We start from the raw sequence: 245871 nt of genomic DNA, 5'->3' as shown, positions 1-245871 counted from the left end.
CAAGCTGGGGACTGGTCCTGGGCTGGCCTGGTAGATTCCAGGCCTACACGAAACCTAAATTTGTCCCTGACCATGGCTGCCATGACCAAGGCATTATCTTTCTCTTTTAGTGGGGCCTCACAGGGAGGCATATCAGAACTGTGAAATGGGACAGAGGCCTGGATACACATTATTTAAAAGTAGACTGTCCATGCCTAGAGCTTGATGCCCTGCTCAGGCCCACGGGCCACTTACCTCTCAGCTCCCAAGCTGTAGGCACCAGCTTGTCTGATTTTCTCACCCGTGACGCTAAAAAAGCACAAAGAGCAAACAGGCCACCCTACACCCGAAACTTGCCTCTGCCTTGTGACTGTGCTTAATATAGGTCAAATGAAAACATCTCCCAAAATAGACCTTCTCTGAGAAGCAGCTGCGCTTGTGAAATGCTCCACAGAAAGGGAGAAGGTGTGGGTGACAGGGGAGCGTGGTTCTCCTCAGGTGTTATGTAACCTGGGCTTGAAAATTGGGGCCAAATATCTGCAGAGAAAAAAATGAATCTGCATTGCTCCTCCCCCCATCTCCCCACCCCACTTTCCCCTCCCCCCAGATCCGGGAAGCGGCCCAAGCAGACATCAGCAAACTCACAAGGAGCTGGTTCTGTCCTGGACTGCAAGGTCACCTCTCCAAGCATCACTCCAGGGAGCCTGTCATGCATACCAAAGTGATCACATGACTCCCACGGGTGCTGGCTGGATGCCCCAGAGTGGGGAGATGACTCCCTGGGAGCACGGCCACATGGGGTGGGTTTCTTCTGACCCCAGTGCTGGGGTGTGGGAGGGGTAGAGGGAGTTGGGGGGGAGGGGGCTGGGGACAACTGGAGAGACTGCAGCTGTCATGGGCAGGGACCAATGAGCCCAAAGAAGCCTAAGGGAGAAGAAGCCCATTGTGCTGCCCTCCTCCTGCAGGTGCGGCCTCTGGCCCACCAGACTTCCCAGGAGCCACCAGCTGACCCTCTCTTGCTCCTCTCCCCCACTGCCAGGGCAGGGGTTTCTATCTTGAAAGAGAGTTGTCTCCCCTATTCTTTCTTCATTCCCTCAGTGATAATAAAAGCTGCAACAAAGAAGATAGTAGAAGATCCTGACTTCCCTGAAGAAGGGACTTGACAGGAGATAGGAAGTTGAGAAGGAATCAGCCAATTTAGGAAGAAGAGATGGAGAGGAACTGGGGGTGTTGAGGGAGTTCTGGACCGAGCAACAAAATGTGTGCAAAGACCCAGAGGCTAGAGGAAGAGCTTATCTCCACATGAAACTACAACTTTCCAAGATGCCTGGATGACAGATTCGAAGAGACCTGGTGAGAGATGGTGATAGGGCCAAGGACCCACATGACTTCATCTTGACAGAATGCGGGACTGCTAAGCCCTAGTGGGTTCTCTTACATGCGAGCAGGTTAGAAGAGATTGTTGGGCCTTACCACAGATCTACCAAACTAGAAGTTCTGGAGGTCAAGATCTGCCACCTGTGTTTTCACAGGTCCTGCTTTGATTCTGATTCACACTAAAAGAAGCAACCAACGAGCAAACGGTTTTTATGCAGGGGCCAGTCGGATTTGTGCCTTAGAAAGCTCCTTGGAAGTAAAGGTGGGTCCTCATGAAAATGCTTTGGAGGTGAGCAATGTAGAAGTAGATCAGGGTTGGAGTGTGCCCCAGGGTGGGACTAGAACCAAGTGTCCAATTTCAGAAATATTGGTGAGACTGCATGATGAGCTTGGTGGATGCTGGGCACTTTTGCTGTTGTGGGTTCCTTCCTCCATAAAAATAATATTTAAAATTTTAATTTATGAATGAATTTGATAGGAAGATGTTTATACTCTAGGCTACGTTGTAGTATTTTTTTCTTTTCATTTTAAAATAAATTTAAACCTTTTTGTAAAATTAAACTTGAAATTAAAGCAATTTCAAGTATTGTGAACCCCAAATTCTGTGCCTACTTGACCAAGTAGGTCATGAACATTCTGAATACAGTCTCAGCAGGACATGGACTTTGATTGGATGAGAAAGTAAGGAGCAGAGGCATCATGGCTGATTCCCAGCATCGGGGCTCAGGGTTCTGGGTAGAATGTGGTCCACCAAAAATACAAACACAGAGGAGTGGTTTACAGTGATAAAGCAGCCAAGCATATGCCTGTCTTTGTCCCACCAGATAAGCTCCCCCATTTCCCTTCTTTATTTACCGTCTAGGCTTAACAAACTGTTTTTTAACATTCAGAGGGAAAACAGTAATGCTAGGAAGATAATATCAGAATTGCTGATCATCAGGTGATGGTGAAGGCAAGATGGCGTCAACCAAAGCCTCCAGATGCTTGTGTTACAAGGATGGATATGCTGACCCTGACCCTCTCCCCTCTTCCACTCCCTTGTAACTCTAGATAAATTCCCCTGCACTCTGCCAAAGAGCAGGACAGTGGTCTTTCAGTCACGAGTCTGCTGTCCTCCTCAATTTGTCTCCAATTTGTCAACAAACTGGACTATTTTCCTTCTTCTCAAACTGTTTCCTTTTATTGGCCAAGGGAACTGAAACCTGCATTCTGGTGACAACAGAAGATAACATTTGTTTGGTGCAGGTGTGAATCTGAGGTGCCCATGGAACATTTCAGTGGAAATATCCAGCAGGAAGTTGGCTAACTAGATCTGAATCTTAGACACAAAACTGTAAATCATTGCCATCAGGCCATAGCTGAACCCAAGGGAAATGCTGAGGTTTACCTGGTAAAAAAGAAGAGACCCATGAATGAAAACCCAGGCCCTCGTTGCCTTTCTGAGGTTCTGCCCCTACCAAGCCTAGTTCCCCCAAGCGGAGTACACCTTATATATATAAACTAACCAACTCAGAGCCCTCACCCCTCAGCCACCTCCTTTATCAGGCTCTCGCCTTCCAGGCTACTATCTATCTGCCCTAATCAACCCGGGACAGCTCCTATCCCACACCAGAGCCCAATGAAATTATTCCAACTAGCAAATCCTAAACCTGTTTGCCCTGCCTCACCTTGCTTTTCCCAAGGAACCATAACAAAGCTTGTTCCCTTCATTCCTCTATTCCCCAGGAAGTAGGTGTCTAGGATGGAATGAAGGAAAACCTTTTAGAAGATGAGAAGCCAGAGTTGGATGGCTCAGGTTTGTCAACACTGAATTGGCCTAGAAGGTGTTTAGACCCAAGTAGTTAAGGCAATAAGCAGGAATTCAAAAGTTACCAGGAATGAAGTCGTGACTAGGAGGTCAGCAAGCAGGTGGACCTGGCAAGGAGGCTTGGGGGGCAGACTGTGGTGGAGTCTGGATCAGCTGTGATGCCCTGGCCTGTAGGAAAGCGGTTTCCCAACAACTCTTACATGTCAGTACTTATTAAGCCACATGTTTGTCTGCTTTGTCTTGTGACTATCACCTCAGGTTATTAAATCTTTAGGATAAAATTTGTGTCTCCTTTAAAAAGAATGTTAGAGGGGGGAAAAGCTTGACAAATCATAATATAACTTAACATATTTGAATAGAATCTGCACGTAAATGTAGATGGGTCGAGGCTGAAGGAGAGAGGGTCCCCAAGGACACTGTGGCCATTTAGGGAGATTCTTGCTATCTTTTTTCTATTTTCTCCCCATTTTTTACCTACATCTTCTCGTCTCTCCCAATCTATCTATTAGGTATCTTCTGATTTGTAACAGTAAAACTGTTTGCTTTAGAACATTTTGAGAAAGAATTAAGAAGCAAGCACTAAAACAAAACTACAACCTTGCCTAAACACTCAAAACTCCACCATTCAAGAAACCCAGAAATATTTTGATTTTTTTCTGTTTTTTTTTTTAACCATGTTTTTTCATCCAGGCTTTTTGCTCCATCTTCTTAAGGAAAAAACATACTTTCTTTTTATAACATCCTATTAAATTTGAATGCATAAAAGTAAAAACTATATAAAAATAAATCACCATGTAGTATTATAGGCCAGACATGCCACTGTGTAATGTTGATCTAAACCATGGGCATCAGATTGTAAATACTGCTTTAGAAGTTGCCATCTTGCTGTGTTGTTCTACTGGATGTCTCTGTGGGCCTTGGATCAGCTCTGCTCTGCTCTGCCCTGCTGTCTGCCCTGGAACTGCCTGCCCTCTTACTTCCAGATGGGTCTGGGGAAGAAGAAACCCTGCAGGAGATGTGAGGCCAGGAGGACAGTGAGGATAGGTTATTTTCCAGGTAGCATCACTGTTGGGGTCACCTTGGGACACCTCTGGTCCCCTATTAAAGGTACTGCTCTTCTCTAGACAACCTTCTCTATACGAGTCTCCTTCCTTTATTTTTTTTTTTTTTTTTTTTTTTTAGAGGCATGTTTTTCATTTATTTCTTTATTTGTTTGTTTGTTGATACATGCACTGGGTACAGTCAGAAGCACGGGAGGGTGAGAGAATTCACCAGAGCCAGAGCAGGGAGCAGAGCAGGCAGAAGGACCGAAGTACACTGCTGAGGGGAGCAGCGGGCGGCAGGGGAGGTCTGCGCGCCATGTGGGACCCTCCTCCGGCGGCCGGGGAGCAGCCGGGGATCGAACCGGCGCCGCAAAGGCTGCGGGCAGCTTCGCAACCCAGCGCTCAACCACTGCGCCACCGGGGAGGCCCACGAGTCTCCTTCCTTTAAAAGATTTCTGGAATGGGTCAAGGGAGGTGCCTAGTGTGCAGAAATGTAAGGAGGCTCTTGCTCTCACTTGCATAGTCCTGAGGATCATGCATCCTCACATTTGGCACCTGAGGTGAGACACTCACCTGTTGTGGCCTCTCCCCTGCCCTCTCTGCGTCCCTTAAGACCGAGTGATGTTTTGCTGCTGCTGCCTGCAAACTCTTGCATCGTCCCTTACAGCTCCCTTATACTCTGCCTCCACCTTTGCAAATGTCTCTTCATTATTTCCTCCTCTCTCGATTTATCCCAATTTGAGGGTGCCATCAAGTTCCTCATGGGACCTGACTGTTATCATTGTGTGTATCTTTCTACAACACTAAGTATTTGTTACATTATTTTTCATGGTGAATTTTCTACATTTTAGTGGCAGTTTTCCCCTGTATAAAATACTATCATCTTTTAAAATGTGATGCCCTCATTTTAGATTTACAAGGTTTCCAAATCATTGCTACCGTAAATAATGCTGCATATATTTTGGCATTAAGGTAAATTTCCTAGTAGAATTTTTGGGTTAATTTGTATAAACCTCTTGAGATGCCTTATGTATCAAAATGTATCTAGTTTCAATTTGTGTTCTTTGATTGCTAAGTGAGCAGGAACATTGTTTTAATCATTTTTATTCTTTTGTGCATTGCTTATTTGTAACTTTTAAGCATCTTTCAACAGAATGTCACTTTTTTCTCCCTTAAGTGGTTTATAATGTTTCTCTTTCTATGCTAAGAATGTTAATCTTTTATCATTTGTGATAAATATTATTTCTTAGTCTGTCAATTGACTTTTACCTTCTTTATTGGAATTTAATGATTTTATATTTTTGTATAGGCATTCAAAAATTTCCAGCATTTACTCTTAGAAGACATTAATTTTTTTAGTTTTGATCTTTTGATGTTAATCTTAGCAAGGCCCTTTCTTTTCCAATATCATGTATATATTTTATATTATTCTTTTCTTTTTGTTGCAGTTTTATATTTCATGCTTAGCTATTTGAGCTAAGTGGAATTTCTTTTCTTTTTACCCCTGAACGATCAATTATTACAGTCTCTGCATTTTTCTAATTTAAATTCCAATCCTATATTAAATATTTACTTATAGTTGGATTTGTTCCTGGACTTTCTGTTTCATTGAGTTATTTATTCTTGTGACAGTGTCATAATGTTTTAATTATTGTGGCTTTACAGGAAAAATTAAATAGGACATGAGCTTCTCACCGCCACACTCCCCTAACTTTCAAAAACTGACTATTCCGGGGCCTCCCCAGTGGTGCAGCGGTTGAGCGCTGGGTTGCAAAGCTGCCCACAGCCTCTGCAGCACCGGTTCAATCCTCTGCAGCACCAGTTCAATCCCCGGCCACCAGGCGAGGGTCCCACACAGCGCGCACACCTCTCCTGCCGCCCGCTGCTTCCCTCAGCAGTGTACTTCGTCACTCTGCCTGTTCTGTTCTCTGTTCTAGCTCTCTCACCCTCCCGTGCTTCTGACTGTACCCAGTGCATGTATAAATAAATAAATCAATCTTAAAAAAAAAAAAGAATATGCCTCTGTCTTCTACTAATAAAGTGTTAAAAAAAAAACCTGACTATTCTGTTACATGATTTTTTTAAGTGATATTTACACATATTTTGTAAACTTGCACTAAGAACTCAAAATTTTATTGAAATTAATTTAAACCGATAAATTCACATAAAGATAATTGACATTTCAAAAATATTAGACCTTCCCAACTAGTTATATATGTCTCTCTCCATAGACTTAATTATTTAAAAATTTTAAATTTCTTTAATAAAATTTATCGACATTTTTTCAATATCATTTTCTCCATATATGTCTATGACTTAATGTAGATCTTATTTAACTTGTTAGAAAGAGCTTCCTATTTTAAGTTGACTTAAATGTGGGTTTTCTTTTTTTTTTAATTTTAAAATTTTATTTAACTTAGGGCTATATATATAATATAAAATTTACCATTTTGATCCATTTTTTAAGTGTAGACGTCAGTGGCATTAAGTACATTCACATTGTTGTGCAAACAACATCTCCAGAGCAGCCTCATCTTGCAAAACTGAAACTATACCAATTAAGCAATAACTCCCCATTCTCTTCTTCCCTTAGCTCCTGGCAACCACCATTTATTTTCTGTTTCTATGAATTTGACCACTTAAAGTACCTCATGTGAGTGGAATCACAGAGAATTTGTCATTTTGTGACTGACATTTCATTTAGAATAAGAATGTCTTCAAGGTTTATCCATGTTACAGTGTGTCAGAAATTCTTTCCTTCTTAAGGCTGACTAATGATCCATTGTATATATGCTACCTTTTGTCCATCCATTCATCTGTTAATGGACAGTTGGGTTGCTTCCATCTTTTGGCTATTATGAATAATGCTACTTAAAGCATGGGTATACAAATATCTCTTCAAGGTCTTGCTTTCAAATCTTTTTTCTTTTTATACCCACAAACAATGTATGTAGTAATTCTATTTTTAATTTTTTGAGGAAACTCAATACTATTTTCCATGAAAATTGCACTGTTTCCCATTCATTCCTACCAGCAGTGCACAAGGATTCCAATTTCTCAATATCTTCACCAACACTTGTTATGTTGTTTTTTTGATAGTAGCTATTCTAATATGTGTGAGGTATATCTAATTGTAGTTTTGATTGTCACTTATCCAATGAACTAGTGATGTTGATCATATTTTCATGTGTTTATTTACCACTTATATGTCTTCTTTGGATAAATGTCTATTCAAGTCCTTTGTTTTTTAATTGGATTTTGTTGTTGTTGTTGTTGTTGTTGAGCCTTAAAAGGTCTTTATATTTTCTGGATATTAGCCCCTATCAGATAGATGATTTGCAAGTATTTCTCCCATTTTGTGAGTTGTCTTTTTTATTCTGTGGGTAATATTCTTTGATGCACAAAAGAGTTCTTAATTTCTAGGAAGTCCACTTTGTCTATTATTTATTTTGTCTGTGCTTTTGGTGTCATATCAAGAAATTATTGCCAAATACAATATTATAAAGAATTGCCCTATGTTTTCTTCTAAGATTTTTGTAGATTTAACTCTGTGTTTAGGGCTTTGATCCATTTTGAGTTAATTTTTGTATATGGTGTTAGGTAAGAGTCCAAGTTCATTCTTTTTAATGTGGATTTCCAGTTACTTCAGTACCAATGGTTGAAAAGACTGTCTTTTTACCATTCAAGGGTCTTGGCACTCTTACTGAAAATATTTTCACCACATATGCAAAGGGTTTGTTTCTGGGCTTTCTATTCTAGTCCACCAACCTGCATATCTGTCGTTATACCACTAATTCACAGTTTTTATTATAGCAGTTTTGTAGTAACTTTTTTTTTTTTTTTTTTTATTTATTTATTTATGCAAGCACTGGGTACAGTCAGAAGCGCGGGAGGGTGAGAGAATTCACCAGAGCCAGAGCGGGGAGCAGAGCAGGCAGAAGGACCGAAGTACACTGCTGAGGGGAGCAGCGGGCGGCAGGAGAGGTCTGCGCGCCATGTGGGACCCTCCTCCGGTGGCCGGGGAGCAGCCGGGGATCGAACCGGCGCTGCAGAGGCTGCGGGCAGCCTCACAACCCAGCGTTCAACTGCTGCGCCACCGGGGAGGCCCAGTAGTAACTTTTGAAAATAGAACCAGTATCTAATAACAGAGGCCATCTTACTGTTTCCCTCATTTAATAAATAGTTAAGTAAAAATTTTGACATGTTCACTTTATATCTGTATGAGCATGATGGTTTTACCTCTTTTGAAAATATCCTTCAACCGTCCCAGGTCAAGACATGTAACTTTAAACAAACCCAAAGGGAAGTGATTATTAGGTAGTGATTAGCCACTTATATAAGCTCTCCCCAAGTGCGCAGTTACAAGAGGATCCAAGTCACAAGTGTTAAGACAACTCATTCAGGAGCGCAGCCCTGAGTACAGAGGCTTGTTTGTGTATGTGTCAGTGCTCTGCCTGGGCCAGGGAAAAAGGCCAACCGGAATCCACATTCTGATATGTGTCATCAGTATCACCAGGAACCTTTCCAAATTGTAACGATGGTACAACAAACATTGAGTGTCTGGAATGAAGGCACCTGACTGAACAGAGCAAAAGCCATGAGCAGATCAGAAGCTCTCATCCAGCCAGGCTGCCACTGCTTGAGAAGACAAGATTTGGGTAGGGAAAATCAAATTATGATATGTCAGCTCAAGTATTGTAAGTGCAGAGCACCAGTTAAGGCAGGCAGGAGAAGGAAATGGCCATGAGGTCTTGGGAGGGAGGTGGAATCTGGAAGCAGGACACAGGAGGGCGGAGCACATTTCCAGGCCTGGAGAGTGGAGTCCCTAAAACAGATCAAGGAACTCAGTAAGCCAGAGGCCCCAGAGGCAGGGCAGCAGAGGGAGCCTGATTGTTGGGGAGAATATGATCCAGAAATGGGCTCCACCTGTGGTGCTCTCTCCTGAGGGGCAGGCAGACTTATGCCCCCAAGTGAGCAGTGGTCCTTCCTTAGCCAAGAGTGTAGGAAATCCTTCTAAAGTCACTCATTTCAGAAGATGTTGCCTCTCACACCTATGAAAAAATTTCCAAGCTGTACATGCAAATGAGCTGGAGCCCAGACTGGCCTTTCAGCAAGGTCTCTTACTTCTCATCGGTGCCTTCTTTTCCCAGGGGTGACCAAAGAGATCCCCTGGAAGGGACCTCAAAAGTAGGGCAATGAGTTTGGCAGAGGAAGGTAAGCAGTGCAATCAAGCTCACCCTATTTACAAGGCTGTCTGGCGCCCTCTGGTAAACATACAGAAACACCAAACCCAGCCCTCAGAGTTGAAAGCATGGGTCAGGAACATGTGGAGGTCCAGAGTCAGGATGGCTGACTTCAAAGACCGTCCACCATTTACTAGCTGTATGCCATGGGCAAGGGTATACTGTCTGTGTGCGTCAGTTCTCTTGTCTGTCAAATGGGGACTACCCCTCCATACCTCATGTAGTATGTAAGAAGATTTAAAAAAACAACACTTTCAGGGAACATAGAAAAGCAGAGCCAAAGGCTCAACAGACGTAAGTTAGCATCAATTAAAAGCAGTGATTAAATGACTCATATCAATTAATCTTGAATACAGGCACACCTTGGAGATAATGTGGGTTATAAAGAGAGTCACATGAATCTTTTTGTTTCCCAGTACATATAAAAGTTCTGTCTATGCTATTTTGTTGTCTATTAATTATGCAATAGCATTATGTCTTTAAAAAGTACACATATTATTTAAAAATACTTATTTTAAAAAATGTGACAGAAAGACACAAATGAAGTATAGTTGTTGGAAAATGGCACTGATAGACTTCCTCAGTGCAGGGTTGCCACAAACCTTCAATTTATAAAAATGCAATAACTGTGAAACACAATAAAATGGGGTCTACTTGCATTTACTTGCATTAAAATTTTCATATATCTATATATTATGCAAAATATGTTAATATATAAGATATGGGATAGAATTATGTGTGAATACATTTAGCTTAATATATTCTAAGCTAAATGCTAATACAGAAAACAAATCAATATTCCTGATTGGAAATTTCCCTCCCCCACACCCCACAAAATTCTTGAAGCTCCTCCCCAGAGCACAGGTTGAAAACCACTGCTCCCAATCTACCCTTGTCCTGAGAGTGGAAACCCTTCTGTAATGGCCCCATGGGGTCTGTGGTTCCCCAGGTGCCCCAGGAGGACCAGTCATCCCACCTCTGGGAGCCAGCTTTATGTTGGCCCCAGGTAGGCATGGTGGACAAGTCCCTGGAGAAGAGGAAGCTAAGAAGTCCCAGGAGTACCACCCTCAGTTTTCCTGAGGTTTTGAATGACTTCCCCAATGATGAACAAGAACCTGGGCTCATCGGGTCTGCTCTTTATTCCTTGACTGATGTCTGCTAACTCCCTGCATGAAGACAAAAGCCAGGCCTCTGGCAGCTCCAGGCACACACAGACTGTGGGTTGTTTTGGGTTTCATAACTTGGCTGCCTTCCCTCCTCAGCCAGGCGGTGCTTCATCCCTCAGCCCTCAAACCGCACTCTCTTCATGGGGCGTGGTTGGTGCAGAGACTTGAAGAGGCACACTGGAGGCCCAGCCATGAGCATTGGGCCAGGGGTGGAGGGAGGACGTAGGGTGGGGTGGATCTAAAGAGAATCCATAGGGAAACAACTAGATGTTGGGGCTCAGGATTGCAAGAAAGATCTCATGCACGAGTTCTTGCCCCTCTACCCCGCCCCACCACCCAAGGAAAAGGGAGGAGGTCAGAGTAGACAGACCCTGAAGCTCATTGCAAATTCCCCCAATGTTGTGAAAGCTTTGTCATTTCTTGTTGTTTCTTTCCAAAGTCCCTAGTACGTGGTCTTTGCTTATATTATAGAGCTGATCACAAATTGCCTGATTTCACTGTAGGTTAAGTAAATACTTGTCTTTCCCATTAAACTGTGGAGGCAAATGTGTGTTTATTTATTCTAGAGGAAATCCCCAGAGTTTAAAACACTTTGCACATGATTGGGCCCAGTAGATATTTAAATTCAGTTGGCAGCTAGTCTAGTCATCTTTCCCAGAAGGGACCAACTGAAGTTGTCATCAGACACAATTTAAACCACTTGTTCTTCCTAACTGCCCATTGGTATGTGGCAGGGGTGGTGTTTCCTCAGAGACCTGTGCTGCCTGCCCCAGAAAGGACCCCAGTGGACATCTGTCAGCTGAAAGCATGAATGGGATGAGGCATGGAGACAAGTATTGTGAGAAGATCCAAAACACCCTGTTACAGTGAAGTCTGGGTGAATTGAGGTAGAGTTTGCAACAAAGGCCTTTGGACCAAGGTTGAGAAATGTAAGTGGCCCAGGATATCCAAGTGGGGGTAGTGAGCACAGGCTTAGAATCGAGTGATACCAAGTTTTCGCATAAAAGTGGGATAATCAGGCCCGCATAATGGGACTCTGCAGGAGTGGATGAGCTAGTGCTGGCCATGCATTCACACCATGTGGCACGTGGCAGTGCCCAGCAAGTGGAAGCTGTCACTGCTGTTGGATTAGGCACAGTGGCCTGGAGCAGCCAATGGAGCAGGGCACCTGGCGGCAGAGCAGAGGTAGAAAGACCTGTCTTTCCTTCCTGTAGAGAGGCTCATTGTGGGCATCTGAACTGCTTCACCAGTTACAACGCCTGTTTGCCCTGCAAATTCCTCTGGAGACTTTCCAGGAATGCGGATCCAGGGATGTTCCAAAGTCTCCAGCTAGAGCAGCAACAGGATGGGCTGACACTGGCCAACCTGGGCAGACCTTCTGAAGACCTGTAGTCCCAAGGGTTCCCTTTGTGAGGATTATCTGGAAGAGACTCTCTTATGGCGGTGTCACCGTTGGCATCTCATGAGGTGCTATCTTACAGTTTTGATGGAACATGTCTCCATTGTTCTCATCAGATTTGAGAATATGTCCTAGTTGAAAGGAAAAAAGGAGAAATACACTATGAGCAAGATAGAATGGCGGCAGCACGGCACAAGTGACCAGGCATTGGGTCACCCAATTTAACACAAATACACTATGTGTTAAGCAGTGTGCTGTCCCTTCCCTCCTCACCTGTACAACGAGCCCAGAACACATGTATCAGTGAGTCCACTCTAGAGATGAGGACACCAGCCCAGAGAGAATAAGAAACATAACCGAGGTCATAGGACCTGCTCTGGTCTGTGACTCAGACCCCCAAATGTGCCCGACCTAGAAAGAGTAGCCCCTGTCTGGCTCTGCATATTGTTCTCTCCTCCTGTGTGCTCCTCCAGCCAGAATGTTGGCGCCCTGCTCAATCTCACAAAAGCCCAAACTAAGAAGTGGATTGATTATTGGAGAGAAAAGTGCACAGATTATCCTTACTAAGGAAAAATAACTCCCTGCCATGACTTGGTTTCCCCAACTGTAGAATTGTAATTCTCGGGGCCTCCCTGGTGGTGCAAGGGATTAAAATGCAAACTATGAAGTTGTGCGCAGCCACTGCAGCACGAGTTCGATCCCCAGCCAGGGAAGTGACCCATATGGCAAAGCAGACCTCTCCTGTCTCGCCCGCTGCTCCCCTCAGCAGTGTATTTCAGTCAATCTGCCTGTTCTGTTCCCCACTCTGTCTCTCATGAATCCTATTACCCCCCACACTTCTGGCCTGTACCCCAGTTCTTATATGCATAAATAAATAAATCTTAAAAAAAAAAAAAAGAACTGTAATTCTCTTCTGTTCAGTTCTTGGACAGATGCAAGGTTGAGCTGGTGCCCCATGTTGCCCTGAGATTCTCTGATCCAGCCTAAGGCCCCACCCCAATGCCTGGTCACTTGTGCCGTGCTGCCGCCATTCTGTCTTGCTCAGATTCTCCTGCTCCAGGGCTGTTGCAGGCTCCTGTGCCTTTGCACATGGAATACCTTCCCCCCATTCTGGAGTGCTCTCTGCTCACTGTCCCCCTCTCAAAGCCTTCCCTGATCTTCACTCTTATAAGATAATCATACCCTCTATATTGATTGTATCTGTGGGATTTTAATTTATAGAGATGACAGGGTAATGGCATCCAGCAGACAATATCACTGAAAGAAGCTGGAAGAATTTATTACTTAAAGTTTTGAGGAAAAGAAGCAGGCATGCCACCCAAGGAAGCACCAGGGTCAGCTGGAGGCAGAAGGAATGAGGGCAAAGCATGGTCAGAGCTTTTATTGCCTTTTCTTCCAGAACAGGAGAATGAATGCAGCTGAGCAGGCTTAAGATTGGATCGTTTATGCCAGCAGGCTTGTGATACAGAGGTGGCCTCTGGTTGTCTGGTGCTTGGCCCTGGGATAGATAAGCAGGAGGATCTTTGGCTTGGTGAGTGACGGTGACATGAAAAGAGATGGCTGGGGTGTGGACTCGAGATTGGTTGTTTTGTATATGAAAGTTGTGCTCCAAGGCACATCATTCACTATCTCACTGTCAGTCAGGCCTGGGAGGGGCAGTGTTCCCAATCAGCTAGGTCCCTAAGGTATCAATGATCCTAATATATAAAATAAATGATTGATGATTACACCCTCCTCTTTACTCTGGGGGTGACTCTGTGGCTGAACTGGGCATACTATTGGCGATGCAGTTGTTTATTTTGTTGCTTATCTTCCTTGATATGAGCTCATTAGCAGCAGAGTCTGCAGAGCATTCATCTCTGTACCTTTGGCATCTGGCAAGTGCCTGCTGCCCATCTATGCTTAATACAGGGATTATAGGGCCTGGCTTCTCATTAGAATCCCTAAGAAGCATTTTTTTTTAAATTTTTTTTTATAGAGGCATGTTTTATTTATTTATTTGTTTGTTTGTTTGTTTGTTTATATAAGCACTGGGTACAGTCAGAAGCGCGGGAGGGTGAGAGAATTCACCAGAGCCAGAGCAGGGAGCACAGCAGGCAGAAGGACCGAAGCACACTGCTGAGGGGAGCAGCGGGCGGCAGGAGAGGTCTGCGCACCATGTGGGACCCTCCTCCAGTGGCTAGGGAGCAGCCAGGGACCGAACCGGTGCCGCAGAGGCCGCAGGCAGCTTTGCAACCCAGCGCTCAACCGTTGCGCCACCGGGGAGGCCCAGAATCCCTAAGAAGCATTTTAAAAAGAGTCATGTCTAAGCCTCACCCTCAGAGATTCTGGTTAAATTCATCTGGTGTATGAAATTCCACTGCCTCCTCGAATATCCTGGGAGGAATTTTCCAGAAGGAAACCAAGGTTGCGATCATTTATTTTATTTTATTTTTTTTAATAATAAATTTTATTTTTATATTCCCCATACAATTGCAGCCCCCCCATTCTGACCCCAATCCCTCCCCTCCCACCCCGCCCCCCTAAAAGTGTCTCTGGTTCGTAGTTTTTTGTTGATTTTGATTTTCACTTTCTTATAGTTATTCGTTTTCCTGGTCCCTTATTTAAGTTTTCTAGATTCCTGCTATGAGTGAGACCATCCGGTATTTTTCTTTTTCTTTTTGGCTTATTTCGCTGAGCATGATCCCTTCCAGTGCCATCCATGTTGCTGCAAATTGCATGTGGTTGCGATCATTTAAAAGCATGATCATTTAAAACACAGCAGAAACCCAGGTCCTGAAGGCCAGGCACTGGTGCTGGGCGTGGTCGCCTGAGGCAGGTGTTCCTCTCCATTTTTCTGAGGCTCCAGGCCACATCCCTTGGGGCAGGGTCTCTTGCTCCACCTGAGTAAGGTTGGCATTCTCCTTTCTCCTGCCTGGGTCTGGATACTGTGCATCTGTTTCCTGGCCTCTGTCCTTATCACTTTTCTCTTAGTCATGCCTCTGCAGCTTTTCTTTATACCTACTCTGCCTGCCTCCCAGTGTAACCTGAAAAGAAGGAGAAATGGTGAGAGAATTGTCTCTGTGGTTTCCTTTCATTTCATTAGAATTCTTGGAAGGAGGAATGGTAGAAAACCCACTTATTCTTCTTTTCCTATTCTCTCCTGCCCTTCATCTCTGCTCCTCCCTGCAACTTCCCTGGAACTTTCCCCAACTGCCTCCCCAACGACCAACTGCTGCCTCCTCTCCTGGCACTCTAAGAACCTCCCCAAACTCTCAGACTCTTTAAGGCCCTGACTGCTTTAAGGGCCCACACAGTGGGACATCCTGGAGGGAACTTGATCCCCACCTTCTCCAGTCCAGAGACTCACAAAGATTCCTCACCTCCCCGCAGCCACCAGCCAAAAGCTCCCACATTACTCTGGGTAAGTGACAGGGACGCTTCCCCCTTCAGAGTGAGGCAGGGACTTTCCGTAAGGACAAAGCAGAGAGACAGATGGAGAGAGAACATGGGAACATCAGAGAGACAGGGACTGTGGCTGGAAAACCTTAAGGGGATTGTGTTAAGGGTGTTATTTCTAATTCTACCTTAGTATAACTTGAGGCCATTAGTTGAGTTGTTTCTATGGGCTGGTCACTGAGCTTCAAACATTTCTAGATCTTTCCCCAGGAGAGCGCTTTGGCACTTTTTGCATGGCTAGAGCTCACCACATGACTGATGGTTTCAGTTCAGACAGCCTTACTTCTAACAGACTTAGTAAATATTTTATTTTATGGGGTCCTGATTTCCCCTCCCCAAGGAACAGGAATCCCTGTGTCCTCCATCTTAGAAATGTAAGGAGTACAGAGATTGGATCTTATGAGGAAAGGAGGGGGCAAGGTAAATACACAGCTCCAAGTTCAATTCTACCTCCACCAGGACAGACAAAATATCCATCCTTCCAAGGGTGAATGGCAGCAAAAGGATATGAAAAGTACACTTCATAGTACTCTGGACAAAATGGTTCATTAATACATACAATGTCTGACTAAAGAAACTGGCTTATGAGAGCAAGATTTAGTTGCTGAGACCAAGAAACTGTGAGCTCACAGAAAGTAGTGAAGTGGCCAGAGGTCTAGCAGAGCCCTTGGGTGCAAGGAGGAGTGGACTGGCCAGGGCTGGGCTGAGCCCCCTAGTCACCTCATCCTGGGGAACAGAGCTGCTGGAGAACAGAGCTGCTAGGAAACTGGCTCTTTGCCCACTGGCCCCACAGCCTGCCCCTATCACCACCACCACTTCATGCATCTTCTGCTTGATAAGTTAAAGATCTGTAATTCCAAAAGTGATATAGGACAACAGTCATCTATTAACAACACCACCCAAAAATTACATGTTAATACTATTACATTCCAAGACAATGTCCAAACTAGTCATCTGAAATGAAAAGTTCAGAAAAGGAAATCAGAGCTCATAGGTAAAATATGGCTCAAGTGCATTTTGGGGGATTTTGGGGTTCTTTAATTATAAAGGCCAACATAGGAAGCATATTCTGTTTGCAATATGTTGTTTTTTAAAGGTGCATGCTTGTTTATTGACTATTTATTAAGCATCTACTATGTTCAAAGTACTCTAGGGAAGGCAGAGACAATCGGGACCCTCATAGGATGAAAGGAAAACACCAACAAGTGCTCTTAAGGGACGAACACACACACTCTCTGGGGCAGCAATGAGGCATAGCTCAGAACAATGGGGAGAGGTGAGAGCCTCAGAACATCTATGTCCACTCTCCCCTCGGGTGTTTCCTTTCCTCTTGAAGTAGCAATGCCTATTTTTCCCCTCAGGCACTGTGCTTGGTGTCAGACACAGCAATTCTAACTACATATGGTCCTTTTCCTATAAAGATAATGGTCTAGTAGCAAAAGTAACAACAAAAAAGAAAGTAACAAAAAAAAAAAAAAGGCCTGATATATACTATTATGCACATGGTATATTATGGTGGAATGTTTGCAGATTCTGCATGTGGATGTGGGAGAATATCTACAAAGCTTCCCTGAAGGAGGTGATGTTTAAATATAACACCTGAAGGATGACCAGAAGTTTGTCATAAGGGTCATGAAGTGGGAGAACACTCCTTGCAGAGAGAACAGCTTGTGCAAAGGCATTGGAGTGGGAGAGAGCATAGCTGATGGGGAGGATGGAGAGAGGTCTACACAGGCTGATCAAGCTGTCAACACACAGAAGAATGGTTTAGGCCAATGTTTTCGAAGTGGGTTCTATAGAACGCTTATTCCCTGGATTTGTGTATGTGTGTGTATGAACATATACACAACATATAATTTACCACTTGAACCATTTTATGTGTATAACTCAGTGACATTAATTATATTCACACTGTTGTACAACTATCACCATGATGTATTTCCAAAACAATTATGACCCCAATAGAAAATCTGTGACAGTGAAGTAAATAACTCCCCATCCCCCTACTTCCCCACTCTTGGAAACTGCCATTCTGCTTTTGCTGCATTTTATGACTCTAGGTACTCATGGAATAGGACTCAAATAGTAGATGTGTTTCTGTGACTGGCTTGCTTCACTTAGACTAATGTTTTCAGGGTTCATTCATGCCACAGCACGTGTAAAAATGTCTTTTTTTTATGTCTGAACAATATTCCATTGTATGTACTTTATTTTGTTTATCCATTTGTCTGTTGGTGGACACATGGATTGGTTTCACACTGAGGAGCAGTGAACATTAGTGTATAAGTTTCCATCACAGCCCCTGCTTCAAATTCCTGTGAGTATGTATCCAGGAGCAGAAGTGTTGGATCTTGTCATAGTTCTATGTTTAGCTTTTTGAGAAACCACAGACTGTTTTCTATAGTGGCTACACCATTTTGCCTTCCCAACAGCAATGTACAAGGGTTCCAATTTCCCCACATGCTCTACAACTCTTATTTTCTCTGAGTGCAGGTCTGTGTCTCTGTGTATTTAATAATAGCTTTCCTAATGGGTGTGAAGTGATTTCTCATTGTGGTTTTGATTTACATTTTCCATAATAGCTAATGATGTCAAGCATTTTTCAGTGCTTATTGGCCATGAGAAGGCTATTCAAGTATTTTGCAGAATTTTTAATTGGATTGCATGCTGTTTTTATAGGACTTAATATATTCTGGATATTAACCCTTATCACATTTATTCTCTACAAGTGTTTTTTCCCATTCTTCAGTTATCTTCTGACTGTCATGATAGTGTTCTTTGATACAAAAGGTTTTTCATTTTGATTTGGTTCAACTAACCTAATTTTTAATTTGTTGTCTGTGTTGTTGGTGTTCTGTCAGAAATCATTGCCAAATCCAATGAATGTTATGAAGATTTTCTTGCAAGTATATATAGTTTCAGCTCTTTGATCCATGTTGACAACATTTGTATGTGGTTTAAGGTTAAGTTCTTACTTCTTTCTTTTGTATGTGGCCATACAGGTTCCCTGGCTCCTTTCATTGAAAATGCAATTCTCTTCCCATTGAAGGGTCTTGGCATCCTTGTTGAAAATCATTTGACCACATACACTACTCTCTTTTCATTCCATTGGTCTCTAGGTGTGTCAGTACCAAGCAGTTTGGTCACAGCTGTTTTACAGTCAACTTTTAAAATTAGGAACTATGAATCCTTCAACTTTATTCTTTTTTTTTTTTCATGACTATTAGGATTTTCTTGAGATTCCTTATGAATTTAGGAATGAATTTTCTATTTTTGTGAAACACAATATTAGTGTTTTGACAGGATTGCATTGAATCTATAGATTATTTTGGGTAGTATTGACATGTTAACAACATTAAGTCTTCCACAAACATAAAATTTCTCTTTATTTATGTATCTTTTTAAAATTCTTAAATAACATTTTTCACTTTTCAGTGTACAAGTCATTCTCCTCCTTGGTTAATTCCTAAATATTTTACTCTTTTTGATGCTACTGTAGATGGAATAGTTTTCTAATTCCTGTTCAAATTTTTCATTGTTAATGTGCCAGAAATGATTTTTGTGTGTTGAGTTTGTATCCTGTAACTTTACTAAATTTACTTATTAACTCTTAATTTGTTTGTTTGAATCATTAGGGTTTCTCACATATAAAATCAGGTCATCTGCAAAAAGAATTAATTTTGCTTCTTCCTTTCTAATTTGGATGCCTTATTATTTCTTTTCCTTGCATAATTGTTCTGTCTCAAACAATCTATGTTGAATACAAGTGGTAAAAATAGGAAACCTTGTTGCCATGGGCTGAATTTTGTCTCACCAAAATTCATATGTTGAAGTCCTAAATCCCTACTACTTCAGAATATGAATGTATTTGGGGATATAGAGCCTTTAAGGAGGTGATTAAGTTTAAAAGAGGCCATCACATAGGCGTTAATCTTTCTGTCCTTTTATATTTGCCTATTTCTCGTGTAAGAGGGAACTTATGGTATGTGGTCTTTTTTTACATTTTTTTGTTGGAGGACTTGCATTTTTGTTCTTCCATGTGTGACTATGTGGTCTGTTGTGACTGCCTTTTTTCACTTAGCAGTGTTTTCCCCACCTTCCTGGCCCAGACTTAGGGAAACTTAATCCTGTAAACGGCACAAAGTGGCACTGAATCCCCAAGAGAAAGATCAGGTTTGAAAATACTGAGAATATTCTGTCAGTGCTCTCCGTAGGAAAAGCAGCCAAAGAATTCAGATAAATAAGCAAAAGGGATCCAGGTGCCAACCTGAGTGGTTAGTCTTATTGATGTTTAGGAGTTACTAAGTGACAATGGGCATGATCAGAAATAGAGCTGGCAATTTTGTCAGGAATTCAAACAAGCAGCTGGATGTGCCAAGCACAGCACAGGGAAAGCTGGACCAAACCTCTCTCTGCCCTCAAGAAGGTTATAGGCCCAGGAATCGGGGGAGAGCAAGGAAATCTGTAAACAAATATCTACAAAGAATTTGTTAGAAACATTTAACAACAATAAGTAAAAGCATAAAGTGCTCTTGCGTAGTTGTTTTAAGGAGCCTGGGGTTGCTACAAGCTCCTCTGAGGAAATGATACCTTGGTGGTCCACCAAAAGGAGATGTGAGGACAGGCCGTGGGCCAGGTAGGAGTCTGAGGGACGCGGAGGAGTTGTCAAGGAGAGGACAGCGGAAGTCCCAGAACAAAGGGTGAGGAAAAGGAGCCCAGCAGCAGGAACGGCAAGCAGCACAGCGTCTGGAATTTGTGTGCCTGTTCAAATCCCAGCTTGACCACTCACTATCCGTGTGGAACAAGGTCTGGATTAGCTCTAACTCTGGGTGCCTCAGTGTCCCCCTCTGAAAAGTGGGACAATAATAATAGTACCTACTTGGAAGGATGTTATGAAGATTCAATGTTAAATGCCTGATACATTCTGAGAAGAAGGAATTGCTGGCATGAATGGGCCCCATGGGAGCAACCTGCACTGTGGCAGCCTCTGCCACCTCCAGGCAGCCATCCTCACCGGGGCCAAGGCCTGAGGGCACTCCAGGAAAGGGGTGGCTTCTCTACAGCTGCTTTGAAGCAAGAGTGTCTCCACCTTGGATAACCATCCTGGTAGAATTGTCCTCTGGCTCAAGAGGGACAGGGACCATGCTCATTGGTCCCCCAACCTGGCACAGGGCCCGGCTCCTGGGAGGTACCCAGTGTGTAGGTGAAATGACTTGGGAATGAATGAAGAGATGAATGGGCCTTGAACAACACTTGCACTACCCATAAATCAGCAAGCAGTCCCGGTGGCCAGGGGCTTGCTAGCTGTCCTGGAGAAGTCATTTCATTTCATTCTCACAGCTGTCTGCAAGGAGGCCTCTGGTGGACACTCGGCAGCAGGAGAGATCTTGGGAATGAGTTCTCTGTGGGGAGCCCATGTCATCCTTCAGGGAGTCTAATTATTCAGAAATATGTTCAATTTGTAGCCCAGAAGAAGGGTTTTTTGCTACAAGTTGAATCTTAGAAACAGGAAATTTTCAGCAAGCTCTACTGAAAATAGTTTCTCAAACAATCTAGACACATGTACTTTATATCTATCACCGCTATTTCCTCAGCAAGACATGGGGTGAAAGATGAGGTCATTTGACTGGTTTTTGAAAGGGAGAGGTGTTGCATTCTAGAAAGGGTAGTGGCCTTCCCATAGCCTGGCAGAGCTCAGAGCAGAACCCAGGAGTCCCCATCCCACTCTCCAGAAAAGACAAAAAGCAAAATCAGGTAGAATGGCCTGTGATCTGCCCACCACGGTTCCCTTCACACAACCAGCCAGGAGTTTAGCGAGGCTCAGCCAGTCTCCCCACCTCCTAGCACAGCGCTGGTGCCAGCCGCCCCTTCCCCAGAGGCTATTATTTTGGGAGAGAGCTGAGTTCAGCATTCTGCAAGGTGCAGTTGGGCCCGCCCTTCTGTCCTCAACTGACCTGGGGGCTCTACTCCAGAGTCCAACCCCATGTGCAGCTGCCCCTCCTACATAGGGTCCCTGTTTCTAACCATCTCCACCAGCAGCAGGGCCCCATGCTGTCGGGTAGGTGGCAGAAGAACTGAGAGCAGGAGCAAAGCTGTCCGAGGGAAGGGGCATGGCTCAGTCAAACCCCTGGGCCTAGAAAAACAACCAAGTTTGGCTCCCCAGAACACCCCCAGAACTCATCCCCTCTGCCTGGGATCACCACCTTCCCAGGGATTTGCTTTGCAGCCAAAAGAACAGGCTGGCCCTCCACCAGCTGACCACACATGGGGCAAGTGCAAGAGGCTTATATAAGCACTTCTGCTTGGCAGCCTGCTCTTTGCCCTGGTCACCCTGGCACAGACCTAGAGTGACAGCAAAGCCGTGCTCGCACAGAGGCGGGGCCTCAGCCAGGACTGCAGAGTGAGTCCAGCTTGGAGGAGGCCCAGGTCCTCCCAAGGAACTTGCATCCGGGTGGCAGATTAGCTGCTGGAGCCCTTGAAACTGCCTGCCCTCCTCCCTCTGCTTGCTGCACACTTCTCTGACCCACCAGGTGGGCCCCCAGGGTGGGACTATGGGTGGGAAGGGTGCCCCCAGCAAGGCACCCCGAAGTTCTAAAGGATCCTTCTGTTGCAGGTGCCCATGGGTTGGACAATGAGGCTAGCCACAGCAGCCCTCTTTCTGGGTCTCACGATGGTGGTCACTGGAGATGAGATAAAGAACGGCGTTTGCATCTATGATGCCCTGCCTGACAACGATGCTGTCCTCTGCAAGTAAGGCTGGGCAGGGGCAGCACCCCAGAAAGCAACCAGGCTGATAGAAACCAGGGTGAGGTCTCAGGCAGGGTGTTTTCAGAACCAAGAAGTGTGTCTCCTGAGCCAGTCTCTGTGGACTGACCAAGAGTAAGTCCATTTTGAAGACCACCCAGATGGAAGCTGGCACTGAGGAAAAGACTCAGACAGGATCCTGCCTCCTGGGGTGGTTCTCCCAGGACCAGGATAGTGTATGTATGAGACCCGTCCCCTGGCTCCATGCCTGAAAGGGCCTGTGGTTCTGGCCTCACCCTTGCTATTGGGACAGGGGAGAAGGGGAGGGAAGCAGGGAAGGAGAACCCTTCCCTACAGCCTGGGATGATCTGTATCCCACCCCTGACAAAGAGGCATTTTATTTATTTATTTGTTTGTTTGTTTATTTATATATTTTATCTTATTTCATATAATTCTTACATCATTTTTCATTTTTGCTCAACATATGCATTTTCATTTTGGAAACGTGCCAGCTGACAGAGGGCGTGTGACTGGACCCTCCCTGTGTGAGAGGGGCTGTTTGTTTCTCACTAATAAGGCCCCAGGGGTGTCGGGGCAGGGCTTGTAGGGATGTCCCTGGAAGTTATCCAGAGAAGAGGCTGACTTCTCTTCTCCCCCTCCACCGGTACAGGTATTCAGCTCCCTCCTCACCCAGTCTTCAGGCCCTGGACTCATGGCCACCAGAGGGCTACCCAGGCCACAGTGTTGCAACCTCCTAGGGCAGTAGGTTTCCAAGGAGGCTAGTGTCTCACCTCAGAAAGGAGAGTGAGAGGAATACAGTACGGAGATTTACTGTCTCCTGGTGTGTGTGTGAATTTTTACAGACATTACTTTTAGAAAGATGAATGCATATTTTCCCTTACAAAGTTAGGTAGTTGTGGGGTTTTTTTTTTTGGATTTTTTTTAAAGATTTATTTATTTATACAAGCACTGGGTAGTCAGAAGCATGGGAGGGTGAGAGAATTCCCCAGAGCCAGAGTGGGGAACAGAACAGACAGACTGATGAAATACACTGCTGAGGGGAGCAGTGGGTGCAGCAGGAGAGGTCTGCGCGCCATGTGGGACCCTCGCATGGCCGGGGATTGAACCGGTGCTGCAGAGGCTGCGGGCAGCTTCGCAGCCCAGGGCTCAACCGCTGCACCACCGGGGAGGCCCAGTTAGGTAGTTTAATTAAAGAAAAAAAAGTAACACGAATTTTGCTTTAAAACTTTTAAAACAGTGCCAGGTATTTTTATGTGGGAGGAAAGAGGGAACAAGTCCTCTCACAGGTGGGACAGAGCCTCTGGGTGCTCAACTGAGCAGAACCTTCCCGAAGGCAGCAGACTTTTTACCCTGGTGGGTAGAAGGCCAAGCCCCATAAGCTGGAGAAGACAGGGCAAGGAAGGCCAGGCCATGCCAGTGGCCCCATTATGGACTGCGTCTGGGCATCCCCACGTTCCTACACTGTGGAACACAGAGAAAATGATGACAAGTATATGGTTATTGGAGGTGACTGGCCTGGGCTCCCACTGTGTACCTTTGGGGACTCGTTCTGTGCCAGGAGTTCTGTGGTGCTTTAGACCCTGGTTCACCTCATTGTTATCAAGAGCTTACTAACTAGGTGTTATCATCTCCATTTGGATGAGAGATTAAGTACCTGCCCACAGTGTTAACACCTCTGCACAGAGATTGCCCCCAGGCTTAGCAGCCTGAAGCGCTGGCTGCCTCACAGTTTTTCAGAAGGTCGCAGTTGAGCTATTGGTGAGAAGGCTCAACTTATCAGAGGTGGGGTGCCTGCCTCCAAGCTCACTCTTACTGGCAGGCTAGGGACCCTTGTCTTATGTATGGCCTCTCCATGGGCCGCTTATAGCACGGCAAGCCAGCTCCCCACAGAGCAAGGACTTGAGAGAGAGAGAGAGAGGTTGCAAGTGACAGCCTCAAAGCAGAAGCCACCATCTTCTCATAATTTTGGAAGCAGCTTCCATCACATCTGCCATATTCTCTGTCACTAAATCTGGGCCCCACTCAAGAGGAGAGGATTATGCAAGGGTGTGGAAACCAGCATATTGGGATCTTTGGGGGTATCTGGACACTGCCTGCCACTCCCATGTCCTTCTGTTGCCTCTCAGTCCATCAGTTATGAGACCCTGTACTACTTCTTTAAGTTTCTCTGGGCATCAGTTTACTTAGCTGGGAGATGAAGGTATTGCTACATGAAATGATATCATACGTAGGTGATCCACCTGATTTGTTGGGTGGCCCAATAAATGCCATCCCCTTTCCTCCTGGTCCCTTATGTATTGTTAGATAATGGCCAATCTGGGACCAGAACCCCAGCTTCTCTCCTTTCCCCCACTTTCTCTGGGATGTTTCTGAAAGAGGTCAGGAGAGGCCCAAAACCAGAGAGTAGAGATTAGAGCACAGCCCACTGTGAACTGTGCCACAGCAGGAAGGACACTGAAGAAAGATGAGGTATTTGAACTGGAATGCAAATTAACAAGTGTGCTGTTACCAAACTTAAATTTTGATTAGGTTCATCTCAGGCTGGTCCAGATCATCTTTTAGGCTGAATTGATCTGAATTGTTAGTTACCAGCTTTGTGCAAATCTAGCGCATTTGTCTTCTGTGTCCTGAGTCAAGTGTTTGATAAAACTACTTGAGACAGACCCACACATGCCCCTGGGCGTGTTCTGTTAGTGAGCAACATGGAGTTTCAAATACTGAGCTGGCAGGACTCCATGGTCCTGGGCGGGGTGGTGGGGGGAGTGTCACATGGACCTCGTCCCAGGTCCTTGGCAAGTACCCTATCAGGACTTTCTGTGGCTGGTGATTTTGCTTAATGTCATTTTGGTTAACTTTTAAAATTTGCAACAATTCTATGGGGAAAGAAAGAGGTGGAGGTGGCCCGTTTTTCCTGGGGAGTAGGCCCCTTGGTTTTTTCCAGTTTTGTGCTGCGTACACATCTCTATCACTCTGCCAGTGGAGGGTCCTCTCTCTCAGCCTTGGATCCTGAAGGCAGAAACAAACTCAGCAGTCCTCACAAGCTGCAGGGAAGCTCAATGAAAGCTCATCCTCTAAATCACGCCATCCCACAAGAATTACTGTAAACTCAGGAAGAGTTCAAAGCAACACATATGTCTGCAAGTCAGTCGTTCAGCTAGATGCCTCAGTGACAGACTCAGGCAGCTAGTCCTGGCACTGGGCGCTGCCCACACAAGCGCCTCTGGTGTTGCAGGCTCAGACCACTCTTGCCCAAAGGTGGGGGCCTCAGGCGTCACTGTGGAAGGGTGGGAAGCAGGAAAAGGAATGGAGGCTTCCCAGCAGGAAGCTGTTCTTGCCCTTGTTCCAGGTCTCCCCCTCCAGATTGACTCCAAGTTACATCCCTTCGGCCAGCCCTGGGCAGTCGCCCCCAGCAGGGAACTGTGGCCAGCCCTGGGTGACTGCTGGCAAACCAGGATAGGCTCAGCCACGTGGGCTTTTCAGAAAGGCTGAGGCTCCACCTTCTCTCTGAGTGAATCTTCTTAACCCATTGAACCCCACAAGGACCTTGGGGCATGTATAAGAAAAGAAGTTGTATAAGAAAAGAAGTTGTATAAGAAAAGAAGTTGGCCAGATATGTCATGTCTCTTTGAAAGCCTGGCTTACACCCCCTAGTTTCAAAAACAGGGGTCCTTCAGGCTGACCCTGGGGAATCAGCACCTCCCACCCCGCAACTCCCCAAATGGAGCCTCGGGGCGTTCGTGCTGTGCAGCCCGTTCTCAGGAACAAGGCAGAAAGATGGACTCAGGCCACAGTCTTGGTGGCTAAGGGTTTTGACACTGGGACCGCAGCGTGGCCTGCAGAGCTAAGCAGGCATTTCCTCCACAGTCGCCTAAGCCGCGGGGGACCGTAGGAAAAAAATGTAGCATTCGGCAACAATCATGCAGCCAAGGTTCCCCAACTCTGGGTTGAGCGCTGGGTTGCGAAGCTGCCCGCAGCCTCTGCAGCACCGGTTCGATCCCCGGCCGCCGCGGGGCGAGGGTCCCACATGGCGCGCAGACCTCTCCTGCCGCCCGCTGCTCCCCTCAGCAGTGTACTTCGGTCCTTCTGCCTGCTCTGCTCCCTGCTCTGGCTCTGGTGAATTCTCTCACCCTCCCGCGCTTCTGACTGTACCCAGTGCTTGTATAAATAAATAAATAAATCTTTAAAAAAAAAATGTAGCGAGCAGCCCGTCAGTCGGGTGCCAGCTGGGTTTGAACATGGAGCCCGAGGGGCAGATTCCCACTGGCTGCCTCTCGGCTGCACCCCGGCAGCCCTGCGGCCTCCAGGACTGCAACACGGAGGCCCCAGCGGGCCAGCGGCACTGACCGTTTCCCACCTGGTACCTGGGCAGTGGAACGAACCAATGAACCATTTTGCAAGCAAAATGAACCAATCACATCAGCTCATTAGTTAATTATTCAGTACCAGATTTGCTGATTGGTCCTAAAATGGCCCAATCCTGGTCACGGGCCTGGAAATGGCCCAATCAGGCAGGTAGCCACTGGGGCGGGGCGGGAACCTGGGAAGTCCGCCCCCTCTGCGTGGAGGTCGCAAGCGCGCGCAGTGTCCCCGCGGGGAGCGCCGCGTGTGGGCGCGCGCAGTGACAGCCGGAGCTGAGGGAGCGCGACGCTCACCACGTCACCACGACCGCTTCCTGGTGGCGGCTCCCGGCTTGGAGAGGATCTTGCTAGTGTCGGGCTGAGAGGATAGCCTGGGGCCCGGAAGAAGGTTGTACTGACGTGTTAAACTCTTTGTGCGGAAGGGCCTTCTGGAAAAGCGATGTGTGAACACTGTTCTCACAGCGGCCCGTGGACCAGACCTGGGGGTGAGGGGGGGGGGGGCGACAGGGGTGTGTTCTCATTTGAACGGTTACCCTGGCAACCGCTGACGCTCCCCACCCCTCCCCCCGCCCCCACTGACGACATGGCGGGCCGATCACGAGTCCCGCCCGCTTCCTTTCCTCCTCACACCGACCGGTCCCCGTTTTACAGGTGGAGAAACTGGGGCACAAGAGGTCACGTGGCTCTTGGATCACCCAGGTCACAGCACTAATGTGGCGGGCAGAGGATTCATCCCACCACACCACCTCACCCGGGTGGGGGTCTTGAGGCCCCTGACGTGGGCCAACCACCTTCCTCTCTCCACAGGGGCCTGGAAGTTTTCTACCCAGAGTTGGGGAACCTTGGCTGCATGATTGTTCCCGAATGCAACCTCTATAGACAGAAGATCACCCAGTGGCCGGCGCCCATCGTCAAGTTCCCTGGGGCCCTGGAGGTGAGTGGGCGCTCGGCCTGCGGGGCTCGCTGGTCTTGTTCATGCAGGCAACTCCAAGCGGGGAGCAGAGTCCCCTGGGCTGGGTCTGGTGGGGCAGATAGCCGTTGCCTGGAGCGTGTGCTGTCCCCAGCCTTGTAGGGCAGAGCTGCGACCAGAACCTCGGCTGCTCAGGGCCGCCCCACCCCGGCCTGGTTCCTGTTCCTGCAGCCCAGGGCAGCCACGCCTGCCATTTCAGCCAGCCTGCAGAACAGCTGGTGTGTGCTTCCGGGTCTGCAGAGAAACCAAGGGGAGTGGGACAGAGAAGTCCCCAGAGTGCAGGGGAGTGGGGCTTTCAGAATTGTCTTCGAAGTGAGGAGCTAGTTTGCAGTGGACAGCGCCCCTCATATAGGCTGAACAGTGCATCTTGATTCTTGGTCATGGCAAAATGAGACCGGCTCAATAGAAGATTGAAGCATTTTAGGAATTGGATATAAGCATCTGATAGATGGGAAATGATTAGCGCCATCTGACTGGGAAATGATTAGCGCCATCTTGTCCTGGAAGCTTCCCTTGCATGTGCGGTCCCAAGCCTGGGGCAGGGCTGTGGAGTGGGGAGGGCCGAGGTTGCTGCACCCAGCGGGGCTGTGACCTGGTAGCAGGTCCAGTGTTCTCATTGCTATTTCCTCCTTCTCGACTCCTGGGCCACACTGAGCCTCCAGACGTGCACTTTTACTGTTTTACTAGGACATGCCGTGTCAGCTTAGGCACAAGGACTGATGTGTCCAGGACTCAGACCAGCAACAGGTAGATTCAGGGCTGTGGTCGCGACATGAGCACCACGCACAAAGGCCAGCTCCCTGGTGCTTCCCTGCAGTGGCAGCCAGAGGCCTTTTGGTACTGCCGTGAGTCAGGCCTGACAACTCAGACAGCAAGATAGTCCTGGGGATTCACACTGATTTCTTGGATGTTGACGGATAGATTTTTCTTTTCTTTCTTAAACTATTTTTCACCACCAGGGAACAAATATATTGAGATATGTCTCACAATTTATGAGGCCAAGAACACAACGCTTTGACAGGCCATCATATTTGCAAACCACAACAGCATCCTTTCCTCTGAACCAGGAAGTAATGAGGTCTTCTGGGTCTCCTCTCCCTCACCCCTCCTAGCCTGCATGTGTGTACGTGCAAGCACATGCATGCTCACTTACAGGGTCTCAGCCCTCCTCCCTAGTACCCTAGTCCTGTCATCACCATGGACAGGAGGGAGTAGCAGTAGAAATGTGGGCCCTAGTTACTCTAACTCTTAGAATGGGTAAAGGGCCACAGAAGCAGAGCAGGTCAGGGAAGCGTATAATGCTGCCCTGTGGGACAGGACTCTACTTCACCCTTAATCCTCTTGTCCTCGCACCTGCCAGGGGAAGAGAGGGGGTTGGGACAGATGCATTCAGAGTCCCAGTGATTGTCCCAAGAAGTCTCGGCACCAGGTGCCGTCCCACATGGTATTACTGAAGATTTCCACTAGATGGCAGTGTAGACTTTCTGAGTGCTGCCCTCAGGAAGGACAAGTTGGAAGCAAATTGGGAAAGTCTGCATTTGATTGTTGGGTTGGTACTGGTTGTCCTGTGATGTGGGCACACATGCAGAAAAGATAGCTCCCCTTTCAGATGCAGAAATCTCCATGGTTAACAAACCCCTCCTGTCTCAGCCCAGAGGTGGGGTGGAGGAGAAAACTGGTCTGGAAACAAGAGACGTATGAAGGAAGACAGATGTTTCACAAAAGAAGATTTGGTCAAGGTGGTGGAAAGAAAAAGTAATATTCTCTTATTACACAACTGCGGTTTATGGAAATATAGCTGACCTTTGAGAAGGAAGATTCAGTTATCAAAGCCACTGATTGTTGAGGGTTCCCCACTTTATGCTGGGTGCCATTCATATGTCCTTTCATTTCTCTCATCAAGTCTGCAAGTTAAGTGTTTGTATTTCTTTAGTCAAGAATGTTAGGTTAGTGGAAAGTGACAAGTCATCTCAAACTGGCTTTTGCCCAAACAGAGGGAACTAATTATTTATCCACAAGCTGAAAACTACGTAGATAACTTAAGGCGTGACTCAAGCCAGTGCTCAAGTAACATCATGTCCCCTTTCTCTACATTCTCATCAACACCTGCCCCTTTTCTCTACCTTTCCCATCCTGGTCTTATTTGTAAATGGACTCTTCTTGTGACAGCAAAGACAATCCCATCCACTTTAGATTGATGTTTTACTAGTTTATTTTTTCCTTTACTATGTTTACTAGAGTAGACTGACCCTTTCCAACCATTGAAATTCCCATAATTTGTCCTGCTTGGATCAAATGCCCACCTCTGAACCCCACGGTGACCCTGGGCAGCCCCACTTACCCTACCAGGGCTGAGAGCATGAGTGGATGGCTCCTCCAGAGGTGGTGATCACACAGGGTAGTGTTGGTCAGCGCAACCCCTGATGAATGGGGCAGATTCACTCCTCTGGGTGATCAAGGGACTGAGAGGGATGTGCATGCATGTAAGGGAAGTGAGGGAGCTTGGATTTTGTCAGAAGAGGTGAAGGATGTTGGGAAGGAGAAGCAAGAGTTGCGTTTTTAGAAGGAAGCTATCGGACCAAATGCAGGGCAGAAAGTGGAAGAATCCAACTCCAAAGCCCAGGGGCTGAATCCCCAGGCCACTTGGCAGGGACTCTCAGGGAAACCTGGAGGTACTGGTGCAGTCACTGCTTAGGAACATGTGCAAGGAGGTGGAGAAAAGCCAGGGACAGTGGGAAGTGAGCTTAAGTGACTAGAGCTTTTCTTAAGGGGTTGAGGGAACAAATCTCTCCAGAAGAGGGTGACTGGGGAAGTTGGAGAGGAAGTAGGTATCTTTGGAATAGGGTCCTTCCAAAGTAGGGGTAAGATAGCCCAAATCCCTGTGTCAGAGAGGAGGATAAAGGCATTTCCTCTGATCTGGGGTCTAAGAGGTTAGTGACTGTCTGGCTGTGTGGGGACAGGGGACAGTGCTGTGCATCAAAGGTGGCTAAAGCAATGTCACTAAAGTAGTGATACCAGTGTGCATGGCCAGGAACACCCCCCAGTCAAGCCCCTGAAACCCAGGAAGGAGGGGTCAATAGGTGTGGATAGCACTTCTGTGCCCACCACAGGTCTTCCTGCCCACACATCTTTGTGCAGACACTTCCCCATATTTGCACCCTGCACTCTGGGGCACCCTGGTCCCACCAAAATGTTCTCTCCTCCAGGAAGCCTTCCTTGACTGCCTCTCTCTAGTCCTCACTGCAATCCCTGGCCAGTCTCTTCTTTTTCTGAGCGTTTTTAATGCCCTCCACCATCTAGACCTAGGGTTTGCTTTCTTCTCTCTGACATTGAGGGTTGCTTATTTACATGTCCCATAGCTTCAACCAATTTCTAAGCTCCAGGAGAGCAGGGCCATGTGTTGTGTTTCTTTGAACCACCCACAGCCCCTACCAGCACTGCAGACTTCATAGTGACTGACTGGGTGATTGGGTGGGTAAACAAATGAATGGGTGAGTGAATGGATGGCTGGATGAGTGAATGGCAGGTGCAAGGAGACCTCCTGGAGAGTGAGCTGTGAGCTGAGTGAGGCCAGGTTTGCCCTTTAAGCTGCCGGGTGTCCTGGGGCATCTGGAGGAAAGCTGGTGAGCCTGGCAGGCCCAGCCAGTAGCAGTTTCTCCTCCCCCCAGACTCAGTGTGAGCTGGGGGGCAGAAGCAGGGAGAGAAAGGGGAAAGCAGGTGGGTTCCCGAGAAGGCGGCACAGTGTGGGGAAGCCTGGGTGGTCCAGTGCCAACAGTTGCCGGGAGCTTTCCGGGAGCTGAGAGGCGTTGAAGGAAGCTCCCTGGGCACTTTGACAAACATTAAGAGGCAAACATCTTAAAATGTATCCCTTTCTCAAGTCAATGAAAACTGAAAGCCCCCTCTCCCCAGCAGCTTCTTTTTATTTTATTTTATTCTATTTTATTTTATATATTTTTTACATCATTTTTCATTTTTGCACAATGTGTGCATTTTCATCTTGGTTATAGTCCCCATACAATTCCCACCCCCCTTGTTTTGATCCTACTCCCTTCTCCCCACCCCCCTCCCCCGTAGTGTGTCTCTGGTTTACAGTTGCTTGTTGATTTTGATTTTTACCCAAGCAGTTTCTTGACTAGAGCTTATTCTTCACCTTGAATTTAACCAGCTGGAATCCTTTTGAAGTGAAGAAATTGCCTTTAAGTGGGGAATGTGCATTGCACGAAGGGAAGGAACACAAGGTCACCTGCCCTCGTATCCTGCTGTCCCTCGGGTGTCCAGTTATTCTCCTCTGAAACCAGGTGACCCTGGGTGTCCTCCTGCAGTCTTCCCAGGCAACCTGCCCCACCCCCAGCATCCTGTTGCTACTTGCTGGGTGCCATGCCCTGCCCCCAGCAACTCCAACCCCCTCTCAGCCCCTAGTGGAGAAATAGCTCCACACACATTTCATTGAGGCCTGGAAGTCAGGAAAACTTGCCTGTGGTAAAGGTCACAGACTCTCCTGCCTGAGACCTCAGTGCCTCCGCACACCTCACACACACTTGTCTTCTTATACAGAGCCACAAATGGGGGCTTCGGTCTCAGACTGATAAGCTGGCCACTGGGCTCTGAGTCCCTGGCTGTGCTGGTCAGAGCAGCCCCTTATGGAGGGGCAGATTCACTCAGTCGGGTGTCCCCGGGGCAGAGGAGATAGGTGGAGGGCAAGGCGGCCTGTTTGTTCCAGAGATGGCAGCCAGAACACGATTTAGTGTTAGGGTTGCAAAGTGATTCACTTGATAATTACTTATTGAACACACAGGCACCATGTTAGTGCTGGAAATTCAAAGATCAACGGCAGCGTCGTGGAGCCCCAGTTCAGGTGGGGAGAGAGACGGGTGACCAGCGGAGTCAGGGACATGGGGCATTTGTTCCTGGAGGAGGCCCCAGGGGAGGCCTCCATGGGGAGGCCCCAGGAGGAGAGTGTCCTGAGCTGAAGTGGGGCAGCCCAGAAGGGTGGCACCAGCAAGGGACAGCTGAGTGGGGATGGCCTATGAAGGACACCACAAGGAAGGGGTGGGGCCCCGGGGCGCTTCATGGGGCCTGGTGGGGAGCTTGGATTTTATCCTGAAGTCAGGCTGGGTTGGTGAGCACCATTTGATGTCTAGGCTAGTGAAGGTGATGGGATTTGCACTTCAGGAAGGCCACTCTGGAAGACTAGAAGACAGGTAGGTCGAGGCAGGGAGGGTCCCTGCTGGAGCAGCATAGGTGTGGTTTTCCTGCCTTTCCTCCACCTTTTTCTCACGGACATCATTTTGCCCCTGGAATCCACCCTGTTGGCTGAAAAACTGTCCTTACTCTTCATGCTGGACCCACCTGTCATTCACGTGTCCATTCACCGGGGATCCCCACGGCACTCCCCCCACCCCTTCCCCCTCTGCTAGATACCCTTACAGACACCAGAGACAGACAAAAGCTAACCTGCCCTGCCCTGGGGCATCTCAGAGTGGTGAATGTTCTCTGTGTACAGCTTGAAGCCCCTCTGACTCCTGTGAAGCTTCCTTAGCCAGCCTCTCGGATCTTCGTCCTCAGGCCCCTGAATGCCCACCCTCCCACCTTCCCTGCCATTGTCCTCGGTGCTCCAGGGTTTACAGAATCACTGGTCAGGCCTGACTTGACCCTCCAGGAGCCTTGTCACCAAGCCCCTGGGTCCAGTCCCTGGTGTGGCTCCTCCAAGTGCGGCAATGGAGTGTTTGCTCAGTCACTGACCTTCTGATGTTGGCTGGAAGCTTCCCGGGCAGGACGGGGGAAACAGGCTCCAGATGTTCTTTCATATTAAATAGTGTTTCTTTGAAAAAACTGTGTGGGCTGCTCCACTGAGGGGACATATGGGGCCTAAAAGGAGAGTTCAGTGGGTCGGCATCCTGAGTTTTTAAAAAAGGTCATTCAGCAAGTGTCTGTGTGGGGCTCTTCGCATGTTGGGGATATGTTCGCAGCGGTCTGCTGGGAGTGTGAGTAGAGGCTGCTCGGATTTTAAAATAGCTGCCCGGCCTTTGTGGAGCCATTTAGAGGAATGAGCACGCGGACTCGAATGCAGCAGGGATTTGTTGCTACTCTCACTGGAGAGAGAAGGTGGTGGCCTGAAGAAGAGTTCAGAAGAAGGGTTTGAGGGTGAAACTGTCCCTTGGTGTTTTTTAAAACTTGTGGGGGTGAAGGAAGGAGAGGAGAGGAGGGTGGTGATGGAGATGAGCCGCTGGGGCCAGCACCCTCAGTAGAGTGACAGCCCTCAGGGTGCACAGAGCCTGGGAATAGTGGGTAGCTGCAGGGGCTGGGACTAGAGGTCCAGTTGTCAAGCCACCCTGACTTAGAGGGTATTGTTCTCTCTTACCAGTGCACCCCGAGTGGGCAGCACCTTCTTCGTTTCAGTGGCTCTCTGGCCCCAACCATCCACGGGGTAAGCAGACAGTACTAGTCTCTGCTTTACAGGTGAGGAGATGATAGCTCAAGGGAAAGTAGATATCTGTTTCATTTTCAGTAGGCTTTATTTTTAGAGCAATTTTAAATTCACAGTAAAGCTGAACAGAACTACTGAGATTTCTATATGCCCACAGCACCCCTTTCAGCACCACCCCCCTACTGTCCACTCCCCCCAATGGAGTGGTCCATTTATTGTCATTGATGAACTCACATTGACATCGTTATCACCCAAAGTCTGTAGTTTACAGCAGGGCCCCCTCTTGATGGCGTGTATTCTATGGGGATGGACAAATATATAATGTCCTCTATCAAAGCCCATGGTTACAGTTTTATAAGGCTGCTTTGGCTGTGCTAAGATCCTCTGTGCCCCACCTACAGCTTCTTCCCTTTCCCCAACCCCTGGCACGCACTCGCCTTTTTGCTATCTTCACAGCTTTGCCTTTCCCAGAACATCATATAGTCGGAAGGCTTTTGAATTAACAGAGCGCCTAGACCCACCCTGATTCCAGTTCCGGCGCCTCCTTCACCACACAAGGGTGGTGGGTTGGTTAGCCTCCCTTCTGGGAATTGTACTTGCCTTAACTGGACATTTCCATCTAGACACTGGTGTAGACAAGTTCCACTTACTCCTGCCCCTAATCCATCTCCCCGACTAGAATATGTTTCCTCAGGGCAGGGACCTTTGTATGCCTAGGAGTGGGGCGAGAAAATAGACAATTCTGTGCAGAGAGACTCATGCTGTGAGTGGAGCTGGTGCTGGGCTCTCCCTGCCAGGCCGCTCCTTACTTCCCATGGGTCCTGAGGTGGGCCAGCAGGCCTCTGTCCACTATGGGGAGTCAGGGACTTGAGGTCAGCGAGAGAAGGCAGTGCTGGTCCTCAGCACCCCTCCAACTCACAGCTCAGTGGGCTGAAGTGGCCAGACTAGAGCTCAGTTCCCTGGCTTCCATGCTGAGCTCTTTCCTAAGCCCCCTCCTCAATTAGGTCCCTGCAATTTCACTGCAAGGCCTTGTTTACCCACCCTGCTCCAGGGTTCTGTGCTAAGTGCTTTATAAACAGTGTTGCATTTACGCATATGCCAGCTTGAACAATAGGTAGGATTACCTTTGTTTCACAGACCAGGAAACCAAGGCACAGAAAGATTCCATAGCTCACAGGTGACAGAGCTGGGATTTGAACCCAGGTCTATATGGGCTCCCAAGCTTGTGGTCCTCACCACACCACAGCAGTGCCATTTTTAGCTGTTTCCCTACTGCCACCTCATCCCCCAATCCCAGGTCCAGGGAGGAAACAACCTAAGCCAGCTCAGGCAAGATGTGGGTGGGGTGTTCCTCATGTGTTGTGCCGCCTTTTACAAGTGGTTCTAGCAGTATCAAGTGACCTTGCAGAGCAAGGGGTGGCAGAGGTGTGCACAAATCTGAGACTCCGGTGTTTCTTAGCCACCTGCGGGCGTGCAGTGCTAACCCAAGGCAGTCAGGATGAGCCCGCAGACATTTTCAAGCCCAGAGTTCCACTTGCCGCGGGGAGTACACAGAGGGCCAGTCTGTGGCCCATGCGGAGAGACCCCCAGGACCCAGAGTGCCAGGGAGGGAGCGGGGCCAGGCAGAGCTCTGAGGCGTGGCTCTCCAGGCTGCATGTCGGGGGCGCAGAGCCCTCGGCTCTTTCTTGGAACTGCAATCAGAAGAACCAACACCAGGGGGAGATAGGTGACTGTCATCTGCCCTGAGCAACATGCGCTGGTGGAGGACTTGGGGTCGGGGTGCAGGAAGGCATTGCCCAGGGCGGTCAGATGGTGGAGACGACCTAGTATGACCCAGTATAGCAGAGGAACAGAAGGTCTTCGACTGGTGTGTCTCTCTCTGTATGCCCCGCCCCATCTTTCCCTTTGCTAGCAGTTGTAGAAATGCCTTTCCCTATTAAAATGTAAATACCCCTGGACTGGAATGCCTTAAACCAGGGGCCACCAACTCAAAATGTCCTCAGGAGTCACACCCCAAATTAAGTGGGTGACAAGGCAGTAGAAGGACAGGAGGGGTACACAGCAGACCATTTGCTCCAAAAATGGCCCTTGGGTCCCACATGACACTAAAAAGATTTTTAAAACTGTGCTGGTGGTCCTCCCTCCCAGGTTTCCCCAGCCCACACTTCCTGAGTCTGCCTAATGGATGGGGAGCAAGCTGCTGGGTGTGGGCGCTGGCTGCCCTGGTTGAGAGTGCTCTGCTCGGAGCCTGAGGAGTCCCCAAGAAGCAGTAGGTACCCTAGACATCCTAGCTCTGCTGTTTGTAACTCTGTGTCCTCGAGCAAGTTCTCTCTCAGATTCCCTTTCTTCTTCAAATGAGTTGAATCATTTCCAGGTTGGATCAGTGATAAATCTCAATCCCAAGCCTTGCTGACCCATCAGCAGCATTTGACCCAGTCACTTACCACCTTCTCTTCCTTGATACACTTTTTTCACCTGACTGCCACGACCCACACTGGATCTGCCTTCACCCCGTCCAATTCTAACTTCTCAGTCTCCTCTGCTGCTTCCTTCTCTTCCCACAACCTCTTCACATAGGCTCTGAGTTTGGTCTTCCCATCTTAGCTGCACTTTCTCTCTTGGTCTCATCCAGGGTCACGCTTTAAGTGCCATCTCTATGATGTCCTATTGATGTGCTCACTGGAGCTTCTGGTCGACCTCAAAGGCACCATACCCAGCCCCAAGGGGCCCCAAGTGCTTGTCTCCACACTCCCCTCAAACCTGCCCCACCTGCAGCCTTCCCCACCCACCTGCACCACATGTAGATGGAATCTTTGGTGATGCTCTTTCTCTCCCACATAGACCCCATCCACCTGGAAACCCTCGTGGCTTTCCTTTCAAAAGCTGGCTTTTGACTTTTCAGAGCTGACTCCTTTCTCCCCTCCACTGTTGACACCCTGGTCGGGCCACCACCCTCTCTGCCATGATGATCACAACAGCCTCCTCACTGCTCTCCTGGCAGCCAGAGTAAGCCTTTACACCTGCAGTTCAGATTAGTTCCTTCTCTGCTCAAAATCCCTCCATTCCTCCCCAGGTCACCAAAGTTAGCATCAGAATGCTCATAATGGTTTACAAGACCCTATGTGTCCTGTCGCATTTTCACCTCTCTGACCTCAACTCTACTGTTTTTTGCTTTGTTCACCTGGCACCAGCCTGGTTGCACCACCTCTTTGTTTCTTGAACACCAGACACACTTCAGGGCCTTTGCACTAGTGGCCCCCTGCCTGGGTCACTCTTCTCCCACATGTCTTCTTGGCTCACATCCTTCTCAAGGAGTACCTCCTCCGACACATACTCTCTTGAGTCCTCTTATCAGTCCCTTCTTACTTATTTGTTGAATGAAGACTGGTGGATGAAGATTACAAGAGGAGAGCATGTAAAGCCTGTGAGTGCTAACACAGGAAGCACTCAGTAAAGAAGCTTGATGTGGTGGTGGTGACAATGGTGATCATCCTCTGTTGACACCCAGGTGACAGGTGCAGCCTATCAGCAGAGCAGGGCAATGGCTAGTGGTCATGGGATTCAAGATAGAGGGCTGGGTTTCTTTGGGGGAGGGGTTAAATAGAAATAGAGGAGTAGGGGAAATGGAAGGGAAATATTTTATTCCTGGTTGAAGAGAAATAGATCCACAAGGCTGGACACAGGCCTCTTCAGAAAGTGGACACTCAGTCAACCTGAGTAGTGAATGAACAAACCCCTTGCCTTGTCAGTACATGCAGAGCTGATTTTTGAAATTGGGCAAGTGCCTTGGCAAAAAGTTCATGGCCTGGATTGAAATCGGGACGATGGAAGGTGGTACTCTGAGGCTAGACAGAGAGGGTTATTTGCAGAATCTTCCAGGATGGGGCCTGGCAGTGACCACCTTCTCCTCCGATCACACCATCCCTCCAGGAAATCACACAGAATCTTGGGCCCCTTGGGGGCTGGACTGAAAAGAAGATCCATATCTCTGATGGAGCCCCAGGTTTCTACCTCTCCCACTATTCCTTCTGCATGAAAACCTGGTATTTGATGATATGTGATGCCAGCAAACTGCCTCTAATTCCCCTTCTCGCAAAGAGAACGATGGTTAATTTCAGGTTTGGAATCCAATCCCTTGATTTCTAACGTGCTAAGACTGAAGCTGCCACCAGCTTTCCATACATCTGGCGCTCCCTACCCTCTACCTCCCCATCTCAGATGGGAAACAAAGCCACGTGAGCTGTACCTTTTTCAGCGTGTAATCATGGAACAGCTATTTCCTCCTCCTTGTTCGTTTCTTCCATTCATTAGCAAAATCCCAGGGCCCCACGGAAAGGTGCTTCAAAGTGAAAATCTCCTTTCAAAGCTGAGATCTCCTGAAAGACGGGTGGCAGATAGGTCCATTCCCAAATCTCCCCAGCAACCATCTGTGACCTGGTCCTGTAGGCTCCAGCCCCAGGGTCCATTGGAGAGGCCAGCCAGAACCTCACCTCTACCTGAAATCCTGGTGGTTTAGAGAAGTCGATGTAAAACCACAATCACACAACCATAAAATGACTAGAATAGCAATAGACAGGTAAGCGGTTATTTGATCTCGAGGTAGAGATAGTCTGCTTAGGCATAAAAAGCAAAGGATAAAATCTTAAAGGAAAAAAGGATTGATATGAGTTACAACAATATTTGAAACTTCCACACTTCCAAAAAGAAAGCCATAAACAAAATAAAAATCCAATGACAAACTGAGAGAACATATGTGCCACAAATATGGCAAAGAATTATAGTCTTTATGTGTTCCGAGCTCTTATAAATCAATAAAGAAAAGATTAATATACCATAGAAAAAAACGGCAAAGGATAGTAGTGAGTGCTTATAGAAAGATCATTAAAAATATGGGGAAGTAAGTTCAATTTCATTTATAATTTAAAAAATGGTATAGAGTTTCTCTAAAACCAATCAAATTTGCAGTTTGGGTGTGAGTTTATTTTTTTTTAAGGGCGGTATTTGTTGCAGGTAGAAGTATGAATTTCTTTCGCCTTCCCAGAGGGTGGATTGATAATGGGCATCAAAATCATTAGCATGTTCATTGTAGCGGAGCAGTAATTTTAGTTTTATGAATTTATTCTAACTTTACCACTTTATCAGAGTCACACACACAAATTGATATAAAAGGATGTTCATTGCAGTGTTATTTAAAATAGCAAAGGGAAACTGTCCAAATGTTCAACAATAGACTGGTTAAATAGAATGTGCTATATCCGTGTGAGAAATTGCCACATAGCCATTAAAAATCATGTTCTCAAAGAATATTTAAGTCTATTGGAAAGTCTTGCAATATGTTTTTAAGTGAAAGAAACCAAATGATAAAACAGTAATTTCATTATAGTCCCCAATTTCCAAAAATTATATCTTTTTATGCACATATAAAAAAAAAACCTACGAATGGAGAATGCATTTCAAAATGTTAGCATTGGATCACTTCGAGTGGTGGGATTAAGGGTGATTTTTATTTTCTCCTTTACACTTGTCTGTAATTTCCATATGTTCTCCAATGAACGTGTATTACTTTAATAATAAGGGGAAAAATGCTATTTGGGGAGAAAAAAAGTGAACGCTAAGAGGAAAAGTCTTCAGCTACCCAAATGGTCTGAGTGCTGGTTGCTGTGGAAACTGTAACTTTGAATTGCCTAACTTTTTGTGAATTACTTCCCTGCTCTGCAGGGTTAGTACTCGTGCCAGATTCGGCATTATCCAGGCGTGGGCATGTGTCCAAGAAGGGTGGTAAAAACAGGCACTCGGCCTTAGGCAGAGGTCCATAGGAGGTCCCAGTTTCATTCTGGCACCCTCCTTCCTTCCAGGGCCCCGGGGTCCCTCAAGGGCTGCTGGGGGTAGAAGCTGCTGACTATAGGTCCACGCTTCCAAGAAGCCCACTGCCTTCCTCTGGAGTGTTTATGGTCTTCATTAATCAGCCTTACCCCACTTCCAGCCCTGCATCTATAGATGGGGTCCCAGCAGTGTGGAGAAGTAGAACAAGTGGCTTTATTTTTCTTTTTTGTCAATGACTGAAGATGGAACTCAATTGTGTGCCAGGGTCAGTTCACTTCTGGACAGAGTCCCAGTCGGAGACCTGACCGGCTGCTGTTTTGCCTTCTTACTCTGGGCCACCTGGAGAGTGATCCCTTAGGGGGCATCTAGAATGAAGCCCTGGCTGGGCCTTCCAGCAGGGGAGGCTGGGTGCCCTGAGTGCAAAGGCACTTTCACGTGCCTATTCTCGGAACTCGGATGTCTTGTGCCCTTTGTGAATCCTGCTCTGAGCTCCAGGGTGTGGAGAACCCGTTGATTCATAGACCGAGGCAGCCACAGTTGGAATTTTAAAAAGCGACGTGTCCTTTGAGCAGGAGCCCGGGCTGGGGGCTTTGCAGGCTGTTGCTTTGTCCCAGGGACCAGATGGAACTTGTTTTTCTGTTCACTTGGGGGTTTAACCCTTCATGCACTCCCTCCCCTACAGCCCCACTCAGGAATTGCTGCTTTGGGGCGAGGCATCAGCCATGAGAGCAAATCCACGGGTTTGAACCTCAACAACATTTTTTGGAAATGCCTCATCTTTTCAATCCCCTCCCTTTGTGGATGATTCTGTTTTATTTAGCACACAGTATCATATGCCAGGCACTGTTAAAGCGCTTTGGAAATACTAAGCCATTTACTCTTTGCAGCAATGTTATGCCCATTTTGTAGATGCATAAGTTGAGGCACAGGTTGGTTAGGCAACTTGCCCAAGTTCACACTGCTGGTGAGAAATGAGGCCAGGATTTGAAGCCCAGCTGCCTGATCCCTGAATTTGTGTGTTTAATCACAAAATCATGGCTCCCTCCAAGCTAACAGGTAGATGAATCCTGCTCCTAGCTCAGAACCCCTCGGGTGGTTTTCCTGGTAAGTACGTCACCATCAGAGTGCGAGGGGGCCCATGTGCCAGGTGTTAGTGCATGGAGTACCACTGCCCTCCTGGCTGTCTCACCTGCTGCCCCAGTATCTCCTTCAGGCTGGTCAGGTCACAAAATCCCTATTTTTTTAATGTCCACATGGCGTAAGGAGAAAGGTTTGTGGTTCAATGCCTTGCCCCTCAACCCGCTCTCCCTGCCCCCCTAACCCCCGACCCCCTACCCCGCAGCTCGTGCCAACCCAGCCTGCCTGGTAGGATCCAGAGGCCCAGAATTTTCAACTTCTGTTCTACTGGACAATTTTTTTGTCAAATATAGTTTCCCTCCAGCAGGGATCCTGGGGTCTGCCTTCTAGCAAGCTCCTTCGCCTGTCCATGGAACAGACACCTCCAAGGCTCTTTGAGCCTGTCAAATGTTGGAACCCTAACACTTCCCAGGCAGAAGGAACTGTTCTTTCTGGAAAAGCCACCATGGATCTGTTCCCTTTCTATAGAGGCAGGACCTGGACAGAGACCTGAGCTAGGCACTCACCTAGGCTCAGGACTGGTGACAGAGCTGTAGCTAGAACTGGGTGCCCAGGCACCCATGCGGGGTGGGGAAAGGCTAATAAGACATCAGACCCAAAATGAGGCCATGTTGGTTGTGACATCCTCACCAGGTCGTAGATATACATGGAACACTGTCTGGCTGGGGCCATGAGGTAATAGAGCTCCTGGGGAACTTGGGGAGCGGGGGTCTATTAAGAAGTGAGTTAGGGTCTGAGTCAGGAAGCAAGTTTTTTAAGAACATGACAAGACTCCTAAACCACACTCAGGAGACAGCTGTTCTTTCTAAACTCATTTTCTGGAAAATTGAACTTTGCTCATTTATGTATTCAAGCTTCTTATTTTAATCATTTTTAATGGTAGTCTTTCTAAAATAGATTACAGATAACCTTGTCTTCTTAACAGAGTCTGATGAACATAATTCAGCCTTTGTTAAACGACTCCATAGCACCTTTGTGAACACCTGTCACACAGGCGCCCTCGCTGTGTGTGAGCATCTCCTTGGTGGTGGCAGGAGCCGTCGAGCTGTGTTCTAACAGGGTCTGTCATGGCCTCCTGGAGGGCAAGGCTGTGCCCCTGTAGGTAGGTCAGGTCTCACGCCAAGGTGGGGTTGTCCCTGTTGATGGATCACCTGTGACAGGGAATGAGAACCCGGAGGCTGCCATGGTCCCTCTGACATTTTCTCCTATAGTACTTCTCACCCAGGTGTGTGGGTGCTTTCCACACCCATTCTCAATGCTCCATCCACCAATGGGGAGTCCTACAACCCAATCCAATTCTCACACATGCTACCTGGATCTAATGACAAGGGCTCAGCCCCACAAAGTCATCCCCATTTCAAACACCAGTGGGAAGTATTGAATGCCCAGGGTACACACACTTTTCTGACTTGGCTACAAAAACAGAGGCTTCCCATTGTCACTGCCCCTTTCAGGTTGGATGATTTGCTAGACAACTCACAGAACTCAGGGGAACAGTCTTCTACCATTACCCAGTGTATTATGGAGGGTCCAACTCAGGAACAGCCAGAGTGAAGAGATGTGGGGTGAGGGGTGGGGGGTCTGCATGGAGCATCCATGTTCAGTCCAGCACAGCACTCCCCCAGCACCTTGATATGTTCCCCAACCCAGAAGCTCTCTGAACTTCATCATGAGCGCTTTTATGGAGGTTTCATTAATCATGTAGGCACAATTGATTATCACTGGCTACTAGTGCTATGCAGTCCCCTTCCAGAAAGTTTTGGAGCAGAACAGAAAATTCCAGCCCTCTAATCATGACTGGGTCTCAAGGTCTGATGGATGGTGAAGCTATCCAGGCCCCCTTCCCGCTGTCATCTTATGAGCTTACAAAAGACACTCATCTCTAAGGCTCTTAAGATCTGTGCACCAGAAACTAAGGTCAAAGACCAAATACAGGTTTCTTTGTGGACAGTGTAGAGAGCAGGCGGATGGTATTGCAGATGACCTCAGCTACAAGATGGTGGGCTGGACCATGAACGGACTCAGGCCTGTCCCAGGTCATAAGCTGCTATAACGTAACACACCCCTTTCAAGGGCATAGGTGGCTCCAAGGGGGCAGAGAGTTGGTCACCTTCACAACTAAAGGCCCAGGGCCTGGCACTGTGCAGCCATGTGGCAGGTGTGTAAATGACAAGCAAGTTGCTATTTTGCACCAAATTACCTGGTTTTCTTTTGTTTTCTTCTTTGACTTCCCTTTTGCTGTGTCTGAGTCTTCTGTGAACACATGATGCATCTCTGGATGCACAGTGGTCCTGAGAATCAATGTTCAGGCTCTGTCTTATACCTTGTCCCCTCTGTTGCCCAGGACAGGGGCTCAGAGAAGGCAGAATGGTTCTTAGAGAGCAGGAGTCAAGGCTGCTTGAAGTCCAGCTGCTCCACCAAATTGGAGATTCTTTTTCTGGAACCGGGTCTGCCTGGGTAATAGAAGTTTTATTTTATTTTCATGAGGAAGACAGACTTTTTTTTTAGATCACTCATAAGTGATATCTGTAGGGATCAGAGAAATTTGTAGGGTTATTTTCTTCTATACAAAACCATCCAAGATTGCTAAAATTATTTTTGAATTTATTTTCCTCCATCATCTGTCATCTCTTGCTACTGTCAAAGATGATTAGTATCCTTATGTCCCTTTTAATCCACGGAGGGATGGAAAAGCTGATAACCAAGTACATGTCAGAATTATTTCAAAACTAAGAGTAAATAAGCTCAAAAGAAGCACTGGAGTCAAGTGTGTGAGCTTTAGCCTACAAGCCCCATGACACACAAGATGCTTTGTGTGTAAGTCAGCAGTGGGACCGCTGACTGAAGAACAGCACAGGAGAGCCAGGGCGTGAGCCATGGGGGTCCAGAAACAGATTTGAGTTGAGATTCCAGATCTCTAACTAGCTTAACTAGTTTCTCAACTGCTTAGCCTCATTTCCCTCATCTGTGAAAGTGGATAATAATACCCACTTTGAGAGGATTAAAGCAGAAAATGTACTCACAGGAACCAATGACAGTACAGAGAGCTTTTTTCATGGTTGGTGCTCACAAAATTCAGTTCTCATCCACCTCCTACCCTTTCTCATGCTCAGCTGGGTTCTGGACAGTGGGGTTGTGGGAAAAGTGGCCTCCAAATAAGTCTTTTTTTTTTTTTTAACTGTATCTTATATTTAGAGAGCTCACGTGTGCTTCCTATACCTCATACTTGTCTTGTAATGGCCCCATGTTGGTGCTGTTGGTATCATGACCCCCTATTTGCAGATGAACGAGATGAAGCGCAGACAAGTTAGGGTTGTGCCCAAGGTCACACAGGCAGGTGGGAATAGAGCCCAAACCAGAACTCAGGTCTCTGGCTGGCTGTATTCTAGTGCTTTCTCTGTGCTGTGGCCCTGTTGCCACTCCACCACATGCATAGGAGAGAGAGTTAACCCCTTCACATTCTTAACTTTATCGTGTGGACTAATAAACTGTTCCTGGCTCTACCTGCAGTTCCAAGGTTGTTCGGTGATTCCAGAGTCATAATGTCCTGTAGGGCTGGAAGACCACAGTGCAGATTTTCTAATATCCAGCAGACCAGGTAAAGGAGGAGTCAGAGTCCTCAGTGGTTTTTGCATTGGTTTTTATTGGGATTTACCTGGTACATGGCAGGCAGGGGTGCTGGGGGGCCAGGAGGCTGGCAGTTCTCCCAGCCCCCAGCAAATCCTCACTCACTCGAGAACAAGCAGGGCATCACCACAGGTGATTTTACGAGACTCACAGGTCTTCAGCATACTCAGGCTGCTGAACAGCCACTCAGGGCTGCTCAACTTAGCATCAGTACCAGCTTTTTGCCTTCTCAGTTGGCTTTTCTCCTCCGCCTAGCTGCTGGGCATACACAGGCTGCCTTTGGCCATCAAGGCCCACTGGCCACCCCCAGATTCCAAGAAAACATAACCTGCCAAGGTCCTCCGCCTTCTGGCGGGATTGTCAGTCCAAGTTCATCAGTCCAAGTCCATTAGGCCTCCCCTTCCATCAGCAGTGGCGAGCTCCGAATCGCGGTCCTCTCTTCCCCGATGATTCTTGCTGCATCGGGGGTCGTTGGCTGGTCCTCTCGGGAGTCTCCTCCTCCAGGTGTGGTCTTATCCTGTAGCTCCTGGACCTTATCCACCTTCTGTGCTGCCGTGGTGCCTCCAGCGTCGTCACAGGCAAACACAGTCTATTACTCCTTAGTCCCTCCAGGTCTTCGGAGGGCTCCAATACCCGTCTGCATGGATCATCTTGCCGACGTACGCCAATTGTAGGGCGGGAAGACCACAGTGCAGATTTTCTAATATCCAGCAGACCGGGTAAAGGAGGAGTCAGAGCCCTCAGTGGTTTTTGCAGGTCTTCTATTGGGATGTACCCAGTACACAGCAGGCAGGGGTGCTGGGGGGCCGGGAAGCTGGCAGTCCTCCCAGCCCCCAGCAAATCCTCTATCTGGGCTCTCCGGTGATCTCTGCTTCTGCTTCTTTGCTCCTCTCTCGGCTTCTCTTTCGGCTTCTCCTTTGGCTTCTGACGCCGTCCCCGTGACGCCACCCTTAAAATAAGCACAGTCTTAGCCTAAATGGATCTCATCTACCTATGCCCACACCCTACTCCAGGTGCCCGCCATCAGGCATGCATTCAGGACCGCAAGGATCCATCGTCTATCCTGACGGCAGGAGGGCAGAAAAGCCTGACATTTTCCCTTACCCTACCAGTCCACAGCAGCTCTTTGAAAAATTCGAAACTACACACATGAAGTCTGCCATTTTTCTGCATTATTTGAATTCCTCTCTAGTAACACTGGGTAGCCGAGACATTGCCACTCTCCATGCCCGCCTCCGCCGGGAGAAGCAACCAGAATGTAGAGCTGCTTTTCTGAGGAAAGACACTATCACCAAGGTGTTCTTCGAAGATGCTACAGTGACAGGGTGACAAGGGAGTGGCAAGTGCCAGAGCTCAGCACTAGCAGGGCACACCCAGAGAATCTTCCGGAAGAGAAAGCTAGTAAATTTATTTTTTTACTGCCAAAGATCTTGAAGGCCCAGCCCACCTCTCTAAATCAAAATTTTCTCAATTACAAACTGGGATTAATACTCCCCATCTCATATGGTTGTTGTAAGGTTTGATTAAATAAAACAGATTACTTGGTCATGTTTTTATGTGTTCTAGAGCCAGAGAGTTAATTCTTGGGAGTTAAGTGGCAGGGATAAGCCAGATGAAAATCATGACGTGGTTGGTGTGTGGTACCTCGACCCTTCACCTCTCTTTTCCCCTTGAACACAGCAACATTCTCTTTCTCCTCTCCCCTCACCCCTTCTCCGTCTGCTATTCTGCAACACAATCCCTTGCAGTGTGGTGACTGAGAGCAGCGTATAGTGGTATCTGCCCCAAGGAACTTTGCACACTAAGAGACTAAACAGGTTTAGCTCCAGCTCTGTCACTTCAACAGAGGGTAACTTATCCACCTCCACCTGGAGTCCCTCTCCCAGCACTTCAGCCTGAACGCTCTGTGCAGTCAGGGCACTGGGGTAATCACGAGAGTCTTTTCATTTGCTTCTCCGCTCTGGCTACACTGTCTTGCACTGCCTGATGTCCAATCCAAAACTGGTTTCACATCTTTTATTCAGCTTTTCAGTTGTCTTGCATGGTGAGCAAAATCTGGCCCCTGTTACTCCATTATGACTGGAAGGAGACATCTCCTTCACCTGTTTTCAAGCCAGACACCAACTCCAAGTAAGAGGACCTACTGCCTGCAACCCCTTTCAATTCCAAAACATGATACCACATATGTGGTTGCAGAAAACTGAAACCACAGTCTGTTTGAAGCAGATAAGCACCTCATTTAGGGAATTTGAGTGCTTACAAAATTGTTAGATGGACTGAGGCATAGACATTCGTTGTGGCTTCTAGAAATGACTCCCCTAAGAGTAAAACCACCAAAATGATTTACCAGAGGAGCTACTTTTTCTGCCCCAGTGAAGAAGCTAGGGAATCCTCTCTCTGCCCCTGGAGCTATTAAATTCAAGATCACTCCCCAGCCACCATAGCCAGGAACCAGGAACCTGCCACCACCTCTACCTCACAAGCTGCTAGCTCCCATGAAGTCAGTGATGAGACCTGAGAACAGTGAGTCCAGATGTCTTTGTCTCTGCGTCTCTCTCCTACACCCATGAAGCTGTCAACCAGTGCAGGAATGCCACTGCAGAGAAATCCAAATGTCTCCACAACAGCCTTGGCCCAGGAAGTAGATGGATTCTGCTTCACTTGATTGTGGGAGAGCATCCAATTGGTAAAACTGAATTAACATGCAGAACCCTAACTCCAATGAGGTCTGGGAAATGTGGTCTTTAGCTTCCAGCCTCTGCAGCTCAGGATGGTGAGATTACAAGAGGTTGAAGAGGCTGCCAGGTGACAGTCACCATGACCACCATGTGGAAAAGACAAGCCTGAATCAAGAGTGAGGCAAATGTGGGAAGTTGGACAGAAATGCACAGAACTATGACTTTGGGGGAAAAAACTGGATTCTTTTTGTGACTTGTTAATGGTCTCCTTATACAGAGTCTTTAATCTGAAACATTCTCATTGTAGTGATGGAGCAGAGAGAGTGGGGCACTTAATGACTGTGAGGTGGTATCTGGGGTCATCACCATGGGTGGTCTCCAACTCCTCAGCTGGTGATAACACAAGTAGGGGCCCACCATTGTCAACAGAATCAATTAGGGTGACAGTCTTATTGATAATCTCCTAGTTTCAGCTTCTAGCAGTGACATTGGGAGTCAACAACCTGACTGACAGAAGCCAAGCTTTACCAAACAGAGATGTGAGGGAAGAAATCGCAAACCTAAGGCAAAGGGACATACACAGGTACATTATTACCAGTTTGCTCAGCTGTGACTGGCAGGGACTTGTATTCTATGGGGTTCAGCAGTAGTCTGGAGGCCCTAGATAAGCTTTAGGGAAGCTACAATACCCTTAAATTGTTGGCAAATTTGCTTCTACAAATTGTTGTCTGGAATCCAAACTTTTCTTTCCGTTCTCTTTTGGTCTCTTTGATTTTTTTAAATTAAGATTTCCTCATGTGATCACCTTTTAAAATTATTTTTCTTCAGTTCAACTATAAAATTAAGGCTATCAGAGGTAGAGGGTAGGGAATGGGGAGCAAGCAAAGGATGGATTCCAGTGGACTATGGTAGAGAATTATGGGTGCTTTGGTCGTGAATGTGGTGTGGTAACCTACATCTGAAAAGATGTGAGCCAATACCTCATATACAGTGTTGTAACCCAAAGTTACCTCAATAAAAAAATATATATATAATTTTTTTTTAATTAAAGATTTATTTATTTATTTATACAAGCACTGGGTACAGTCAGAAGCGCGGGAGGGTGAGAGATTCACCAGAGCCAGAGCAGGAAGCAGAGCAGGCAGAAGGACCAAAGTACACTGCTGAGGGGAGCAGCGGGTGGCAGGAGAGGTCTGCACGCCATCTGGGACCCTCCTCCGGTGACCGGGGAGCAGCCGGAGATCGAACCGGCACTGCAGAGGCTGCAGGCAGCTTCTCAACCCAGCGCTCAACTGCCGCGCCACCAGGGAGTCCCTATATATAATTTTAAAGAAAAAAATATGAAAAGATAAAACTGTCTCCCTGTTTTTAACCTTTGCAAAGTAATTTGTCCCAGTGGTTTTTGAAACTAGTCTTTCATTAACATCATATGGCATCTGATCATGCCCATTTTCAAGCTATGAAAACTGAAGTTCAAGAAATTTGAATTTTTTCTAATTCTAAATTAAACTGTCACTTGAACCATTCCTTAATCTGGAATCTTCTAGATCTTTAACCTTCATTTATTTATTTTTTTATAAGTTTTTTTTTTAAGATTTATTTATTTATACAAGCACTGGGTACAGTCAGAAGTGCAGGAGGGTGAGAGAATTCACCAGAGCCAGAGCGGGGAGCAGAGCAGGCAGAAGGACCGAAGTACACTGCTGAGGGGAGCAGCGGGCGGCAGGAGAGGTCTGCGTGCCATGTGGGACCCTCCTCCAGTGGCCGGGGAGCAGCCAGAGATCGAACCGGCACTGCAGAGGCTGCAGGCAGCTTCGCAACCCAGCGCTCAACCGCTGCACCACCGGGGAGGCCCTAACCTTCATTTAATCGATTAAATCATGCTACCTGCCAGCATGTCATCTCTCATTTGATCACTCACTGCTTATCTTACTAGCGGAACACAAGCTCAAGGTCAAGGAAAACCTCTGTGTGCCAAGGACATACAGAAGAAGGGAAGACTTGACTGGGCAGCCTGAGTCAGGGAAACTTCTCGGATGAAAGGAGCCTTTACACTATCTGAGGGTTACTTGGTACTGTTATGAAGAAAGGGCAGAATGTGGGTGATATGTGGAGCAGAACTTGGATGCCAAAGAAAGAGAAAAAAACTGTCATTTCTTGAACAAGTAGTCTATACTTGGATCTTCTCTAATCATCGCAGTCATCAAAGTCTGACATATTATTGCCACCTTATTTACCAGGAAACTGAGGCTCGGAGAGGTAAGTGGCTTGTCCAGGGTAACACATTTGTGAGTCATAATAAAAGCAAACTAAGTCTGCCTGAAATGGAGGGGAAAACATAGAAACTTCAGAAATTTAAACCAGGAAATGTGGACCCGTTCATGTGTACCAATTTTACTTTCATTAATGTTCCTGCCAATGCTGGTAAAGTGTTACCTCCTAAACGTTGGAATTTTAGATCAACATTTTGCTGCTATATTTATAGTGATAGTAGAGATAATATCAAAATCTACACTAAAACATAACTTGGAGTCCTTACTTTACACCATATACAAAAAATAATTCAAAATGGACCAAAGACTTACCTAAAGTACCTAAAACTATAGAGCTCTTAGAAGAAAACATAAGAGAAAGGCTTTAGGATATTGAATTTGGCAATGATTTTATGGATGTGACACCAATACACAGCCAACCAAACTAAAAATAGATAAATTGGTACATTTCAAAATTCAAAAATTGTGTAAAGTAAAAAGCCAACCTACAGAATGAGAAATTATTTGCAAATCACATCTGACAAGGAGTTAATATCCATAATATATAAAAAACTCCTACAACTCAGCAACAAAAAACACAATTCAATTTAAAATTGAAAAGAAATTGAATCAAAATTTTAAAAAATGATATACAAATGATCAAAAAACTCATAAAAAGATATTCAACATCGACAATCATTAGGTAAATATAAATCAAAACTATAATTAGATGTCACTACATACCTATTAGGATAGCTACTATTAAAAAATAATAATGAGAAGATGAAAGCCTGTGTACTGTTGATGGGAATGTAAAATGGTGCACCAGCTGAAGTCAAACAATGCAGTGATTCCTTAAAAAACTAAAGATAGAATTACCACATGATTTAATAATTCCACCTCCGGTCAAATTTCTTAAAAAATTGAAAGCAAGGTAACAAAGATATATTTGTATACAAGTTTGTGTACAAATGGATACACAAAATACTATTTATACGCACAGTGGACTAAAGAAGTGCTCCATTGTGGATGAATCTTGAAGACAGTTTGCTAAATGAAATAAACTGTCACAAAAAGACAAATTCTGTTTGATTCCATTTATATGAGGTAGCTAGAGTAGTCAAATTCATAGAGACAGAAAGTAGAATCGTGGGCAATGGGGGACGGGACAAAGGGGACTTGTTTTTAATGGGTATAGAGTATCAGATTGGCAAGAGTAAAAGGCTTCAATGATTTTTCACAACAATGTGAATATACTTAACACTACCTAACTGTTAAAAAGGGTTAAGATGGTAAAATTATGTTACATTTATTTTGCCACAATTAAAAAAAAAACAGAATTTATATTTGTCATTTAAAAATAATTCAGAAAGATGATGCTTAGAAAATTATTTCAGATATTTTAGCATTAAACAGACTGGCTACTAAAATTTCATTTCTCATAAGTTGACTTAATTATAACTCTTAGTCTCTCCCCTTCCCTAAGATGTGAGAGGCTGGGAGATATGGCGGGAAGATGGCAGAGCAGGTCAGCATTCCAGTTCTAATCCCAGCCTTACCTTCCTCAGCTGTGAGCGGAATCTCCACCTAACTGGACTTCACTAAGGGCCTTATGTATGTCCCTAAAGAATTCTAACATTTGCCTCCATCACCCTGAATTCTACATAAGGAGCTCCCCATGTGTGCTAGAGGCAATGCCATGCTCACCTCTATTGTCATCCCCACATTCAGACTCCTTATTCCTAAATAGCATTACCCTTGGGGTGGCAAATGGTTCACACCAGACCACGAGGCCAAAAGTAGCAGTTTATGCTTTAGTCACTTGGATTTCATTGGAGGGAGGTGAGAACATGGGAGAAAGCAGGTTAGGTGTCATGGAACACGCCCACACTGCCCCTCCCACCCAGCCTTCTGGTGGCTTCCTTAGCTGTATGATCCAGTATGAGCCACTTACACTTTGTCTTGATGCACAGGTTTATTTGTCTTACTCATTTATTTGACCTGCATATTGAACAAATACAAAAGGGAGCTGGCCTTTTTTGAACATCTAGTTGTGTCAGCCTTTCCCTGTATGTTATCCCCCTTAATAAGATGGGTAGAGTGTGTGAAAGAACTTTATTTCCAAGTCACCAGTGAGGAGATAAAGTAACTTTCCTGAGATGAAACATTTGTCTGGATTCGAACCCATGTTATCTAATTCCAACTCTGCTCTTCCCATCCCACTGTGCTGCCTCCTATAAGTGCCAGGCGGTCTCCAAACATCAGTGGCCTCTGAGCACTCACTGCCCAGTGATGGCCCAAGATGAGGTGGCCAATGGATCCATAAAGATGTGCCCACAGGTGTGGGGAGCACCGAGGGGCGGGCAAGGGATGGGAAAGATAGAACCAGTGGTCTTTCTCTTGTGAAGGTCAGGGGATGGATCAGATCACTTCTTGGGGTCTTTTCCAGTTCTGAGGTTTGTGACGCTATGTCTTGAGAATGATCCTTAGCAAAACCCTCCTAAATGCCAAGTCAGTCCAGAGTACTGTATGTGGTCCCTGGATGAGCTGCATCGTCATCTTCTGGAGGCTTGTTATGAATGCACAGTCCCAGGCCACATTCAGAACTCCTGAATCAGCAGCTACATCTTAGCAAAACTCTCAGACTCTAGGCCACTCGTTGCTGTGGTTTCTCTGCTGCCCTTCACCCCCAAGCCCTGGGTGCCTAGAATACAATCACTGCTGGGTTTCCAAGTCAGGAGACCACCTCTTCTCTTCTCCATCCTCATCTGCTCCCAGGGCCTTCCATCTTCCTGCCTGTTGAGGGTGGTGAGTACTGGTGTTTGCCTCCTCACTCCTCCCAAGGAGCGCGAGGTCTTCCAGGTAACATCTGGTAGTGCTCAGCGGCCGGCTCAGAGACCGCAATATTGCTTGGCTCAACCAAAAATAAATTGGAAAAGAAAATTGAACATTGCATCAATTTGGAGCAAGTTTATAAATTCTGCAGCTAAGCAATACCAATAGAAAATGATAGATCGCTGCAGAGCAGGGCAGCACTGCAGTGATGTATAGTCACATTAGCTGAAATACCGTATTACATGATTCTGCTTTATTACCAGTGTTGGTGGCAGACAGAAAAACAGATTACACTTGAGTTCAAATCGATAGGAACTTTATTTACTGGCCTTTTAAAAACATATTTCTGCACTTTATAAAAACATACGGTAGATGCTATTGATAGAGCTTGTCTGCTTGTTAAAAAGCAATTTTCCCAAAACGAGGCTTTTAAGGTATAATTTACGGCATTACCTTTTACCTCCTTTTTTCAGGGTTCTGCTCGTCTGGCTGTGTTTTGACGACTTCCTTAGACTTTGCTTGCCTTTAATTTTCTCGCCCACTTATCACCTTCCTAAACTTTGAGGTCCCCAGGGCCTTAGCACAGGAAGGAGAAAGGAGAGCATCTTTTTTTCATGGAGGCTGGGGTCCGCCCTTCTTCCTCAAGCCCCTTCAATGCTGGCATTTGAGGGGCCTCCTTTGGCTTGAGATGGCCCAGCTCCTCCCTTCTGCTGGACCCTCCTTTACTCTCCCTGCTCCCTCTGAGAAAGACACTCACTGCTGCCCCCATCCTGATTTTCAGTCTCCCAGTGTGGTAGGAATACGATCTGATCCCCATTGGATAGCTGTATAAACTCAGGCTTAGAGAGGTCAAACCCAAATCTTCTGACTCTACATTAAATCCAGTCATGTTGGGGCCTGGAAGGTGTGCTGGGCGGCCAGCAGTGCCGCAGGAATGAAGAAGGAAGCCAGCAGGCTGAGCTGGGGCAGCCAGAGACTGAGCCCATTCCCTGAGGGAAAGAGTGGGCCTGGCTGTGTGCTGGAGAGAAGTGAGAAATTAGCCCAAGGGACATACAAGGCTTGGTGGCGATACTTGGCAGAGAGGTGCTAATGGAGGGGAACACCAAAAGGGACGCATTGTAGGTCCCTGGGCATGCAAATGATGGAAATAATGGTTTAGGAAAATTTGTTGCATGTAATGTGTGAGCTCCTGGTTAGAAATATGGGGACTCAGGGAGAGTGCCTGCCCTACTGCCAGAGCCCCCCACATACCCTCCTGGCCTGCTGAGGACTCCAGGTGGCCAGCAGAGCTGGGCAGACCCAGCTGCCTAGGTACAGCCCCAGCCTCGGAGCAGAGGCCAAGAGCACAGTTTCTTCGAACATAGTCCATCCTTTATACGTGTGGACTGAACAGTCCAGACCTGGCTTCCTTGACCAGAGCAGCTTTGATAGCAGCAAGGCTGCAGAGCCCAGAAAGCAGAGATAATGCCTACGGACTATCTCACTGAGTCCTTCTAAGCTGGACATGTTTGAGTTTGTGTTGTTGTTTTACCCTAAGACTAGAGAGTTCAGCTTATTTGCTTCAGGAAAAAGGCATGTGTCAGCTTCCTGGAAAATAGCAAGACATCACAGTGGTGTGGTGCCAGGGGCTGGGGCTGAGAGGGGGATGAACAGAGATTGACAGTAGCGTAACTGAGCTCAGTGCTCTTCTCAAGGAAGGGATCAGTGCCAGCCTGCTTTCTGTGTTTCATCTCAAAGGAAAAGGGAGTCAGACCAGCTTTGAATTCTCATTCAGCCCCATACTATCTGTGTGACCCTGAGCAAGTCACCTAAACTCCCTAAGCCTCAGCTTCCTCATCTGTAAAAAGGAGAAATCTGAGAAATCACTTCCTAGGATTGTTGGAAAGATTAAATGAGATGATTTGTGTAAAGTACTAGCTACCATTCACAAGCTCTCGTTCAGTAAAGGTTCTCACTGACTAGCATTCCACAAGAGCAGAGCACATACCCTGGGACCAGGTAGTACCTGCTTTCATGAGTATCAGTCTCTGCCCCCAATGCCAAATGCATCATCTTGAACAAAGAGATACTGTATTACATTCTCATTTATAGTAGTCCATTCTCAATTCCAAGACATGTAAAGTCCACTCAGAGAGTGCAATGAAGTCCATGGTAGAGGCACCCTGATAGCTGTCTAACAGTAAATGCCATGTTTCTCAGGACAGAGACAGCATGGAGGTTGGGGGGGTGCTTTCTGGCAGAAAGAAGCCTGCCTACACTTAAGTCTTTGCATAACCTCGTTGTCATCAGTAGGTTCTTAGAAACTGACTTTAAGCAGGAGGACACAAATGAAATCAGACTTTCTAATGAACATCTTGTAGTTCAATGTGGCTGGGATAGGTTTTCCTTGCTGGAATTCTAACGAAATGACATTGAATGCAATGATGTTATGCAAGGACCTGCAGTGCCTTGAAGGAGGGGCAGGACTGGCATGAGCAGAGAGAAAAGGGGAAGGCTTTTGAGGCAGGGAGGGGGAAGAGCCAAGATATGGAGACTTAAGTTCATATTGGAGGATTTAGCATAATTAAGGAAAGAACATTGGGAAACTGTGGAGACCTTGTGAGTAATTTAACGGGTTGCAGCTCAGAGGTGAAAACGAGGAAGCACTTCAGGCTTGGGGGGTGGCCCATGTCCAGGGGATGGACACTGATCCTGGCCAACTACTTTCTCCTTTTTCCCTCTCCTGGTGTTCTCAACAGTTGGAACTAAGTGAATCTTGTCAATTGTCTCTTCCTTGATTCGCCTCCCGCCTGGAGCCTTAATCATGATTTGCACTTGCTTCCACCTACTAGCCAGTGTGCTCCCCCCTCCCACTGGGATGTGAGAAGGCAGTCCTGACACCATAATAGGCTCGCAGAGAAGGAAATGCTATCACCGTGGTGGTGACAGCGGGCTCCAAGTCCTGCCAGGTAGCTTTAGCAGTTTCCTAGTCTCCCTTGTCTTATTAATTAGGAGAGCCTATCTCACAGATTTGGGCTATGAATCTGAAAGAGCAACTCGTCAACCTTCCTAACTGCTTCTAACTAGGTGGTAGAAGCAGGTGCATTTCATATTCATTTTAAAGAGGTCTTTGCTTTGAGATCTGCGTGAGCCCTCTCTGCGCTGTGGGAGCAAGAGGCATGTGATGGAAAAGAGAGGGCATATTCTACCTGGCTCTGCAATCACCTCCAAATCTTTAACTCTTCCACTCTTGAGTCAAGCTACCCCTTACCCCTTAGTCAAGCCCCTTCCCCAACTCCCCTCACACATTCAAGGACACTTGTCCACGCGTCGGGAAGCCTTTGCACTCCAGCATAAACATTTGTGACCACTGGACTTGAGAACTTGTGAAATCAGCTGATAGTGGAGTTTTCTCTTTTTGTATTCCCTGTAAATAGTATACAGTAATCAAAGTTTAAGCCGCCCGAGATGAAATAATTGCTTAACAATCATATAAGACAAAATGATTCAACAAATGACAATGAGGCCCCGTGATACACAGAGCAGATGCATTCAGTGTACCATATTATAATGTGCTAATACAAGATTGACAGCACAATAATAGGAGTGAGCAGCAATTCAGCCTATAATTCCAAACCAAATGTGAGGCTGTCCACAGAACTCAAATCCTAGCAGGCTGCAAAATTAGAGGTAACACCGCGCAAGGTTCAAGACGACTCATTAGCAGGTTGGCAGAGTGTTTCAGGAGCAAATTTGTCTGTCGAAGGAACTAATTTTGTGCCGTCTTCAGCTCAACTTTTGTGTGTGTGCAGATCAGCTTTCCCTGGAGAGGAAGGCAGGGGTTGGAGTGTGAGATTTCGTTGTAACCCCGGGGCACTGTGAGGTTGCTGGGGTCAGCTTTTGAGCAGCCAGTACTGGAGTAATCTGGGTGTGTTGAGGGGTGTGCATGGAGCAGATAATATGGTGACAAAACGCTTTTCAGACCAGTCTCGATGTAAAAAAGTGGTGGAACTCCCTGCCGCCTCTTGAGGGCTGTGCCCACATCAGGAAGGGTTTGGATCAAGGATATGATTAAGGGTATGGTAAGGAACCTTCTAGGTTCTGAATTTCTGAACCATATATAAGTATAATCTTCCCAGCTTTGTACAGATGCCCAAAACAAACCAGAGTGTAAGTCATTATGATAAGACACACAGACCCAGAAATAACTTTCATGAAGTACAAAGTCTTTACACCCACTGATCCCTGGGAACAGGAGGCGGGACACAGCCACATGGGGGAGCCATGGAGGGAGGCCTTGAGGCAGAAGGAGTGAGGGAACTCTGAGGACAAGGACCCTCACTGTGGTTTCTGCAGGAGGGAACAGGCAAGGCATGGCGGCTGTCAGGCCAGGATTGGCTGATTGGATAAATTTCTATGGCTCTGAGGCCCAGGGGCTGCCCCACACTGCCTGGCGCCTGGAGCTGGGGTGAGCACCTGACACAGGAGGTGGCTGAGAGGAGAGGGTCTAGATTGGCGGGTTAGCATATAACAGACATGTTCTGCTCCACAGAATTAGCTAGCCCTGGGGCGGTACCCCAGGATCAGTGAGACCCAAATTGTCAAAGCATCAGAACAGAGAATAAATATATTTAACACATTTTCAAGCCCCACATCCTCAGCTGCCTTCCCTTCTCCAGTTTGAGGCCTTGTGCCCCAGACCCCTGGTAGAAATGGGAAGAAAAGCCAGAGTACACGCCCAGCACCACTCACACGTGATGGGTGGGGTCAGCAGGGGAAGGCTGCCACCACTCTTACATGTGGGGCTGCTGTCGAGTCTCTCCCAGTCTCTGCTTACTGGACGGCACTGGCCACCTCACTGGGACTGTGTCAGAGCGCGACCCACAAATTCTGTGTCTTTGGATTCCACCCGTCAGGCTGCATGGCCATGGTGAGGCCACTTCACTTTTCTAGGTTTTCGTTTTCCTTCCCTAAAAAGATAGAATTGATCCCAGTTCTAAATGTTTTGATGCACTGAAAAATTGAGGGAACAAAAACAGCAGAAAAGCTAAAGGATGGGCGTGGGTTTCTCTAGTCCTCACATAAAAACAAAACAGAGAAGCTATCCAAGTAGCCTGTGCTCCCTCATCCATCCTGTGGAGCCCAGGTAACCCTGGTGACGCCAAGGATCAGAACAGTAGAAATTTAGCACCTATAGGGTGGCCAGGCTTTCATGTGAATTGCTTTGTGTCATTCTTGCAATTCAGGGATGGAGTAGCCGCTCTCAGCACCATTTTATAGCTGGGGAAACTGAGGCTTACGGAGTGTAGTGCCAGCAAGGCACAGGGCAGGTGTTCTGTGATCCCAGCAGACAGGTAAAGGAGGAGTCCTGGAGCCCTCAGTGGCTTTCAGGCTTTTAATGATCTTTCTACACCAGGTGTAGTGAGGCAACCAGGTGCAGGTCAGGCAGGGAGGCCTGGGGGCCGGGAGGCTGGCAGGCTTCCCACCCCTGGTGAATCTTCACTCTTTCTGGGCTCTCTGGCCTTCTCTTGTGGTCTCATCCCTGGTCTCCACTGCACCCCACCGCACGGTCCTCTGCCGGCACGTTCTGCTCTCTGCTGCCGTGCTCCGTTCTTTTCTTTGCTGCTGCTCTTACATGCTCTGCCTCCATGCCCAGGTGCGCCCACTTACACACGCCCACACCATACTCTAGGTGCCGCCATCAGGTCTTGTGTAAGACCACCGTTGTCCATCATCCATGCTAATGGCGGGAGGGCGGAAATAACCTGGTCGCTTCCATTTACCCTACGCAGAGGCTAAGTCACTTGCTGGAGGTCACCTAGGCAGTAAGCGGCAGAGCCAGATTCCAGCCCCAAGGCTCCTTCCTAGCCACTGTCCTAGGCCATGGGCCGGCTCCTCCAGAGAGGACTTGATGGAATGTGCCCACCAGCAATGAATACAAGAAGTAACCCCAAAGAGGGAGAATGAGCCCCAAAGGAAAGGTGTTGCCCCATGAAGACACTGTTTGAAACTTAACAAGTTTTGCTTGTTCCTCCCCCCAACAAACACATGGTGTCCTGTAGATGCCTACTGTGGCCGTAGGCACTGACCATGACTGTGAATGAGATGTCAGGTCCCTAGAATGAGGAACACTCAGTCTGGGGGAGGGGACAGACAAGAGAAAAGTGAATAAATATGTACAATGGAAGGGGGGGGGGCTGGTCTGACAGGCTCCAGCCCTCTCTGCATCCCAGCCTGCACCTTGGAAAACTTCAGACACCAGAGAAGGGCCAAGTCCTCTATCAGAGCAGAAGGGAGTAGCCACCCTCAGGGACCGTGTACTACTACCCAAGGACTCAGGGAGCCACTAACTAGGTCCAAACAGGTCAACATAAAACTGTTGATCATACTGGAAACAGAGGATTTAATGCACAGAATTGGTTATAAAGATGGTAAGAGGTCTGAGAAGGCAACCCCAAAATTAGCAACAAGAAGCCACTACCACCCCTAGGCTGGAGGGACAAAAGGAAGATGTGGAACTACCGGTCCAGGGGCTGGGGCGCTCCTGGGAACGCTGGAACCCATAAAGCCCAGTAGATACAACCAAAGCTGGAGACGCTGCGGGGCCAAGCTCAGGGGCACAGAAATATGGTGGTTTCCCTCCCCACTCCCCCCTTGCCCTTTACTCTCCTGCCTGTGCCTCAGGGAAATGGGATCTCTGAGACGTGGCTTCCAGCGATTAACCTCCCCCTGTGCACAGCAGAGCAGGAAGGGAGAGGAGCAGACCTAAGAGAACAAGCAGGCCCAGGCCCTATGTTTCTGTCTCTATGGGAAGGGGTCATCCTCGGGGCTCTCACTAGGGCAGAGGAACCACTGCTTTGAGCGGTGTCAGGGCAGGGAGTCCCCCAATCAGAGCCCCCCTGGGCCCTTACCCACCGCAGAGCAGCCTATTGTCTGCCCCCACCAAAGACTGCAGGACAGGAAGAAGAGCTCTTCCAGCCCCTCTCACTGAGAACACCATGGGGAGCCCTGCATAGGTTTTTTTTTTTTTCCAATAGAAGAGCTGGGGTGTAGACCAGAGGTGTGGGGGGCAAGAGGATTCACCAGAGACAGCATGGGGAGCAGAACAGGCAGATCCACTGAAATACACTGCTGAGGGGAGCAGCAGGTGAGACAGGAGAGGTCTGCTGCCCTGGCCAGAGATTGAACTCAGGCTGTAGTGGTGATAGGGCTGAGGCTTAACCCCTAGGCCACCAGGGAGGCCCTGGCCCTGTATGTTAAAGCAGGGGTATGGAGAAGGGGATCGGCCCACCTAAGGCGTCTTCTAGGGCCTGCTGTGCACTGGCTCCTGCTCAGTGAAAGGACAGAGACTCTGTCTTGAAGGATTTCAGTTATTATCAGGAACGAAAAAAGTAACTCAGGTCATTTGAAATCAGTCCAAGTGTAAAGCAGAGGATAGCAGCCCTGGGGGGTGCCTGGAACACTTTTTCTTTTTCTTTTATTATTTATTTATTTATTTGTTTGTTTGTTTGTTTGTACCTACAAGCACTGGGTACAGTCAGATGCGCGGGAGGGTGAGAGAATTCACCAGAGCCAGAGCAGGAAGAGGGACCGAAGTACACCGCTGAGGGGAGCAGCGGGTGGCAGGAGAGGTCTGCGCGCCATGCGGGACCCTCCTCCGGTGGCCGGGGAGCAGCCGGGGATGGAACCGGCGCTGCAGAGGCTGCGGGCAGCTTCGCAACCCAGTGCTCAACCACTGCGCCACCGGGAGGCCCCACTTTTTCTTTTTAAATTGGGGTGCAGATGTCCACAGCTCCTATGTGCATCTTCCTCCCAGATAATAACATCTCACATTTATGCAGCCGTTGGAGCCTCTCGAAGTAAATTCACCACTGACTCTCATAAAAACTGTGCAAAGTAGATGAGCAGGGACAGTAAATGAAGTGGCCACAGTCACAGAGGCAGACAGAGGTGGAGCCAGACTCGGGCTGCTCTCTCTCAGGTCTTTCCCAAGACCCAAGCATCCATGGTGCCCCTGGTTTGTCATCTGTCACCATAATCCACTGCCTTTTGGGCCTAGGCCTGTTGACAAGGAATCCTCCTCAGCCCCTTTCTCTTGCCCAAATTGGGGTGCAGCTATTCCAGTCTGACGCTGAACTTAAGTGCATGTAGCAATCTCAACAATATTTTTAGCTGCAGAAACAAATCATGGCAGTTGGCACCCCCATTTATGTAAATGTAGAATGGCCCTCTGTGTGATATAGAATTTTACCATATTTTACAAAGAATTAAACATACCAGAAAATATTTTTTCTTTTTTTCTGTGGGGGAGGATGAGGAGATTTGGGTAATTAAAACTTCCATCGATCAAGACTGAGGTCTCAGGGATAATTGCATTGTTGCTGCAGATGTGTGTTGAATCATGCAGTATTGTTTTCAAGCATGTGTGAACCCCAAGGCCTAAGAGCACACCTCCCCCAACCACAAAGCACCCCTGTGTCTCGCTCATTGTCCTCCCAGATCAGTGTTGGGAAGTGTGAGAATACTTGGGTGGCAGTCCTGGCCCACCCCAAATTAGCTGTGTGGGATTGGGACTGTGGCTTACCCTCTCTGGACCTCAGTTTTCTCTTGTTGACACTGAAGAGTCAGAAGAATTAGAACTCAGTCATCTCAGGTTTCTTTCCATCTCTTCCCACACTTGGCTTTATATGCGGTTGCAGTTTCCCTTGAGAGCTGGTCATCTCCCCCTGCTGGGTTTTAGTCTCCTTTCTGCTATTGACTCATTTGTGTCCATGACACACTTATTGAGTGCCCTGTGTGTGCCAGGCCCAGTGCTAGGTTTGGAAGTACGAGGCTAAGATCTGGTCCTGCCCCTGGGGAGCACCCAGTTTGGTGGGCTAGACAGCCCCGAAGCAGGTGCTTTACATTGTGTGTCTTTCCAGAGAGGCGCTTTGATGGTGGGGCCTGCCTGCCAGTAGCACTGTTAACCGTGTAAGATTACAGTGGAGCATGCGCTACAGTAAAACATTGTGTTCAGGAAGGGCCTCCTCTTTTTCTGCCACCAGAAACCAAGCACAGAAAGATACTGGGCCCTATAGCCAAACTAGGCTGGGAACAATACCATTGTTCTCTAGGAAACCAGACTCACCTTCTAGCATTACAGCCTCTAGGCACTGCCTCTTGGGGCTTAACTGTGCTGACTATAGTCAAGTAGAATACTTTGAAAAGGAGGGCTGTTTTTCCCTGGATTTCCCAGGTGGCTCAGATGTTCAGTTTGCCAGTCAGTTCCCTGAGTGCCAAGCCGCCTTTGAAGAAGCCAGGGGCTACACCCCATTGGTTCTTGCACTTTGCTCAAGTTTGGCGGGAGTGCAGGTGCCCTGCGCAGTCCAGAAGACAGAGGTGGGGACCCTCTTCCAGGTACCTGTGAATCCATGAGCGCTTCCACTCTCCAGTCTGTGCTTAGTGATCAGAACTGAGCCACCGCATACCTCATGGCCTCTCAGCAGCCAACTCACTAACTTGACACATCAGATAATTTGATGAACCAAAAAGTGCAAAAGTATGACCCTCTCTCCCCCAAGACAAAAGCCTTCTGTAGATAACCCAGCTCAGCCTCCTCTCAGAGCCCTCCCTTTGGCCAACCACTAATCCCCCATCTCCCCCACAAGTTTCATACTGATTTGACTGATTTGACCTGTAGATTTTAATAGAGACCTCCAAGTCCCCTCTTATTACTGTAAACTTTAGCTTTCCAATCCAAGAGCTTACCACCCTCACTCCACCCCACCCCACCCATACAGAGTGCCTGTGCCGTGGGCCCCATATCTGTGATGGATTCACCCTTGAGCGTCCAGCCAGCAGGAGCACTTCCCCAGCCAAGTCTCTTTTGGACAGGATAGTGTGGGAGGAGACAGGGACTGGGGACAAAGGTCTAGAAGAGGGTAATGTGATTGTATCGCCTTCTCTGCCCCCGCTTACCACCGAGGCGGTAACAGAGTTCCTACATTGCTGGACTGATGAACAGACCGACAGACAGACAGACAGAGAGATAGATGGATACATGGCTAAGTGTCCCCCCTCTGCAGTGGGGTGGGGTGCTGTTCTCACACTCTGTGTCTTTCTGCCTCTGCTCACTCCTAGCGTCCCACACTGCAGGTGTCTCTGAGGCAGTGTTTATGTAAGCAGCTCATGCTCTGCGGAGCTACATCAAGAAGCTGTTGTCAATTTGAGGAAAGCCCCCGCTGCCCACATGTGCGGTTGTCCCCGGTAGGGTTTCGTAACAGGACTAGGAGGCGGGGTGGGTGGGCCCAGCAGGGCAGCTTGCAGGCCTTCCTTGCTTCGCAGAGCTGGGCCGGGGAGCCTCCCTAATGCAGGCTGTCACCCTGGGCTTCCCAGGCACCCTGTCTGGAGCCTGCGCCTCTCTCCTCTTATCCATGTCTGGCTGGCTTCTTGGTAGTTAGACTGTGTGGGTGCAGGGGGAGCTGTAGTAAGTATCCCCACCCCCACCTCTGGCTGGCTGTGAAGAGGACCACAGCCTGGGTTGTGTTGGATTAAGTAAGAACAAGGAAACCTGACCTCCTGGAGGTATGAAAGTCCCCAGAAATACCAACCAATGTAGTGAGCTCAAATGAGCTCAAGCTGTCCCTCAAGTTTTGATTCTTAGTTAGGAAAAGTAGCTCTTTAATTATACATTCTTCGTCCCTTTATTCCAAAGTCCCTTGACCTCATCTGCATGCCCAAGGACAAGGAGCAGGGAGGAAGTAAAAAAAAGGTTTGGAGGAACCAAAGCAGGGAATGGTTTGGAAGCCCCATTCCTGAGACTGAGGGCCTCAGTCTGGGATCCCCACCCAGCACAGCACCATCTCAGAGACGTGTCATGCCTCTGCAGTTTTCTTACTGTCACAAGAGCCCAATTTGGGGAAAAGAAAAAAGTCCAACACACGATGTCCATCTGATATAGTTACAGGGGCAGAATAAAATCCCTGAAACCCAAGCCATAAATAAAACAGCCGTTTATGGAGCGCTTCTCTGTTCCAGACACATGCTATGATTTACATTTAGAGACTCACCAGGACTGTATGAAGGAGGTTCTATTATTATCACCATTTTAAAGATAAGAGAGGTTAAGTAACTGGCCTGAGGTCACACAGCAGCTGAGAAGGAAAGAATTCATCAAAAGTAGGTCTTTCTACCCTCCAGGCCACAGCAGTTTGCTTGTATTTTCTTGCTGACCCAACCAGCTATTGAGGTTACTCCTTGGAAACTGACAGCCCACTGGAGAAGTAGTTTTGTTTAAATAGTGGGGAAATCATTCCTAGCTCATTCATTAACTGCTCTTTTACATACTTCAAGTATGCAGCCCACTATAAGATACATTGTCAGCCAGGAGGCACGTTTGTGAAGCACCCCTGGGCTGTGAATGAAGGCAGAGATGGGAGTTATCACCTCTGCTGGAGCCCTTTCTTGGGTTTCTGGCTATTTAAGAGCTCCCAAGTTATCTCTTGTTGATCCTCTCCTAGAATGTGGCCTAAAGGCAAATAATGAAAAACTGAAGAATAAACTGGATACTGCCTGTTCTGGATCAGTCATTCATTCTGCTCTGGGCAATTCATTCATTCAGTTCTTCAACAAACACCTGGACTCTATGTGGGGTGATAGAGCCCTAACCACCCCAATTTTGGTCCTAGAGGGGCGTCGAGAAGAGCCATAGGTGTGTAACTATGATGTGCATAGTGTACACCTGGGCCTGCATAATAACAAAGAAAGTAGTTACAAAGAGTGGATTTTTGAGCTGAATCTCGAAAGCCAAGAAGACTGAGTCCAGAAACGACAGGAGGAGCATTCCACCAGAGGGATAGGAAATTCGGTGACAAGATCAGAAAGCCTAGGATATATTTAGAAACACAGCACCCAGGTCTCTGTGTAAATGCAGGGAGAGCTGGAAAGGTAGGCTGGGGCCAGCCCATGAGAACTGAGAGGGCTGAGGGCTGTGGGGGCTGGAGCTGGGCAGCCTGGTCCCTCGTCCCAGCCCGCGTCAGCCCTTCAGACAGCAAGACTAACTCTGAGCCAAGTTCTACGTACTGTGTTACAAACAACAAAGTGGCAAAGTTTGTAAACAATTGGCTTATATTGAAGATTTTTACCAAAATAATGCCCTGGACCATTTCCTGACGAGGGAGACAGAGGATGGAGTTGCCTTTGGGGGCAGGGAATTGTGCCTAATAGTTGGTGCGCTGGTTTGGCGCTCCCGGTTTGAGAGGTCGGGAATCATCTGGCTCATGAGCCGCACTAGTGAAAAGGCTGCGCACAGCTGGCTTGGAGGGGTAAATCCATTATTTCACTAACGAGGTTGACTCCCCAGGCGATGAAGCGAAAAGATTTAGAGGTTGTGGGTGTATGGCCTGAAAGGGGAAGCAGCCCTAAAAAACAAAAGGGAAGGCAGACCACCTAAAGTCCATCGCCTAAAGCCCTGATGCACAGTTGAAAATGACTTGCCCCTGGAAAAAAAAATAAATTCCACATTATCATTTCAATGGCTCCTCACATAAATACCAAAGAATCAAAAAAGCTGGTGCCTCATGTTGCTCCCGGAATCTAAGAAATGGTATCTTTCAGTTATCGGATTTTATTTCTTTGCAGCGTTACATTTTATACATATTTATTCATGCAGAACAGAAGCGCAGCGTTATTGAGGCTGCCATGGGAGCGGAAGGAAAGCTGTTATACATAAGAATGCACCGCATTTACATTGTAGCACTCTGCAACAATTGAACTATATGCAACTGTTTTTTTAAATAATAAAAAACTCTGGTTTGCATTTAATTTGCTGGGTTTTTTTCTCTCTTACTCCTGAATTTTCATATGCCATAAAAATGTGAACGAGGAGGAGTCCAGATCCTTGAAGACACAGAGGTCGGGGGGAGTAGCAAGAGGCAGCTTTCCTGGAGCAGGGTCGCGGACCCACACCAAGTTTATAACTACTTCTTTTTAACAGACACAGTTAACTGAACTGCAAAACATTCATCTTCCCATTTAATAACTCATATTCCCTGCATGGAGATGGGGGTATTATAGTGCTGGATATTGCTTTTCAAGCTTTTGAGTGTCAGTGATGAATCCCCATTTCTAATAAAACACATTTTCATAATAATTGAAATAATAATTTTTTTGCCTCTTCATTTTCCCAGGTACTTAAAAGGGAGCTTTTGACTTCTTTCCCTTTCCCCCGTCCCGACCTTATTTTCTTTTAATTGAAATTCCATCAGCAACCAAGATGTATGCATCTATGCTTCTGGTATCTGTTCTGGTGGCCTGTAAGCATCCCCCACAATTGTAGCCACAAGGTGGTCTCCAAATCCACACAGGGCTACTTAGGGGGACGGAGATATCAAGACCTGGCATTCTTAGGTGGGTTTGGCTTTTCACTTCCAAGTTGCTTTTAGCCAGCTGAGCTGTCTCTAGGGACAAATGGTGACCAGACAGCAGGGGATAGCCCCTAGAGGAGCAAAAGAAGGGCCTCCAAACTACACATCTGTAGTGGCAGGAAGGCCATTGAGCAGGTTTTATGATCTGAGTAGAGGGGTAAAGGAAAGTCCTGGAGCCCTGGGGGGAGGGGGAGGGGGGCAGGAAGCTGGCAGGCCTCCTAGGCCCCCCTGCAAGTCTCCACTCTGGGCTTTCTTCCCCTTCTCTCGCCTCTGATTCTCTTGGCTAATATCTCAATGCTGCAGGCATGGCCCACAGAAGTAAATAACACAACTATAACAATGTAACAAAATGCAGGTGCCCACCTTCAGGAAGGGCAATCCTACTGGTGGGAGGGCAGAAAAGCCTGAAAACCATTTACCCTACAACATCCTAGCTCTCACTTACTGGGCTTACAAGATCAAGACTTGGGGCTGTCCCTCCCTATTGCATATGCACTGGTGAGGCTGTCCGTGACTTCATCTGGAGATTAAAATGATGTAGAGGGCAGGACAGGACACAGTGCAGGTTTTCTGATCCCATGCAGACCAGGTAAAGGAGGAATCAGAGTGTTCAGTGGCTTTTTGCAGGTTTTTATTGGGAATTACCCGGTACATAGCAGGCAGGGGTGCTGGGGGGCCGGGAGGCTGGCAGGCCTCCCAGTCCCCAGGAAGTCTTCATTCTATCTGGGCTCTCCGACGTTCTCTGCTTCTCTCTCTGCTTCTGTTGCTTCTTTCTCGGCTTCTCCTTTGGCTTCTACTGGCGTCCCCATGACACCGCCCTTAAAAGCCCAGTCTCAGCCCAGGTGAATCCCATCTACCTATGCCCACACCCTACTCCAGGTGCCCGCCATCAGGCATGCATTCAGGACCGCAAGGATCCATCATCTATCCTGATGGCGGGAGGGCAGAAAAGCCTGACATTTTTCCTTACTCTACAAATGAGTATCAGCATTATTTTCTCAAGAAAGAGGTTGGAGCGGGAGTAGTGTGGGCAATGGTGATGCTACACTGAGTGAGACACAGTTCATCTGCAGCTCTGCTAGCAAGGTTACTTTAAATACTATCTTGGTGACCTTAATTTGAAGGAGAAATATAAAAGATCTCCTAGACATCTTTTCCTCTCATCCTTGGCTGACAAGAAAGCGAAAGAAGGAAAATATAAGACTATGAAGGGTTTAAGAACAATCGAGGTACAGGTTCTCTGGTAATTGTGCCAACTGTGGGAGATTTTTCTGGCCCCTTTCTTTCTTACCTCCCAGGGAAGGATGACTTTCGTGAGCCCTGGCTCAGTTTAGGCAACACTTGCTCGGGTTAAGATGTAATTTTAACTTTGACAATAGGAATTCTCCCTTTTCTGTGTCTTATCTTTCCTAATCTAGTAGAACGAAGTGGGAAATCAGGATTTGGAACCAGTCTTGGCCAGAAAATCAAATAAGAGGTTTTTCACTTCTTTTCCTTTCCCCTGTCCTAGCAGAGTACACACGTATGGTCCTAGTGTATTCCAGGACTGGACTTGACCTGCTGCGATGTCCAGGCCTGTCAACAGTACATGCACGGCTCTGTGAAGACTACAGGAGGCCTGTCCTTTGACTGATAGGTCCCTAGGCCAGTAGGTGGGGTTAGGAGGAGGGCTGCATCTTAGCTCCTCCCTGTGCGCTGACCTGGGGCCTTTGTGTAGTGCTTGCTTTGCTTAACCCCTTTGGTGTAGATGGTGGCTCTTGAGTTAGGAAGACTCTAGTTCAAGTCCTGGTTCCAACATTTTTCAGTTGTGTCACCTTGATCAAGGAACTTGATTTCATACATAATAGTACTTCTATGGTTACAGGGCAACCCCACTCTAAAACAAATTGCCTGACTGTGGGTCCTCACCTGCACGCTTAAAAGGGACTTATTAATACTCAACTGCACACACACACAAAAGTTTAACAAAAGGTTTATTTACAAGGGAAGGGGAATGAGGACATGTACAACTCAGGGAGAAAAGAGGGAGATAAAGTCTTAAATGCATCCTACCTGTTCCACCCAACTGGAATCCCAAATGGCCCAGCGAGACCAAACCTTCCTGGCCAAGAGCATGAGCCAAGTTTCCGAGACACCCCCCCCACCCCTTATAAGGCTGGTTTTATTTACAAACGGAGAAAATGGCAGCTTAACTCCACCCTTAGGTCCTCACAATTTCCCTTCGGGAATCATGGGATTTGTAGTTCCCAGTGTCCTGATGGAGTGGGGGGTGGCATCCACAAAGCCTGTATGGAGTTTGCTCAGGACATCCTTTCCCTCTAACACTATCTTAAAAATGCTATAAGAGATAATTAAGCTAATGGATGTAAACCTTTTAGTGCTAAATTGGTGGTGACTATTATTAGTCCAGAGAGACTGTTTTGGCCCATTAGTATCCATGAAAGGCAGGAGTGAAACTCTGTTCTCTATACAAGGGATAAGAATAACAACCTAAGAACCAGAGTGGGTGTGAATTATCCTAGGACAGAATTGCTGGACTAGGAGACCTGATCTGCTAAAAATTGGACAAATGAGGGAGAGAAACAGTGACTTGCTAGACCTTGACTTCTAGACAGAAGGTGGACTCTCCTATTGCTTCTGGGGTTATTTCTCCCAGTTGTTCTTGTCTCTTGTTTCTCCACCCCTCACCTATGGGGCTCAGCAGCACTGGGTTTGGGGTGGAGACAGTTTTAGGTAGTGTTTCTTCTGTTTCCCTGTCATTGTTCTCATTTGACCAGGAAAGAAACAAATATCTGCAAGGGGATTCTCCAGGCTCCATACTAGGGATATCCCTGATGCTGAGTTTTAACATGGGGATTGTTTCAGAGCAAAGCTTCTTCTTTGGCAGAGGCCAGGGACTTTTTTGTATAAGTGAAAAGTAGTCATCCAGAGCCTGAGAATCTACTGCTTACAGAGTGGCTTATTCTTCTTTGGGGCCACAGACTGTGTTCATTAGAGTAGTTTTAGGTTCACAACAAAATTGAGTAGAGAGTACAGAAAATCCCTATGGATCCCCCTGCACGTGCATAGCCTCCCCCACTAGCAATATCCTAGAGCAGAATTTATTATAACCAATGAACCTACACGAGACATTATTTTTTTTTAAAGAGGCACGTATTTTATTTGTTTGTTTGTTTGTTTGTTTGTTTGTTTGTTTATACATGCACTGGGTACAGTCAGAAGCGCGGGAGGGTGAGAGAATTCACCAGAGCCAGAGCGGGGAGCAGAGCAGGCAGAAGGACCGAAGTACACTGCTGAGGGGAGCAGCGGGCGGCAGGAGAGGTCTGCGCGCCATGTGGGACCCTCCTCTGGTGGCCGGGGAGCAGCCGGGGATCAAACCGGCGCTGCAGAGGCCGCGGGGAGCTTCGCAACCCAGCGCTCAACCGCTGCACCACCGGGGAGGCCCACGAGACATTATTATCCAGTGTACATGTTTACCTTGGGGTTCACTCTTGGTATTGTACATTTTGTGGATTTAGACAGATGTATAAGGACATGTATGCATCATCAGATGTCACTCAGAGTATTTTTACTGCCCTAAAAATCCTCAGTGTTTCCCATATTCATCCCTTCCTCCTGCTAGCCCTTGGCAACCACTCATCTTTTTATTGTCTCCATAGTCTTTCCTTTTCCAGAATGTCATATATTTGGAATCATACAGTATATAGTCTTTTCAAAGTGGTTCTTTTCACTTAATAATAGCATTAAGATTCTTCCACGTCTCTCCATGCTTGTCATATCATTACCTTTAGTGTTGACTAGTATTCTATTGCCTGGGTGTACCATAAATTTATCCTTTCACCTACTAAATGACATCTTCGTCGCTTCCAAACTTTGGCAATGAATGAGGCTCTTATAAATATCTTTGTGCAGGCTTTGTGTGAACATAAGTTTTCAATTCATTCAGGTAAATGCCAAGGGGAAAGATTGCTGGATCATATGGCAAGAGTACGTTTAGTTTTGTAAGTAACTGCCAAACTGTTTCCAGAGTGTTGGTGCCATTTGCCTTCCCACCAGCAGTGAATGAGAGCTTTCATCACTCTCCATCCTTACCAGCAGGCAGTGTTATTAGTGTTTGGGACTTGGGGCAATCTGATGGGTATGGGGTAGTATTTCATTGTTGTTTTACTTTCCAATTCCCTAGCAATATGATGTTAAACATCTTGTCATGTGTTTATTTGTCATGTGTATTTCTTCTTTGGTAATGTGTCTGTTCAGGTCTTTTGCCCATTTCTTAATTGGGCTGTCTGTTTTTCTTAAGGTTAGGTTTTAGGACGTCTTTATATATTTTGGATCCCAGTCCTTTATCAGCTGTCTCTTTTACAAAACTTCTCTCCTGGTCTGTGACTTGTCTTCACATTCTCTTGAACCCATTCAGTTTTGTTCCCTTTTCCTATGTGTCTGATAGTCCGACCCACAACTGCTTATCTTCCTGCAAGAGCTGCAAAGGTGTCAGACAAGGTGTGGAGGGCCATGGCTCCTGGGGAAATGTGTGCTCTGTGGCCACCATTCATTTCAAACCAAGCAGTTGTTGTTCATTCCTTAAACACTGACATTGCCCCAGGCACTATTATTCTAAGTTGGGGATGCATCAGTGAACAAAACAAAGCTCTTGAGTCTTTTGGGGCTCACTTACTAGTAGGGGAGAGATACACTAAAAAGAAAACATAGACATGTATTGAAAAACATACCTAAGCATATTAACAAGCTTCCTAGAATTAAGTACAATGGGGGGGGGGGGGATTTGAGCAGAACAAGGGAGATTAGAGATGCTGGCATGGGGGAGGTTTGTGATCTAAATTGGTTGGCAGGGTGGGGTTTATTGACAAAGCGATGCTTAAACAAAGAGGATGAAGGATCAAGAGAACAGAGAGATTTGGCAGAGGGACAAGCTGGTGCCAAGGCCAAGGTAGAAGCGTGCCCAGTATGTTAGAGCAATTGCAAGGAACTCAGTAACTAAGTTAGAATAGACATAATAAAGGACTTCTTGATGGATTAGACTTGGGGTGAGAGTAAGGAAAATTGTAGATGATACCAAGATTATTGACCTGAGCCATTAGAAGACTGTCACTAACTATGATGGGGAAGAGCAGGTTTCCAGGTTGGGGGTGGGAGGCGGGTGGTTATGGCCAGAGATTAGGAGTTCTGTTTTGGACATGCTGAGAGTAAGCTATTAGACACCTTAGGGGAGATGTCAGGTAGGCTGTTGGAAAGATAAAGGTTTGGGATTCTGGAGAGTTAGCATATAAGACTCTAGGCTGAGACTCTGGGGAAGAGAAAGAACAACGCCCAATTTCTCCATCCCTCTGTCCAGGACTCACTGGGCAGTTGGAGGGGGTGCAGGAGGAAACTGCATAAAAGAGGCATGTCCACCAGAAAGCAGCCATTCCCAGCCTCCCTTGAAGCTTGAAGGCAATTGAACAAATCCAGCTTTCCAAAAATTATCCTAAAGAGATGATCATATAAAAGACAATCTCCCTCAACATCTTGTTCTGCTCACTAAGAAGTCATCAAGAACCAGGAAACAGGATAGTGTTTAGCAGCAAACACTACAGATTTTTGAAAAGTGTCACAATAGCTTCCCAGAGTCCATTTGTCTTCCATTTCACCTATAAGGCAGGTAAAGGAAGAGAAGAAAGGGTGAGAGGGAAACCTACCTGTACTCCCTAACTGTCCCCAGCACCTCTCAGGCTGGCAGATCAGCCCCAGACCCCTGGCAAGCCTGGCCCGGGCTCCCTCTGTGATCTGTGCCGTGCACAGAGCTCGCTGCCTGAAGGGAGGAGAACTGTAACTATGGTTCACCACGTATCAGGTCAATATTGGCCAAATTCCCAATATTGGTAACCTGGGTCCCAGGGTTAACATGCCAGCTGTGATCCTCACCCTGAAATACAGTCAGTTGTCCAAGCAAGAGCCATGTTTTCACATTAAACGTCCCTGAGTCTCTCTTGCTCAAGTGGCAGATGGTGTATTTCATGCAATGACGTGAGCAAAGGCCCCTCTATTTCCAGCTTGGAACTCAGAATCTGCGGAGAAGCTGCATCTTTGCATCCTGCGCACTGAACACTGCAGCTCTCAGGATGGGGGCAGGAGGATCAGATGTGTCAGAGAGGGCTGGGGCCAAGAAGGGGACAAGCAATGGACTTGACTTTGTCCTGGGTTCTCCAGCGGGGAAAGAGGAACCAGGGCACTTGTATGTAGAGGACAAGACCTGCCATCCACAACCTGAGAATCTAGTGCTTTAATAAGCCGAAGTTGATATTAGAGCCAGGGTGCCCAGGGATTCCTAAAGATGGGGAGCCTGGTGCAAGTGAGGGGTTATAGAGGCAATGTCTTTGCAGGCTTGGATCTGAGTGAGAGTAAAAGTGAGTTATGAAATGGGGCCAGACTAATGAAAATGTGCATGGTAACAGCCCATTCGCAATGATTTCCATCCAGCACCTTGGCACCTTCTGACCCAAATATGTTGACAGAGTCTATTGTCCTATACCCAGGTTTTCCACTCCAAAGACAGAAAAAGATTTATAACACAATAATAACCTTCAGGAAACTCAGCCCAGCTTCGGACTGCTCTCTTAGCTCCGGAGGGAATTGCTCTTTCAGGGATGATTTTAGGATACTATTAGGGGGTTGGAATTGTCCGCTTGAGGGGACTGCCCAAGATGTGAGAGTGAGGCCTTATCCACATATTCTTTACCCCTTTTTACTCCTTAGCACACAGACAGACTTCATTGCAGTCTGCCCTCTGACCATGCCTTTTTCCCCTGGAGTTCACAACTTCCTCCCCTGTGGTGTCCTTGCCAGCTTCTCACCTTGACTAATTCCACTTCTTCCATCAGGGTAACCTCAACCATCACCATCCTTTGGAAGGTTTGCATTCAAGCTGTATTTTAATACCATGTATTGCCTTTTTTCCCTTATAAATTCATGTTCGGTACAGAAAATATGGAGCTTGTTTTAAAAATGAAGAAAACAAAAATTACCCATCATTTTGACATATATTGTTCTGGTGGCTCTCCCCCCCCCCCGCCCCACGTTTATATGTATTTTAATTGGGAGCATACTGTACACACTATTTTGTGGGCTGCTCCCTCCACCCCCACTTAACGCTATATAGTTAAGCAAAGGGTCCGGGGCCGTTTAGCCCAGTGCTTATGTATGGGTGGGCTCTCGGTCAGACTGTCTCGGTTCAAATCCTGCAGCATCACTTCAGCCCTGAGACACCAGCAAGTTACTGAGTCTGTTTCCACTTTAGAACAGAGTGGTTTACACTGAATTTTCATCTCTAACTTTGTCTTCTTTTCTCAGTTGACTGTGAGTTCCTTGAGGTCACAGAGTAATTCTTGTTCATTTTTCTGTCTTCAGCCTTCTTTGTATGTAATAGGGATCCCCAAAATGTTAGATGCATAAAAGACCCAAATAATAAGAACTAGCTTCTGAAATAGAAGAACCAAAGGTTTGAGTTCGGGGTCTTGCACGTATTAGCTAAAAGCCGGCCAATAATCAAGTTGGCTGAGGCTTCCATTTTGTTATTGGTCAAAGGGAGCCGCCAGCCAGTCAAACGTGAAGGCGGTCTCGTGGACCTCCTCTGCAAGCTAGAACTTTGCAAGTGAAGTTATTTCCTGTTTTCACTGGTTCCTTCTGGCCTGAAGCCGATGCCCTCAGTTCTGGGTAGGACCGAGCTGGAGGGCAGGCAAGCCAGGGACCGACCCAATCTGGGGGCGCGCGTCCCGAGTCATTGTGGGAGTTGGGAAGCCCAAGCCAGAGGAGACCGAGGGCGCCGCCCCCGCGCGCTGGGCCCCGACCCCCGAGCTCCGGCCCGGGTCCGCGCCTGGGGGACCCCTGTGGGCAGCCGCCGGGGCCCGAGTTGTTAGCCGCGCCTCTCCACGCCGCCCACTCCCCTGGCCCATCGCCCGCCCACCAGATCCGGTGGGGGGAATCCGATCCCCTTTCCTCAGGGATCCGGGCGGGGCGGGGCGGGGCGGGGCCGGGAGGGAAGGATGGTGGCTAGAACTGAGTCTTCCTTGGCCTCCTACTCTCCGGCAAAATCCAATTCTTTTCTGAGCAGGATGGGGCGGGGGCGGGGGGCCGCGTGTGCGCCCGGGCGGAGGGAATTCCTTCCCTCCGCGGCGCCTTCCCTTTTTTTAGCTCTTCCCCGAGGCTCCTGCTCCGCGGCGCGGCCGCGGGGTGGGGGCTGGCGGCGCAGCGCGGCGCCTCGCGGTGGGGGCGGCCGTCGCCCCGGCCCCGGCCCCGCAGCGGCGCCCCCAGCTGTGAGCGCTGGGAAGGGGGGAGCGAGGGTCCCCGGGCCGCGCCGCCGCCGCCCGTGGGTGGGCAGCCCCGAGACTTGCTGGAGGGAGACCCGGGGTGATTCCCATCCGCCCGCGGCTCTTCCAGGGCTGCCCTAAGCTGGGAGCTGTTTTCTCATTTTGAAAAACACCTTCTCCCCCACGTCCCCCCGCCAGCAGCTTCAGAAATGGCACTGAGTCAGACCTGAGTCACAGGAGCGTGTGGGCCCCCCTCCCCCTGCGGCTCGTCCTCGTCCCGCCCCCGGCCCCCCAGCCGGGCCTCCGCCCGGCTTCCCACCCGCAGCGTGGCAGCCCCAGACGCCGCGGGGCCCGGCCACCCGCCCTCCGCGCGGCGCTACCTGCCCGCGGGCTCGGGGTGCGAACGCCGCGGCGCGGCCCGCCCCCCCCGGCCCCCCACACCCTCTCCACCCCGCACCCCCGGGGGCTGTGAAGCCTGCTCCTCGGGGACAGCGGTCCCGTCCCCAGGCCGCGTGAAGGTCGCCGTCTGTCCCTCGCTTCCGGGCACGACGGGCCCCCGCCCTGACCTGCCCACGCGGACGGCGGCGCCGGCGGCCAGGTCGAGCCTGCGCGCGGCGCTGGCCGGTGTGGCGGGTCGTTGACTGCAGTGGTAGCTCCTCTAGGACCTGGTCAGCTTCTCCCACCTCTGGCTACCTATTTTCTCACCCCTTCCACCCTTCCTGCGCTCTGCCTGGGAAGGTGCTACACCACTCTATTTTTAGTCCTAACAAGTTGCCGGCAGAAGAAGCTTCCATCTGCAGCCTCGGAGCCCTTTACAAATGCTAATGAATGGAAGCTGCTGCCTCCAGAGTAACTTAGATTCTTCACTGCTCCGTCTTCCCATCTCTTACCCGCCCCCCCACACCGACCCCATGTTTTTCCAACAGGGAAACTGAGGCTTGGAATTAGGGATCGAGAAGAGATGAGCTGCAGAAGGAACCGGGTTTCTAATGGCCTGTTGAAAGTTCTGCCTTCTCCGGCACCTAAATCCTCTTCTTTCACAGTCAGTGCCAGGTCCTAGATTAAATTCGGAGGCCAGACAGTCCCTAATCTCAGTGCAAGGAGGTTCAGGAGAGAAGTGAGGGAAGAAACAGAGCATTACAATACAAATGGGGGACCCCACAGAGCTGTTGCTGCACAGAACGTTTGTGAGCAGGGACCTCTCACCCAGCCTGGCAGAGAGGGAGAGAAAAGGTTGATGCTGTTAGTATCCTATTTTGTAATCAGGAAAGACTTCCTGGAGGAGATGACACTTAAGCTGAAACTATAATTGAGAACTGCAGCTACAAGCAAAAGGTTAGTGGGGGAGGGAGGGAGTATTCCTTGAAAAACAACACAGAAGCAAGAAAGAAGCAATTTGGCTGTGCTAGAGGAGAAAATACTGTTGTGTCCACCCAGGCTGGGGCAAGGCAAGAGAGGACCTGGGCAACAGGAGAGGACCTGGTCAGATCAAGGTTTTAACTATATCACTCTCATGCCTGGCAGGAGGGCGACTTTGATAGAAGCTGGGAGAACAATTAGAAATGATGAAGGCCATGGACAGAGTGCAGTGAAAAACATTTGACAATCACCTAGCTGGAAATTCATGGTAACACAAACTTTGGATTTTGCCACTGATCAGGTAAACATCTCCCGCCAGATATCACCCAGGTGACACTCTTCCCTTTGCAGCTGGATGCCTGGAACTCCTGGAGGGCAGCACCTGGCTTCTGTCTGCCAAGGCAACTAGCAGATGCAGACAGTCCTTCTGAATGCTGATTGAATGAATGGTGCTTTGATCAGATATGGGCAGGAAATACTCTCTGGAACTGCACTGAAGGATATAGGATGTAACCACCGTCATCCTTCTCAAAGTTAAAGCCCCTGCACACTCCCCTGTGCCTTTATCAGGAATCAGAAAACGCTGCTGTCTGCAGTCAACACAACTTCAAAACCACAGGAAACCTCCTTAGTCATTTCAGGACCGTGGTGTCCCACCAAAAAAAAAAATCATGGCGTTGTTCTGGGAACACCTAAACTAAGTTCTGATGGAGCAGACTCTGCCGACCATGGGCTTGTGTGATGGTCCTGAGGATGCAGCAAGAGGAGGGTAGCACAAATGGACTCACCCCACTTGGCAGTTTTGGGTATCAGGTGGTGATAATTCTGATTCCTAATTCAAAGAGCTAGTCCTCCACTCGTGTGATTCTGCATAATGTCAGGATTGTGCCAGAAGGTTTCCCCTACTGCCTTTTACTGCAGATGACTTCTGGCCACCTTGCCCATAGTAAATCCCTGCAGGTCTGCTGTGGCAGTGGAAGGTGGGCATTCTGGCGAAAAGGGTCATGTTCCATCCCTTCCACCTCTACTAGCTGTGTGACCATTGAGAAGTTAAGCAGCTCATTCAGTTTTTGAAAGCTCAGTTTCCTCATCTGTAGATGATATGTGTAATAGAGTTACTGTGAAATTTAAAAGAGTTAATGTTGTTTAAGCACTTAGTGTCTGGTGCTAAGTAGGCCCTCACTAAATAGTGTCAAAGTCCTCTAGCCCATGTCTGGTATGACTGTACTTCCAGCTCCCCTACCTGCTGCTCAGTCCTCATTGCTGTTTTGGGATCCCATGACGTCTTCCCTTACTCCCTTCTTTTTAAGTCCTGGATTCTTAGGAAGAGAACCATTGACTCTGTAATCGCTGGATCACTCTTTGGGGGGCAAGAAAATATACTTCATCTAGAAAAAAAGTGGCACAAGTCAACTGAAGATGGGACACTCTTGTAGAGAATTGACTAGAATATAGAATCACAGAATGTTATAGTTGGAAGACTCCTGAGAGGTAACAATTCAAGAAATTCACATTTCAATTCACTAGTTCACATTTTTCAGAGACCAGAGAAACTGGTTCCTAGTTCCTTGTGCAGATTGGAAGGGGCGAGGAAGGGAACCCAGATCTCCTGCTTCCCTGTCTCCTGGTCAACACTGCTCATCTTCCCCAGCTCTCCTCTCCCGCCATGTCATCTGGGGCCTTTCAGTCTTTGTGGTCTTTGCTGTCCTCCATCCCATCTCTATGTCTGGTCAGACCTCCTCTCCCCAGTCCAAAAGTATACTAGTAGTTTGGCCCTGTGTCAGTCAGTGTTCAGCCAAAGAAACAGACCCAATAGGAGACCCCGTGGGGGATTTACTGCAAGGACCTGCATGATTATGAGGGCCAGGCAGAAAAGTCCTAGCGCCTTAAAGGGCACACTGGAAACTCCTGGGCAGGAGTTAAGCTGCCATTCACAGGCAGAAGTTTTTCTTCAGGGGAAATTTAGCTGATTGAATCAGAGCCACTTAGATTATCTCCAATAACCTCCTTTACTTAAAGTCAACTAATTATGTACATTAATCACAACCACAAAACACCTCCAAGTGACACCACTCTTTGACTGAATATCTAACTCCTGCAGCCTAGCCAAGCTGACTCAAAGCGGCCACCACAGCAGTCCAGCCATTTCTCCTTACAGTCTGACTTGCCCCTTCATATCAATCCTCCAAAAACTCTGCCTTTCCTTCCTTTCAAGGTTTCTCACTGTCCAGGGGTCACAAGAAAGAGCTCAGACAGCCAACTGTGCCGCCCACTGAGACCCCCCATTCTTGTCAAACCAGTCTCCTTGCTCTCTGAGCAAAAGCCATCTCTATGGCTCTCTCCTGCCTGTTGCCTCCCCCACCTCCATCCCTTTAAGGCCCTTTGGTTCCTGCCAGGAAGCTTTCTCTTTGCCCTTCAGAACCATCCCTCCCTCCAGCACCCTGCACGCGGATTTCTCTATTTCACTCACTTGCTGCTTAGCGAGCCAAGCTGGAAAGATTCATTCAGAATTCAGAACCGGTAGGGAGACAGGGAGAAATTTACTGTCCCTCCCTCCCCCCAAACCTACCTGTAAGCTGGTCAAACCCTAAGAAATTGGTCCTAAGATCTTATTACAAAGTGAAAGATTGGGTCTAGGTTATCATAAATGGCAACTGAAACAATTTTCTCTCCGTTTTTTGTCATTTCCACCACCTCCACCTCACACCTGTCAAGAGAAGCTTTTAGTTCTTGAAATCTCTTTTTAATCAAGTTGACATCCTTTGGACATCAGAACACCCCTTCTATAATGTTTTAAGGAGATTCTTCAATAGGATCTACTAATGTAATTGCATCAGATCTTACCCAAACAGGAAAACCAGACCAGCATGGGGAAAGGAGTACCTGGATTTGCATTCTGGCGAACATTATCACTTCCTTTATAGACTTGGGGTAAGGTTTTTAGATATTCTGTGTCTCAGCTTCATCGCTTGTAAAATGGGAATAATAATAGATATTTACTTATTATAGATAAAACCTATCTCTTGAGTTTGTTGTGAGGATTCAGTCAGTCCGTGGAAAGCCCAGCATGTGGAAGGAGCTCCCTACGACTGCATTCCCCCTGTTCCTGGCCATTGCAGGGCAAACCCACTCACCTCCTCTCCCTCCGCACACGCTGATATCCGTGGGCTCAATGATATGAGGCACCCAGAGCAGTCAGATTATTAGAGACAGTAAAATGGTGGTTGCCAGGGGCTGGGGGCAATAGGAAATTATTGCTTAATGGGGACAATTTCAGATTTCCAAGATGAAAGAAGTTCAAATCAGTCGCACATCTTTGTGAAGGCACTTAACACTTCTAAACTCTACATTTAAAATAGTTAAGATGGCAAATTTTTTGAGTATTCTAGCACAATTAAAAAAAAAAAAAAAAAAGGATGAAGAAGGAACCTGTAAGAAAAAAAAGGTAACAAGGGAAGTAGAGAACCGGAGAGGGTAGGATGTTTTCAAGGAAAAGACAACTGACTGATAGATCAAAACTGAAGGTATAGGGAGCAGGGGACACAGTGGCAGATGGACCTTGAATGTCATGCTGTTATAGGGCAGCCCCGATATTGAACGGGTTGCCTGGCTGTGGGTCCTCACCAGAGGGCTTACAAGGGACTTATTAATACTCCACTACAGGCACACACAAAAGGTTAATAAAAGGTTTATTTACAAGGGAAAAGGAAATAAGGAAAATGTACAACTCAGGGAGAAAATAGGGAAATAAAGTCTTTAATGCGTCCTACCCGATCCGCCGACCTGGAAACCCAAAGGCACTCTCAGAGCTGGCCGGACCCTGCGAGCTGGCGGAGAGCCAAAATGGGGGACCCCCTCCAAAGCCCACGTGTCTGGCTTTATACCAACCTGGCTGCTTAACCCCACCCTCAGGTCCCAGCCACCTTCCCTTTGGTGGTGATGGGATTTGGAGTTTCCAGTGTCTTTGGCTTTGGCCTGGGGTGGGGGTGGAAGCCTGTATGGAATTAGCTTTAGGACATCCTTTTCCCCCTAACAATGCCAAGGAGTATGGAGCTTAAAATTTGGCCTTTGATATCATATATTGCTGAAGTGGGTCTCCTAATAGTCTCCTCAACCTTGGCTACTGTAGAATCATCATAGTGCTCTGTGATAAGCTGTTACTTCGGTTCTGTGCCAACCCAGCCTCTTCTAATCAGAACCCATGGCTCACCTCACCTGGGCTGGAGAGGAAGATGCCCAATGACCTGGGCATCTCTGGGTGCTTTCTTTGCTGCTCTTGGGCTGGACTGATCCCCCTTGAGTGTTCAAGCTTCAGCTGCACTATAAAGCCATAGTTGGCTTCTTGTATTCTCAGTTTTTTCATCTCTAAAATTGTATAATAATCCCTTTTTTGTTTCTGAGGACATCCATAAGATGAATGGAGTGGCCATATGACATAATTTGAAATCTCAGTAACAGCCTGAATCCATTATACTATGCATTCTCCAAGAATGCTAGCGCTAAACGTTTGCCAGTGAGGGTAAATTTTGTATGCCACTGATCTCCAAATTTACCAATATGAAAACAGAAGGAGGAAAATCTTGATCTGAGATTGGTAATAAGTCTTAACCTGAGAGGATACTCATTAAAACCAGGCTCATTCCCTTGTTGTGATATAGTGCCAAAAACCGTTAACTTGCTATTTTGTGCCAGCATCTGAGAAAGGACCTCAGAAAGAAGCAGGAATCTGAATTATTCCTTTCACCATTTCGATACCCACATCACCCTCCTTTGATAACTATGTCCCACTGGGACATGAATCAGATGCCTCTTTAGTTAACAAGAATCAGATGCCTCAACTCTCACCTCAAATTCTACCAGATGGTCCCTACACTAGAACATAGTGGACGGTTGGGATGAGGACAGTCCCCTGGCCACCCCACCCCCCGCCATCTTGGTCCATCGAACATGGCTGCTCACCATGTACCACGGTCCTGAAAGACAGGCAGGGACAGCACCTATCAGGTTGTTCTCAGACAGCTTTGCTCCTCCACCTTGTCCATCGCTTCCTGTTCGTTTCTGTGGCTTGCCGTTCCCTGACTCAATATGCTGCCTCAAATGTGTACAACATGAGACAGATTGAGAGAGCTTGTTAGGAATACTTCACTATATGATATTGGTCACTGGCTTTCAGTTTAGTAAGCTGCTTCCACCTCCCTCTTTGGTATTGGACTCTGCATCCCACTAGAATCAGCTCCTTAAGCTCCCACAATTTAGGGTTCTCCTGTGGCATTACCTCAGTTCTGAGTGCAAGGACACTCCCATCCATGCCAGCTTCTGGCCCACTTTTTTTTTTTTTTTTTTAAAGATTTATTTTTTATTTATTTATACAAGCACTGGGTACAGTCAGAAGTGCGGGAGGGTGAGAGAATTCACCGGAGCCAGAGCGGGGAGCAGAGCAGGCAGAAGGACCGAAGTACACTGCTGAGGGGAGCAGCGGGCGGCAGGAGAGGTCTGCGCGCTATGTGGGACCCTCCTTCGGTGGCCGGGGAGCAGCTGGGGATCGAACCGGTGCTGCAGAGGCTGCCGGCAGCTTCGCAACCCAGCGCTCAACCGCTGCGCCACCGGGGAGGCCCAGGCCCACTATCTTAACGTCCCATTCTGGTCCTGTTATCTACTTGTTATGACTCATTGCATGGAAACCAAAGTACACTGAGCTTTTACCCTTCCACCCCTGGTAGTCCTTCAAGAATGTGGTCCTGGCCATGAGTGTTTCTGGAATGAGAGAATAGGAGGCAGAGAGAAGGATGTATGTAGCCTTTGGTATACAATGGGAGCTCCCACATGGTATGAAGGCTTTGTCTATAAATTAGAAATTATTTCTGGCTGCTTAAACCGAAATGTGTGTGTGCACTTGCATGTGTGTGTACTTTAAAATCAGCCCAAATATTTACTATTAGATTTTGGACCACCCACATATTTATAAGAGAAAGAAATAGAGGAGAGAGAAGAAAAGGAAATGAAATGTTCTTACTCTCTCACACTAAAAGATGACCAGTAGTAAAAAACATCTTGATGTAAATTCCTCCAAACTTTTAAATCTACAAATTGTCTCTTGGTTTATGTTTTTAAGAAGATTTATTTTATTTATTTATGTATACAAGAGTAGGGTGTAGGTCAAAGGTGAGGGGGTGAGAGGATTCACCAGAGACAGAGTGGGGAGCAGGCAGACTGACTGAAATACACTGCTGAGGGAAGCAGTGGGAGAGATAGGAGATGTCTGCTGTGCCATGTGGGTTAGTTCCCTGGCCGGGAATGGAACTTGTGCTGCGGTGGCTGCAGATAGTTTCATAGTTCTGAGACTTAACCCCTTGTGCCTGTAGGGAGGCCCATCTCTTGCTTTATATACTGGTTTACAATTTAATTTTTTCACATAGTAGTGCATCTCTATATGCCATCAGACATTCACCTATCATTTTTTTTTAGAGATTTATTTATTCATACATACAAGAACTGGGATACAGACCAGAGGTGTGGGGGCAGAGAGGATTCACCAGAGACAGAGTGGGGAGCAGAACAGGTAGACTGACTGAAACACACTGCTGAGGGGAGCAGCGGGCGAGTCAGGAGAGGTCTGCTGCGCATGTGGGCAGCTCCTTAGCTGGGGATCGAACCCATGCTGCAGTGGCTGCCAACAGCTTCATAGGTTTCATCTTAACCCTTTGTGCCACCAGGGAGGCCCTCGCCTATCATTTTTAATGACTTATTAGTGTCCAATGGGATGCCCACCTTTGTTGGGCATTGGATTGTTTCTGGGGATATTTTCCCCTTCCCATTACAAATATTTTGGTGTCAGAAAAACTTAGATAAATTTCTGACTAAATTTTTAATTCCTTAGGATGAAAACCTAGAAGAGGAATTAGTAGGTCAAAAGCTAGGCACCTTTTCAATGTTTTTGATATTTATTGCCCAATTGGCTTCAAAAAATTAAATTCTACTCCCATACCTTCAACCCTTCACTGGCTTCATAGTTGAAAAATGATATCATCCTCTGATTATGAATTAAGTTGGATTTTTTCACAGGTTTCTTGGTCTTTTGTGTTTATTTTGTGAACTTTTTGTCCATTATTGCCAGTTTTTTCTATTCAGGCTTCTTCCTTATTGGTGGGTCAGAGCTTTCCCATGCATTGTGGATGTTATCCCCTTTGTCATATAAGTTACCAATATTTCTGTGGTCTCTGGTTTGTTTTTTGCTGTATTTATGGTGGGCTTTTGTTTTGTCCTGATGTAGAAGGATTGTACATTTTTGCATTGTTTAATCACTCTTTTTCATTTATGATTTCTACTTTATCATTATTGGGAAGACCTTGTCTGCTTGTCAGAGATTTGTTCTCATTTAATTTAACTGAATTCTACGAACGTACTGCTTCAGGCTATTTTACCTCCAGAACCCTGGGCTTCAGGGACATGTGCCTCCAAAAAACCTAAGGGGTAAAATGAGGCAACAGGGAATATGACCCCACATGGAATAGACTGTCTGAAGATGGGAGAGAGGACTGGACAGCTCCTGGTGACAATCTGACAAGTCCAGACCCTACTTGAACATCCCTAGTTATCTCACGTGGGGATTTGACTTCTTGTTCAAATCCACAGAAGAGTTCAGAATAATGTCAACATCTTCCCAAGCATCCCTCTCCCAGGAGCTCTCAGTGCCACCAAACCTGTCTGTTTGTGTCCTGAGCAGGGGCCAGAGGACACCCCAGGCAATTACAGGTGAGAGGGGCACAGCAGAGAGAGGTTGACCTCTCAACCATGATGACAATGACATTCCAATTAATAGTGGGAACACCACCTGCAGGGCTGGTGTGCAGCTCATACCTGGCATTCCTGGCAGCCTTTGAGCATGCCTTTCTTTTCTATGTGTGTGTGCGTGTGTGTGTATAAGCACACATCTACACACTCACCTGCACAAGCCTGCACACACACACCCCCCCCCCTAACCTCACTCATCTGCTCATTATCCTAACTGGGAAAAACTGTGTCTACAATTTTGAACGGAGGGAGGAGGAGTGGAGGAAATAAAACCTTCAGTAGAAATAGTAAGAAAAAGGTATGCATTGAGCATGTGCAGAGTAATTTTGCTTCTGCATGCTTTATTAAAGAATTATATGACATAATTACACGTTATAATGTCTTTACACATATTTATGGTAATTACGTCAATGCACATTTGATGTTCTGTAATTACAGTAAATACACAACAATCCCGACAAATCACTTGATCAAGAATTCAAATTCCCTGAGTGAAAAGACATTAACTCTTGTGCTCCCTGATTGCCTCATGCCTGATCATTCCTCTTCCTTCTCCAGGCAGTTGTGGGGGTTCTGGTGTCCCTGGGGGTTATCAAGACACAGTGACTTTCATTCCCACCAGGGATGTTCCGGAGGCTGGCCCCTACAACAACACCACTTGCTGTTATCACAGCTTCTTCCACAATGTTGGTGTGTCTGCTGATTGTGTAGGTGGAGTGGGTGCTGTGTCCTGGGAGAACCCCAGCGGCAGCTAAGGGGTGAACGTGTGTGTTTGGTAACCTTCGATGAAGACAGTCGTCTTAGGAGATGTGGGGAAATACATGGAAAGGTGCTAGTCAGGATCCATCCCGCTTGAAACTGGAGCCTTGTGATAGAAGCATTGGTGAAGGTGGATACTGCAGAGGCAATTTCCTTACCTAGAGGCGGCTATGCTTCTCTAAGCCGCTTTATAACTCAGTAAATTCCTAAGGGTTGGGACCCTGTGTCACTCTCTAGCACCTGAAAGTGTGCATTGGGTTTTTCACAGGAAGCTCTGTGTATGACACTGCATACATTAATTACATTGCATAGATCATTTTCTTTTATTCTATGAATATTTTTTATGTTCTCATTGTCTCTCAGTTCTGGCGTTGGGGGGATTTGTTGTTCTTACTGACTAGCACCTGTAGTTAGTTTATCAAAATAATCAGCAATTGGTGTCATTGTCCCAACTCAGACGCTTCTCCTGGGATCTGTTCATCTGTTAGTCCCATTCCCTCGTAGGATCTGGGAGGTGTTTCTTTACTTTTGCCCGGACAAGTTTCAGATAAGAACCATCCCTGACTCAGAAGGAGCTGGGCCACCAGGAACCAAGAGGAGACACTGGCTCTGAATCTGAACTCCAAATCCCCAAAGGGACATAACAGTGGCTCACCTTACTGGATTTCTTCTGAGGAAGGATTTTACTGGGAGGCCAGTGTAGAACTGAAAGCCCACAGGGTAGGGGTGGTTTGCTCTGCTACCATCTAACGCTGACTTTGCTGCTATCTCCGTGGGGAAACAGGTACCTTCTTACCTGCTTGGGGCCCGTGACTAATGGATGTGAAGAAGTGCGTAAAGTTAAAAGCTTTAAAGAGATGTAAGGGGTTGTCAGTAAACCCTTTCCAGTGCCCGGCACTGACCTCCCTTAGCACAGAAGCAGGGATAACATTCCCAGTTTGCTTGCACGGATTTCATCCCACCTCTGGGACCTGGAGAAACTAATTATCCCTGGACCAGGTGGTCTTGAAGGGAAATTTCACTGATCCCCATGGGTTGAAAAAAAAATCTGTTACATGGGTTCAGACCAGTGTGAGAAAGGACTGAAATGAAGACTGACTAATGACTCATAAAGTAGCAAACTTATTGACTAATATAATTCTTAGTCATGAAGTTTCCATGTTCCATACATACTAAAATCAAAGCAATTACAGATTTAAATGAAGCCGGAGTCCTTAGTGCAGAAAATGCTTGTTTTAGCCCAAGACAGGGGCTAGAGGTGAGTGACCCATTACTCCCCCCCGTAATGAAAGCGCCTGGCAGCCTGAAGGCTGCTCGGGATGGTAATTGCTGCAGGCTGAGATAGGGATCTCACTGTGCTAATGATGCCCTGTTCCTCTTTTTGAGGTCTCACTCCACTTTTCCCGAAGCACCAGGATTGCAAAGGAATACAGCTCTGTAGAAAAGAACACATTAACACACGCATCCCAGCATTTGCATTATTTAAAAAAAAATTGCCATCATCTTTTAGTCTTTTTTTTTTTAATTGATAATTGCTTACGACCTGGTAAATTTAGATAGATGCCTCATCCATGTATTTAAACATGTGAGCAAGTGAGATGGAAACAGATGCAGCGTTTTCTTTCTATTTTTTTTTTTTCTTTTTAGTGAGGACTTTGCACGGCCAGAAACCATAATTCATATTTTCTTCACACTCACAAAAGACTCTGCTGGAACCACGTTTGTGTTGGGAAACAGATTTTTCTAGGCTCTTTCTGGTTGGGTGTTGTTGTGGTGTGTTTTCAACTGATGTTCATTTACCAACTACTGAAAAAGGTGGGCTCAGGAAAAAGTAGAGCAAGCCTTGCCCATTTTCACCGGGGCTCAAAAGGAACCAGGAGGCCTGAGCTCCTTTGAAGGTCTTCGAGGTGGGAAGGTGCAGGGACCCTCAAGATTCGTCGGTGTAATCAGACTAAGGCCATTTCACAAAAGCAATTTCTTGCCTCAGAACAACAGGTAGAGGAAAAAGAAAAAAGAAAGAAACAGCTACTCGACTTTCTAAGGGTTAATGCTTTGGAGGCGGAGGGCAGGAGTTTGAAATTAAATATTCGGAAGAGAAATCAGTAAGAGGCAAAATCTGCAGCAGGAGATGTCCATTAAGTCTCAGTGATGGGATTGCCAATAAAGTCTGTTTCAGCGCCACCCGCCCTCCCTCGCCTCTTCCCCACAGTGGCTTTTGGGAGTTCAATAACTCCAAAGGGGGGATTGTGCTCTGTTCTCTCTAGGTCTGTATAATCCTTGGCTGCAGAGCGACCAACTGTACTCCCTGGGGATTGAAAATTAATTTCTTTCCCTGACCCACGCAACTGATCCCAGCTGGCCCATGGCTCAGCTGGGAGCTGGGGTCAGATGCGCGAGACCACCAGGTGCTTGGAGTAAATGATCAGGGCCTTGGGCCGAGAAGGCTTCTAACAATACGGAAATGGCATTTTCCACTTAACTCAATTGCTGCTCGCCTGACTGTCTCTCCGCACCAAGATTCAATTATCAGGACCGATGCCTGTTCTTCCGTTCCCCCAGTCTTCGCCTGTGCTTTCTGGGTAGCTGTGTCGTGTCCTGTTTTTCTGTCAGCTATGGTTGAGGGATTCCAACAAGCAACAAAGAGGACTTTTCGCTTGCTGTCAGCTTCAGAACTAACTCTGACACAGTGGGTGGTGCCTGCCTGCAGTGGTTTAGTTGTGTGACCTTGGACAAGTCACTTACCCATTCCCAGTCTCAGTTTCCTCTGCACAATAATCAGTTTATACCAGATTATCTACAGTTCTCAGCATCTAGTTCTAAAATCCCAAGGAATCTATCACCGAGAGTCCCAAAGCACTTCTTTGACGTGTATATGTTCATTCTCAGAAATGAATTCAGAAGAAACTCGAAAACAAAGTGATGAATAAAGGGAAGGCGGAGACGCAGTGACCAGGACACTTGGAACTCAAGCCAGATGTTCTGACTCCTGGGCCGGGGGCTTCTGCCTGCTTTCCTCAAGATGCCCAGCTGTCTCCTCAAGTCCTTCTTGTTAGAACTTACTAAAAGTGCCTTGCGGGCAGGTGAGTGGGAGGCAGGGAATGGAGACCATCACCAGTGCAAGATCCACTTGGCATTGTCCCCAAGATGTTGCCTTCTCGGGTCCTCAGCATCTCACTGTTCAGCTTGGAAGCTGTCGATGGAAACCAGATCCAAGTGTTGCTGATTCAATGATGTTTGCCCAAACGCTGTTCCTGAGAATTGTTGGATGCCCAACATGCCTTCTGAGTCTGTTTTCTTTCTCCAACAAGCCCGTTTCTTTTCCTGGAAGTGGGACATGGCATGAAGCCGGCGGAATCTGAACCCAGGTCTCTTCCAACTCCTTTCTAAACTTGGATCACATTGCAATGAGAAGCCCCTCTCCCCCACCCCTCCCCAAAGTCTCCAAGAAGCTGTGACCATTAGTGAGCATGGACGTATGCAGCGAATTTGTGCTTAAGAGTTAGAAATTGCTCCAAACATCAGGGTTTCATGTCACCTTCAAACCACCTTGTGAGAGTTGTATTAGTACCTCTGTTCTACAATGAAGACTCCACATGCAGACCTAGGCCCATAGCCTTTGCTCTTTCTGACAATTTACACACACACACCCTGTTCTTTCTTAGGAGACCCTTCCTAGATAGTGCATGTTAAAAAGGCCACTCCAGGCCCCAGGCCTTGTCATAGCATCTGCTTTTCCTTCCCCTATCTTCCTGGCTCTGTGAACACAACTTTTTCTCTGGCTTCATAGCTCTCCCTGCAGACTGGCTCACTCCAACGAGGAGGCCGCGTGGATGTGTTCCGCGTGGAAGTTCCTGCTTCAGTCCCTCCCCACAGCTGGGTGGGCCCTTTTGCCTTGTTACTTTTTGGTTGAAATACTGGCCATATATGTACTGGTGCCCTGGCCCGCATGTACTCTTTCTGAGCCACAAGCCTCTTTGTCTTAAAAATGTGCTTATAATAATACCTTCTTCTCTCACAGGGTTTCTGGGAGATCAGATGAGTCAATATGTGTGAGCGAGAAAGTGCTAAGTCAGACCATGTCCCTCTGGGCCCACCACCTCCTCCTAATCCACCTAGCATCCATCAAATGCCTACATGCATCTTGTCTGAACATGCTCAGATCCTTTCTCCCAGCCCTGCCGATAGTAACAGGAGACACACCAAAGCCTCAGACATATGAATGTGTCCAGTTGGCTCCTATGAAGGAAATAAGAAGCATTACGTTTTGACATTTTTGAAAAATATTTTTTATTGGGGCCTCCCTGGTGGTGCAAGGGGGTAAGCTGCAACCTCTGACGCTATCTGCAGCCACTGCAGCATGAGTTCGATCCCCAGCCAGGGAGATACCCACATGGCGAAGCAGACCTCTCCTGACTTGCCCTCTGCTCCCCTCAGCAGTGTATTTCAGTCAGTCTGCCTGTTCTGTTCCCCACTCTGTCTCTGGTGAATCCTCTCACCCCCCACACCTCTGGCCTGTACCCCAGCTCTTGTATGCATAAATAAATAAATCTTTAAAAAAAAAGAAAAATATTTTTCTTGCATAAAAAGTAGATGTGAAGAGCTGTAGTAACACCCCAGGACAAGTAGCCCATTCAAGACAGTATGGCAGGTGACTCACAGAATGTCAGGGAGCGTGACTGCAGCACTGGGAACATGAACAGCAGAATGCTGCACATCAGCGTCGCCACAGAGCCAGCATAGCTAGGCAGCAGGCATGGAAATACCGTCTGGGTCAGAAGATGCCAAGAGCTTGTGTGTTATTAGCACAAGTAACACTCAGATTCTACCAAGGCCGCTAATAAGGACTTGCTCGTTTTCCACCCCATCTCGCTGACTTACAAGTGACTGCAAAGTTGGCGTGCAAAGTTCTCCCCCTTGCACGAAAAGTGGGATCTCCACCTTCACATATGCGCTGGCAAGCTCTTTAAGGGCAGTGCCTCTGGTCTCCATTAGACCAGAAATGTTTTTTTGCAGGTAGAAGCTAGTTAACATCTACTAACCAAATCAACAGCCATAATCTAGTTTTACTCAGTGCCCCCAACTTCTCCACTTCTAAAATGGGATAATTCCACTACTCTTCTGTAGGATGGCTACAAAAACTGTAATTGCTGTAGAGAATGTTGACACCATCTATTTGAACTGCCTTAAGTTCACCTTCATTTCCAAGGTGAATCTTCACACCTTGAGCTTCATTCCTACCTGAAGCCAGTGCGATCCCAGCACTGACCAGAAGTCAGGATACTGTTGCATTCTAGATCTCTGGAGCTGGATGGTGCGAAGGCCAGGCGTGGGTATGCTATCTCTGACCCCAGGGGGACAGTGGCCAGGGCTTCTAAAAGCAGGTCAGAGACCAGAGAGTCCCTCCTTCATCTCAAGTGAATGGTTCTTCAAAGGGGAACTGTCCCAGTCCTCTGCAGTCCCACCTTTTTGCCAGCCCCCTTTTTCCCTTGGTGATACTCATCTGTTTCCCCCTGAGGACACAGCTGATAATAGAAAATTTCTCCTCCCTTCCCGTTTGCCATTGCTACGGCCAAAAGTCCAGCGTGTCCACCCTGCTACCCCACCACCTCTTTCCACATGCCTCTTTTCCTCTGGCTACCAGGCAGTCAAGATTGATCTGTTTCTTACGTCTCCAAGTGGAATTTGACGACGTGCATGGAAACAACCAAGCAGAGCTGACAGCACTGTCAGACAGCGCGCACAGCTCCTGACATACGTGTCTGGGAGGGAGTGCACATGTGCGCACACACTTCCCCTCCTCTGAGCCCCCCCGGGTTCCCACTCCATTCCCCTTTGGCTGGCCCCACCTGCTCACCCTCCCCTGGTCCAGCCCACTCTGCATCACATGCTGAACTCCACTCCAGGCAGGCAGGCAGCCAGCCTTCCCGCTCCACACAGATCCCGGGCCGGGGGCCGGGGGAGCTGCACTCCCTTGGATAATGAGTTGAGAACTTACAGCCTCTCGTCTCTCTCTGTCTGGTGACTGACACAAATGGAATTCATCTTTAATCATCTGTTAACTCGTTGTCTATTATAGCTCTTTAATAGCACCATAGATATTCTTAATGAAGCATGATTTAAGGTATTTACAGCACATGGACCGACAGACATCACTCACAGTGTGCAGGTAATGAGGCATAAAACGGCTTTTGAATTCCCCCCCCCCCCAAAAGAGAAGGCAACAGAGAGAGAGCAAGAAAGAGCTTTAGCACTGGGGCAATGAAAAAAAGTTAAAAGCCTTGTGTTGTAAGGTTTGTTTTAAAATGTTTAGGCATTTAAAGTCATTTTAGCTCTTTCAAGGTGTTTGGCTCACAGAGTTCAGCAATTACTCCACTGAGAGTGGCAGACGTAGGTCTCCAGGGTTTTCCGCAGCCTCCTCAGACCTGGGCATCTCTCCTGATACAGCTCGGGGTCCTAGGGTATGCGGTGCCGGCCTGCTTTGGGGGCCTGAATGTTGCTCCCCCAAGAACTTGGGCCTTTACCATCTTCCCACACCTACCCAGTGTTCCCTGATGGGGTTCCAGGGCATCCCCATGTCAGAAGGCTCAGTGATGGGATAGGTGACCCCCATCCCCATGAGGAAGAAGACAGGGCTGGGGAGTCTTCCATGTTGTGGGATATGCACCTCAGCTGGGCCACTGGTCTTGCACTTAACTTAAAAAATATATATATGTGAAAAGCAGGGTTGGCACGAGGTGGGGCTGCCTGTCACCTCAACCAACCCTTCCATTGGTCAATGAGGACACCCAAACTTCCCCAGGGGATTAGTAACCAAACCAGAACTAAGCCAAGTTCTCCTCTCCCTTGGGTTGGAGGGTCCTTTCTTCACCCAGCAGCACCGTTATTTCTGCCACGCAGATTCTATAAAACCTCTGTGAGGGAGCAGGGGGAGGCACACTTTCCCAAGAATGTGATTTTCCCAAGAATAGAGAGTTGTGTGCCAGGGCTTGACAGGATAGACACAAGACCAACTTCAGGCTCTGACCCTTGTTTTCCTCAGGTGGATCTTTGAACAGATTTCCTGACTTTGCCCACTTCCTTTCTCTCTGCCTCAGAGCAACGGGCCCCACCTGCCTTCCCTTTAGTCAAGGAACACTGGAAAGAAAAATCAACCCCTTGAGGGATGGGAGACAGAGATGAACATCCCTCACAGGGGCAGAAGCAACGTACCTCTATCTTGAAGTCCAGTGCACCAAGTTTGGTTTCTTTATGTCGCTTCCCACCCCCATTCTCAGACCAGGCAGGGGCCAAGCACACATTCCAAGTCTTACTCGGCATTGCGTCAAGTTCCCTGCCTGCAGAAGATCAGTGTCAGCCATTCCCGCTTCAGGGTAGACAGGCAAGGAACAGGAGCCCCCAAGCCCAGGATGGTGCTGGTGGTCCAGGCAACTGAGGTGCTCTGTGCTACAGTCCTCCTTGGACATTTTGTGCCATTTTGGCTCCCAGTGAGACACCACATGCGACCCTGACATCTCCCTCACTAATGGACCCTGGTTCAAAGCACTGAGGGCAGAATAGGACCAGCCCAGCCCAGCTTTTTTCGTGCCAGGTACATACCGACTGGTTTGGAATTGGCTGCCCCAAGTCCAGTGTCTGTCGTGGTCCAGTCAGCTAAGGGTTGACTGCAGACATGGAGTCAGGGTCCACTTTCAGACACTTGCCTTGCTGCCGACGGCCAGGTGGCAGCCCCTCCTGTGGGCGAAGCCCATCTCTAAAAACCCTCGGCTACAAAGGATTTCTTTCTCTCTGAACTCTTGGAGCCAACGTTATCCCCATCAGAGCTAATTTTCTAAACAGAAAGGGGAAGAGAAAATAGAATATTGTTAAGTGACAAGGGAGAAAAAACCATGGAAAACTTTATTGGGGTACTTGAAATTTTCTAACCAGGCAAAGCCTTGTGATTTGGGATTTCCTTGTGGCCTGGTCTTTTCATAATTTACAGTAACTTCCCTTTCTCTCATCTGAAAAATGTCTGGGGCCTCATGTTGGCCTTTCTTCTGTAATTATTTCTGGGACAATATAAAATTGTAACAAAAGTTACAGATTTCTATAGCATGTATTTTTCATCCCCAATCACAGCAGTAGGGACTCTGCCAGGAATTGGTACCTTTGTGCTTTCTAAGAAGGATTTGTGATAACTTCCTCTGACGATGGAGAATCTGAGGCCCTTCAGAGTGAGGTGATGGTTACAAATGGCACTTCAAAGTGGCGGCTGTGTGGGGATGAGGGAGAGGGACGGCCTGACCCAGGCCTTCCATGAGTGTCTTTTTTTTTTTCGTTCACAGTATCATCCTTGCTCTTGATTCATAATCCAGGCTCTTCAAGCTTCCCAGAGAACTCAAGAGTGGCCCTTGTCATAAGCTAAAGTCATTACTCAAGAATGTTTCTGAAAAACACATCTGTCTGGGCTTGAGGGCCAGGAAAAGGAGAAGGCTATCATTCAATCCCAAAACATCCCCTTGAGACCAAACCTATTAAAGCCTATTTTTTCTCTTTTCTAGATAGTTCTATTCATGGACTGGCTGTATAGCAGGTCATTGAGCAAATCAGGTGTAACTGCAGGTTCCCCAGGGCCTGATTTCTCTTATTTTATTCTCTTCCATTAAGAAATGTTTTTAGCTAAGCATGTGCGTGACACTTAGATGGAGCAACTAGTTGCCTAGGAAACCGTACATTCTACACATGTTCCACTTCCTGGTATCGTTTGGATCCAGATACCTCGATTGGCCTTCTTCCTTCCCTTCCCTGATGCCCCCTCCCCAGTTTTGATGCCAGCTGAGTAGTTCCTAGCTAGGGCCAGTGAAAAATGACTATAAGACCCCTAGTTGAAAAAGATGCCAGCAACAGAACATCACATCAAGCACTGAGGCCGTGCTCGCAGGCCAAAAGGCCGACCCTGCCCACACTTGCTATGATTGCATGGAAGTGCTGGGACCCTGCCCTGTGACAGACACATGCTCCTTCCACACCAACATAATAGCTTTCAGAAGCTGCATATGCTCAACCCGTAGATTTTCAGGGCTCTTCCTGTTGACCCCCTCAGACACAGGACTTACATAATTGTCAGGAATTACTTTTTGCAAACCACATTCACGCAGAATATACACATGATATTTATTACTTCCTTCAGTCCAAAAAGAGCATCAGAATTGCACCCCAGGTCCAAATGAACCATCATCTGCCCAGCCATGAATGAGGCCCTGGTCACTGCACCCATACTTTCAATGGCTCTGATCTTCTTCATGCCATCAGATCATAAGGCTCTCCTCCTAAAAACCACAATCTACCCAAGAAGCCATTGTGAATCCATCACCCACGAGTTTCTCCAAGCCTTTTAAAATTTATTTATTTATTTATTTATTTATTTATACATACATACATACAAGCACTGGGTACAGTCAGAAGCGCAGGAAGGTGAGAGACTTCACCAGAGCCAGAGCAGGGAACAGAACAGGCAGATGGACTGAAATACAGAGGATGCGGGCACCTTTGCAGCCCAGCGCTCAACCGCTGCGCCACCAGGGGAGGCCCTCTCCAAGCCTTTTTTATTTATTTATTTTTTAATTTTTTAAATGTATTTTTATTTATTTATTTTTAAAATTTATTTATTTATTTATTTATTTTTTTTTTTTGTAGAGGCATGTTTATTTATTTATTTGTTTGTTTGTTTGTTTATACATGCACTGGGTATAGTCAGAAGTGCGGGAGGGTGAGAGAATTCACCAGAGCCAGAGCGGGGAGCAGAGCAGGCAGAAGGACCGAAGTACACTGCTGAGGGGAGCAGCGGGCGGCAGGAGAGGTCTGCGCGCCATGTGGGACCCTCCTCCGGTGGCCGGGGAGCAGTCGGGGATTGAACCAGTGCCGCAGCTTCGCAACCCAGTGATCAACCGCTGAGCCAACGGGGAGGCCCTCTCCAAGCCTTTTAAAGAGCAATTTGTGTTTTTAACCTGTCTCACCTCTTGGGTAATCAAGTAGATGGGTTTACCACCCATTGTGTGTATTTGCGGTTCCTTTAATCTGCACTAACTGCTTCATTTCCAGATGTCAAGAATTCCTTATAGCTCCACCTTTAAGGTTCTGATGACCAAGACTGTACGTGAACACGTGCACTCCTGGTAGCTGGCAGTGCTCTGATCACTCTTTTTTTTTTAAAAAAAAACCAAATCTTTTTTTTTTTTTAAAGATTTTATTTATTTATTTATACAAGCACTGGGTACAGTCAGAAGCGCGGGAGGGTAAGAGAATTCACCAGAGTCAGAGGAGAGAGCAGAGCAGGCAGAATGACGAAGTACACTGCTGAGGGGAGCAGCAGACGGCATGAGAGGTCTGCGCGCCATGTGGGACCCTCGCCTGGTCGCCGGGGATCGAACCAGTGCTGCAGAGGCTGCGGGCAGCTTCGCAACTCAGTGCTCAACAGCTTGCTGTGATCACTCTTGATCCTTACCTCCCTCTCCTATCCTTAGCTGACCTTTCCTTCTCTCCCTTCCATATATTTGACAATTTTAGTGGTATCTTTCTGCAGCATTCGAAACAGCACTGTACCTCTGGGGTGCCGTAGGCTGACTGTGTGCATTCATGCTTGTGAATCTCCTTCCAGTTAAGCCCAGTCTTTTGCTGACCTTCCAGGTCACAGTGGCTCCCTGGGCAGGTGTCCCTAGGAAACAGTCTGTAGTGGCTGCGATATCCTTTTCTGAGTCTTCCTTCTACATGTACCAGGCTTCTCTCTGCTGGGACCTGACTTGGGCCTGCCAGAGCTTCTCTACACTTGTCTGCTCTCACAGCCTCCCAGGGTCAGCCTGAATTTTATCCACATCCAGGGGCATCTCCACCTGCGCAAAGCTTCCCTGATTCTCTGATTACCTGAGGTGTTGTTGCACACTTCCTTCTCCACACAATTTATAGAAAGGTGTAAAGAAAGGCCTAGAACTGAACCCTAGAATTTAACCTAGAAGTGAATGGAGAAAGAGGTTGCTGTGTTTATTGCTCTCTAAACTCTCTCCCATTGGTGGCAAAATATCTGGCACCAAAGGTTCTTAATTTTGAAAGCAGCCTTGTCAAAAGCTTTTGAAAGATTGAAAACAATTTCCATTGTCAGTTACTAATTTATCCCCCAAAGGACTCTAGCAGGTCAGGAAGCACAACTGCCCTTCACAGAGATCCTGCTCCCTCTCACAAAGGGCAGCAACACAGAGCACTTAAGAGCCACAACCTCAGAACTGGTTTTGAGTTTTGCCTCTGCCAGTTATTAAAAATGTACCCTTGGGTAAGTTACTCAATGTCCCTAAACCTCAGTTTTCTCATCTTTAAAATGGGAATAATAGTGCTGACCTCGAATGTTGGATGTAGACTTAAAATGAGGCAAGGGATATGAAATGATTGGCATATAACAGAGCTTAATCACAGTTGCTCTTGTTTGATAATCTTTATTATTGATTATATCAATTTGTATGTTCAGGGTTTGCTTTTTAAGGAAAGGCATAGTTGGTGGTGAAAGAGTACTTCTTAGCATCATTAGTTATGTATTAGCTATTAGTACTATTATGTTTCATTCATGCATCAGCATCCATGTTTATTGTACATGTCATGTGTACAGAGGGCGCTAAGAGCCAGTTACCAACAGCTGGCCTGCAGCGCTCCTGAGGTGGTGGTAGAAGCAAACATAGCAGAAACTAAGATAATGTAACTAGTCTTTAACACAGATATTCTCTCAGGAAACTGATTCATAGCATTTCCAGTTAAGTCTTTGGCCGAAGGACATGTGGATTTCCCCAAGATAACTCTGAAGATCTGTCAATAGGTGGGAATTACTCAAAACCTGCCCCCTCCAAATTTCTTAATAAGAGAACCAGGTTCTTTTGGGAACCCCCAGCCAACATTGCTACATTTTCATCTGCACTTGCACTTTTTTAAATTTCTTAGATAAAAGCCCACAAATTTCTGTGATTCACTGAATCATGGTTTAAGGTAGATATAGAACATTGTACTGAGTTTAGAGGACTATTTGAAGTGGGAGTGGCATGCAAAATAGATTCAATATCTGGAAATTATTAAACTGTGACCATCCTCCATTCATGGTCTGTCTGATTCTCCACCTGACATTTTTCAGAATTCTTTTCATTTTATTAGTTTGAAGACTAGTATAGTGTTCATCAAAAAAAGGAAAAATTCTCCTCCCCCAACAGATGTCTTCTTTGCAACTGACCAGTCAATTCTGTGCATTTCTTTCAAATGAATACACTTCCTTGAAAGAAGATTTGACAAGCACATAACTGTATTCCCTTAATTCATGTCTTTCCCCATCAAACTCACTAATAAAAAAGGTCAGTGGTGCCTTCCTCCTTGGTCTTTCCACTAGGGGCTTGGGCAATAGAGTAAGACAGCCCTTTTAGACAGCTTCATAGGATGAGACGTGCCCCTTGAGCGGGGTAGTGGGAAAGAAGGCACCACAACCAAGACCCACCAGGTCACTGGACGCATAGTTGTGCCATGTGTAGCACCTCATGGAAAGATGGAACCACCACGCACCTGGCTCACAAGTCAGACCACCCCAAATTAACTGAGGCTTATAATAGTTTATTGTACTCCACACACCAACTCTTAATCATTCTTTATAATTCTCTTAACCCTCTATCTGAAGAATTCTTATTATTTTCAGTAATCCATTCTTCTCCTAATAGCCTTCAAGACAAGTGATCACTGAAATGACTCTCTCCCATTTTGCATTTGGAGAAACAGAGGCTCAGAGAGAACCAGCCTTTTAGTTCAAAACTGCCACCCACCCACTAGGCTTTCTTGATGTCCCAGCATTTTCTCCAAGCCCTGGCACCACTCAGCTCCCTCCGGCAGGGCCCCATGCCATCTGACACGGTCCTGTCTCTTCCCAAGGCCACCACCTCTCCCAGCACCTCCTTGTTGGGTAACCTGACCAAGCGGCCCACCTGCTTCAGCTGAGGCCGAATCCCCTAACAACCAGCACTACCTCCAAAAGACTGAGCCACCAGCCCAGTCACCCCCAATCTGACTGAGCTTGGTCACCCCAAACAAGTGTGAAAACGCCACCTTTGCAGGCCGGAATCCGAAAGAAATTGGAAACCTGCTGTTAGCTCCATTCCCACTCTCTTCTCATGTTTGCTGTTATTTTTTAACACTTTTTTTTTTTCTCATAAAAGCACTATCCTCTTCCCCAGAGCTTGCCTGTAGCGAAGGCATGGTCTGTACAACTGCAATTATTTCAGAGAACAGATGGAGTGAGGAGCAGAAAGTCTGTTAATAGTAATAGAAATGCTACATGTTAACCTGGACAGCACATGATGACAGTCCCATGACTACCCGTTCTGTTCCCACCAGCTGGGCAACCAAAGTAGGAATGAGATATTCACAAACACAGCCATCAGCCACGTAGCCACCTAAAGTTAGAACTCAAATTCCTTCACACTAGGGGCCTTGGCGACTGTGGCGGCTTAGGCCGAGAGCAACGGAGGCCGCGCTGCCACTCAGCACCAGGCCTAGCAGAATCACCCCACCTCCAGTTCAACTGCCAAGGCTCCCTAGGTCAGCTGAGGCCCAGGTCTAGCTTTCAGGCAAACACCATAATTACTGGCCTTTGCCAGGAGCCAATCCAACCAGCTCTTTATACCGATGCTGTTGGAAGGATGATCTGTCTGAGCTGGATAACTTCCTGGGAGGCAGTGTGTGCACGAGAGGTCTGGCTCAGGGGCCAGAGGCTTCAGATCCCCCAGGCCAAGGTCCAGAAAGACACAGACTCCATAGCGAGTAATATAGTGTCAGGGCCAACAATAAAATGGGCTTATCCACCTCAGGAACCAGAAACCTCTTTCACCTTCCAGAACATGAAAAATGAATGTCTTATTGTGACAGAGGAAGGAGGTAAATTGATTTCAACAAATACTTCTCAAGCATTTACTATGTGCAAGAAAATAAGCAAGGCACTTCAGAAACAACAAAGAAATAATAGTCCCTTGCTTTAAGAAACTAATAATCTAATAAGAAGGACCAGGAGAAGCCCACGTGTAAGCAGATACATTGCAGACTGGAAACCCAGCCCCAGCCAAGGTACAAAGGTATTGGGATCCAGATTGTGAGGACACCTTATCTGGTTCAAGGGTCTCAGAGAAGTCTTCCAGGAGGGTAACATTTGAGGTGAAAAAGGGAATGGATTTTCTGATGGGTAGAAAGATTCACACAGATCACACTGGACATCAGAAATGCCTTAGGTCCTCAGGGGCACATGTCAACCATGCGGAGCAGCTGGGCAGGCTGACCCAGAGCAAGGTATGGAAGACCTCATATTTAAGACCTAAGTCGGTGTGGGATGTTCCTTAGAAAGATCGTAGGGCAACTGCATGTTCACAAGGACCAGTTATGTGCTTCTCTTTCTACCCCCGCCCTCTGTGACCTCACATTGAAAGCACACTGCCAGCTTGGTTACTTGGATGGACCGTGCTGTGAGTATGTACCCAGGAAAATGAGCAAGCACTGCAAATCAGGGCTTGTTTTTGTTTATTTTCCAGAGAACTACTTACCAAAACACCACTAGATAATAGAAGCCAACACTAGTGAGTAGGAAGGGAGGTACAGCAGGTCTTCAAATAATGTCTTCTCACTCAACGTTGTTCCATTAGAACATCAATGGGGGGACATATGATGATTCCCAGCTGGGGTCACTGCCCATGTGGAGTGTGCAGGTTCTCCCCATGCCTGCGTGGGATTTCCCCTGGGTGCTCCAGTCTCCTCCCACTTCTCAGAGATGTGCATGTTAAGTTCATTGTTCATCTCCATTGTCCAGTGGGAGTGCGTGTGGTGTGGGGTGAATGTACCCTGTGATGGAAGGGCGTCCTGTCCCGGGTTGGGTCCTGCCTGTGCCCTCGCTGCCTTCCCGACAGGCTTCAGCCACCTGTGATCTCAAGCCAGGATAATCTTCTTGGAAAATGAATGAATGAATGAATGAATGAACCAGTGCAAATGATTATTTCATATTGGACATGTTTTGGGTCTTTATTGAGCAGTCTGGTGATTTTTTTTGTTACCAGAAATATGCTGTAGGAACTTAACTCTTATTTATTTCAGTGTGTCTATGATAAAAGATTTAATTACACATCCTTTTGCTTAAAGTAACTCTTTTCAAGAGCCTGTTGGTGATGTTAAGTTAGGTAAGAAGGCCAGTTGGCAGAGGCAAGAGCTAGTTCAAACCTCTCCCAAGAGTGACAGAGAGAATGAAGAAAGAAGAGAATGGATTCTAGAGAGACCCTAAACTTGGAAACCAAAAGTTGAAATATGATTGACATTTTGCATTTGGTAACTGACAAAACGGTGGTGCCATTCATAGAAATAGGTAAGTCAGAGGAGGGCGTGGCGAGTGGGCTAGATGTGAGTGTAGCTTTGGATCCAGAGACACTCCTCTGATAACTGGCGAGCGGAAACGAGCCACACGGGTGTTGCGCAGGCGCGCTCCTTCTCCCCTGCCTCTCTTTTTCTCCTCCCTTTCGCCCATGCACTAGGATGTATCTCAGCTCATCACCTGACATGCAGGAATTTCTGCTGCCTGCTCGGCTATGTATTTGACTTTCAAATTGAAGTAAGTCCCTCCATTTTATTAAGACAGAAAAGTTGTGATAGCTAGGAGGGCAAGAGTGTGGGGTTTGGGGTGGGGGGGGAGAGTGCAGTGAAACTGGCAGGACCTGAACTCAGCTCTAGGCCCGCCCACACCCCTTGGCTCACAGCCAGAACCTGGGAGCCAGGCAGGAGCCTTCTTCCCCCAACCATCTTGAGCTGGCAGATGCTGTGGAGAGCCCGTCCTCCCCAGAGGACTGGGCAGCACAGTGGCAGAAGGCACTTGATTCAGAGATACTGGAACATGTTGCCAACAAGTACATCTTTGTAGTATGTCTCTTTTAAATTACCCAAGTGTCCAGAGACCTAGGTGTGGAGGAAATTGTAACACGCAAACAAATAGCATATTGCTGGGAGTAAAAGTCAACCCCAGATGTGTGCCTGCGGCTCTTGATCTGTGCCTGTCCTGTGTGGGGAGGAGAGGAAAGGTTGGGGAGATAAGTGATGTGGTTTTAAGTCCTAGGGAAGTCATTGTCTGCAGTGACCGGCATTCATGGATCACTTAACATGTGCCGGGCTTTACTCTGAGCCATTTATGAACGTACTTAGTGTGTTTAACAATGTAAGAATAAAGCGCTATGGTTATTATTATATCACTTTCATAGCTAATGACCAGGAAACCCTGAAGGTTTAGGCAACTAGACCAAGGCAGCCCTGTAACTGAGTAGGATTCACATCCCTAAGTATATAACCTCAGACAAATCCTCTAATCCCCAAGTCTCAATTTTTTTCATCTATAGACTCAGCATAATTATTTTTATCTAGAAGATTTTTCCCTGCAGTTTTCTAGAAGTCCTGCACCCAGCAATGTGCCTCTGGCCACACCAAACCATGGCCTTAACGGACTCATACTAGGGTCACCTGCAATCCCAATATTTGACTTTTGCAAACCATCCTCTCTTGCTCATGAACTACCGTCTGCTAGAGGAAGACTCACCTCCCTAATGCCACTCCACACCCCCACAGAAGTACCCGGTCCCACCCCTGTGTTCCCACAGCCTTTTGTGATTGTCTCCATCCCAGCAGGTCACGCTGTACTGTTGTTGTTTACCTGTCTGTCTTCCTCATTAGTTTGTGAACAATTCAAGGACACCTTTGTACAGACAGAACATGGGGCACAGACCCAGGTAGCTGATGTAGTGAAGAAACAAGGACTTTTAGCCTGAACAAAAGATAATTGTGAGGCTTATGTTTACTGCCTTCAAATATGAGAAGAGTTGCCAGGTGCAAGAAGGACAGGACTCACGCTCAGCAGCTCTCTAAAAGAGAACAGGAGCAAGCATGAGTTTTAAAGAGAGTCTCTGGCTCCATGAGACGTAGCCCTTCCTGTCAATCAGAGTGGTACTTGAATGAGCTGCAAGGGACACCCCCGACTGGTAGCACTGTGGAGACGCTGGACAATTGCTGGGGAGGTTTGCTCTAAAGGAGACATGGCCCTTATTTTCCCCTGTGTTGCAGGGTTCTATGATCAGCTCCATTCCCAGATGAAGTTAGTCCCCTGGGAACACGGGGTGGAGGGAGGCGGGGGTGGGGGGAGTGAGGGCTATGGGTTCCGTACACCATCTCTCATGCACGAGTACCCTTGGCTCACTCCCTCTGGCTCCAGACAACTGGACGCAAACTGTTTGGAGCAAGTCTTCTGACCATCAAAGGACCACAGGGAACAAATGTGAGGCCATTTGTTCACAGTAACAAAACTTGACCCATTGACGTTGCTTCACAGTCTTAGAAATGCTTTCACATTTTAAACTCATTTTATTTTTAGAATAGTTCTGTTGTGCGAGACACGTATTATTGCCACTTTGCAGATCAGTAAACTACACCTTGGTGAGAGTGAATAGCTTTCCTCCCAACACACAGACTCTATGAGGAACAACTGAGCTGGAAATCAGCTCCTCTATCGTTCACTTGAGTAATCTGCTCACCCTTTAGAACATCTCCCTGAAAATCAGCCCCTGCCACTTGCCAAAACAAGCACAGAAAATGGATGTGTCGGATAGGAATGTGTTTAGATGCAAGGAAGAAAAATTCCTACCACTGAAACTTCAGGGACTTATTTCCTGTCACAAATCTAGGAGCTGGCAATTCCAGGCGTATTTGCAGCTCGAGGGCCCGCCATTCTTTCCATTTTTCTGCTTCACCATACTTAGCACAGAGGCTTTCAATCTCCCGCTTGTCCCCTCTTGGTCACAGAATGACTGCTGCGTATCCACTGTCACATCCGCATTCCAGTCAAGAAGAAGAGGAATGGACAAAGAAACGAAAAGCCAACCATGGTCTTCTCCTTGTGGGCCTCCTAGGGACTTTCTTATACATCTTATACATCCCCTCCTAGGGACTTTCTTATACATCTTCTTGGTCAGATCATAACCTGCCCTTGGTGCAGGAAGGGCTGAGAGAGTCATATTGTTCTTTTCGGCCTCTATAACAAAGGAAGGCAAGGAAGAAGGCTAGCTGGTCCACAGTGGATGGTACAACATCTCTTCACAAATGTGTCAAAGATGGCATGAGCTCCAGCTCCTGAGTTGAGGTGCCTCTGTCCACACAACCCAGGGAGTGTCTTTGTCAGCAGCTGTGGAAAGAAAGGCTGTTCTGGACATCAGCCTGAAACATGAGTAGATCCTCAGGGATGAAAGACTTTAAGCTCAAGGGGCAACACCCGGACAGCATCCTTGTGGGACCATCAGTCCTGGTGAGGAACAGCTGTTACACCCAGCCTCCCCCAGGAAGAAGGCTCTTAACTAGATTTCCCATACAGAACGTTGTGGGGGAGGTTCAAACACAACCAGCCCACTATAGGCTAAATTTGTATTCCAACCAACATCATAATGAATAGTGGGAGTGGAGGGCGACTTGTGTTTGTGACTTCAGCTTCTTCCCAATTTGGTGCTCAAGTCCCCCATCTTCAGAACCCTGGGCACAGTGGACCTCAGCGGGAGTCGGAGGAAGTTGCCAAGGAGCTGTCCTCTTGATAGAGAGAATGTGTGGCCTTCCCTAAGAGTGCCCTAAGCAGGAGGAACGACACCCCGGATTTAGTCAGTGGTAGACATGGCCAGGTACCTTGGGAAGCCCAGAAGTTAGGATTGTAGTTCTTGCCACTAATTATAGTGGCACACAACACAATGCCTGGACCCGACTGCCGCCCCTTCCGACTGCAGGGCCTAGCCTTGGTAGCTTTGAAAAGCTCCCATTGTGATCTAATGTTCAGGTAGAGGTGAGGAAACAGCCTTCTGCTCAACATGAGTGGTGGGACAGCTCAGCTCCATCTCCCATCCAAGGAAAAGGGAGCTCTGTAGGCATAAGCCACATCCAAAATCCTATCAGAAAAAGAGAACAGTGGCAAGCTAGAGACTGCCCGGCGTCCTGTTGTCTCCATGTTGGCTTCATGGATATCTGAGTCCTAAGGAGTCAAGTGCCCTGTTTTAAAATGTACCTGAGGGCCTCCCTGGTGGTGCAGGGGTTAAAAACAGAGCTGTCAAGCTATTGCTAGCCTCTGCAGCACAAGTTTGATCCCTGGGTGGCCAGGGAGCAACCCACATGGTGCAGCAGACCTCTCCTACCTCGCCACCTGCTCCCCTCAGCAGTATATTTCGGTAGATCCACCTGTTCTGCTCCCCACGCTGTCTCTGGTGAATTCTCTCACCCCCACCCCTGGCAACTCTGGCTTAGACCCCAGTTCATGTATGAATAAAGAAATCTTTTTTTTTAAGAAGTACCTGGGGTTTGATTTAACCAGTCATAGTAAGAAATGAAAGATGGAACTGGTGGCCATGAAGGAACAAGTTTATACTCACAGATCCCGAGGAACAGGAGCTGGGCGTGCCACAGGGCCACACAGGGAGGCACCAGGTGTATGAGGTAGAAGGAGTGAGGGGAAAGCATGAGTGAGGGTCTTTATTGTGGTTTTTGAGGCAAGGAGTGGATGATGAAGGATGAACTGGGTAGACAAGTTTAGCTTGGCTAATTTGAATAGTTCCAGGGCATTCTGGGACCTAGGAGCTTCCCCTCATTGTCTGGTACCTGGCCCTGGGTTGGGGGCATAGTGGCTCCCCAGTAAAGGAGCTGGTGTAGGGGTAGGCTCTGGATTGGTAGGTGTGCATTTAAAGAGTACATGCTCAGGAAATGTTCGCTGTCTCCAGGAACTGGCTGGTCCTGGGAGGAGCAGTCTCTCCAGAGTTAGCAAGGCCCCAGATGTCAAAGATGAAGACAATATTAAAAATATGACATGATTAATTCAGGCCCCACCTTCTCAGTACTTCTATGACTGTCTACTGTCTGTCATATTCGATTCAAAGAAATACTTTCCACTGTCCTTTCTGGAGTAGACACATTCAAAGTCCTCCCAAGCAAGGGATGATAGAGGGCCTCAGAGACTCTAGAGGGCACCTCTGTGTTGGGAAGGTGCCCTGCCCTCTAAATCTCCGCACCACAGAGAATTGCACCAGCCTACAGGGAACCACCACTCTTGGTTGAATCCCCTCACAGGAATTGGCCTATTAGCCCACTGGCCTTCACTGTGCCTTCTCGGATCTACCCCCTCACTCTATAGGAGCGAGGAATTCTCTGTCTCTGACCACACACCCTAGAGCCGCCATCTACAAATTTCCTTGGCATGGTACACCTTGCCCCTTTCCCCCACCAACTTTGCTGGCCTCTCCAGGTCCCTGCCCCTCAGCCTTGGGAACTCTGCCTCCCAGACACAGAATGACTCCTTGTTCCTTTTATCATATCTCCACAGCCTCCAGGCACTCTTTCCTTTACCTGGTATGGCCCACCCTCCTGGGAAACCCACAGCAAACGTTCACTCATCAGGACCCAGTATAGAGGCAACATTCTCTGTGTGACTGATTTAGGCCACCCCAGGCCAAATTAATCACTTCCTCGGGTTTGCTTTTGAAGCCCTATACCTGGTTAGAGCCTAAAAGGTCCTTGGACTGTTTGCCTAACCATCCAATTCCCTGTTAGACTCCTGTGGACTCAGAAACAGAGACCTTGTCTCATCTCTTATCCTCAAGTCCTCTGGTAATGCTTAGTATGTGATGAGGGCTCAATGTTTGTTGAATGATTGAATGAACAAAGAACAATTGAGCCACTGCGAGTGAGTGACATATTTGTTTCATTTATTCATTAGAAAATATTTATTGTTATCTTGTGCCAGATATTGTACTCTATGGGGATGTGGTGGTGAGCAGGAGCAGACACCGCCCCTGCTTTCAAGGAGGTTACAGCCATTGGGCGGGGGGTGGCGGGGAGGGACACAAGACAATAAGCAAAACATAGGCCAGTGAATAAATTGGTGGTAGACCGAGGTGAACATCGGAGGGAAAGAAATGTGAGCAAGTTTAACAAAGGACTTTAACCTAAAACAGGGGTCAGAGAACCCTTCTCTAGAGGACTCACCCTGAACTGAGAACTGAAGTATAAATAGGAGTTCTCGCTGGGTTTAAAGGAGGTGGGTGGGGGTAAGGAGGCATTCCAGACACAGAACACATGCAGAGGCCATGAGATAGTAGGGAACAGCACAAACCCTTGAAACAGCAGAGCCCAGAACAATGCAGGAAAGTGCAAGGGGTGTGCAAACAAGACGGCAAAGGGAAGAGGGCAAGGGCAGGTCACTCAAAGGCCTTGTAGAACCCACTGGAGATCCATGGAAAGCCAGTTGAGGATTTTAAGCAGCAGGACACAATCTTACCTGGAAAAGTATTCTGGATCAGGGTGAAAAATTGATGAGGGAGGTAAGGAAATAATGGAAAAAACAGAGAGGAAGTGATGAGAGCAGACAAAGCAAAGATGAGGACAGCCTGAACTGATGTGGCAACAGTGGAGATGAGGGGAAAGGGTGTATTTGAGACATGTTTGGGAGGTGACATTTACATGACTTGGTTTAAGTAGAAAGCGAAGGGCCAAGATGACTCCTGGGTTTCTCATTTGCGATACCACATGGAGGGTACCTACAATCGTGGCAACAGGAGACTCTGAAAGACCAGGCAGTGTTGCTGGGCAAGATTAGTGTGAGGTGTTTGGAACAGTCCAGGGGAAACATGAAGTGGGTTGTTGAGAAGGGGTCTGGAGCACAGAGGAGAGCTGTGGATCAGAGAAGTAAATGTGGCTTTGGGTTGATATTCTTGAAAAGGAGGTTAGCGTGAAGAGAGCCTGGGATCCAGTACTGAGGAAGGTGAGGAAAAGGAAGATCCTCAATGATATGGAATCATAGAAGTCAAGAGAAGAAGGTATTTCAGTAAAGGATGCCCCATTTTGTCAAGTGAGACGAGGACTGGAAAATGTCAATTGGATTTCGTGACATGAGGTGGTGTCACTAGCAAGAGCTGTAGCCGAAGCAGCAGAGGTGGCGTTTAAGAGCAAGTGGGAAGGAAGGAAGGAAATGGGCAGTTTGTGCTAACAGCTGGAGGAGCTTGTTTATGGAGTGGAGAGGCAGGGAGGGCAGGGGAATAGGTCGGGGCTGTGGAGCCAAGGGGGGCATTTTTTAAAGATGAAAGTGTCAAAGCACTTGATGTTTGCAGTTTTGAGATAGATCTTGAAGAACTTGTCATATGATGGCTTCAATTTTCTGGGAGCAGTTATCACTGAGAAAGTTATCTGCCAAAAGAGAATAGATGGATATTGGAGGTTTAAGGATATCAAAGGCAGTTTGAAATGTTGGGAAGCCATTACCGAGAGTGGGAGATCATGTTGACCAGATAAATGCAGAGCAGCACAAGGGTCCATAATGTACCTGGTGACCAAGACTGTGTGATGAAGCCAGACTTCTCTGAGATAGGGCTTTCTCCTGGAGTGCTTGATACTAAGGTCACAAACAGGTAAAAGAAAGTTGGGTTTGCCCAACTTTGGGTTTTGTTCAAGGATTTATGTTTAAATGATAGAGGGACAAAGGAATTTATATACTGGCAATTTGGGACTCAAATGAAGAAGGAGGAAGCTGAGAGAAAGGTCAGTTATCCCTGGCTCTATCCTCTTGAGGTCAAAAATTAGTCCTGGTAGGCATGGTTGAAGAAACAAGTTGGGTAGAAAGCAGCTTGTGGCCAAAATCAGTGATTTGGTAGGTGGAGCAGTTTGGAGGAATGACAAGTGTCAGGACGTGACTGTTGAGTTAGAGTGATTGCTGGAGAAGATGCAGGAGCTAGGGGCCACGTGCTGGTTATTTGCTAAAGTCCCTGTGCTCCGTTTCCCAGTTAATCTGGTGAAAGCTGCCCCACCTCTGGCAAATATTTTAAGAGGGAGCTTCTGCTGGCAATCACAGTCTTTGAAAGAACTAGGAACCGGTTCCCAGACAGCACTGGGAGAGGAGGTGCCCTTTCTTTCCTGCTGGGATTTGCAAGAGGTATGGGGTTGCTTAGTAGGAGCAGCTACGAGGTAAACCTCAGGATGTAATCACCTCAGAGAGCACAGTGCACCACGGATGCACTCACAAAGACTAGTCTCTTGGTTGACCAAGTTTAAAAAAAAAAGTGTGGGAGAGTTACAGCCAGGGTCAGGAAGGGGCAGTGATAAGGGGGATGGCAGAAGGGCTGCCATCTAGACCATTGCCCCTGCTTATTGTTTGACCAGGGGAATAAGAGTTCTAGAGAGTCTGACGGTGGATTGGTATGTTTGTTTAAGTACAATTTTTTTCTAAGTGTAAAAGCAATGCATTTAATGCAGAAACTTTGGAAAATGCAGAAAAGCATAAAGATGGAAACAGTTCAAAATTATCCCATCTGTAGGGTAAGGAAAAAATGTCAGGCTTTTCTGCCCTCCCGCCATCAGGATAGATGATGGATCCTTGCGGTCCTGAATGCATGCCTGATGGCGGGCACCTGGAGTAGGGTGTGGGCAGATGTAGATAGGATTCACCTGGGCTAAGACTGGGCTTTTAAGGGCGGCATCATGAGGACACCAGTAGTAGCCGAAAGAGAAGCCGAGAACGAACAGAAGAGCAGCAGAAGGAGCCCAAGAGAAGCTGAAAGAGAAGCCGAGAAAGAAGTTCCAGAAGCCGAGAGAGAAGCAGAGAACGCCGGAGAGCCCAGATAGAGTGAAGACTTACTGGGGCCTGGGAGGACTGCCAGCCTCCCCGCCCCCCAGCACCCTTGCCTGCTGTGTACCGGGTAAATCCCTATAAAAGACCTGCAAAAACCACTGAAGACTCGGACTCCTCCTTTACCCGGTCTGCTGGATCCTAGAAAACCTGCACTGTGTCGATTCCTGACCTTACACCATCATTTAGAGATAATCAGTCAACATTTCAGTTCCCATTTTCCTAGCCTTCTTTCCATTGAGGGTTAAGGATATGTATAAGATTTGGGCCTTCTTAAGTTCAAAGACAATGAGATGTATGTTACGTAACTTACCCATTGTTTCTATATACCTTAAAAACTCTGGGGCTAACCACAAAATATATGTGTCAATTTTACAGGCAAAGTGGGATATTATACTTATTTAATATATAGGTTATTAGTAAAATTGAACATTTGTTACACGTTTATTGATCATTTGTACTTCGTATTTTATTCATTATCTATTTGTGTCATTTATTTTTCCATTGGATTATTACTCTTTAACTTATTGATTTAAAAAACACTTTATAGGGCCTCCCGGTGGCGCAGCGGTTGAGCGCTGGGTTGCGAAGCCGCCCGCGGCCTCTGCAGTGCCGGTTCAATCCCCAGCTGCTCCCCGGCCACCGGAGAAGGGTCCCGCATGGCGCGCAGACCTCTCCTGCCGCCCGCTGCTCCCCTCAGCAGTGTACTTCGGTCCTTCTGCCTGCTCTGCTCCCCGCTCTGGCTCTGGTGAATTCTCTCACCCTCCCGCACTTCTGACTGTACCCAGTGCTTGCATAAATAAATAAAAATAAATCTTTAAAAAAATATTTAAAAATAAATAAATAAAAAACACTTTACATATTATGGATATTAACCCTTTGTTATAGATCTTGTAAATATTTGCACCCAGTTTATAGTCTTTGAGTTTTATTTTGCTTTTCTTTTTGGTCATGTAAGAGTTTCAAAATTAAACTTAGTTAAATATATCAATCTTTTCCTTCATGCCATTTACTGTTAACAGTTTGGTAAGTACTTTTCCAGACATTTTCTATGCATATGCAAATATATCTATAAATATATATATAGTTAGATATATAAAGCTTTCCTGTACATTTTAAATGATATCATATGCTATTCTGCAACTTGCTTATTGTGGATATTTTCCCATATTAAAATATAAAGCTCTCACTCTAACAGAGTATTCTATTATATACACTTACTATAATATTATTAAATGAACTTTTAAAGTATCTTCATTTTCACATTTAAATATGTAAGATTTTTGATATATGAAAGAAATAGAGACTGAAATTTATATATTCTATGTGGTGGGTCTGTTGTCAATAGCACTTACAAAGTAATCTATCCTTTCTCCACTTATTTGAAATATCACATTAAGTATCATATATTTGATGATACTTTTACCACATAGCAAATACACCCATATTAGTATGGTCTCATACTAGATTTTCTATTTTGTTTCCTTTCCTTAGTTATTCCTAAATCTAATTATTGTAGTTTTATATGTTAATATCTACAAAATCAAAACTATCTCCCTCTTTCATCTTTTTCAGTATTATTGACTTAGCTAATTTTCTTGCATTTATTCTGAGTTTGAGAATCATACCATGAAGTCCCCAAAACATCCATATAGGATTTTGATTGGAATTGTTAAATTATCTAATTAAAGGATTATTGACATATTTTCAAATGATACTTTCCACTTAAAAGCAAAATATGCCTCTCTCTTATTTTAGTTTTCTTTTTATGTACATCAGTAATTTTTTGTTTTCTTTGTACAAGTCTTGCATTTCTCATCAAGTTTATTCACAGATACATTACAGTTATATATGGGACTATTAATCTGTAGGAAATCATTTGATTTTGTGTGCACTTTATAACAACTCACTTTCTCGATGATTAGTCTAGTTGTTTCCAGCTGATTCTTTTAGATTTCACATGTAGGCAATCATGTTATTTGCAAAAAAATTAATGAAAAGACAGAAAAAGGATAGATGGTTTTATTTATCCATTTCCAGTAGTTACATTTTCTTTCCTTTTATTTTCTTACTACTTGTAGAACCAATTCTTAGATGTATCAGTTAAGAGTTTTTCTCTCTTGAGATTCCTTTGGGATTGCACACATGCACAGACGTGCATACACAGAGACCCATTAGGATATGATCCTATTTCCTCCATAAGATTTCCATCACTTTTTTTTTTTTTCTGGGCTCTTGGAAATTTCCTTAGGCTTATCTTTAAATTTTCTGATTTAATTTTCCTTAGTGTCTAATATGTATCTAAATTCACTGTTTCTTTTGGATTTTAACTTTCAGTGATCAGATTTTTTTTTTCTAAACTTCTCAATTTTAGGAGATTGCCCATGGTTCCCTTAATTGTCGAAGCCAACACATTTGTGTTCCTTTCCCTTGAAGACTCTGTTAATCTGATCCCGTCTTCATTCCTTCCTATTTTCTCTTGGCGCCCATGACACTATATTCCCTGCTCTTCCTCCTAATTGATTTTCCCCAGTCTCTCTAGTCCACAAATCCCACTGATCCTGTCTTTAAATATTTTCCCGATCTATCTACTTGTTTCTTTCTCTATCACTACCATTCTGGTCCAAGATGCCACCATCCTCCACTCCTCCTATACTGCAATAGTCTCCCAACTGGTTTCCTTGCCATCCTCTCTTACCTTTCTTCTTCCAATAGTTCTGCAGTGCTCTTGGGATAAAACCCTACTCCTCATCCAGGCCTAAAAATCCTTCTGTGAGCCTGTCCCACCCACCTCTCCTGCCTCTATCCCCCTCGCTTGCCCCTCATCACATGGCAGTCTTTATGCTCCTCAAATTCTAATTTTATCCCACCTGAAGACCTTTGTAGCTGCTGTTTTCTCCTCTTGAAATGCTTACACCTGCTCACCCCACCCTATTTTATGTTAATCATAGCATTAATCACAATGTGACTTCTCCTTATTATCTGTGTCTCTTCACCTAGCATGGAAGCTTCCTGAAAGCACAGCTTGCACTGTCTTTTTCTCTATTGGATTCCCAGCACCGAGAACAAAGTAGATATTCAGTAAATGCCTGTTTAAGGGATGACAAGATCCTAATATTCTGTGCAATTGTTACAGTTCTTGACAGAGTTAGCGCTCCTGTATCTATTGAATTGATGGATAACTCACTCCACTATACCTGAGCTTCTAGAGAGCAGAAGTCCTTACTGCTAGGGACTTCCAGGTGTGTTGTAAATATGTGTGTTTGATTTATTCTTCTTTATAAAGAGAAAGCTAAGCTATTAAGCTGATTACATAAAAGACTTCATTTCTCTGAGAGTAAACATGTGACAAGAGAGGAATGTCATGAGAACATTCAATAGGATTTGCTGATGAACTCGGTAGGAAGCTATATGAATGAGGTAAAAGGAGTTTCTGTGCCTTATGTAGTTTTCCTATCTAAATTTTAGCCTTAATGCTACATTTCTTTTTGGTAAATGTGTTACAGGGTGCAACCTACATCCTGGTGATGGTGGATCCAGATGCCCCTAGCAGGTCTTTTCCCAAATATCGATTCTGGAGACACTGGCTGGTAACCGACATCAAGGTAAGCAGGCCTAGAGGCCCTTTTTTTTTTTTTTTTTCAAATTTGGGATTGCTGCTGCAGACTATCATTCGTGCAGTTCTCAGCTCTCGTCAGGAGGGTTGGGGACTCTGATGATGGATTGGTATCAGATCACCCCCAGCACCCAGCTGTCACAGCCCCTTCAAGTTTTCTAACCATTTCAAAAAGTGTCCCAGTTCCTCATCAAGTCACTTGGAGCCCCTCTGGCCTTTCATCTTTGTTCCTTTGTCATCACCATAAATGTGAAGAACCTGGCTGACCCTTTCCAGAGTAGGTCCAAGGGACACAAATCTGGTAGATTGTCAGTAACATCATGTGGTGGTGGGGGTGGGGGTGCAGACTCTAGGTTAAGCTGAATTAATGCATTCCTCACCAAAAGGCTTTTCAGAGCTTTAAATATCTTAATAGGTACCATACAATATGCACTTATTTTTGAATCCCATTTGCTATTGAATCCTTTGTTCATGAGTGCCTGGCAGTGCACTTTGGGAAAATCCCCACTAGCTTCAGAAATTCACACATTGGTGCACAAAAATCTGCAGATGACCTTTGCATAGAGTGTGCAAAGGGGTTAACCCCAGGAGATAGTGGGAGCCCAGAATTAGATGAAGATGGGGATTCTGCTCTGTTGTTCCGACCTCAGTGACAACCTCATCAAGTCACTTGGAGCCCCTCTGGTGTCTCATCTTTATCAGTAAGATGGGAGCCACATTTCCTTCTCAATATGGTTGTCATGATGATCCAGTGAGTAAGCACACTGAAAGCACTCCGGAAAACAAAATTTCACAGAAAAAAGGAGTCCATGCTTTTCTTTCTAGCACCCTGGGTAAAGGAAGGGCTATAGGTCTGGACTAGCTGTTGACTCACCTGAGTCAGGCAAGGCTCAGCTGCCAGGGTGGGAGGAGTTACCCTGGCAACCAGTGACTGTAGGCCTCCATGGGCTGCTCAGGTGGACAGCCTGTCTTTAGAAGCAGCCCTGGAGATGGCCTTGGAAGGGTCTCCCTCCAAGGAGACCCCCAGCAGCAGTTTCTTGGGCTGGGCCTGAATCAGATTGAGGGTAACCCAACATCCTTCCCTGACCAAGTACTCCCCAGTCTTGTGAAAAGTCTTGGAAGCACTATAAACATGCATCTGGCAGGGAGGTAGCTGAAGGCACAAAGGAGGGAGATATTGGATCCTACCCCAATCTAGAGCATTGCTGTTTTCTGTGTCTGGGACTCCCCAGTGGTCACAAGGGGGTGAAACGCTCAGAAAGGAGTATTGCTCTGGACATCATGTCTACAGTACCCCTCCCCCCCTCCACACAGATCCCCTCCCCCATGACTGTGAGAAGTTCTACAAGGTGATTCTGTGGCAAGTTTTGAACTTACAGCTGTAGATGGAATGATTTCAGAGTCAAGAGGGCCTTGGAGCCTCATGAGGCTACTTACAAGTCAGAGGTGCCCCCCACCTCACCCATTCCCCTTACCCCAATACCCACTTGAGACAATTGTCTCACACTTGCCTGTGGTGCAACCGGGTTCAGCCTCAGCAGCCAGCTTAGAGGCACAGCAGGTGCAGGTGGTAGGTGGCAGCTGTCAGGCAAGTCTGCTAAGCTGCAGAGCTTTCCAGGGCCACCTGCCTGGTGCTCAGGCCGGAGGAGGCTTGGGTTTCAGTCACATTTTCACCCACTTTCCCTAATCCAAGGTCCAGCAGGAACCGGCAGCTCTCCTCAGTCATGTCCACTTGGCCTGTTTGCCAGCCCCAAATTCCACCAGCCCCAAAGTAGTATAAACCAGATCCATTTGGATCTCAAGTTCTGGACCTCGGCCAAAGGAAGAGGGGGCTCTGAGCAAACCCAGAGCCACTTCCTTTGTGCTGGTGTCAGCTGCCGCTGAGTGGGGCTCAAATGTGATGGTGTGTTAGTATCAGCCTTGTTCAAAGGCAGGTCCCCAGGTGCTGCCTACCCACAGTACTTGTTCCTCAGTCTGGAGGGAAGGTGGCATCCGCCTTTAGCAACCATGCAGGAGGATGAAGTTTGAAGGAAGACCAGAGTTCGGTGTCAGAATGCCTTGGTCATTGTTACTATCACCAGATGTAGAGCCGTTTTCAAATGAAAACCACTTTTGAAGCTTCCTCTTGATCCTCACAATCACTTGTGAATTAGGCATTACTCCATCTTCTAGTTGTGGAAGCAAGGCCTGCAGGGGCTGCATGATGCTGTCTCTCACTGAATGGGCTATAGAGTAGATCTTTAGTCTGGGCCCCTCAACTCTAGACCATACCCTTTCCTGCTATCCCATGTGGTCTGGGTTCACACCACATCTCTCCCATCATGACCTCTCTGTAAGATGGGAAATGTAATCTCTGTGATTCTCCTCCACTCCCAGGGCTCAATTTCTGGCTGCCTGTTATTGGCAGATTACTTCCAGAGAACCTCCCCAAGTTAATATTAACTTAGTAAATAAAATATACCTGGTAAGCATGTAGAACCCCATAAAAGTATACCTTATATATTATCGTTACCCTCAGCAGTAAGGGCCACAGAAGCAAGATTGGCCATAAAGTCACCATGTGAATGACCCTGAAATGCACAATAACCACAGAGGCAAATTCAGTGGAATATAAGTATGCCTTGACAGAGAGGCTTAGGCCTGACTGGATGGTGGGTCGGGCCATGGTCATGGGGGCCCTTCAGCAGGGACAGTTTTTAGACTGTCCAGATTGAAACAGGACAGCAATCAGTTCTCAGGAACACAGAAATGTCTGCAGCTGCCCTATCACTCCACACCCCCCCACTCCAAAAAAAGAGACTGACAGGTTCTGGTATAGAATACATTAAACTCTGGTTCTTAGATAAAAACTGGGAACTAGAGAGAAATCCATCAGTAGGGACAAGCATTCTTAGTAACCCTTTGCTCAGTGAATTCAACAAGCAGGAAGCGATCATTACGGGCTATAGCACAGCAGTTAAAAGCAAGGACCCTGGAGCCAGACTGCCCTGGTTTGAATCTGAAGCTACCATTTTCAGCTAAGTGATACTGGGCACAAACTTGCTCAGTCAGTGCCTCAATACCAGTAGTCCCTACCTCACACAGTTTTGCAAAGCTTCAATGAGCTGTTTTAAATAAAGAGCTTAGAGCAGTACCCAGAACACATACAAGCTCTAGATTATCCCGGTGGTTGACATCATTGCTGGCTGGAAACTGCACCAGCAAGGGGTGAGGCACAGGATTGGGATGCCATGGGCACCAGGAGCCCTCTCACAAGGAACTTCCTCTACCCATGGGTTCCCATTAGCTCAGGGACAGAACTAGATAGACTTCAGACCCCAAACCTGACCAGACTAGGGCAGGCAGGAACTGATACATAAATCACAATGTCCTCTGCCACTCCCTTGAAAATGTCTCACTGAGCAAAAGAGATTGTACACAGCATTGACACACAGCATCTCTCTGCCCCAGTGTGTGGCCTCAGCGTTTCCTTGAAGATGTTTTTCAGTTTTGATTCAATCTAACTAATACTGTTCACGCTAAAGCCTAATTAAGATATCAATTAATTTGCATCATTCATTTCAGAAGAAACATTTATTGGTTCATCTTCTATTTGTCTCTGAAATTAGTGCTCGGGGCTTTTCGTGCAGATATTTTCATTAGACTTTTTATTGTTAATGGGAATATTGAACACGGGAAGATGGTATATTAATACTTTCCACAAAGAATCTCATGATTGGTGACAAAGAACACTAAGAACAATTAAGGAGACAAGAGTACCTTTTTTCTTCCAAAAAAGAAAATCTTCCTAGAAACCGTCAATGATTCTAAAATTTGCCCTGAGTATCTTTTTTGTTTTAAGAAAGAAAAGGAAATGGCAAGTTCATGTTTCCCTTTCATTCAGTGCCCTCAACCTTTGGCAGCTGTAAGTGCAACCAATTCTGGGTTGAATTAAAAGGACCTCTAAGGGTTTCATTATTCTGTCTACTTTTCTATAGGGTTGAATTTTTCCATAATGAGCATTTTTAAAGGACCTTTAAGTGTGTGAGGTGAATGAGATAAATGGGGAGCCCAATAAACAGAGCCAGGATGGTGGCCCCCTGCCTTTCAGGATGTGGCCAGCATTTGTCAGTCCCACTGCTGCGTGTTCTCAGGCAAGTTACTTGACCTCGGAGAGACTGCAGCGACCTGCCTGTAAAATTGACACAAATCCTTACTCTCTGGGGTTGAGACAGGAAAAAGGGAATTACACATGCAAAGAGGAGAAGCCTCCCTAGAGAGAGGCACTATAGAAAGTGGCAAATTTAGCCTTGTTCCTAATCAATAGAGCAGTAGATCCTACAGAAATGTATATATAGTACACAATCCAATTTTCTATATGCCCAGAAGCCAGCTAATGATAATAAACAGAAGAATAAACAGTCCTTATCAGGAACACAATTTCAGATGAAGAGGTCAAACCAAGGCACAAGGATTGATTATTTTCTTTCTTTAAATTAGTTTCTTTATTTAGATGTATTTTTAATTTTGCTGCTGGTATTTACACACTTGTCCAAGCTCACTTTGCCTGTACTGGGAGGGTCTGTTTTAAGTAACAACATGTTGTAAGGCCTGGATTACACTCCCTGGAAGCTCTATGGGTCAGAAAGAGCATTTGGTGATGGTGACAATGCAGCGGGTTGTTTAGGGCCACCATGCAGGGGGAAAGAGCCTGCATTTTGGGATCAGGTGAATAAGGGAAATCTGCAGGCTCTGCCACTTCAGGATGGGAATCTCTTAGCCTCAGTTTCTTCATATTTAAAATGGACACAACAATAATATCTATTCCCTAGTGTTCAATAAGATTAAGGCTTCTAACAGAATAAATGTGATTCCTTTCCCACACGACACCCAACTTTGAGATCTGACCACAGTAGCCACTATGATCCACAAGCTTCCCTTACACTATTGAATTCATGTTTTGCCAAGTGAGAGTTCTACAATGCTCCAACACCCAAACTCTGTGATTTAAACAAAACAAACAAACAAAAAAGGCAGCTTATCCTTTGGCCTCTGCAGTCTAGATATATTCAGTGCCCACCTGAAGGGCCTGACTTGCTCCCCACTTTCTTTGGTGGAAGAGACATCAGCCCCATCATTAGACCTCAGGCAATTGCCCTGGGATACTCTGGAACAGACCAGGCTCCCCTGGAGTCATTCCAGACCTCGGCAGGTCACAGGGCTGGGCTGCAGCGGAGGGTCAGGCCTGCTGAGTGTTTCCCACAGGCCAGGCTGGACTTCATTCTGACACTGCACTTTTATTTTTAACACCTCCCAGCCCCATTCGCCATTTTCTTATCACTCACAGTCCCCACTTTGCTGCCATTGTCCCACCCCAGAGATGCCTTCACTCCCATTCAAAATAATTTAAATAAAATGTTGCTACAAAGTGGAATATTATCTTTTGATGAATGTTTTTAAAGCCCTTTAGGTTTTCATGGTAATTTGCGGTGTAAAATTATTTGGAGATAAGAGCCAAATTAGCTCTCGTATGCTGAGGTCGCTGTGTCCTGTTATCCATGTGAGCAGTGTTTAAATATAATCAGCCCTTAGACTAATGCAGCATAATTGTTCATTTGAAATAGCTTTTTTTTTTTACTCCATTCAATGAGTCATTAAAATATTCAAGGGATAATGCAGTGAATTGGAAATGAATTTATCATATTATCCCATACATACTGTAGTGCTTCAGGTAACTAAGGAGAAAGGGAGAGAGAGAATATGAATATAATGTGTGCAGGCAGGAAGGGGGCCAGTATATACAGAAATATGGTAAACAAAGCTTTTTCGCTGGTTTATGGAAAGTATGTATTGAGAGGCTGACCGGGACTGACCGAGAGAGGTGGCAAAGAGAAATTGTTGTTCTTCGAAGAGCGTTCTCACTCTCTCGCTCTTTCTCTCTCCCTTTCTCTCCGTCTCTCTCTCTCAGTGCTCTGAGAATCTGTGCTCCACCACAGCTCCGCTGTTAACTTATTTTTATCAAATATGTTTATATCAGAAAGTCGTTATGGAAACCAATTCTGCCATCCAGGAGAATTCCTGGATCAGGCAGAAAGCGCTCTCTTTCTCTCTCTCTCTCTCTCTCCTTTCTCTCTGTCACACACATGCACACACACACACACACACACACACACACACACATATACTTCTCACACACGCGCAGACACCCCAAAGGGAACAACAGTCTTGTTGCCCAACTCTGAGCTCAGCTTCAGCCTGGACAGGGGTTGGTCCCCTGACTCCCCCTCATGGGCAGCCTTGTAAAGGCTGAAACCAACAATCCAAACCCACCCTGACGTGAGGAACCAGGGCTGTTGCTGACCACTGGGCCTCAGTTACCCGCCCTGAGTTCTCAAGCTTAGGAAGAGACAAAGGGGCTGGCGGCCAGCATATTCAAAACAGTGATCCTTCCTCGATCCCAGGAAAGGTCCATCATCATTTATGCCACACCTGGAGTAGTATCTTCTGTTCTGGCCACACTGTTGTAAGAGAGAGGGAACAGCATGAGGAGCCACCAGAATGACAAGGGTCGTGGAAACCACATCAGGTGGATAGGAACTAGAAGAGGAGGGGCTGGTTAGCTCTCTGTGACAACGAAGGGAAGACAGGAGAATGGCCTAGAAAGCTTCTTTTATGATTTCTTAAAATTTTGAGGAAATCAAATGAGAAACAGGAGCTCCGGCTATATTCCACCGGACAGAATGAGAAGCAATGGGTGAAATTTACATTTCCATGTAAGTGAATTTTGGCTCTGTATAAGAAAGACATTTCCAAGAATTTGAATGCCTAAGAACTGAGCATGTACTCCACAGAGAAGGGAGCCGATCATGGAATGTACTTATTCCTGGGCGAGCCAGGGGTTTCCCGTGTGGAAGGTTGGAGCAGAGGACCCTCAGGATGTGCCCCCTCACATCTCAAACAATACTTCCATCTGCTGTATTTCCTCACCAGGCTTAAATCCATATAGCACATCACAGCAACAGTAATGACTAAAGATGGGAGAAGAAGTAGAAGTAGAAGGTGAAAGAGAAAGAAAACAAGAAAAAAACGTGTGATTTAGCATATTGTACCAGATAATGTGCTTTAATATCTCATTTAATCCTCACAAAATCCCTAAGAGGAGGGTTATATAGACATAATAATTAGCCAGACCTAGAGGGGTTAGGCAGTGTGGCTAAGATCTCAGCTGGTGAGGTCTGACGCCATCTTGCTTCTCAGAGTTTAGGGAGATTCCACACTTGCCACCCAGGCCCAGCCCATGATAGCTCATGTCAGGTCCAGGTGTGAGTGTGAAAGGTGATGCTGGTGTGGGCAGTACAGTTTGAGGCTCCTGGCCCTCTACTCTCAGCCTTGGCCTTAGCCACGCCCTTAGCACAGCCTTAGCATAGCTCCCACATTGGGCCATGGAGCACAGTGTAGACCCAGGAAAGAGATCCTATGACCTGCTGGAAGCAAATTCTTTAACTCCCAGAGCCTGTTCCTGCTTCTGAAAAAGAGGACACAAGCATGGACCTCACAGGAATGTTGGGAAGACTCGGGAGAAAATGTGTCAAGCTCCCGGCACATAGCACCTGACACTTAGTAGGTGCGACATACTTACAGGTTTCCTGCTCCTTTCGTGTGCTGTCACCAAATCTTTTATAAGCATCCCAAGGCTTGACTGTGGAGAGTATATGTCTCTCCCAGAGGTAGGTCAGGGTCTGGTCAGGAAAATGAACTGACAACAAGGTTACCAGTTAAAAGAACTTAAGGGGGAAAGCCACCAGGGACCGACCATTTAGCCTGCACTATGTTCAGCATTGTGACTATTAAAAAATAATAATTAAACAGAGTTGGTAGGTAGGCAGATAGACTTTTGATGAATAAAAGCTAGATGATTTTTAAATGTTCTTCTTTTTTTTTTAAATCTGCTATATAGCCAGAAAGACAAGATCACACTGTGGGAAATAGAGAGTAGAACTCAGGAATGTGGTATCCACTCTAACAGGGTTTCTTAGACACAGTAGTTGGGAGAGTTCAGAGTACTTCCCCTACATAGACTCAGCTCAAATGTCACCTCCACTGAAAGGCTGGCTCCGCCGCCCCCAGACTGACTTAGTCAGTCCCGCCCTGTGCTCCTGCCACGCTCCATCAAACCTCAATTAGTACCTCATCACACGGGTGCATTATTATTTATGAGTCTCTTTTCCCTATTAGGCTATGAGTTCCTGGAGAGCGGATTTATATCTTGATTTCATTATATCTCCAGCACTTAGTATGGTGCCCAGAACATAGAAGGCCCTTGGTAAATGTTGAATGAATGAATGAATGACGGCTGAAGGAATGAAGGATGAAGGGATAAAATAATGAAGAAAGGGATGATGGATGGATGGATGGATGGATGGATGGATGGATGGATGGATGGACGGATGGATGAAAAGATGGAGGCATGGTGGCTGGGAGGTGGATGGATGGATGGATCGGCAGGGTGGCATCTCATTGATGACCTCACAGTGGAGCCAGAAGTCAAGGTGGGCCTTGAGTAACAAGCAGGCCTGGAAAAATCGGAAAATACAAGAGATTACATTCCAGGAAGGAAGCAGAATAACTGAAAACTCAGGTGTTTAAATGAGGTAGAAAGAGGAATCAAAATTAAAAACCAAAATGGCTGTGTTAATGAAGATAATTATCACCTCTCTATAGATTGTTGCTACCAAAGTCCACTAACAGGTTCCCTTCAAAAGAATCTATCTTTCCTTCATGGGGTATTCTTCTAAACTTGAAATGTGATTACGTTACTTCCTTGGTCGAAGGACTCAGTGACTCTTCGGTATCTCAAGACAGAATCCTCTCTGATCAGCCTGCTGTTCAAGACCTTTGGGGCTCTGTAATCTGCAAACATTTAAGTTGCTTTACATGATTTTAGATCTCAGGATAAATTACATCCTTCAAAGTCCAGAAATGGCTTAGATTTAATCACAAAGTCTTTTCCAGGAAAATATAAATTTCTGAATTTAGACTGGTGAGTGTAATATCAATCCACATTAAGAATTCAACAATAATTTCATAAGCAGACAGTCTGAGACAATGCAGAAAACAGTGAACATTCAGAGTCAGCATAGATTCACTAACGACAAACCACACCTGACAACTCAGATTTCTTTTTTAAAAAAAATTTAAAAAGATTTATTTATTTATACAAGAACTGGGGTACAGGCCAGAGGCACTGGAGGGTAAGAGGATTCACCAAAGATAGAGTGGGGAGCAGAACAGGCAGAAGGACCAAAGTACACTGCTGAGGGGAGCAGCGGGTGAGACAGGAGAGGTCTGCCATGCCATGTGGGAATCTCCCTGGCTGGCCAGGAATCGAACCGGCACTGCAGAGGCTGCAGACAGCTTCACAGCGCTGCGCTTAACCCACTGCGCCACCAGGGAGGCCCAAGATTTCTTTGTTGATAAATGCATTGGCCCAGTGGACCAGGAGAAAGCTGTAAGTAAGCACGTACCACTTGATTGACCAAGATACTGAACCAAGTCATCCTGGTAACCTTGTGGGCAAGGGAGAGAAATATGACCTTAATGCTTCCTGTGTTAAGTGGGTTGGTGACTTGTTAACAAAGCATTTCTGAAGAGTGTTGACTGACAAATTAGTGCTAACGTGAAGGTCATCCCCTGGTGACATGCCACAGGATTCTTGCATGCACCCCACCTAAAAGGTAGCAGGTTCACCAGATTTGTAGGTCATACAGAGTCTCAAGGAATTGCTAATATGGGTGACATAAAACAGTTAATTTTGACAAGTTGGAAGGATAGGCCTGCACTGAAAAAATTAAATTTAATAGGGATTAATCTAAAGTCCTATATTTAGGTTCCAAATCAACTGCATGAGTACAGAATGAGAAAGATCAGGCATATCAGGAGTTCATGAGGGGAAAAGATCAGAGAAGTTCTAGTTAATTTTTAAGCTAATTTTAAGCTAATAATAGAATGTCAAACCATAATGCAGGAGTTAAGAAAGTTAATATAATCTTGGGTCACATCAATAGAAGTAGAGGTTTTTAGATCATTGAAGATTATAATTCCCATTTTTCTGCATGGGTCAAACCACTTTTGTTCATTCATTCATCCCTTTATTCCTTCATTCAGGATGTGTTTAGTATATCTTAGTCAATAGGTTTCATTCAAGTACTACGGATCAAAAATTTTAAAAATCAAACCCTTCCTAGCAAGGAGCTCCCTGTCTGGTGAGGGGAGCTAAGAAGTTAGTCAATGAACATAATACAGAGTGGGGAGTGTCATGATGGCGTTAAGTCCCCAGAACCATGGAGAAGAGAAAGTGGGCACGGGGGAGGATGTGAGCCTTGAGCAGAGTGGAAATTTACCAGGCCGACAAGGAAGGGAAAGGCACCGGGCAGAGGGAACGGCTGGAGCAAAGGTTCTGGAACGGGCTGGGTGTGTCCCAGGAACAGAAGGGTGGCCAGTGTGGCTGAGTAGAGTGGTATAGGGGACATGTGCAGAAGCTCAGAGAGATTCTTAACTCTGATCATCCACTTGGTATGTTAGAATCACTGGGAGGCCCCACCAGCTAAGTCAGAATCTCTGGACATGGAGCACAGGCCTTGATATTTTTAAGACTCCCGGGTGATGCAGACATGCATAAAGGTTGGGGTAGAAGGAAATGAGGAGTTGCTATTCAATTGATACAAAGTTCCATTTCTACAAAATGATGAAGTTCCAGAAAGCTACTGTACAACATCAATACCATACTGCACTAAAAACTCTGTTAGGAGGGTGGATCTCATGTTAAATGTTCTGACCACATTTAAAAAGACAGCAGTGGGGCCGGTCTCCTGGCCTGGGCAGGGAGTCTGCACACTTGAAGCAGGAGGTAGCAAACTGCTTTGTACCTTTCAAAGATGACTCTGCTGTGTAGGATGGCAGCAGGGTGGCCACAAGAGGACATTTGCCCCTTTGAGAGGGAAGAAGGTGGGCTGCACCAAGCTGAGGGCTGTGGACATGCTTCAGGGTCTATTTTGAGATCTAGAATCAATAGGACTTGTGACTGGATTCGCAGTGGAGGCTGAAGGATGGCCCATGGATGGCCGAGTGAACTGCAGTGCCATTCTGAGATTGGGGTGGGTGGATTAGGGTGCTGAGGGGGCTGTGGGTGGGGTGGGGTGGGGGTGAGATTCTAAAGTTCTGTCTTAGATGATTCTGAGATGCTTTTTAGATCTCTGGACAGAGATTTCGTGTAGAAGAGTCAAAAGTGTCTGAAAGTCAGAAGAGCAGCAGAGCAGGGAGGCCTGGTTTGGGCTGCAAGGGCCTACTCACAACCAGGGCTTTAGCTGTGACCGTGTAAGGCTGCCCTTGAGGAGGAGGGTGAGTGAGTTGTCTTTGAAGATGTCCTATAAGCCGCCATCTCCAGGGATTTGAAAGAAACTGGGTGAGACTGGGGCTTAACTGCATCCTCCAGCTTCAGCACTGTGGTTTTATAAATGGGCCTGCAGGCTGCCTTTCCAGATCAGAGCACTAAAGCCGCAGGGGAGTGAAGGGAGGCACTGCGGGCTGCAGAGGACCTTGGAGGTTATGAGGGGTCAGATCTATGTATCAGGATACAGGGTGACCTTTGGAAAGATCCTGGGACCAGGCTTCAGCAGACTGTCTACTAGTTCAGTGCCTACCCCCTTATGGGCTTCTGTTATCTCCCCTGCCAAATGATGCCCTTAGGTAGATTTGGGTGGCAACGATTAGCTCTCAGAGTCTACAGTTCCACACTTGATCCTCTAATTGGCAGCCCCCAACCTTTCCGCCAAAATGTTGTTCATATGCACAACACAATCCCCTGGGTCCCGAGACACATAGAACAAGCTCCAAGTTGCGTGCAATTCCCTGTGTGCTTGCTCTCCCAGTCAGCAAGCGTGTCGGAGCTTCAGAGAGTAGTGTTGTTAGAGGAGGACGTGGAAGCAGCTCCTGTTTATTTTAAAAGGTAAATCACTCACTGAAGCTGTATTAATAGCAACACCTGCCTTGGAACATACTTCCCTACTGATTCGTGACCCACAGTTGGAACTAATGTCAGGTCATATTGCAAACCTCAGCGACCCCTCTTTTAGCGGATCAGAGTGGCCAGTGAGCAGGGCAAGGCCTGAATAGCTCTGGTTTAGGACTAAGCATGAGCTGGCAGCCCACTGCATCAACTGAAGATGGACAACCCTGTGTTGGGAGGCATGCTGGGTGCAGGTCTCCAGATCGCGCCAGTACAAGTGTCAAAGTGAGCCACCAGCCTCTCGTGGGTGGCTGCAGGATGTGGGGGAAGGTCTGGGTGCTTGTTGCTCTCCTGCCAACCTGGGTCCAGAAAGACTGTGAAGTCCAGGTAGTGAAATCGGAGCCGAAGTGCAAGAGAGAGCAACCCCCAACCCTGCAGAGGGCTCTGTTGCTTCCCAGAGAGACGAGGAAGAAACCCCAGAACACTCTGGAGGAATCTGGGACTCCGCTTGGGTGGAGAGGAGGGGCAGCAGGGAGGAACTTATATAGGGTGGAAGGACAGATACCCAGAGCTCCTTGAGCTGCTGGCCTGTCAAGCCCTCGGCTAAGAATTAGCTTTTTCCTTTCAAAGAGGGTGGAAGTCACTGTTTTCTTGTCTCAGTTGATGAACAGATTCTGGGTGGCAGGAGTCACCATAGAAACAGGTGCTATCTTAAGCAAATGAGCCTTATTAACCTTAAGAGTGGTGGAGTTTTCACAAGATTGCACATATAGGGTAGGAGGGAGAGCGGGATTGGTAGGGGGAGGGATGCGGTGGTGGGAGCCTTGCTGCGGCGGCTCTGGGTGTGCATGCGTGTGTGTACATGTGCATGTAGGCACCTGCATGTGTGTGCATGTGTGGACATGTATGTGCATCAATGCACATGTATATGTTCTTTTGCAAAACTGTTTCCCAAGGAATGAGCTTATGTTCTGATTTTTCCCTAAGAAATACACAGGTCCCCAAAGCAACTACAATTTCCTTGGGAACTAGTCTTGAGGCAGCAGAAGTCAAGGGCCCTGCCCCCCCCCCAACTCTTTCTCCATTGATGTTTCCAGTCTCTGAATCTACTGCCCATGAACAACAAGTGTTTCCCTGAGGACCCAGCTGCCAGTGAGCAAGGCTCTCTGCTCCAGAAGGCAGTGCGGCCCGGTGGGAGGGCAGGCAAGCTGACATCAGGTGAACCTGGGTTCACAAGGCTGCTCTGTGGTTCTGAACCCATTTGGGCCCCTCAAGCCCAAATCTGTAAAAGGCCACACGCCATACACCTCACAGAGGCTGATGTCACACTCAAGTGAGATGCCGTGTGTCAATGTGGAGTCACGCCCCTGTGGCTGGCCACCTCCTAGGGTGAGGAAGAGGGTCTCTCCTCTCAAGTGCAGCTGTGACCGCACGTTGTTTCAAGGCTGTGAGGTTAATCTTGCCCCAGAGTTATCTTACCCACCCATCAGTAGATTTCCACATGACCTGCTATGCTCATCCTGGGAGTAGTGAGGGCAGGTAAGACCAAGATCCTGCCCTTGGGGAGGTTGCCATCATTTAGGGACAGGGGAAGACTTTAAAACTAAGGAGCACCACCAGGAAGCATTGACTTGGGCAGCAAGGAAGGGCTGAGCAGCTTCAAGGGAGCAGGCAGGGAGGGGGCTGCGGAGGAGGGGCTGGAAGGAGTTCTGAAGGCCAGGTTGAAGTGGAGTGGACAGGAAGGAGCTGTCCAAGAAAAGAGGACATACATCCATCTCTTGAGGCGAAGTCAGTCAAATTCCAGACTATTCCTAGATTCTGCAAGGTAAATAGGAAGTTGGCACTCTCCCACACTGTCTGGGAGCTGTGCACGGCAGCTCCAAGAAGCAGGTCTGCTGCCCTCTGCAGCCCCACTTTGAGCAGGACACTCAACCCACCCCAGTCAGACTCCAATTCCAGGGAATATACCTGAACTGTTACCCCAGGGGTAACAGGGGCTCTGGGAATAGTCTTATGAAGCCCCATGGTGTACATCCAGAAACCTGAGGTGCAGTTTGTCCTGGAAGGCCAGATGAAGCCAGCCTGCGTAGGGACCATGTCCTGGATGGGCACAGCACATAGGCCCTTTACTTTCCTTTGCCATGAGGAATAAAAGGTCCCACCACAAGCCTAGAGCTGGCACGGGGTCTGTAGGAAGGCAAGAGGCTATTCTATTGATAGAATTCTAGATCCCCAGAGCTGGAAGTGTCCTCAGATTCACCTGGTCCTACTCCTTCACTTCACAGATGAAGAAACTGAGTGTCAAGGTCATCAAAGCATGTTGATGAGGAGGGGAGACAAGAATTGGGGGTTCCCAACTTTCAGTCCTACTGCTCTTTCCCTTCACACCACCCCCAGCCTTGTTGAACAAGAGAAACCCCCATCCAGCACGTGCCCAGCAGCCTTGGGGCAGTCACTGGGTGATGAACCGAGTCTCTGGGGAGGAAGAAGGGGACCATTCACCCAGGCTATTCAGCTCTCCCCTCCTCTCCCTTTCAAAATCAAAATTTGGCATTTTGTGAGCATTACCTGGCCTCAAACAAGGGTTGCAATTTTAGAGGTTCCCAGGAAGTTCTTCCAATCTACCCAGTCCTGCCTTCCAAATTACCCTCCCCATTGGCTTTAGAAGTACCTAAAATTCCTTCATAGCAGGGAAAGCGTCTTACCATGATTGAAAATAAGGCTGAAAGGGCTCTCTCTTCCTGGGGCAGAGGTGGCAGACTGACTTAAGCTCCAAACTGGAAAAGGCATTAAAATAATACTTTGGGCTGGGCCTGAGGAGGAAAACAGCAGGAAACCAATGGGCAGTGAAGGAAAGTAAGGTATGGGGGGGGGGGGGCAGAGAAGGGGGAGAGAGTCAGAGGAAAGAAGGGGGAGTTCCCCCAAAGCCCTTGCTCTTTCCTCTACCCAACTACCCAAAATGTAATGGCTGGTCCCCTTCCTAGGGTTTGATGGTGCCCAGGATTTAATTTACAAATGATGGGGCGGAGGGTGGGGGGATGCAGAGAGATTGATGTCATTGAAAGGAGGTTTATTACTCACAGTTCCCAAGAGAGGGGGACATGCCCTGCCACGCGGGACCACATGAGGAAGCACCGGGATGGATCAGGAGGCAGAAGGAGTGAGGGGAAAGCGTGGCCCAGGGCCTTTCCTGTGGTTCTGTGGGAAGGAATGGGCAAGGCCCGGTAGGCGAGTTGGAGCATGGTTAGGGTTGGAGTTTGCGTAACGTCAGCGGCTCTGGGCTATGGGACCAGTCTCCCGTTTGCTGGTATCTGGGCGATCAGGGCAAGGGAGCGTTGACTTGGTGTGTGAGAGTTAGACGCAGGAGGAGGTTGGGGCCTGGGCTTTGCGTTGGCTGGGGTGTATATGAAAGGCACACTCCTGGGCCAGTATTTAATTTATCTAGGAATTAGCTAGTCCTGGGAGAGGCAGTCTTCTCTCCTGGAGAAGCGAAAATGCATACGCTGTGCAAAAATGGAAAATGATGTAAAAAATATATAAAATAAAAAATGGGAAAAATAAAAATAAAAAGATTTTTTAAAAGATACAGAAATCACTGAATTAACCGAGCAATTCCCTTAAAGTTTTCTTCTTTTTCTCCCTTCTCCTGCCCACCCTGCCTTTTAAGTCCCTATCCCTACCCTTAAAGTAAAAAATCCCCTCGAACATTTGTTTTACTTTCAAAAAGAAAAAAAAAAGACAAAATTAACACACTGGAACCACTTTCTCTCCAAAGCCACTCTATTATTTTATTGGGGTATCATCGGTTTACAACACTGTTTGTGTTTTAGAGGTATAGGGTCTCCCCCTTCAGGTGTTGTTACCACACCACAGACACCACCAAAACCCGTACAGTCCTCCACCATAGTCCACTGTGCTCCCTCCTACTTTGTTCTCATCCCCTACCCCCTACCCCCACCCCAGCCTCAGTTCCATAGTCAGCTCTCTAGGGTTTGCAGTTAGCTTAAGCCAGTCTTTTTAAAATCTTCTGCTCAAAAAGCCACCTCACTCACCCTGCCTTCCATAAGACTCTCTAAGACCCGGCCCCTCTCCTGACCTCCCACTTAGCACTTAGTCTGTGCCGCACCATTTAGCACTGGATTCCACGCTGTCTGGTTTCCTAGTCGTCCCAGGGCACTCGCCCTACTTTCCCAGTCCCTTGGGAGGAGTGCTTGCCTTCCTCTGTCCGGCACACACCTACCCTCTACCAGCCCCCCAGCATGGCCCTCATTGGCATCAGCTCTTGCTGGAACCATCCCAGCAAGGAGCTCGCCCTGACCACTCACTTCTCATGCTCTCATCTCCTGGTGAGCCTGTCGCAATATACTGCATCGGCCACCCACAGACGACAGCAAGTCGCTCTTCCCCATCGTTCTGATGCCGCAGTCTGCCAAACTCCAGCAAACAAACACCATCCGCCATGAGCCATTCACACCCACTGCTCACCACCTATTACTTGCCCCCCACCTCCACACTTCTCCTGCCATCCCCCAACCTGAAGTATCCTCTCCCTGCTTCTCTCCCGAATCAAAACCTCCCCAATTTCCTGCCTCCACTTAAAGTTCACCATATCACCTTTAGAATCACACCAAGCTCCTACCAACTAGTTCAGCGACTTTGAAATCATCCCCGTCCCTGGCCTCGGTGCTCTCTAAGATGAGAAGTTGGCTGGCAAGGTCTAGTTCCCTTTCAGCTCCAACCCTCTGAGGTGTTGGCAACCTCCGTACAGCTGTTCCTTGAGATGTGGCACATGTTTCTTCTCAGGTCACATGTAGGCAAAGAATAGGGCTGCTGTGTCCTTTCCACAAGTCAGTGCAGGGTGCTGCCTAGAGGAAGCCGCCTTGCCTTGGCTGTTAGTTATTGGCCAGACTGTCAATGGTTGGTTCCCACCCCGCCCCCTTTCTTTTATTTTCTAATGCTTTGACATCCTGAGACTTTGCTTCTCCAGGAGAGAAGACTGCCTCTTCCAGGGCTAGCAAGGGTCAATTCTTTCAACCCTCTGAGCGCAGTTCTCTGCTGGGTGTTATGGGGGTTCTAAAAGAACAGAATTAAATTCTTGCCCTCAAGAAATTCAAAACTCAGTGGGAAAGTGAATTACACATCTGAACACATAAATATACCATTTGAAAATTGCCAAGGAGCTGGGTGAATCTATACATTAAAGAGCCCAGTGTTCAGACCAGTTGGAGTCATTGACTTTAATCCTTACTTTGGATTTGCCAACAACACTTGACTTTTAAGTGTCTGACAATATGCCACTGTCAAGCCATAGTAAATAATATATGTGTCCACCTCAGTGCAGGCACTGTGCTGGGCGTGCTGGGCTTGCACATCACACCTTTGGGATTTTTCCAGTCCTCACCTAACTTTAAGTAGTCCTCTTATTGTCCTCTTAATCATAGAAATGCTCAGAAATTGCCATATTTCAGCATACAAACTACCTCCCCTAAAATGTCCTTGACACTTAGAAGCACAAATAAAATCTTATCAATAATTGTGCTGATTACTGGCTCAGAAAATATTGTAAATTCCTTTATAGTTTATACTATTAAGCAATATAAAGTGTTAACAACTAACCTACCTAATAAATGGGAACAATTTCAATTAAAAGACTTTCAACTTGAAAGACTTATTCATTTGTGGAGAAATATAAGTTCACAAATCAATATTTGCCAATTAATTTTTATATGTGCCCTTTGTTGATAAAAAGGACTTGCCAAAAAGATGACTATTATTGGAACTTAAGGTTATTTCTAGATATTACTCCATGTTATAAAGCTACAGTTATTAAAAAGCATGGTACTGATGAGAGAATACATAGACAAATCATTGAAACAGAAGGGAATGATCTGAACATATTGAAATACTTAGCATATGATAAAAGGAAACATTTCAAAACCAAAGAGAAAGCACCAATTATTCCATAAAGGTTTGGAGAAGACTGGCTAATCATTTTGGGGAAAAAATGTTGATGTTATTTCTCATGCCATAATCAAAATAAATTCTAAATGGATTAAATGTTTAAATTAAATGTTAAAAATTAAACCATAAAGAGCCAAAAGAAATTATACATTAATATTTCTCTAATCTCAAGATAGGAAAAGACCTTTTCTCTCTTTCTCTCTCTCTCACACACACACACACATACACACACACACACACACACACACACACACTCAAGCAAAAGTGAAATGATTGACTGATTTGACCTTAATAAGCCTTCAAACTTCCATAGGTTAAAAACTTCTAAGGCAAAATTAAGAGACAATCAACACACTACGGGGGAAATGTCATATGTCTGACAAAGGGTTACTGTCCTCAACATATAAGGCACTTAGAAATCAATAAGATAGTGATTCTCTGAACTCATGGGACTGTTGGAAGGATATAAGAAATAAAGCAGGATATAATACCAATTACTCAGGATGGGGCCTGGCATACGGTAGGCACTAAGCAGTGTGAGATGTTATTAGTTTATTTTTTAATAAATAGAAAAATAACAGAGAAATATGGGCAAATGATATGAGGAAGAAAGTCTTTTAAAAAAATACAACATAAACATGAAAAATGAAAATCTACACTGGTCATCAGAAATGCAAATCAAAACAAGAAATCATTGCTACCTTCCCCTACCCCACACAACTGTGGCCATTAAATTGGCAATGCTTGGGTTTTGTTTCTTAAAAAATTAAAATATCCAGTGCCCTCTCACATAGTGCTGATAGGAGTATGATTTTTAAAACCCTCGTGTAGAGTTATTTGTTGGTATGTACCTTACAGTAAACACCTTCCAAATGTATGTAGTCCTTGACACAATATCTCCTTCTAGAAATTTATACTAAGGAAGTTATAATGGAAATGAGCAGCAATTTATCTATAATGCTATACATTACAGAATTGCTTATAATAGTGAAAAATTACCAACAATCTATTTGTCCAACAAAAGATGATTAGCGAATAAATTATGGTCTGTGGAATATTATGCAGCCATTAAAATAACTGAAGATAAATATGTAACAACATTAATAAAATACTTATAGCATATTATTATGTGAAAAGAAAGAGCAAGTTAAAAATAAGTATACAGGGCCTCCCCAGTGGCACAGCGGTTGAGCGCTGGGTTGCAAGGCTGCCTGCAGCCTCTGCAGCACCGGTTCGATCCCGGCCACCGGGCGAGGGTCCCACATGGCGCGCAGACCTCTCTTGCTGCCTGCTGCTCCCCTCAACAGTGTACCTCGGTCATTCTGCCTGTTCTGCTCCCTGCTCTGGTGAATTCTCTCACCCTCCCACACTTCTGACTGTACCCAGTGCTTGTACAAATAAATAAATAAATAAATAAATAAATAAATCTTTAAAAAAAAGTATACAGAGCATGATCTATATACATGGGGAAAAGAAACTGAATTATGAGCGATTTTTATATTTATTTTTTGAGCTTAACTATTTTTTCCACATTTTCTATAAATGTATTATTTTATAATCAGACTTTAAAATGCTATTTAGAAGATTTAATTGCAGGGTAAGAGAATATGCTTATCACAACTATGGGGACTAAAAAGAGAATCAGGGAAACTCCATCTTCCAAGAAGTCTGGTTGCTCTAGGGAGTGTTTAAACATCACCTCCACTGCAGAACCCCCCATGTCCCTATAGCACCCTATGAGCCACCTCTGTCATACACTTGACACCTGTAATTACAAGTTTGCTCATCTGTCCCCCTACTTCTAGGAGTTCCTTATGAACAGATATAGGGTCTTTATCTGTGTGTTCCCCAGAGCACGGCCAGACACTCAGAAATTCCTTGAGTGTTCCTTGAAAGAACTGTTTAAGCTTAGAGCAAAAACGACACCTAGCAATGTCAGACAGGACATAGTGGGTGCCTGATGAGTTGTACAGACAATAGGATAAGAGGGAGAGGTTGTTTATCACTAGGATGAGCAGAGGAACCTTCATGGTAGAGGAAAAGACTGAAAAAGCCCTGGAATCACGAAAGGACCCACCCCGCTCCCAGCTCTTTCATCTCTACCTGAAAATATCCTACTGAGAATGGCCATGCAGCCCAAGAATTCACCTATGTCGAGGAACTCTAACCCCAGCCTTACTTGCTACTGTTTCACCCAAATGTGAAGTGCCCATATTAAGGGCATTCCGATATATTGACACACCCACTAACTCACTCTGTGGTTATCCATGCAACTTCTGCACACGTGTTGGAAACCTTGTACGCAAATTTGACCAGTTCATTGCTTTTCCCCAGGGCTAAGGCAGTGTTTAATGAGTAGGAAGTGCTTATTAAATGTTTGTTGACTAAATTTAATGTAGTAACTTAAATATTGGCTAACAGAAGTGTGCATGTGATGGATGCATGTGATGTGATGGATATATAGATAGATAGAGATACTTCTAGAGCTGCCTGGAGAATATGCATTATGTGTTTATACACGAGACAGAGAGCCCTAAAACAAATGTGCACGCGCATATACACATGCGAAGTCTGGGAAAATGTCAAAAAGAAAGGCCCACAGCTTTCTCAGGAGCCGATTGCATTCTTTGAATGCAGGATTCCAATAAAATAGAATTTGGATGGTGTCACAGATAAATTTGCCTTTCTAAAAGCTCCTAAATTAAAAATTGAGAGAGGTTTGAGCACAATGGCAGGATGCAATGACTAGGTAGGAATTCACTTGAATTTTGTGACCTAAAAATCCTCTTGGGAGCATTTGCACTGAGGGAAGGAAGCTGCAGGTGACGTAAGGAGACCAGGTGGGAAGTCAGAGGTGTGCCTGGACCTGGCGGCTTCCAGGGGCTTCCTCTACCCCATAGTGAGAGGTTCGCCATGGCTAGTGGCAGGGCAGCCCCGTCCTCTCCACTTTCAGCAACACCAAGGGATTCTGCTACACCAAGTAGCCAAGGGATTCCGCTGCCCTAGGTGTCGGTGGGGTGGGAGGTTGGGGTCTGCTTTAAGGCAACACTTTAGGCTATTCTTCTGAGCTCTGGCCAATCAAAAGGTGCTGGCTGCACCCCTCTTCAGCCCCTCCCGGTAAAAAAAAACCACTACTTTCCTATCATTCCAGCATCTTAAGCCCTGGGGAGTCATTGTGTGACCCCAGCGCTTCATGCTAATGGCGGTATTTAAGGGTAATATAAACAGTTTGATCTTTAAAGTACCCTGGATGCACAATATCTATACATAGTTCTTGGTTTTTATTCTAAAATCAATTAGCCAAAAACCCCTTTTTGTATGATATTTGCAACTACACTGACAGTAACAGCAATTAAACCCCGTCTGTTTGCTGAGAAAGGAGCCAATTCTCCAAGTCTCCAGAAGACGGTAAAATGTACAAATTCAGAAATCAAAAATGAAGCCCTCAAAGGTAGCCACAGACCCTTCCAGATCTGGCCTCAGCCCAGCTGTTAGAACCCCCTTAAATTCTCATGATCTCATTCCAACCAGCCTCAGCAATCCTGAAATATTCCTGCATCCCACCCCTGCCCCACCAGCCTTTGCCATGTGTTCTTGCTGGACAACTTCCTTCTCTGCCCTCTCTTACCCTGCCCACACTTGAAGGCATGGGTCAACCCCCCCACCCACGTAGGAATGCACCCCTGAATCCTGTATCTGCCCCTTCAGAGCTGCTTCCAAGCTTCTCACAGGGCAGTCAGTTCTATGAATCTCAGCTCCCCTTCAGGATCGTGAGCTCCTTAATGGCAAAACTGCATCTGCCTTGTGCCTCATATGTGATGAATAAATGAATGAGTGGATGCATGATGAATGAATGAATCCTGAAACAGCTGGCACAATGGTTGAGGTTAACAGGAGGCTTCAGCCTTATCAAGGAGACTATTCCAGGTTAAGAGTTAGGATGGGAGGGTAAGTCTAAACTCCAACTTAGACTCAAACCACAATCTGTACCCCTTAACTTCAAGGTCCTGCTCATTGAAACTATCTTAAATTTTCTCTGGATCCTTTCCTGATAGGGGAAATGTTTCTAAGTTCTAAACTTTCATTCTTTATTTTTTATTTTTTGCACTCATTGAACAACTATTTTTGAGGGGCTCCTCTGTGCCCTCTGTTCTATACACTTTGGATATCAGTCCACAAAGGAAAGATCCCTCCCCTCATGGAGCTTACTTTCTAGAGGAGGGCGCCAAACAATTAACAACCAGCGTACTAAATCAGTAACTCTGGTGATGATGGTGGTGGAAACGACACTTTTTGTGGGGATCCTAATGTAGCATATCCAGATGTCGAATTATAATGCTGTAAACCTGAACCTATGTAATGCTACAAACCAATGTTACTTCAATAAAACTCAGAAAATAATAATCTGATATTAGAAGGCATTAAGTACTTCATAGGAAATAAAGAACAGGATTTCTAGATGAGGGGGGCTGTGCAATTTGCAAGTGCTCAGGGAGGGCTCACTGAATGATAACTTGGAAGAGGTGAGGGAGCAAATTACAGAAATCTGGGGGGACAGGCCCCTAGGGCGACACACTGGCCAGCAAAAGAGCATGGGGCAGGTGCACTTGCCGTGTGAAGGGAATGAGGGAAAGGAGAATCTGAGATGAGGGCACCAGCTCAGGCAGGACCTGAGGGGACTCAGCCTTTGTATATCAGGAGGCACTGGGGCATGTGAGCAGAAGAAGGGGTGTCTTACTGGGGTCTAGCAGCATCTCTCTGGCTGCTTGGGTGAGAGGAGGAGCAGAGAGACTCATTAGGAGAAATAGCCAAGGAGAGCGATGACAGAGTGGCCACGGTGGCCAGCGGGCCATAGGGGCAGAGAAGCAGCCAGGCCCAATGCTCCCTTCCTGTGTTAGAAAGAGGGCTGCAGTGTCACTATGTGAGCATGGACAACGGGATATTTGCAGCTGTATCCCCAAAGCTCAGCTGGCTGAAAATGCAGCACTGTTGCAGTGAGCCCAGCTTGCTTGAGCTGAGCAGGCCTCCAGGGCTTACAGGAAATCAGGGGGCCCACAGAGCCACCTCATTGAGCTTAGGCATGCAGCCACCTTGTAGATGTCAGCATATACTGGAGGTTGTCCTAGGCCTGGCTCCCCACACTTCCCCAACTAATAGCTATCCCAGACTTCCACTGAGCTTGAATTTCTTCTACAAAGTAAGGAAATTGGGTCCCGTGATCGCTTGGTGAATTCCACCTCTAAAAACTTCAGAATTTCTCTACTTCCTTGACTCTGTGACAGCCTACTTTCATCCTAATGACTTAAAAATTCATGTGAACACAATTAGTACATAACTCTGTCTGTCTTTTCTGTTGATTTTTTAGTTACATTATTCTAGATAATATCTACTTGCTTGCCAAGAGAAAAAAAATTACATTAATTAGAGATTTGGTCTGTGTCCTAATCAAAAACTTTCAAAATGAATGTATCATACTGTACATTCTGCTTTCTTACTTAGCAATATATCATTAACATTTTCCCATGTCAACACATAACTCCTCTAAACCATGATTTTTAGTGCAGAAGTAGCTTACCATATGGGTGACTATAATTTACTCAACTGATCCCTTACTATTGGACATTAGGGTGTATCTATGGTTTGTGTTATTACTACAATAAACATGACTACCCACTCTCCATTCACCTCAGTAGTGGCTTTCTTAGAATAAATTCTTGGAAATCAAGGTTTCACTCAGCAAAAGCACTTTGATAGATATTAGCTAATATACTATCCAGAATTTAGAATCCTGCAATTGTACATGAATAGCCATCAGAACAGCAAAGTTTAGAGGGGAAAGGAGAGCCCCTTCATCTTCAGTGGGGGAAACTGAGGCCCAGAGAGTGTGGGACTATACATGCATCCTGAGCACTCCCCACAAATGCGTGTGAGGCCTTTGAATACAGCTGGAAAGTGTCAGGTGCTGTTAGTGGCCCCATCAGGCCCTGCCAACCTCAGTTCCCACTGCCACAGAAACCCATGCCCCCATCTCTGCTCTTTTCAGCCTAGCTGCTTCCCAGGAGGGGCTGCATTCACCATTTCTCCTCTGTCTCCCAGTTTATCTCCCCCCTTGAAGCTGTTCCTCCTCTGACCCTCTCACTGTCACATTTCATGGACACGCATCAATTCTCATCTCAGTGGCCTCTCTGTCACCATTAGATGACATCTCCCATTTTGGCTCCTTCTCCTGGCAACCATGATTTTCCTCCCAGCCTCTATCCACCTGACTTCCAGACTCTGTTGCTCCCACGTTCTCCCAAGTCCCTTTCCCATTAGACTTTCCCGGAATGAGCTTGTCCATTCCCACAGCTCCCAGCATACCCACTATCTCTTCCTGAGCACCAGCCCTGAGTGCCTGTTACCTGTTTGTGTCTCTGCATGCTCTGTAAGCCCATTCTCAATGCTTTCAAAATAAAATCAAGTATCTTTTCCCTCTCCACTCCACCAGCCTGCCCAGACCCCCCTCCTCTGTAGCATCACAGCAACCCCAGGTGGAAACCTGCAAGTAACCCAGGGTCTACTGCTCTCCTCTCCATTCAGCCACAGCTTCCGGCATCCCCAGCCTCTGGGGCTTACTTCTACTTTGCAGGCCCTCACCCAGCTCTGGTCTAGAGCAAGGCAGTGGATTCCTGTCATCAGCTTCTAGCCTCTGTGTGCCCCAGCCTGTTGGCCAACCCTTAGCTGGATGATCTTCCTGCCAGGGGCTACTCTCAACAGACCACCCCGTACTTAGTCCCATCACAGTTCCCATACAAAGTTAAACCTGAACACCTTGGAATGGCATGAGGGGCCCTTCCTGACCACTCTGCCTTATTCCTGTCTAGTCTCCCCATTCCCAGGCAAGTTTTAAAATTGTCACCTTCCCGTTCCCTTCTCAGCTCTCACCTCAACCCTCTTGTCAGCTTGGATCATCTTTTAAATGAGCTGCCTCAGGTCTTCCTGTGACCTACCTCCTTCTAGGCAGCATTGAATCCATTCCAAGAAACCACGATGGTCCTGCGTGGCTCCAGTATGGGATTCAGTAGAGGAGTGCCATAGTCGTCGTCATCATCATCATTGTAGCAGTCGTTTGTTTCTCTGACTCCCCAGCTCAAATAATTGAGAATAGAATCCATATTTAATTCTCCTTACTCCACACATTTGTTGATTGAATAGCAGTGACAGAGAGGGGTAAATGTTATTACTACTTACTGCCTCTTTTCTCTTTGCCATGACTGACCAGTTTGGGATCTGTAGAAGGGTGGTTTTTGATGGAAGAAGAGGGTATTCGTACTCTGTAAACAAATGACCTAACAAAATGCTGGTATCCTCCTTCATCCACAAATTCCAGTTGCCAGACTTGGAGAATGTCCCCAAGGTGATATCAGTTTGAGACTTTGAGGCCCTATGTCATTCTTGCCCTTCTGACCTTATCTCAATGCAAACTCTTCACACTAACCTAGGTGATATGTCTGGGAAAAAATACCCAAACCTCAACTTCACTCACTACATTCCACTCTTCTAGAATATTGCCCCTCTCTCTACCTGTGCAACACCCCCGCCAAAGTTAGGCATCTGGGAAGATTCCCCTGAATTAAAGAGACCAGCTCTAGTCCCTTCATACTATCCTCAGAGCTGATCATCAGCTTTCCTTGGCAGCTCTTTGCCACTCCGCCTGTCGTGGAACTTGTAAGGAGTGTGTGCTCTGATGAATCACCTGTGATCAGCCAATTAAAGACTGTTCGAGAGACCAAATAGGAAGAGACTGCTTACTCTCCGCACCCTCCAGCTGCCTGGCAAACGCAGCAACTCATGAATGGACGGCTTTTCAAGGTCCAGACATGTGTCTAGCCTCTTCCCAAAGGTCCCATCCTAATTCTAAGGAAAACCTGCATTAGAATACTCTTTCTCAGGTACCAGTAATCCAGAACCCTCCAGAATAGATGATTTAGGGGGCTTCTTGCTGGGAAACAAGTGGGTAGGAGGCAGAAATGAAAGAGGCAGGATTTGCTCCATTTCTACTCTGTTCTGACTCTCTCTAAATCCGTCATCGCATTTCATTCTCACACAGCCCTTCAAGATAAGCATGAGTATGACAGGTGATGGCTAAGTTTCAGCGAAGGTGCTGACTTTATCTGGGCAGGCACAGCTAGTAAGAGTAGAGTCCATACTCACCCACAGTTCTCGTATCAACTCTGAGCAGCAGTCAGCCTGGGAAACGCCACTCCCTGGCCTGCCTGTGGCTTACTATGAGCCGGACAGAACTTGTATTACAGCCATTGTTCTCATTTTATTTATTTATTTATTTATTTATTTATTTTTAAAGATTTATTTTTATTTATTTATACAAGCACTGGGTACAGTCAGAAGTGCGCGAGGGTGAGAGAATTCACCAGAGCCAGAGCGGGGAGCAGAACAGGCAGAAGGACCGAAGTACACTGCTGAGGGGAGCAGCGGGCGGCAGGAGAGGTCTGCGCGCCATGGGGGACCCTCCTCCGGTGGCCGGGGAGCAGCCGGGGATGGAACCGGCGCTGCAGAGGCTGCGGGCAGCTTCGCAACCCAGCGCTCAACCGCTGCGCCACCGGGGAGGCCCCATTGTTCTCATTTTAAATGAAGAAGCAGGCTCAGATAAGATGTGTAACTCACCCAGGTTATGCTGCTGACAAGTAGCCGAGCTAAGTCCATCTGAGTCTTGAGCACCACTGGGGAGCCTCCCTACCTGGCCTTTGTCTCAATTACCCACAACCCTGCCCCCCCCCCATAATAGTCAAGAAATCACACAGCAGATTTGTCCCAATCCATACTGCACCTTAATGTTCTTCAACCCATGTCCTGGCTTTTTATAGTCTTTCCCCATCGCAGAGATGTGGCCTTTTCTGAAATCCACATGGTGAATGCTCAGGATCTAGTTATGGCCATGGCTCTATTCTGGGGTCAGGCCAAGAGGTACCTAGGAGAGCTCGGGGCCAGTTTCCCACAGGTACCCCGTAGGGGATTGTCAGGACGCTGCAGCTTCCTATTTCATTGCCTACAGCGTGGCGCCTTTGGTTGTGAACACTCAGGAGCCAAAGAATTTTTTTCTTAAAAGGAGAGTTGTCAAGATACAGCTGAATCTGGCCCCTGCTTGCCATTGTGTGAAGGAAATGCAGAGAGACATTTACTCCCTGAGTAAGCCCAACTCTGTTGGGAGGCTGAGCCCTGGTGGGTCCATGCTAAGCTATTTTATTGTCCAAAAGTGAAGCCAAATTGGTGACAAAGTGTTCTGGACTCAATTGGGTCCTGAGCAAGCAGGCCTGGCCACAGCCATGGGGCCAGTTCATGGCCGCAGGCAGATGCTCCATGGTCCACCTCAGTCCCCTGGACCAGGCTGAGTCTCCAGCATCCCCAAAAGGTAGCAAAGTCCCAGGTGGAGCCCAGAGCACCTCTGATGGCCCTCCCCTTCTGCTCTCTGCCTTTCTCCCAGTGTCATCGCTGTTGACAGACGATTATGTAACCTCCGAGGAAGGGAGCCCGGAGTTCTCCCCAAAGCGGCGAGTGGATCCGTTTTTTTGCTGCCGTCATTTTCTCAGCAGGAATCTGCTTTATGCCGACTGGATTTAGGGGTTTTTCCTGGATGCTTCTGTTTCATTTAACATGCAAGGGCTAATAACTTGTCACAATTCAATAAGGCGGTGGTTACAAACACCCGGGCGGCTGCTTATTTAAATGCAGGTTTGTTAATTAGCTTCTCTTAACAAGGCGTGCGCTAAATCAGTCTCTCGGCTGGCAGCACCCAAACCTGGCAGGGCTCCCAGGACTCGAGGTTGGCTACAGGGTCATGTCCAGTGGCTGGCAGCAGGGCCAGCACTCGAGAATAGGAGGCCTGTCCTGCCACCCCATTGCTTCAGTGTCCTGAAAAACAAGACATTGATGACAAATCTTAAAAACAACCATAAGATTGGTCCCTTTTCTGCCTTTGAGTCCTGAACTCACCCACCCCCAAGTGTGTTGTTGTTGTTGTTACTTTTCTACCTGGTCACCACCTCTTCCCCTGCACCCTCAGATGTCCCTTCAGGTCTTCCTGACAACCCTTTCCCCGTCCATATCACCACGTACTCAGTTTTAGTAGTTGGGATGCCAGTGATAGGAACAGAAAAAGCCAACAAAGATGGAGAGCCTATTTCCGCCGGGGTGCAGGTGGAATCCTCCCAGCCAGCATCTAGGGCTGGGGCGTCTGCGACTCCCAGGAGCGAGAAGAGGAGGGAAGAGGAGAGGAGAGGTTACTAGTCTTCCCCTGGTCACTCCGCGTCATTCAGCCTCCAGACCCGGCTCCCAGATCTGTGCAATACTCTACTCCTAGAGCCCAAGAAGCACTTGAACAACAAGTGTGTTAAGTAAGCAACGCTGGTCCTGCTGGATCGCTGCTCAGGGGTCTCGCAGAGCCTGAGAACCCTGGCTGAATCCTGGATATGATCCTACCCAGAGCCGGCGGGCCCCTTCCTAGGCACCTGACCCAAGAGAGCTGCTTAAAGAGTGCAGGTGCCAAGAAGGCCTCTTGGGTTCCCCCAGGACAGCCCCAGCCACCATAGTCTAGAAAGTCAGGACAGGGTCCAGACCAGAGGGAGGCAGCACAGAAACCCTGAGGGCATTCTTTAGATTCTTTAGATTTCCTGCCCCTCCTGATTGGATGGTTGCATCCATCTCTCCTCATCAGGAAAGAGGATTGAAAGCACAAAGAGGATTGCTAGGCATCATTCGCTTATTCTTGAGAAATAATGGAGAAAAGATCTAAACATGGAAAGAAAATCAAAGTGAGCTTGGAATAAGGGAAAGAAAGCCCAGGTTGCCTACCCCTTCCCAGAAAAGCAGGGAAACCAGCCCACACCCCCACTTTCAACCTCAGGAGGTGTGCCAATCCAGGACCCCTTGGCTGAGGTTGGGCCTGGGGTTACTGCTGCCCATTATGGGACTGAACAGGCAGGCTGGGGAGCCAGGGGGTCTTCCTCGTGAGCTTGGCAGAGGAGAGCACTAGGAACTGGGAAGTTGATTGCGAGGTTCTAAGGCCTACAACACAGACCTGAAGACATGTGGTGCATGTTGCTTGTGTGGGCTTTGATTCTCAAGGTACCTTGGGACCAAAGCAGGGCCAACCTCTAATAACAGGATGGGTCCCTAACCTTGGCATGATCCTAACTCCAACACAATGAAAGTGATGGGCCTCTGGCTAGAGAAATACATAAGCAAGCACATACAAAATACTCAATTTTGCAATTTCTGGTCATTTACAGACCCCTTGAAGTCTGTTCATGAATCCTAGGTAGAGAATTCCTTCTTGAAGATCTCCCAGAGCTCTTGTCTGCCTAGATAAGGTTATCTGTAAGAGGTCCATGGCCATCTCTAAAAACTGAAGTGCTGTAACACTCTCTGATGAAAGAGTTAGGTGTTTTCATGCCCTGAAGGCAGAGGTCTAGATACCAAGGCTTTTTAGGGACTGCACAACACTTAGCATGTCCTGCTCTACAGACATATGATGAATGAATGAGTGAATGGTTCTGAAGTGCTCTGTGATTTTGCGCAACGCCATCTTTATTGCTCACATAGTCACTCTTAATTCGTACCAAACCCTCTCTAATCAGGTACCTTGTGGCACCAGGGCCTTTGAAAGAGGCCTGAGGAAGGTGGGAAGGGGCCTCTGGCCTGAGCCTCTTGGTCCTCTTCCCAGTGTCTACAGGATCCACCTGAAAAACCTCCCCCTCAGCCCCACCATCACACCAAGTCTGTTTCCCAAGCAACTCCAAGGGCAATTAGCAAGGGAGTCGAGAGAACGACTAAGAAGAACTTATACCAAATCCCCTCCACCAGAAGACAGTGAGGCAAGAACCAAGGCCTTTGTAGGCCCTGTGTTTAGGGTAGGATGGCAGCCTGGGGTGTCCTGGGCCCCCAAGAGAGGAATGAGAAGAGCCTACCATGCCCCAGTCCCAACATGGTCCCTCCAGACATGAGCTGGGAAGCCCTGAGTCTGAGCCAAACTCCAGGCCTGAAAATGTGAGGGTCTGGAGTGGGGGCTGACATCAGTCAGGGTGTTTGGACTCCCAGATATCTCTGGGTGGCTGGGCCACATGACATCCCCAACTGAGGTGGGGAGTGGCTGTGTGGGAGGCCTGGGTACAGGGGGAGGGAACTCCTACCCCCGCCCAGGCCTTGGATCATTTGAAAGGCAAATGTGCTGGGTTGCCTAGGGAACGGAAGAAAAGGGACTTCCCTAGCACCGGTGACTAGTAAGGGATGGAGACGGGAGCTGTGATGCTGAGAAAATTGTTTCCAAAAAAAAAGTAAAAAGCGGTGACTAAGCAGCCCTGGTTATGTAAAGCGATCCCTGAGGAAGTGTGGGGAAAAGCCTGGAACCCACCCCCGTGTCCCTCCTCCCCACTCCCAGCCCGGTTCCTGCTGCCTTGGGGAGTTTCCACCAGCCCCTTCCTCCTCTCCTCCTCCACAGAACTCCCTACTCCTCCACAGGATCTAGGAGGGACCAAGCCCGATGGTGGGGGGCTCTCACTGCCAAGGGCAACTGAATGTGGTGGGCAGGGCACAGAGATAGAGACGGGATGGATGCCTTCCCTTCCCAGAAAGGACCCCTTGTGATGGTTCTAGGACCTCTACTCCCTAAAGGACACCCAGGGTCAACCCAGTAAGGGCAAAGGGTCATTTGCCCTCTCACAGTGGGGGAAGGGGATTGTTCCACTCCTCAGCAAAGAGTTCTAGATTTGAACCTCGACACAGCTGGTGGCTAACTGTGAACTTTAAGCCACTTTCCATAGCTGTACATGGGAAATCACGTCTACCCCACAGGCTGTTGGAGTCACAGGACTGACACACAGCAGGCACTCGACATGTGTGCAGCTCTCTGGAGGCCCTCTGGCCATTTTAGAACAGGGAAAGTCGGACACTGATCATTAGACTTCCTTGGGATCCGAGGAGACCTCTGTCCACTTCTTCCAGCTATGAAAGGCCCCTGCCCCAGGTACCTCTCCTGCACCCTGGGTGTATGGCAGAGAAGTCTATGCCTTTAGGACTCATAACTCCCTCCCCGGGTATCCTCCTAGTTCCAGGACCCCACCTCTCGAGAGCAACCCAGAAGAGCAGTGGAACCTCCAAGCAGCCCCTAACACCCCATCTGTGGTGTAGGCTGGAATACATAGGCCTCTGGTCCCTGCATTCTCCCTACTGTGTGTCCTTGCGAGAAAAGAGGACCTGGTTGCTCTGTAAGTGGATCTCGAGGCATGAGATATGCTGGGCCTCAACAAGCTATAGAGAGTGTGAGAGAAACAAGGGCCTCCACCCCTCCTTATACTTACCAGGCTGACTGAGGAAGGGAACTACAACCCTCCACAAGATACCTGGGAAGTGACCCTACTGTTACCTGCACCCAACACTCTGCAGTGCCCTCCTCCCTCCAGAGGGTCTGCACATCCAGTCACATCCCCTCACTGTAGTTGAAGGCCTGTTTCCTTTCATTTGTCCTCCTCAGAAAATAAAAATAGCTAATCGCTTTCTGTATGCTTATGCTTCATAAGCCAAAAATACCATGAAAAACATCATTCAGGGATGGAGGCCTGAAACCTAATTTCCCAGCAGTCTTAGGGTTTGGGAAAGCCCTTCCTTCATAGGCACTGTCCCTAGTTCTTCTCTTGGAGTGACTGAGTCTTGGGGGCACACTCACCCCACCCCTGGAGCATCAGGCTGACTCCATAGCACAGGCCATGCCACCTCAGACCCTTGCAGGTCTTGTCCAGTAAGCTCCACACAGCGCACACGCTCTAGGCTCAGGTTCAAATCTACCTTCTGCCAGGCCCAGTGAGACACACTGTAGGTTTTCTTCTGGGGTCCTTAGCCCCTTTCATCTGCAGTTGAATTTTGGTCACATTGCTCTGCCCAGAGAGAGGGACCTTCCCAGGGCTAAGCACAGGGCTCAGCAAATGACCACTCTCAGTACCATCCTGCCTAGCCTCTGAAAGAAGAGCTCTTCCTCTCAGTGGTCAGGTGGGAGCCTGCATGCAGCCCAGCCCTTACCCCTGAGCCTTTTTATCCGTCCCCATTGGGGGGAGGGGCACTGGTGGCTAAGACCCTTAGAGCCTGGTGCCCCTGTGGCACACTTGGAGTCAGAGACATATCTGCACCTCACCTTGTCACCTCCTGGCTGGGTGACCTCTAGCGAGCCACTCAATATTCTTTGAGCCTCAGACTCTATCTGTATGTTGAGGCCAATACCAGCTACCTTGGGGTTGAGGGTCTGTGGCATTAGAGGTCCTCAGAAAATACTAGATGAATCCAAATATGGGGTATCTTGGACCCTGCAGTGGAACTGGTTTCTCTCAGGGGGATGCTGGGCCCTGGGGGCTTCCTTTCTTGGGATCTCAAGCTCTCCTCTGGCCTACACAGCCTTGACAGGGAGCCAGGCAGCTGACTTGGTGAGGAAACCCCAGCCCCCGCCTCCCCTGCCTCCCCGAATTCCCACCTCCCCTCTCCCCTGCCCACCTTCCACCACCTCCTCCCAAGAGGCTCATAATTGGTGTTGTAAGGATTAGTCACCGTGCCAGCACAAGGCTGCCTCCTCCACAGCCCAGGCCCCCCACACAGGCAGACGGCTGAATGCTTAATTGGAGTTCCTCACACCTCAGAGGACAGCCTCTGACAGTATGACAACGACTCTGAGCACTGTGGCAGGCCCTGACCCACTGCCTGACCCACTGCGGAGGGGTGCTAACAATGAGTCAAGAACTTGGCTTTCTTTCCCCGAAGAGGCCTTTCCCCACCCTTCAGATGGCCTAGCAGAGCAGGGGGAGAAGGCTGGGGACCCATCTCAGCTCCCAGGACCATGACAAGACAGGGCTTCCAGAACCTTCTCCCAGATCTCCAGACAGGCCTGTTCACCCCAGTAGAAAGAGTGAACTCATCCATAGGGGCCTCTTTCCTCTCCTAGGGTCGCAGAGAAAGAAATGGGGACAACAGGAAGGCAGAGAGAAGCCACTCCTCCCATGTGCAGGTCACCAGCTGAAGGCTGGTGGACGCCCTGGGCCAAGGGACCTGTCTAAGTAAACGCCATACCTGCCCTCCTCCACACATATCCCATATGACCCGTAAGTGACTCTAAAGAAGTCTGAGTAAGGCCTCTTAATGACAACAGGGTCTCCTCTCACCTGGGAGATCTCTGGTCTGGCTGCCTGGACACTTGGGGATACTTGGAGAGTGGGATAGTCACCTTATCAGAGCTGAGCTGCAGTGGACCTGGGTGAGGTGGACACTCACTATAGAAAGAGCTCAGATGAGCTCAGTACAAGCAAGAAAGTCCAGGTTCAGGTGAGCACCCAGATCTGGGGGTGCAGGAGGCAGCCACCCCATTCCAGAGGCAGGAAGCAGCCAGAGAAAGGAAGGGGCTGCTGTCAGGGGTTCCTCCACCAACTTCCCTCTCCCGCCCTGAGTTAGAAAGGGATAGGTGATAGGAAGAATCAGACTGGTAACTGGAGAGGGACTTGGGGTTAAAATGCGGGAGATGGACTGTGATTTCTCACTTAAGGGCGAGAAGCCAGAAATCTAAAAGAAACCTTCTCCCACCCGACCTCAGCCTCCCCAGTTTTGTCTATCTTACTGGATTCCCTCTGCCTCCTACCAGGATCCCCTAGAGCCAGGGAAATGCCTCGTGGCTGCATTCTCTCCCCTTTTCTCAAAAGGAAGCATGGGAGTCAGAGCAGCTCTGCCATCCACATTTCCCTGCACCCCAGTTACCACCCTCCCCCCACCTTTTTTGAGCTGATCCTGCCAAGTATACTCCCCACTGAAGCCTGCCTGACTCTCCTGAGGGCCATGGGTCCCTCTCCTCCCTTCTCCTCTTACACCCCAAGTCCACCTGCACCCTGGCTCAGGTAGCTCACAGCCTAAAAGGGCTTCCCCCACAGTCTTCCTCCCCAATCTAAAAACCAATTCTACCTGCCCCTTAGGGCTGGTCTTTCCAGGATTCCCCAAAGTCATGACCATGACTGTGACCACAGGCTGCACCATGACCCTCAGCTGTCCTCCAAGTGGCCTTCCCAACTAGAAATACTCCTCAGGGAAGCCCTTAGTGATTGATTGCTCACATTGGTGACTGATTGCTGGACCTGAGGTCCACAGTTATACCCAGAGGGCTGCTTAACCACCGCTCAGGGAGCAGCAAAAACAAGGAGGCACTTCTTTCTACAGTGCAGTGGTGTCTCTGGTCTGTGAGGACCCACACGACACCCTGCCAGCCCAGTAAGCCTCTGGCCATGTTTGTCTGTCCCTGAACAGGGCCCGGTACTGTCTCTCCACCAATCCCATGTGCCCATGTGGCCTAATTGGCCCAGTGGGGAGCAGACCCAAATGTGTTCTGAGAACGTCATCTAGAGTCCCAGGTCCTGAGGAAAGAGTTAGACAGCTACTGCCCCAACCATGTCACACCCCATTGTCCCCATCTGCCAGCAACTGGCTGTGATTCTGGCTAGGTGCTCGCCTGTCAGAGACTTGAGTGCTTCTAAGGCTCCACCTGGCAGCAAAAGATTTGCAGTGTCCCTTGAACACTCAAAAGGGCCCCCTGGGCAAAATTTTCCCACGTGATTTGGTCTTCACCCTCCTTGCTCTATTCCCTAGGGAATATTGTAAAATGCTAAAACAAAAACCACTCACAAACAGCCTGCTTTTACCATGTTAACATTCCTACAGCAGACAGACTTCACCTTCCCTAGATTCTCTCCTCCTCCTCTGATCCCTACCCCCCCCCCACCCCAGCCAGCCCTTTCCTCCAAACCACTGTGTCCTGCCTGGCCTCTGGAGGAGGTGAAGTGGACACAGAGTGAGGGACGCAGCAGCTTTGTGGGAACCTGCGTATCCTCCCATGCAAGGCCCAATCCCTCATCCTTCTGGAGCTGAACATAGAACTCAGGAAGCGCTTCTTCAGGGCTAAGACAAGCAAGCCTTGACCTCCTCCCTCCCCAGAAGACAGCATCCCTGGGGCAGATACACCCTTTTTCCCAATCTCAAAGTAGAAGAGAAGATATAGCTGGGGGGAGTGGTGGGATCGAAGGAGGAAGGAGGGGTCGATCAGACAGAAGTAGAAGGAATGAAAAAAATCAGAGCATCAGGAAGGAGGCCAGTCTGCCCTACGGAACTTCCTTCCCAGATTTTGGCTTGTTTCCTCTGGCCACTTAGCTTGTTGGCTCAATGGCCTCCTTTGCAGCCACAGACCTCCCCTGGTGCTGCCCCCTGCCCTCTCTGTCCCCATCCTTCTCATTGTCTCTTTATCCAAACCAGGACCCATCCCCAGCTTCCCCGGTTCCCCCACCTGCACCAGTCATGTCCCATGTACCGGTCACTGCCCTGTTTAGGTGCTGCTTGTGTTACCTGGCCACCACCTGAGATGCGCTGGTTGGAAACAATGCCCTGTCAACCCTTCTCTAACACCACCCCCACCCCCCCACCCCCGTTCTACAACCTGTCAGGCCTTATGTGATAAGCAATGTTGTTTTAACCAGTTGGGGAAAAGACATGGAATCAGACATCAGGATGAATCAGAATTTTTAGAGGGAGAAACAGCCTCAAGAATAGAGAAGTAAAAACCCAGAAAGGACAGGATGGCTGGAGACAGAGGTAGGCAGAGAAGGATGAAGTGGTCACCTACATGAAAGGCCAATGGTTTGAAGGCTTAAGAGCAAGATAACTGGCATGCCCAGAAGGGCCAGCTGACCCTACAACCAGCTGAACTGCCATCCAGGGGGTCTCAGGGCAGGACCCATGGCAAACCCCCACAAGCCACACAAAGCTACTGCTAAAAGCCTGTATCTACCAGCTTCCCCAAGCGCTGCTCTTTCTACTTTGGAGAACTTCCATATTTTAAACCAAATCCCACCCATAAGTAAAAAGAGGAAGAAAAGGTTGGCAAAAGGTTTGCAATAATTTCTGGAGACCCATGGACACTCAAAATTCCTTGGCACAATCCTTTCACCCAGCATGTGAGCCCCAGCATCACCATTTCAGGATGAGGTACTTCAGAGGAAACGCTTCCATAACTAAAGCTTCCTCAGTGCCCTTTCTGTGTGGGGGTGAAAAAAGAGGGATCCAAGTGGCCCCCGGGCCCTGCAGAGATGTTGGTGCCTGCCCTGGGGATACCCAGCCCACACCCACACACTGCCCCAGTTAGAGACACCCCTGTATGTGCATAGCGACCCCTGATGATTCAGGGGTGAGCCCAGACGACCCTGGCCATCCCTGGTGGGGACAGATGGGCCAGAGAAGCTCACTGCCAGCGCCTCCAGAACGGGAAACCCCCCCAAGAGCCAAGGCGTCGGGCAATCCTTCCTGCCCACTCAGAGATTCCGGAAGCCCTTCAAGTCTGGAGAACCCGCCTCCCCAACCTCTCTCTCGCTTCCTCTGTCTGTCTCCTTCTCCAGACTCCTGTGAGTGCACAGGAGGGCTGAGGGAAGCCCCGTGTGCCTGTGATGAACGGAGCTAATTTCTGGTTTGCTGGTATGCCGCAGAGACGCTGCCTCCGTTCCCCTCCTTCCCAGCAAACCCTCTCCCACACACAGACAAATAGGCTGCATATTTAATTGGAATTCCTCACACCTACAGGGTAAAGCCTTGTCAGTAGAAATAGAGCCCACAGCCAGCTGGCTTCCCCCATTCCACCCACCTTGTCTCTTAAAAAGAAATCCCCCCCCCCATACGTGAACACCCACCCACGGGCCCTTGCACGTCCCTCCCAGCATGGTTGTAAAGGAGGGATTCATTGCAGTGACGCTCCTTTCCTGGGCTGCTACAGCTGGGCCCACCCGCCAGGGACCACCCAGAGGCTTCTCCCTGGCAGACTGCCTTCTCATGGCCCGCCTCGGGAACCCCCTGGCCAAAGCTCTTGGGGTTCCAGGTCCCTGAGGGGTGCTGAGAGGTGGGGTATCAGAGATAAAGTGATGTGGAGAAGAAAGGAGAGGTGAGCCATGAAATTCTAGAAATTTGCACTAGAAGAGACCCAGAGCCCCCTGTCATGGTCCAGTGGAAGACACTGCCACACGCTGACCTGGGGCAGAGCTGAACAGAACCTGGTTTCTGAGTTGCCTCTTACCCTGCAGCATCTCTCCCAGGGGGAAGTGCACTGAGGCTGGCAGGACTGGGGGCGTGGGGCTCACAGGGACTAGCAGATGGGGGACTAGAGGGCACAGAAGGGCAGCGGATGGGGAAGGGAATGAAACAGTCTAGGGAGTCCTTATGGGGAAGGGCATGTGGGTTTACTTTCCATGTGGCCATAGAGTAAGACATCTAGGAAAGTGAGCTGGGCGGTGCCATGCCTGAGGAGGCTGCGTTCCGAAGGACAGGGACACCTGGCCCGAGCGTCCCCAGGAACCCCAGCCGCCTGTGCTGGTGGGAGACAAATGCTGAGAAGGTCACTGCCATTACCTCCAGCATGGAAACTGTCCCCCAGCCCCATGTTCCGACCTCGGCATTCAGGGTCAGCAGCCTCTGCTGGGTTTGCGGGACCTCAGTCCCCCACTGGGGATTTTTCTCTCGTGGGGCCTCCTTCCTGTGTGGATAACGCTTCCCGTCACATTGCGCCTGGCACAGGGCCGCTCCAAACCTGTGTGCCAGTGAGTAGACAGCTGCCTATGGGGCTCTGAGGAGTGCTGTGACATCCTCGCTCTCCCCCACAAAATATCATCTCAGTTTGCCTGAAAGTTCACCATTAGTGACTCATTTCTTTGGGTTAAACATAGCCCTCCCTTTTTAAACGCAGCTGCTCTAGGAAAGGGTAACTCATTGAGTTGTTAACATCCTAGTGTGAATGGGGATATATATGAGATCCAGGAGGCCCAGGAGAAGGGAGGAAGTGGAAGGAGAGGAGGAGACAAAGGGGAGGAAGGGAAGCTATTGAAAGGCGAGAAAAGACCAAAGTAAGGAGCAGCAAGGAGTAGCTGTCGTCAGCCCAGGGTGCTTCCTCGCACAAGCAGCATGTTCCGCTGTGATGAAGCCCCTTCGTTAAACACGGCACTCTGTGATTTATACAGCCTGCTAGTGTCTCCCCTCATTTGATCCTTAAAACTCTTAGAAGCCAGAAGGAGGGAGGTCGTGCCCATTTTACAGTTGAAGAGGCTGAGCCTCTTGGAGTTGAGGACTTGCCCTCCTACCAGGGAGCAGGAAAGCTGAGACTGGCTACCTCCTTGGTAACAGAATCTGTTAAGGTGCCTCACTTGGGCTCCCTTCTCTCCAATTCACCCAGAGTCCTCTGGTCAAAAAAGGAAAGGCCCCATTAGAGGAACAATAATGAAGATGGTCCCAGGAAGGGTTCAGGGAGTAGAAAGTCATGCAAGGTCCTCCCCAGTGGGAGCAACAAGCACACCCCATGTCCTAAGGCCCCTGACTGAGACTCAACCTGGAGAGAAGGTTTGGGCGGAGGGCAGAGCCCTCTCCTCACTCACTGGTAACAAGTCTGATGCCAGCATTCAGAACATCCCACAGATCCTTCTGTTGGCAGCCCCGTTCCCCAAGTGTCCACATGGGAGCTGGGAAGGCCTACTGGGTCTTTGTTGGCCTAGTTGGTGAGGACCAGACTGGTTCTGGAAGAAGTAGAGTAGCTGGACCCAGGAGACAGTGAAAGAGGCAGGGGGAGCTTATAGGAGGCCCGATATGTACCCACTGCTGCAGTTGAGAAACCCCATAGGCTTCCATGTCAGCTTTTCCCACTTTCCTCCTACCTCTTCTTCTCTTTCCCCCTCTTTCTCTCCTCAAGTCACATGTCTGTCTTCAAGCTTTCCTCCCTGCAGGAAGTAGCCTGTCCGCCATATTGAAACTGTCCCCTGTGTCTCCCTCTTAACGAGCCAGGTTAAATATGCTATAATCAGAGTAATAATACACCTGAGCTGGTTCTCGAGAGAACTTGCCTTTTGTACTGCGATAGGACATTAATAGCAATTATTCTGCTTTGTAATTGGAGCTTTAAATACTAATTCAAACAGCCAGAGGAAAACCAATTAGTGCTAATTTATCTCTATGTGTTTTCCAGAGCTGGTGTCTGTCACACTGTGAAGAAATAGGTTGGTAATTAGTACAGTTGGGTGGTAGATAGAAGTAATTATCAGATTCTTTCATTTTTCTTTGGAAAAAAAATGGGGAGGGGGTGGGGAAGGCCAAGATAGGTTCTGTAAGTCTTTGTTCCCTTGAAGTTTAAAAGGAGGGCCCACATTAGCTCTGAGTTCCCAGCCCTCAGCCTCCTGAACTGCACGGGACTTCTGAGTCAGTGGGCTCTGGTGGAAGCCGCGCTAGAGGCCTTTGTGAGGGTCCTCCAGCTCCCAGGACCATAGAAATGCCACCAGCAATGTTATATGAAACAGTGTTCCATTTGCCTGGGAAAAGGTTTATGAGCCCCAAACAGCTGGTCCAAGGGTCACAGGGACTGTGGAGCCTGGTCCCAGGCCAGCTTCTCAGTCTCCAGCCCTATGGCCTGAGCATAGGGGCTGAACCTGTAGGATAGTCAGTTTCCCCAAATGTAAAATGAACAGAGCGATACCTGCCTCACGGGGTTGTTGTAAGGTTTGAACGAAATAAAATAATGTATATAATGGGCCTACAACACAGTAATAATAGGTCTGTGTTGTCGAGTGCTTACAATTTGCCTGAGACTCTTCTAGATGACTTTGTATATATTATTATCTCTAACCCTCCAAAGCCATGGGCTGACTCACTGAGTTAGCTTATTTCCCTGTTCCCTCTCCTGTCCATACCTTCCATCAGCTGTACAACTCCGGAGAAGTTTTTCGTTTCACTAAGCCTTGCTTTCCTCATCTGTGTAATTGTGGTAATAACAGTACTTTCCTTACAGAGTTATTGTGTAGATTAAAGGAGACAGTGATTATAAAAGCTCTTCGTACAGAGCAGCCATGGAGCAGGGGCTCTGTTATCATTATCAATATTATTATATTATTATTTCATTGCATATTGTTCTGTTGTAATCTATGCAAATCTTCTATTGAAAGATGTAGAGATGGTGCTACAAACACATTTTGTTAAGTACTCCATGAGAATTTAGCATATGCCCGATATGTACCCACTACTGCAGGGAGCAGCTCACCGCTTAGGAACACAGCTGCCCTGAGAGGTGGGTCCTGACAGCCTTCCCAGAGGTTCACAGTTCTGGTCACAAAAGGCCTTCATGTATAGGATGGTGAAAGCCTTTTCCTAAGTGAGGGGTTGAAAATTACTTCAGTCGCCATTAACAGGTGGAAAAGTGAGACTCAGAGTCTTTTTTTTTTTTTTTTTTTTTTTTAAGATTTATTTATTTATTCATTTATACAAGCACTGGGTACAGTCAGAAGTGCGGGAGGGCGAGAGAATTCACCAGAGCCAGAGCAGGGAGCAGAGCAGGCAGAAGGACCGAAGTACACTGCTGAGGGGAGCAGCGGGCGGCAGGAGAGGTCTGCGCGCCATGCGGGACCCTCCTCCAGTGGCCGGGGAGCAGCCAGGGATCGAACCGGCACTGCAGAGGCTGCGGGCAGCTTCACAACCCAGCGCTCAACCACTGCGCCACCGGGGAGGCCCGAGACTCAGAGTCTTAAGTGATGTGCTCAAGAAAGTGGTGGAATCAGAACCCCAATCCAGACTTTTTATCACAAAACCCAAGTAGGCACCCACTATGTGCCCGGGGAACAGATGTAAGTGTGCTCTCCACCAAATGTGTTACCTAAACTTCAGCAGTGAGGCATACTTCTGCATGAGGGCACTGCTGGTCAAGGAACAGTATGTGGGGGCAGGGCTGGGCAGCCTTGCTCAGCACAGGCAGTCTCTTCATGTGCTCGAATAAGTAGGTGACATTGAAAACTTAGGAGACTGCCTTTAACAATCTGGTTGAAGACCTGGCAGCCCAGGCATCTCCTCTTCTCACAGCCTGCACCTCACCCACAGAGGGGGACCCTGTAGACACACAAGACCTGACCCCTGTACTCCAAGGAAGAGCACAAGGATAGGGAAAGTGTAGAGGTGTAGCTTCGGAGAGGAGGCAAGGAATGGCCACAGAAGAGTCTGAGAAGCAGTGTTTGGGAGCAGACTAGTCTCGCAGCTGAGGTAAGAAGCGCCGGGAAGGGAGGACAGTAGCTAATAAGGCAGGCATTGGCAGTCATGCAGGCGGCAGAGGGCAAATGTGACCAGGACTCCTGTTCCAGCAGGAGGGGCAGGCAGGGGCTGCCATGCAGCCTGCACTCCACCCACCAGCCACTCACCCAACCCAAGAGCTGCCTCCCCTCCAAGGAAGGGGAGTCTTCTTTCTAGTTCACACGAAGCCACTCGCCATATGCTTGCCAAGCTGTGGGCTTCTCCCCAGAGGGACACCTGTTTCCTGGGGGCTAGTGGCTGCCCTAGATTCGACAGGTTTCAGACGCAGGGTTTGAGAAGGGTAGATAGGCTGTGGCAGCAGGATGGGCCAGAGGAGGGTCAGAGAGACTGAGAGGGGGAGGCCAGAGACTCGGTGATATAGGCAGGATGGGGAACACACAGAGAGAAAGAAAAGGGCATAGGTGTGTAAATATGAGCAAGGGGCTAGTGAACAACAATAGTTTGCTATGACCGGAGGAATTATGGGCAATTTTAATTTTCGTCTTGTTGGTTATTGGTATTCTAAATTTTCTACATATTGAGCATATTTTTCTTTTATACTAAGAAAGACAATGAACTTATTTTTACAAAAAAGGAAGGGACATATGCTAGAGACATTTTGAAAGAAGAACTGACAGGATTTGATAAGTGACTAGATAAGAGTGATAAAGAGAAAAATGAATCAAAAATAACTCCAAGGTTTTGAGACTGGGTGATAGGGAAAATGACAGAGAAAGGGAAGTTAGGTGGGAAATGATCCATTCAGTTTCAGATTGTGAAGCCCAAGCTGCTGGCATTCGGCAGCAGGAGAGAAGAGCAGGCAGGAACACTGAGGCACTGGAAAGAGGGTATAAGGGAGGAAGTCTGCCCCAGGCCCCAACCACCCAGTGCTCCTGAGTTTGCAGGGCAGCCTGGGGTTCAGACCCCAACTTGGAATGTCCTCACCATTACTCAGTCCAGGGCCAAAGACCAGCTTGTCTCAGCAGGGCTTTTAAAAGAGGAGCCCCAAGATACGATCCTGAGGTAGGCGCACCCCAACCACCTTCCTGGCCTTGGAACTGGGCCTGACAGTGGCCAGGACAGGCTTGATGCCTAATGGAGAGTTGGGCAGGGAGAATGAGGCTGTTGGACCTACAGGCTGAGGCCTCAGAAGACAAAATGGACTGTTGGACTGTTGGAGAGATCCCAAGGGTCCCGAGGGTTCCAAGGGTCCCAATGTCACTGGTGATGGGGATATAAGGCTGGAAGGGCAGGAACTTATCCCTGGAGGAACATGAGCCATTTCTCACATTGAGAAGGGTCCTACTGAATCTTAGTTCCCAGTCAACCTCCTCACCCACAAATGCCCACAAATGCCCACAAATTCTTTGTCAATGCCCCGAAACCCATCCTGCCTAGTTCCTACTTGATGGTTTGCAGAGGGTTTAGACCTACTGGAACCTCAGAGACCAACACTCCCAGACCACACAAATACTGGGATGGGGAATGGCTATTTCTTCGGGTCTCTAGAACCATCTACCTTGTATCTACTGGTAACAAGGCCAAAGTGAGGATCTCCTGAGACTCTGAGTAAAAAGTTGCATCCTGACTAGCACGGTCCAGAGGGCCAGCAGCAAACTCTTGCTTCTTCTATCAGGTCACCCTTCTCCTCCTCCCCCTTTCACCAGCTCTCCCTGAACCACCATTGCCTTAAAAGACTCCGCATTCACTGAGCCCAAGGCCCCACCCGAGGCTGCGTCACTGTTTCCTTGGCAACCAAAGGGGTGGGTTGAAAGTAACACACAAAGCAAAAACAAAATGAGCTCCACATGGGTGGCGGGGAGAGTCACCTCAGCATCTGTGGGGCCATGGAATGAGGAGGGGTGGTGTGCCCTGGCTCCTTTTACTAAGGCTGCTCTGGGGGGCTCCCCACAAGCCCCAGGCAAGAGCCCTTCACAATACATACCACAGTAACACATGTGCTAGGAGCTATCTTCCCAGGAGAAATGAGATTATCTGGTGAGGGTCCCGCCTCTACATGCACTAGGCACTAATGAGGCTGAAATGTCAGCCCTGGAAAAAACAGTCCTCAGCCCGGAAGAGCACAGAGACACTGAGGGGAACCCCTGGCCAGTCGCTGCCTGCCTGCTGGAAACAGCCAGCTGTGACCCCAGCGCTCCCTGTATGCTAACCCTTTTCACCCAAGGCCCTACAACATTTGGGGAACTTCCAGTGAGCATTGTAGGAAAACTCTGACAGGTGTGTGCCTGAGATTTCAAAGTATTTTCAAAACATTTTTATGAAGTTATAAATATATACATCAAATACATGGATCTCAAGTGCACAATTTCATGTTTTTTTCCACCCATTATCTTAGTCAGTCTGCTCTAACAGACCCCAACTTGGTTTGTAAGCCACAGACTTTTATTTCTCAACAGTCCTATTGAGGCTGGACGTTCAAGATCAGGGTGCAGGTTGGCCAGGTAGGTTCCGGTGGGGTACCCCAGAACCCCACTTCTCCCTATGTGCTCATGTTGGGGAGGGGCAGCAAGCTCTCTCTGATTCCCACAAGGACACTAATTCCACTCAAGGAGGTTCCACTCTCATGACCTCATTTCCTCTTAATGCTCTCCTTAAGACCCCACCCATATCCGAATACATTGGGGGTTAGGGTTTCAGCACAGGCATTTGGGGTGACACAAACATTCAGCCCATGACACCATGTAACTACCACCAAGATGAAGGCATAGGGCATTTCTAACGCTCCCCCCCCCCAAATAAAACTCCCACATGTCTCTTTCCAGTCAAAATCCCCACCCTTAAGGGGACATTATTCTGATTGCTGCCACCATCAGTTAGGCCTGTGTTGCGCTTCATGGAAATGGAACCATGTCTTGGTGCCCCTTTGTGTCTGGTGCTTGGCCAGGGTCCTGTCATGGTTCATCCTTTTCTTTCCCTGTGCCATGTACCTAGTGCTTCCAGATTGTTCAAGGGCTTTTGGGTTTGTGTTTCTCTCCAAGTCAGTGACTTGCAACTGTTATTTCCATCAGGGACATCCATGCACAGGCATTCCCAGGTGGTGCTCCATTTCGGGGTGCACCCTTTTCTGGACCCCCAGGAAGTCAAATAGGAATGGGAGTGGGTGTGCCGATATGAGAGGGATAACCTTGAATTCCCTCTAATTTACAAAAAGAAAGGGAAGGGGATTATTCGAAAACTGCGGCACTTTATTATTAGAACATATTTGTTTGTGATACATCGCACAACTGCTGGTGCCACACCAGCGTGTCACAGTTTTTAGGCTGAGAACTGTTAGTCTAAGTGGTGTGATTTGAGACGTAAAGGAAGGCCATTTCCTGCCCCCAGAATATCTCTTTCTCCTACCCCACTGCTTTCCCAGAAGTTTTGCCCGTCACTTTATTGTGCTTTATAAAGCAGCCTCAGGGTCCACTTTTAAAATGCGAGAACTGGGCCTCCCTGGTGGTGCAAGGGGTTAAGCACCTCACTATGAGGCAGCCTCTGCAGCCTCTGCAGCCTCTGCAGCATGAGTTCGATCCCCAGCCAGCCAGGGAGCTGACCCATGTGGCGCAGCAGACCTCTCCTGTCTCGCCTGCTGCTCCCCTCAGCAGTGTATTTCAGTCAATCTGCCTGTTCTGTTCCCCACTCTGTCTCTGGTGAATCCTCTCACCCACCCCCCCACACCTCTGGCCTGTACCCCAGTTCTTGTATGCATAAATAAATAAATCTTTAAAAAATAAATAAAATGCGAGAACTCCTGAGGGGACAGAATCCATCCAACCCAAGATACTTCACTGGGACTCCCAGGGGACTGGAAACTCACACGTGCTAGAGGCTGACAATGGCCTGGAGCTGGTGGGACACTTCCCACACCTCCTTTCCCCACACTGTCCCCACAGTGAAGCCTGAGGATGGCATTATAATCCCCACTTTGCAAATTTGGAGACTGAGGCTTGGGAGACTAGAAAACTAGCTTAAAGATACAAAGCTATTAGACAAGAAAAGTAATCATTCAAACCCTTCTCCTCCAAAGCCCACATTGGGACCTAACTGGGTGGACAGGGACACCCCTGTCATAAATCAAAGTGGTGAAGAAGAAAGACAGCACCTTCGTGCTAAATTCCACACTCCCCAAGCCCCACCCCAGAGCCAGTGGCACACGCATTGTCAGGGCAGTCTGTCCATCAGCCCCCAACACCTCTCTTCTTGGCAACCAACCAAGAAAGCCAGACTCAGGACTGTGACACAGGCACCAGGTTACGCCCCTTCAGAGGTGTGCAGGTGTCCCTGAAGGGTCAGTTTCTTCATGTTCCTCTTGGAGTGCAGAAGAATGCCCATTTGAAAAGTTTCTGGAACATTAACTCTATGCCAAACACCTGTATGTATTATTTCTATAGAAATACTGTGGAATGATATTCCTTTTGTAACTGAAAAGCCAGTGCTCAGAGAGTTAAGTAAAGTGAAACTGCAAGTTCCCTGATCCTGCCAGCATCGACCACTCTTTGGCACTTACAGGGTGCTACTACTACTACTCAGCCACACAGAGGTGTATGGTCAGGTCTTCTTGGCCTTTAAAAGCATGTCCCCATCACAAATGGCTGCATGGCAACAGGACCCAGCATGAGGCTGAGGAAATCTGACTCAGGAAGGAGCCATGGGCTATAGAAGAAAGAGGGTGTGTTTAGTGGGTCCATCAACTTTAGCCACGGAGCTCACTGGCTCTTATTTGTTGGAAAGAGGGCAAGAGCTCTTCCTTAATAACAGTAGCTGCACCTCCCACAATTCCACCATTATAATGCTTGCCTCCTTGGTCTCAACACTGAGGGTCATGGTCACAAAACTCAACAAACTTGTACTGAAGACCTACTCTATGTCAGGCTCTGTGTTGAACTGTGAGACCACAAAGTAGAAAGAATGCAGTGGGGTCCTTAGGGACTAGAGAAGGAGAAGTGCAAAGCCCATCATTGCCATCACTGCAGAGAGAGCCCATCCGGGTGTGTGGCTAACATCTGTGAGTACTGAGAACAGTGCCAGCATGGAGCACATTTTAGACATGCACACACACACATGCATACATACCAGCGAGTTCACACACACACACCTGAAGTTGGTAGGGAGTCTTGTGGAAAGGATTTTTAGCAGGAGAGTGACAAAGTCAAATTTATCTTTATTTTATTGTGCTCACATTAGTAGCATCAGTGATGAGAGGGATGGACGCATGGGGTGGGCGGTGGGACTGTCAACTAATAGTGGATTCTGAAGGATTCACACACCATCATCTAGAACCCTAGCATGTCAAGTACAGCAGAGAATAATCTGAACTGGAGCAGAGGCTGAGGTATAAGATAGAACTCTGCACTGGAGGAGAAGGTATGTGTGGAGAAGTGGACAGATTCACAGGCAGGGTGGAGGGGCTATGGGTGTGCAGCTGTGGGGGACGGAGTGTGCCCATACACACACACAGATGCGCACACCACATGCATACATGTTGGATTCAAGAGTGGGGAGCTTTAAAAAAAACCCATCCCTTACCCCTTCCACCCAATAAGATGCCAACCTCCATAACCAGTGCTATGGGAGATGTTCAGGAAATGGACTAATGCTTGGATTTGCTGCCCTTCATCCCTCATATATTTCTTTGAATCATTTTATATAAGGAAAAATGGGCTGGGGAAAGTTAAGTGAGGAACTTGCTAAGAAACTGCTGAGGAGTAGCTCTGAAGACAAACTGCTTTTCTGAACAGATCTTCTGCACCTCTACTTCACTCCCGGCACAACAGACTGGGCATGCAGGAGGCATCTAGTGACAGCTGAGCACTGCTGGATTGCATCGCCACATCCCCCACAAAACCTTATAAGGCGTTTTACAAAGAGAAAATGGAAGCAAAGAAATATGAAGTCACCAATCCAAGGTCACATGGCTAGGATGTGGCAGTCAGGATTTGAACCCAGACCCTGTAGTCCAGTGTACACGGCTCTTAAACGCTTCTTACTTCTAACTGACAGCTATGGGAGGGGCTCACCACCCATCCATCCAGGGCCAAAAAGGAACAAGTCTTAGTCGGGGACCTTGTGAAGGGGATTGAAGCAGCTGCTGGAGGGGTGGACTAAATGACTTTCCGGACGCCCTACTCTCAAAGAAGATAACTCAGTGCCTCGGTCCATTCAGGTGCGATGACAACTGCCATAGACTGAGTGGCTTAAAAAACACACATTTGTTTCTTAGAATTCTAGAGATTGGGAAGTCTTAAGATCACAGCACTGGCAGATCCAGTGTCTGGTGACAGCCGCCTCTCCTTGTATCGTCACATGGCTGAGGAAGTGGAGACAGGAAGCAGGTCCTCTCCTGTCTCTTCTTATAAGGGCACTAATTCCATTATGAGGGGCTCCACCCTCATGACCTATCACCTCCCACCGGCCCCACCTCCAAATACTGTCATACTGTGGATTAGTGTTTCAGCATATGAATTGGGGGACACACGAATCAGTCCATTGCACTCTGTCATTTTTTCTTTGCCCTTGGACATTCTTGGAAGAATTGCTTGGAGTTACTATGTTTGAAGTGAAAAGAATACTGGTCTGGGGATCAGGACCCCAGGTTCCAACTTCACCTGCAGGCAGCTCCATGATAGTAGCTGAATTACAAAGCCCCTCTGGGCAGGGGATTCAGGCCAGTAAGATCAAGAAGGTAGGAAATCCCTTCTAATCCCACTGGGGTGGGAAGGAGAGATTGTATATTCCCTTTCTAATCCCTTCAACTCCAAGACCCCACAGTTACTTGACTCGGTATAGGGAAGGAAAAGTGAGATCATAGCAAGGAGATGGGATCCCACTTTGCTACTTACGGAGAAGTCATTCTACCTCCCTAGGACCTTGCAGTCCCTTTGATCTTTATAGCATGATAATTGGAAGCCTGACCAAGAAGAAACTGGTTGGGCCAATATCAGGCCATCCATCCCCATGTAGCTTGGCCTTTTCCTCCCTCCAGCACTAAGAATCTGAGAATCTAGGGCATCTCAAAATTGATCCTGCTTTTTCTCAACCATGGGCAAGGGCTGATGTCAGAAATACCCAGAAAAAACTGATGGAGCAGAATTCTGGCTACATCTGTGGATAGGTATTTTGAAGGGCCGCCCTGCATTTTTGCTGGAATGCTCTCTGCCACATGCTTTCCCACCCCTCTGTTGCTTTTTTAGATAGATATTTATATACATATAAATATCTCTTTCCCTGAGGGACAATGAAGCTCAGCCAAGTGGGAATTCAGTGTGATCCAGTAGAATTTGTTACTGGAATTTCACTGGGGTGGGAAGGAGAGATTGTATATTCAGGACATCACCTGGTTAATAAAAAACTGCACAGCTCCCAGAACACATGAGATTTCCTTTTTTTTTTTTTTTTTTCCTTTCTTTAAATTAATGAAGGGTGTGTTGTTTCCCCATTGTTGCCAATTTAAATTGGAATTTTTTGAGACAATAAGCAAACTAACAGTAGGGGTTAAATAATTTGTTAGAGGGTGGGGGGTAGAAAGGAGATGGAGTTTGGAGGGGGAGCTGGGGAGACTGGAATCTGCCAGTAGCAGCAATAAATGCAGAGTTATGCCTCAGGCATAATATATCAAAGAAAATATAATGCATCCAGCTTAAAACTAATGATTGCCATATAATTAGATGAGAAGCATTGTGCTATAAATGTGTATTCTTTAGCGTGCTGTGATTTTACTGTAAAAAAAGAGAGAGAGAGAGCGAGAAAGAAGGAGACAGAAAAACACAGAGCCCAGCAACATACTATAAAAAGAACCTTCTGTTGACTTCTCTACTGTTTAGTATTCCTTGGCTGTTCTCCCTTGGGAGTGTGTAATTAGTACTTTATGAAGAGTACATTTAAAGCAGTTTAATATTCACCTCATTCAATCTGAAACAATGTGATCCATGCTTAGACAAATCAGTGCTCCTTGCTGACATAATCTGTCAGAACATTACCTCTGAAAAGACCTTTCAAGAGGTTTGGATGTTAATTAGTTGTCTATCATGTATAAACAGAGCAGTGAGCAGAAGGGGCTCCGACAGGCCAGAGGGATACGTTGGGAAATGCATTTTGTATGAACGTGGCTTGCAGGGGGGTCTTCTTGCTCTCCCCGCCTCCTACCCACACCCCGCCTCCCCATGTCAGCCACACATGCCTTGGACCTCTTCCGGGCAAGAAAAGAGCTTTCCGGTTGGCTTCAGCGGGTGCCACAGGCCCCCAGGGAGACTATGAACCCTAAAGGTTTCCCCCCTCACATCACCCTGCCACTCTTGACTCTGAGGCCCCTCAGCACCCCTGACAGGGCCACTTGCGAGGTGTGACAGATGTCTCATGACCCAACAGGCCCATCTTGGCATGCTAGGAGCCCCCAGGCCTCAGGCCTGGCTGGGTCCCTCCTCCTGTGGGTTTAGGGGACTGTGAGGAGATGGAGACACCAGCGTCCTGCTCACCCCAAAAGTTTTCTTCCTCTGGGAAGCTGGTTCACTGTAGAGCCTCACAGTGCCAGAGAGGACCTATATACCTGGGAATTCACGCACACAGTTTCCTTTTACACCCTGGCCTCACAGAATCCCTCAGGGTCCCGAACCACGTGGGTACAGCCTCCAGAACCAACCTTTGCCAAAGTGTAGCCTGCACAGACCAGGGTTGAGACTGCCCATGTGAGCTGTCTGGGGTCTTGAACTAGCTACCCTTTACTCTGGCCCTAACATGCCCATCTAGGAGGCACCTCCTAGCACACTGAGGATGCACATTACTAAGATGCAGGTCATGATTCCAAGATGGTGTGGCAGCTGCCACAGGTACCTCCTTACCCCAGGGGTCAAGTGCTGCCTCCAGCCACTCAGCTGTCTCCCCTCTCAGCCTTCCTTTCCCTGTTCCCAGACCCCCACCTTCCTTCAATGGCCTCAACCCCCACAGCCTCTTCACTCAACATGCGCCCTGGAATCCACTAAGCACCTACCATGTGCATTGCCTTGTGTTGCCATTCTAGGGCAACAAAGATGAGTAAGTCATGGTCCTGGTTCATGAGGCTTTTATAGACCATAAACTTATCATTACAGTTTGGGGTAATTATAAGTAATGTCAGAGAGGGAATGTAATTTAGTGGTTAGGAGGGAGGGCACTGGAGTCAAACTGCCCGGATTCAGATTCCAGCCTGACCACTTCACAGCTAGGTCACCTTGGGCAGGTTATTTAGCTGCTCTAAGCCTCTGTTTCCTTGTCTGTACAATGGAAGTAAAAATACCGACCTCAAGGTTTGTGAATATTAAATGTGATAATAAAGCACCTACTGCAAGATTTAGAGCATAATAACTTCTCAACTAACAAACTAGCGTTTGCCCCCCAAATCATGCAACAGTAGGAGTACAGTCAAAATGCCTGAAGGTAGAAGAGGGAGGTACTAACTGCCTAGGTAGTCTTGGAAGGCTTCCAAGAGGAGACATTTGGGCTGTGTTTTAGAAGACTAAGTAGACATTTACCAGGTAAAGTGATAGAAGGACTTTCTGTCACTTGGGAAGAAAATAGCACTTCCCAGGTGGAAGTGAGCAGGATATTGGGGTAGGAAGACAGCATGGCCCTTGTGCTCTCCGTGACTTAGAGCCTGGAACACAGGTCCCAGGGGCGCCCTAGAACAAGACGTGGGCTGGCATAGGTGCAGAGGGAGGGCTCCAGCCTCCCTGGCTGGTGACACAGGGGTTCTTCTGGTGGCTGGGAACCAGTCACTTCTTCCTGTTTCACACAAATTAGAGTCCAGATCCCAAACACCCTGGCCCTGGTATCTACCCAAACCTGAACCCACAGCAGAGTGAGGCTCACAGCATGGCAGGGGCATCAGAGAGAGCAGAAGAACTGCCATGCTCTGGTCAGTTCTCACCTGCTCCAGCCCCTGCACCGGGAGCCCCTCTCTGTGGCCTGGCTTGCTGGGAGGGAGGATGGGCAGACAGCCTCCAGCATGGCACCTGTGGCAGAAAAGATGCGCGGTGGGTGGCAGCTTTCACTGTTAATGAAAGAACCTGGTCAGGTCCACTCTTCTTTCAGAAATCCTGTCCTCTAGTCCCCCATTTGACAAGAAACCCTGACTCAAGAGGACCAGGTAGTGTCCCCCAGTTTCCTCCCAGAAAAGCCCTGTGCATCCTTGGACTCAGTCTTTGTGGAGTCTCTTCTAACCCTGCAGGCTCTCAGACCCCACTTTTGCCGATGACAAAGCTGATGGTGGGCCAAGGTGGCCCACAGACACCCTGCCTCCTCTCCTGGGCTGCTGGGGCCCCAGTTCAATGGGACCTGCAGCCCTCCAGAACCCAGAGCCTAGCGCTCCCAAAGCCGGTCAAGAGCTGCTCCCAGGACTCTCCTCCCTCTCACTCGCCCCTAGGCGGTCTTAACTTCCCTCCAGCCGCCCAGTCTCCTCCAGGCAACCACTCGTTTGTAATGACCAGTTTGTAGTGGCCCCGGTTACCTTCTCAAATATCCCGGATGCTGGGACAGTGTTATCCACCTCCCAGCTAAAGGCAGGTGGGGGGCAGGGCCGGCCAGCCTTTGTCCTGAGTGCCCCCGCCCCTCCCTGAACAGTGAAGATGCTGCCAGTTCCTTTCTATCGGGTGCCTGCTACGGGGTGGGCACTTTATATATACAGATGGTCCCCAACTTACGGTTTTGCTGCTTTACGATGGTGCGAAAGCAATATGCATTCAGTAGAAACCGTACTTTGAATTTTGAATTTTGATCTTTTTCTGAGTCAGTGGCATGCGGGTGCCATGCTCCTCCTGACGTGCGGCAGTGGCAACCGGAGCCGCTCCTGGCAGCTCACAATCCCGAGGGCAACAGTGGGCCCAGCGGAAAATGTTCCACTTTCAGTTACAATGGTCAATAAATGACAAGAGATGTTGGACACTATTATAAAATAGGCTTTGCAGTAGGTGTAGGCTAATGTGTGTTTTCTGAGCATGTTTAAGGTAGGCGAGGCGGATTTATGGTGTTTGGTAGGTTATGGGTATTAAATGCATTTTCAACTTACAGTATTTTCTGCTTGTGGCAGGTTAGTGCAGGGTGACCCAACTGTAAGTCTAGGAAGGGGTGTGGTCCTCATGGAGCCCTCTGAGGGCGTTACTGCAGCCACATGACAGACAGTTCAACAGTCTGCTGGAGGTTATGCAGATGGGCATGAACAGGGCTTCCAGGCCTTTCTGCTTCCCCCAAGCTCCCTTTCCGCCTTTACACTTTAGCCCAGGGGGTGGCAAACTAAAACCCATGGGCACAATTGGCTTGTTTCTATAGGACCTTTGCGCTAAGAAGGGTTTTTCATTTTTAAAGATTTGTAAGGAAAGAAACAAAGAACTTGTGGCTAAAATTGCATGTGGCCGACCCAGCCTCAAATATCTACCACCTGGGCCTTTGCATAAAACTTGCCAGCCTGCACTAGGGCCATGGTGCTACCCAGAAGCTCAACACAGTGCGGACACTGGGGACTAGAGCTAGAAGTGAAAAGGCCGGGTAGGGAAGACAGATGCGCCTCTCCTGCCGTGTGACCCCTCGCTTCCAAACCCTCGGTAGAGCCCTCGGTAGAGAGCCCTTGGTAGAGATGAAACCAGCCAAGAGGGCATCGGCAGTTTCTCTGTGTGCGGCTTTGTGATTTATGATCAAACATTTCTCATGCAATATCCATTTCGTGCAGTTAGTGTCCCCATTTCTTGAGTGAAAAATGGGAAAACTGGGAAGTGAAATGACTCATTTAGGGGCCTCTGGTGAATAGCCTCCTCAGGTGCCATGACCTCAAGGCCAATGTTTTTTCCAGCCAACCACAGCTGCCTCCACCCCAGGGCAGGTGGGAGGGAAGTTGGGGTGCAGAGACAGTGCAGGGCTGGCAGTATCTGGCTGTGAGAGGAGCCGTTGTGGTGACCCTTAGTTACAACCACCTCCCTATTTGCATCAATTTTGAATTGTACAAATCTCAGGTTTCCTTTTTCAACATGTTTCTTTATTCAACAATAGCTGGGAGCTGTTTCAATCACTGAGTCATCCCTCAAGAAGAACACCCCAATTTGCTGTATCTCTGGGTGATTCTAGCCTATCCATCGAGCTAAATAACTGCCCTAAGGGGCAGGAATGCCTGATTTCTAGTCCCCGCTGTCAAACCAGCTGGCGGTGTGAGTTAGGGTAGGTCAGTGTCCCTGTTGGTGCCTCCATCCCCCATCCCAAGTGGAGTCAACCATCCCCACCCCCTCCTTAGCCTGCATGGGACTCCGTGAGAGTGAAGAGTGAATGAGATCATGTCTGTGTGCTGCTTGGCGGAAGAAGCAGCAGGAGGAGTACAAGGTGGTATTATTTTCTAGGTCTAGTTGGGTAGTTGCCATGAAGTTGCTGAGATATATAAGCATCTCAAGGGCCTCGGGAACCAATCCCAGAAATGCCATGGGAGACAGTGTGTCAGAACCAGCTTGGGCTTCACAGCTACCCATGTATAAACTCAAAGCCACTTAACCAAATTTGGCAAGCCACCCAATCACTTTCAGCCTCAGTTTCCTCACCTGTAAAATGGGAATAATCCCAACCACAAAAGGTTGCTTAATTAAGGATTAAGTAAAATAGTCCATGGCATTCATTGTTATGAATGCTGTGGGCCTTGGCAGGCTACCTCTTTGTGTCTCTCACTGCACCATCTCCAAATTAAGTGCAAATGCTGTCCACCCTAACTCACTCAGTACAGCCTCCTGCGGTTGGGATATAAGCTCACCAAAGCACCTCCTTTTGAAAATAATTGTGGGAACTGAGATAGCACAGGTCTTTCCCCAATATCACCCAGGCAGCCTCCCACCTGCAGGGCCTAGGGTCCAAGGCAGGGGTTTGGGGGGAGGCCTAGGGCCCATTCCCCTTAGAAAAATCAAGGAGCGAGGACCCTGAGTTGTCAACTTCAACAAGACAAAGATCCCACTGGCTGGCTGTCCTACAACAATGGCCATAGCTTTCATCTCCCTCACCAGGTACACAATAAAGGGCCTCAGTGAGCCCCCAGGCAAATGGCTCATGGGGACAGACATAAATAAACCATCTTCCTGGCTTTTTTGTAGGGCAGAAAGGGACATTATGTGGGTGACTGGACACACATGGAAAGGGTCTAAGTGGTGACAGGACAGCAGTTGAGGTGAAGGCAGCAAGGAAGCTGAGTGATCCATCCAGCAGAGGGTGTGAGAACCAGCCCCAAACTGGCTGAGGCCTCGTGGAGCTAACAGCAAAGCTGCCAAGCCAATCTGACCTGGACGGTGGGAATTAGTCACCAGTTTTGACAAGGAGTTAAGTCGGTTACATAACAGCCTCCCTGGCTTTCCACTGGCACTCCTGAGTTGGGCTGTCGTGGAGAAGGGTCTGGGGCAGGGAGGGTCATCTGGGAGCCCAGAGCCTAACATGCCCACGCAGCCCTCCCCAGACCTGCTCCATCCCCACAGGGCCAGAAGGAGGCGCCAGCTGTACACCACCTATCTGAGTCTTTGCCACCCTGCCTCCAAAACAGTCCCACGCTAGTCTTGCAACCCTCAGCTCTAGGCGTTGGCAGGGAAGATGCCCCAAACAGTAAGTTAAATATGTTTTTCAGTTCATGGGAGCTCAGTAGCACCCCGAGCACCTGCAAGCCCACTCCCCCTACTGAATTTATTGTAAGGCATAATAATAATCTTCATCATCAATAAGCATTTAGTGAGCACCTTTTGTTGTAGCCCTATTCAAGGCAGTCTAGGGGCAGCAAAGGTGAATAAGACATAGATGTAGACCAGCATGATTAGCTTGGAATTAGATGCCTTTTCTTCAGGGAGACGAGCACTCTCACAAAGAGGAATTTAAGCAACTAGCCCTGCTGAGGGTCAGATTTAAGCCCTATGAAAGGACTGAGGTAACCTGAGAGTTGCCCAGGACAGAGCAGGCTCCTTGTGGCTAGATTTGCTGATTTTACCCATCCACTGCACATGGCTGAACAATGGTGATGATGACAATGACAACGACAAAAATAATGTTAGGGAAGAGTATATGGGTCCTGTTTTGACCCCAAGTCCTTGGCCCTCCATCTTCTCTTACTCCCTATTGGCATTTTTGTTATACTCACTTGCTAGCAGAAAATGAGACAAGCTGGAGACACATTTAAGAATCATTCACACAGACCTTCTGTCTCCAAGCAGGACTTCGTCCTAAAGACTCAGTATTGCAGCAAGGGAATGAATAGAGGGGTCAGTGTGTAGAGTGGGGGCTTCTCAGCCCTTCCTCCCTTTCCCAAACCTAAGTTAAGGAAAAGTTCCCCAGCACAGGCCCCCAGGGGGCAGTGAGAACATCAAGGGCCATATTCCCTACTCACCATTCTACCAGATTCATGATACTTAAGAACTGGAAGAGATCGCAAAGGGCATCTAGTCCAGCCCTCCCATTGTACAGATGAGAACACTGAGGCCCAGAGAGGAAAAATGACTCACCCAGGGCTACACGGAAGAGCTGGAACTCAAATGCTCATCTCCTTTCATTATAAAATGAAAACCAGAGAGAGGTGATGAACGGGATGGATATGGAGAAATTACCAGTCTTCCTTGCTTGTAAAGGTCCATGTGACCCATTATCCCACCTGGCTGGCTCAATACCAGATAGGTAACAGCTTTGCACAGAAGAAAAAGCAACTGCCCTCAAGGAGGACATGCAAAGGGCCTGCCATGACACTAAATCAGTGTGTTCAGGTGCTAGAACAATCAGCCTTTCCTCTCTGTTCAGCATCTCAGAAAAGAGACAAAAGGGTAAGTTACCCCCAGGCCTCCAGGCAAATTCCTGATGAGAAGTCTGATCCAGCTTCTATCTCCCAAAGATCTCTCCGGGTGTCTACTTGGGATAAGCTTTCCCAGCAATATTTAAAGCCAATTAGAGAAAATTAAGGGATTAAATAGGAAACGTTGTGTTGGTTTAGGCCACAAAATAACTCGTTCATTCAACAAACTTCTTCAGAGCGCCTGCTCTGAGGATTCGGTGATGAAGGAGATAAGGTCTCTGATCTTAGAAACCTGCAGTCTAGTAGGTAAGACAGGAAAAGGGACAGTCACCTTGGGGACTTGAGTCACTACAATGCAAGACACTTCGGGAGGTGCAAGGGCTCTGGGCAGCCTCACAGAGGAGGAGACCCTAGGCCCTGGATACTCAGGAGCCATCAAGAAACCAGACGCCCATCCTGAGCAGATGCACTTCAGCCCATTTACTTTCATTTTCCACTTTTCCCTCCTCTCCGCCACCCTCAACCTCAGAGCTCAAAGCTATTCTTTTCTACCCATGCACGTCTCCCCCCAGCAGGCCCCTAGCTCCAGCCTCCATCTTCAGACTTTCCTTTCCCATCCTTTTCCCCATGTGGGACCCAAACTCAGCCCACACCCTACCAATGAATGGATAGATTCGGCCTAGAGGTTGAAAGGAGGGGCTCCACCAGACTCACCCGGACAGATGTGCTCTGTTCCCTGCACAGCTGTCTGGGCAGTCCATCTGTGCTCACTTCCTGCCTCCCGGCTCCAGCCCCTCACACCTCCCACGCAGGGTGGAGAAGTCTGGTCCAAAAGCTGAAGTCCAGGCCACCAGTGCCAGTAAGTGAAACCCTAGCACAGGACCCTGGCCCCCGCTCTCCAGCCCTGCCCTCCCCTCTAAGGCTTGGTGGCCTGGGAGGGGCTTCAGCAAAATGGTGCCTTTGCCCTGGCCAGTCTGGAGGGCCCTGCTTTATAGCCAACCTCAGCCGCTTGGCAGCTGTGATACCTGCCTAGCCCTGAAGTCCTCCCGACATCATTTGGTCACAAAACATACCAACAGTGCGCACCAAACGCAAAAATCAGTATGACCTGATTTCATAAGAACTCTGTTTCACTCTGGACACCTCCAACGGAAGAAAAAAAAATATTTTCAAAGAGTTTCATGTACAAAGATGTCCCAAGTAAAAATTTGTCCCAACTGAATTGTTGATCCCTTGTGGAAGTTCATAGGGCTCACTCCAATTTTCATACTGGGAGACTGGAGGAAATGGGAAGTGGCCCAACGGAGTGATTTCTTTGGAAACCTATCTCTGAGGTGTTCACGGTCCCCTCCTGGCTCCTGAGGGGCGACAGTGGCATCTGCTCTTATCTGGGGCTACAGAACCGGCACAGGTACTCTGTGGGCCAGGGACTGAACACTCCTTAAGGGCAGGCGCTGTAGCCCTCCAGCCTCCAGCCCTGGCTCTGTACACAGTTGGTACTCAATAAGAGTGCTGAACTGGCCAGTCTGCTCCCTGGCCACACACCTGTGTCAAGCAGGGAAGTTGGGGAGTCCCATTAACCCCCTCAGTTCGCTCTTAGAAAACCCAAATTGGGCAGTTGAGAAAAGCAGGGACATAGCAGCAATATGTCTCCAGGATGCAACGTCTAGGAGGGATGGGAATGTAACTGTAAAATTAACAGGTATCCTTGACTCAACCCAGAGTCTTTTCTCTCATACTGTGTCCTAATGTGTTGGGAATTAGGCAGAAAAGTAATAAACTGCTCCCTTTCCCTGGAAACAGAAATGCCTTATGAGTGAGTGAAAACCTCAGGTTCCTACAGCTCCCGATTAGTGGGTTGCCTGGGTGAGAAGTGGCTTCTCCAGCAGAATTGAGTCCCCAACACAAGAGCTGCCAGAACAAGAGCAAAGGGTAACACAGACTCTCCTGCTGCAAGAGGGGATTGTGTCCCTGGACTGCCATTTTTAAATGAAGGGAAATTCCAGTTCACCCCACTATCCCCACCATATCCACAGACACATACGATCCTTGTATGTGACTCCAGGCGAGGGGCAGTGCTGGTCTTTCTGCCGGGCTGGAAACCCATGCGTGTGATTCAGGCATTTTAAATTGCCCCCTTAAGATGAGCCACCTCAGGGGGACCAGGCAACCACAAACTTAGATTACTTTGTTTTTTAAGTGGTTTCTTAAGTATCAAAGAATGAAAAGTTCCTATACAAGATGTTTATGTCACCATTTTCCATTTTACAAACCTGGCCACCATAACTGTGACAGAGTCTGCGGGGTTCAGGTCCCAACCTGAAAAGGCTGATTGCCCGATAAGTCTGAGCCTAATGCAACTGACAGACACGACGGACTCGTGGATGACGAGAGAGAGGGATGGAGCAGACTGGGCTCTGCCGGCTGCTCCTTATCAGCCACCTTCCTGCCCAGCTCTTATCCAACAGCCCCTTCGAGGCAGGCTGCTTGGCAAAAGGAGGCTCTCTTTGTTTTAAGAGTGGTAATTTATGCTCCTGTGGTTTCAACCAAGAGCAACCCAAAGTTTTCTTTAAACACACACATGTGCACAAACACAGCCCTCCGCTTTCTCTTCCCCCTTCTCCTCCTCCTCTAAGGCAGCCCTCCTCACCCATCAGCCCACCAATCATTTGGGGGCCCCTCTCCTTACTACAGATTTAAGAGAAAGGGAAATCCATCTTGCTATCTCCACCTGGCTTCCTCCACTAGTTCGTTAAGAATGGGAAGCCCTAGGCTGGCAGAGATGTTCGTGATTATCAGACCCAAATTCCCAAGACAACTCGGGCTTGGGAGGCGTGAAGCTTCACTCTGTGCTCTCTGACCACCCCACAAGATTCACAGACTGTCTGTCTTGCCAGCCCTGGAAGATCCCCAGGGCCCAGGAGAGCACAACAGCATCTCCAGGCCTTGGAGGACCCACCTTTGCTCTCCTAGTCTTGGGATCATGGTTCCGGGCGCCTGCCCTCACCCGTGCCAACCCTATCTAGAATCAGGAGGCTTGACCTTGGAGCCCTGCAGCACAGATCCCCTGGGACGGATTTCACAACCAGCACTGAGTTTTACTACAAGTTTCAGACAAAGAAGGTGTGTCAGAGCCGAGAGCATGCTTCTGCCCGCTGCGTGGGCGTCAAGTTCAATACCTTCTTGTCAACACTTGAATGTGTTGAACATCACTCACAAGGGCATTCTTTAAGAAACCTATTAACTTAATTACCCAGGCATTTTTTTTTTCCCTCTCTCTCTCTCCCCCTATCCAGCATCTCATATAAAAATTTGGCTTTCTTCCTTTCTGAGACACTTTTGATGTAACTCCTCTCCCCTCGGCACAATGCCATCTTGTCTGTTTCCCTCACAGTTAGTCAGGGTGAGTTGTATAGACCCACTTCTTTGCCCAGGTCTTCGTACTGAGGGAAGCTAAGAGATAATGCCACCCTGGGGCCGGGGGAGTGGGTCACCTGGTATCCTCATGCTAATTGCCCAGCAGGAATGGAAATCCAGAATATGAGAGTAGTGAAGGCATAAAAACCAAGCTCCTGCTGTGAATGACCCTCCTCCCTACAGAAGGTGAGAGTTACCCGGAGGGGCAGGGCAGTCAAGTACTTATTGGCAGGCACTTATTGAACACCAGCCCTGTGTCTAGAACTATCCACCAGATTTGAGAAGAAGAAAAAATTCTGCCCAGATAGACTTTTCAAAATTGTGATCCCATGCACATTCAAGCCCCTGGGTAGATGGAAGAACTAGTTGGTTATCAATGACCTCACACTGGGGGTGTCAGGAGGACAAGGTTGTAGACCCAGGTGGCCCAGTAGCAGCCTATGGGTGCCATGGCCCTGAACTGGTTCCTGGTGAAATGCAGATGGGAGACTTCCTGAAGGAGTTCCAACTTCCTTTCAGGTCTCTTCATCCGTGGCTAATCTGTGTTTCCTCAGCTGTCTGCAGCTACCCACCTCAGTGGGGAATCCGCTCAAAGGAAGGGAAGGCGCGGCAGTGTTCTGACGAAGAGGCACATGGGGCTATCTCAGAGAGCTGATCCTGAGCTGTGCTGGGTGGCCATGCCTTGGATCATGCTGCCCTGTCCAGGGTGGGAGGAGATGGGTAGAGGCAGGTGCTGGGGCAAGCATGTCCTCCAGCCCTAACAGGAAAGGCAGCTATGCTTCTAGGACCGTCGGCTCACAGAAGGGACCTCTTGCCCACATATCTAAAGCAAGAAGAACTATACAGAGGCCCACGGAGACATGTGGGGGAGGCACCAGCCCGCCAGACCTCAGGCACCCATTCATTGTATTGAGGGAAATCCGGGCTGCCGGCTATGAGAAAGGAGGAACACACCCCACAGCTTTCTTGCCAAGACCATGCCTAACCAAAAGGCAATTTTCAAGTCTTTCCAACCATCCCCACTCTTTCCTACTTCTAGGGAAGCGAAAGCATTGAAGCAAATTCAGAAACTCCAGCAGAGCTCTGTAGGATACCCCCTTCTGTCCCTGCACCCAGTTCCTGACCCCAGACTGTTGTCTCCCCCATCCCAACACTGGGGCCACCAAACTCCTCATAGACCTGTGTAGGGCGGTAGAGCCCAGAGGCATTGAGGTGGTGAGTCCTCTATGTGGAATTAAAGGGTTAGAAGGGACCCAATGGGTGCGCTGGTCCAACTCCCCGCCTCCATGCAGATCTGCTGCTGAATCATTCAAGACTTGAGTGGCCTCTCTATCCTAAAGGGGTGAACAGTGATGGCAGAGAAAGGCCTAGTCTGTAGTTGCCGCCTCATAACTTCCCAATCAGGGAGGGCTTTCCTTTCCTAGGAAGCTCTTACTTGTAGGGAACCCCAAGGCTGCCCAAAGTTGCTCCCACCCATCTCTCTGACTCAGGGCTCAGTAGAGCCTGGTGACCTCTGATTCATACCCGCTGTTCTCCACTCACCCCCAGCGACCACATTCATCTCTGGGCAGTCTGCTGCAGAGGGATGTATGAGAGGGGCGAGGAGACCCAGGGGAGACAAAGGATTTGACCTTAAGCACCTGAAGGTTGGACACTCAGAATCACGAGCCCTCAGTGCCCTCTCACCCAAGGTATCCAGTGTGCAGTTTCACTCTGATGCAATTCTCCGCCAGGCGGGTTCTGTGACCCAGGATCTAAAGCCCTGGCACCTTCCAGGGCAGGAAGAGAAGGCATCCTCTAGTCTGCACACTGTGGCTGTGGGCACTATTGCTGATCGGGCACTGTGGCTGTGCCCTATCACACACTCTGGCGGGCTCCTTTCCCCTACCCCTGGGGGCTCCTCTCAGCCACAGGCTTGGGGCCTCCGTCACATCCGAGGAGCCTAAGAACAGCCTTCTCTCAGGGATCTGGTGTTATCACCAGGTGTGGGGAGGTCTGCTCCAGCAGGAGCTGGAGGGAAGGCAAGGCAGCAAAGCCTAATTTATCTCCATGTACAATGTCCCCTCCCTATGCACATGTGCACGATGTGTGCATGAGCTCATGAGTCCAAGTTGTTCAAGTTCACTAAGACTCTCATTTCGTAAACCAGAGCCCAGGGTCTGGAAAAGCCCCTCCCCCTTCCTCCATCCAGACTGGGAACGACATCTCTGCCAATGCCAGGGCCCACAGCGCTGAGGGAGAGCATGCACGTGGCCCCGGACTCTTACACAGCGCCTGTGTGCACACTCACACATTCCCTGAGAAAGCCCCTAGGGCCTCTGTGGAAAGGCTTTCCGGGAGACTTTTATGGCAAAAGAGGAAGTCTAGGGCATCACTGGAACAGCCTGGACCCGGGAGCAGCAAACGCCTGCCAGGAGTGGAGCCAGGCCACAGCCTTACCCTCACTGTGGTGCCTTAACCCCTCGCCTGTGTCAGTCTTCTTGGCTAGGCAGGTCAGATGGAGCTGCAGGATCCCCTGGGGTCCCACTGCTGCCACTTACAGCCCCTTCCCCACCTGTGTACACACATGTGCACACACACACACAAACACACACTGTGCCTGTCCTGCTGCCCACACTGACTCACCCAGATCTGATCATAGCAGGCTCCCACCCAAAGAAACATGGAATTTTGAGCTGGAAGGAAACCTTAAAGTTTGCAAGAAATTACCCTCTTTTATTTTTCTTAACAAAAAAAGCCATTGGGGTTCACAGATCCGGTAGCTTAATTAAGATCGAAGCCCAGAACCCAGGCGTCCATGGCCCCTTGCAGGTCACAGATCAAGAAACCAAGCTTGGGAGGCAAGCTGGAGCCTCATAAAGGCACTTGGGGGGAGGGGAGGGCCTGGTCAAGGGCGGGGGATGCCTCCAGGGATCTCAGGGGCCTATAGCACTTGGTGTCATCTAGGACCCTGATGTCTCCTTCAGCAGCCACTAGCCACGTGTCTAATATTTAAGTGAAAACTAATTAAAATTCAATGAAATACGTAAAGATTGAGCTCCTTAGCAGCTCTAGCTACATTTGAAGTACTCGGTAACCACAGGTGGTGAGCAGCTTCCTACAAAATTGGTGCAGATCTAGAATCTCTCCATCACCCAAGAAAGGTGTGTGGGACCAGGATGATCCCGAGGAGGAAGAGTGGGGGATCAGCGGGTCTGGAGAAGTGCTTCCTGATAGGTGGTTGAGGTCCCCCATAGAGGAAGGAGAAGAGGAGAGAAAACAGAGGAAGAGGAGCCTAGAATGAGAGAGAGAGGAGGGGGGTGGGAAATCCTCTAGTTTTCCCCTGTGGCTAAGACTTAGCCTGCTGCTCCTAGTCCAGGGGAGACTGGCACTGCCCTCCCTTCCTACTGCAGAAGGGCCAGAGAACAGAAACACTGACCCAAATACACGGACCTGCAAAACCCTACCTGTTCCCACCTGATCAGCCACAATGCCCAGGACTCTTCCCCCTGGAGTGGCTTCTGTGCCTGAGCACCTGGGTCAGAGCGGTACTCCTCCAAAGAGGGCACCTCTAACAAGACAGCACTTAGGACATCCCTGAGCCCACTACAGCAACAATGTAATTTGGAGGAAAGGGGGGAAAGGAGGGATGCGAGGGGAGGGGAGGGGAAGAGAGAAGAGGAGAGGAGAGAAGAATCTAGTGAAATTAAAATGCTTTCCCTGCCCAAAGTTGGGGCCACCTTGATTCGGTTCCATAGACACAAAATCCACTTTGTCGCTTTGTCCACATTCTTCTTAGCGAACACTTGAGAGATGGCATTGAACTGGAGATGGCATTGAACAAGGAGCATCATCTTTGAGATCAGCAATACCTGGGTTAACGCCACTTTTGCCCCTGAATGACCTGTCACGCTGTCCTCTTGAGCCTTGGCCTTCCACCCTTCGGGGTCGTTGTGACAATGAAGCACACTGGCCCTATGAACGCAGGCACAGGGCAGGAGCTCCTGTGGGTCAGCGAGGGACCGGGGGACGAAGGAGCTCATAGTCAGAGGAGAGGCAGAAGGGCAAGCAGCTGCACTAGCCTGTGGGGCTTGCACAGAGTGTGAGGAGAAGGCACAGCCGAGGGACAATTGAGGTAGGGAGAGAGAAGTAAATAGACTGGAAAGAAAGAGAATCAGAGGAGGGCATTTGAGACAGAAAATCCATGAGCAAGCTCAGAAGGAACATTTGTCAAGCCAGACAAGGGCCCTGAGGAGAGCTCTCAGCCTCAAATAGGTGAAACTTCCAGCCGCTGGGCTCTAGACTCTGCCCAAGTCCCCTGGCCACCCCAAATCCCTCCAAGGCTCACTTCCCTTTAGATTGCCGATGCCTCTTGCAGGACCCAAGGCTGGTGAAGTGTGGACTCATCACAGCGCACACCCCCTGGAATCCCCCCTGCAGTGGCACGCAGGGTTCACCTAAGTCAGAGAAAGTGGCCTGTCCATATCCGGGCCCATGCACTGTCCAGGAGAGACTTAGGAAGATCCTGAAGACCTTTCAACCCAATTTGAGCACATCCAGTGTCACCTAGGAAATTCCGGCTAAGGAGAAAGGATTGGTCTCTTCCTCACACAACTGATCTCCTTAACACTGCCCCCTTTGTTGTGAGGTGTAGGCAAAAGAACATGGGACTATGAGTCAGGAGGCTTAGATCACGGGCCAGGACACCTGGATTCCATTCCCAGATCTGCCGCTGATTGGGACTATAATCTCTGGCAAGTCATTTAACCTCTCAAGGGCTTGTATTCCCCACCTGCATAGTGGGGGCTATAATCTCTGCCTTTTCTGCCTCCTTGTGAAGAAGGATTAAATGATAAAATGGCACAAAAGTGCAGAAACACCTCTGGTGGAGAGTGCCTGACCTGAGTCTAGGATGGTGGTTGTTACTCTCTAATAACCAGGCCCCTCCTTCAAGTAACTCACCTTCTCTGTGTACTCCTTGCTCCCCCAAACCAAGGATTGAAGACCTGTGTGTCTTTCCAAGTGCCTTCCCTCCTGGGGTGCCCCCAGCTGAGAGGTTAATTATGACCCAGGGACAATTGTCTCCCAAGAGAGGGGACTCAAAGATGAGAGATTGGTTAGAGGCTTCAGGAAACTGCATTTTGGGGCTCCTCTACCCTCAACTGACCCAATTATCTACTGATGGCCTGAAGGTGGGGCTCGGCCAGCTCCAGATGGGAGCACTGAGGCGGCGGCTGGCTCACTCATGAGCTTCTTGCCACTGTCAGACCCTGTCATGGTAGCCCAGGGCTCCTGTCCAGGCTCTGACCTGAAGCCACAGCTAGGCAATTCCAGGCCTCTGGGAAAAGTAAATCAGCCTGACTCCCCATCCTTGGAGGTTTGGGATCCCCGATCTGCCCATTCCGTTCCCTCAGATGCCACTACTCACCCAGATGCCCACCTCCCCAGGCCACAGATGGCCCACAGTCAAATCTCATCTGTGGCAAGCGGATGGGACTGTTTAACGCTACACAGTTTATCCCAGGGGATTTCAGGTTTCAGTGTCTGCCGTCAACATGTTTCAATGTCTACTGTCAAATGGGGCTAGAGGGCGGAATTCAAAAAACACCTTGAGTCTCTCATTGAGCTAATCCTGGGAACACAGGGGCAAGTATCTCTTTAAACATGCTCCTTGCATAGCAGGTCACACTGGCCTGCAGCCACAACACCCCGGGCAGTGATCTCACCAAACTCCAGGAAGCCAAACAGGGTCAGGCTTGGCTAGTCCCTAAGCGGGAGACCTCCCAAGCAAAACACAGGTGTTGCTGGTGATTCAGCAGCCAGCCCCTCCCTCCTGGAGTCTAGTTCTTCTCAGGTGTTGGAGTTGACACTGGGATGATTCTGTGAGCGCCTATGAGTACCAGGCGGAGGAAGGGGGCGTGGCAGTGGGTGCTAAATGCTCTTTCTCTGCCTCCACGTGTTACAAGTGTCGACACTCGCTGTACTTAAGAATCAGGGTGTATGTGCTTCCTCCCTCCTCATCCCCTGCCTACTTCCTAAGGCTGGTTCTGTCAGCCATCGACCTAAATTCCTTGGCTGTTTCAACCAGATAAGGAGTGAGGGAAGAAAAGGCAGCCAGGCCTCCAGAGAGACGCATCGGCCCCCACCCCAAACAGCTAGGGTCTGTGACTGCCACCAGGCTCTGGGCCTCAGCCCCAGGATGGTTCCTTCTGGTTTGGGAATGGGTGAGGATTAAAGGGGTCCATTAAATGAGGGTGGTCATTAGCCTGTTTTATGAGCACACAGATATTCATTATACCCTAACCCCGTCATTAGAAGCTGCAGCGAGAGCTCTGGCCCTTCTTTATTATAGTAGAAACTGAGGGGGTTTCTCCCCCAAGGGAGTGCTTCTGCTGCTTCCGGGCAGGAGCCCCTGCCCAGGGGAGGCCCTTGGATTCCACTCTCACTCCCTTTCAAGCTCCCCCACCCCACCCCAATCCTCCCTCCCTTAGCAACTAGCAGCCAAGGAGACCACTCGGCTCAAGGAGGACATGCTAGGGCCTGGGGCTTCTTTGGGATGAGGAGGCCCTGCAGGAGCCCAAACCTGGTAGCTGAAGTGGGGCATTTCTATCCCAGAGCACATTTCTCCCTCCTTTTCCCAGGCAAGCCTACTGTCAGAAGAGACTTCCCACTTCCTCCAGGAAGCCCTCCTTGCCAGATGAGGCCCTCTGTCAGTAGTACTCTTCTTCACACTCAACACACCTGTAATCACCTTTTCACTCCCTTGTCCTGCCAGACTGTAGCCACCCCCACACCAGCACAGTGCTTGGCACCAAGCTGAAAGGAGCCCAATAAATGTGGGAGCCAGAGCAGGTGAATGGGATAGAAAGAGGGACTCTCTCCTGGCACCGATTCCTCTCTCTGCCTTTTCACACAGTGCGAATGATCTGATGGCCTGACTGCTTTCTCAAGGCCACAGTCAGCCAGTAACCCAAACACAAACCATCTGCCATTGTCTAGCCAACGCCCCCACTTACATCCTAAATTTAATTCCTCACAAAAATCCCGTTGAGCAGCTGGTTGGGTCTCCCCTTGCACTCTGCCCTCTCCCTGTAGGAGCACACCCCTCCAGGGCCAGCCACTAATGGCAGGCTTGGGGGGCAGAGGAGGGGCGGGGGTTTGCCCTCTTCCCCATTAGGGCTGGAAGCGCCACTGGTAATAGGTTGGAGCCCACCCCGCTGGTGCAGGCCATCGAGGCTGAATGGAGCGTAGCCAGACCCCACAGAGAGGAGCAGGCTCCAGAGCTGGCAGATTAATCAGCTGTCGTTTGCATTCATTAAGGGCCCCTTGCTTGTGTACTACGCCAGGGCAATTAACTGCTCACAACAAAAAGTTCTGGGGAGAAGTTTGTCTCGGCTCCCCGTGGCACAGCCAGGGATTGACCTGGCTTCCTAGAATCCACACGCCTAGGGTGGAAAGCCTCTAGGGTCCTGTCACATGGGCAGGGCATTGGAAGGAGGCAGGCCAAACCCCAGGCCAGAGACCTTGGAGGATAGCTACTGTGGAGGCCAAATCTCTAAGCCCCTTGACCCTGTTTGGGCTTCTTCCCTGTTGTCACCCCGTCCCCTTTCCTCCCATCTCCTCATGCCCCTGGGCACCGTCACCTGGAACTGTTGGGCCCTCCTCAAAGTTGTGCAAAGGCACATTTCAACACCCTCTGAGAATGATGATGAAGCCGAGCAGCACAACTGCCGCAAGCCGGGTCTCCACCTGCCAGGAGGAAGGTGGTGCTGGCAGCCTAATCCCTGCACCAGGCCTCCCCACAGCCCATGGGCCTCAGCTGAGGGCCCTTCAAAGGTGACCACCCACTAAAGGGCCAGCTTTGTGCCCCAGGTTCAGCTGGCCTTGGCAGAGAGGGTCATGATCCCCCCTCCCTCTCCCAGGGTTGTGTCAGCCCTGAAGCATGCTGGAGACGATGGGACCAACTGTGAGGTCAGGGTGGAGTTGATTGAGCTCAGTCTCGGTTGTTTTTTCATTGTAATTGCCAGGCTCCCCAGATTGGCATTTGCCTGCCAGGCACTGTAAAAGGTGACACAACTCAATGGGAGCGAGCCTGGTCCCGGCTGACAACTGGACCCCAGTGGCCACACTCACTGTTCCGTGGGTTCAGACAAATGAGCCTGGTTTGATGCAGGCAGACAGGGATACAAAGGTACATGACCTTGTCCCTGGCATGGCCAAGGAACCCAAGGACAAAATGGCAACTCTCTGAGGAGAGAAAACCAAGGACCTCCATTGGCCTTAAGGCCTGCTGGGCCCATGGCCCTAAAATAGACCCTGGCCTCCTGTTAACCTACCTCCTCTGGCCTATGGGCTACAAGAAACAGGGGTGCTCTCCAGCCTCCTTCTTCCTGGAGGTCCTTGAACACCTGAGGGAAAAACATTCTTCCTCCTCAAATAGGGTCAGGAGTGGGGAGCATGATGAGGAGAAGGGAGCATCATGGGTGTATCAAACACCCCCTGGACAGCTCATCCAACAGTGTGCCCAGGGTGCCTTACCCAACTCCAGAATCTCCAAGCTCAGAATAGTGGCTGATGCCAAGAGTCAGTGAAGAGGGGCTGCTCTTCACAGCTCCAAGAAGGGATACAGGGAGGAGAGGGCACCTGTAGGCCCCGTGTCTCAGGTCCTGGCCAAGCCCCTCCCTGTCTTGCCACCTCCTCTGACCATGCAGGGGCCTACCCAGTCCCAACAATCTGACTCAAAGGCTGGGGCCCCATCAGTCCCTACAGCTTAGCCAGGTCCTGCCCCAGGGAGGGTGACCACAAGGGATTCCAGAGCCTGGAAGAGACCAGAAAGGGGCCACCATCAGGGACAAGAGCTCAGAAGGTTCCCACCATTGCTGCTACCACAGGTCTGCTGAGGAGGCCCCTGCCTGGCCCAGCGACTGGGCAGCAGCAGGCCAGAAGCTTTAAGAACAGGACCCGGGGCAGTGCTTCCCATACTTAAACGTGCATCTGAGTCACCTCAGGTTCTTGTTAAAAGGAAGATTCTGATTCACTATGTCTGGGGTGGAGCCTAGGATTCTGCATTTCTGATAAGCTCCCAGGTGCTGCTACTCTTAACAGCAAGGGCTAGGGGACCAGGCCTATTTCACTGTTAGTTGCTCTGGAAAGAGCAAGATGGGATTGCAAGGAGACTTAGACTACTTCTCTTACAGTTTCTAGTGAGCAGAGTTTCGTGGAGTCTCCAACTCTTGCCAGCATCTTGTTTTGCTCAAAATTCCAGATCCCCAAGCTTTCTTCCAAAAAGTCCCTCTTGCCTGTCTTCTTCCTCCCTACCCTCCCTCCCTCCTTTCTACCTTTCTTCCCTTCCTCCTTCTTTTCCTCATTCCTTTTCACTAGGCAGCCATAGGCCTGGGTCCTTTGGTGGGGAAAAAGAGAGAAGGCCCAAAAGTATGGATTTTTGCTTTCACTTTCCACTAGAGCCAAGCACAGAAGCCTGAAATAGGGCCAGGCAGGGCAACAAAGGCAAGGACAGAGCCCAGGAGTCCAACTCCCACCATGCCATCAGCTTCCCCTAGGATCCCATCCCCCCAGCCTTTGTGGTCTGGGTTCATGGGCCCAAGCCTATCTCGTAGATGGCTTACATAGATGGGGTTGGAGGCAGAATGGCCTATTCTATGGAAGACATCTTCACTCAGAGGCAGCTGTCCATTTCCTAACTGGTGATGGAAAGTAGGATGGGACATGTAGGGGGCTGAGGGACACCTCTCAGGCAGAAATAGAGGAGATGGAAGGGCTAGAGGGTGGCACCAGGAAGACTACTGAGCCAGGCACTCTGAGAAGCCACCACAGCTGTTGGTGACAGTTGTCCCTACTCCAGATCACGAAGGTCCCCAGGCAGCTCTCATAGTCACCCCAAATGTTCTAGACTACCAGTGCCTGCTGACCATTCACAAGCCCTGGGGGACACGCTCCAGGCCAGGTAGCTGTGGGTGCAGGGGCTGTAGGCCCTCTCTGTCAGCTGGCATTGGGAGGTCAGGGCCCTCCTCCCAGCTTGTTGGTCCTCCCCAATCCCTCCTCTCCTCCCTCCCAGGTTGCAGCCGCCCAGCCAGAAAGACTGGATGCTGGAGCTGGAGATGGAGGGATAAGAGCCAGGCCTGAGGAGCAGATCTGCAGCTCCCTACCCTCCGGTTAGGTTGCAGTTTCCCAAGCCCTGTAGTTGTTTGGGGGATTAACTGCACCCCTTTCCTAATTGTTCTGCTGCTGCCTGGGAAAGGGAGCATGCTGACATGCAGCCTCCTTCCACAGCAGTGGAAGAATAGGGTCAGGGACACCCCACTGCCGGCTGACTCTCTCCCACCTTCCAGCACCCCACCGGCACTCAGACTCTTGGTGGGTGAGTTCTTCCTGGGTCCTGGACTCCTGCCAGGGGCCTGGAGATGTCCACACCCAGCTCCTCCCAGCCATGGGAGCTTCAGCCATGACCCCTTCCCAAATGTTCCCCCACCCTAGTTCTTCCCCGTCATGTCCAGCCCCTGACATGTTCAGCCCCATCATGTTGAGCCCCCATTGAAGGGCTGCCCTGGAGAGAGAGCATGTGAGATTGTCAAGATCATGTGTGAAAATATGTGTGAACAGGTGTGTGAATAAGTGTGTGAAAGAGTATTGTGGGGCGTGTGTGCATGGATGTAAGTGTGAGTCTGTGTGAACATGTATGTGAGAAGCCTTGTGAGTGTGTGTGAATATGTATGTGTGAGAATGTGTATGAGTCAGGTGTGAGCGAGAGTATGTGAGCATGTGTGTGAATGTGGGCATGCGTGTGAGTTAGTGTGTTGTGTGTGGATGACTGTGGACGTGTGTATACAAGGGTACGTCAGGGTGTTTGTCTGAACATGTCTGTGTGAACATGCGTGTAAGTGAATGTGAGGGCTGTGAGCGTGCATAGACCGAAGTGTGTGAAGACAAGTGACTCATGTTCTCCCCTCTGACTCTCACTCCCAGCCCCCTCAGACGGAGTGGAGAGTGACCTGCAGACCCCTCACCTTCCTGCTCCCCGGGACCCGGCTTCTCCCAGCCCAGCCCCTCCTCTCCCTCTCCGCTCCCGCCACTCCCGTTCCTTCCCACCAGTTTTGGAAAAGTCTTGCCACTGTTTTGCTTCCCTTCTCCCATTACCAAGCAGCTTCTGGCCAAGTTTCCACCTGGCAGCAGACCCAGGGCATCCTCCTTGCTCCCTCCCCCAGGACCCTCCCCGCCCCACCAGACCCCTCCTCCCAGCCCCTCTCGGCCTCTGTGTCCCTCTAAGTCATTCTGGCAGTGAGAATGTGTCTCTGGGGCTGGGGAAGACAAAAGAGTGAGGAGCGAGGGAAGGAAGGAGGCCGGCTCAGATGGTGTCATTAAGAGATATTAATGCCCCTCATCAAGGCATATTACTAAACATTATGCGCCATGCGCTCCAAGCACCCTGGGTGAGTGCAGACCCAGCAGGAAGGGCCCCGTGTTCACAGCTGAGTAACCTCGGAGCCCATGGTGCAGCCATTAGCCTCAAGAGGTTGACCCTGCCAGGAGGGTTCTTGGACCTGTCACAGCCAAAGAGCTTGCAGGATGGGCTCTAAGGGTGGCAGACGAAGGAGTGTTCCCATCCCCACCTCTCGCCTCAGCTTCCACCCCCTTACCCGTTCACCTGCCACCTCACCCTCACCCCCATCCACTCCAGGACAACCACCACACCCTGCTCCTTCCTCCACTGAGTCCCTGCAAGAGTAACCACAATGACCCCTACACTTGGACAGCATTGCAGGACTCCAGAATATTCCATTTCCTCATTTCATCTTCACAACAACTGTATGAGGAAATCAGGGCAGGTATCATTATCATTGCCACTTTATAGGTACGGAAACTGAGACGCGGAGAAATTAAGTGTCTTGCTCAAAGTCATGTAGCTAATTGGTAATGACATTGGACTGAAGCCCAGCTTGCCCTTTAGAATGGCTATGTTAACAGTGCAGTCTCTGATGCAGTGGGGCTACTTTCAACTGGCTGGCGCTATTTCCCTAGTTCCTGAAGTTGCCAAAAATCAGACCATGCAGCACAACTCCTTCAGCAGGACAGAGGGTCTCTCTGTGCCCTCCGCGTGGGTGCCCAGGAGGGAGTGTCTTGAGGCTCACTTCTCCTTAATGGAAAATTTCCGGGAGGGTCTGGTCCAGTGGGAGCTAACTCGTGTAAAAATCCTGGCAGAATGCCTACCATGTTGGCAATGCCTCCTCGCAAGACATGGCTCTGCCTCCTTTCCGTAGTGACCACTACATAAACTTACATTACTGGCCCCTATGAAGGTTTGAGCAGGCAGAATGGCCTGTTCTTGCTATTTGTTTATAGCATGGTAGTCTGATGCTGTGGCAGGATACAAAATTGGTTATTTTCTGTGACAACCATAGTGGTGTTTAAAATTACATAAGGTATTCTCCATGTGTGTTTAAGAAGGTAAGAACTAGCTTTTTAGTAAGTTCACTATCCAAAACAGTTAAGATAAAAAGAGTCGGGGAGCTAAAAATACAAGACTCAAGAGATCAGGGAAATATGTTTACGAAAAACACCCAATTCCCTACATGATTCCAGACAAGTGAGGCATTCCAGTGACCTGTTGCTGAGACAAACGCTTCAGCTTCTGTTCCATGCACCTAGCACTGGCACTCTTCAGTCGAAACTGACATCGATGCACAGTAATTATATCTAGCTAGCAGCTCTTGATACTTGCTCTCAACCTACTTGAGCATTTCTTGTCTATTTCTAAGTGGAACAGTTTTTATAAACCCATCATTGTGTCCTTTACTCCTCTTTACCTTCCCACCTTTCCTGCAACCCTACATCTCTGGAGCTACATCCAGAGAACGGGCAACCTGCCACAGACAGGGTTGAAGAGGGTTGGGCACCATCTCCTTGGTCCACACCAACCTCTGAACTTCACAGATGCAAATGAACTCGGCAGGTTTCCCCAAGTAGGAGGGTAGAGGGGCATTCCAGCAAAGCCCACCTCAGAGGGGACCAGGGGCTGAAGCTGCATCTGTGTGGCAAGAAGTTTTGGGACCCAAACGCAAAGAAAGAGCCCAAGATATACTCTGGGAAGTTTTCTCCATGTGGGTTAGCCCAGGGAATTCTTTTTTTTTTTTTTTTCCCAGATTTTGTTTTTTTCCACAATAAACATGTAGTACGTTAATGATCTGAAATGAAAAGTTACAGTAAAAGGGAGATACTTGATTTGGGCATCCCAGACTCACCTGCTCAGAGGGAGGCCCTAGCAGCAGGGTTCACTCCATCCTCCTCTGACCAGCCACGTGGGCAGTCTTGGTCTCAAAGTCCGGCCCCATTCTTTTTTTTTTTTTGGCACTATTGAGATTTATTTTTTTTTTAAATATTAATTTTATTTTTATATTCCCCCATACAATTGCAAACGCCCCATTCTGACCCCAATCCTTCCCCTCCCGCCCCCCACCCCCCAAAAAGTGTCTCTGGTTCATAGTTTTTTGTTGATTTTGATTTTCACTTTCTTATATTCATTTTCCTGGTCCCTTATTTAAGTTTTCTAGATTCCTGCTATGAGTGAGACCATCCGGTATTTTTCTTTTTCTTTTTGGCTTATTTCGCTGAGCATGATCCCTTCCAGTGCCATCCATGTTGCTGCAAATTGCATGTGTTTATCTTTTTTGAATGCTGAGTAATATTCCATGGTATATATGTACCACATCTTCTTGATCCAGTCATCTATTTTTGGGCATTTGGGTTGTTTCCAAAGCTTAGCTATTGTAAACAGTGCTGCTATAAACATAGGAGTGCAGGTGCTCTTTGGAATTGATGTTTCTGTGTCCTTTGGGTAAATACCTAGGAGTGGAATTGCTGGATCATATGGAAGCTCTATGTTTAGTAGGTCCAGAAATCTCCACACAGCTCTCCATAGTGGTTGGACCAGTTTGCACTCCCACCACAGTGCACAAGAGTTCCTTTTTCTCCACATCCTCGCCAACATTTGTTGTTGCTAGTTTTTTTAATATGTGCCATTCTCACTGGTGTGAGATGGTATCTCATGGTAGTTTTGATTTGCATTTCCCTGATTACAAGTGATGTTGAACATTTTTTCATATGTCTGTTGGCCATTTGCATTTCCTCTTCAGAGAAGTTTCTTTTTAGCTCTTCTGCCCATTTTTTGACTGGATTATTTTCTTTTTGTTGCTGAGTCTCATCAGCTCTTTGCAGATTTTTGTGATCAGTCCTTTATCATTAGTGTTGGGTGCAAAAATGTTCTCCCAGTTGGTGGGTTTCTCTTTGTTTTTGTTATTGTCTCTTTTGCTGTGCAGAAGCTCTTTAATTGTGTGTAGTCCCAGCTGTTTATCTTTCTCTTCACTATCACTGCTTTGGGTGATGTGTCTGTAAAGATGTCTTTGATGTGCAAATCCCGTAGTGTTTCGCCTATATTTCCTTCTATGTATTTTATGGTTTCAGGTCTTATGTCTAGTTCTTTAATCCATTTTGAGTTGATTTTTGTGTATGGTGTGAGGTAGTGGTCAAGCTTCATTCTTTTGCATGTAGCGACCCAGTTTTCCCAGCACCATTTATTGAACAAACTTTCTTTGCTCCAATGCATAGTCTTTGCTCTTTGTCAAAGATTAGTTGACCATAAATCTGTGGGTTTATTTCTGGATTTTCTATTCGATTCCATTGGTCTGTATGTCTGTTCTTGTTCCAATACCATGCAGTTTTGATGATTATGGCTTTGTAGTATAGTTTGAAGTCTGGGAGTGTGATGCCTCCATTTCCTTCTTTTTTTTCAGTAGAGCTTTGGCTATTCGGGGTTTTTGGTGATTCCATATGAATTTCATCAATAATTGTTCTATTTCTTTGAAGAATGCCATTGAGATTTTGATTGGAATAGCATTGAATCTGTATATTGCTTTTGGTAGGATGGCCATTTTAATAATTTATTCTTCCAATCCATGAGCAGGGGATGTCTTTCCATTTCTTTGTGTCTTCTTCTATTTCTTTTAACAGTGTTTATAGTTTTCTTTGTATAGGTCCTTTACCTCTTTTGTTAGATTTATTCCCAAATATTTGATTTTTTTTGTTTCGATAATAAAGGGGTGGTTTTTTGATTTCTTCTTCTTCAGATTTATTGTTTGTGTATAGGAAGGCTACTGACTTTTGCGTGTTGATTTTGTATCCTGCCACTTTACTGAATTGATTGATTGAGTTGAATTAGTTTTTCTGTGGAGATTTTGGGGTTCTCTATGTATATTATCATATCATCTGCAAATAGTGATAGTTTGACTTCTTCTTTTCCTATTTGGATTCCTTGGATGTCTTTCTCTGTCTTATTGCTCTGGCTAGGACTTCCAGTATTATATTGAAAAGCAGTGGTGAGAGTGGACATCCTTGTCTTGTTCCAGATCTTAATGGAATTGCTTTCAGCTTTTCACCATTGAGAATGATACTGGCTGTTGGCTTTGTCATAGATGGCCTTTATGATGTTGGAGTATGTTCCTTGTATCCCCAAGAATTTCAAGGGCTTTTATCATGAATGGGTGTTGCACTTTGTCGAAAGCTTTCTCAGCATCTATTGATATTATCATATGGTTTTATTTCTTTTTGTTGATGTGTTGGATAACGTTGATTGATTTTCGATGTTAAACCATCCTTGTGCCCCTGGAATGAATCCAACTTGGTCGTGGTGAATTATCTTATGGATAATTGTTGGATTCTGATAGCTAAAATTTTATTGAGGATTTTTGCATCAGTGTTCATTAGGGAGATTGGCCTATAGTTTCCTTTTTTGTGTTGTCCTTATTCGGTTTTGGTATTAGTGTAATATTGGCTTCATAGAACGTGTTTGGTATTGTCCCTTCCTTCTCAATTTTTTGGAAGAGTTTGTGAAGGATAGGCACTAATTCGTCTCTGAATGTTTGGTAGAATTCATTTGTAAATCCATCAGGTCCTGGGCTTTTTTTTTTGGGGAGGTTTTTAATTACCATTTCAATTTCGCTGCTTGTAATTGGTCTGTTTAGGTGTTCTATTTCTTCTTTATCTAGCTTTGGGTGATTGTAGAGTTGTAGGAATTTGTCCATCTCCTCTAGATTGTTGAACTTGTTTCCATATAACTGTTCATAGTAGTTACTGATTATTCTTTTGATTTCTGCTGTGTCCGTTGTGATTTCTCCTCTTTCATTTATGATTCTGTGTATTTGTGCTTTCTCCCTTTTTCCTTTGTGAGCCTGGCTAGGGGTTTGTCTATTTTATTGATTTTTTCAAAGAACCAGCTCTTGGTTTCATTGATCTTTTGGATTGTTTTTTTAGTTTCAATTTCATTTATTTCTGCTTTGGTTTTTATTATTTCTTTTCTTCTACTGGTTCTGGGGTTTTTTGTTGTTCTTTTTCTAGATCTTGAGCTTCGAGATTAGGTTGTTTCTTTGAGTTCTTTCTTGTTTTTTGATGTGAGCTTCTATTGCTATATATTTTCCTCTTATTACTGCTTTTGCTGCATCCCATACATTTAGGATATTGGTGTCCTCCTTGTCATTCAATTCAAAGAATTTTTTAATTTCTTCTTTGATCTCCTCGTTAGTCCAGTGGTCTTCCAGTAGTGTGGCTTTTAATCTCCATGAGGTAGGATAGTTTCCTTGCCTTCTTTTTATGATTTATTTCTAGTTTGATGCCTTCGTGGTCAGAAAAGATGGTTGGTATGATTTCAATCTTGGTGTATCTGTTGATGTTTGTCTTGTGCCCCAGTATGTGATCGATCCTGGAGAATGATCCGTGTGCGCTTGAGAAAAATGTGTACTCCGTTTTTTTGGGTTTAGTGTTCTATAGATGTCTGTTAAGCCCAAATGCTCTAGGTCCTTATTTAGAGCTTTAGTTTCTTTACTTATTTTTGTCTTGTTGATCTATCCATTGTTGATAGTGGTGTGTTGAAGTCTCCCACTACATATGTGTTTTCTCTGATGTCTGTTTTCAGAGAGGACAACAGTTGTCTGATATATTTTGGTGCTCTTTCGTTTGGTGAGTATATGTTAATGAGTGTTATTTCTTCTTGAAGTATTGTCCCCTTAATCATAATGTAGTGACCATTGGGGTCTCTTTTTATTTTTTTGAGTTTGAAGTCTGTTTATCTGATATAAGTATAGCTGTTCCTGCTTTCTTTTTTGGCCCATTTGCTTGTAGGATTGTTTTCCATCCTTTGACTTTGAGCCTATTTTTATCTTTTGTAGCTAAATGTGTTTCCTGGAGACAGCAAAAGGTTGGGTTTTGTTTCTTAATCCAGGCTGCAACTCTGTGTCTTTTTATTGAAGAGTTTAGTCCATTTACATTTAGAGTTAATATTGATATGTTAGCATCTGTATTTGCCATTATGTTTGTCTTTCCTTTGATTTTTTTTATTTTTTTTTTTTTTTTTTTTTTTTGGTCTTCTTTCGTTGTTATTCGTCCCTCTGAGGTTCTGGCTTTAGGATTCCTTGTAGTATTTTTTGGAGTGGGGGTTTAGTCGCAATGAAATTCCGGAGTTTCTCTTTGTCTGGGAAGGTCCATATTCTTTCTTCATGGAGGAAAGAGAGCTTTGCGGGATAGAGTATTCTTGGTTGGCATCTGTTTTCTTGGGAGTCTGTTGACTATGTCCCTCCACTCTCTCCTTGCCCGTAGTGTTTCTTCAGAGAAGTCTGATGTCAGCCTGATTGGTTTTCCTTTGAATGTTATCTGTTTCTTCCCTCTTGTCAGCTTCATTATTTTTTCCTTGTCCTGGATTCTTGGGAGCTTTACTATTATGTGTCTTGCTGTGTTTTTCCTTTCGTCGTGGAAGTTTGGTGTTCTTCTTGCTTCTTGTATATCAATTTTCAGCTCCTTCTTCTCATTTGGGAAGTTCTCTTCAATTATATCCATGAATATTTTCTCTGTTCCTACATCTCTCTCCTCTCCTTCTGGAATTCCTATAACTCTTATATTTCCTTTCCTCATGGAGTCAGATAGTTCCCGAAGTCTTTCTTCATTCTTTTTCCTTCGTACTTCTCTTTCCTTTTCTGTTTTGGTTCTTTTTATTTCTGTGTCTTCAAGATTACTTATTCGTTCTTCCATTTCATCTATTCTGCTTTCATTGCTTTTCCCAGAGTTCTTTAGTTCCTCCATTAATTCTTTGATCTCCTGCATTTCTCTTACTTCCCTCTTTAGGGACTCAATTTCCTTCTTCTGATCTATCACTTTTTTAATCATGGCAATTTTAAATTCTCTTTCTGGAAGGCTCAGAAGTTCTTCCAAGTTGCTGTCGTTGCAATCTGGGGAGTGGTTTTCTTTTGTGGTGTGCTTCTTTCCTGAGGAGTTGTTAGGTTGCGTGTGGTTCTTCTACTCCCTACTGTCTGTTTTCTAATTTGTCGTATGCGTTGGGACACTGTGTTGCTCGGACTGACTGACATCTTGGGTGAACTTCTCCGCTCCCCTCTGGCTCTTCCAGGAGCCATCTCTGTCTTCTGGGGGAGCTTTCTGCTGGTTTTAGGCAGTTTTTACTGAAGAAATGTCCCTGTTCTCAAATGGCGAAGCGGGATGCAGTCCCTGCGCCTCCGGTTTCAGGCACCTCTTCTGCGCACCCGGTCTGCCCCGGACGTGGGTGCCTGCTCCCTCTGTGGGCTCAGACTGCTGGTCGGAAGGGGCCTGGCGTGGAATAACTTCCCGGCTGGCCACTGGGTCCTCCAGAAACCTTCTGCCCTTTTCAAGCAGTCTTAAGAATGTCCTGTTTTATAGGGTGTTAGTGACTTTTTTTTTTTCCTGGTCGCTAGGCGGCGCCAGAGATCTCTCCTATTGTCCTTGGGGGGCTGTTTTTCGCCTCCCCCCACCCCGTGGGACAGAGAACAGAGCGGGAATGGTAGGGTACACCTCAACAGCTTTGGGGTGCTGTGTCTGCCTTGTGCCCCACCGTCGTGGAGAAACCACGCCCCGAATTTTCGTGCCCCGGGTCTCAGTTCAAAGCCCTCAGTTCCAGGACGCGGGGCTGTAGCCCAGTTCAGTGGTGCGGGAATGGCGCCTTTTGCACCGCTCGTGCCTGGGCTCCTGTTCCTGCTCACTCAGGGAGGGACCTTCACCTCAGCCGGCCCCATTCTTGACCAGAGAGGTAACTCTTCCATGCCTCTGATAAGCCTCCTGGGACAGCATTTGGAAAACAAAATGTCTTGCCTAGGACCTGTGGATGCAATGTTCAGGCTACTGGTGGCTTTGATTCTCAGAAATCAGAAGCATGGCCTGCCATTGCCTAATCCCAGCCTACATTTCCAGCCTCACCTTGCGCTGCTTCTAGACCCGCTTGCCCTCTTCATATCTTGTTGACATATTTATACATTGCTTAAGCAGTTTCCTCACTTTAAGCTGCCCTTCCTCTCCCTTTTGTTGTCCACTGGGAAACTGAAAAACTACACTTCCTTCAAGGCCCCCAAAAAGGTACGGCTCCTCTCAACAACTTTCCCACACATCCCACCCCCCAAGCAGTAACATCTTCCTCTATGCCCTGCAGCATATCCTATATACCTCGACTATTCAGGCCTGCAGTAGATTTCTTTATGATATATCTGCCCCACTAGACTACAAGCTCCTTGATATATAAAATGTGTCATATTCCATTCCTGTATCCAACACAAGCCTTTTAATTCATGGATTCATTTAGGTATTCATCTCCCCTGCCATCATTCCTTAGGGCCAACTCTATACTAGATACTATCAGAGAGAGAGAGAGAGGAGAGACAGAGACAGAGACAGAGAGAGACAAAGACAGGGAGACGGAGACAGAGACAGAGAGGTGCAAGACAGCATGACTGATTTAAGAACCCCATGCTCCTCCTCGTGGCCTAGAACAAAGGACCTGGACAGCCTGTACTTTTCAAGCCATGAACAACCTTGACCTTGGCTTTGGGAAATCTTGCCTCTTAACCCAGTGTCTTAGAGAGTGACAAAGCCCTTGAAGAAACTCCTCCCATACTGGGTAAATACTCCGAGTAGCAAATCATTCCTCCTCAGCCACACCTCCACCCTATCCCATTTTGACCTCTGGAGACCCAAAGAAGTAATTGACTCAAGCTCTGAAGCCAAAGCAAAAATAAAAACCCGCAGGTCCTGTTGCCAGGCCATGCCAAGATACCATAATCTACTGGGCATCTGTTGGCATACACACCATGCAGCCCCCACTGCCATGAAGGTGCCAGGAAGAGGCCTATCAGGTCTTTGATGTTGACATTTCTGGAGGGAAGTAGGTGCACAAAATAATTAGCCATCTTACACCATGGAGTCTAGAAGCACTTGGCTCCCAGGAGGGCTCAGGACTGTGCTTCCTTCCCACCACATCCAAGAGCTCCATTCCACCTGCCTTAGTGGCCAGCCCTCCTTTCCCTAGCCCCAGGGCAAAAGAGCAGACCATGGCATTAATTGACCACACAACCTTTCCCTTGGAGCAGGCACCACTCTCTGGAGCTGGGCCCTCTCCAGCCTGGTGTTAATGGCCTGGCAGCCCCAAAGATCTCAGAGCCTGGGAGCTGTCAGTGCCTTCCACTTACTTCCCCCTTGTTAATTGCAGAATACACAGATTGCTGGGTAGCACTTTCCGATCTTGTGCCTTTTCCTCCATCCTTTGCCACTTGGCAGCTTGCAGGCAGCTGTGCAGAACAGCAGGGAGCTTTCCCATTTGGTGCCAGTGTCAGAAAGCCTGGAACTCTGTTTCTATTTTCCCTTTATTCTCCCAAGTGCTCTGTTTTGTTCAATTCTCCCTCTGCTCTCCCTTATCTCCAGGACATCTTTTTGTATCTCACCTTTCAAATTCAGGACTCTTCTGATGACAACCCTCCCCCACCCCACCCAGATCAAAAAGTGAAACTTCCCACTCTGACTGGGATTTGCAGCCGGGCAGGAGTGATTGAATCCTTCTGCCCAGATGGGAAGAGGTGGGTGAAGAGATTAAATCATCTCCCTCGCACTCGAGGAAATGTGCTGCTGACCCTGTGCTCCCAGGGTCTGCGAGCCCAGTACCTGGGGCTTTCACGAGTGCCCAGGTGGGCGGGCAGTTGCCTGTAAGTAATTGAACTGGAATGGGAACATTCCAATGAAGTAGAATAAGGACCAGGCTGAGCTAGGCCCCTTCCCTGGCCTCCATACCTCACAAACCAAATCTGGCCACCACGTCTCAAAAGAGGAGCCCTAAGGGGATCCCCAGACTGCCAGGAATGTCTCTGTACCCTCAATTCTCAGAAAATACAGCTCTCTGCCTTTCCTCATGGCAACAGTAAACAAAGGAGAGAGGTGACATGCATTCATTTGGCTCATGCCTTTGTGACTCTCCAGAAGCTTAATACATCAGGGACTGACTGTCAGGGTATTCTAGGACCTGACCCAGGTGGTAGAAGGCAGTGTTGGCTAGACCTAGACAGCAGGCCTAGTCTAGTAGTCACATGGGACGAGGTCTGGACAGAGAGCCAGGAGTACAGACATCTAGCCCCTGGCATTGAGACCAGCTCCAGATGACACCTTGGACAAAGCCTTCACTCACCATCTCTCCATACATTCTATGGACTGTTACTTAGCTTGGGTTTTCCCAAAGAAGAGCCTGAGACAAGAATTTTATGGCAAAGTAGCTTATTTGCAAGGGGACACAGGGAGCACCAGTCAGGGCATGGAGAAGTAAGTGAGGAAAAGGAAGCCACCCAATCAAGTCTCGTGAGCAAACAAAGTTCCACTGTGCAGAGCGGACCGGGAGGTGGTGTTGAACTCTGCTGCTCGTCAGTGCTCCAAAGGGTCAAGAGCCGAGCACCTATGCGCCAGTTCCCATTAGCTGTTGGTCAAGAGCTATTGCAGCGGCTATTAACAGCCCATCACGTCTGCCCATTGCACAGGTGCTGAAGTGACCTCTCAAGGCTAAGGTGGCCCTGGGGCCAGGAGAAGCAGGTTGGACATGGAGCTGCTGAGCTCCAAAGTAAAAAGGGCCAGGGGGTGGGCCAGGACACAATGTCTCCTACCCCTGCTGTGTGCAAGTGTCTCAAGGGCTACAAAGGTGGGAGGATGCAGTCCCTGCCCTTGAGAAGCTGAAGCCTCGCTGGGTTTTTTTCCAGTCAAATGAGGAGACTCCTGTCATGGAGGGCTGCAGTGAGATCTGTTGCTTCGTCAGTTTCCCAAAGAATAAGCACTAAAAACTCATTAGGATTATAAAATAATTGGGGGGAGGGCAGGGACTCCCAGCTTCCAACACTGTGCTCCTCTTGGCCTGAAACAGTGAGACAGTCACCAACAAATCCAACTTACAACAGCCTGCATCACCCTCGCCCAAAATGGGGTTGTACGACTCTCAGTCCAGCCCCAACTTTTCTTAAGTACCTCACATGCCAGAGAAGCAGTGGACTCTGAGGTAGGCAAGAGCTGGAAAGAAACCTCATCTTCAACAAAAGTAGAAATTCTTACCAAGTGTTCATAGAGTAAACTCTTCTTCCACAATTAGAACGTGTGCCTCTGCCTGTACCAGGCAGTCCTGCAATTCCCTGCGTGCACACATACATGGGCACATGTGCTGTGTGTGCAGCCACAGACACACACACACACACACACACACACACACACACACATAAACAGGAACCAACTTCTAAGAAAAAAAGGGAGACTATTCTTATATCCTGGGCATTTAAGGGACCCAGTGAGCCATTTGCCACCTCTTCTCCTCCCCTCGCAAACAGGGTGATGGGTATCAGACTACCCATTTCCAGAGAATGCAAAGAAAAGTTCCCTTCCCAAAGCCATACAGCCCCTGATACTTTCTTCGAAAGGTCCCGGATGTCCTCCCATGAGCACTGGCAAACACCTCAGGTGCCCCTTTCCTAATATCCTGAAACCCCATCCTGGCCTGTTTTGTCTCCTTGAGGATCAGTAATACAACCATTTCTAAGCTGTTTGTAATTTCTATTATAATTACTTCCTTTGTTTAACCTTAGCTTTGAGAGGTTTGAAAACGTCAGCCTGTCTTTGCCGTAGTAGGGGAACGGAGGTTTTATCTGAACCTGGGGCCCATCTTAAAGAGGAGAGGCACGCCTGGGGGCCAAGAGGAAGGGCAGGGATGGGGAAACAGGTGAAGGCAGCTCTAAGCCACCCCATCCTCCTTCAGGCTCTCCTTCCAGAGCTTCCCAAGGCTCAGGTTGACAGATGTGGGGGTCTGTGCTCCTTAATCACCAGGCTCATTGCTCATCCTCAGGAATATCCTCAGTCCCATCTCCCTGGGGAGCACTCAAACAATGACTGTCCCTGCTCCCTTCTGGAAAGGCCCCGGGATCTCACCCACCCCCAGAGACTTCCAGCTTTCTAAGGTGATCTCAGCCTAAATGTCATACTCCAACCCAAGATGTCTGAGGCAAGCTCACGTTCTCATTTTGGGGAGTGGGTAGCTATTTTATCACAACCCCAGGCCTCCAGGTAATATCTGTGTGTTGTATTTTAATAATGGTCTTCCAAAAAGAAAACGCTTCCTAGAAGAGTGATGGGATTTTCATGATGGCCCAGGAAAAGCACAGGGTGGCACCGCAGATCAAAAAGTTGAGACCTTCACTTTGGGATCACCAACTTTCTCACCCTTTGAATTTGGTTTCCTAAGGCCCCTCCCAGGTATTGATTTTATGGTAGCCTTCCCCCCTCCCCCACTCAAGATAGATTAGTGTAGGTTTATGGCCAAAGGGAGTTTAACAGTCCATCCTCCCTCAACCCAACTCCATTCCATGCCAGCGACGCTGACCACACATTATGTTGAGCCCTGCCGCTGCCTTGCCCTTCCTCAGAGCCCTGCTTCCCTGCTCTTCCTGCCCTGAGGAGCAGTGTCTGTCCACAGAAGGCGCTCCAGAGGGGTCTGAAGAGTGTGAGACCACCAGTATTCACTCTCACAACTTCCCCAACAGTTGTCCTGACTGAGCTGGGGCAGCGGCTAGCCGTGAAGAAAGGGCCGCTAGCTTTACTCAGCAAACTGGAGGGTTTGCCTGTGTCTTGGCCAAGCTGGCCTCAATTGATGAGAAAAGTCTCCCCAGAGTGAAAGGGAGGGACAGGAGTGCCTCCTCCCCACCCTGATCAAGGCTACAGATCAGACTTTCCACAAGGCTCTACACAAACCAACTCCCTGACCTTACGGCCCAGCCCCCACCCGCACCCCCTCCCTGAGCTCAGAAAGGCCTGTTTATCACTCTGGGTGGGACCCGAGTCTGTGGGGAATTGAAGAGAAACAGCCAGCTTAGGTTGCTATTGTTTTGTTTAAACAAACCACTGGCTGGGCTGACTTGGAAAGAAATGATGGGAGGCTGGGAGCACAGAGCAGGACAGGCTGGGCTGGGCTTCCCTGGCTCAACCCCCATCTCTCAATCTTGCTAGAGTGACCAGACAGCTATTTTGGGACAGTGGCTGCTAGGCCTGGGGCCTCACCTTCTCTCCTGGGAGAGCCCAGTATCCACTCCCCAACCCTTTCTCCTAAATCTCAGCCCCTGGCCACAGCTGGGCACCATGCCAACCCCGGATAAGGAAGGGCCCAATACTGGGGCGAGTGTGGTCTGCTATGCCCATGGTGCTGAATGATGGCTGCCTGGATGCTCCTGAGCAGACAAGAGCAGGCTGAGGATGGGTGGAAGGTGTCAATGGACAGAGATCTCACCTGCGTGGGGTGAAGGCGACAGAGTGGGAAGGGGCCCCATGGTGGAAGGGCCCTTCCCTCCAGCCTGGCCCCTTCTCCCCTCCAAAGCTGACTCCGGTCACCAGGGTTGAACATGCGCAAATGGATGTTCTAGCAGAGGAGGCCCAAAGCGGGAAGAGGAGGTGGCAAGTAGCAGCCCCTAAGAGGGGAGATGGGGGAGTGGGGGGGTTGCGAGTAGAGAAGAGGGACCTTAGATTTGTAAAAAGTAACCATGTTAGGGATTGGGTCATCCAGCTGACCCAGAAATTCTCCGCAGAGAACTGAGATGAAAACCCAAGCTCCCCCCCTAATCCCCTCCTACACCCCGTGGCTCAAACTCTCCCCTACCTGCTCCCACCCCCCTGAGCAGCTCTGTGAGGGTGAAGAGCAGGGGCTGCACCAGGAAAGGCTTGGTGGAAAGGTGGCCAGGGCACAGTTAGGTGTTGGCAGAATCAATGAAGAGCCACGCTAATCACCATCATTAAGGCTATAAAACCCCACACCTAGGGGCCGCAGGGCTGCCTGGCATGGCCCGGGGCCCCGAGCTGTGGCACGGACCCAGGGGCCCGGCTCCAGTCCCTTTCATCTGAGCATCTCCCAGTCCTGCACAAACAATAATTAGCACCCGCCCCCAGGTTCACCTCATTATCCCACAGACACCCAGCAGAGGGGCCAAGGGAGGGAAGGAAGGAAGGGGGGCAACTGAGGAGGTCCCAGGGCCAAAGAATCTGCCCAGGATTTCGGGCCAAGTCCACCAAGACCCGTCTGGCCTCACACTGACCTTCCATGCCCTCCGATTGCTCTGGCAGCCGTGGCCTAATATTCCAGAGGCCCCGGAGAGAGAGCCTGGCGAGGACTGTCAGCCCTGCCTAGTTCTGAGCAGGACCCGCAGGCTGAGAGTTGCTTCCTGTGGCCAGTCTGGGGGTACAGCGGTGTGTGTGGGGCGCCCATTTGGAAGTGTCCTCCCAGGCGTCCCCAAGGCAGCCATTCATCCTCCCCTGCTCCATCTCACTCTCTCAGAGAAGAAGGACACAGCACACCCACAGCGTGATGGCTGCCGCGGGAGTAACCCGGGCCTCTTCCTGTCTCCTTTCAGGGCAGTGACTTGAAGAAAGGAAAGATTCTGGGCCAGGAGCTATCAGGTGAGTAAGGCCCTCCCAGTGTCCTCCCCCGGCCAAGGCGCCGGGAGACCACAACACAACGTCACACTGATGTTTCGCAGTGCTGAAAGCACTGAGCCAGGCTTGGTTTAATCTGCGAACTGCCTCTGAGGGCCGCTGCCATCAACAGCTCCATTTCAAAGGAATGAAACTGAGGTTCAGACCCACCCACATGCCATGTCACAGACCACTGAGGGATGGAGCCCGAATTAAAATGCAGAGGTCTGCTGGGACCCTTCTCTGAGTGGTATGATTGGAGGGGTCACCCCCTTCCCTGTGCCTATCTCTCCACTTCTCCCCCTCACACCCCCCCAGGATATGGATGCCTGTGACTGCATACAGAAGCCTCCATTTTCTCTGGTGTCGTCCTCTCCCTACCCCCAGCCTCACTCCCATCCACCCCTCCCCAAGTGGTGGCTCTGGTGGTGGACCGGGCTCTGGTTCTGTGAAACCAGGCACCTTGGGCACCAGATAGACCTGGATTCAAATCCTAACTCCTCCACTGATTGATCCAACCCCTCAGAGCTCCCATGTCCTCATTTAGAAAATGGCAGTGACGCCCACCAAGCAGCAGTGAGGATGCCACCAGGGAGAGCCGGTAGCCACGGCCAGGCCCCATGAGGTGGCTCAGTATGTATCCCGTTCCCTTCCTCCTCGGGCCTCTCTTCTGGAAGATGCAACAGGAAACCTTCCCAGTGAAAGTGATTCCTAGTGAAAGGAGTTACTCTCCATCTCCCCTGAAGGTGCATTCCCCGTTGCACAGAACCAGTGCATTCCAATATCAGCCTTACCCACATAACGTCATGGTCACCAGTCTCTGGCAGCATGGAACGTGCCCACTCTCAAGGGCACCTGGCCACCACATCCCCATCAGCCTGGCCAGTAGCTGGCTGGGGCACGTGTCTGCCCTCCTCACGCCACTCGCATGAGAGATGCCCACCTATGCTCACACGTGTTTCTCAGCACTGGAGGTACATACACATCCTGACAGATGCCCTCCGAAAGAGCCTCAGCACTCTCATACGCAGGCTTCTCTGTCCCCTGCACCTGCCCCAGTGCAGATCCCCAGGTCACCCAAACTCACACAGCTCCCAACACACCCTGAACTGTCCTCATTATGAGCACACACACACACACACACACACACACACACACACACACCCCACGTCTGTTCTGCAATGCAAAACTCAGGGAGAGATGAACAGTAAGGAATTCCCCTGGCTGTGGACATGCTGGAGGCACTGCAGCCTGAAGTGCACCCTAGGAAACCTTTCCAATAGTTCCAAAAGCAGGTGGTTCTTGTCTAATGATGAGGAGAAGAAGGCGGTCATAGCACACCATGGCTCCCTCCCAGCTCGTCCTCACTGAAAATCCCCTGTCCCCACCCACTCCCACTCCCAGGAAGTTTCTTGGCTCTTCCAAAAGGGAAGAGGTACAGGACTCTTGGAAGGAGGCCCAGTATGACCAGTAAAACTCCAGAGGGCCTGCATAAATTTGGAGGAGCAATCTTTCTCTTCCAGAAAGATCTGCCCCCTGCAGGGGAGCAAAAGGGAGGGAAATGGGACATCTCCGGAAGAGCCTGAGTGGGCTCCCGGTGCCCCAAGCGCCCAGATCCTACAGCTTCCATGATCAAACCTTTGAACAGAGTCCCACCCACCCCCATAACCACTTCCAGATCCTCCAGATCCAGCCAAAAAATTGGCTTCTTTGGGGATTGAGTTCACAAGGAAATATTGAAAAAATAAATAACAATTCCTGCCAAACACACTCACAGAGGAAGATGGGTTTCTCTTGAGGCAGGAAATCCATCAGGAGAGACTAACGCAGTGAGAGGACACCACCAACGCCCACCGCCAGAAAGGCGGGAGACCTTCAGCCAGCCCACACCGCCTCCTCCCCCTCCACCAAAAAATGTGCTTCTTAAGTGAAGCCACCGAAGATGAGCTTCTGCCAAAGATAAACCCTAATGATTTCAATGAGTGAGCCCTGATCTGGGGCCCCAGGACCCTTTTCCTCCTGCCCTGAGCATCCAAGAGCATCTGGGTTCTGTGGGGTGTGAAACTCACACACTCTTCCTGCCCACAGCCTACCAGCCTCCCTCCCCACCCGAAGAAAGTGGCTTCCATCGCTACCAGTTCTTCGTCTATCTTCAGCCAGAAATGGCCATCTCTCTCCTTCCCAAAGAAAATAAAACCCGAGGTAAGACCTTCCAAAGCCAGAGTGAATTCCAGTGCGGAAGTGGATGCTGCTTGCCTTTGTGGGAAAGTGAGGACCCTGACACCGGCAATGCGCTTGGGAGGCAGGGGTCGAAGGGTGTGTTTCTGTAAACTGGCGTGATTGCCCTAAATGAGATGTTGGCAACAGATGTGGTGTTCCCCCCAGAAGTAGGTCCCACAGGCCAAGATGGCAGCTTTAGCTGGATGGGTGGGTATGCGGCAGGGTCTCAAAGAGAGTAACTGGAGCCAGGCAAGAAGCATCTGCCCCTCCCTGCAGCTTCACATGGCATGTGCAGGCAGCTACCCCCCAGCACTTCTGCAGGTAATTGTACCCTATAATTGAGTCTCATCTGGGCAAAAAGGGCCCTGGAATGCCACCCTACCTGTCTGTCTTCATTGGTCACTAATTGACCTGTCTGCCACCTCAGCGGTGGGGCAAAGACTTCCCCAGCCATCTCTCCCCCACCCCTACCCTGCCACTAGCTTCTCTGGGGAGCTCTCCTGGCACTTGGGACAGGACCCACTCCCAGGAACTTCCTAATGTCTAGCCCAGCCTTGTTGGCTTAGGTCCTCCTATTGCCAGTGCTGGGAATCAGGATGAGCCACGGACACCTGACCCCTGCCAGGCTGCACAAGGCGCAGCTGACCCTGTCTGAGCCATGTCTCCTCCTCTGAGCCTTAGATTTCTCTCCAGGAAAAGGGGATATCAAGTAATTCCTGTGCACTCTATCACCTCCCCAAATTTCAGGAGGAGGAGGGAACATGAAATGCACAAATGCCAATATAAGAATGCAAAGAGCAACATCCCCCAAACTGGCAAAAGGGCAAGTGGGAAAAGTGAGTGCTGTCAGCTTTTCCTCTCACCCAGTGACCCTGACCAACCTCTACCCACTGGGAAGCCAGGGAAGGTATTGTCACAGCCCTGCTGCCCGAGGCTCCAGAGGAGAGGAGCAGGGAGCCCAGAAAGGCACTGGTTGAGTGATCAAGCCCTTCACGTATGCTGAGCAGGCCCCACCAATCACAGAAAGTTCTGGGTTGCCCTACGAGCAAAACTGGTGCAACCTTTCCACTGGTACACCCTCCCCAGGTGCCCTTAGCTCTTTGCCAATCTGTAAATCAGTTTAAATGGCTTGGCCAAAGACGCACTTCCAAGTTTGAATACAAAGAGAAAAAGAAAAGAAAAATGTGTCTTGCCCAGGCGAAGATCAGTTTCTCCTGTTCCCTGAGTACCCTTCTTTCCCAAGACATCATGATGCCCCTCCCACTAGCCCAGGCGCAGCAATTTCTGGAGGCTGGGAATAAGCATCTTGGCCTAGGATGTCCCCACACTTGTAAGAGTCTGAAAAAGTAAGGCAGAGCCGGTAGGTGAGTCCACCTTTGACATCAGGGCCACGGCATGTGCCCTGAGTGGAAGTCAGTGCTTTCTAGGGGTGGCAGGTTGAAGGGGGAAAAAACGAACATTAGGCAATGCCAGGAGGAACAGTGAAAGGAGCAAAGGAGAAAGGAGCCATTTCCCATCCCTGCCATGGCCGGCGTCCTGAGTCTGATTCCGGCCCATCCTCCAGAAATCCCAGTGGCCTGTGGGCCCTTCCTATGATGGTAGCAGGCAAAGAAGCTGGAACCCCATCAGGCCTAAAACCCATTATTAGTGCTTCTGGATCTTTGCCAAACCCCACGATTTGTTAGGCACCCTCACTACCTACCTTTCATCTATATGAAAATTTAGAAACTGGACTTGCATCTGGGTACAGTTCTCTTTGACTTTCAGGCTGTTTTATTTGCTGCCAGTAATGGAGGTGGGAAAAGAATCCTCCCAGATGAAAGCTCTAGCTGTCCAGGCTGGTCCCACCAAGTGCTGCCTCCCTCATGCCTAGCGCTGTGCTAGGGGCTCTGCAGAGGACAAGATCCCAGGCACAGAGAATGTTCCCTGCCCTCAAGGGGCTTACAGTCTAGTTTGGAAACACTTAAATAACAATGTAGAGCAGCTTATAATTAAACACTTAATTGTGTGTTTCTGGCTTGACAACCGGAGATCACTTAGATTTAGGGATAGTCCTTTCCTTCCTAGGAGTGTCTTCCCTCCAGGACCACATGTTCTCTTCAGTCAAGAAGGGTGTGCAGGCCTCTTACTGCAGGGTGAGGACATCTTGATTTCCAGTCTCTACCTAGTAGATTTTGGGGCAAATCAATTAACCTCTCTGGCTAAGTTTCCTCATCTAGAAATGAGGGACTGGGTGTAGATCATCTACAAATCTATTTGACCCTAAGGCTATTTGGAGGAGGAGGGGGCATTCTCAGCCCCAAGAAGGGAGGAGATTTGAAGCCTTGAGTAAAGGAGAGGGAGCTCTGGCCTGGGAAAACCCACAGCCAAGAAGATTTTTTTATACATATATATATATATATATATATATATATACTTTTATATATATATATACTTTTTTAAAGATTTATTTATTTATGCATACAAGAGCTGGGGCACAGACCAGAGATGCAGGGGGGTGTGAGGATCCACCAGAGACAGAGTAGGGAACAGAACAGGCAATTCTGAAATACACTGCTGAGGGGAGTAGCGGGCGAGACAGGAGAGGTCTACCTCGCCATGTGGGTTTCTCCCTGGCTGGCCAGGGATCAAACTCATGTTGCAGAGGCTGCGGATCGCTTCATAGTGCGGTGCTTAACCCTTTGGGCCACCAGGGAGGCCCTATTTTATATAGTTTTTACATCATTTTTCATTTTTGCACAATGTGTGCATTTTCATCTTGGTTATAGTCCCCATACAATTCCCACCACCCTTGTTTTGATCCTACTCCCTTCTCCCCCTCACCCCCCCATAGTGTGTCTCTGGTTTATAGTTGTTTGTTGATTTTGATTTTTCCTGGTCCCTTATTTAGGTTTTCTAAATTCCTGCTATGAGTGAGACAATTCGGTATTTTTCTTTTCCTTTCTGACTTATTTCACTGAGCATGATCCCTTCCCGCTCCATCCATGTTGCTGCAAAATGCATGAGTTTATCTTTTTTGATTGCTGAGTAATAGTCCATTGATTTTTTTTTTTTTAACAAATATTTTTTTTTTTTTTAGAGGCATGTTTTATTTTATTTATTTATTTGTTTGTTTGTTTTGTTTATACATGCACTGGGCACAGTCAGAAGCGCGGGAGGGTGAGAGAATTCACCAGAGCCAGAGCGGGGAGCAGAGCAGGCAGAAGGACCGAAGCACACCGCTGAGGGGAGCAGCGGGCGGCAGGAGAGGTCCGCGCGCCATGTGGGACCCTCCTCAGGTGGCCGGGGAGCAGCCGGGGATCGAACCGGCGCCGCAGAGGTCGCCGGCAGCTTCGCAACCCAGCGCTCAACCACTGCGCCACCGGGGAAGCCCTGATTTTTTTTTTTTTAAGTGAGAAGGAGCACCCTTTGCCAGAGGGCAGTGATAGCAATAAAAGGAGAAAAAAGTGAAAGATTGTGGAGGCCCTGGAAAGCCGGCAGTGGCGTCCACACAAAAACCACTCTTTGGAGATGATTCACCTGGAGGGCTAGGCAGGTGGGACCAGAGCAAGGGAACCGGAGGCCACTGGAGGCATGGAGACATGTGGTGTGGAGGAACCCCAGGGTGATTGCAAAAGCCAAAGTGGCCCTTGCACAATGTAGGGACTCCAAAGGCCTGGAGCTCATTGAGGCACCTGGATAATGCTTCAAGGACTCAGGATGCCCAGGCTGAGCCAGTCCTCAGGAGGCCAGGGCATGGAACTCCGCCAAAGAACCCAGGCCCTGGGGCTTGCTGTGGTCTAGTTTCTTTGCCAAGGGAAGAAAACAGAGAGAGGGGTTTGTCATGGGGTATGTGTGGTGTAACCAGCCACTTGTATCCCCCGGGTGAACAGGCAAGTATAACGTCTAGAAATTGGAAGGGTAAGGTCAGTATGCAGGAGTCAGGTAGAGGGGCATCTGTGAAGGGATGTTACCTCAGCCCAGTCCTGTGGCCATCACTACTCCCCCACTGTGGGGCTGAGGTATGAGTGAGAAGGGAGTACAAGATTACTCTGTGTGATCCTGTGGAGGGGGGTGGTGTGGCTCCGAACCAGAGTCTGAAACCCCACTTTGTCCTGTGACCCCAGGATGACACACATGGGGTGAGCAAGGGGGAGATCTTGAGAACTGAACTCTTGTGCTGTGACCTTGTTGGGTGAGCCTCCCATCCCTGGACCTCAGTTTCTTCATCATCAAGATGTAGGGGTTGGACTGGCTGGTGCACCGTTGACTGATACTTAACAGATATGCTCCCAGGTTAGGAGCGTTCTAGCTCCCCTCACCCCAATTTCTGCCAAACAAATGCAGACAGCAGTTATCAGGCCTGCCAACCCCACACACTTCTGGGTGGAGGCCATAGACCATATATGGGGCTTCCAGAACCACAGCAAGGGCCCCAGACAGGGATTTAGAGCTGCTTTGCTTCTAGTTCCTGAACTGTCCCACATCTCCAGCCCCCCTTTTCTCACCACTACACAGCTCCTACCTCTCGCTCATTCTCTCCACCACACCTGGCCCGGGTCCCTCTCTGTGTCCTCACGGACAATGCCAGGTGCCACGTACGCGCTGTGCTGGTGCCTGTGCCTATAAAGTGAGTCAAGCAGATTGTGACCCTGCTCCCATGAATATATGGTGTCCCCCGGGGTAGCTCTGTGGACAAATGTAACTCACAAAGAGTTGAGGGAAATACTCAAAAAACTCAAGCATGAACATATCCCCACTGTGGGGGGCAGTGGAGGGGAGGGAGAGGATGTTGAAGCCAAAAGGGCCTAAACCACCGTGGTCAGAGCTGACCCAGCTTCACTCACATTTGTCCCAAGACCACACTTACCTTCCCCACTTTGGATCTGGCGTCATCACAGGCCTGTGATAGACGGGGCTCCCTGCCTCCCCACCCAAAGCCTGGTGACCTCTGGGTTCCTCCGTGATTCACAATGGTTTTTCCATACATCTTCCTTCTTCCACAACTTTGGATTTGATGTCAAGACTTCTAGGTTCTAGAGGAAACAACTGGACGTGTTGAGGAAGACGTGTCTAGAGAGGGTCCCCACACCCAGCATCCACTCGTACCTCCCATGCCACAGTGCCCATTAACTTCTGTTTTTTTTATTCTCACCAGCCTGACCCACTCTCACCAGCACTGCTCGGCCTCTGCCTGCCAACCTGGGCATATTGTTTCTCTCCTACCCCCAAACCTGGATGCTTTGCCCATCTCCAGAACATTTTCCTGCTTATAATCTCCATGAGATTCTTCAAAGTAACCCCATAGGCCTGTTTTCTCTTAGTCGACCAGACCCAGCCTCCCCTCACTGATGTCTGTCTCTTCACACTCACGTAACTTTTCACTGTACTTCCTTACTCATCTGCTTTTACCTCTTTTGTATTACTCAATTGCTCTTCACTCGCCTGGGTCCTACCTTCACCGTGAGACTATAAATTCCTCGAAGGGAGAGCTCACCTCGGTCTTTTGTTTCCTTTTCACCAGCTGTCCTGTGTTCAGCCCACTGTGGACTTTCAGTCAATGAGTGTGTTTGTGTTTGGGACACACCCACATATGCACATTGACAAGCCACGCGTGCGCGCGCAGACCCGCACATTCTCACACCCCCACGTTTCCAAACGTTCCTCATCATCAGCTTCCTTCACCACCTGAGAAGGCAGCCACGGTGTGAGCACTTTGCCCACAGATGACAACGTCAGTAGCCACATCCTCCCAACACCGGGCAGGCCAGGCCCTGACACACAGCCTCCTGCCAGCCAGCCCTCCCCTCAGCCATGCCGGGTGGCCAGCTCAGTGGCTCTCTCCCCCGCAGGCAAACGAGGACACTGAAGCCCAGAACAGTGAGTGACTTCCTTGGCCAAGGTGCACAGTTGATAGCAAGTTAACTTCCTTCAGACGGCAGGGCTCTCGGCGCCTGTCACCAACTCTCCCCATACCTTCTCCCTGCCACCCAGACCACCAGGCTTCTGGGGACTGGTGTGGGGACAGAGAGGAAACAAGCCCATCCTGCTGCCCTGGGAGTTTGTGGTCAGCAGAGTGGCCACGGAGGAGGTACACCCACGTACCCCTTCTGTGGAAAAAGCTATGGCGAAGTGCTATGTGGAGATTCCCAAGGAGCTGTGGTCTCCCTCATGCCACACTTCAGCCACCTCGCTCAGAGGTGTCACGAGCCGACCTCATGCTCCTCTCACAAGTAAGCTGGGGAAATCCCCTCTTTGCCCCAAGAAGTGACGTGCCACAGCTTGCCCAGGAAGCCACTCCAAGGCAATGAGCACAGGAGTGTCCCACAATGCCAGGGAAGCTAACGGGCCATGCCAAGCCACCGCCTTCTGGGGCAGGGGCTGGAACTAGGGGGAGACTGCACAGAGACTATTCCTTGCAAAGTGGGAGACAATGGGAGGAGAGGAGCAGAGAATGCGCCTGGGGTCCCAGGCCAAGCAGCCATAACTCTCTCCTCAGCTCCATAGGCACCTGAATTGAGCAGCAACTGGGGTCAGAGAGGAGGGACGGGCAGAGACTTGCCACACCTTGAGGTTTAAGTCTCGCTTGTGGCATCTAAAGGCCTTCAGGGCACCGTGGGTGATTGAGACAAGGGGTGTTGTAGGGAAAAGTTGTTAAGCACAGGCCAAGGCATGAAGGCAGCAGATCTCGGAGCAGCATCAACAGTAGGAGGCACTGATGTGAGGGCCCAAGGTTGGGAGGAAATCCACCAGGTCCTATGGCAGTAAGGGGAGAGCACATGGTGTTGGCAAAAGCAGAGGGAAGGAGGCCCTGCCTGGAGACCAGCCCCAAACACACACTCAGACAGACACAAACACACACAGCCCACTGCAAAACAGCCTCTACCCTCCGCCATGACCTCCCATGGTGGTTCACCTGGCCAGGCCCCAGAATCCCCCAGGGCCCAGCCCCTGAGTCACTGTGTGGGCTTGTGTCAGGCGGCCCTCTTCTGCCTCTGAAGGGCCCCACCCACCTGGCAGAGCGGGTAGGACAGGGGGCCTGGCAGCGACCCAGATGGGGCCATCCTGGGCAACTCTCAGACAGGCGCCCTAGCTAGCAACTACCTGCAATCTCCGTAGGCCTGAGGCAGCCCACTTCCAGAAGCATGCCCCAATCAAGCCAAGCATCAACAGTCAAAGACAATATTGAACAATCATCAAGAAACCACAGATAATCCCCAAATTTCACCCAGAACTCCAGCCAACCAACACCACCACCAAATGATGAAATTGATAACTGGGGGCCTAAATTGACAGCTTCAAGTCTCCTCTCCTCCCCCTCCCTTCCTCACACCCACCCCTATGCACAGGATGGAGGAGGTGGCCTGCCAGGTGCCCAGGGGATCCACTTACTGGGCAAAGAGGAATTGCACCTGCACTCTCCAGTTCTCCTCTCAAGAGGAGACTAAGATAACCCCTCACCACCCAGGAACTCCCCCTGGCATCCCCACCAAAGTCCAAGTGGTCCCCTCTGCCCCAAGCCTCTCAAGGCTGCAGGATCAGCCACTCAGCAAATATTCTCCAGAAGTAATTGAATGTGATGGAACGAGGGTTTTTCAGCTCCTGAGTGGAAGTCTCTGGATGTCATTTAATGGCACAAAGAATAAAAGGCTCAAGCCTCCCGCCTACCACCGCCAGGACATCATTAATCTCAGCAGAAAGGCATCAGCGCTTCCATCACTGCAGCCAGCCCTGCGAAGTGCCAGACAAATTACAGACCTGAGCTGGGCGCTCGGGGGGCGGCTATTAGGCTGGTGTTCAATTTTTATTTTTTCTTCAGGGCCAATGTCCCCTGACAAGAAGCAGCAGTGCCCTCCCTAGGGGGAGAGGAAGGGAGTCCAGGAACGAGGGTGGCCACCTGGGTTAGACACAGCTCACTTGCCACAGAGCCTGCCCAGGAGGTGCTGAGCAGGGCAGGCAGAGGAGACCCATCCCAAGGCTCAGGACCCCCTTGTTCTCCAGTCCTCCCAAATGGAGGCTTCCCAACCCCATTTTTCCAGGCTGAGAGGGAAGCACCTGAGGGCCCTGGGAAGACCAAAGGACAAATCAGGCGGAAAATGTCCCTTGACAAGAGGAAGGCACTCAGGGAAGGCTGTGCTGTTGGCCTGCTGGGGACCCCAGGGGGTGTGGCCTGGGCTAGGGCCTCATTGGGGGGGGGGGGGCTGCAAAGTCCTGCTGCTGGCCAAGGCCCCACTTTATGGGCCTAACTCATTACTAGTCCAGTGTTAATTGTCATAAGTTGACGGCGGGCAGGATTGGAGGTGCTGACAGATCCCAGGAGGTAGCCGTCAGTGTTAGGGGGTCTCCAAAGCCAGAGTCTGAGATTCCCCTCTGCTTAGAGTATCCACATTCTGGCAAAGGAACTAGTTGACACCCCCATTCTCCAGAGTCCTATGGGAAGGGAAGGGCTAGACTAGGTGTGCTGTTACCTTCTCAGTCCCCCAGATGCCTCTTGAACCCTAATCGGCCCAATGTGGATGTCCAGCCCCACATGATGAGCCACTCCCAAACAGTGGAGAGCCAGCCCCACAGATTTGGGGATCTGAGGGTGGAGAGTTGTGACTGTCCAGACCTGCCCCAGGGCCATTCCCCCAAACATTCCAGCTATTCCGGAACTCAAACTCCAACGGTGAGCATGAAAGCTGGGAGTCCCTCTCCCAGTTGTTGAAGATAGGGGTAGCTCAACACGCCACCACCACCCCCACATCTCTAGGTCAGGTTACCTAACTCCCCTTGGCCTATGTCTAGGATATCTGTTGCATCTAACATCTTCCTTGTCAGCACTGGCCAGTAAGCGAGAGAAAGGCCTCTCAGCACAGCCACAGCCTTATGGTTTTGTGGGGTGGGAATAGCGCCTCCTAGGGTTGTGCAGGAACCAGCCTGCCCACCCTACATGGTAGCCCTGCCCTGAACTCCACTGCCCTCTTCTTTCTCCCTCTGGCCTCCCACCACAGAGGCGTTTTGAATACACTCAACCCCAGCCCTGGTCCCAGGACGAGGCCTGTCTGGATGGGCCCAGGATACCGGGGGAGTGTTCCCAGCACAGACAGCAGAGCCGCCTCTTCCTGCGTGGCAGCAACTCCCTGTGCCCAGGGGCCGGAGCAGCGCCATACAGGATGGGGCTTTCCTCCATGCAGTGACCACGAAAACCACAGCCTCTGCGCTCCCCAGCTCTCCACACAAGCTGGAGGGCCTGACTCACCCCTCATCCTTCTAGAACTTGTACAGGGTCAGTTCCTCTGCCCTCTGTGGCAGGAAACGGGGGTGTAAGGAGTCACAGCCAAGCCAGGGGAGGAGGCAGCAGGAGGCCAGCAGCTGACTGCCCCGTACCCTCCTGTGTCCCTCACGGGTCCTGGATTTGAGAAGAAAGTCAAGGACCACAAGGTTGTGGCAAATGGGACCTATAAGCCTCCCCACCCCACCCCCCCACCCCAGGCACTCCAAGCTCAAGCAAGAGTAGTCTTCTGGGGCAGGGGGCCGAATCTGTGGAGAGGAGAGCAAGATCTCCCTCAGGGCACAGGGGATTTCTTTCCACCAGCTCGCCTAGATCTCGTGATGAGTTTCAATTCCTTCCTTGCCACCCCAGTTCCTTCCTGTCCTGCTCGGTGGGGAAGGCCCCCTTGTCCCCTTGCCTGCCACACACCACTTCACCCATGAGCCTCTTCCCTGGTGTGCACACACAGGCACACACATGCAAGGACACACACATGTACACAGACCCACATTTCCCCAGGGTCATGATAACATCACTTTTTTTCCAGTCAGTCAGGCTCCCTGGGTGCAGAGGCCAAGGCCAGGCCTTCTTCCCCTCTTTTCTTTCTCCTCCTCCTCCCCTTGGCTAAGCCACAGCCCAGTCACAGGAAAGGCTCTCTGAGCCAGTAGCCCTTCCCCCAAGAGAACTTTCACAGTCCCAGTTACCATTTCTCACAGGCCAAATCAGAGCCAGACAGGATTTGTGGGACCCTGAGGAGGCCCTTTCCCCATCTCGCTCCCTGAGAAGCCCCCCTCATTTGTGCAGGGGATAAAAATAATGCACTCCTTGTGAGGGCTAATAAATATACAAGGGGTACTTAGAACCTGGCACTTAGGAAGCACTATAGAGGTGTGTTGCTGCTGTTTAGTATTAGTATTAATATTAGTATTATTAGTATTAGTGTTTTGTTTCTTGGGATTAAAAATGATCCTCTCGGGCCTCGCCGGTTGCACAGCAGGTTGAGCGCCACGCTGTGAAGCTGCGCGCAGCCTCTGAAGCTTGGGTTCGATTCCGGGCCCGCCAGGGAGATTCCCACATGGTGCTGCAGACCGCTCCTGTCTCGCCCGCTGCTCCCCTCAGCAGTGTCGTCGGGTCCATCTGCCTGTTCTGCTCCCTGCTCTGCCTCTGGTGAATCCTCTCACCCTCTTGAGCCTCTGGCCTGTGCTCCAGTTCTTGTATAAATAAATAAATCTTTAAAAAAAAAAAAAAAAAAAGATCCTCTCCTTGAAAATATCTTTGAAATGCAAACAGCTTTCAGAGGGAGTTAATGAAGCAACAAAGACTTAATGGACTTGCTTTCTTCATCCTTGAAAGGGTGGTAGGGGCAGACAGGCCACAGACAGGTATAGGGAGGCTTTGAGGACAGCCAAGATGCTGGCCTGGAAGTGTCAGGTTACTGCTCTTGAGTGTCCCAGGGCCTATATGCTCTGTTCCAGGCAAGGTCTTTCCCTGAGCTCTCTCCCGACCAAGGGAAGGTTGCTAGATTTAGCAAAAAGAAAAAAAAAGAGAGAGCGAGAGAGAAATACATGATGCCCAGTTAAATTTGAATTTTTGATAAACAAGGAAAATTTTTTAGTATAAGTATGCTCCACGCAATATGTGGGACATACTTACAATAATAAACTATCTGTTGTTTATCTGAAATTCAAATTTTACTGGCGTCCTGTATTTTATCTGGCAACTGGCCGCTGAGGGTGCCTGAGGCCCATGGTTTGGGAAACAAAAGCGTGGGAATATGCCTCTGACCACTTCCCTAGGCCTCTCCCCAGTGCCCGGGGCTGTGCCCTCCTTGCCCTACTACTAGGCTTGTTCAAACTTGCTCCAGAAGATGCACCTCCCCTCCCTCACTTTCCAGTGTTTTCTCCCCTGAGGAGGGTCCCCTCTGACATGGGTCTAGAGAAGCCCCGGCCTGGGGCCTCTGCCCCAGGCTCCACTCCTCTTTAACATCCCAGTGATCAGGAGCCAGGCAGGGAAGAGATCCTGCCGCATGGGGTCTCCTGGGACATGGGGAGGAGGTCGGGATTTCTAGGGTTCTGGGGAAGCAACTGAAAGAATGCCCCTCTCAGTCCCATCAGCTGGCATGACCAGGTATGATGAAAAGAAGCATTAAGGCCTCATTCACCAGGTCAGGAGAGTCAAGAAAAGAGGAGGTGGAGGAAGTGGGCAGCCTGTCTGATTAGGCATTACCTTTCTGCATGTGAAGGAGGTGGCAGAGTTCTGCTAAATGGAGAGCCCTGGGAGTCCATGACTCCCTCTGGACTCTTAATCCCCGTCCTCTGGGGAAGCTGGCAACTCTGCCCCTTCCAAGGCTCTCTGCTAACCTCAGGGGCCGCCCTGCAGTTAGGAGCCAGGTGGCACCCGCCCCCCTCCCTCCCCTCAGCCTAGTGACGCATGTGGTCCCCTACTGTCTCCATAACCCCAGAGCTGGCCCTCCCTGAAGACCCTGGGCAGCTCTCAAGTCCATGGCTCTCTCACTGCCTCCCTACGGTCCCTTTGTCCTTCCAGGCTCTTGGAATATGGACAAATTTCTGAACCGCTTCCACCTGAGTGAACCTGAAGCAAGCACCCAGTTCACGACCCAGAATTACCAGGACTCACCAAGTTTCGTGGCTCTCTCCGGAGGAGAAAACATTAAAACCAAGGACAATTCCAGAAAGAGGTAAACGCCTTCCAGACCTCAGACGTCACTTTGCAGGTGTCTACCTTGCCCAACACCAGTGGTCTGATTATGGAAACCCCTCTGGATAGGGAACCCTTCTCCTCCAAATTAAAAAAGTCATGCAGGGCTTCCTGGTTGGATATTTTGCTTCTTAGCCTGTTCTCCTTCAAAGACCAACAAGAAATCTACCAATGGCCAGCACTGGCAACTGGGGCTTTCCTGCACGTACACGTGGTTGTGGGCAGTGCACTGGAATAGATGGACGTGGTGGGGGTGGGGGGGTTCCATAATCCCAAACTGTCACTGAGGCTCTGTGACCTTGAATAAATCACCCTCCTCTGGTTCCTCAGCTGTGACATTAAGGTCAGAAGAAGCAGGGCAGGGATGGGGGGAGCTTTGGTTTATCACTGTGGTCCTTTCCAGCTTCAGCATCCAACACCATTTACTCAACACTTCTACCTGGTGCAGTAGCTGATTTTCACTCGACCCCAGGGATACGTGTACAACAGGGCAGATCCAACACGGGACTTGTCTCGCAGAGATCTCGGGCCAGTAGGGGCGGGAAAGCTGCACCCCATGACCACAAGCAAATTACAAGAGTGTGGCCGGGCTATGAGGGTGGAGGGCGCCAGCTTCACAACAGGGGGAGAGAGAAAGGTTCAGGCAAATTCTCTAAAAGGACATGATGTTTAACTTCAGGGCTGAAGAGTAGGGGAGGGGCTCACTGTGAGTGGGAACAGGGTTGAGAACCTGCCAAAGAGAGGGAACACCTCCGAGCTCCTGTGGCTGGCAGGGGAATGTGTGGCATCTTCCAGGAAATGACAGGCTAGTGGTGTGGCCGGGGACAAGAATGGCTGGACAAAGACCCAGACAAGCCAAGTCTTGCAGCCATGCAAAGGTGTGGGTTGTACCCTGAAAGCAATGGACAATCACCAAATGGTAAGTCAGTTAGAGAGGACAGGAGTCATCATCTGACTTATGCTTTTAGAAAGCCATGATATCAGGCCTCCCCGGTGGCGCAGCGGTTGAGCGCTGGGTTGCGAAGCTGCTTGTAGCATCTGCAGCACCGGTTCGATCCCCGGCTGCTCCCCGGCCACCAGCGAGGGTCCCACATGGCGCGCAGACCTCTCCTGCCGCCCGCTGCTCCCCTCAGCAGTGTACTTCGGTCCTTCTGCCTGCTCTGCTCCCCTCTCTGGCTCTGGTGGATTCTCTCACCCTCCCACGCTTCTGACTGTACCCAGTGCTTGTATAAATAAATAAAATAAATAAATAAAAATAAATCTTTAAAAATTAAAAAAAAAAAAAAGAAAGCTATGATATCTATGAGAGAAGGGTTTAAGGTACAGAACTTCCTCTGGATGTCTCCTGGCATTCCCACCCAAAGGCCTCTGGGAGACACTCTTTACTACCATCTCATTCATCATGGTTTTTCAACCCCCACCCCCACCCCACAAAATGCCCCTCCACTCAATTTTTCCCTCCAAGAGTTAATAACCCCCTCCTGCTGCAATACAGCAACATTGTGGACTCCTATGAGCAAGTGCCTTATGATCCCAGATGAAAGGGGCACATCAGGGGAGCTGCCCCCTGAGAGCCATGCCCGCATCAGCTGGAAGGCAGGAAGACCCTAGTCAGGCCCTCATCCCGGCTGAGCGCACCCTTAACTAGTTGGAAGCTTCTCGTGGCGGGAATCTGAGGTCGCATGGGTGGGAGACTGAGTTTGTGAATGGGGAGGAAATTGGATTGAACTGCCCACTCCCAACTGACAGATTCAGTGCCCAGCCTATGTGACGGACACCAGATCCTTGTTCTCTAAAAGGGCATTTGATGCCAGCCCAGACAGCAGGAATTCCCACCCTTCTCTACCCTAGCAGACAAGCGTGCCAGCAGAGTTAGAACACAAAGCAAAAGGAAGTGTCCATTTGGAGTGTCGTGGAAGGTGGCTCTGAAAGGATTTCCCGGGCATGTGTGAACCTTACACTCCCTGGGCCCTTCTCCCCACAGTGCCCACGCCACCAGGCCAGAGTGTAATTGGTGCCCAAGAACAGGACAAATAGCAGGTCAGCTTCCTCGAGCAGCCCTAACTCAGACACATCCTCCCCTCTTCTGCTTTTAATTCCTTGTGGCAAGCATGTTTATTTTGGGCGAGGAAAAAAAATCGGATGTTTATCCTTCGAGGAAATTATCGGCTTGCTTTCCTTCCTTTTTTCCCCCTCCTATCATTTCCCCTGGTGTTTTGGCTTTTGGCTCAGCTGCAGGAGAGACCCCCACCCTCCTAGCCTCCGAATGTGAAAAAAATCCCAAACTGGCCCAGACTCTAAACTGAAGCCGGCCTGGCCACATGGCCCCTGGCAGCCACAGGGGAGGCTGCAGCGGCTGGGGAGAGGTGGAGGGGGAACATGGAGACCTTGGGGAAACCCACCCTGACTCAGCCCTCCGCCTGCAGAACTCCTTGGGCCCCTTTTCTTTTCACTACCTCCTCCACCAACAGCAAAATTAGCATGCGTATCCCCTATCTCCGATGAAACAGCTAAGAAAAATATAAGGGAGTATTAGTGACCCCTTTGCGGGGATAAGAAGGACGGATAACATCATCGTTATCAGATGCCATTTATTGTGTGCTCTCGGCCTACCAGGTACCAGACCAAATGCCCGACGTGTGGCATCTCACTTAAAGCATTCCTGCGCTGCCTAGCACCCACCGGGGCCTTCCTACACATGCGCTCATTCAGTTGTCACAACCACCTAATCATATGGGTGGTGTTATTCTCATTTTATAGAGGAGGAGACTGGGAATCCATTAAGAAACCTACTCCCTGTTCCGTAACTAGTAGTGGTGGAGTCTGGTGTTAACTCAAGACTTCTCATTCTTAGCACGCAAGGGTAAACAGGGCCCTAATTTTACTCTCTGAGCTATATAAAATAAAGACCAGAGCTTCTGTTTATTCAGAAGCCACGGTGGGCCAAAGGCTAGAAGCTCCAGAGGAATTCAAGGGAAACTTCCCAAAGCAAAGCGTCTTCCCTACCCCCAGCTTCAGCTACCCCAGATCAAGTGTAATTTGTGGGAACAGTCAGCTCTGAATACTCACATCAATGGCCTGTCCCAGTTCAAGGCCATACCACCTTCTCCCACCTGCCCACTCTCTCAACAGTTCACCACCCTTAATCCACTGGTGGAGGTGGAAGTAGAGGTGGTGGTGGAGGTGGTGGGGGTGGTCATGGTGGAGGCAGTGGGTTTGAGATGAGGGCCAAGTAGATTTAAGACAGGAAGAGCCTGGTATATGCATTAGGTGGTACAGTTTTAAAAGCCTAATTTCACTTACCTAGCAGACCTAGATTCATATAGAATTTCTACCCCTTGAGGGCCTCCCTCGTGGTGCAGGGGTTAAGACGCAACCTATGAAGCAATCCGCAGCCACTGCAGCACAAGTTCAATCCCTGGCCAGGGAGCTGCCCACATGGCACAGCAGACCTCTCCTGTCTCGCCCACTGCTCCCCTCAGCAGTGTATTTCAGAAGATCCACCTGTTCTGTTCCCCGCTCTATCTCTGGTGAATCCTCTCACCCCCCTCACCTCTGGCCTGTACCCCAGTTCTTATATGCATAAATAAATCTTTAAAAAAAAAAAGAATTTCTACCACTAGATAACCCTGTGACCTCTGGCAACTCCCTCAACTGTTCTGGACCTTTGTTTCAGCTATAAAAAACAGTGTAACAAAAATAAATGAAAATGAGTGCCTACCTTAAAGATTTGCTACAATGGTTAAATGAGATAGCATGGAAGGCACCCAAGTACAATGCCTTGTATGCAGGCTGTTCAGTAAATGCATGTTTTCCTCCTTTTCTTCCCTGCCTCCAGCTCACCTGCTTTTCTCCCTAGTCAGCTGGAGCGCGCAGCCAGGCTTAGGGTAATGGGAAAGAGCCACCCTCCCCAGATGAGAGACCTTCCCAAGAGATCCATCAGGGCTCTGCAGCCCCAGGGAAAAAACCAACTGTCAAGGGAGCCTCAAGCCCCAGCCCAGCATCCCCCACCCAAGCTCAGCAAAACATTGGGAGGCTTGGATCAGGAAAGACAACCCAGTTCCTTAGCAACTAACAAGCATTTCCCTGTAAAGACAAAGACCCTTCACTCAGACTGCTCCCTTCCCCCTGCCTCTCCAGGTGTCTGATAGATTTGCAGGATTGGGGCCAGGGGCTTCCCAACCCCCAGGAGGTCAAGGGTCTCTTTCTCCACTTTCCTAGCTCTCCTGATATTACCTGCAATTATCTCTCTGCACCTTTCATCCTGGTGCTAATTAACTTTCCCATCTACCCCCAGGAACAGCCTGGGAGATACATGAGCTGTGTACATACATGCACACACACATACACACACACGCACACACATGCACACGTGTAGGTACAAGCATATGCACAAATATTCATATTTCCTTTTCTGAGACCCTCACTCCAATTTAGAGACCAGGAAACTAAGGTCAGAGAGCGAAGCCAATTCCTTGTGGTCCCATCTGCCTCCTCAGGACTAGGAGGGAGAATAAGAGCTGAAGAGGCTGCTTCCAGGGGAGGGGGGATAAGGTCCCTGAGGATCTAGGTGGATGAGGGACCAGGAAGCGAAAAGTCTTTCAAAAGGACTGAAGGAAGCCCGAGCCAGAACAGGGGCTTGGTTCTAGGTGCCACCGTGGTGCCACCAGAAGCTGCCCTGCTCCACAGAGAGGACGTTTCAAAGAGGGGGAAGAATATTTCCATAGAAAAGGAAGGGAAGAGAATAAAATCAAAAAGAAAGGCATGGCCTGATATAGCTGAAAAAACCACTGACCAAGAGTAAAAACCTGATGTTCGTGCCAGGGCTGCCATCGCTGCTGTGTGAGCCTGGGCAGGTTGCCACCCTCTCTGGGCTTCAGCCTCCTCATCTCCGAAACAGCTTGGGCTGGCTTGCTCTGAGGCCCCATCTAGCCAAATAGTCTGCAATTTTATGGTTATTGTGGAGAATAGGAGAGAAAGTCACTATCATTGTCCTTTTGAACTGTGGGGTGGGGGTGGGGTGGAGTGCGTGAAGCCACCAGAACAGGACAGAATGAGCAGTCTTGGAATTAAGAATAAAAAAGCCAAGTTTTTTTGGCTGCAAGAACTAGGAAACCCCATTGGGAGGCCAAATTAAAAAGGAGTTTCAGATATAGGAAGCCAGGGACGTTTCAGATTTAGGAAGCCAGGGACCTTGGGATTTCGGGGGACCCTGATTCCAGAAGCAGCAGCCAGCAACAGAGCTCATCTTCCCCAGATCCAGGTGGAGGAAATCCGTGGAGGGAAGGCCCTGCATTTGCACTCAAGGACAGAGGGGAGAAATGTGACTTGGGGACCTCCCAAGGTGTTCTCAATGAGGGCAGGCCCCAGAAGCACCTCCTTGTGTCCTCATGAGCTAGAGTCCACCCCACTGACCTAAGTCAACTGGATGGAGAGAGGGCTTGAAGGAAAGAGGCTGAGCCCGTCAGAAAGGCAGGTGGAGCAGGACACTGAAGGCCAACACTCTTTCTTGCAATGAAAGTTGGCAGGGAGCTGGCGGGCCTGGGCAGAAGGGCCAACCAGTATGGACAGCACCGTAAAGGGGTTCAAATACTCTGCTCCCACCCACACTCACACAGATACACACATACATGCACACGCTGCTCATACCACTCATTCTCACACACTCAACCACCCACACTCATTTTGCACACACACACACACACACACACACACAGAGAAACAGTTGGATGGAGACATTCAAGTCTCTATAAAGCAAGGGATTCGTTGTATGCCTGTTGTGGACATAAAGCCACAGAGCCAGTCACTCTCAGTATTGCTGGAGACTCAGCTATTCGCCAAAAAGTGAAGGGAAGCACTTCCTGTGTGGCGAGAGAGAATGCAGACAGAACCAGTCACTGGGTTGAGGTCTCTAGGAGTTCAGCACCGGAAAAGAGCCGTAGGAAAATGGCTGACAAGTCAGAGAGGGGGAAGCTTTCAAGCTGCCTCTAGTGGGGCAAGGGGCCTTGAGGGAAGGCCTGACAGGGCTGCAGCTAGGCACACATGAAAACAAAAACTGGCTGGTCCCCAGCCAGCGCTCCCACAGGTATGCAGGCTCCCACCTGGAGTTCACTAAGCTACCCTCAATAAGCTACCCTCAAACCCTGGTCCAGAGACGCAACTACATTTGCCCATTGGACACTGGTCACCACTGTCCAGAGCTCGCCTCCCCGCATGCCCAGAGATCCAGGCCCTGCCCTTCCACACATACACAAACGTGCACGCGCATACTTACACACACCTCTACTATACGCATCCTGCACACATACTGTAAATACACCAGCCCACACAGAATCACATGGTGTACGCACCCGCTAGACACTCCAGGGTTCCGACTCTGCCAAGCTCTTTCTAGACATCCATGCAAGCTGTGTGTGCATGCATTGTTCAGCCCGGGCAGTCTCGAACGTCAGGTTTGCAATGTACATGCAGTCTGTAGATATGTGTGCCCACTTGGTTCACAACCTACACACACACCTTCCCACAGTGACAGACTCGCCATCTCTTGGGTTATACTAAAGACCAGATGAGCACTGACCCCACCTCTCCCTGTGGAGTCTCCTGATGCTTCAGATGCATTTGGTTTGGGGATAAGTATGGGGGAGTATGGGGAGGTCCTGGCAGAAGGGGACAGGCCTTCCCCTGAAGTCCACAAGGAAGGCAACCAGACACACATCCACCCCCCAGCAGCCCCACCTCTGGCCCCTTGGCTGCTGCCAGACCAGGGAAAGGAGAAGCTAAAAGTGTCCAATCTGAATTGCTAAATTGGTCCTCACTGGAGAAAGGGAAGCACGTCAGTTCCCTGGGGAAGTGGCCGAGCCCAGGGTGGCCACAGCCCCTGGGCTTCTACTCCGATGGAAAAAAAAGTTGCTCAAATAGATCTGACGCTTTGTTTTCGAACCCAAAATACCCTGTGGTGGCTGCCGGAAGTGTGACCACGGGAGGGAAGTGGAGGTGGTGGGGGGGGTGTTAGTTTGAGTTTCCATTGCAAAGACTTTTTCTTTCGTTTGGGGTCTAGAAGCTGCTTTCCCCCTCATCCGAGAGGGTTGGTACAAGAAGGGAGTGAATGTCTGAGATTTGGGGCTGGGGTACCAGAGCCACAGCACCCTTGGCCCGCCGCCACGCCTTCTCCCAGGCCTGGGTAAAGGACCTTGTCCTCCTGCACTGTTTTTTCTTAGGCCACCTGGTGGCAGGCGGGAAGCCCACCCCAGAAGAGAGGCTGATGCTGGGCAAGAGGCCAAAGGGCAAGTCATTTTGTCTTCAGAGACCTGACTTTCCTTAGTGGACTTTGATGTCATCTCTTATTGCAAAGATTATTTACACAGAAGTTTTCAAAGAGGGTCCAGTGAATGCGCTGGCCTGTAGCACAGACCACACATCCATCCGCCTAGGTACCTTGACGTCTGTGCCCCTGGTGCCAGCTCTAAGAGGCAAGGATCTCAACATGGGCTCCCCATCACTTTCTCTCCCATCAGTCTAATGTATTTTTCCTCACATCACTTATCTCCAGCTGGTATACATTTCCTTACTGCCCATCTCCACCCCAGCCTCGACTTTCCAAGCAAGTAAGGACTGTTTGCAGCACTGCTGTATGGCCAGTCCCTGGCACAGAATTGGTGCACAGTGAATAACTGTCAAGTCTTGAAAACGCAGAGGCATAGCCCATCAACTGCAGGAACCTGTTCATTCAAAAAAGTTGAGACCTGCCAGACAGGGGTGCTGGGTGGGGTCTGAGTGGGGCTGGGACGGTGTAGTGTGGGGACGCAGTGGACAGTCAGAAGCAGTTCCTTCCTGTGGAACCTTGGGGCTGGAGAGTGGGGGTCAGACATTTGGCAAAGAATTACACAATTTTTTCTCTTTAAAGAAAAAAAGGTTAGTGGGATTGCGGCGAGACGTAGGAGTGTGTTGGGGCGTACCTGGCTGGGTCACGGGAAAGGCTTTTCTGAGTAAGTCATGACCAAGGCGAAGAATGAATGCCCTCGAGGACACCGCGGTCCTGGAGCAAGGCGCCTGTGGAATGGCGTTAGCGGGCCGCCAAGGCTGGCAGCCCCTGTCTCTCGCCCCCACCCCCACAAGCTCCCCCCTCCCCCAGTACCCAACACCCGGGATTCGAACTGGTGGCCGGCCAGGGACGCCGAGAGGCGCCACCCGCGGCCGGCCGGCCGGGGGCCAGTGAACCGGGCTGCAGTTCAGAGGCAGCCGCGCGCGCCCTCGGTCCCTGGGTGATATTTACCAGCTTTTAATGACGGCGGGGTAATCACCCTAATGAAAAACTCCCTCGGGGCTCAGGGCAGCCAGACTGCGATGAGGAAACCGGGAGGCATTTCGGAGCCGCCGGTGACTCACGCTGAGTGTGCGGCGCAAGCCGGCCGGCCACTGGGCGCGAAGGACGCGGCCCGGCCCTGCTCTGCCCTGCGCGCCACTGCAGCGCAGCCGGACCCGGCGCACCCCGCCTTTCCCGGACCAGAGCCGGCCTTTGTCCCGCCAGCCCGACCCTCCACTGCCACCCTTGGCTAGGCCAGGAGCTGAGACTTTCTCTTCCGCTGCCCCAGTCTCCTGAGCCCTCGCGCCACATAGGACCTCAGCTCCCCAGCGTCCTGAGCTTGGGAAGGAGGCGCTCTGGTGCTCTCACGACACCCCGGAGGTGCCAGGCTCTGCAGCGCTTAGATTCGTTCTTCCTAACCACACATTCTTGGCCCGTGCCTCAGTTTACCCACTGAATAGCAGTGGCTCAAGATTCTCCACACTGCACCACCCCCCACCCTGCCCCCGGGTGGCAGGAGTATTAATTACAGTTTGTTCCTGGCTTTGAAGATGAAAAATACCAAGGATCATTACCACTCAATTAACGGGGCTATTACCACTTGAGTTTATGTCTGATTAATCCCACCCCACCCCCAACCGAGGATCCACTGGACTCCCCAAGCTCCTCCTTTCTCACCCAGAGTTCGCTTCCTTTCCTGTTCTACTGCTGGCATGAGGAAGGGGGCCTGGTAGAGTGTCTGGCACCTTCGTTCTTTAATAATTTATGGCGCACCCCCTTAAGGGTAACCATCACACCGTAAGCCAGGTTCTAGCTGAGTTACAGCCATGAAGGATCCAGACACAAGCCTTTGTCTTCCTGAAGCCGCTGGGATCTAGCTGTTCTCTCTTGCCCTCGAAAATTGCTCCCTAGTCCTCACAAGAAACAATAATCAGACCTAGGCCAGGCACTCTGCGTGGAGAAGTCCTGTAAGGACACCGCGAATGGGCTCCAGTTTCAGAAATGAAAGTGAGAGCTTGGGGTGGCATACAGTCTCCCGACCTAGCTCTCCCTTCCTCACTTACGGGCCTTAGCCACTCCTCCAGGCCTTGACCAAGCTGCCCTCTCTCCATCAGCTCTCCCCCTCTCCCTGAGCAAGTCCCTTCCCCAAGCCAGCAGTGGTCTTTCCCCCTCAGACCTCCCTGCCAGCCTCTCCTTTGAGAGGCTTCTGTCCCGTATCTGAAGACTTCCAGCAGAGCCTCCTCCCTCACTTCACTGTCAGCTCCCTGACAGCAGAATCCCAGCTTCAAGTCTGTGTCGCATTGTCCCATTGACATTTGGTTCTAGGAGACATCCCCCCAAATGGAATTCTAGCAGATACCACCCCCACCCCCATCCTGTGTGGTGGGAGGTGGGTTATAGGTGCAGTTGGGGGAATATTTCAGCATCATCAGCTTGGACACTGGGGTTGAGTGGGTGAACACGCTTGTATGCAGCATCTACTGTGGATAGGCAGTGTACGTGCTAGGCAGACAGACTTGAATAACACCTAATCCCTGCCCCCAGGGAACCCGGATCCCCATCTCACTAATAATCCTGCAGTATCTGAGGGGTGGAGAGAGTATGCCCCTTGTCCTGTGCCCATCTACACTGAGCCCTAGCTGGGAAGATCACACCATCCATCAGGCTGATAGGCAGACTCCCCGTGGGTGCTCGCTGACCTGTATTGTTCCTCCAGCCTCGGCGCAGCAGAACGGAACTTAAAAACGTCAGTCCTTTACCCCAGTGACTGTAAAGCAGGTTTCACTTTCTAGGAGAGCTTCAGCATGAGAAAGATCAGGGAGCCCTGCCTATACCATCTGGTGAGAGAGGATGCTAATACAACTGAGAAGCTTGAATTCTGGGCCCAAAAGATTCATTTTCTGATTTCCCTAGACTCCAAAACTTTGATTGCATAGAACAGCAAAGAAGAAACCAGAAACTTGCCCCCAGCTCCTCACCTTAATGGGTGAGGCCAAGGACCTGCTGTTCTCTGAGGCTGAGGGGAGAGTCCTGACACTGGGGGATGATGAGAGACCTGGCTCTAGGGCCCATACCTGTCTCGGGTTTTCCCAAGGATGGGGGGAGGGAGAAGAAGCTGCCAGCCTCTTGGATCCAGCACCTAACCCATGAGTGAAGCTCCCCTAACAGCGTTCCCACTGTCCCCCCATACTCATACCTTTTCCGGTTCATTTAAGATAACAAAGTTCCTCTTTCCAAAAAGCCCCATCCCCAAGAGCCCTTTCTGCAAAGTGCCATCCCTCCCAACTGAGAAGGGGCCTGCCCCCAGTGGCCCCCAGGGGCAATTATAGGCCCTCTGAGGCACATGACCCCACTTACCCTCCATGAACAACCCCTGAGCTAAGACAACAACGTTCCCATTACAAAACCTCATCCCCTGAACCAGTCCTCCTTCTCTTCTCCGAGGATCCTAGCCCAAACCCTACAGAACCCCAAATTTGATTAGAAATGTCTGCACGTTGCTTCCTCCCAGATTAACAAAGCTGGGAGGAATCTTGAGTATGTTATCCAGTCCTGCCATCTGTCAGAAACCAGGAACAAGACCTGACCCAAAATCACACAGGTAATTTAAGCAGAACCCAGAGCTCCAGGCCAGGTCTTGCACTTGCCACGTGCCACATGGCACGCTTTCCCAGTGTCACCTTCAAGGAGCCCCTGCCCACACCCAACGTGGACCTGAACTCATCCTCTGGACCCCACACAGCAGTTATTGACTGCCCTGGACCTGTGTATGAGGAGGATTCTCTGGGCCACTTTGCCTTTCCTACCCCCACCCCACCACACAAATGTTTCTTTGTTACAGAAATTTCTCCCTTTGCTCATTAGACTCTCCTGAAAACTGCTTGAAGTCTGATCCAAAAAAAAAAAAAAAACACATTCAACAAGGTTATGGGTTCATTTGACTTAGGCACAAACAGGTGTTTAAGATGGAAGTGTGTGATCAGCTTCTAGAAGGATCCAGGGGCCTCTGAGACAGCCCAGGGCAGTGGGACTTGGCCTCAAAGTGGCACCATTGCCATTCTCCCCAGTGAGAGCCCCGACCTCCTGTTGCCTCCTTCCCCTCCCCCACCACTTGTTGACTCCTGAGGGGTGCAGGTGGGGAGCCTTTCTCCTGCCCTTTGCCTTTTCCACAGGTTTATACCTATCTGTCCGCCTACCCTCATCTCTTTTCTTTCCCCTGACAGCCTTGAGGGTGAAATTAAGAGCAGGAGCTTTACCCTGAGTTCAAATCTCAGTTCGGCCACTTCCTGGCCAGTTATCTTCTATCTAGCTATTCAGACTCTTTCTGATATCTTAGCTCTTTCATAGGGACCCTATAACCCCATCCTCTGAAAGCTGGAAGCTCCCACCGTCCTCACGTGATACCCAATGGACTCAACGCAGAGTGCTACCCTCAAAAAGTCTTCTTGTGTGCCAACATCCCCTTCTGCGAGTTCCAGACAAAAAGCACCTAGACTCAGAAATGTCATTATAGCAGAATGGCTATGACTTCTCATTATAGCAGAATGGCTATGACCTCTAGAATGCAGGGATGACTGGCCAGGGAGATGACCTGTCCATCTCTTGTGAAGGTCCTCAAGGGTACCCCAAAAGGAAAGCAATGGGGAATTGTCATTTATGAGCAATCCCACCGGGAAGCCTGGTACACAAGTGCCTCGTATGATTTGAGGAGCCCAGGACACCCTCTGTATCCCCGAATCTCCCATACCTTCGTATTGGGCTCCATCCCCCACAATCAGACCTTCTTCTGTGAGCACATAGGAGCACCTATCATTTTCCAGGCATCATGCTAAACACAGGACTTCTTCCCCTTGGGGTCTGTATCACCCTCTCTAACTAAGCATTTCCTTTTAAACGCAAATAACCTCAGTGAGGGGCAATGCATTAAATTGTTAACACCTCAGTTCAAATTAATTGGATGGGGGTGTGGTCTTCTAAGACAGCAGAGAACAACTAACTAAAGGGGAGCTAAAGTTCAGAAGTGATGGTGGAACTAAGTAGCTAGGCAGAGCAGCAACCTTGCCGTCTGTGATGGATTTCTAGATCCACTTCTCCTCCTTTTAGCTTTTTGCAGAGACAAACACACCCATCCACATCCACCGACACGAATGGCAGCAGTTCCCGTAAGCTCAGCTGGCCAGGCTAACTAGGTTCCATGGGAGACAGCAAGGGGGCTGGGTGGCCTTGGCTGTGCACTGGAGGGGCCAGCCTGCCTTTCACCATCTCCAGGGTGAGGATGCCCGCCCTGAACTAGTGCCTACTCGCTCCCCGACAAGTCCAGGGCTTGGAGTTCAGGCAATTAGGCCTTAGGCAATCTCACCAGAGCCCGCCAATAAAACTGAGACAAATCACCCTCAGCCCCTGTTGAGAAGGGAGAGAAGAAAGAAGAAGGCAGGAAAAGAGAAAAGTGTATTTTCTGTGCTGAATTCAAGACTTTTGCCGAGCAGACCAAAGAATGCTATTAGTCCCTGAGCAGTCACTCCAAACACCCATACCATGCTGCATAGCCAGAACTGCCCCTCCTGCCGCAGAATCCTGGCCTCTGTCACCGCCTTCCAGGGTGACAAGGAACACCTCTGTGGACAGCAACCTGAAAAGGAGCCGGGCAGTGCAGAGGGAAGCTATCCTTGCAGAGGGAGGCTTCCCCAACATGCTTCTGTCCATAGCAGAGGAGGGAAGGGCACAGACCCCCACTTCACCCCAGGAGCCACAACCGCCCTCTCCAAAAGGCTAGAAGGGTGCTCCAGGTGGTAAAGAGCAACTGAGTGTCTTCTTTGTACCCTGCCTTATGTCATCACCAGCTTTGAGAGTTCACCCCTTGTCTGAGCACTGCAGGGCAAGGCCCATTCCTTGGCCATCTTTGCATTGGAGGAGTCCCCAGCAGGGACCTGAGTACAAATAGGACTTTTCCTTTCCCCCTAAATAATAAACACTAACACTTCTCTTATGTGATCCCACTGATAAGGGCTGGGGCTCCACACCTGGCACTCCCACATCACCTAAACTCACTCCTAGGACACACAGGGAAGACGGCTTTTCTGGCACATGGTGTAACGGGGGAGAATTAGGTGTAACAATAATTGTCATTTACTGAGTGCTTGCTGGGGTCTGACATAAGTATTTTATGAGGATTATCTAATGTAATGCTTCCTAAGGAGTAGGTACTAGTATTATCCCATTTTACAGACAAAAAACTGAGGATGAGAAAGAAATTCAGAAATGGACCCAAGGTTTCAGTGAAACTTTAATGAACACTACTTAACTGAACAGAAGTCGTTCTGTGACCAGATCTAGCCAGGAGGGGATGGGCATCTTGTCCCAGAAGACTCGGATCCAGTCTCACCGACATATAGGCCGGCAGTGGGGCAGGCGGGCAAGCCCTGTTACACGCTCTTCTTTGGGGGTGCAACTAGTCCAACGAGGCTCAAAGTGTTCAGAGATCATCTCTGGGGTGGGTACACGCCCCACCTTCCCCCTGGCCTGTGAGCTTTCCAGGAGACCAAAGGTTCCCACTGCCTCTGACTTTCCTCACGCGGGCCGCTGGGACCGGAATCTGCAGCCCCTACTCTCCCGGGGAGAGGTCCCAACCGGTGAGGGGCGGAAAGTGCACCCTGGTAAGGGGCTCCGGAGTTGCGCGGGGTGACCCAGAAGCCTCTGGCTTCCTTCCCCCAGCCCTGCAGGCTAAGCTGCCTCGTGCGGGGAGACGTGGGCACTGCAGTTAACGCCCGGGCCTGCCGCTCGCCCTGGGCCGTGGATCTGGCGTCCCCTCCAAGTCCCGGGCAGGAGCCGGCGGAGACCCCCAGGCACCGCCCGGTGCACTTGCAACAGGAAGCGCAGCCGAGGGGCCAGGACCGGGATTCGGAGCTACCCAAAGGTCCTAAGTCGCCGCCGACCCCCTGCCGCCAGAATCCCCGGCCAGTGGCCAGAGTTGCTAATTTTTCACTCCCCCCCAAGACCGCCTCCCGAGGTGACGCTGCGGCCTGTGCGGTTCCTTTAAAGGCTGCGGGTTCCGTTCTTCTTTCCTTTTCCACTGGATGCCAAAATATGCAAATCCGGGGACCGGAATCTACAGCCAAATCGAGAAGGAGAAGGGGCGCGGCCGGCGCGTCACCGGATTCGCTCCTTGTATGGCTCTTCCCGGCTTGGCCCGCCGCCCCGCGACCCTCCCTGCAGCCTCCAGGGCCCCTCCCGCGCCCGGCCGGGCTCACACGAACGCCCACGCCCCCGGGCCAGCCGCTCGCCCCCCTGGGGCTGCAGCCGGGGGCGGGAGCCGCCGCAAGCCCTGATTCCGGCCGGAGCCCCGGACCGCGGCGGCGCGCTCGCTCTCCGCGCCCAGCCGGCGGCGCAGAGCCCGGGGGCGCTGCAGCGCCCCGTGTAGCTGGAGGAGCCTCGCGGGAGCCGCGGCGAGGGTGGGGGCGCTGGGACTCGCGGGCGGCGGGAATCCCTCCTTTCCTAAGAACCGGAGAAGATCCGGGGGAGGCCAGGCGGACGCTCCCACCTCCAGTTCCCCCCCGCGGGGAGGGGAGCGAGGCTGTCATCCACCCCCACCGCGATGTGCAGCTCGGGAGTTCCTCCCACGCGTCCCTGGCCCGCGCGGCCCTCCCACGGCGCGAGGCCCGGGGATCCTCACGCCCTCCTCGTCAACACCCCCACTCCCCCCGAGAAGCGCACGGCCCCCCAGCCCGACTCCCAGGCCGGGGACGCGGGATTCACCACACCCACGCGGCCACAGAGGGGGGAATCCTCCCCCGCCAAGCCGGTGTGATTCGGGGTCGATCCCCCGCGCTCCCTGCCTCCCCTTCCCCGCTCCCGCGGCCCAGCCGCGCGCGCTCGGGAGCAGGCCCCGGGGGACGTGCCAGCCGCCCCCGGGATCTGCTGCCGCCCGGGAAGTGACAGCTCTCGGGGTCGGCGAGCCGGCGGCCCTGGGCTGCGAGGCGCCGGCAGGCAGTGCTGGGGGCAGCCTGGTGGCAGACGAGGGTGGGGAGAGGGGGGTGAGGACCAGGGAAGGCCCGGCGGCGGCTCGGAGGCTCCGGCTTGCTCCTCCTGCAACTCCATGGCGGGCTCTTCGAAGAGAGCCGCCGCGCCCGGGCCTGCCGAGCCCCTCCTGCCATCCCGTGGCCAAAGGGGGTGCTTCGGAACTGCCAGGGAGTTTTTCGGGGGGCGTTGTTGGAAGTGTTTCCTATCCCCTCCACTTCGTGCCTTCTCCATCACCCAAGCCGCACACCTTCCACCCCAAGCGAGCGGAATTCTCGGCGGCGCAGCCGCTCTGCAGCGGCGGCTCCCCGGCCTCTGCGCTCACCTGGAAGTCAGCGCTGGGTCAGCGGCCGGGGCGGGGCGGGGGCGCGAGCGGCGAATCACAGCGAGGGCGGCGCAGGAGTTGCGGGGAGCCTGGCCTCGAGCTCCCCTGGCACGCCGAGACCCACCTCAAAGGGACACCCGCCCTCCCAGGGACACACGCGCTCGGCCACGGTCCCGAGCGCTGGGGGGCCGGGGCGCAGGGGCGGAGCGCACACCTTCCGGGTTCCCCAGAAGTTACCGGGCTGCAGAGGGACAGCACTGGGTGTTTCCAACTTTCCCTCTTCCTGGCGGGAGTGTTGGGGGCCGCTTGCACACTCCCCCGCCCGCCCCCCACTCGGCGAGCGCGCTCTCCCCGCGCAGACCCCGCGCGCGGCCGCGGCCACTGCTCCCCAGCCAGCCGCGCTCTGCGAGCTCCGCTCCCGGCCTCGCGCGCCACCCCCCATTTCCACTCTCCTCCCGAATGTTCCTTCTTTCTTCTGTTTCCCTTTCTCTCTTTTTTTTCAAAGATCCGCTAGCGGTGCGGGCGCCGCACGTCGGCTGCGGCCCGCTTCCTGCTTTCTAATGTTCCATTGTGAGGAGCTTCCATTGTGACGTCGCGCCCCTTCGGCTGGGCTTTGTCTGTCCATATATGGGCAGCTACGTCACGGAGCTTTCCCGGGGCTCGGATAAATAGGCTGGTGGAGTTCCCTGGCTGGGAGCTTTGGGCAGCAGAGAGCTCGCTAGCGAGCGGCGGGGCTGCGCTGGCGGTAGCAGCGGCAGCAGCAGCGCAGAGGCGGCGGCGGTGTTGGCGGTGGCACCGGCGGATCGGGGGGCGGGGGGGCCGCGGGCGCGCGTCTGTCTGTGAGATCAATACCGAGGCCGCGTCGGACCCCCTCGGACCCAGACCCCCGGCCCTGCCCCCACCCCTCACACAACGCCCCCCTCCCACCACGACCCCAGCCCAAACGGCCCCGGCCGAGGCGCCCGCGGAGCACCCCCCTTGGCCCTATCCCCCACCCGCCCCCCAAAAAGAGAAGATCCCCTCCCCTGGCCCATCCCTTCCCCGCTTCCTTCCCCCTCCCCCCGAACTTTCCCTCTCGCATGCTTCTCCCCTGCACCACGGATCGCCTCTCGGATGCCGCGCGCCTGGAAGCTGCGTTAGGAGCGAGCGGCGGCGGCGACTGCTATGACCGGCAAACTCGCCGAGAAGCTGCCGGTGACCATGAGCAGTTTGCTAAACCAGCTGCCTGACAATCTGTACCCCGAGGAGATCCCCAGCGCGCTCAACCTCTTCCCCGGCGGCGGCGACGCGGTGGCCCACTACACCCAGATGGCTACAGGTAAGGGCGGCGCGCGGCGGGCGCGGGCGCGGGGCGAGGCGGCGGCCGGAGCCGGCGGGGGACCCGCGCAGGGGCCGCCGGATGGATGGAGGGACGGGAGGCGAGATGGGGGCGCGCTGGGAATTTTCTGGGGGGCGAGTTGCTTCTCCCACCCACTCCTCCCGCCCTCCCGGCTCGGGGAGGCTCGGCTGGCGACGCCGCGGCGGAGGCTTCGGCTCGCTCGGGTGGGGGACGCCGCCGGCCGCGGGGAGGTATGTGCGCGCGGCTCCGGGGTTCTCCACTTCAGGGGCGCGATCGCCGGGCTGCGCGAAAGGCGTGGTACTGTCGCCCCCCTTTCTCGGGAGGAGCCCTGCGTCCCTTTCACCCGCGCTCTCCCCCCTTACTCCCTCAGCCTCCCACCCGGGATGGAGCCATGTGCGGCGTGGAGTCCCCGCGGTGGGAGAGGTACTGCGACGCTGCCTTTCCGGGGCGTTCAGCAAAGCCGTGGGGGTGTGGGGACGGCGGGGAGCGGGCGCGGGCCCAAGGCGCCGGGGGCCGCGGGGGGCCGTCCCGGTTCTAGGAGCTTGGCACCGAGACAAGGGCCCATTTTCCGCCGCCCTGCACCCTCCCTAGCTGGGGCCGGGCTTCCCCCCGCTAGGAGATGCGGGAGCTGCTTCGGGCCGGGCGGAGGCCGGGGCCGGGGCCGGGGGAGGCGGCTGGAGAGATGCCTTTGCGGGCAGCACCCCTCCACGCGCGGAGGACAAAGCGTCGGACCCGGGGGTCAGCCACCCTGGCGGGGTGCCGGGGGGTGGGGGGAGGGGGCTGGGCTCGTCGCTGCTGGAGGGGTGCGGCGTCCCGGCGCGGACGGGGCTGGGGGGAGAGGCCGAGTTGTGTGCGCTGGAGAGCGAGAGCCGGGCGCGCTGCGGGTCTGAAACTACCTGTAGCTACAGCTACCTCCCGCCCCACCTCGGCAGGAACAACAATGCTTCTCGCGCGCGCGCGTGTGTGTGTGATGCGTGAGTGTGTGCGCGGCGTGTGCGGTGTGTGTGCGGCAGCCACTCCACACCCCGATCCGTAGTATTTTGCTGTATCCAGGTTGCGCCCGGGAGCCCGGCACCGCCCGCTTTGCGCCGGGCGCAGCCTTCCTCTTACCCCACGCGCTGCGCGCTCCGCCCGGCCGCACCCTCCACACCTGGGCAAGGACCTAGGCGCCCCAGCCCGGGAGCCCCGCGCCAGCTCGACTCCACTCACTCCCTCCCTTCTCTCCCTGCTCTCCGCAGAGAATGTGATGGACATCGGGCTGACCAACGAGAAGCCCAACCCGGAGCTCTCTTACTCGGGCTCCTTCCAGCCGGCCCCGGGCAATAAGACCGTGACCTACTTGGGAAAGTTCGCCTTCGACTCCCCTTCCAACTGGTGCCAGGACAACATTATTAGCCTCATGAGCGCCGGCATCTTGGGGGTGCCCCGGCCTCAGGGGCGCTCAGCACGCAGACCTCCACGGCCAGCATGGTGCAGCCGCCGCAGGGCGATGTGGAGGCCATGTATCCGGCGCTGCCCCCCTATTCTAACTGCAGTGATCTCTACTCGGAGCCTGTGTCTTTCCACGACCCCCAGGGCAACCCGGGGCTCGCCTATTCCCCCCAGGATTACCAATCGGCCAAGCCGGCCTTGGACAGCAATCTTTTCCCCATGATTCCTGACTACAACCTGTACCACCACCCCAACGACATGGGCTCCATTCCCGAGCACAAGCCCTTCCAGGGCATGGACCCCATCCGGGTCAACCCGCCCCCCATCACTCCCCTGGAGACCATCAAGGCTTTCAAAGACAAGCAGATCCACCCGGGCTTCGGCAGCCTGCCCCAGCCGCCGCTCACGCTCAAGCCCATCCGGCCCCGCAAGTACCCCAACCGGCCCAGCAAGACCCCGCTCCACGAGCGGCCCCACGCCTGCCCCGCGGAGGGCTGTGACCGCCGTTTCAGCCGCTCGGACGAGCTGACCCGGCACCTGCGCATCCACACGGGCCACAAGCCCTTCCAATGCCGGATCTGCATGCGGAGCTTCAGCCGCAGCGACCACCTCACCACTCACATCCGCACGCACACGGGCGAAAAGCCCTTTGCCTGCGAGTTCTGCGGGCGCAAGTTTGCGCGAAGCGACGAGCGCAAGCGCCACGCCAAGATCCACCTCAAGCAAAAGGAAAAGAAGGCGGAGAAAGGGGGTGCGCCCTCTGCGTCCTCGGCGCCCCCGGTGTCCCTGGCCCCTGTGGTCACCACCTGCGCCTGAGGCTCCGGCCCCCAGGTCCCCACTTTTTCCCTCTAGTGTCTCCCGGCTGCTCGCCTGAAGCAGCTGGAAAGCTAGCCACGGAGGCGCAGGGGCCGCGCCCTGGCCTTTCCATGGACGTAAGGTCCCTTGTTTCCCTTCGACGCCCCCCTGTTTCCACCTTTTCACACTGGCCGACAGTCGGGGGCCAGGGCACGAGGGGCCTTCCCTTCGCTTGCCCCCCCACCCCCACCTCCCAGCCAAGGCGTGGGGGCGGAAAGGTGGCGTCTAGCCCGCTTTGTTCAGTACGGATCGCCTTGATCCAAGGGCCGCTGGGCCGCGCCAAGGACCTGCGAGGGGGGGACTGAGGGCGGGCCCGCCCAAACCTCGCCCGACCCGAGCACCTCACGGTCCCCCCCACCCCACGTCTTCCTCGGTTCCCCTTCGAAGACCCGAGAGGGGGAGGGGATCAGGAGCGCACCAAAGCGCAAAGCTTGCTGCCCGTCGCACGCACGCGCGCCTGCGTGCGGGGATGCGCGCGAGAGTGCGTGCTCGTGTGAGTGTGTGTGTGTACGCGCGCGCGTGTGGATGTGTGTGTGTGGATGTGCAAGACTCTTGAGCTGAACTGGGCTGTGTCCACTCCTAGCTCTTCCCCATCCCGGGTCCCCGAGCGCCGGGGGATGTCCCAGCTGGGGGCCTGCTCGTGGCCGGGGGAGAGGGTCTTCCCTCTGCTCGCAAGCGGTTCTTACAGAAATGCCTCGGATGCTGCCGCCGCGGTGCTGCCACCGCTGCTTGGGGGTTAGCCCCTCAGAGCCCCTCCACTCCGAGCTCTTCCCTCTTAGGCCTCAGGGCAGTCTGATCTGCGGGGAGAAGGACCACCTTCCCAGAACCTGCCTTTCAAGAACCGTGTTCCCTCGGCCCTTCTTTAAAGTATCTGTGCTCCTGCATCTGGCCTCTGCCCCCATTCGCCACTGCTCCCCTCCGAGCCTTCTCCCCCACCTCTTTAATTTTTTTTTTTTTTTTTTACCAGAAAGGCAGGTCTCCTACAGCCACCCCACTTGGCCATCTTTTTGTTTTCTCTCACGTCCCCGTTTCTCCTGCCACCACAGGTGAGAAAGCCGGCCCGAGTCTGCCCTTTCTCGTTACCCAAACAACGGGCAGAAATCAAATCTCTGTACAGGGCGTGCGCGTGTGTATGCCAGGGTGTGTGTACACACACGTGTCCATCTCTCTGACATACCCACAGGATGGATGCCTAGAAAATACAATCGCTAAGGTACTTGAGGCTCCAGTGCAGTGCACTGGAATAAAGAATTTGTAGGTGTGTACAGCTTTAAATGATGTATTTTTATGAAAAAGGGATTGATGAGATTATTTCTGTGTGTGCATGTGCGATAGACATGCACATGCAGACCTGCACACGGAGACATCTCTGTCCAAATTTTCCTCAAAGATGTGGGGATTTTTGCATTAATCCATGCTGATGAATGAGGTACACCTTGTCCAGACCCCTCTCTCGCCTTCTCCCCGCCCTACCTCACCTCTTCTCAGGCACCCCCTCCGCCCAGCCCTTCTCCACACCGAGGCTCTTGAAGTGGAGCAGTAGGGAAGGTTGCTCTTGGACACAGCTTCCAGCACAGTCTTGACTGAATGTACTGTTCCCTATTAGCGTGATTTCTCCTGTGGTCAGTAAACTGCCCGGAGAGAAGGAACAAAGGTCTGGAGTTTACAGAATGTCTGTTTTTAAAGTCACTTTATGCGTTTCCCACCTTTTTTTTTTTTTTTTAAGAAAAAAAAGCACCAGTTTTGTGGGGTTTTTGTTTTGTTTTGTTTTGTTTGGGGGGGTGGTGGTGGATAAATAATACTAAAAGGAGTTAGTGAAAGGGGGAAAAAAAAATCACAGCGCAGGGACATTGTGGATTTCCAGGTACTTGGACTTTTGTAGAAGGAAAGAAGAGGAAATTTGCCAAGAGGGCCCATATTTTTTTTTTTTTTCAGCTGAAGGGTAAAATCTTTCTTTGCAGAGACAGTATTTTGCTGAATACTTTTTATAATGTGATGATTATTAAAAGCAAAAATTTTGGTCACTTCCAAGCTGGAAGGAGGAATCAGATATCCTTTAATATTTTTCCTTGCTCCTTCTGGTTTATGCATGTCACTGCATGATAACTCTGAGTTTTCCTTTGTTTTAATAAAACTGTTCTCAGACATTTAAGCTAAACTAAGAGAAAAATAACTTTGTTGCCAAAAGGTTGTGCTATCCAGATTTTTTATATGTCTGCATGTTTTAAAAAAAACAACAAAAGAAAATGCACTCTAACTTATGTGAACTGAGAGAAAAAAAAATCAGGTTTTAAACAGGAAAACCTATAGGGAATGATATTTTTTGAAAGACTTTTGTATAAAGTTGAGTACTTAGAAAAAGACAAACCAGATGTAATATATTTTGTGGATGTTTTTATTTCTTGGATTTATAGTACCTTATACTAAGGTTAAAAAAATATGCTTGATATTGTGAAAAGGTGAAATTCTTCACCAACATTTCATTTGCTCCTTTGTCATATTGTTATGCCAATATAATATAGTTAATGAAAACAGCATTTTTAAAAACCGAAATATTGAAATGGTGTAATGTTGTACCATTTGCACTGTGAGCAAATGCTAATACAGTAAATATATTGTGTTTGCTGACAATCAGCCGGCCTATAAATCTCCTTATTTTATTCCTTGTTTTCATAGCATAAAGTTTTTGGTTTGGCCTGTTTTTTGTCTTGTTTTGATTTTGGCTGGTGGTTGGTTTGATAGGTTCTCATGCCCAGTGTTGCCCTTCTTGCTCTGAAAACTCCATGTGGCGATGTGGAATTTGGTGTTATTGGAAGTTGGTTGGCATTCTGTGTGGGTCCAGTGTTGCTGTTCGTTGTGGTTCTAAGAGGATGGGTCTGTCCTCCCCTCTTCTGGGAAACTCAGACTGCCTGAGAGATTAGGTGGACAGATGAGATAATCTCATGAGAGTCCAGACTAGTGACTGGAAATTTCTACAACCCTTCTCTCTCTGGCTTCCAGGGGACATTTCAGAGTAAAAGAAGGAGCTCTCCTGGCTTATGAACCATTTGTTTGGTGGTGACAGGGAGCACCAGGTCAGGACCTGCAGGGTCTCGACAGCCCCACTGACTGGTGCTTTTGCTAAAGATTTTGAAGCCTGAAAAACAGGTGGAGACTTGAGAAGGGTTCTTGAGGGTTGGCAAGATAAGCGGAAAGATTGGGAGGTCTTTTGTAGTCAGGTAATTGGGGAAAACCAGGTTTAAAAGTTCTGTGGACAGGATTCTCCAGGCCTAGTGCAGCTGCCTGGGAAAGATGGTCCTGGCTGGAAAACGGCCCTTATGAACTACCCAGGGACCTAATGCTTTTAAGAGAAGAAAGAATATTTGGGATTTGGAGAACATACAGGGAATGTTGTACATAGCATTAACCCCTCACATCTTACAACTTCTCTGCCATAAAAATGATGCTTCTCTGTCCTATGCGCTTTCTTCTCCAGAAACTTCCCCTACTAGTTTGTTGGCCAGCCCCAGTGCTCTCTCCATTTCTCTTGAGGAGCTATGTAACCTCCTTTTTCATTTTGTGTCCACTTCTCCGTCCTTGTTCTACAGGCTTATTCTAGAGCAGTCTTCAGACAACTTTGTCCTCTCTCTCCCTTTCTGCCTGCCCACCTCAAAACACGCTTGGGCTTCTTTGTGTGCATTTTGCAAAATTCTGTCTCAGCTAAGTTTCAGGGCTTGTTGTATGATACTGAGCTATGTAAATGTTGCACCACATAGTGGCCTGGGAGTGGTGTCTCAGCAGCAAGGTGCTGACCAGGCCTGGCCTGCAGTAAGTAACAGAAATGTAGCACAGCATCCCCACTCAGAAACTATTCTTACCAGCCCAGTGTGGGCCCATCGTTGTGAAAAATGTGGGTGGTGTTTCTGGTTGGCTATAGTTACCAAGAACTTGAGGCCAGACCTGGGTGGAGAAGGTGGATTGTGGCCTTAGAAAAGAATGTTTTTGAAGTGAGAGATCAATAAAGAGAATGCAGTATGGAATCTTAAATTTTCACACCCACACAATTCTAGGTCACTGGCTGCCATCTTGAATTCCCTTCTCTCACCTCAGGAAACTTTAAAAATTCCGAACTGTAACTTGATGTACAACCACAAGGAGGAATCCTTTTCTAACAAAGGAAATCCAAGATGGCTGAAAGGTCCTCATGACTGAGCATATAATTCTTCTCTTTGCTAAACTAGATGTTTCCACGCAGATTTCAAGTGTATTTTTCAGGTGACTATTTGCAGAGAACGATAGTGTCACTGGGTGTCTTCATAGCTAGCATCCAGCCCTACCTGCACCTTCTCCAGTCCAACCAGGCCTTCAGAGCTATACTTTCGTCAACAGTATACTATGCTACATGATTAATAAACTCATTTCCCATTGGTGCATGTTACTCAACCCGACCTGGTTCAACCACTGGGTTACTTGGCAATATGGCAGCCCGCCTGGCTGGCACCAGCCCTATGTGGTGTAATCTCTGATTCACACTTTGTAGCTAGATAAGACTGTCCCAGATAGCATCATACCAGCAACCCAACCTGCCTGGGTTTTGTAAATATGAGGAAAGGAGACTCAACCCTGAAACTTAGGAATGATTGTGGGGAGATGGGGGAGTTATTGTGAGAAGGAATCAATGGGCGCTTGCCAAGCAGAGGTCTGAGGGCAAAATGGAGGATAAAACTATAAGAAGCAGAGACATAGTTCTTTCCAAGCAGCCTGTATGGTGTTTGGGGGTGAATGACAAAACACCTCACACACACCCCTCAGGAGTGGCACATTAAGGTGATGACTCTTTGCAAAATTGTACTCAGTGAACTGGGGTGGGGTACAAATGAGGAGATACTTCGTGAGAACTGGGCACAGGACTGGAATATATTTTTAACGATGGTGGAGGAAGTAGTGAGTGTGTCTATTATTCACAAGTAGATAAAAAGGAACAGTAAGGTGGATTCTGGCGATCAAGGTCAATAGCTTATAGCCAGTCGTGACGGATCCCCTTTTGCTAGTCCAGACTTTGCTTGCCATAGAAGATGAGTTTGTGAGCTGTCTTTTTCTGGCCTTAACTGAGTCCCCTGATGTTCTGAAATAATAAATCTGGAGAAATTAGGAGACCTCTGTGTGGCCCAAAGACTAGAAATTATATTGGCCAAACCTTAACCACTGGGAGAAAAAATAACTATCTGAAAGAGGCCTTGAGGTTGAAAGTCTATCCCAAGTGCTTCTTTTCAGAAAACCCACTCTTTGTGCAGAGAGGAATAAGGTCTGCAAAGGGAGAGGAAAGATCTGAGAGACTCTCAGGGCCCCTGGTCATACCAGTCCCTGGGGCAGCACTGGGGACACAATCACTCCCCCCACCTGGTCTGGTCACAGTAGTGACTCCCAGCATCTCAGCTCTTTAAACTTCACCCATCTTTTTGCACAAAGGTTTCCCTCTATCCATCTCCAAAATTTTCAAGCAGTTGTCCTTTTCACAGCCCAGTGCAAGAACAGGGACGGGTCAGGTTTGGGAGCAGTGTGTTGAGGCTTTTCCAATTTGCAGTAAAATCTCTAATATGTCCCACCCAGACAGGAAGGGGCCAGGCCGTAACTCTCCTGCCGGGGACACTCACTCCCCATCCTCATCAGGGCTGCTTGGCTTGAGGTCTGGAATTGGGACAGCCCCTGGCACTGCCCCGTGGGCCCCCAGGGGCACTGTGCTCCTCTGTCTACTGACCCCCACATGGAAACACCATTTCTTCCCTTCCGACAAACCCACAGATGTCTAGAAGGAAGGTTTCTGAGCAATCTCTCTAAGGAGCTGATGCAAACAGAACATGGCCACAAAGCTGCAATCGAGAAGAATTAGAGAATACAAGGTTCGTGATGATGCTGGCTACTTGACAAAAGTGTTCCAACTTCTAGGCTGGGTGGGACGTCCACTGCATGGTTTTTTTGTTTTTTTTTTTTTTTAAAGATTTATTTATTTATACAAGCACTGGGTACAGTCAGAAGTGCAGGAGGGTGAGAGGATTCACCAGAGCCAGAGCAGGGAACAGAACAGGCAGGCTGACGAAATACACTGCTGAGGGGAGCAGCGGGCAAGACAGGAGAGGTCTTGTGGGCCCTGCCGCGCCATGTGGGACCCTCACTGGTGGCGCAGAGGTTGAGTGCTAGGGAGGCCCCACTGTATGATTTCTTTGGTGTTGCCTAACCTGCCTCTTGGCCTTATCTCCAGCACCCCCACCTACCCTCCAGCACATTCTCTCAGGGCTAGGACATGTGACTTCCCTGGTTGACTGAGATCCTGCCCTGGTCTCAAGGACCCTGGACTAGGAAGGCACTTTCTCTGGGCCCCCAGCACCCCCTGCTCCTACAGTCTGCTGTTCACCCCACTCCTGAGGGCCTCACAACCCCACAACTTCCGATCCTGTCATTTTCCCAGCGATGCTCCCTGGGCCCTGCTCATTTTGCAGAGTATCATCAATTGCTAGTCCTTCCGCACACCCTCCCTCAGGGGGTCTGCTCAGGACCTGTGATCAGCTTTACCTGGGACCTTTCTTGGGGGCATCATGACCCAACCAGAAACAGGCTGCTCTTTTCTGAGCCAGCCCACAATACGCTTGATTTACCTTTGGGGTGCCACTAAATTCCTAAAGAGGCTTCTGAGAAGGGTTCCCCTTCTATCTCCCTGGAGAAAAAGGTGTAAGATAGCTCTAAGACTGGGGCACCCCACAGGGGATGTTCCCCTTTTCTGTGGACCTGTAGCCTCTGAGGTGGTTCATCCCAAGAGGTGACTGCCTGTCCAAAATGCACCAGGTCCTGTCTCTACCGAAGAGAGAAAGATCCGTGACCAGGGCAGAACTTGGCTTCCAGGTGCTTTGACAGATAGCAAGCATTCTGGCACTTTCTCCCCCTCGTCCTGTTGCCTCTCCAAGTTGTCCAGGTGCCTAAAGGTCTTCCTTCCTCCTCATTTGCTTCTCCTACTGCTTACGAAGGCCAGGCTGCAGGAACAGGAAGGTAGAAGACTTCCAGTGCCCGTTGCCAGCCCAGGAGGTCGAGGAAAGCCTTCTCCGGGGCTCTTACTACTGACTCGGGTCTCTGTCCTGAAAAGTGAAAGGCAGTATGATAACCCAGCTGCTACTCGAGCTTTCCTCTCGGCACCCTTCACCTACTTTGGAATCATCACCTCCATCCTAGATCTGGATCTCAACTTTGCCACTTACTTGAGTGTGACTGTCAAAAAGTTTCTTGGTCTCTCTGAAGCTCAGTTTCCTCCTGTCTTATCACTGCTGCTGGGGAGTTCAGATGAGGGCATGTATCTGGCCCCTGGTTTATTGAGGGTACTCCATAAATGTTCTTTCTCTTCCTTGTCCCTTCCCTGTCGTCTCTCCCCATCCTCCAAATACACATGCAAAAAAAGAAGGCTCTGTCTACACCAGGGGTCGGTGCCCTGATTCAAAGAGCCAGTGGGACCCACAGTCACCCCTGTTCCCAGCGCCCTCAGCTCACTGGATGTCTGTATTCTGGAAATGGATCCTGTTCCTCCCAACCCCCAACCCCGCCTCCCCCCCACCCCAAAGGACACGGGTCTTTCCCCCTCTTGGCCACAGCTGCTGTGCATTGTTGCAATTTCCTGGACTGGTTCCTGACCCCCTTCCCAGGTCCTTTTGTCCTGAGTCTCACTTAGATGGGTGGATGTAACACCTTCCTGATCCAGTATCATCTGCAAAGTTAATTAATGTGTCATTGGGCTGTTGCCTGCTTCCTGATCCTTATCAGGGATTTAAATAAAACACAGCAGCCCCAGCTCTTCCCTGCCCACCCCTTTCCCTGGACCTATAGCTTGTTCTTAGTCATCAGTCCTTGACCTGACCTTCTGGCCAGTTCTCAGCTTCCAGCCTCCAGGCTGGTGGCACTGCCCCTGCCCGACCCTAGTTTGGATGCAAAAGTGCCATTCAGTGATTTAATGGCAGTGATGTTTCATGAGAGAATCATAAATGCCAGGGCCCTTCGTCTCATCCCCTCTGGCATGCTCCTCTAGATCTACAGAGTCATCGGGGACCTTAAGATGCATTTAGTTCAAGACACTCCTTTTCAAGTAAGGAAATCAGCCTCTATGACTTATCCAAGGTCACACATCCTGTAAGGGCAGAACCAGGATTTCAGGTCCAGTCTCTCGGTGGAGGGTCCGGTGGAAAGGTGCTGATTCTTTTTTTTTTTTTTTAAAGATTTATTTGTTTATGCATACAAGAGCTGGGGTATAGGCCAGAGGTACCAGGGGGCGAAAGGATTCACCAGAGACAGAGTGGGGAACAGGACAGGCAGACTGACTGAAATACACTGCTGAGGGGAGCAGTGGGTGAGACAGGAGAGGTCTGCTGCGCCATGTGGGTTGCTCCCTGGCCAGCCGGGGATCGAACTTGTGCTACAGAGGCTGCAGATAGCTTCATAGGTTGCATCTTAACCCTTTGTGCCATCAGGGAGGCCTGGAAAGGTGTTGATTCTTCATTTATTTGCTAAATATTTGTTGAGGGCCTGCCATGGGCAACACATTCTTCCAGGAACTGAGAATACAAAAAGCTCCTCATGCCCAGAGTAGATGCAGATAAAAACTAAACCAATAAATAGGCATCGTGTCAGACTATGACGTGATAGAGAAAATCACAGTAAAGAAAAAGGATGGAGAGAGCTGGGTGGCAAGGATTCTATACAGGGTGGTTCGGGATGGCCTCCTGGGGAGGAGGCCTTTGCACAGACTCTTCAAGTGATGCAGCTGGCCGGGTGGACGTCTGGCCCAGAGAGATCCAGGCAGGGGGCAGCGAGTGTACACTCCCGAGTGATGGTGCTTTTGGGTCATTCAAGCACTTGGAGGCTGAAAAGATGAGTGAGAGGGTCCACCCTGGGAGAATGTCAGAGGCCATGTGAGAGCGGATCATGAAGAAATTAATGCATCCAAAATAAGCAAACCCACTCTTCAGACTGAGAGTCAGCAATAGGCCAGGGCCCTGGGGGACCGCACCCTGGGCCCCATCTGACCTGCTGCATTTCCTTCAGCCCTCAAAGCCCCTTCCTTGGCTGGACTTCCCAGCCCCTCTGACTGTGGTCTTCCTGCCCTCTTTCACGGCCTCTCAGCGGCTACCGATGAGTCCTAAACTCCAGGTTGGCCAAGGAGACAGAGCTGCCTCCTTCGAGAACCACAGCCTGAGAACCCTTTCTCTTCCTGTTGACATTTGCCTTGGTGCCAAGTTCCTGATCAGGCCGAGGACTCTTCCTGCTGCCCAGCCTTGGAGTGGGAATCTCCCTTGGCCTCGTTGCTCAGAAATCGCTGCTGCAGGGCCAGCTCCCTCCCTCGTCTGGGACTGCTCTGCCATGTTTTGACCTTGGCAAGGAGCTGATGGATGGCAGCCCCTTGGGGTCGTCTTCCCTGAGCCCTGGACATGCAATCTGGGACAGTCCTAATGTCACTGGATCCCCAGAATGCCTCACTGAGAGCTCTCCTCTTCACTGGATTCTTGCAGATCTCAGCCTTGGAACTTCTTCTCTATAGACTTGTCTGAGCAATTTCATTCCTGAGAAGAAAAATTTCTTCTCTCTTTCTTTGATCTTCCATTTTATGTCTCTCCACAAACCCTTCTCAGTCTCTGTCTTTTCCTGGCATCCTGGCACCTTCCAGTGCTACTTTGCATTTCATGAATCCATGCATTTAGCATTTAGCAAAATGTATTAAGGCAGGTGCAGTGACCACCCCTGGTGGGGTGGGAGGAGATGCACAAAGGTAACAGGAACAGGGCACAGTCGCTGCCCAAGAGGATCTTCCATTCGGTCAGGAGAGGAGCAGACACGTAAAGAGATGATTTCAGTCTGCTGGGCCTGATGTCACAATAATGGTGACCCCTGGTAGGAGGGACCTAAGCCAGAGACCTGAGGGAGGAGGGGAGAAGGGAGAAAGTCTTTGTAGAGGATCTCAGGACGTTGTCTCCCGGGTCCCACAATAAGAATGAAACCACACAGGTTCTGGAACTTCCTACAGGCCAGCTTCTGTGCTGAGGTCTCTTTATGAATCATCCCGTTGGGCTCTGGGTAGAGTAGACTTCCTCTGGGAGACACCTGGTGGCTTATGGGGCCGCTCACTCTCATCCTTTTCCTGAAGGAGAGAGAAAATCCACTGGCCTATGGGCCCCGGGAAAAGACGTAGCAGCTTGGCATCTCTGGAGAGGGCCCAGCTGGCGTGGTGGAGGTTGTTCAACCCAGATGACATGTCGCTGTGTTACGTTCTGGTTCTTCTCCTTGCAACAGGGCAGACGTTTCTAGGGCTGGGGGCTACAACTTCTGATTCTCCTTGCAGAACATCCCCAGACTGATGCCCCCACGTGCCAGGAAGCAGCTCCTTAGCCCAGAATCTGAGATGGTGGGCTGAGAGGGAAAGCCGCCGCCTCTTCCTTTTGGGCACTCGGAGTTGGGCCTCAACATGGCTAAGCCCTGGCAAACCTCTGCCTTCTCCTCTCTCAGCCCACCCCTCTGCCTCTCCTTTGCTGCTGGTTGAAGAGCTCAGGGCACTCAGCCAAAAACCAAAGCTGTCGCTTCAGTCCCAGCATGGTCTGCCTCTCTGTGTTAGACCACAAGTCTCTCTCATAGTGCAGCCGGGCCTCCAGCCTCCCATCTGCACAATGGGTTAACAGCCAGCTCCACGGGGCTGGGAAGGGATTCACTAAACTGTTAAAAATATATTAAAAAAAAAAGAGCCTATCCCCAAAGCCTGAAGACTGTTGGGAATGTTTTTCACCTTCTACAGGTGAATATTCTGGGTAGATATTCTAGGCAGAGCTAGGACCAGCCTCTGAAGGGCCCCTGTTCTTATTGGGTGAGATAAAAAATGACAGAGTCCAGATGGCTCAGACGTGAGGAGCTCAGGAATAATTCCTCCTTCACCATCAGAAATTGTAACTTCTAGGTCTTAGGGTGCTAACACTTGCGTTCCCTGAGAAAGTCATGAGGAGAGAGGTGTACGCCTCTGAGCTCCCCGGCCTAGCAGTGAGTAGACCTGGCTCTGGTCTCAACTCTGACACTAAGACAAAGCTGTATGTATGTGTGTATGTGTGTGTGTGTGTGTGATGTGTGTGTTTATGTATGGGTATGTGTGTATGTGTGTTTGTGTGTTTATGTGTGTGTGTGGCATGTGTGTTTATGTGTGTATGTGTTTGTGTGTTTATATGTGTGTTTGTGTGTGTGTGTGTGTGTCTCAGAGTCACAGTCCCTCTCTGCATCATAACGTCCCCATCAGAAAAGTGAGAGGAGGTAGTGGTGGGCCCACAAGTCCCTCCAGCTCTGATGGGCAGAGGTGCCAGGACCAACGCTCTGTGCACTTCCACCTCACAGCTAGGGAGGGGGCTGAGCCGAGGTCCATGCAGCAGGAGGAAGAAGAGGACTCTGCTCTTATTCTCCTGGGCTCTAACTTAAAGATCTGCTTCCTGCTGCTCAATAGGCCTCCTCTGTCCCCAGTGGCTCCCTGAAGCCTCTCATTGATGATTCTAGTCCCTTCTGGTCTGAGTCCCTTCTGTTCTTGGAATGTGCTTTTTAACCCCTTTCTCCCTCATGTTTTTCTGAAAAGTATGTAGAATCATTTAGGGGGAGGTCCCAGGTTTGGGGTCCTGTTCAACCAAGAAGTGCTCAGCAGTGGCCTGTGGCACATGGACAGGAAGGCCCGAGAGGGCGCCCACTCCAAAATGAAGCTATTGGCCTGGAGAGGGAGCAGCAGAGACCTGGAGGGCTCAGAAGCTCTGCCTCTGGGGCTCCACCCCGAGAATTCCCCCTGCTGGGGGTCCTCCACATGGAGACATGAGCCCAAACCTCCCACCGGAGCCTCTGCCTCTCCTGAGGCCTCATCTCGGGAAGGCCTCTCAGGAGGTCCTAGAACCTTATTTCTTCTTCTTATTCCCAAAGCGCAGGTGTGCTGCTCCCCACTGCCCTCCCAAACAGGCTGCCTGGAACCAGCAGCCCCTCCCTATTGGCACGCCCTCTCTCCCTTATCTCCAACATCACCCATTTATTCCGTCCCTCACCCCCCTGGAGCGTCTGCTGGGTTACCCAACCATCCCTGGGTCAGGCTGTGTTGGATGGGCTGAGTCATTACCTCCTTCTCCTCCCCAGCCCTCCCCGGTCCAGGGCTTGGTCTGGTTTAGCAGGCTGGGAGGGAAGACTCTCTCCCTTCCATGCGAGCAGCCTCCAAGTCTTCATAGGCCGCGTGGGACCAGGATTTTCCTGGTGTTAAGCCTAATTTCCCCCCTCCCCCTTGGAGCAACACCTGGTGGGCCCCTCTGCCCTCAGCACTGCAGACCACCCCCCACCCATCAGTGAAGAGGCTGCCTGGATGTGCTTGCTGTCCCTTCTGACCCCAGTTCCCCTCTGACTGGAACCTTGGATGCAGAAACTAACCTCTCTGGGCCTGGTCTGGGAGGACACATCCGTAAAACAAGGATGAGATGCTTCTCTTGCCAGCAGGACCCAGGGCCTGCTGATTTCCCTTGACCTTCAGTCTGCCCATCCTCAGGGCTTCCTCTCTCTCACTCCTAGCATAACTCTCTGCCACCACCTAGGATTCTTCCTCCACTTTGTCCCTATTCTCTGTCCCAGCTCTCTCCTTGGCTCCTACCGCTCTTCCATCCACATCTTCCTAACCTGGTCTCTGCAGGCTTTCCTGTAGGACTGTCCAAACCAGTCAGTAAGATCCCTGAGAACAGGCCTACAGAGAAAAACCTGCAGCAGCTCACCCCCTCCTTCGATGCTCCCCCTACCCCCACGTTGTCCAGGGAAACCCAGAAGTACAAGGATGCAGCCGAGTTTCCCTCTGGGGACAGCAGCCACACTCTGTCCTCTGTTCACCCAGCACGCTGGAGCTGTGTGCAGCGGGGTGCAGGGCTGCCATCTTTGCGCACACCCTGCACACACATGCACGCAGCAGCTCCACTCAACTCTCCCACCAGCACGGCCTTGCCTGCTTCCCTCCCCCTCTCAATTTTGCTTTCTGTGCTGTGCTCCTGGAACACACCCTCCCAGCCCTCCAATCCTACACACGCCACTGCGCTGTACAAGCCCCAGTGCCTGAATTTCCCAGCCCTCCAACTCCTCCACCCCCAAAGGGTGGGCCCCACTGCCCACCAGACAGGGGGGCCCCGCCTTTGTAGGAAGGGTCCTTGCTGGCTCCTCCCTAGCACATCCCTGAGCCCCTCACGGCCTTGCCCAGGGGGGACAGGTGGCCCAGGGCCCCCACCAGCCCGGGCGGCCTCTCCCCAGCATCTGGAGAGGGCAAGAAGGAAGAACTGTGGGTTCTTTTCCCTGAGTCTCCTAGATTTTGTACCAAAATGCAGGGTGTGCTCCTGTTTGCTTTTTTTTTTTTTTTGTTTCCTTTCTGAAAATAACCACGAAACTATCATTTCCTCCCACTGCCTCTTCCCTATCTTATTTGGATTAGCAGAGCTGCCGGGAGAGGTGGTTGGGAGTCACTGACAGCCGCCTCGGACCCGGACCCGGGGCAGGAGCCCGCACAGGTGGCCCTCACGCAGGTGCTGCCACATGGGGGTCCTTCCACCAGGTGGAGGGAAGGAGCAGCGCGTGGGGTGGGGGTGGGTCCCCCCAGTCAGCGTCCGCTGGGATGTTTCTACCCTGCCTTGGCCCCAAGTTGGCAAATATTGAGAAAAACTCTGCCCTGCTTTTCCCTCAGCCTCGGCTTCTGGGCGTGCCCTGCTTGTCCCTTGGCAGCTCTGCCCCCTCCCTTGGCTGGCTGGAGGGGAGGCTGCAAGGGTGGCAGACTTCAAAAGTGAGTTGGGGGATCAACGCAGGAGCACGAGGGGGCAGGGGCTAGTTCTCGTTTTCCATGTTGTTCTCCTGTAATTCCTTCTTGCAGGGGGCATTCTGGGCATTCACGCTGCTGCATAGGAAGCCAGCTGCAGCGAGCCCCCCAGGAACCTGCCACTCAGTCCACCTGGGACTTGCTTGAAAAGCTGATCTTGGCTGCAGAGGTGTCTCCATCTGACACTTCAGGGGGTCCAGCGAGCACGCTCTGGCAGAGAGGGGAGCAGTTAGACAGGAGGGGGTTGTAGAAGACAGTCCACTTTGCCCTGACAGACCTTCCTCAAGACACCCCAACCCAAAGGCTCTGGCCCAGCTACAGGACTCTAGCCCCCAAAGCCTGCAGCTGCCTGCCTGTATTGAGGTTGCGTTCCTGTGCAAGGGGAGGTGGGGCTGAGGCTGGGGGGACATTAAGCACTGGAAGGCACCCAGAATGTTGGCCTGGTCCTCCCGGACTGGGGGCACTTGCACCCTCTTCATCCTCACTAACCCTCTCCCCACCCACCATGTGCCTTCTTAGGGGATTATTTCCTGATGAGGTCCTGCAGACCAGGGCTGAAAGGGGGTGCTGGCCTGGCCTCAGTGGCACCCCTGGTTTCTCTTCATGGCAGCTCTCTCCATGTCCTGCATGCCGGGCACCAGCTTCTCACTTGATGGCTCCATCTCCAGGAAGCCTAGAGTAGTGCTGCCCGCCCCACCCAACTCCTCCAAGCCCACCGACTGCAGCAGGAATCCGATCCCTGTCTTTGAGGGGCCCCAACTGCCCCAAAGGCAGAAGTCCTGCCATGACATCCTCCCCACCGGGGTCCCTATCCAAACACATCCACCCCATGCACCCCCCACCCCAATCCTGCTCCTTCCTCCCCAGCAAGACTTCTCTTCCCCTCCCTCCCCCTCCTGCCAGGCTGAGCTGCTGGGCTATTTGGGGCTCTGGCCAGCCCTGCGGTGTAATCAGTGCCCGGGGATAATTGCCACCTGCCCTGCCGGTGTCTGGGGGCTGTCTCGGCCACAGCAGCAGTGGGGGTGGACACTGGCAGCCAGGCCTGGGGCAAGGTCAGGCTAGGGCAGCACCCCCCCCCCCAGCTCCCTCCATCTGCTTCTCACTTACCTGCCCGATGATTCCCTGAGAAAGCCATGTTCTCCAGGAGAGCCCTGCACCCCAGGATGCTCTGGCTTGAGCTGGGGTAGATGGCCACCTGGGGCACACCAGTCCTGAATTTCTCCACCCACCCCCACCAGTCCCCAGGTTACCCTCTGATAACAGTGGGTACCTCTCCTGGCTGCAAGCTGACCTCTGGGCGGTGCCAGGCTCCAGCAGGGCTTTGCAAAAAGAGGACTTCAGTTTGAGCTTCATGGAAGACTTTCCTGCTTCAAGTCCACCAGACCTCTTTGTCCTCAGGGAAGAGGCGAGCACTGACAAGGCGAGAGTGCGCTTCCCTCAAAAGCTCCCTCCTTCCCCCTTTGCTACTCTCCTTGCTACCCCAAGGCAGTTCCCACAGCCTGGGTTCAGACTTCTTACCTGGCCAACTCTGTGACCCTGGGCAATTGGTTGGGCCTACGTTTCTTCATTGATAAAAAAGAGCTCATCAGAGGCGCTGCCTCATCAAATTACTGTGAAGAAAACATTATCTAATACACAGAAAATGTTCCACCCAATGCCAATGAGCCTCTACAAGGGCAGTTATTATTATGGAAAGCAAAGGGCAGAGGGCGGGAGCACGCAGAGGCTGCTGTGTGAAGCTCAAGAGCCCAAAGCCCAGACAAACTCAGGCTGGTGGGACGAGGCGCAGAGCCACCCCGGAAGCCGGTATCCTGAACTGCAGCCACAGCCCTGGGGCCCGAGAGGGCTTCTCCAGGTCTTCTCCCTCTGAGAGAACCTGCTCCCACCTCTTTCAACCCCATTTGCTCCAAGACGTGCCATATAAGCTCTTTGAGGTCAAATAACACACAACACCCATGGATATTTTATTTCTAAAAAAGAACCAGCAATAGCAATATGAAAATGCAGCTCATTGATCCTGGGAGTTGTTGAAGTAAAATTATGTTTCATTTTCTTCATTATTAGAGTCAGAAGGTAATTGGTCCTAGTCCTTGGAAGTCTTCACACATATCCATGAGGGGCCTGCAGCCGAGGGCCACTCAGATAAATGTCTTCCTTCAACGTGGAGCCATATTGAGGGGGGAGTGGGCTGGAGGGCTGGACTAGGAACAGGATTCATATCCTGGCCCGTCTCTGCCACATCCCTCCCTGCTCCAGCGTCCTCCCCCCAAGGCCCAGCGCGCCTCTCTGGCTCCCT

At 49.2% G+C, this 245871-nt stretch overlaps 2 protein-coding genes across 2 annotated transcripts; both read left to right on the top strand.

The window, feature by feature from the left end:
* Positions 1-15212: 15212 nt before the first annotated feature.
* PEBP4 (phosphatidylethanolamine binding protein 4) lies at positions 15213-210709 on the top strand. The gene is made up of 7 exons (XM_054689964.1): positions 15213-15417; positions 22066-22202; positions 27383-27509; positions 111126-111224; positions 196230-196275; positions 198379-198492; positions 210287-210709. Exons 2-7 carry the CDS (start codon positions 22072-22074, stop codon positions 210442-210444), a joined length of 675 nt encoding a protein of 224 aa, XP_054545939.1. The 5' UTR covers positions 15213-15417; positions 22066-22071; the 3' UTR covers positions 210445-210709.
* Positions 210710-227173: 16464 nt separating this feature from the next.
* Positions 227174-229687, top strand: EGR3 (early growth response 3). The gene is given in 3 exon segments (XM_037497045.2): positions 227174-227419; positions 228679-228861; positions 228864-229687. Coding segments are annotated over 3 exon segments (1161 nt in total). The 5' UTR covers positions 227174-227265.
* The last annotated feature ends 16184 nt before the right edge of the window (positions 229688-245871 follow it).

Source organism: Talpa occidentalis, unplaced genomic scaffold (assembly GCF_014898055.3).
Source record: "Talpa occidentalis isolate TD23 unplaced genomic scaffold, MPIMG_talOcc4v2.1 talOcc4.8, whole genome shotgun sequence".
Taxonomy (NCBI): Eukaryota; Metazoa; Chordata; class Mammalia; order Eulipotyphla; family Talpidae; genus Talpa; species Talpa occidentalis.
Note: the sequence above shows the minus strand (reverse complement) of the source record. Positions and strands in the feature narration are given on the sequence as shown.

Bases quoted from the DNA above. Each gene is read 5' to 3' on its own strand.
- PEBP4 (XM_054689964.1), top strand. From the start codon at position 22,072: ATGGGTTGGACAATGAGGCTAGCCACAGCAGCCCTCTTTCTGGGTCTC. The intron at 111,225-196,229 runs GTAAGCAGGCCT...GTCTCCTTTCAG, and splicing joins GGCTGGTAACCGACATCAAG to GGCAGTGACTTGAAGAAAGG. The intron at 198,493-210,286 runs GTAAGACCTTCC...TTGTCCTTCCAG, and splicing joins CAAAGAAAATAAAACCCGAG to GCTCTTGGAATATGGACAAA.